Source organism: Acomys minous (genome assembly GCF_964271855.1).
Source record: "Acomys minous genome assembly, contig: scaffold_23, whole genome shotgun sequence".
In the NCBI taxonomy this organism is placed as follows: domain Eukaryota; kingdom Metazoa; phylum Chordata; class Mammalia; order Rodentia; family Muridae; genus Acomys; species Acomys minous.
The window spans coordinates 2033714-2322071 of record NW_028182182.1 but is presented as its reverse complement, the minus strand read 5'-3'; positions in this window follow the sequence as shown (position 1 = coordinate 2322071).

Here is a 288358-nt window from a genome sequence, read left to right as displayed (position 1 = left end):
TCCTCAGTGTGTTCCCATTTCCTTAGAAACAGTGTATTTGCTGGGAGAAAAGTGCATTACTGTGCGCTTTCACCGTTCAGCAAATACATGTGTAGAAGCACAGCGCTAGCAGAAACGAACGTTTCTCGACGTTTTCTAACTCAGGGAACAAGTTGCACACTTCTGAGATGCATTTGGGCAACTTTGTCAGAAATGAGTTTTTTGCCTACTGAGACATGCCTATTTGCGCAGTAGTACAGATTCTGAGTATGTAACTGGGCTTGATGAAATCAGCATTTCTCTTGATTCCCTGTGCGTAGGGAAGCTCAGTTTTAGTCACAGTAGCTCCCACAAGTGTCTCCTCAGTGTGTTCCCATTTCCTTAGAAACAGTGTTTTTGCTGGGAGAAAATTGCATTACTGTGAGCTTTCACCGTTCAACAAATACATGTGTAGAAGCACAGCGCTAGCAGAAACGAACGTTTCTCGACGTTTTCTAACTCAGGGAACAGGTTGCACACTTCTGAGATGCATTTGGGCAACTTTGTCAGAAATGAGTTTTTTGCCTACAGAGACATGCCTATTTGCTCAGTAGTTCAGATTCTGAGTATGTAACTGGGCTTGATGAAATCAGCATTTCTCTTGCTTCCCTGTGCGTAGGGAAGCTCAGTTTTAGTCACAGTAGCTCCCAAAAGTTTCTCCTCAGTGTGTTCCCATTTCCTTAGAAACAGTGTATTTGCTGGGAGAAAAGTGCATTACTGTGCGCTTTCACCGTTCAGCAAGTACATGTGTAGAAGCACAGCGCTAGCAGAAAAGACCGTTTCTCGACGTTTTCTAACTCAGAGAACAAGTTGCACACTTCTGAGATGCATTTGGGCAACTTTGTCAGAAATGAGATATTTGCCTAACGAGACATGCCTATTTGCGCAGTAGTACAGATTCTGAGTATGTAACTGGGCTTGATGAAATCAGCATTTCTCTTGCTTCCCTGTGCGTAGGGAAGCTCAGTTTTAGTCACAGTAGCTCCCACAAGTGTCTCCTCAGTGTGTTCCCATTTCCTTAGAAACAGTGTATTTGCTGGGAGAAAAGTGCATTACTGTGCGCTTTCACCGTTCAGCAAATACATGTGTAGAAGCACAGCGCTAGCTGAAACGACCGTTTCTCGACGTTTTCTAACTCAGGGAACAAGTTGCACACTTCTGAGATGCATTTGGGCAACTTTGTCAGAAATGAGTTTTTTGCCTACAGAGACATGCCTATTTGCGCAGTAGTACAGATTCTGAGTATGTAACTGGGCTTGATGAAATCAGCATTTCTCTTGCTTCCCTGTGCGTAGGGAAGCTCAGTTTTAGTCACAGTAGCTCCCACAAGTGTCTCCTCAGTGTGTTCCCATTTCCTTAGAAACAGTGTATTTGCTGGGAGAAAAGTGCATTACTATGCACTTTCACCGTTCAGCAAAAACATGTGTAGAAGCACAGCGCTAGCAGAAACGAACGATTCTCGACGTTTTCTAACTCAGGGAACAAGTTGCACACTTCTGAGATGCATTTGGGCAACTTTGTCAGAAATGAGTTTTTTGCCTACAGAGACATGCCTATTTGCGCAGTAGTACAGATTCTGAGTATGTAACTGGGCTTGATGAAATCAGCATTTCTCTTGCTTCCCTGTGCGTAGGGAAGCTCAGTTTTAGTCACAGTAGCTCCCACAAGTGTCTCCTCAGTGTGTTCCCAGTTCCTTAGAAACAGTGTATTTGCTGGGAGAAAAGTGCATTACTGTGCGCTTTCACCGTTCAGCAAATACATGTGTAGAAGCACAGCGCTAGCAGATACGACCGTTTCTCGACGTTTTCTAACTCAGGGAACAAGTTGCACACTTCTGAGAGTCATTTGGGCAACTTTGTCAGAAATGAGTTTTTTGCCTACAGAGACATGCCTATTTGCGCAGTAGTACAGATTCTGAGTATGTAACTGGGATTGATGAAATCAGCATTTCTCTTGCTTCCCTGTGCGTAGGGAAGCTCAGTTTTAGTCACAGTAGCTCCCACAAGTGTCTCCTCAGTGTGTTCCCATTTCCTTAGAAACAGTGTATTTGCTGGGAGAAAAGTGCATTACTGTGCGATTTCACCGTTCAGCAAATACATGTGTAGAAGCACAGCGCTAGCAGAAACGAACGTTTCTCGACGTTTTCTAACTCAGGGAACAAGTTGCACACTTCTGAGATGCATTTGGGCAACTTTGTCAGAAATGAGTTTTTTGCCTACAGAGACATGCCTATTTGCGCAGTAGTACAGATTCTGAGTATGTAACTGGGCTTGATGAAATCAGCATTTCTCTTGCTTCCCTGTGCGTAGGGAAGCTCAGTTTTAGTCACAGTAGCTCCCACAAGTGTCTCCTCAGTGTGTTCCCATTTCCTTAGAAACAGTGTATTTGCTGGGAGAAAAGTGCATTACTGTGCGCTTTCACCGTTCAGCAAATACATGTGTAGAAGCACAGCGCTAGCAGATACGACCGTTTCTCGACGTTTTCTAACTCAGGGAACAAGTTGCACACTTCTGAGATGCATTTGGGCATCTTTGTCAGAAATGAGTTTTTTGCCTACAGAGACATGGCTATTTGCGCAGTAGTACAGATTCTGAGTATGTAACTGGGATTGATGAAATCAGCATTTCTCTTGCTTCCCTGTGCGTAGGGAAGCTCAGTTTTAGTCACAGTAGCTCCCACAAGTGTCTCTTCAGTGTGTTCCCATTTCCTTAGAAACAGTGTATTTGCTGGGAGAAAAGTGCATTACTGTGCGCTTTCACCGTTCAGCAAATACATGTGTAGAAGCACAGCGCTAGCAGAAACGAACGTTTCTCGACGTTTTCTGACTCAGGGAACAAGTTGCACACTTCTGAGATGCATTTGGGCAACTTTGTCAGAAATGAGTTTTTTGCCTACAGAGACATGCCTATTTGTGCCGTAGTACATATTCTGTGTATGTAACTGGGCTTGATGAAATCAGCATTTCTCTTCCTTCCCTGTGCATAGGGAAGCTCAGTTTAAGTCACAGTAGCTCCCACAAGTGTCTCCTCAGTGTGTTCCAATTTTCTTAGAAACAGTGTATTTGCTGGGATAAAAGTGCATTACTGTGCGCTTTCACCGTTCAGCAAGTACATGTGTAGAAGCACAGCGCTAGCAGAAACGAACGTTTCTCGACATTTTCTAACTCAGGGAACAAGTTGCACACTTCTGAGATGCATTTGGGCAACTTTGTCAGAAATGAGTTTTTTGCCTACAGAGACATGCCTATTTGCGCAGTAGTACAGATTCTGAGTATGTAACTGGGCTTGATGAAATCAGCATTTCTCTTGCTTCCCTGTGCATAGGGAAGCTCAGTTTTAGTCACAGTAGCTCCCACAAGTGTCTCCGCAGTGTTCCCATTTCCATAGGAACAGTGTATTAGCTGGGAGAAAAATGCATTACTCTGCGCTTTCACCGTTCAGCAAATACATGTGTAGAAGCACAGCGCTAGCAGAAAAGACCGTTTCTCGACGTTTCCTAACTCAGGGTACAAGTTGCACACTTCTGAGATGCATTTGGGCAACTTTGTCAGAAATGAGTTTTTTGCCTACAGAGACATGCCTATTTGCGCAGTAGTACAGATTCTGAGTATGTAACTGGGCTTGATGAAATCAGCATTTCTCTTGCTTCCCTGTGCGTAGGGAAGCTCAGTTTTAGTCACAGTAGCTCCCACAAGTGTCTCCTCAGTGTGTTCCCATTTCCTTAGAAACAGTGTATTTGCTGGGAGAAAAGTGCATTACTGTGCGCTTTCACCGTTCAGCAAATACATGTGTAGAAGCACAGCGCTAGCAGATACGACCGTTTCTCGACGTTTTCTAACTCAGGGATCAAGTTGCACACTTCTGAGATGCATTTGGGCAACTTTGTCAGAAATGAGTTTTTTGCCTACAGAGACATGCCTATTTGCGCAGTAGTACAGATTCTGAGTATGTAACTGGGATTGATGAAATCAGCATTTCTCTTGCTTCCCTGTGCGTAGGGAAGCTCAGTTTTAGTCACAGTAGCTCCCACAAGTGTCTCCTCAGTGTGTTCCCATTTCCTTAGAAACAGTGTATTTGCTGGGAGAAAAGTGCATTACTGTGCGCTTTCACCGTTCAGCAAATACATGTGTAGAAGCACAGCGCTAGCAGAAACGAACGTTTCTCGACGTTTTCTAACTCAGGGAACAAGTTGCACACTTCTGAGATGCATTTGGGCAACTTTGTCAGAAATGAGTTTTTTGCCTACAGAGACATGCCTATTTGCGCAGTAGTACAGATTCTGAGTATGTAACTGGGCTTGATGAAATCAGCATTTCTCTTGCTTCCCTGTGCGTAGGGAAGCTCAGTTTTAGTCACAGTATCTCCCACAAGTGTCTCCTCAGTGTGTTCCTATTTCCTTAGAAACAGTGTATTTGCTGGGAGAAAAGTGCATTACTGTGGGCTTTCACCGTTCAGCAAATACATGTGTAGAAGCACAGCGCTAGCAGATACGACCGTTTCTCGACGTTTTCTAACTCAGGGAACAAGTTGCACACTTCTGAGATGCATTTGGGCAACTTTGTCAGAAATGAGTTTTTTGCCTACAGAGACATGGCTATTTGCGCAGTAGTACAGATTCTGAGTATGTAACTGGGATTGATGAAATCAGCATTTCTCTTGCTTCCCTGTGCGTAGGGAAGCTCAGTTTTAGTCACAGTAGCTCCCACAAGTGTCTCCTCAGTGTGTTCCCATTTCCTTAGAAACAGTGTATTTGCTGGGAGAAAAGTGCATTACTGTGCGCTTTCACCGTTCAGCAAATACATGTGTAGAAGCACAGCGCTAGCAGAAACGAACGTTTCTCGACGTTTTCTAACTCAGGGAACAAGTTGCAAACTTCTGAGATGCATTTGGGCAACTTTGTCAGAAATGAGTTTTTTGCCTACAGAGACATGCCTATTTGTGCCGTAGTACATATTCTGTGTATGTAACTGGGCTTGATGAAATCAGCATTTCTCTTGCTTCCCTGTGCATAGGGAAGCTCAGTTTTAGTCACAGTAGCTCCCACAAGTGTCTCCTCAGTGTGTTCCAATTTTCTTAGAAACAGTGTATTTGCTGGGATAAAAGTGCATTACTGTGCGCTTTCACCGTTCAGCAAGTACATGTGTAGAAGCACAGCGCTAGCAGAAACGACTGTTTCTCGACGTTTTCTAACTCAGAGAACAAGTTGCACACTTCTGACATGCATTTGGGCAACTTTGTCAGAAATGAGTTTTTTGCCTACAGAGACATGCCTATTTGTGCCGTAGTACATATTCTCAGTATGTAACTGGGCTTGATGAAATCAGCATTTCTCTTGCTTCCCTGTGCATAGGGAAGCTCAGTTTTAGTCACAGTAGCTCCCACAAGTGTCTCCTCAGTGTTTTCCCATTTCCTTAGAAACAGTGTATTTGCTGGGATAAAAGTGCATTACTGTGCGCTTTCACCGTTCAGCAAGTACATGTGTAGAAGCACAGCGCTAGCAGAAACGACTGTTTCTCGACGTTTTCTAACTCAGAGAACAAGTTGCACACTTCTGACATGCATTTGGGCAACTTTGTCAGAAATGAGTTTTTTGCCTACAGAGACATGCCTATTTGTGCCGTAGTACATATTCTCAGTATGTAACTGGGCTTGATGAAATCAGCATTTCTCTTGCTTCCCTGTGCATAGGGAAGCTCAGTTTTAGTCACAGTAGCTCCCACAAGTGTCTCCTCAGTGTTTTCCCATTTCCTTAGAAACAGTGTATTTGCTGGGAGAAAAGTGCATTACTGTGCGCTTTCACGGTTCAGCAAATACATGTGTAGAAGCACAGCGCTAGCAGAAACGACTGTTTCTCGACGTTTTCTAACTCAGGGAACAAGTTGCACACTTCTGAGATGCATTTGGGCAACTTTGTCAGAAATGAGTTTTTTGCCTACAGAGACATGCCTATTTGCGCAGTAGTACAGATTCTGAGTATGTAACTGGGCTTGATGAAATCAGCATTTCTCTTGCTTCCCTGTGCGTAGGGAAGCTCAGTTTTAGTCACTGTAGCTCCCACAAGTGTCTCCTCAGTGTGTTCCCATTTCCTTAGAAACAGTGTATTTGCTGGGAGAAAAGTGCATTAATGTGCGCTTTCACCGTTCAGCAAGTACACTTGTAGAAGCACAGCGCTAGCAGAAACGACCGTTTCTCGACGTTTTCTAACTCAGAGAACAAGTTGCACACTTCTGAGATGCATTTGGGCAACTTTGTCAGAAATGAGTTTTTTGCCTACAGAGACATGCCTATTTGCGCAGTAGTACCGATTCTGAGTATGTAACTGGGCTTGATGAAATCAGCATTTCTCTTGCTTCCCTGTGCGTAGGGAAGCTCAGTTTTAGTCACAGTAGCTCCCACAAGTGTGTGCTCAGTGTGTTCCCATTTCCTTAGAAACAGTGTATTTTCTGGGAGAAAAGTGCATTACTGTGCGCTTTCACCGTTCAGCAAATACATGTGTAGAAGCACAGCGCTAGCAGATACGACCGTTTCTCGACATTTTCTAACTCAGGGAACAAGTTGCACACTTCTGAGATGCATTTGGGCAACTTTGTCAGAAATGAGTTTTTTGCCTACAGAGACATGCCTATTTGCGCAGTAGTACAGATTCTGAGTATGTAACTGGGCTTGATGAAATCAGCATTTCTCTTGCTTCCCTGTGCATAGGGAAGCTCAGTTTTAGTCACAGTAGCTCCCACAAGTGTCTCCACAGTGTTCCCATTTCCATAGGAACAGTGTATTTGCTGGGAGAAAAATGCATTACTCTGCGCTTTCACCGTTCAGCAAATACATGTGTAGAAGCACAGCGCTAGCAGAAAAGACCGTTTCTCGACGTTTTCTAACTCAGGGAACAAGTTGCAAACTTCTGAGATGCATTTGGGCAACTTTGTCAGAAATGAGTTTTTTGCCTATAGAGACATGCCTATTTGCGCAGTAGTACAGATTCTGAGTATGTAACTGGGCTTGATGAAATCAGCATTTCTCTTGCTTCCCTGTGCGTAGGGAAGCTCACTTTTAGTCACAGTAGCTCCCACAAGTGTCTCCTCAGTGTGTTCCCATTTCCTTAGAAACAGTGTATTTGCTGGGAGAAAAGTGCATTACTGTGCGCTTTCATCGTTCAGCAAATACATGTGTAGAAGCACAGCGCTAGCAGAAAAGACCGTTTCTCTATGTTTTCTAACTCAGGGAACAAGTTGCACACTTCTGAGATGCATTTGGGCAACTTTGTCAGAAATGAGTTTTTTGCCTACAGAGACCTGCCTATTTGTGCCGTAGTACATATTCTCAGTATATAACTGGGCTTGATGAAATCAGCATTTCTCTTGCTTCCCTGTGCGTAGGGAAGCTCAGTTTTAGTCACAGTAGCTCCCACAAGTGTCTCCTCAGTGTGTTCCCATTTTCTTAGAAACAGTGTATTTGCTGGGAGAAAAGTACATTACTGTGCGCTTTCACCGTTCAGCAAATACATGTGTAGAAGCACAGCGCTAGCAGAAACGACTGTTTCTCGACGTTTTCTAACTCAGGGAACAAGTTGCACACTTCTGAGATGCATTTGGGCAACTTTGTCAGAAATGAGTTTTTTGCCTACAGAGACATGCCTATTTGCGCAGTAGTACAGATTCTGAGTATGTAACTGGGCTTGATGAAATCAGCATTTCTCTTGCTTCCCTGTGCATAGGGAAGCTCAGTTTTAGTCACTGTAGCTCCCACAAGTGTCTCCTCAGTGTGTTCCCTTTTCCTTAGAAACAGTGTATTTGCTGGGAGAAAAGTGCATTACTGTGCGCTTTCACCGTTCAGCAAGTACACTTGTAGAAGCACAGCGCTAGCAGAAACGACCGTTTCTCGACGTTTTCTAACTCAGAGAACAAGTTGCACACTTCTGAGATGCATTTGGGCAACTTTGTCAGAAATGAGTTTTTTGCCTACAGAGACATGCCTATTTGCGCAGCAGTACAGATTCTGAGTATGTAACTGGGCTTGATGAAATCAGCATTTCTCTTGCTTCCCTGTGCATAGGGAAGCTCAGTTTTAGTCACAGTAGCTCCCACAAGTGTCTCCTCAGTGTGTTCCCATTTCCTTAGAAACAGTGTATTTGCTGGGAGAAAAGTGCATTACTGTGCGCTTTCACCGTTCAGCAAATACATGTGTAGAAGCGCAGCGCTAGCAGAAAAGACCGTTTCTCTATGTTTTCTAACTCAGGGAACAAGTTGCACACTTCTGAGATGCATTTGGGCAACTTTATCAGAAATGAGTTTTTTGCCTACAGAGACATGCCTATTTGCGCAGTAGTACAGATTCTGAGTATGTAACTGGGCTTGATGAAATCAGCATTTCTCTTGCTTCCCTGTGCGTAGGGAAGCTCAGTTTTAGTCACAGTAGCTCCCACAAGTGTCTCCTCAGTATGTTCCCATTTCCTTAGAAACAGTGTATTTGCTGGGAGAAAAGTGCATTACTGTGCGCTTTCACCGTTCAGCAAATACATGTGTAGAAGCACAGCGCTAGCAGAAACGAACGTTTCTCGACGTTTTCTAACTCAGGGAACAAGTGGCACACTTCTGAGATGCATTTGGGCAACTTTGTCAGAAATGAGTTTTTTGCCCACAGAGACATGCCTATTTGTGCCGTAGTACATATTCTGAGTATGTAACTGGGCTTGATGAAATCAGCATTTCTCTTGCTTCCCTGTGCATAGGGAAGCTCAGTTTTAGTCACAGTAGCTCCCACAAGTGTCTCCTCAGTGTGTTCCCATTTCCTTAGAAACAGTGTATTTGCTGGGAGAAAAGTGCATTACTGTGCGCTTTCACCGTTCAGCAAGTACACTTGTAGAAGCACAGCACTAGCAGAAACGACCGTTTCTCGACGTTTTCTAACTCAGAAAACAAGTTGCACACTTCTGAGATGCATTTGGGCAACTTTGTCAGAAATGAGTTTTTTGCCTACAGAGACATGCCTATTTGCGCAGTAGTACAGATTCTGAGTATGTAACTGGGCTTGATGAAATCAGCATTTCTCTTGCTTCCCTGTGCATAGGGAAGCTCAGTTTTAGTCACAGTAGCTCCCACAAGTGTCTCCTCAGTGTGTTCCCATTTTCTTAGAAACAGTGTATTTGCTGGGAGAAAAGTGCATTACTGTGCGCTTTCACCGTTCAGCAAGTACATGTGTAGAAGCACAGCGCTAGCAGAAAAGACCATTTCTCGACGTTTTCTAACTCAGGGAACAAGTTGCACACTTCTGAGATGCATTTGGGCAACTTTGTCAGAAATGAGGTTTTTTCCTACAGAGACATGCCTATTTGCGCAGTAGTACAGATTCTGAGTATGTAACTGGGCTTGATGAAATCAGCATTACTCTTGCTTCCCTGTGCGTAGGGAAGCTCAGTTTTAGTCACAGTAGCTCCCACAAGTGTCTCCTCAGTGTGTTCCCAGTTCCTTAGAAACAGTGTATTTGCTGGGAGAAAAGTGGATTACTGTGCGCTTTCACCGTTCAGCAAGTACATGTGTAGAAGCACAGCGCTAGCAGAAACGACCATTTCTCGACGTTTTCTAACTCAGAGAACAAGTTGCACACTTCTGAGATGCATTAGGGCAACTTTGTCAGAAATGAGTTTTTTGCCTAAAGAGACATGCCTATTTGCGCAGTAGTATAGATTCTGAGTATGTAACTGGGCTTGATGAAATCAGCATTTCTCTTGCTTCCCTGTGCGTAGGGAAGCTCAGTTTTAGTCACAGTAGCTCCCACAAGTGTCTCCTCAGTGTGTTCCCATTTCCTTAGAAACAGTGTATTTGCTGGGAGAAAAGTGCATTACTGTGCGCTTTCACCGTTCAGCAAATACATGTGTAGAAGCACAGCGCTAGCAGAAACGACTGTTTCTCGACGTTTTCTAACTCAGGGAACAAGTTGCACACTTCTGAGATGCATTTGGGCAACTTTGTCAGAAATGAGTTTTTTGCCTACAGAGACATGCCTATTTGTGCCGTAGTACATATTCTGAGTATGTAACTGGGCTTGATGAAATCAGCATTTCTCTTGCTTCCCTGTTCATAGGGAAGCTCAGTTTTAGTCACAGTAGCTCCCACAAGTGTCTCCTCAGTGTGTTCCCATTTCCTTAGAAACAGTGTATTTGCTGGGAGAAAAGTGCATTACTGTGCGCTTTCACCGTTCAGCAAATACATGTGTAGAAGCACAGCGCTAGCAGAAACGAACGTTTCTAGACGTTTTCTGACTCAGGGAACAAGTTGCACACTTCTGAGATGCATTTGGGCAACTTTGTCAGAAATGAGTTTTTTGCCTACAGAGACATGCCTATTTGCGCAGTAGTACAGATTCTGAGTATGTAACTGGGCTTGATGAAATCAGCATTTCTCTTGCTTCCCTGTGCGTAGGGAAGCTCAGTTTTAGTCACAGTAGCTCCCACAAGTGTCTCCTCAGTGTGTTCCCATTTTCTTAGAAACAGTGTATTTGCTGGGAGAAAAGTGCATTACTGTGCGCTTTCACCGTTCAGCAAGTACATGTGTAGAAGCACAGCGCTAGCAGAAAAGACCATTTCTCGAAGTTTTCTAACTCAGGGAACAAGTTGCACACTTCTGAGATGCATTTAGGCAACTTTGTCAGAAATGAGGTTTTTTCCTACAGAGACATGCCTATTTGCGCAGTAGTACAGATTCTGAGTATGTAACTGGGCTTGATGAAATCAGCATTTCTCTTGCTTCCGTGTGCGTAGGGAAGCTCAGTTTTAGTCACAGTAGCTCCCACAAGTGTCTCCTCAGTGTGTTCCCAGTTCCTTAGAAACAGTGTATTTGCTGGGAGAAAAGTGGATTACTGTGCGCTTTCACCGTTCAGCAAGTACATGTGTAGAAGCACAGCGCTAGCAGAAACGACCATTTCTCGACGTTTTCTAACTCAGAGAACAAGTTGCACACTTCTGAGATGCATTAGGGCAACTTTGTCAGAAATGAGTTTTTTGCCTAAAGAGACATGCCTATTTGCGCAGTAGTATAGATTCTGAGTATGTAACTGGGCTTGATGAAATCAGCATTTCTCTTGCTTCCCTGTGCGTAGGGAAGCTCAGTTTTAGTCACAGTAGCTCCCACAAGTGTCTCCTCAGTGTGTTCCCATTTACTTAGAAACAGTGTGTTTGCTGGGAGAAAAGTACATTACTGTGCGCTTTCACCGTTCAGCAAATACATGTGTAGAAGCACAGCGCTAGCAGAAACGACCGTTTCTCGACGTTTTCTAACTCAGGGAACAAGTTGCACACTTCTGAGATGCATTTGGGCAACTTTGTCAGAAATGAGTTTTTTGCCTAAAGAGACATGCCTATTTGCGCAGTAGTACAGATTCTGAGTATGTAACTGGGCTTGATGAAATCAGCATTTCTCTTGCTTCCCTGTGCGTAGGGAAGCTCAGTTTTAGTCACAGTAGCTCCCACAAGTGTCTCCTCAGTGTGTTCCCATTTCCTTAGAAACAGTGTATTTGCTGGGAGAAAAGTGCATTACTGTGCGCTTTCACCGTTCAGCAAATACATGTGTAGAAGCACAGCGCCAGCAGAAACGAACATTTCTCGACGTTTTCTAACTCAGGGAACAAGTTGCACACTTCTGAGATGTATTTGGGCAACTTTGTCAGAAATGAGTTTTTTGCCTACAGAGACATGCCTATTTGTGCCGTAGTACATATTCTGAGTATGTAACTGGGCTTGATGAAATCAGCATTTCTCTTGCTTCCCTGTTCATAGGGAAGCTCAGTTTTAGTCACAGAAGCTCCCACAAATGTCTCCTCAGTGTGTTCCCAGTTCCTTAGAAACAGTGTATTTGCTGGGAGAAAAGTGCATTACTGTGTGCTTTCACCGTTCAGCAAATACATGTGTAGAAGCACAGCGCTAGCAGAAACGACCGTTTCTCGACGTTTTCTAACTCAGGGAACAAGCTGCACACTTCTGAGATGCATTTGGGCAACTTTGTCAGAAATGAATTTTTTGCCTACAGAGACATGCCTATTTGTGCCGTAGTACATATTCTCAGTATGTAACTGGGCTTGATGAAATCAGCATTTCTCTTGCTTCCCTGTGCGTAGGGAAGCTCAGTTTTAGTCACAGTAGCTCCCATAAGTGTCTCCTCAGTGTGTTCCCATTTCCTTAGAAACAGTGTATTTGCTGGGAGAAAAGTGCATTACTGTGCGCTTTCACCGTTCAGCAAATACATGTGTAGAAGCACAGCGCTAGCAGAAACGAACGTTTCTCGACGTTTTCTGACTCAGGGAACAAGTTGCACACTTCTGAGATGCATTTGGGCAACTTTGTCAGAAATGAGTTTTTTGCCTACAGAGACATGCCTATTTGCGCAGTAGTACAGATTCTGAGTATGTAACTGGGCTTGATGAAATCAGCATTTCTCTTGCTTCCCTGTGCGTAGGGAAGCTCAGTTTTAGTCACAGTAGCTCCCACAAGTGTCTCCACAGTGTTCCCATTTCCGTAGAAACAGTGTATTTGCTGGGAGAAAAGTGTATTACTGTGCGCTTTCACCTTTCAGCAAATACATGTGTAGAAGCTCAGCGCTAGCAGAAAAGACCGTTTCTCGACATTTTCTACCTCAGGGAACAAGTGTCACACTTCTGAAATGCATTTGGGCAACTTTGTCAGAAATGAGTTTTTTTCCTAAAGAGACATGCCTATTTGTGCCGTAGTACATATTCTCAGTATGTAACTGGGCTTGATGAGATCAGCATTTCTCTTGCTTCCCTGTGCGTAGGGAAGCTCAGTTTTAGTCACAGTAGCTCCCACAAGTGTCTCCTCAGTGTGTTCCCATTTCCTTAGAAACAGTGTATTTGCTGGGAGAAAAGTGCATTACTGTGCGCTTTCACCGTTCAGCAAATACATGTGCAGAAGCACAGCGCTAGCAGAAACGAACGTTTCTCGACGTTTTCTGACTCAGGGAACAAGTTGCACACTTCTGAGATGCATTTGGGCAACTTTGTCAGAAATGAGTTTTTTGCCTACAGAGACATGCCTATTTGCGCAGTAGTACAGATTCTGAGTATGTAACTGGGCTTGATGAAATCAGCATTTCTCTTGCTTCCTTGTGCGTAGGGAAGCTCAGTTTTAGTCACAGTAGCTCCCACAAGTGTCTCCTCAGTGTGTTCCCATTTCCTTAGAAACAGTGTATTTGCTGGGAGAAAAGTGCATTACTGTGCGCTTTAACCGTTCAGCAAATACATGTTTAGAAGCACAGCGCTAGCACAAACGACCGTTTATCGACATTTTCTAACTCAGGGAACAAGTTGCACACTTCTGAGATGCATTTGGGCAACTTTGTCAGAAATGAGTTTTTTGCCTAAAGAGACATGCCTGTTTGCGCAGTAGTACAGATTATTAGTAAGCAACTGGGCTTGATGAAATCAGCATTTCTCTTGCTTCCCTTTGTGTAGGGAAGCTCAGTTTTAGTCACAGTAGCTCCCACAAGTGTCTCCTCACTGTGTTCCCATTTCCTTAGACACAGTGTATTTGCTGGGAGAAAAGTGCATTACTGTGCGCTTTGACCGTTCAGCAAATACATGTGTAGAAGCACAGCGCTAGCAGAAACGACCGTTTCTCGACGTTTTCTAACTCAGGGAACAAGTTGCACACTTCTGAGATGCATTTGGGCAACTTTGTCAGAAATGAGTTTTTTGCCTAAAGAGACATGCCTATTTGCGCAGTAGTAGACATTCTGAGTATGTAACTGGGCTTGATGAAATCAGCATTTCTCTTGCTTCCCTGTGCGTAGGGAAGCTGAGTTTTAGTCACAGTAGCTCCCACAAGTGTCTCCTCAGAGTGTTCCCATTTCCTTAGACACAGTGTATTTTCTGGGAGAAAAGTGCATTACTGTGCGCTTTCACCGTTCAGCAAATACATGTGTAGAAGCACAGCGCTAGCAGAAACGACGGTTTCTTGACGATTTCTCACTCAGGGAACAAGATGCACACTTCTGAGATGCATTTGGGCAACTTTGTCAGAAATGAGTTTTTTGCCTAAAGAGACATGCTTATTTGTGCAGTAGTACAGATTCTGAGTATGTAACTGGGCTTGAAGAAATCAGCATTTCTCTTGCTTCCCTGTGCGTAGGGAAGCTCAGTTTTAGTCACAGTAGCTCCCACAAGTGTCTCCTCAGTGTGTTCCCATTTCCTTAGAAACAGTGTATTTGCTGGGAGAGAAGTGTATTACTGTGCGCATTCACCGTTCAGCAAATACATGTGTAGAAGCACAGCGCTAGTAGAAACGAACTTTTCTCGACGTTTTCTAACTCAGGGAACAAGTTGCACACTTCTGAGATGCATTTGGGTAACTTTCTCAAAAATGAGTTTTTTGCCTACAGAGACATGCCTATTTGCGCAGTAGTACAGATTCCGAGTATGTAACTGGGCTTGATGAAATCAGCATTTCTCTTGCTTCCCTGTGCGTAGGGAAGCTCAGTTTTAGTCACAGTAGCTCCCACAAGTGTCTCCTCAGTGTGTTCCCATTTCTTTAGAAACAGTGTATTTGCTGGGAGAATAGTGAATTACTGTGCGCTTTCACCGTTCAGCAAATACATGTGTAGAAGCACAGCGCTAGGAGAAACGAACGTTTCTCGACGTTTTCTAACTCAGGGAACAAGTTGCACACTTCTGAGATGCATTTGGGCAACATTGTCAGAAATGAGTTTTTTGCCTAAAGAGACATGCCTATTTGCGCAGTAGTACAGATTCTGAGTATGTAACTGGGCTTGATGAAATCAGCATTTCTCTTGCTTCCCTGTGCGTAGGGAAGCTCAGTTTTAGTCACAGTAGCTCCCACAAGTGTCTCCTCAGTGTGTTCCCATTTCCTTAGAAACAGTGTATTTCCTGGAGAAAAGTGCATTACTGTGCGCTTTCACCGTTCAGCAAATACATGTGTAGAAGCACAGCGCTAGCAGATACGACGGTTTCTCGACGTTTTCTAACTCAGGGAACAAGTTGCACACTTCTGAGATGCATTTGGGCAACTTTGTCAGAAATGAGTTTTTTGCCTACAGAGACATGCCGATTTGCGCAGTAGTAGACATTCTGAGTATGTAACTGGGCTTGATGAAATCAGCATTTCTCTTGCTTCCCTGTGCGTAGGGAAGCTCAGTTTTAGTCACAGTAGCTCCCACAAGTGTCTCCTCAGTGTGTTCCCATTTCCTTAGAAACAGTGTATTTCCTGGGAGAAAAGTGCATTACTGTGCGCTTTCACCGTTCAGCAAATACATGTGTAGAAGCACAGCGCTAGCTGAAACGACCGTTTCTCGACGTTTTCTAACTCAGGGAACAAGTTGCACACTTCTGAGATGCATTTGGGCAACTTTTTCAGAAATGAGTTTTTTGCCTACAGAGACATGCCTATTTGCGAAGTAGTACAGATTCTAGGTATGTAACTGGGCTTGATGAAATCAGCATTTCTCTTGCTTCCCTGTGTGTAGGGAAGCTCAGTTTTAGTCACAGTAGCTCCCACAAGTGTCTCCTCAGTGTGTTGCCAGTTCCTTAGAAACAGAGTATTTGCTGGGAGAAAAGTGCATTACTGTGCGCTTTCACCGTTCAGCAAATACATGTGTAGAAACACAGCGCTAGCAGAAACGAACGTTTCTTACGTTTTATAACTCAGGGAACAAGTTGCAAACTTCTGAGATGCTTTTGGGCAGCTTTGTCAGAAATGAGTTTTTTGCCTACAGGGACATGCCTATTTGCGCAGTAGTACAGATTCTGAGTATGTAACTGGGCTTGATGAAATCAGCATTTCTCTAGCTTCCCTGTGCGTAGGGAAGCTCAGTTTTAGTCACAGTAGCTCCCACAAGTGTCTCCTCAGTGTGTTCCCATTTCCTTAGAAACAGTGTATTTGCTGGGAGAAAAGTGCATTACTGTGCGCTTTCACCGTTCAGCAAATACATGTGTAGAAGCACAGCGCTAGCTGAAACGACCGTTTCTCGACGTTTTCTAACTCAGGGAACAAGTTAGACACTTCTGAGATGCATTTGGGCAACTTTGTCAGAAATGAGTTTTTTGCCTACAGAGACATGCCTATTTGCGCAGTAGTACAGATTCTGAGTATGTAACTGGGCTTGATGAAATCAGCATTTCTCTTGCTTCGCTGTGCGTAGGGAAACCCAGTTTTAGTCACAGTAGCTCCCACAAGTGTCTCCTCAGTGTGTTCCCAGTTCCTTAGAAACAGTGTATTTGCTGGGAGAAAAGTGCATTACTGTGCGCTTTCACCGTTCAGCAAATACATGTGTAGAAGCACAGCGCCAGCAGAAACGAACATTTCTCGACGTTTTCTAACTCAGGGAACAAGTGGCACACTTCTGAGATGCATTTGGGCAACTTTGTCAGAAATGAGTTTTTTGCCTACAGAGACATGCCTATTTGCACAGTAGTACAGATTCTGAGTATGTAACTGGGCTTGATGAAATCAGCATTTCTCTTGCTTCCCTGTGCGTAGGGAAGCTCAGTTTTAGTCACAGTAGCTCCCACAAGTGTCTCCTCAGTGTGTTCCCATTTCCTTAGAAACAGTGTATTTGCTGGGAGAAAAGTGCATTACTGTGCGCTTTCACCGTTCAGCAAATACATGTGTAGAAGCACAGCGCTAGCAGAAACGAACGTTTCTCGACGTTTTCTAACTCAGGGAACAAGTTGCACACTTCTGAGATGCATTTGGGCAACTTTGTCAGAAATGAGTTTTTTGCCTACAGAGACATGCCTATTTGCGCAGTAGTACAGATTCTGAGTATGTAACTGGGCTTGATGAAATCAGCATTTCTCTTGCTTCCCTGTGCGTAGGGAAGCTCAGTTTTAGTCACAGAAGCTCCCACAAATGTCTCCTCAGTGTGTTCCCAGTTCCTTAGAAACAGTGTATTTGCTGGGAGAAAAGTGCATTACTGTGTGCTTTCACCGTTCAGCAAATACATGTGTAGAAGCACAGCGCTAGCAGAAACGAACGTTTCTCGACGTTTTCTAACTCAGGGAACAAGTGGCAAACTTCTGATATGCATTTGGGCAACTTTGTCCGAAATGAGTTTTTTGCCTACAGAGACATGCCTATTTGCGCAGTAGTACAGATTCTGAGTATGTAACTGGGCTTGATGAAATCAGCATTTCTCTTTCTTCCCTGTGCGTAGGGAAGCTCAGTTTTAGTCACAGTAGCTCCCACAAGTGTCTCCTCAGTGTGTTCCCAGTTCCTTAGAAACAGTGTATTTGCTGGGAGAAAAGTGCTTTACTGTGCGCTTTCACCGTTCAGCAAATACATGTGTAGAAGCACAGCGCTAGCAGAAACGACCGTTTCTCGACGTTTTCTAACTCAGGGAAGAAGTTGCACACTTCTGAGATGCATTTGGGCAACTTTGTCAGAAATGAGTTTTTTGCCTAAAGACACATGCCTATTTGCGCAGTAGTACAGATTCTGAGTATGTAACTGGGCTTGATGAAATCAGCATTTCTCTTTCTTCCCTGTGCGTAGGGAAGCTCAGTTTTAGTCACAGTAGCTCCCACAAGTGTCTTCTCAGTGTGTTCCCAGTTCCTTAGAAACAGTGTATTTGCTGGGAGAAAAGTGCTTTACTGTGCGCTTTCACCGTTCAGCAAATACATGTGTAGAAGCACAGCGCTAGCAGAAACGACCGTTTCTCGACGTTTTCTAACTCAGGGAAGAAGTTGCACACTTCTGAGATGCATTTGGGCAACTTTGTCAGAAATGAGTTTTTTGCCTAAAGACACATGCCTATTTGCGCAGTAGTACAGATTCTGAGTATGTAACTGGGCTTGATGAAATCAGCATTTCTCTTGCTTCCCTGTGCGTAGGGAAGCTCAGTTTTAGTCACAGTAGCTCCCACAAGTGTCTCTTCAGTGTGTTCCCAGTTCCTTAGAAACAGTGTATTTGCTGGGAGAAAATGCATTACTGTGCGCTTTCACCGTATAGCAAATACATGTGTAGAAACACAGCGCTAGCAGAAACGAACGTTTCTCGACGTTTTCTAACTCCGGGAACAAGTTGCACACTTCTGAGATGCATTTGGGCAACTTTGTCAGAAATGAGTTTTTTGCCTACAGAGACATGCCTATTTGCGCAGTAGTACAGATTCTGAGTATGTAACTGGGCTTCATGAAATCAGCATTTCTCTTTCTTCCCTGTGTGTAGGGAAGCTCAGTTTTAGTCACAGTAGCTCCCACAAGTTTCTCCTCAGTGTGTTCCCATTTCCTTAGAAACAGTGTATTTGCTGGGAGAAAAATGCATTACTGTGCGCTTTAACCGTTCAGCAAATACATGTGTAAAAGCACAGCACTAGCTGAAACGACCGTTTCTCGACGTTTTCTAACTCAGGGAACAAGTTGCACACTTCTGAGATGCATTTGGGCAACTTTGTCAGAAATGAGTTTTTTGCCTAAAGAGACATGCCTATTTGCGCAGTAGTACATATTCTGAGTATGTAACTGGGCTTGATGAAATCAGCATTTCTCTTGCTTCCCTGTGCGTAGGGAAACTCAGTTTTAGTCACAGTAGCTCCCACAAGTGTCTCCTCAGTGTGTTCCCAGTTCCTTAGAAACAGTGTATTTGCTGGGAGAAAATGCATTACTGTGCGCTTTCACCGTATAGCAAATACATGTGTAGAAACACAGCGCTAGCAGAAACCAACGTTTCTCGACGTTTTCTAACTCAGGGAACAAGTTGCACACTTCTGAGATGCATTTGGGCAACTTTGTCAGAATTGAGTTTTTTGCCTACAGAGACATGCCTATTTGCGCAGTAGTACAGATTCTGAGTATGTAACTGGGCTTGATGAAATCAGCATTTCTCTTGCTTCCCTGTGCGTAGGGAAGCTCAGTTTTAGTCACAGTAGCTCCCACAAGTGTCTCCTCAGTGTGTTCCCAGTTCCTTAGAAACAGTGTATTTGCTGTGAGAAAAGTGCATTAATGTGCGCTTTCACCGTTCAGCAAATACATGTGTAGAAGCACAGCGCTAGCAGAAAAGACCGTTTCTCGACGTTTTCTAACTCAGAGAACAAGTTGCACACTTCTGAGATGCATTTGGGCAACTTTGTCAGAAATGAGTTTTTTGCCTACAGAGACATGTCTATATGTGCAGCAGTACAGATTCTGAGTATGTAACTGGGCTTTATGAAATCAGCATTTCTCTTGCTTCCCTGTGCGTAGGGAAGCTCAGTTTTAGTCACAGTAGCTCCCACAAGTGTCTCCTCAGTGTGTTCCCATTTCCTTAGAAACAGTGTATTTGCTGGGAGAAAAGTGCATTACTGTGCGCTTTCACCGTTCAGCAAATACATGTGTAGAAGCACAGCGCTAGCAGATACGACCGTTTCTCGACGTTTTCTAACTCAGGGAAGAAGTTGCACACTTCTGAGATGCATTTGGGCAACTTTGTCAGAAATGAGTTTTTTGCCTAAAGACACATGCCTATTTGCGCAGTAGTACAGATTCTGAGTATGTAACTGGGCTTGATGAAATCAGCATTTCTCTTTCTTCCCTGTGCGTAGGGAAGCTCAGTTTTAGTCACAGTAGCTCCCACAAGTGTCTTCTCAGTGTGTTCCCAGTTCCTTAGAAACAGTGTATTTGCTGGGAGAAAAGTGCTTTACTGTGCGCTTTCACCGTTCAGCAAATACATGTGTAGAAGCACAGCGCTAGCAGAAACGACCGTTTCTCGACGTTTTCTAACTCAGGGAAGAAGTTGCACACTTCTGAGATGCATTTGGGCAACTTTGTCAGAAATGAGTTTTTTGCCTAAAGACACATGCCTATTTGCGCAGTAGTACAGATTCTGAGTATGTAACTGGGCTTGATGAAATCAGCATTTCTCTTGCTTCCCTGTGCGTAGGGAAGCTCAGTTTTAGTCACAGTAGCTCCCACAAGTGTCTCTTCAGTGTGTTCCCAGTTCCTTAGAAACAGTGTATTTGCTGGGAGAAAATGCATTACTGTGCGCTTTCACCGTATAGCAAATACATGTGTAGAAACACAGCGCTAGCAGAAACGAACGTTTCTCGACGTTTTCTAACTCCGGGAACAAGTTGCACACTTCTGAGATGCATTTGGGCAACTTTGTCAGAAATGAGTTTTTTGCCTACAGAGACATGCCTATTTGCGCAGTAGTACAGATTCTGAGTATGTAACTGGGCTTCATGAAATCAGCATTTCTCTTTCTTCCCTGTGTGTAGGGAAGCTCAGTTTTAGTCACAGTAGCTCCCACAAGTTTCTCCTCAGTGTGTTCCCATTTCCTTAGAAACAGTGTATTTGCTGGGAGAAAAATGCATTACTGTGCGCTTTAACCGTTCAGCAAATACATGTGTAAAAGCACAGCACTAGCTGAAACGACCGTTTCTCGACGTTTTCTAACTCAGGGAACAAGTTGCACACTTCTGAGATGCATTTGGGCAACTTTGTCAGAAATGAGTTTTTGCCTAAAGAGACATGCCTATTTGCGCAGTAGTACATATTCTGAGTATGTAACTGGGCTTGATGAAATCAGCATTTCTCTTGCTTCCCTGTGCGTAGGGAAACTCAGTTTTAGTCACAGTAGCTCCCACAAGTGTCTCCTCAGTGTGTTCCCAGTTCCTTAGAAACAGTGTATTTGCTGGGAGAAAATGCATTACTGTGCGCTTTCACCGTATAGCAAATACATGTGTAGAAACACAGCGCTAGCAGAAACCAACGTTTCTCGACGTTTTCTAACTCAGGGAACAAGTTGCACACTTCTGAGATGCATTTGGGCAACTTTGTCAGAATTGAGTTTTTTGCCTACAGAGACATGCCTATTTGCGCAGTAGTACAGATTCTGAGTATGTAACTGGGCTTGATGAAATCAGCATTTCTCTTGCTTCCCTGTGCGTAGGGAAGCTCAGTTTTAGTCACAGTAGCTCCCACAAGTGTCTCCTCAGTGTGTTCCCAGTTCCTTAGAAACAGTGTATTTGCTGTGAGAAAAGTGCATTAATGTGCGCTTTCACCGTTCAGCAAATACATGTGTAGAAGCACAGCGCTAGCAGAAAAGACCGTTTCTCGACGTTTTCTAACTCAGAGAACAAGTTGCACACTTCTGAGATGCATTTGGGCAACTTTGTCAGAAATGAGTTTTTTGCCTACAGAGACATGTCTATATGTGCAGCAGTACAGATTCTGAGTATGTAACTGGGCTTTATGAAATCAGCATTTCTCTTGCTTCCCTGTGCGTAGGGAAGCTCAGTTTTAGTCACAGTAGCTCCCACAAGTGTCTCCTCAGTGTGTTCCCATTTCCTTAGAAACAGTGTATTTGCTGGGAGAAAAGTGCATTACTGTGCGCTTTCACCGTTCAGCAAATACATGTGTAGAAGCACAGCGCTAGCAGTATCGAAAGTTTCTCGACGTTTTCTAACTCAGGGAACAAGTTGCACACTTCTGAGATGCATTTGGGCAACTTTGTCAGAAATGAGTTTTTTGCCTACAGAGACATGCCTATTTGCGCAGTAGTACAGATTCTGAGTATGTAACTGGGCTGGATGAAATCAGCATTTCTCTTGCTTCCCTGTGCGTAGGGAAGCTCAGTTTTAGTCACAGTAGCTCCCACAAGTGTCTCTTCAGTGTGTTCCCATTTCCTTAGAAACAGTGTATTTGCTGGGAGAAAAGTGCATTACTGTGCGCTTTCACCGTTCAGCAAATACATGTGTAGAAGCACAGCGTTAGCAGATATGACCGCTTCTCGACGTTTTCTAACTCAGGGAACAAGTTGCACACTTCTGAGATGCATTTAGGCAACTTTGTCAGAAATGAGTTTTTTGCCTACAGAGACTTGCCTATTTGCGCAGTAGTACAGATTCTGAGTATGTAACTGGGCTGGATGAAATCAGCATTTCTCTTGCTTCCCTGTGCGTAGGGAAGCTCAGTTTTAGTCACAGTAGCTCCCACAAGTGTCTCCTCAGTGTGTTCCCATTTCCTTAGAAACAGTGTATTTGCTGGGAGAAAAGTGCATTACCTTGCGCTTTCACCGTTCAGCAAATACATGTGTAGAAGCACAGCGCTAGCAGAAACGAACGTTTCTCGACGTTTTCTAACTCAGGGAACAAGTTGCACACTTCTGAGATGCATTTGGGCAACTTTGTCAGAAATGAGTTTTTTGCCTACAGAGACATGCCTATTTGCGCAGTAGAACAGATTCTGAGTATGTAACTGGGCTGGATGAAATCAGCATTTCTCTTGCTTCCCTGTGCGTAGGGAAGCTCAGTTTTAGTCACAGTAGCTCCCACAAGTGTCTCCTCAGTGTGTTCCCATTTCCTTAGAAACAGTGTATTTGCTGGGAGAAAAGTGCATTACTGTGCGCTTTCACCGTTCAGCAAATACATGTGTAGAAGCACAGCGTTAGCAGATATGACCGTTTCTCGACGTTTTCTAACTCAGGGAACAAGTTGCACACTTCTGAGATGCATTTAGGCAACTTTGTCAGAAATGAGTTTTTTGCCTACAGAGACTTGCCTATTTGCGCAGTAGTACAGATTCTGAGTATGTAACTGGGCTTGATGAAATCAGCATTTCTCTTGCTTCCCTGTGCGTAGGGAAGCTCAGTTTTAGTCACAGTAGCTCCCACAAGTTTCTCCTCAATGTGTTCCCATTTCCTTAGAAACAGTGTATTTGCTGGTAGAAAAGTGAATTACTGTGCGCTTTTACCGTTCAGCAAATACATGTGTAGAAGCACAGCGCTAGCAGAAACAAACGTTTCTCGACTTTTTCTAACTCAGGGAACATGTTGCACACTTCTGAGATGCATTTGGGCAACTTTGTCAGAAAGGAGTTTTTTGCCTACAGATTCATGCCTATTTGCGCAGTAGTACAGATTCTGAGTATGTAACGGGGCTTGATGAAATCAGCATTTCTCTTGCTTCCCTGTGCGTAGGGAAGCTCAGTTTTAGTCACAGTAGCTCCCACAAGTGTCTCCTCAGTGTGTTCCCATTTCCTTAGAAACAGTGTATTTGCTGGGAGAAAAGTGCATTACTGTGCGCTTTCACCGTTCAGCAAATACATGTGTAGAAGCACAGCGCTAGCAGAAAAGACCGTTTCTCGACGTTTTCTAACTCAGGGAACAAGTTGCAAACTTCTGAGATGCATTTGGGCAACTTTGTCAGAAATGAGTTTTTTGCCTACAGAGACATGCCTATTTGCGCAGTAGTACAGATTCTGAGTATGTAACTGGGCTTGAAGAAATCAGCATTTCTCTTGCTTCCCTGTGCATTGGGAAGCTCAGTTTTAGTCACAGTAGCTCTCACAAGTGTCTCCTCAGTATGTTCCCATTTCCTTAGAAACAGTGTATTTGCTGGGAGAAAAGTGCATTACTGTGCGCTTTCACCGTTCAGCAAATACATGTGTAGAAGCACAGCGCTAGCAGAAACGACGGTTTCTCGACGTTTTCTAACTCAGGGAATAAGTTGCACACTTCTGAGATGCATTTGGGCAACTTTGTCAGAAATGAGTTTTTTGCCTACAGAGACATGCCTTTTTGCGCAGTAGTAGACATTCTGAGTATGTAACTGGGCTTGATGAAATCAGCATTTCTCTTGCTTCCCTGTGCGTAGGGAAGCTCAGTTTTAGTCACAGTAGCTCCCACAAGTGTCTCCTCAGTGTGTTCCCATTTCCTTAGAAACAGTGTATTTCCTGGGAGAAAAGTGCATTACTGTGCGCTTTCACCGTTCAGCAAATACATGTGTAGAAGCACAGCGCTGGCAGAAACGATCGTTTCTCGACGTTTTCTAACTCAGGGAACAAGTTGCACACTTCTGAGATGCATTTGGGCAACTTTGTCAGAAATGAGTTTTTTGCCTACAGAGACATGCCTATTTGCGCAGTAGTACAGATTCTGAGTATGTAACTGGGCTTGATGAAATCAGCATTTCTCTTGCTTCCCTGTGCGTAGGGAAGCTCAGTTTTAGTCACAGTAGCTCCCACAAGTGTCTCCTCAGTGTGTTCCCATTTCCTTAGAAACAGTGTATTTGCTGGGAGAAAAATGCATTACCGTGCGCTTTCACCGTTCAGCAAATACATGTGTAGAAGCACAGCGCTAGCAGAAACGAACGTTTCTCGACGTTTTCTAACTCAGGGAACAAGTTGCACACTTCTGAGATGCATTTGGGCAACTTTGTCAGAAATGAGTTTTTTGCCTACAGAGACATGCCTATTTGCGCAGTAGTACAGATTCTGAGTATGTAACTGGGCTGGATGAAATCAGCATTTCTCTTGCTTCCCTGTGCATAGGGAAGCTCAGTTTTAGTCACAGTAGCTCCCACAAGTGTCTCCTCAGTGTGTTCCCATTTCCTTGGAAACAATGTATTTGCTGGGAGAAAAGTGCATTACTGTGCGCTTTCACCGTTCAGCAAATACATGTGTAGAAGCACAGCGTTAGCAGATATGACCGTTTCTCGACGTTTTCTAACTCAGGGAACAAGTTGCACACTTCTAAGATGCATTTAGGCAACTTTGTCAGAAATGAGTTTTTTGCCTACAGAGACTTGCCTATTTGCACAGTAGTACAGATTCTGAGTATGTAACTGGGCTTGATGAAATCAGCATTTCTCTTGCTTCCCTGTGCGTAGGGAAGCTCAGTTTTAGTCACAGTAGCTCCCACAAGTGTCTCCTCAGTGTGTTCCCATTTCCTTAGAAACAGTGTATTTGCTGGGAGAAAAGTGCATTACCGTGCGCTTTCACCGTTCAGCAAATACATGTGTAGAAGCACAGCGCTAGCAGAAACGAAGGTTTCTCGACGTTTTCTAACTCAGGGAACAAGTTGCACACTTCTGAGATGCATTTGGGCAACTTTGTCAGAAATGAGTTTTTTGCCTACAGAGACATGCCTATTTGCGCAGTAGTACAGATTCTGAGTATGTAACTGGGCTGGATGAAATCAGCATTTCTCTTGCTTCCCTGTGCGTAGGGAAGCTCAGTTTTAGTCACAGTAGCTCCCACAAGTGTCTCCTCAGTGTGTTCCCATTTCCTTAGAAACAGTGTATTTGCTGGGAGAAAAGTGCATTACTATGCGCTTTCACCGTTCAGCAAATACATGTGTAGAAGCACAGCGTTAGCAGATATGACCGTTTCTCGACGTTTTCTAACTCAGGGAACAAGATGCACACTTCTGAGATGCATTTAGGCAACTTTGTCAGAAATGAGTTTTTTGCCTACAAAGACTTGCCTATTTGCGCAGTAGTACAGATTCTGAGTATGTAACTGGGCTTGATGAAATCAGCATTTCTCTTGCTTCACTGTGCGTAGGGAAGCTCAGTTTTAGTCACAGTAGCTCCCACAAGTGTCTCCTCAGTGTGTTCCCATTTCCTTAGAAACAGTGTATTTGCTGGGAGAAAAGTGCATTACCGTGCGCTTTCACCGTTCAGCAAATACATATGTAGAAGCACAGCGCTAGCAGAAACGAACGTTTCTCGACATTTTCTAACTCAGGGAACAAGTTGCACACTTCTGAGATGCATTTGGGCAACTTTGTCAGAAATGAGTTTTTTGCCTAGAGAGACATGCCTATTTGCGCAGTAGTACAGATTCTGAGTATGTAACTGGGCTGGATGAAATCAGCATTACTCTTGCTTCCCTGTGCGTAGGGAAGCTCAGTTTTAGTCACAGTAGCTCCCACAAGTGTCTCCTCAGTGTGTTCCCATTTCCTTAGAAACAGTGTATTTGCTGGGAGAAAAGTGCATTACTGTGCGCTTTCACCGTTCAGCAAATACATGTGTAGAAGCACAGCGCTAACAGAAAAGACCGTTTCTCGACGTTTTCTAACTCAGGGAACAAGTTGCAAACTTCTGAGATGCATTTGGTCAACTTTGTCAGAAATGAGTTTTTTGCCTACAGAGACATGCCTATTTGCGCAGTAGTACAGATTCTGAGTATGTAACTGGGCTTGAAGAAATCAGCATTTCTCTTGCTTCCCTGTGCATTGGGAAGCTCAGTTTTAGTCACAGTAGCTCCCACAAGTGTCTCCTCAGTATGTTCCCATTTCCTTAGAAACAGTGTATTTGCTGGGAGAAAAGTGCATTACTGTGCGCTTTCACCGTTCAGCAAATACATGTGTAGAAGCACAGCGCTAGCAGAAACGAAGGTTTCTCGACGTTCTCTAACTCAGGGAACAAGTTGCACACTTCTGAGATGCATTTGGGCAACTTTGTCAGAAATGAGTTTTTTGCCTACAGAGACATGCCTATTTGCGCAGTAGTACAGATTCTGAGTATGTAACTGGGCTTGAAGAAATCAGCATTTCTCTTGCTTCCCTGTGCATTGGGAAGCTCAGTTTTAGTCACAGTAGCTCCCACAAGTGTCTCCTCAGTATGTTCCCATTTCCTTAGAAACAGTGTATTTGCTGGGAGAAAAGTGCATTACTGTGCGCTTTCACCGTTCAGCAAATACATGTGTAGAAGCACAGCGCTAGCAGAAACGAAGGTTTCTCGACGTTTTCTAACTCAGGGAACAAGTTGCACACTTCTGAGATGCATTTGGGCAACTTTGTCAGAAATGAGTTTTTTGCCTACAGAGACATGCCTATTTGCGCAGTAGTACAGATTCTGAGTATGTAACTGGGCTGGATGAAATCAGCATTTCTCTTGCTTCCCTGTGCATAGGGAAGCTCAGTTTTAGTCACAGTAGCTCCCACAAGTGTCTCCTCAGTGTGTTCCCATTTCCTTAGAAACAGTGTATTTCCTGGGAGAAAAGTGCATTACTGTGCGCTTTCACCGTTCAGCAAATACATGTGTAGAAGCACAGCGCTAGCAGAAACAATCGTTTCTCGAAGTTTTCTAACTCAGGGAACAAGTTGCACACTTCTGAGATGCATTTGGGCAACTTTGTCAGAAATGAGTTTTTTGCCTACAGATTCATGCCTATTTGCGCAGTAGTAGAGATTCTGAGTATGTAACTGGGCTGGATGAAATCAGCATTTCTCTTGCTTCCCTGTGCGTAGGGAAGCTCAGTTTTAGTCACAGTAGCTCCCACAAGTGTCTCCTCAGTGTGTTCCCATTTCCTTAGAAACAGTGTATTTGCTGGGAGAAAAGTGCATTACTGTGCGCTTTCACCGTTCAGCAAATACATGTGTAGAAGCACAGCGCTAGCAGAAACGAACGTTTCTCGACGTTTTCTAACTCAGGGAACAAGTTGCACACTTCTGAGATGCATTTGGGCAACTTTGTCAGAAATGAGTTTTTTGCCTACAGAGACATGCCTATTTGCGCAGTAGTACAGATTCTGAGTATGTACCTGGGCTTGATGAAATCAGCATTTCTCTTGCTTCCCTGTGCGTAGGGAAGCTCAGTTTTAGTCACAGTAGCTCCCACAAGTGTCTCCTCAGTGTGTTCCCATTTCCTTAGAAACAGTGTAATTGCTGGGAGAAAAGTGCATTACTGTGCGCTTTCACCGTTCAGCAAATACATGTGTAGAAGCACAGCGCTAGCAGAAAAGACCGTTTCTCGACGTTTTCTAACTCAGGGAACAAGTTGCACACTTCTGAGATGCATTTGGGCAACTTTGTCAGAAATGAGTTTTGTGCCTAAAGAGACATGCCTATTTGCGCAGTAGTACATATTCTGAGTATGTAACTGGGCTTGATGAAATCAGCATTTCTCTTGCTTCCCTGTGCGTAGGGAAGCTCAGTTTTAGTCACAGTAGCTCCCACAAGTGTCTCCTCAGTGTGTTCCCATTTCCTTAGAAACAGTGTATTTGCTGGGAGAAAAGTGCATTACCGTGCGCTTTCACCGTTCAGCAAATACATGTGTAGAAGCACAGCGCTAGCAGAAACGAACGTTTCTCGACGTTTTCTAACTCAGGGAACAAGTTGCACACTTCTGAGATGCATTTGGGCAACTTTGTCAGAAATGAGTTTTTTGCCTACAGAGACACGCCTATTTGCGAAGTAGTACAGATTCTGAGTATGTAACTGGGCTGGATGAAATCAGCATTTCTCTTGCTTCCCTGTGCGTAGGGAAGCTCAGTTTTAGTCACAGTAGCTCCCACAAGTGTCTCCTCAGTGTGTTCCCATTTCCTTAGAAACAATGTATTTGCTGGGAGAAAAGTGCATTACTGTGCGCTTTCACCGTTCAGCAAATACATGTGTAGAAGCACAGCGTCAGCAGATATGAAAGTTTCTCGACGTTTTCTAACTCAGGGAACAAGTTGCACACTTCTGAGATGCATTTAGGCAACTTTGTCAGAAATGAGTTTTTTGCCTACAGAGACTTGCCTATTTGCACAGTAGTACAGATTCTGAGTATGTAACTGGGCTTGATGAAATCAGCATTTCTCTTGCTTCCCTGTTCGTAGGGAAGCTCAGTTTTAGTCACAGTAGCTCCCACAAGTGTCTCCTCAGTGTGTTCCCATTTCCTTAGAAACAGTGTATTTGCTGGGAGAAAAGTGTATTACCGTGCGCTTTCACCGTTCAGCAAATACATGTGTAGAAGCACAGCGCTAGCAGAAACGAACGTTTCTCGACGTTCTCTAACTCAGGGAACAAGTTGCACACTTCTGAGATGCATTTGGGCAACTTTGTCAGAAATGAGTTTTTTGCCTACAGAGACCTACCTATTTGCGCAGTAGTACAGATTCTGAGTATGTAACTGGGCTTGATGAAATCAGCATTTCTCTTGCTTCCCTGTGCGTAGGGAAGCTCAGTTTTAGTCACAGTAGCTCCCACAAGTGTCTCCTCAGTGTGTTCCCATTTCCTTAGAAACAGTGTATTTGCTGGGAGAAAAGTGCATTACTGTGCGCTTTCACCGTTCAGCAAATACATGTGTAGAAGCACAGCGTTACCAGATATGACAGTTTCTCGACGTTTTCTAACTCAGGGAACAAGTTGCACACTTCTGAGATGCATTTGGGCAACTTTGTCAGAAATGAGTTTTTTGCCTACAGATTCATGCCTATTTGCGCAGTAGTAGAGAATCTGAGTATGTAAATGGGCTGGATGAAATCAGCATTTCTCTTGCTTCCCTGTGCGTAGGGAAGCTCAGTTTTAGTCACAGTAGCTCCCACAAGTGTCTCCTCAGTGTGTTCCCATTTCCTTAGAAACTGTATTTGCTGGGAGAAAAGTGCATTACTGTGCGCTTTCACCGTTCAGCAAATACATGTGTAGAAGCACAGCGCTAGCAGAAACGAACGTTTCTCGACATTTTCTAACTCAGGGAACAAGTTGCACACTTCTGAGATGCATTTGGGCAACTTTGTCAGAAATGAGTTTTTTGCCTACAGAGACATGCCTATTTGCGCAGTAGTACAGATTCTGAGTATGTACCTGGGCTTGATGAAATCAGCATTTCTCTTGCTTCCCTGTGCGTAGGGAAGCTCAGTTTTAGTCACAGTAGCTCCCACAAGTGTCTCCTCAGTGTGTTCCCATTTCCTTAGAAACAGTGTATTTGCTGGGAGAAAAGTGCATTACTGTGCGCTTTCACCGTTCAGCAAATACATGTGTAGAAGCACAGCGTTACCAGATATGACAGTTTCTCGACGTTTTCTAACTCAGGGAACAAGTTGCACACTTCTGAGATGCATTTGGGCAACTTTGTCAGAAATGAGTTTTTTGCCTACAGATTCATGCCTATTTGCGCAGTAGTAGAGATTCTGAGTATGTAAATGGGCTGGATGAAATCAGCATTTCTCTTGCTTCCCTGTGCGTAGGGAAGCTCAGTTTTAGTCACAGTAGCTCCCACAAGTGTCTCCTCAGTGTGTTCCCATTTCCTTAGAAACTGTATTTGCTGGGAGAAAAGTGCATTACTGTGCGCTTTCACCGTTCAGCAAATACATGTGTAGAAGCACAGCGCTAGCAGAAACGAACGTTTCTCGACATTTTCTAACTCAGGGAACAAGTTGCACACTTCTGAGATGCATTTGGGCAACTTTGTCAGAAATGAGTTTTTTGCCTACAGAGACATGCCTATTTGCGCAGTAGTACAGATTCTGAGTATGTACCTGGGCTTGATGAAATCAGCATTTCTCTTGCTTCCCTGTGCGTAGGGAAGCTCAGTTTTAGTCACAGTAGCTCCCACAAGTGTCTCCTCAGTGTGTTCCCATTTCCTTAGAAACAGTGTAATTGCTGGGAGAAAAGTGCATTACTGTGCGCTTTCACCGTTCAGCAAATACATGTGTAGAAGCACAGCGCTAGCAGAAAAGACCGTTTCTCGACGTTTTCTAAATCAGGGAACAAGTTGCAAACTTCTGAGATGCATTTGGGCAACTTTGTCAGAAATGAGTTTTTTGCCTACAGATTCATGCCTATTTGCGCAGTAGTAGAGATTCTGAGTATGTAACTGGGCTTGATGAAATCAGCATTTCTCTTGCTTCCCTGTGCGTAGGGAAGCTCAGTTTTAGTCACAGTAGCTCCCACAAGTGTCTCCTCAGTGAGTTCCCATTTCCTTAGAAACAGTGTATTTCCTGGGAGAAAAGTGCATTACTGTGCGCTTTCACCGTTAAGCAAATACATGTGTAGAAGCACAGCGCTAGCAGAAACGAACGTTTCTCGAAGTTTTCTAACTCAGGGAACAAGTTGCACACTTCTGAGATGCATTTGGGCAACTTTGTCAGAAATGAGTTTTGTGCCTAAAGAGACATGCCTATTTGCGCAGTAGTACATATTCTGAGTATGTAACTGGGCTTGATGAAATCAGCATTTCTCTTGCTTCCCTGTGCGTAGGGAAGCTCAGTTTTAGTCACAGTAGCTCCCACAAGTGTCTCCTCAGTGTGTTCCCATTTCCTTAGAAACAGTGTATTTGCTGGGAGAAAAGTGCATTATCGTGCGCTTTCACCGTTCAGCAAATACATGTGTAGAAGCACAGCGCTAGCAGAAACGAACGTTTCTCGACGTTTTCTAACTCAGGGAACAAGTTGCACACTTCTGAGATGCATTTGGGCAACTTTGTCAGAAATGAGTTTTTTGCCTACAGAGACACGCCTATTTGCGCAGTAGTACAGATTCTGAGTATGTAACTGGGCTGGATGAAATCAGCATTTCTCTTGCTTCCCTGTGCGTAGGGAAGCTCAGTTTTAGTCACAGTAGCTCCCACAAGTGTCTCCTCAGTGTGTTCCCATTTCCTTAGAAACAATGTATTTGCTGGGAGAAAAGTGCATTACTGTGCGCTTTCACCGTTCAGCAAATACATGTGTAGAAGCACAGCGTCAGCAGATATGACCGTTTCTCGACGTTTTCTAACTCAGGGAACAAGTTGCACACTTCTGAGATGCATTTAGGCAACTTTGTCAGAAATGAGTTTTTTGCCTACAGAGACTTGCCTATTTGCACAGTAGTACAGATTCTGAGTATGTAACTGGGCTTGATGAAATCAGCATTTCTCTTGCTTCCCTGTTCGTAGGGAAGCTCAGTTTTAGTCACAGTAGCTCCCACAAGTGTCTCCTCAGTGTGTTCCCATTTCCTTAGAAACAGTGTATTTGCTGGGAGAAAAGTGTATTACCGTGTGCTTTCACCGTTCAGCAAATACATGTGTAGAAGCACAGCGCTAGCAGAAACGAACGTTTCTCGACGTTCTCTAACTCAGGGAACAAGTTGCACACTTCTGAGATGCATTTGGGCAACTTTGTCAGAAATGAGTTTTTTGCCTACAGAGACCTACCTATTTGCGCAGTAGTACAGATTCTGAGTATGTAACTGGGCTTGATGAAATCAGCATTTCTCTTGCTTCCCTGTGCGTAGGGAAGCTCAGTTTTAGTCACAGTATCTCCCACAAGTGTCTCCTCAGTGTGTTCCCATTTCCTTAGAAACAGTGTATTTGCTGGGAGAAAAGTGCATTACTGTGCGCTTTCACCGTTCAGCAAATACATGTGTAGAAGCACAGCGTTACCAGATATGACAGTTTCTCGACGTTTTCTAACTCAGGGAACAAGTTGCACACTTCTGAGATGCATTTGGGCAACTTTGTCAGAAATGAGTTTTTTGCCTACAGATTCATGCCTATTTGCGCAGTAGTAGAGATTCTGAGTATGTAACTGGGCTGGATGAAATCAGCATTTCTCTTGCTTCCCTGTGCGTAGGGAAGCTCAGTTTTAGTCACAGTAGCTCCCACAAGTGTCTCCTCAGTGTGTTCCCATTTCCTTAGAAACAGTGTATTTGCTGGGAGAAAAGTGCATTACTGTGCGCTTTCACCGTTCAGCAAATACATGTGTAGAAGCACAGCGCTAGCAGAAACGAACGTTTCTCGACATTTTCTTACTCAGGGAACAAGTTGCACACTTCTGAGATGCATTTGGGCAACTTTGTCAGAAATGAGTTTTTTGCCTACAGAGACATGCCTATTTGCGCAGTAGTACAGATTCTGAGTATGTACCTGGGCTTGATGAAATCAGCATTTCTCTTGCTTCCCTGTGCGTAGGGAAGCTCAGTTTTAGTCACAGTAGCTCCCACAAGTGTCTCCTCAGTGTGTTCCCATTTCCTTAGAAACAGTGTAATTGCTGGGAGAAAAGTGCATTACTGTGCGCTTTCACCGTTCAGCAAATACATGTGTAGAAGCACAGCGCTAGCAGAAAAGACCGTTTCTCGACGTTTTCTAACTCAGGGAACAAGTTGCAAACTTCTGAGATGCATTTGGGCAACTTTGTCAGAAATGAGTTTTTTGCCTACAGATTCATGCCTATTTGCGCAGTAGTAGAGATTCTGAGTATGTAACTGGGCTTGATGAAATCAGCATTTCTCTTGCTTCCCTGTGCGTAGGGAAGCTCAGTTTTAGTCACAGTAGCTCCCACAAGTGTCTCCTCAGTGAATTCCCATTTCCTTAGAAACAGTGTATTTCCTGGGAGAAAAGTGCATTACTGTGCGCTTTCACCGTTAAGCAAATACATGTGTAGAAGCACAGCGCTAGCAGAAACGAACGTTTCTCGAAGTTTTCTAACTCAGGGAACAAGTTGCACACTTCTGAGATGCATTTGGGCAACTTTGTCAGAAATGAGTTTTGTGCCTAAAGAGACATGCCTATTTGCGCAGTAGTACATATTCTGAGTATGTAACTGGGCTTGATGAAATCAGCATTTCTCTTGCTTCCCTGTGCGTAGGGAAGCTCAGTTTTAGTCACAGTAGCTCCCACAAGTGTCTCCTCAGTGTGTTCCCATTTCCTTAGAAACAGTGTATTTGCTGGGAGAAAAGTGCATTACCGTGCGCTTTCACCGTTCAGCAAATACATGTATAGAAGCACAGCGCTAGCAGAAACGAACGTTTCTCGACGTTTTCTAACTCAGGGAACAAGTTGCACACTTATGAGATGCATTTGGGCAACTTTGTCAGAAATGAGTTTTTTGCCTATAGAGACACGCCTATTTGCGCAGTAGTACAGATTCTGAGTATGTAACTGGGCTGGATGAAATCAGCATTTCTCTTGCTTCCCTGTGCGTAGGGAAGCTCAGTTTTAGTCACAGTAGCTCCCACAAGTGTCTCCTCAGTGTGTTCCCATTTCCTTAGAAACAATGTATTTGCTGGGAGAAAAGTGCATTACTGTGCGCTTTCACCGTTCAGCAAATACATGTGTAGAAGCACAGCGTTAGCAGATATGACCATTTCTCGACGTTTTCTAACTCAGGGAACAAGTTGCACACTTCTGAGATGCATTTAGGCAACTTTGTCAGAAATGAGTTTTTTGCCTACAGAGACTTGCCTATTTGCACAGTAGTACAGATTCTGAGTATGTAACTGGGCTTGATGAAATCAGCATTTCTCTTGCTTCCCTGTTCGTAGGGAAGCTCAGTTTTAGTAACAGTAGCTCCCACAAGTGTCTCCTCAGTGTGTTCCCATTTCCTTAGAAACAGTGTATTTGCTGGGAGAAAAGTGCATTACCGTGCGCTTTCACCGTTCAGCAAATACATGTGTAGAAGCACAGCGCTAGCAGAAACGAACGTTTCTCGACGTTCTCTAACTCAGGGAACAAGTTGCACACTTCTGAGATGCATTTGGGCAACTTTGTCAGAAATGAGTTTTTTGCCTACAGAGACCTACCTATTTGCGCAGTAGTACAGATTCTGAGTATGTAACTGGGCTGGATGAAATCAGCATTTCTCTTGCTTCCCTGTGCGTAGGGAAGCTCAGTTTTAGTCACAGTAGCTCCCACAAGTGTCTCCTCAGTGTGTTCCCATTTCCTTAGAAACAGTGTATTTGCTGGTTGAAAAGTGCATTACTGTGCGCTTTTACCGTTCAGCAAATACATGTGTAGAAGCACAGCGCTAGCAGAAACAAACGTTTCTCGACTTTTTCTAACTCAGGGAACATGTTGCACACTTCTGAGATGCATTTGGGCAACTTTGTCAGAAATGAGTTTTTTGCCTACAGATTCATGCCTATTTGCGCAGTAGTACAGATTCTGAGTATGTAACTGGGCTTGATGAAATCAGCATTTCTCTTGCTTCCCTGTGCGTAGGGAAGCTCAGTTTTAGTCACAGTAGCTCCCACAAGTGTCTCCTCAGTGTGTTCCCATTTCCTTAGAAACAGTGTATTTGCTGGGAGAAAAGTGCATTACTGTGCGCTTTCACCGTTCAGCAAATACATGTGTAGAAGCACAGCGTTACCAGATATGACAGTTTCTCGACGTTTTCTAACTCAGGGAACAAGTTGCACACTTCTGAGATGCATTTGGGCAACTTTGTCAGAAATGAGTTTTTTGCCTACAGAGACATGCCTATTTGCGCAGTAGTACAGATTCTGAGTATGTAACTGGGCTTGATGAAATCAGCATTTCTCTTGCTTCCCTGTGCGTAGGGAAGCTCAGTTTTAGTCACAGTAGCTCCCACAAGTGTCTCCTCAGTGTGTTCCCATTTCCTTAGAAACAGTGTATTTGCTGGGAGAAAAGTGCATTACTGTGCGCTTTCACCGTTCAGCAAATACATGTGTAGAAGCACAGCGCTAGCAGAAATGACCGTTTCTCGACGTTTTCTAACTCAGGGAACAAGTTGCACACTTCTGAGATGCATTTGGGCAACTTTGTCAGAAATGAGTTTTTTGCCTACAGAGACATGCCTATTTGCGCAGTAGTACAGATTCTGAGTATGTAATTGGGCTTGATGAAATCAGCATTTCTCTTGCTTCCCAGTGCGTAGGGAAGCTCAGTTTTAGTCACAGTAGCTCCCACAAGTGTCTCCTCAGTGTGTTCCCATTTCCTTAGAAACAGTGTATTTGCTGGGAGAAAAGTGCATTACTGTGCGCTTTCACCGTTAAGCAAATACATGTGTAGAAGCACAGCGCTAGCAGAAACGAACGTTTCTCGAAGTTTTCTAACTCAGGGAACAAGTTGCACACTTCTGAGATGCATTTGGGCAACTTTGTCAGAAATGAGTTTTTTGCCTACAGAGACATGCCTATTTGCGCAGTAGTACAGATTCTGAGTATGTAACTGGGCTTGATGAAATCAGCATTTCTCTTGCTTCCCTGTGCGTAGGGAAGCTCAGTTTTAGTCACAGTAGCTCCCACAAGTGTCTCCTCAGTGTGTTCCCATTTCCTTAGAAACAGTGTATTTGCTGGGAGAAAAGTGCATTACTGTGCGCTTTCACCGTTCAGCAAATACATGTGTAGAAGCACAGCGCTAGCAGAAACGAACGTTTCTCGAAGTTTTCTAACTCAGGGAACAAGTTGCACACTTCTGAGATGCATTTGGGCAACTTTGTCAGAAATGAGTTTTTTGCCTACAGAGACATTCCTATTTGCGCAGTAGTACAGATTCTGAGTATGTAACTGGGCTTGATGAAATCAGCATTTCTCTTGCTTCCCTGTGCGTAGGGAAGCTCAGTTTTAGTCACAGTAGCTCCCACAAGTGTCTCCTCAGTGTGTTCCCATTTCCTTAGAAACAGTGTATTTGCTGGGAGAAAAGTGCATTACTGTGCGCTTTCACCGTTCAGCAAATACATGTGCAGAAACACAGCGCTAGCAGAAACGAACGTTTCTCGACGTTTTCTAACTCAGGGAACAAGTTGCACACTTCTGAGATGCATTTGGGAAACATTGTCAGAAATGAGTTTTTTGCCTACAAAGACATGCCTATTTGCGCAGAAGTACAGATTCTGAGTATGTAACTGGGCTTGATGAAATCAGCATTTCTCTTGCTTCCCTGTACGTAGAGAAGCTCAGTTTTAGTCACAGTAGCTTCCACAAGTGTCTCCTCAGTGTGTTCCCATTTCCTTAGAAACAGTGTATTTGCTGGGAGAAAAGTGCATTACTGTGCGCTTTCACCGTTCAGCAAATACATGTGTAGAAGCACAGCGCTAGCAGAAACGAACGTTTCTCGAAGTTTTCTAACTCAGGGAACAAGTTGCACACTTCTAAGATGCATTTGGGCAACTTTGTCAGAAATGAGTTTTTTGCCTACAGAGACATGCCTATTTGCGCAGTAGTACAGATTCTGAGTATGTAACTAGGCTTGATGAAATCAGCATTTCTCTTGCTTCCCTGTGCGTAGGGAAGCTCAGTTTTAGTCACAGTAGCTCCCACAAGTGTCTCCTTAGTGTGTTCCCATTTCCTTAGAAACAGTGTATTTGCTGGTAGAAAAGTGCAGTACTGTGCGCTTTTACCGTTCAGCAAATACATGTGTAGAAGCACAGCGCTAGCAGAAACAAACGTTTCTCGACTTTTTCTAACTCAGGGAACATGTTGCACACTTCTGAGATGCATTTGGGCAACTTTGTCAGAAATGAGTTTTTTGCCTACAGATTCATGCCTATTTGCGCAGTAGTACAGATTCTGAGTATGTAACTGGGCTTGATGAAATCAGCATTTCTCTTGCTTCCCTGTGCGTAGGGAAGCTCAGTTTTAGTCACAGTAGCTCCCACAAGTGTCTCGTCAGTGTGTTCCCATTTCCTTAGAAACAGTGTATTTGCTGGGAGAAAAGTGCATTACTGTGCGCTTTCACCGTTCAGCAAATACATGTGTAGAAGCACAGCGTTACCAGATATGACAGTTTCTCAACGTTTTCTAACTCAGGGAACAAGTTGCACACTTCTGAGATGCATTTGGGCAACTTTGTCAGAAATGAGTTTTTTGCCTACAGAGACATGCCTATTTGCGCAGTAGTACAGATTCTGAGTATGTAACTGGGCTTGATGAAATCAGCATTTCTCTTGCTTCCCTGTGCGTAGGGAAGCTCAGTTTTAGTCACAGTAGCTCCCACAAGTGTCTCCTCAGTGTGTTCCCATTTCCTTAGAAACAGTGTATTTGCTGGGAGAAAAGTGCATTACTGTGCGCTTTCACCGTTCAACAAATACATGTGTAGAAGCACAGCGTTAGCAGAAACGAACGTTTCTCGAAGTTTTCTAACTCAGGAAACAAGTTGCACACTTCTGAGATGCATTTGGGCAACTTTGTCAGAAATGAGTTTTTTGCCTACAGAGACATGCCTATTTGCGCAGTAGTACAGATTCTGAGTATGTAACTGGGCTTGATGAAATCAGCATTTCTCTTGCTTCCCTGTGCGTAGGGAAGCTCAGTTTTAGTCACAGTAGCTCCCACAAGTGTCTCCTCAGTGTGTTCCCATTTCCTTAGAAACAGTGTATTTGCTGGGAGAAAAGTGCATTACTGTGCGCTTTCACCGTTCAGCAAATACATGTGTAGAAGCACAGCGCTAGCAGAAACGAACGTTTCTCGACGTTTTCTAACTCAGGGAACAAGTTGCACACTTCTGAGATGCATTTGGGAAACATTGTCAGAAATGAGTTTTTTGCCTACAAAGACATGCCTATTTGCGCAGAAGTACAGATTCTGAGTATGTAACTGGGCTTGATGAAATCAGCATTTCTCTTGCTTCCCTGTACGTAGAGAAGCTCAGTTTTAGTCACAGTAGCTCCCACAAGTGTCTCCTCAGTGTGTTCCCATTTCCTTAGAAACAGTGTATTTGCTGGGAGAAAAGTGCATTACTGTGCGCTTTCACCGTTCAGCAAATACATGTGTAGAAGCACAGCGCTAGCAGAAACGACCGTTTCTCGACGTTTTCTAACTCAGGGAACAAGTTGCACACTTCCGAGATGCATTTGGGCAACTTTGTCAGAAATGAGTTTTTTGCCTACAGAGACATGCCTATTTGCGCAGTAGTACAGATTCTGAGTATGTAACTGGGCTTGATGAAATCAGCATTTCTCTTGCTTCCCTGTGCATAGGGAAGCTCAGTTTTAGTCACAGTAGCTCCCACAAGTGTCTCCTCAGTGTGTTCCCATTTCCTTAGAAACAGTGTATTTGCTGGGAGAAAAGTGCATTACCGTGCGCTTTCACCGTTCAACAAATACATGTGTAGAAACACAGCACTACCTGAAACGAACTTTTCTCGACGTTTTCTAACTCAGGGAACAAGATGCACACTTCTGAGATGCATTTGAGCAACTTTGTCAGAAATGAGTTTTTTGCCTACAGAGACATGCCTATTTGCGCAGTAGTACAGATTCTGAGTATGTAACTGGGCTGGATGAAATCAGCATTTCTCTTGCTTCCCTGTGTGTAGGGAAGCTCAGTTTTAGTCACAGTAGCTCCCACAAGCGTCTCCTCAGTGTGTTCCCATTTCCTTAGAAACAGTGTATTTGCTGGGAGAAAAGTGCATTACTGTGCGCTTTCACCGTTCAGCAAATACATGTGTGGAAGCACAGCGCTAGCAGAAAAGACCGTTTCTCGACGTTTTCTAACTCAGGGAACAAGTTGCAAACTTCTGAGAGGCATTTGGGCAACTTTGTCAGAAATGAGTTTTTTGCCTACAGATTCATGCCTATTTGCGCAGTAGTACAGATTCTGAGTATGTAACTGGGCTTGATGAAATCAGCATTTCTCTTGCTTCCCTGTGCGTAGGGAAGCTCAGTTTTAGTCACAGTAGCTCCCACAAGTGTCTCCTCAGTGTGTTCCCATTTCCTTAGAAACAGTGTATTTGCTGGGAGAAAAGTGCATTACTGTGCGCTTTCACCGTTCAGCAAATACATGTGTAGAAGCACAGCGTTAGCAGATATGACCGTTTCTCGACGTTTTCTAACTCAGGGAACAAGTTGCACACTTCTGAGATGCATTTGGGCAACTTTGTCAGAAATGAGTTTTTTGCCTACAGAGACATGCCTATTTGCGCAGTAGTACAGATTCTGAGTATGTAACTGGGCTGGATGAAATCAGCATTTCTCTTGCTTCCCTGTGCGTAGGGAAGCTCAGTTTTAGTCACAGTAGCTCCCACTAGTGTCTCCTCAGTGTGTTCCCATTTCCTTAGAAACAGTGTATTTGCTGGGAGAAAAGTGCATTACTGTGCGCTTTCACCGTTCAGCAAATACGTGTGTAGAAGCACAGCGCTAGCAGAAACGACCGTTTCTCGACGTTTTCTAACTCAGAGAACAAGTTGCACACTTCTGAGATGCATTTGGGCAACTTTGTCAGAAATGAGTTTTTTGCCTAAAGAGACATGCCTATTTGCGCAGTAGTACAGATTCTGAGTATGTAACTGGGCTAGATGAAATCAGCATTTCTCTTGCTTCCCTGTGCGTAGGGAAGCTCAGTTTTAGTCACAGTAGCTCCCACAAGCGTCTCCTCAGTGTGTTCCCAGTTCCTTAGAAACAGTGTATTTGCTGGGAGAAAAGTGCATTACTGTGCGCTTTCACCGTTAAGCAAATACATGTGTAGAAGCACAGCGCTAGCAGAAACGAACGTTTCTCGAAGTTTTCTAACTCAGGGAACAAGTTGCACACTTCTGAGATGCATTTGGGCAACTTTGTCAGAAATAAGTTTTTTGCCTAAAGAGACATGCCTATTTGCGCAGTAGTACATATTCTGAGTATGTAACTGGGCTTGATGAAATCAGCATTTCTCTTGCTTCCCTGTGCGTAGGGAAGCTCAGTTTTAGTCCCAGTAGCTCCCACAAGTGTCTCCTCAGTGTGTTCCCATTTCCTTAGAAACAGTGTATTTGCTGGGAGAAAAGTGCATTACTGTGCGCTTTCACCGTTCAGAAAATACATGTTTAGAAGCACAGCGCTAGCAGAAACGACGGTTTCTCGACGTTTTCTAACTCAGGGAACAAGTTGCACACTTCTGAGATGCATTTGGGAAACATTGTCAGAAATGAGTTTTTTGCCTACAAAGACATGCCTATTTGCGCAGTAGTACAGATTCTGAGTATGTAACTGGGCTTGATGAAATCAGCATTTCTCTTGCTTCCCTGTGCGTAGGGAAGCTCAGTTTTAGTCACAGTAGCTCCCACAAGTGTCTCCTCAGTGTGTTCCCATTTCCTTAGAAACAGTGTATTTGCTGGGAGAAAAGTGCATTACTGTGCGCTTTCACCGTTCAACAAATACATGTGTAGAAGCACAGCGTTAGCAGATATGACCGTATCTCGACGTTTTCTAACTCAGGGAACAAGTTGCACACTTCTGAGATGCATTAGGGCAACTTTGTCAGAAATGAGTTTTTTGCCTACAGAGACATGCCTATTTGTGCAGTAGTACAGATTCTGAGTATGTAACTGGGCTTGATGAAATCAGCATTTCTCTTGCTTCCCTGTGCGTAGGGAAGCTCAGTTTTAGTCACAGTAGCTCCCACAAGTGTCTCCTCAGTGTGTTCCCATTTCCTTAGAAACAGTGTATTTGCTGGGAGAAAAGTGCATTACTGTGCGCTTTCACCGTTCAGCAAATACATCTGTAGAAGCACCGCGCTAGCAGAAACGACCGTTTCTCGACGTTTTCTAACTCAGGGAACAAGTTGCAAACTTCTGAGATGCATTTGGGCAACTTTGTCAGAAATGAGTTTTTTGACTACAGATTCATGCCTATTTGCGCAGTAGTACAAATTCTGAGTATGTAACTGGGCTTGATGAAATCAGCATTTCTCTTGCTTCCCTGTGCGTAGGGAAGCTCAGTTTTAGTCACAGTAGCTCCCACAAGTGTCTCCTCAGTGAGTTCACATTTCCTTAGAAACAGTGTATTTGCTGGGAGAAAAGTGCATTACTGTGCGCTTTCACCGTTCAGCAAATACATGTGTAGAAGCACAGCGTTACCAGATATGACAGTTTCTCGAAGTTTTCTAACTCAGGGAACCAGTTGCACACTTCTGAGATGCATTTGGGCAACTTTGTCAGAAATGAGTTTTTTGCCTACAGAGACATGCCTATTTGCGCAGTAGTACAGATTCTGAGTATGTAACTGGGCTGGATGAAATCAGCATTTCTCTTGCTTCCCTGTGTGTAGGGAAGCTCAGTTTTAGTCACAGTAGCTCCCACAAGTGTCTCCTCAGTGTGTTCCCATTTCCTTAGAAACAGTGTATTTGCTGGGAGAAAAGTGCATTACTGTGCGCTTTCACCGTTAAGCAAATACATGTGTAGAAGCACAGCGCTAGCAGAAACGAACGTTTCTCGAAGTTTTCTAACTCAGGGAACAAGTTGCACACTTCTGAGATGCATTTGGGCAACTTTGTCAGAAATGAGTTTTTTGCCTAAAGAGACATGCCTATTTGCGCAGTAGTACATATTCTGTGTATGTAACTGGGCTTGATGAAATCAGCATTTCTCTTGCTTCCCTGTGCATAGGGAAGCTCAGTTTTAGTCACAGTAGCTCCCACAAGTGTCTCCTCAGTGTGTTCCCATTTCCTTAGAAACAGTGTATATGCTGGGAGAAAAGTGCATTACTGTGCGCTTTCACCGTTCAGCAAATACATGTGTAGAAGCACAGCGTTAGCAGATATGACCGTTTCTCGACGTTTTCTAACTCAGAAAACAAGTTGCACACTTCTGAGATGCATTTAGGCAACTTTGTCAGAAATGAGTTTTTTGCCTACAGAGACATGCCTATTTGCGCAGTAGTACAGATTCTGAGTATGTAACTGGGCTGGATGAAATCAGCATTTCTCTTGCTTCCCTGTGCGTAGAGAAGCTCAGTTTTAGTCACAGTAGCTCCCACAAGTGTCTCCTCAGTGTGTTCCCATTTCCTTAGAAACAGTGTATTTGCTGGGAGAAAAGTGCATTACTGTGCGCTTTCACCGTTCAGCAAATACATCTGTAGAAGCACAGCGCTAGCAGAAACGACCGTTTCTCGACGTTTTCTAACTTAGGGAACAAGTTGCACACTTCTGAGATGCATTTGGGCAACCTTGTCAGAAATGAGTTTTTTGCCTACAGAGACATGCCTATTTGCGCAGTAGTACAAATTCTGAGTATGTAACTGGGCTTGATGAAATCAGCATTTCTCTTGCTTCCCTGTGCGTAGGGAAGCTCAGTTTTAGTCACAGTAGCTCCCACAAGTGTCTCCTCAGTGAGTTCACATTTCCTTAGAAACAGTGTATTTGCTGGGAGAAAAGTGCATTACTGTGCGCTTTCACCGTTCAGCAAATACATGTGTAGAAGCACAGCGTTACCAGATATGACAGTTTCTCGAAGTTTTCTAACTCAGGGAACCAGTTGCACACTTCTGAGATGCATTTGGGCAACTTTGTCAGAAATGAGTTTTTTGCCTACAGAGACATGCCTATTTGCGCAGTAGTACAGATTCTGAGTATGTAACTGGGCTGGATGAAATCAGCATTTCTCTTGCTTCCCTGTGTGTAGGGAAGCTCAGTTTTAGTCACAGTAGCTCCCACAAGTGTCTCCTCAGTGTGTTCCCATTTCCTTAGAAACAGTGTATTTGCTGGGAGAAAAGTGCATTACTGTGCGCTTTCACCGTTAAGCAAATACATGTGTAGAAGCACAGCGCTAGCAGAAACGAACGTTTCTCGAAGTTTTCTAACTCAGGGAACAAGTTGCACACTTCTGAGATGCATTTGGGCAACTTTGTCAGAAATGAGTTTTTTGCCTAAAGAGACATGCCTATTTGCGCAGTAGTACATATTCTGTGTATGTAACTGGGCTTGATGAAATCAGCATTTCTCTTGCTTCCCTGTGCATAGGGAAGCTCAGTTTTAGTCACAGTAGCTCCCACAAGTGTCTCCTCAGTGTGTTCCCATTTCCTTAGAAACAGTGTATTTGCTGGGAGAAAAGTGCATTATTGTGCGCTTTCACCGTTCAGCAAATACATGTGTAGAAGCACAGCGCTGGCAGAAACGATCGTTTCTCGATGTTTTCTAACTCAGGGAACAAGTTGCACACTTCTGAGATGCATTTGGGAAACATTGTCAGAAATGAGTTTTTTGCCTGCAAAGACATGCCTATTTGCGCAGAAGTACAGATTCTGAGTATGTAACTGGGCTTGATGAAATCAGCATTTCTCTTGCTTCCCTGTACGTAGAGAAGCTCAGTTTTAGTCACAATAGGTCCCACAAGTGTCTCCTCAGTGTGTTCCCATTTCCTTAGAAACAGTGTATTTGCTGGGAGAAAAGTGCATTACTGTGCGCTTTCACCGTTCAGCAAATACATGTGTAGAAGCACAGCGCTAGCAGAAACGAACATTTCTCGACTTTTTCTAACTCAGGGAACAAGTTGCACACTTCTGAGATGCATTTGGGCAACTTTGTCAGAAATGAGTTTTTTGCCTACAGAGACATGCCTATTTGCGCAGTAGTACAGATTCTGAGTATGTAACTAGGCTTGATGAAATCAGCATTTCTCTTGCTTCCCTGTGTGTAGGGAAGCTCAGTTTTAGTCACAGTAGCTCCCACAAGTGTCTCCTCAGTGTGTTCCCATTTCCTTAGAAACAGTGTATTTGCTGGGAGAAAAATGCATTACCGTGCGCTTTCACCGTTCAGCAAATACATGTGTAGAAGCACAGCGCTAGCAGAAACGAACGTTTCTCGACGTTTTCTAACTCAGGGAACAAGTTGCACACTTCTGAGATGCATTTGGGCAACTTTGTCAGAAATGAGTTTTTTGCCTACAGAGACATGCCTATTTGCGCAGTAGTACAGATTCTGAGTATGTAACTGGGCTTGATGAAATCAGCATTTCTCTTGTTTCCCTGTGCGTAGGGAAGCTCAGTTTTAGTCACAGTAGCTCCCACAAGTGTCTCCTCAGTGTGTTCCCATTTCCTTAGAAACAGTGTATATGCTGGGAGAAAAGTGCATTACTGTGCGCTTTCACCGTTCAGCAAATACATGTGTAGAAGCACAGCGTTAGAAGATATGACCGTTTCTCGACGTTTTCTAACTCAGGGAACAAGTTGCACACTTCTGAGATGCATTTGGGCAACTTTGTCAGAAATGAGTTTTCTGCCTACAAAGACATGCCTATTTGCGCAGTAGTACAGATTCTGAGTATGTAACTGGGCTTGAAGAAATCAGCATTTCTCTTGCTTCCCTGTGCATTGGGAAGCTCAGTTTTAGTCACAGTAGCTCCCACAAGTGTCTCCTCAGTATGTTCCCATTTCCTTAGAAACAGTGTATTTGCTGGGAGAAAAGTGCATTACTGTGCGATTTCACCGTTCAGCAAATACATGTGTAGAAGCACAGGGCTAGCAGAAACTACCGTTTCTCGACGTTTTCTAACTCAGGGAACAAGTTGCACACTTCTGAGATGCATTTGGGCAACTTTGTCAGAAATGAGTTTTTTGCCTACAGAGACATGCCTATTTGCGCAGTAGTACAGATTCTGAGTATGTAACTGGGCTTGATGAAATCAGCATTTCTCTTGCTTCCCTGTGCGTAGGGAAGCTCAGTTTTAGTCACAGTAGCTCCCACAAGTGTCTCCTCAGTGCGTTCCCATTTCCTTAGAAACAGTGTATTTCCTGGGAGAAAAGTGCATTACCGTGCGCTTTCACCGTTCAGCAAATACATGTGTAGAAGCACAGCACCAGCAGAAACGATCGTTTCTCGACTTTTTCTAACTCAGGGAACAAGTTGCACACTTCTGAGATGCATTTGGGCAACTGTGTCAGAAATGAGTTTTTTGCCTAAAGAGACATGCCTATTTGCGCAGTAGTACAGATTCTGAGTATGTAACTGGGCTTGATGAAATCAGCATTTCTCTTGCTTCCCTGTGCGTAGGGAAGCTCAGTTTTAGTCACAGTAGCTCCCACAAGTGTCTCCTCAGTGTGTTCCCATTTCCTTAGAAACAGTGTATTTGCTGGGAGAAAAGTGCATTACTGTGCGCTTTCACCGTTCAGCAAATACATGTGTAGAAGCACAGCGCTAGCAGAAACATACGTTTCTCGACTTTTTCTAACTCAGGGAACAAGTTGCACACTTCTGAGATGCATTTGGGCAACTTTGTCAGAAATGAGTTTTTTGCCTACAGATTCATGCCTATTTGCGCAGTAGTAGAGATTCTGAGTATGTAATTGGGCTGGATGAAATCAGCATTTCTCTTGCTTCCCTGTGCATAGGGAAGCTCAGTTTTAGTCACAGTAGCTCCCACAAGTGTCTCCTCAGTGTGTTCCCATTTCCTTAGAAACAGTGTATTTGCTGGGAGAAAAGTGCATTACTGTGCGCTTTCACCGTTCAGCAAATACATGTGTAGAAGCACAGCGCTAGCAGAAACGAACGTTTCTCGACGTTTTCTAACTCAGGGAACAAGTTGCACACTTCTGAGATGCATTTGGGCAACTTTGTCAGAAATGAGTTTTTTGCCTACAGATTCATGCCTATTTGCGCAGTAGTACAGATTCTGAGTATGTACCTGGGCTTGATGAAATCAGCATTTCTCTTGCTTCCCTGTGCGTAGGGAAGCTCAGTTTTAGTCACAGTAGCTCCCACAAGTGTCTCCTCAGTGTGTTCCCATTTCCTTAGAAAAAGTGTATTTGCTTGGAGAAAAGTGCATTACTGTGCGCTTTCACCGTTCAGCAAATACATGTGTAGAAGCACAGCGCTAGCAGAAAAGACCGTCTCGACGTTTTCTAACTCAGGGAACAAGTTGCAAACTTCTGAGATGCATTTGGGCAACTTTGTCAGAAATGAGTTTTTTGCCTACAGATTCATGCCTATTTGCGCAGTAGTACAGATTCTGAGTATGTAACTGGGCTTGATGAAATCAGCATTTCTCTTGCTTCCCTGTGCGTAGGGAAGCTCAGTTTTAGTCACAGTAGCTCCCACAAGTGTCTCCTCAGTGTGTTCCCATTTCCTTAGAAACAATGTATTTGCTGGGAGAAAAGTGCATTACTGTGCGCTTTCACCGTTCAGCAAATACATGTGTAGAAGCACAGCGTTAGCAGATGTGACCGTTTCTCGACGTTTTCTAACTCAGGGAACAAGTTGCACACTTCTGAGATGCATTTGGGCAACTTTGTCAGAAATGGGTTTTTTGCCTAAAGAGACATGCCTATTTGCGCAGTAGTACAGATTCTGAGTATGTAACTGGGCTTGATGAAATCAGCATTTCTCTTGCTTCCCTGTTCGTAGGGAAGCTCAGTTTTAGTCACAGTAGCTCCCACAAGTGTCTCCTCAGTGTGTTCCCATTTCCTTAGAAACAGTGTATTTGCTGGGAGAAAAGTGCATTACTGTGCGCTTTCACCGTTCAGCAAATACATGTGTAGAAGCACAGCGCTAGCAGAAACGAACGTTTCTCGACGTTTTCTAACTCAGGGAACAGGTTGCACACTTCTGAGATGCATTTGGGCAACTTTGTCAGAAATGAGTTTTTTGCCTACAGAGACCTGCCTATTTGCGCAGTAGTACAGATTCTGAGTATGTAACTGGGCTGGATGAAATCAGCATTTCTCTTCCTTCCCTGTGCGTAGGGAAGCTCAGTTTTAGTCACAGTAGCTCCCACAAGTGTCTCCTCAGTGTGTTCCCATTTCCTTAGAAACAGTGTATTTGCTGGGAGAAAAGTGCATTACTGTGCGCTTTCACCGTTCAGCAAATACATGTGTAGAAGCACAGCGTAAGCAGATATGACCGTTTCTCGACGTTTTCTAACTCAGGGAACAAGTTGCACACTTCTGAGATGCATTTAGGCAACTTTGTCAGAAATGAGTTTTTTGCCTACAGAGACTTGCCTATTTGCGCAGAAGTACAGATTCTGAGTATGTAACTGGGCTTGATGAAATCATCATTTCTCTTGCTTCCCTGTGCGTAGGGAAGCTTAGTTTTAGTCACAGTAGCTCCCACAAGTGTCTCCTCAGTGTGTTCCCATTTCCTTAGAAACAGTGTATTTGCTGGGAGAAAAGTGCATTACTGTGCGCTATCACCGTTCAGCAAATACATGTGTAGAAGCACAGCGTTAGCAGATATGAACGTTTCTCGATGTTTTCTAACTCAGAGAGCAAGTTGCACACTTCTGAGATGCATTTGGGCAACTTTGTCAGAAATGAGTTTATTGCCTACATAGACATGCCTATTTGCGCAGTAGTACAGATTCTGAGTATGTAACTGGGCTTGATGAAATCAGCATTTCTCTTGCTTCCCTGTGCGTAGGGAAGTTCAGTTTTAGTCACAGTAGCTCCCACAAGTGCCTCCTCAGTGTTTTCCCATTTCCTTAGAAACAGTGTATTTGCTGGGAGAAAAGTGCATTACTGTGCGCTTTCACCGTTCAGCAAATACATGCGTAGAAGCACAGCGCTAGCAGAAACGAACGTTTCTCGACGTTTTCTAACTCAGGGAACAAGTTGCACACTTCTGAGATGAATTTGGGCACCTTTGTCAGAAATGAGTTTTTTGCCTACTGAGACATGCCTAGTTGCGCAGTAGTACAGATTCTGAGTATGTAACTGGGCTTGATGAAATCAGCATTTCTCTTGCTTCCCTGTGCGTAGGGAAGCTCAGTTTTAGTCACAGTAGCTCCCACAAGTGTCTCCTCAGTGTGTTCCCATTTCCTTAGAAACAGTGTATTTGCTGGGAGAAAAGTGCATTACTGTGCGCTTTCACCGTTCAGCAAATACATGTGTAGAAGCACAGCGCTAGCAGAAACGACCGTTTCTCGACGTTTTCTAACTCAGGGAACAAGTTGCACACTTCTGAGATGCATTTAGGCAACTTTGTCAGAAATGAGTTTTTTGCCTACAGAGACTTGCCTATTTGCACAGTAGTACAGATTATGAGTATGTAACTGGGTTTGATGAAATCAGCATTTCTCTTGCTTCCCTGTTCGTAGGGAAGCTCAGTTTTAGTCACAGTAGCTCCCACAAGTGTCTCCTCAGTGTGTTCCCAGTTCCTTAGAAACAGTGTATTTGCTTGGAGAAAAGTGTATTACCGTGCGCTTTCACCGTTCAGCAAATACATGTGTAGAAGCACAGCGCTAGCAGAAACGAACGTTTCTCGACGTTTTCTAACTCAGGGAACAAGTTGCACACTTCTGAGATGCATTTGGGCAACTTTGTCAGAAATGAGTTTTTTGCCTACAGAGACCTGCCTATTTGCGCAGTAGTACAGATTCTGAGTATGTAACTGGGCTGGATGAAATCAGCATTTCTCTTGCTTCCCTGTGCGTAGGGAAGCTCAGTTTTAGTCACAGTAGCTCCCACAAGTGTCTCCTCAGTGTGTTCCCATTTCCTTAGAAACAATGTATTTGCTGGGAGAAAAGTGCATTACTGTGCGCTTTCACCGTTCAGCAAATACATGTGTAGAAGCACAGCGTTAGCAGATATGACCGTTTCTCGACGTTTTCTAACTCAGGGAACAAGTGGCACACTTCTGAGATGCATTTGGGCAACTTTGTCAGAAATGAGTTTTTTGCCTACAGAGACATGTCTATTTGCGCAGTAGTACAGATTCTGAGTATGTAACTGGGCTTGATGAAATCAGCATTTCTCTTGCTTCCCTGTGCGTAGGGAAGCTCAGTATTAGTCACAGTAGCTCCCACATGTGTCTCCTCAGTGTGTTCCCATTTCCTTAGAAACAGTGTATTTGCTGGGAGAAAAGTGCATTACTGTGCGCTTTCACCGTTCAGCAAATACATGTGTAGAAGCACAGCGCTAGCAGAAACGACCGTTTCTCGACGTTTTCTAACTCATGGAACAAGTTGCACACTTCTGGGATGCATTTGGGCAAATTTGTCAGAAATGAGTTTTTTGCCTACAGAGACATGCCTATTTGCGCAGTAGTACAGATTCTGAGTAGGTAACTGGGCTAGATGAAATCAGGATTCTCTTGCTTCCCTGTGCATAGGGAAGCTCAGTTTTAGTCACAGTAGCTCCCACAAGTGTCTCCTCAGTGTGTTCCCATTTCCTTAGAAACAGTGTATTTGCTGGGAAAAAAGTGCATTACTGTGCGCTTTCACCGTTCAGCAAATACATGTGTAGAAGCACATCGCTAGAAGAAACGAACGTTTCTCGACGTTTTCTAACTCAGGGAACAAGTGGCACACTTCTGAGATGCATTTGGGCAACTTTGTCAGAAATGAGTTTTTTGCCTACAGAGACATGCCTATTTGCGCAGTAGTACAGATTCTGAGTATGTAACTGGGCTTGATGAAATCAGCATTTCTCTTGCTTCCCTGTGCGTTGGGAAGCTCAGTTTTAGTTCCAGTAGCTCCCACAAGTGTCTCCTCAGTGTGTTCCCATTTTCTTAGAAACAGTGTATTTGCTGGGAGAAAAGTGCATTACTGTGCGCTTTCACCGTTCAGCAAATACATGTGTTGAAGCACAGCACTAGCAGAAACGAACGTTTCTCGACGGTGTCTAACTCAGGGAACAAGTTGCACACTTCTGAGATGCATTTGGGCAACTTTGTCAGAAATGAGTTTTTTGCCTACAGAGACATGCCTATTTGCGCAGTAGTACAGATTCTGAGTATGTAACTGGGCTTGATGAAATCAGCATTTCTCTTGCTTCCCTGTGCGTAGGGAAGCTCAGTTTTAGTCACAGTAGCTCCCACAAGTGTCTCCTCCGTGTGTTCCCATTTCCTTAGAAACAGTGTGTTTGCTGGGAGAAAAGTGCATTACTGTGCGCTTTCACCGTTCAGCAAATACATGTGTAGAAGCACAGCGCTAGCAGCAACGAATGTTTCTCGACGTTTTCTAACTCAGGGAACAAGTTGCACACTTCTGAGATGCATTTGGGCAACTTTGTCAGAAATGAGTTTTTTGCCTACAGAGACATGCCTATTTGCGCAGTAGTACAGATTCTGAATATGTAACTGGGCTTGATGACATCAGCATTTCTCTTGCTTCCCTGTGCGTAGGGAAGCTCAGTTTTAGTCACAGTAGCTCCCACAAGTGTCTCCTCAGTGTGTTCCCAGTTCCTTAGAAACAGTGTATTTGCTGGGAGAAAAGTTCATTACTGTGCGCTTTCACCGCTCAGCAAATACATGTGTAGAAGCACAGCGCTAGCAGAAACGAACGTTTCTCGACGTTTTCTAACTCAGGGAACAAGTGGCACACTTCTGAGATGCATTTGGGCAACTTTGTCAGAAATGAGTTTTTTGCCTACAGAGACATGCCTATTTGCGCAGAAGTACAGATTCTGAGTAGGTAACTGGGCTTGATGAAATCAGCATTCTCTTGCTTCCCTGTGCGTAGGGAAGCTCAGTTTTAGTCACAGTAGCTCTCACAAGTGTCTCCTCAGTGTGTTCCCAGTTCCTTAGAAACAGTGTATTTGCTGGGAGAAAACTGCATTACTGTGCGCTTTCACCGTTCAGCAAATACATGTGTAGAAGCACATCGCTAGAAGAAACGAATGTTTCTCGACGTTTTCTAACTCAGGGAACAAGTTGCACCCTTCTGAGATGCATTTGGGCAACTTTGTCAGAAATGAGTTTTTTGCCTACAGAGACATGCCTATTTGCGCAGTAGTACAGATTCTGAGTATGTAACTGGGCTTGATGAAATCAGCATTTCTCTTGCTTCCCTGTGCGTAGGGAAGCTCAGTTTTAGAAACAGTAGCTCTCACAAGTGTCTCCTCAGTGTGTTCCCATTTCCTTAGAAACAGTGTATTTGCTGGGAGAAAAGTGAATTACTGTGCGCTTTCACCGTTCAGCAAATACATGTGTAGAAGCACAGCGCTAACTGAAATGATTGTTTCTCGAAGTTTTCTAACTCAGGGAACAAGTGGCACACTTCTGAGATGCATTTGGGCAACTTTGTCAGAAATGAGTTTTTTGCCTAACGAGACATGCCTTTTTGCGCAGTAGTACAGATTCTGAGTATGTAACTGGGCTTGATGAAATCAGCATTTCTCTTGCTTCCCTGTGCGTAGGGAAGCTCAGTTTTAGTCACAGTAGCTCCCACAAGTGTCTCCTCAGTGGGTTCCCAGTTCCTTAGAAACAGTGTATTTGCTGGGAGAAAAGTGCATTACTGTGCGATTTCATTGTTCAGCAAATACATGTGTAGAAGCACAGCGCTAGCAGAAATGACCGTTTCTTGACTTTTTCGAACTAAGGGAACAAGTTGCACACTTCTGAGATGCATTTGGGCAGCTTTGTCAGAAATGAGTTTTTTGCCTACAGAGACATGCCTATTTGCGCAGTAGTACAGATTCTGAGTATGTAACTGGGCTTGATGAAATCAGCATTTCTCTTGCTTCCCTGTGCGTAGGGAAGCTCAGTTTTAGTCACAGTAGCTCCCACAAGTGTCTCCTCAGTGTGTTCCCATTTCCTTAGAAACAGTGTATTTGCTGGGAGAAAAGTGCATTACTGTGCGCTTTCACCGTTCAGCAAATACATGTGTAGAAGCACAGCGCTAGCAGAAACGACCGTTTCTCGACGTTTTCTAACTCAGGGAACAAGTTTCACACTTCTGAGATGCATTTGGGCAACTTTGTCAGAAATGAGTTTTTTGCCTAAAGAGACATGCCTATTTGCGCAGTAGTACAGATTCTGAGTATGTAACTGGGCTTGATGAAATCAGCATTTCTCTTGCTTCCCTGTGCGTAGGGAAGCTCAGTTTTAGTCACAGTACCTCCCACAAGTGTCTCCTCAGTGTGTTCCCATTTCTTTAGAAACAGTGTATTTGCTGGGAGAAAAGTGCATTACTGTGCGCTTTCACCGTTCAGCAAATACATGTGTAGAAGCACAGCGCTAGCAGTAACGAACGTTTCTCGACGTTTTCAAACTCAGGGAACAAGTTGCACACTTCTGAGATGCATTTCGGTAACTTTGTCCAAAATGAGTTTTTTGCCTACAGAGACATGCCTATTTGCGCAGTAGTACAGATACTGAGTATGTAACTGGGCTTGATGAAATCAGCATTTCTCTTGCTTCCCTGTGCGTAGGGAAGCTCAGTTTTAGTCACAGTAGCTCCAACAAGTGTCTCCTCAGTGTGTTCCCATTTCCTTAGAAACAGTGTATTTGCTGGGAGAAAAGTGCATTACTGTGCGCTATCACCGTTCAGCAAATACATGTGTAGAAGCACAGCGCTAGCAGAAACGACCGTTTCTCGACGTTTTCTAACTCAGGGAACAAGTTGCACACTTCTGAGATGCATTTGGGCAACTTTGTCAGAAATGAGTTTTTTGCCTACAAAGACATGCCTATTTGCGCAGTAGTACAGATTCTGAGTATGTAACTGGGCTTGATGAAATCAGCATTTCTCTTGCTTCCCTGTGCGTAGGGAAGCTCAGTTTTAGTCACAGTAGCTCCCACAAGTGTCTCCTCAGTGTGTTCCCATTTCCTTAGAAACAGTGTATTTGCTGGGAGAAAAGTGCGTTACTGTGCGCTTTTACCGTTCAGCAAATACATGTGTAGAAGCACAGCGCTAGCAGAAACGAACATTTCTCGACGTTTTCTAACTCAGGGAACAAGTTGCACACTTCTGAGATGCATTTGGGTAACTTTGTCCAAAATGAGTTTTTTGCCTACAGAGACATGCCTATTTGCGCAGTAGTACAGATTCTGAGTATGTAACTGGCCTTGATGAAATCAGCATTTCTCTTGCTTCCCTGTGCGTAGGGAAGCTCAGTTTTAGTCACAGTAGCTCCCACAAGTGTCTCGTCAGTGTGTTCCCATTTCCTTAGAAACAGTGTATTTGCTGGGAGAAAAGTGCATTACTGTGCGCTTTCACCGTTCAGCAAATACATGTGTAGAAGCACAGCGCTAGCAGAAACGAACGTTTCTCGACGTTTTCTAACTCAGGGAACAAGTTGCACACTTCTGAGATGCATTTGGGCAACTTTGTCAGAAATGGGTTTTTTGCCTACAGAGACATGCCTATTTGCGCAGTAGTACAGATTCTGAGTATGTAACTGGGCTTGATGAAATCAGCATTTCTTTTGCTTCCCTGTGCGTAGGGAAGCTCAGTTTTATTCACAGTAGCTACCACAAGTGTCTCCTCAGTGTGTTCCCATTTCTTTAGAAACAGTGTATTTGCTGGGAGAAAAGTGCATTACTGTGCGCTTTCACCGTTCAGCAAAAACATGTGTAGAAGCACAGCGCTAGCAGTAACGAACGTTTCTCGACGTTTTCTAACTCAGGGAACAAGTTGCACACTTCTGGGTTGCATTTCGGTAAGTTTCTCAAAAATGAGTTTTTTGCCTACAGAGACATGCCTATTTGCGTAGGAGGACAGATACTGAGTATGTAACTGGGCTTGATGAAATCAGCATTTCTCTTGCTTCCCTGTGCGTAGGGAAGCTCAGTTTTAGTCACAGTAGCTCCCACAAGTGTCTCCTCAGTGTGTTTCCAGTTCCTTAGAAACAGTGTATTTGCTGGGAGAAAAGTGCATTACTGTGCGCTTTCACCGTTCAGCAAATACATGTGTAGAAGCACAGCGCTAGCTGAAACGACCATTTCTCGACGTTTTCTAACTCAGGGAACAAGTGGCACACTTCTGAGATGCATTTGGGCAACTTTGTCAGAAATGAGTTTTTTGCCTAAAGAGACATGCCTATTTGCGCAGTAGTACAGATTCTGAGTATATAACTGGGCTTGATGAAATCAGCATTGCTCTTGCTTCCCTGTGCGTAGGGAAGCTCAGTTTTAGTCACAGTAGCTCCCACAAGTGTCTCCTCAGTGTGTTCCCAGTTCCTTAGAAACAGTGTATTTGCTGGGAGAAAAGTGCATTACTGTGCGCTTTCACCGTTCAGCAAATACATGTGTAGAAGCACAGCGCTAGCAGAAACGACCGTTTCTCGACGTTTTCTAACTCAGGGAACAAGTTGCACACTTCTGAGATGCATTTGGGCAACTTTGTCAGAAATGAGTTTTTTGCCTAAAGAGACATGCCTATTTGCGCAGTAGTACAGATTCTGAGTATGTAACTGGGCTTGATGAAATCAGCATTTCTCTTGCTTCCCTGTGCGTAGGGAAGCTCAGTTTTAGTCACAGTACCTCCCACAAGTGTCTCCTCAGTGTGTTCCCATTTCTTTAGAAACAGTGTATTTGCTGGGAGAAAAGTGCATTACTGTGCGCTTTCACCGTTCAGCAAATACATGTGTAGAAGCACAGCGCTAGCAGTAACGAACGTTTCTCGACGTTTTCAAACTCAGGGAACAAGTTGCACACTTCTGAGATGCATTTCGGTAACTTTGTCCAAAATGAGTTTTTTGCCTACAGAGACATGCCTATTTGCGCAGTAGTACAGATACTGAGTATGTAACTGGGCTTGATGAAATCAGCATTTCTCTTGCTTCCCTGTGCGTAGGGAAGCTCAGTTTTAGTCACAGTAGCTCCAACAAGTGTCTCCTCAGTGTGTTCCCATTTCCTTAGAAACAGTGTATTTGCTGGGAGAAAAGTGCATTACTGTGCGCTATCACCGTTCAGCAAATACATGTGTAGAAGCACAGCGCTAGCAGAAACGACCGTTTCTCGACGTTTTCTAACTCAGGGAACAAGTTGCACACTTCTGAGATGCATTTGGGCAACTTTGTCAGAAATGAGTTTTTTGCCTACAAAGACATGCCTATTTGCGCAGTAGTACAGATTCTGAGTATGTAACTGGGCTTGATGAAATCAGCATTTCTCTTGCTTCCCTGTGCGTAGGGAAGCTCAGTTTTAGTCACAGTAGCTCCCACAAGTGTCTCCTCAGTGTGTTCCCATTTCCTTAGAAACAGTGTATTTGCTGGGAGAAAAGTGCGTTACTGTGCGCTTTTACCGTTCAGCAAATACATGTGTAGAAGCACAGCGCTAGCAGAAACGAACATTTCTCGACGTTTTCTAACTCAGGGAACAAGTTGCACACTTCTGAGATGCATTTGGGTAACTTTGTCCAAAATGAGTTTTTTGCCTACAGAGACATGCCTATTTGCGCAGTAGTACAGATTCTGAGTATGTAACTGGCCTTGATGAAATCAGCATTTCTCTTGCTTCCCTGTGCGTAGGGAAGCTCAGTTTTAGTCACAGTAGCTCCCACAAGTGTCTCGTCAGTGTGTTCCCATTTCCTTAGAAACAGTGTATTTGCTGGGAGAAAAGTGCATTACTGTGCGCTTTCACCGTTCAGCAAATACATGTGTAGAAGCACAGCGCTAGCAGAAACGAACGTTTCTCGACGTTTTCTAACTCAGGGAACAAGTTGCACACTTCTGAGATGCATTTGGGCAACTTTGTCAGAAATGGGTTTTTTGCCTACAGAGACATGCCTATTTGCGCAGTAGTACAGATTCTGAGTATGTAACTGGGCTTGATGAAATCAGCATTTCTCTTGCTTCCCTGTGCGTAGGGAAGCTCAGTTTTATTCACAGTAGCTACCACAAGTGTCTCCTCAGTGTGTTCCCATTTCTTTAGAAACAGTGTATTTGCTGGGAGAAAAGTGCATTACTGTGCGCTTTCACCGTTCAGCAAAAACATGTGTAGAAGCACAGCGCTAGCAGTAACGAACGTTTCTCGACGTTTTCTAACTCAGGGAACAAGTTGCACACTTCTGGGTTGCATTTCGGTAAGTTTCTCAAAAATGAGTTTTTTGCCTACAGAGACATGCCTATTTGCGTAGGAGGACAGATACTGAGTATGTAACTGGGCTTGATGAAATCAGCATTTCTCTTGCTTCCCTGTGCGTAGGGAAGCTCAGTTTTAGTCACAGTAGCTCCCACAAGTGTCTCCTCAGTGTGTTTCCAGTTCCTTAGAAACAGTGTATTTGCTGGGAGAAAAGTGCATTACTGTGCGCTTTCACCGTTCAGCAAATACATGTGTAGAAGCACAGCGCTAGCTGAAACGACCATTTCTCGACGTTTTCTAACTCAGGGAACAAGTGGCACACTTCTGAGATGCATTTGGGCAACATTGTCAGAAATGAGTTTTTTGCCTAAAGAGACATGCCTATTTGCGCAGTAGTACAGATTCTGAGTATATAACTGGGCTTGATGAAATCAGCATTGCTCTTGCTTCCCTGTGCGTAGGGAAGCTCAGTTTTAGTCACAGTAGCTCCCACAAGTGTCTCCTCAGTGTGTTCCCAGTTCCTTAGAAACAGTGTATTTGCTGGGAGAAAAGTGCATTACTGTGCGCTTTCACCGTTCAGCAAATACATGTGTAGAAGCACAGCGCTAGCTGAAACGACCGTTTCTCGACGTTTTCTAACTCAGGGAACAAGTGGCACACTTCTGAGATGCATTTGGGCAACATTGTCAGAAATGAGTTTTTTGCCTAAAGAGACATGCCTATTAGCGCAGTAGTACAGATTCTGAGTATATAACTGGGCTTGATGAAATCAGCATTGCTCTTGCTTCCCTGTGCGTAGGGAAGCTCAGTTTTAGTCACAGTAGCTCCCACAAGTGTCTCCTCAGTGTGTTCCCAGTTCCTTAGAAACAGTGTATTTGCTGGGAGAAAAGTGCATTACTGTGTGCTTTCACCGTTCAGCAAATACATGTGTAGAAGCACAGCGCTAGCTGAAACGACCGTTTCTCAACGTTTTCTAACTCAGGGAACAAGTTGCACACTTCTGAGATGCATTTGGGCAACTTTGTCAGAAATGAGTTTTTTGCCTAAAGAGACATGCCTATTTGCGCAGTAGTACAGATTCTGAGTATGTAACTGGGCTTGATGAAATCAGCATTTCTCTTGCTTCCCTGTGCGTAGGGAAGCTCAGTTTTACTCACAGTAGCTACCACAAGTGTCTCCTCAGTGTGTTCCCATTTCTTTAGAAACAGTGTATTTGCTGGGAGAAAAGTGCATTACTGTGCGCTTTCACCGTTCAGCAAAAACATGTGTAGAAGCACAGCGCTAGCAGTAACGAACGTTTCTCGACGTTTTCTAACTCAGGGAACAAGTTGCACACTTCTGGGTTGCATTTCGGTAACTTTCTCAAAAATGAGTTTTTTGCCTACAGAGACATGCCTATTTGCGTAGGAGGACAGATACTGAGTATGTAACTGGGCTTGATGAAATCAGCATTTCTCTTGCTTCCCTGTGCGTAGGGAAGCTCAGTTTTAGTCACAGTAGCTCCCACAAGTGTCTCCTCAGTGTGTTCCCATTTCCTTAGAAACAGTGTATTTGCTGGGAGAAAAGTGCATTACTGTGCGCTTTCACCGTTCAGCAAATACATGTGTAGAAGCACAGCGCTAGCAGAAACGAACGTTTCTCGACGTTTTCTAACTCAGGGAACAAGTTGCACACTTCTGAGATGCATTTGGGCAACTTTGTCAGAAATGGGTTTTTTGCCTAAAGAGACATGCCTATTTGCGCAGTAGTACAGATTCTGAGTATGTAACTGGGCTTGATGAAATCAGCATTTCTCTTGCTTCCCTGTGCGTAGGGAAGCTCAGTTTTAGTCACAGTAGCTCCCACAAGTGTCTCCTCAGTGTGTTCCCATTTCCTTAGAAACAGTGTATTTGCTGGGAGAAAAGTGCATTACTGTGCGCATTCAGCGTTCAGCAAATACATGTGTAGAAGCACAGCGCTAGCAGTAACGAACGTTTCTCGACGTTTTCTAACTCAGGGAACAAGTTGCACACTTCTGGGTTGCATTTCGGTAACTTTCTCAAAAATGAGTTTTTTGCCTAAAGAGACATGCCTATTTTCGCAGTAGTACAGATTCTGAGTGTGTAACTGGGCTTGATGAAATCAGCATTTCTCTTGCTTCCCTGTGCGTAGGGAAGCTCAGTTTTAGTCACAGTAGCTCCCACAAGTGTCTCCTCAGTGTGTTCCCAGTTCCTTAGAAACAGTGTATTTGCTGGGAGAAAAGTGCATTACTGTGCGCTTTCACCATTCAGCAAATACATGTGTAGAAGCACAGCGCTAGCAGAAACGAACGTTTCTCGACGTTTTCTAACTCAGGGAACAGGTTGCACACTTCTGAGATGCATTTGGGCAACTTTGTCAGAAATGAGTTTTTTGCCTACAGAGACATGTCTATTTGCGCAGTAGTACAGATTCTGAGTATGTAACTGTTCTTGATGAAATCAGCATTTCTCTTGGTTCCTTGTGCATAGGGAAGGTCAGTTTTAGTCAGAGTAGCTCCCACAAGTGTCTCCTCAGTGTGTTCCCATTTCCTTAGAAACAGTGTATTTGCTGGGAGAAAAGTGCATTACTGTGCACTTTCACCGTTCAGCAAATACATGTGTAGAAGCACAGCGCAGGCAGAAACGACCATTTCTCGACGTTTTCTAACTCAGGGAACAAGTTGCACACTTCTGAGATGCATTTGGGCAACTTTGTCAGAAATGAGTTTTTTGCCTAAAGAGACATGCCTATTTGCGCAGTAGTACAAATTCTGAGTATGTAACTGGGCTTGATGAAATCAGCATTTCTCTTGCTTCCCTGTGCGTAGGGAAGCTCAGTTTTAGTCACAGTAGCTCCCACAAGTGTCTCCTCAGTGTGTTCCCATTTCCTTAGAAACAGTGTATTTGCTGGGAGAAAAGTGCATTACTCTGCGCTTTCACCGTTCAGCAAATACATGTGTAGAAGCACAGCGTTAGCAGAAACGAACGTTTCTCGACGTTTTCTAACTCAGGGAACAAGTTGCACACTTCTGAGATGCATTTGGGCAACTTTGTCAAAAATGAGTTTTTTGCCTACAGAGACATGCCTATTTGCGCAGTAGTACAGATTCTGAGTATGTAACTGGGCTTGATGAAATCAGCATTTCTCTTGCTTCCCTGTGCGTAGGGAAGCTCAGTTTTAGTCACAGTTGCTCCCACAAGTGTCTCCTCAGTGTGTTCCAGTTCCTTAGAAGCAGTGTATTTGCTGGGAGAAAAGTGCATTACTGTGAGCTTTCACCGTTCAGCAAATACATGTGTAGACGCACAGCGCTAGCAGAAAAGACCCTTTCTCGACGTTGTCTAACTCAGGGAACAAGTTGCACACTTCTGAGATGCATTTGGGTAACTTTCTCAAAAATGAGTTTTTTGCCTACAGAGACATGCCTATTTGCGCAGTAGTACAGATTCTCAGTATGTAACTGGGCTTGATGAAATCAGCATTTCTCTTGCTTCCCTGTGCATAGGGAAGCTCAGTATTAGTCACAGTAGCTCCCACAAGTGTCTCCTCAGTGTATTCCCATTTCCTTAGAAACAGTGTATTTGCTGGGAGAAAAGTGCATTACTGTGCGCTTTCACCGTTCAGCAAATACATGTGTAGAAGCACAGCGCCAGCTGAAACGACCGTTTCTCGACGTTTTCTAACTCAGGGAACAAGTTGCACACTTCTGAGATGCATTTGGGCAACTTTGTCAGAAATGAGTTTTTTTCCTACAGAGACATGCCTATTTACGCAGTAGTACAGATTCTGAGTATGTAACTGGGCTTGATGAAATCAGCATTTCTCTTGATTCCCTGTGCGTAGGGAAGCTCAGTTTTAGTCACAGTAGCTCCCACAAGTGTCTACTCTTTGTGTTCCCAGTTCCTTAGAAACAGTGTATTTGCTGGGAGAAAAGTGCATTACTGTGCGCTTTCACCGTTCAGCAAATACATGTGTAGAAGCACAGCGCCAGCTGAAACGACCGTTTCTCGACGTTTTCTAACTCAGGGAACAAGTTGCACACTTCTGAGATGCATTTGGGCAACTTTGTCAGAAATGAGTTTTTTGCCTACAGAGACATGCCTATTTGCGCAGTAGTACAGATTCTGAGTATGTAACTGGGCTTGATGAAATCAGCATTTCTCTTGCTTCCCTGTGAGTAGGGAAGCTCAGTTTTAGTCACAGTAGCTCCCACAAGTGTCTCCTCAGTGTGTTCCCCTTTCCTTAGAAACAGTGTATTTGTTGGGAGAAAAGTGCATTACTGTGCGCTTTCACCGTTCAGCAAATACATATGTAGAAGCACAGCGCTAGCAGAAACGACCGTTTCTCGACGTTTTCTCACTCAGGGAAGAAGATGCACACTTCTGAGATGCATTTGGGCAACTTTGTCAGAAATGGGTTTTTGCCTACAGAGACATGCCTATTTGCGCAGTAGTACAGATTCTGAGTATGTAACTGGGCTTGATGAAATCAGCATTTCTCTTGCTTCCCTGTGCGTAGGGAAGCTCAGTTTTAGTCACAGTAGCTCCCACAAGTGTCTCCTCAGTGTGTTCCCATTTCCTTAGAAACAGTGTATTTGCTGGGAGAAAAGTGCATTACTGTGCGCTTTCACCGTTCAGCAAATACATGTGTAGAAGCACATCGCTAGCAGAAAAGACCGTTTCTCGACGTTTTCTAACTCAGAGAACAAGTTGCACACTTCTGAGATGCATTTGGGCAACTTTGTCAGAAATGAGTTTTTTGCCTAAAGAGACATGCCTATTTGCGCAGTAGTACAGATTCTGAGTATGTAACTGGGCTTGATGAAATCAGCATTTCTCTTGCTTCCCTGTGCGTAGGGAAGCTCAGTTTTAGTCACAGTTGCTCCCACAAGTGTCTCCTCAGTGTGTTCCAGTTCCTTAGAAGCAGTGTATTTGCTGGGAGAAAAGTGCCTTACTGTGTGCTTTCACCGTTCAGCAAATACATGTGTAGACGCACAGCGCTAGCAGAAAAGACCCTTTCTCGACGTTGTCTAACTCAGGGAACAAGTTGCACACTTCTGAGATGCATTTGGGTAACTTTCTCAAAAATGAGTTTTTTGCCTACAGAGACATGCCTATTTGCGCAGTAGTACAGATTCTGAGTATGTAACTGGGCTTAATGAAATCAGCATTTCTCTTGCTTCCCTGTGCGTTGGGAAGCTCAGTTTTAGTCACAGTAGCTCCCACAAGTGTCTCCTCAGTGTATTCCCATTTCCTTAGAAACAGTGTATTTGCTGGGAGAGAAGTGCATTACTGTGCGCTTTCACCGTTCAGCAAATACATGTGTAGAAGCACAGCGCTAACAGAAACGAACGTTTCTCGACGTTTTCTAACTCAGGGAACAAGTTGCACACTTCTGAGATGCATTTGGGTAACTTTCTCAAAAATGAGTTTTTTGCCTACAGAGACATGTCTATTTGCGCAGTAGTACAGATTCTGAGTATGTAACTGGGCTTGATGAAATCAGCATTTCTCTTGCTTCCCTGTGCGTAGGGAAGCTCAGTTTTAGTCACAGGAGCTCCCACAAGTGTCTCCTCAGTGTGTTCCCATTTCCTTAGAAACAGTGTATTTGCTGGGAGAAAAGTGCATTACTGTGCGCTTTCACCGTTCAGCAAATACATGTGTAGAAGCACAGCGCCAGCTGAAACGACTGTTTCTCGACGTTTTCTAACTCAGGGAACAAGTTGCACACTTCTGAGATGCATTTGGGCAACTTTGTCAGAAATGAGTTTTTTGCCTACAGAGACATGCCTATTTGCGCAGTAGTACAGATTCTGAGTATGTAACTGGGCTTGATGAAATCAGCATTTCTCTTGCTTCCCTGTGCGTAGGGAAGCTCAGTTTTAGTCACAGTTGCTCCCACAAGTGTCTCCTCAGTGTGTTCCAGTTCCTTAGAAGCAGTGTATTTGCTGGGAGAAAAGTGCATTACTGTGAGCTCTCACCGTTCAGCAAATACATGTGTAGACGCACAGCGCTAGCAGAAAAGACCCTTTCTCGACGTTGTCTAACTCAGGGAACAAGTTGCACACTTCTGAGATGCATTTGGGTAACTTTCTCAAAAATGAGTTTTTTGCCTACAGAGACATGCCTATTTGCGCAGTAGTACAGATTCTGAGTATGTAACTGGGCTTGATGAAATCAGCATTTCTCTTGCTTCCCTGTGCGTAGGGAAGCTCAGTTTTAGTCACAGTAGCTCCCACAAGTGTCTCCTCAGTGTGTTCCCATTTCCTTAGAAACAGTGTATTTGCTGGGAGAAAAGTGCATTACTGTGCGCTTTCACCGTTCAGCAAATACATGTGTAGAAGCACAGCGCCAGCTGAAACGATCGTTTCTCGACGTTTTCTAACTCAGGGAACAAGTTGGACACTTCTGAGATGCATTTGGGCAACTTTGTCAGAAATGAGTTTTTTGCCTACAGAGACATGCCTATTTACGCAGTAGTACAGATTCTGAGTATGTAACTGGGCTTGATGAAATCAGCATTTCTCTTGATTCCCTGTGCGTAGGGAAGCTCAGTTTTAGTCACAGTAGCTCCCACAAGTGTCTCCTCTTTGTGTTCCCATTTCCTTAGAAACAGTGTATTTGCTGGGAGAAAAGTGCATTACTGTGCGCTTTCACCGTTCAGCAAATACATGTGTAGAAGCACAGCGCTAGCAGAAACGACCATTTCTCAATGTTTTCTAACTCAGGGAACAAGTTGCACACTTCTGAGATGCATTTGGGCAACTTTGTCAGAAATGAGTTTTTTGCCTACAGAGACATGCCTATTTGCGCAGGAGTACAGATTCTGAGTATGTAACTGGGCTTGTTGAAATCAGCATTTCTCTTGCTTCCCTGTGCGTAGGGAAGCTCAGTTTTAGTCACAGTAGCTCCCACAAGTGTCTCCTCAGTGTGTTCCCATTTCCTTAGAAACAGTGTATTTGCTGGGAGAAAAGTGCATTACTGTGAGCTTTCACCGTTCAGCAAGTACATGTGTAGAAGCACAGCGCTAGATGAAATGAACATTTCTCGACGTTTTCTAACTGAAGGATCAAGTTGCACTCTTCTGAGATGCATTTGGGCAACTTTGTCAGAAATGAGTTTTTTGCCTAAGGAGACATGCCTATTTGCGCAGTAGTACAGATTCTGAGTATGTAACTGGGCTTGATGAAATCAGCATTTCTCTTGCTTCCCTGTGCGTAGGGAAGCTCAGTTTTAGTCACAGTAGCTCCCACAAGTGTCTCCTCAGTGTGTTCCCATTTCCTTAGAAACAGTGTATTTGCTGGGAGTAAAGTACAATACTGTGCGCTTTCACCGTTCAGCAAATACATGTGTAGAAGCACAGCGCTAGCAGAAACGAACGTTTCTCGACGTTTTCTAACTCAGGGAACAAGTGGCACACTTCTGAGATGCATTTGGGCAACTTTGTCAGAAATGAGTTTTTTGCCTACAGAGACATGCCTATTTGCGCAGTAGTACAGATTCTTAGTATGTAACTGGGCTTGATGAAATCAGCATTTCTCTGGCTTCCCTGTGTGTAGGGAAGCTCAGTTTTAGTCACAGTAGCTCCCACAAGTGTCTCCTCAGTGTGTTCCCATTTCCTTAGAAACAGTGTATTTGCTGGGAGAAAAGTGCATTACTGTGCGCTTTCACCGTTCAGCAAATACATGTGTAGAAGCACAGCGCTAGCAGACACGACCGTTTCTCGACGTTTTCTAACTCAGGGAAGAAGTTCCACACTTCTGAGATGCATTTGGGCAACTTTGTCAGAAATGAGTTTTTTGCCTAAAGAGAAATGCATATTTGCGCAGTAGTACAGATTCTGAGTATGTAACTGGGCTTGATGAAATCAGCATTTCTCTTGCTTCCCTGTGAGTAGGGAAGTTCAGTTTTAGTCACAGTAGCTCCCACAAGTGTCTTCTCAGTGTGTTCCCATTTCCTTAGAAACAGTGTATGTTCTGGGAGAAAAGTGCATTACTGTGCGCTTTCACCGTTCAGCAAATACATGTGTAGAAGCACAGCGCTAGCAGAAACGACCGTTTCTCGACGTTTTCTAACTCAGGGAACAAGTTGCAGACTTCTGAGATGCATTTGGGCAACTTTGTTAGAAATGAGTTTTTTGCCTAAAGAGACATGCCTATTTGCGCAGTAGTACAGATTCTGAGTATGTAACTGGGCTTAATGAAATCAGCATTTCTCTTGCTTCCCTGTGCGTTGGGAAGCTCAGTTTTAGTCACAGTAGCTCCCACAAGTGTCTCCTCAGTGTATTCCCATTTCCTTAGAAACAGTGTATTTGCTGGGAGAGAAGTGCATTACTGTGCGCTTTCACCGTTCAGCAAATACATGTGTAGAAGCACAGCGCTAACAGAAACAAACGTTTCTCGACGTTTTCTAACTCAGGGAACAAGTTGCACACTTCTGAGATGCATTTGGGTAACTTTCTCAAAAATGAGTTTTTTGCCTACAGAGACATGTCTATTTGCGCAGTAGTACAGATTCTGAGTATGTAACTGGGCTTGATGAAATCAGCATTTCTCTTGCTTCCCTGTGCGTAGGGAAGCTCAGTTTTAGTCACAGTAGCTCCCACAAGTGTCTCCTCAGTGTGTTCCCATTTCCTTAGAAACAGTGTATTTGCTGGGAGAAAAGTGCATTACTGTGCGCTTTCACCGTTCAGCAAATACATGTGTAGAAGCACAGCGCCAGCTGAAACGACTGTTTCTCGACGTTTTCTAACTCAGGGAACAAGTTGCACACTTCTGAGATGCATTTGGGCAACTTTGTCAGAAATGAGTTTTTTGCCTACAGAGACATGCCTATTTGCGCAGTAGTACAGATTCTGAGTATGTAACTGGGCTTGATGAAATCAGCATTTCTCTTGCTTCCCTGTGCGTAGGGAAGCTCAGTTTTAGTCACAGTTGCTCCCACAAGTGTCTCCTCAGTGTGTTCCAGTTCCTTAGAAGCAGTGTATTTGCTGGGAGAAAAGTGCATTACTGTGAGCTTTCACCGTTCAGCAAATACATGTGTAGACGCACAGCGCTAGCAGAAAAGACCCTTTCTCGACGTTGTCTAACTCAGGGAACAAGTTGCACACTTCTGAGATGCATTTGGGTAACTTTCTCAAAAATGAGTTTTTTGCCTACAGAGACATGCCTATTTGCGCAGTAGTACAGATTCTGAGTATGTAACTGGGCTTGATGAAATCAGCATTTCTCTTGCTTCCCTGTGCGTAGGGAAGCTCAGTTTTAGTCACAGTAGCTCCCACAAGTGTCTCCTCAGTGTGTTCCCATTTCCTTAGAAACAGTGTATTTGCTGGGAGAAAAGTGCATTACTGTGCGCTTTCACCGTTCAGCAAATACATGTGTAGAAGCACAGCGCCAGCTGAAACGACCGTTTCTCGACGTTTTCTAACTCAGGGAACAAGTTGCACACTTCTGAGATGCATTTGGGCAACTTTGTCAGAAATGAGTTTTTTGCCTACAGAGACATGCCTATTTACGCAGTAGTACAGATTCTGAGTATGTAACTGGGCTTGATGAAATCAGCATTTCTCTTGCTTCCCTGTGCGTAGGGAAGCTCAGTTTTAGTCACAGTAGCTCCCACAAGTGTCTCCTCAGTGTGTTCCCATTTCCTTAGAAACAGTGTATTTGCTGGGAGTAAAGTACAATACTGTGCGCTTTCACCGTTCAGCAAATACATGTGTAGAAGCACAGCGCTAGCAGAAACGAACGTTTCTCGACGTTTTCTAACTCAGGGAACAAGTGGCACACTTCTGAGATGCATTTGGGCAACTTTGTCAGAAATGAGTTTTTTGCCTACAGAGACATGCCTATTTGCGCAGTAGTACAGATTCTTAGTATGTAACTGGGCTTGATGAAATCAGCATTTCTCTGGCTTCCCTGTGTGTAGGGAAGCTCAGTTTTAGTCACAGTAGCTCCCACAAGTGTCTCCTCAGTGTGTTCCCATTTCCTTAGAAACAGTGTATTTGCTGGGAGAAAAGTGCATTACTGTGCGCTTTCACCGTTCAGCAAATACATGTGTAGAAGCACAGCGCTAGCAGACACGACCGTTTCTCGACGTTTTCTAACTCAGGGAAGAAGTTGCACACTTCTGAGATGCATTTGGGCAACTTTGTCAGAAATGAGTTTTTTGCCTAAAGAGAAATGCATATTTGCGCAGTAGTACAGATTCTGAGTATGTAACTGGGCTTGATGAAATCAGCATTTTTCTTGCTTCCCTGTGAGTAGGGAAGCTCAGTTTTAGTCACAGTAGCTCCCACAAGTGTCTTCTCAGTGTGTTCCCATTTCCTTAGAAACAGTGTATGTTCTGGGAGAAAAGTGCATTACTGTGCGCTTTCACCGTTCAGCAAATACATGTGTAGAAGCACAGCGCTAGCAGAAACGACCGTTTCTCGACGTTTTCTAACTCAGGGAACAAGTTGCAGACTTCTGAGATGCATTTGGGCAACTTTGTTAGAAATGAGTTTTTTGCCTAAAGAGACATGCCTATTTGCGCAGTAGTACAGATTCTGAGTACGTAACTGGGCTTGATGAAATCAACATTTCTCTTGCTTCCCTGTGCGTAGGGAAGCTCTGTTTGGGTCACAGTAGCTCCCACAAGTGTCTCCTCAGTGTGTTCCCATTTCCTTAGAAACAGTGTATTTGCTGGGAGAAAAGTGCATTACTGTGCGCTTTCACCGTTCAGCAAGTACATGTGTAGAAGCACAGCGCTAGCAGAAACGACCGTTTCTCGATGTTTTCTAACTCAGGGAACAAGTTGCACACTTCTGAGATGCATTTGGGCAACTTTGTCAGAAATTAGTTTTTTGCCTAAAGAGACATGCCTATTTGCGCAGTAGTACAGATTCTGAGTATGTAACTGAGCTTGATGAAATCAGCATTTCTCTTGCTTCCCTGTGCGTAGAGAAGCTAAGTTTTAGTCACAGTAGCTCCCACAAGTGTCTCCTCAGTGTGTTCCCAGTTCCTTAGAAACAGTGTATATGCTGGGAGAAAATTGCATTACTGTGCGCTTTCACCGTTCAGCAAGTACATGTGTAGAAGCACAGCGCTAGCAGAAACGACCGTTTCTCGACGTTTTCTAACTCAGGGAACAAGTTGCACACTTCTGAGATGCATTTGGGCAACTTTGTCAGAAATGAGTTTTTTGCCTAAAGAGACATGCCTATTTGCGCAGTAGTACAGATTCTGAGTATGTAACTGGGCTTGATGAAATCAGCATTTCTCTTGCTTCCCTGTGCGTAGGGAAGCTCAGTTTTAGTCACAGTAGCTCCCACAAGTGTCTCCTCAGTGTGTTCATATTTCCTTAGAAACAGTGTATTTGCTGGGAGAAAAGTGCATTACTTTGCGCTTTCACCGTTCAGCAAATACATGTGTAGAAGCACAGCGCTAGCAGAAACGACCGTTTCTCGACGTTTTCTCACTCAGGGAAGAAGATGCACACTTCTGAGATGCATTTGGGCAACTTTGTCTGAAATGAGGTTTTTGCCTAAAGAGACATGCCTATTTGCGCAGTAGTACAGATTCTGAGTATGTAACTGGGCTTGATGAAATCAGCATTTCTCTTGCTTCCCGGTGTGTGCGGAAGCTCAGTTTTAGTCACTGTAGATCCCACAAGTGTCTCCTCAGTGTGTTCCCATTTCCTTAGAAACAGTGTATTTGCTGGGAGAAAAGTGCACTACTGTGCGCTTTCAAGGTTCAGCAAATACATGTGTAGAAGCACAGCGCTATCAGAAACGAACGTTTCTCGACGTTTTCTAACTCAGGGAACAAGTTGCACACTTCTGAGATGCATTTGGGCAACTTTGTCAGAAATGAGTTTTTTGCCTAAAGAGACATGCCTATTTGCGCAGTAGTACAGATTCTTAGTATGTAACTGGGCTTGATGAAATCAGCATTTCTCTTGCTTCCCTGTGCGTAGGGAAGCTCAGTTTTAGTCACAGTAGCTCCCACAAGTGTCTCTTCAGTGTGTTCCCATTTCCTGAGAAACAGTGTATTTGCTGGGAGAAAAGTGCATTACTGTGCACTTTCACCGTTCAGCAAGTACATGTGTAGAAGCACAGCGCTAGCAGAAACGACCGTTTCTCGACGTTTTCTAACTCAGGGAACAAGTTGCACACTTCTGAGAGGCATTTGGGTAACTTTGTCAGAAATGAGTTTTTTGCCTACAGAGACATGCTTATTTGCGCAGTAGTACAGATTCTGAGTATGTAACTGGGCTTGATGAAATCAGCATTTCTCTTGCTTCCCTGTGCGTAGGGAAGCTCAGTTTTAGTCACAGTAGCTCCCACAAGTGTCTCCTCAGTGTGTTCCCATTTCCTTAGAAACAGTGTATTTGCTGGGAGAAAAGTGCATTACTGTGCGCTTTCACCGTTCAGCAAATACATGTGTAGAAGCACAGCGTTAGCAGATATGACCGTTTCTCGAAGTTTTCTAACTCAGGGAACAAGTTGCACACTTCTGAGATGCATTTGGGCAACTTTGTCAGAAATGAGTTTTTTGCCTACAGAGACATGCCTATTTGCGCAGTAGTACATATTCTGAGTATGTAACTGGGCTTGATGAAATCAGCATTTCTCTTGCTTCCCTGTGCGTAGGGAAGCTCAGTTTTAGTCACAGTAGCTCCCACAAGTGTCTCCTCAGTGTGTTCCCATTTCCTTAGAAACAGTGTATTTGCTGGGAGAAAAGTGCATTACTGTGCGCTTTCACCGTTCAGCAAATACATTTGTAGAAGCACAGCGTTAACAGATATGACCGTTTCTCGAAGTTTTCTAACTCAGGGAACAAGTTGCACACTTCTGAGATGCATTTGGGCAACTTTGTCAGAAATGAGTTTTTTGCCTACAGAGACATGCCTATTTGCGCAGTAGTACAGATTCTGAGTATGTAACTGGGCTTGATGAAATCAGCATTTCTCTTGCTTCCCTGTGCGTAGGGAAGCTCAGTTTTAGTCACAGTAGCTCCCACAAGTGTCTCCTCAGTGTGTTCCCATTTCCTTAGAAACAGTGTATTTGCTGGGAGAAAAGTGCATTACTGTGCGCTTTCACCGTTCAGCAAATACATGTGTAGAAGCACAGCGCTAGCAGAAACGACCGTTTCTCGACGTTTTCTAACTCAGGGAACAAGTTGCACACTTCTGAGATGCATTTGGGCAACTTTGTCAGAAATGATTTTTTTGCCTACAGAGACATGCCTATTTGCGCAGTAGTACAGATTCTGAGTATGTAACTGGGCTTGATGAAATCAGCATTTCTCTTGCTTCCCTGTGCGTAGGGAAGCTTAGTTTTAGTCACTGTAGATCCCACAAGTGTCTCCTCAGTGTGTTCCCATTTCCTTAGAAACAGTGTATTTGCTGGGAGAAAAGTGCATTACTGTGCGCTTTCACCGTTCAGCAAATACATGTGTAGAAGCACAGCGCTAGCAGAAACGACCGTTTCTCGACGTTTTCTAACTCAGGGAACAAGTTGCACACTTCTGAGATGCATTTGGGCAACTTTGTCAGAAATGAGTTTTTTGCCTAAAGAGACATGCCTATTTCCACAGTAGTACAGATTCTGAGTATGTAACTGGGCTTGATGAAATCAGCATTTCTCTTGCTTCCCTGTGCGTAGGGAAGCTCAGTTTTAGTCACAGTAGCTCCCACAAGTGTCTCCTCAGTGTGTTCCCATTTCCTTAGAAACAGTGTATTTGCTGTGAGAAAAGTGCATTACAGTGTGCTTTCACCGTTCAGCAAATACATGTGTAGAAGCACAGCGCTAGCAGAAACGAACGATTCTCGACGTTTTCTAACTCAGGGAACAAGTTGCACACTTCTGAGATGCATTTGGGCAACTTTGTCAGAAATGAGTTTTTTGCCTACAGAGACATGCCTATTTGCGCAGTAGTACAGATTCTGAGTATGTAACTGGGCTTGATGAAATCAGCATTTCTCTTTCTTCCCTGTGCGTAGGGAAGCTCAGTTTTAGTCACAGTAGCTCCCACAAGTGTCTCCTCAGTGTGTTCCCATTTCCTTAGACACAGTGTATTTGCTGGGAGAAAAGTGCATTACTGTGCGCTTTCACCGTTCAGCAAATACATGTGTAGAAGCACAGCGCTAGCAGAAACGAACGTTTCTCGACGTTTTCTAACTCACGGAACAAGTTGCACACTTCTGAGATGCATTTGGGCATCTTTGTCAAAAATGAGTTTTTTGCCTACAGATTCATGCCTATTTGCGCAGTAGTACAGATTCTGAGTATGTAACTGGGCTTGATGAAATCAGCATTTCTCTTGCTTCCCTGTGCGTAGGGAAGCTCAGTTTTAGTCACAGTAGCTCCCACAAGTGTCTCCTCAGTGTGTTCCCATTTCCTTAGAAACAGTGTATTTGCTGGGAGAAAAGTGCATTACTGTGCGCTTTCACCGTTCAGCAAATACATGTGTAGAAGCACAGCGCTAGCAGAAACGACCGTTTCTCGACGTTTTCTAACTCAGGGAACAAGTTGCACACTTTTGAGATTCATTTGGGCAACATTGTCAGAAATGAGTTTTTTGCCTACAAAGACATGCCTATTTGCGCAGTAGTACAGAGTCTGAGTATGTAACTGGGCTTGATGAAATCAGCATTTCTCTTGCTTCCCTGTGCGTAGGGAAGCTCAGTTTTAGTCACAGTAGCTCCCACAAGTGTCTCCTCAGTGTGTTCCCATTTCCTAAGACACAGTGTATTTGCTGGGAGAAAAGTGCATTACTGTGCGCTTTCACCGTTCAGCAAATACAAGTGTAGAAGCACAGCGCTAGCAGAAACGAACGTTTCTAGACGTTTTCTAACTCAGGGAACAAGTTGCACACTTCTGAGATGCATTTGGGCAACTTTGTCAGAAATGAGTTTTTTGCCTACAGAGACATGCCTATTTGCGCAGTAGTACAGATTCTGAGTATGTAACTGGGCTTGATGAAATCAGCATTTCTCTTGCTTCCCTGTGCGTAGGGAAGCTCAGTTTTAGTCACAGTAGCTCCCACAAGTGTCTCCTCAGTGTGTTCCCATTTCCTCAGAAAAAGTGTATTTGCTTGGAGAAAAGTGCATTACTGTGCGCTTTCACCGTTCAGCAAATACATGTGTAGAAGCACAGCGCTAGCAGAAACGACCGTTTCTCGACGTTTTCTAACTCAGGGAACAAGTTGCACAATTCTGAGATGCATTTGGGCAACTTTGTCAGAAATGAGTTTTTTGCCTAAAGAGACATGCCTATTTGCGCAGTAGTACAGATTCTGAGTATGTAACTGGGCTTGATGAAATCAGCATTTCTCTTGCTTCCCTGTGCGTAGGGAAGCTCAGTTTTAGTCACAGTAGCTCCCACAAGTGTCTCCTCAGTGTGTTCCCATTTCCTTAGAAACAGTGTATTTGCTGGGAGAAAAGTGCATTACTGTGCGCTTTCACCGTTCAGCAAATACATGTGTAGAAGCACAGCGCTAGCAGAAACGACCGTTTCTCGACGTTTTCTAACTCAGGGAACAAGTTGCACACTTTTGAGATTCATTTGGGCAACATTGTCAGAAATGAGTTTTTTGCCTACAAAGACATGCCTATTTGCGCAGTAGTACAGAGTCTGAGTATGTAACTGGGCTTGATGAAATCAGCATTTCTCTTGCTTCCCTTTGCGTAGGGAAGCTCAGTTTTAGTCACAGTAGCTCCCACAAGTGTCTCCTCAGTGTGTTCCCATTTCCTAAGACACAGTGTATTTGCTGGGAGAAAAGTGCATTACTGTGCGCTTTCACCGTTCAGCAAATACAAGTGTAGAAGCACAGCGCTAGCAGAAACGAACGTTTCTAGACGTTTTCTAACTCAGGGAACAAGTTGCACACTTCTGAGATGCATTTGGGCAACTTTGTCAGAAATGAGTTTTTTGCCTACAGAGACATGCCTATTTGCGCAGTAGTACAGATTCTGAGTATGTAACTGGGCTTGATGAAATCAGCATTTCTCTTGCTTCCCTGTGCGTAGGGAAGCTCAGTTTTAGTCACAGTAGCTCCCACAAGTGTCTCCTCAGTGTGTTCCCATTTCCTCAGAAAAAGTGTATTTGCTTGGAGAAAAGTGCATTACTGTGCGCTTTCACCGTTCAGCAAATACATGTGTAGAAGCACAGCGCTAGCAGAAACGACCGTTTCTCGACGTTTTCTAACTCAGGGAACAAGTTGCACAATTCTGAGATGCATTTGGGCAACTTTGTCAGAAATGGGTTTTTTGCCTAAAGAGACATGCCTATTTGCGCAGTAGTACAGATTCTGAGTATGTAACTGGGCTTGATGAAATCAGCATTTCTCTTGCTTCCCTGTGCGTAGGGAAGCTCAGTTTTAGTCACAGTAGCTCCCACAAGTGTCTCCTCAGTGTGTTCCCATTTCCTTAGAAACAGTGTATTTGCTGGGAGAAAAGTGCATTACTGTGCGCTTTCACCGTTCAGCAAATACATGTGTAGAAGCACAGCGCTAGCAGAAACGACCGTTTCTCGACGTTTTCTAACTCAGGGAACAAGTTGCACACTTTTGAGATTCATTTGGGCAACATTGTCAGAAATGAGTTTTTTGCCTACAAAGACATGCCTATTTGCGCAGTAGTACAGAGTCTGAGTATGTAACTGGGCTTGATGAAATCAGCATTTCTCTTGCTTCCCTGTGCGTAGGGAAGCTCAGTTTTAGTCACAGTAGCTCCCACAAGTGTCTCCTCAGTGTGTTCCCATTTCCTAAGACACAGTGTATTTGCTGGGAGAAAAGTGCATTACTGTGCGCTTTCACCGTTCAGCAAATACAAGTGTAGAAGCACAGCGCTAGCAGAAACGAACGTTTCTAGACGTTTTCTAACTCAGGGAACAAGTTGCACACTTCTGAGATGCATTTGGGCAACTTTGTCAGAAATGAGTTTTTTGCCTACAGAGACATGCCTATTTGCGCAGTAGTACAGATTCTGAGTATGTAACTGGGCTTGATGAAATCAGCATTTCTCTTGCTTCCCTGTGCGTAGGGAAGCTCAGTTTTAGTCACAGTAGCTCCCACAAGTGTCTCCTCAGTGTGTTCCCATTTCCTCAGAAAAAGTGTATTTGCTTGGAGAAAAGTGCATTACTGTGCGCTTTCACCGTTCAGCAAATACATGTGTAGAAGCACAGCGCTAGCAGAAACGACCGTTTCTCGACGTTTTCTAACTCAGGGAACAAGTTGCACAATTCTGAGATGCATTTGGGCAACTTTGTCAGAAATGGGTTTTTTGCCTAAAGAGACATGCCTATTTGCGCAGTAGTACAGATTCTGAGTATGTAACTGGGCTTGATGAAATCAGCATTTCTCTTGCTTCCCTGTGCGTAGGGAAGCTCAGTTTTAGTCACAGTAGCTCCCACAAGTGTCTCCTCAGTGTGTTCCCATTTCCTTAGAAACAGTGTATTTGCTGGGAGAAAAGTGCATTACTGTGCGCTTTCACCGTTCAGCAAATACATGTGTAGAAGCACAGCGCTAGCAGAAACGACCGTTTCTCGACGTTTTCTAACTCAGGGAACAAGTTGCACACTTCTGAGATGCATTTGGGCAACTTTGTCAGAAATGAGTTTTTTGCCTAAAGAGACATGCCTATTTGCGCAGTAGTACAGAGTCTGAGTATGTAACTGGGCTTGATGAAATCAGCATTTCTCTTGCTTCCCTGTGCGTAGGGAAGCTCAGTTTTAGTCACAGTAGCTCCCACAAGTGTCTGCTCAGTGTGTTCCCATTTCCTTAGAAACAGTGTATTTCCTGGGAGAAAAGTGCATTACTGTGCGCTTTCACCGTTCAGCAAATACATGTGTAGAAGCACAGCGATAGCAGAAACGAACGTTTCTCGACGTTTTCTAACTCAGGGACAAGTTGCACACTTCTGAGATGCATTTGGGCAACTTTTTCAGAAATGAGTTTTTTGCCTAAAGAGACATGCCTATTTGCGCAGTAGTACAGATTCTGAGTATGTTACTGGGCTTGATGAAATCAGCATTTCTCTTGCTTCCCTGTGCGTAGGGAAGCTCAGTTTTAGTCACAGTAGCTCCCACAAGTGTCTCCTCAGTGTGTTCCCATTTCCTTAGACACAGTGTATTTGCTGGGAGAAAAGTGCATTACTGTGCGCTTTCACCGTTCAGCAAATACATGTGTAGAAGCACAGCGCTAGCAGAAACTACCGTTTGTCGACGTTTTCTAACTCAGGGAACAAGTTGCACACCTCTGAGATGCATTTGGGCAACTTTGTCAGAAATGAGTTTTTTGCCTACAGAGACATGCCTATTTGCGCAATAGTACAGATTCTGAGTATTTAACTGGGCTTGATGAAATCAGCATTTCTCTTGCTTCCCTGTGCGTAGGGAAGCTCAGTTTTAGTCACAGTAGCTCCCACAATTGTCTCCTCAGTGTGTTCCCATTTCCTTAGACACAATGTATTTGCTGGGAGAAAAGTGCATTACTGTGCGCTTTCACCGTTCAGCAAATACATGTGTAGAAGCACAGCACTAGCAGAAACGACCGTTTCTCGACGTTTTCTAACTCAGGGAACAAGTTGCACACTTCTGAGATGCATTTGGGCATCTTTGTCAGAAATGAGTTTTTTGCCTAAAGAGACATGCCTATTTGCGCAGTAGTACAGATTCTGAGTATGTAACTGGGCTTGATGAAATCAGCATTTCTCATGCTTCCCTGTGCGTAGGGAAGCTCAGTTTTAGTCACAGTAGCTCCCACAAGTGTCTCCTCAGTGTGTTCCCATTTCCTTAGAAACAGTGTATTTGCTGGGAGAAAAGTGCATTACTGTGCGCTTTCTCTGTTCAGCAAATACATGTGTGGAAGCACAGCGCTAGCAGAAACGACCGTTTCTCGACGTTTTCTAACTCAGGGAACAAGTTGCACACTTCTGAGATGCATTTGGGCAACTTTGTCAGAAATGAGTTTTTTGCCTAAAGAGACATGCCTATTTGCGCAGTAGTACAGATTCTGAGTATGTAACTGGGCTGGATGAAATCAGCATTTCTCTTGCTTCCCTGTGCGTAGGGAAGCTCAGTTTTAGTCACAGTAGCTCCCACAAGTGTCTCCTCAGTGTGTTCCCATTTCCTAAGACACAGTGTATTTGCTGGGAGAAAAGTGCATTACTGTGCGCTTTCACCGTTCAGCAAATACAAGTGTAGAAGCACAGCGCTAGCAGAAACGAACGTTTCTAGACGTTTTCTAACTCAGGGAACAAGTTGCACACTTCTGAGATGCATTTGGGCAACTTTGTCAGAAATGAGTTTTTTGCCTACAGAGACATGCCTATTTGCGCAGTAGTACAGATTCTGAGTATGTAACTGGGCTTGATGAAATCAGCATTTCTCTTGCTTCCCTGTGCGTAGGGAAGCTCAGTTTTAGTCACAGTAGCTCCCACAAGTGTCTCCTCAGTGTGTTCCCATTTCCTCAGAAAAAGTGTATTTGCTGGGAAAAAAGTGCATTACTGTGCGCTTTCACCGTTCAGCAAATACATGTGTAGAAGCACAGCGCTAGCAGAAACGACCGTTTCTCGACGTTTTCTAACTCAGGGAACAAGTTGCACAATTCTGAGATGCATTTGGGCAACTTTGTCAGAAATGAGTTTTTTGCCTAAAGAGATATGCCTATTTGCGCAGTAGTACAGATTCTGAGTATGTAACTGGGCTTGATGAAATCAGCATTTCTCTTGCTTCCCTGTGCGTAGGGAAGCTCAGTTTTAGTCACAGTAGCTCCCACAAGTGTCTCCTCAGTGTGTTCCCATTTCCTTAGAAACAGTGTATTTGCTGGGAGAAAAGTGCATTACTGTGCGCTTTCACCGTTCAGCAAATACATGTGTAGAAGCACAGCGCTAGCAGAAACGACCGTTTCTCGACGTTTTCTAACTCAGGGAACAAGTTGCACACTTCTGAGATGCATTTGGGCAACTTTGTCAGAAATGAGTTTTTTGCCTAAAGAGACATGCCTATTTGCGCAGTAGTACAGAGTCTGAGTATGTAACTGGGCTTGATGAAATCAGCATTTCTCTTGCTTCCCTGTGCGTAGGGAAGCTCAGTTTTAGTCACAGTAGCTCCCACAAGTGTCTGCTCAGTGTGTTCCCATTTCCTTAGAAACAGTGTATTTGCTGGAGAAAAGTGCATTACTGTGCGCTTTCACCGTTCAGCTAATACATGTGTAGAAGCACAGCGATAGCAGAAACGAACGTTTCTCGACGTTTTCTAACTCAGGGAACAAGTTGCACACTTCTGAGAGCATTTGCGCAACTTTGTCAGAAATGAGTTTTTTGCCTACAGAGACATGTCTATTTGCGCAGTAGTACAGATTCTGAGTATGTAACTGGGCTTGATGAAATCAGCATTTCTCTTGCTTCCCTGTGCGTAGGGAAGCTCAGTTTTAGTCACAGTAGCTCCCGCAAGTGTCTCCTCAGTGTGTTCCCATTTCCTTAGAAACAGTGTATTTGCTGGGAGAAAAGTGCATTACTGTGCGCTTTCACTGTTCAGCAAATACATGTGTAGAAGCACAGTGCTAGCAGATATGACCGTTTCTCGACGTTTTCTAACTCAGGGAACAAGTTGCACACTTCTGAGATGCATTTGGGCAACTTTGTCAGAAATGAGTTTTTTGCCTACAGAGACATGTCTATTTGCGCAGTAGTACAGATTCTGAGTATGTAACTGGGCTTGATGAAATCAGCATTTCTCTTGCTTCCCTGTGCGTAGGGAAGCTCAGTTTTAGTCACAGTAGCTCCCACAAGTGTCTCCTCAGTGTGTTCCCATTTCCTTAGAAACAGTGTATTTGCTGGGAGAAAAGTGCATTACTGTGCGCTTTCACCGTTCAGCAAATACATGTGTAGAAGCACAGCGTTAGCAGATATGACCGTTTCTCGAAGTTTTCTAACTCAGGGAACAAGTTGCACACTTCTGAGATGCATTTGGGCAACTTTGTCAGAAATGAGTTTTTTGCCTACAGAGACATGCCTATTTGCGCAGTAGTACAGATTCTGAGTATGTAACTGGGCTTGATGAAATCAGCATTTCTCTTACTTCCCTGTGCGTAGGGAAGCTCAGTTTTAGTCACAGTAGCTCCCACAAGTGTCTCCTCAGTGTGTTCCCATTTCCTTAGAAACAGTGTATTTGCTGGGAGAAAAGTGCATTACTGTGCGCTTTCACCGTTCAGCAAATACATGTGTAGAAGCACAGCGCTAGCAGAAACGAACGTTTCTCGACGTTTTCTAACTCAGGGAACAAGTTGCACACTTCTGAGATGCATTTGGGCAACTTTGTCAGAAATGAGTTTTTTGCCTACAGAGACATGCCTATTTGCGCAGTAGTACAGATTCTGAGTATGTAACTGGGCTGGATGAAATCAGCATTTCTCTTGCTTCCCTGTGCGTAGGGAAGCTCAGTTTTAGTCACAGTAGCTCCCACAAGTGTCTCCTCAGTGTGTTCCCATTTCCTTAAAAAAAGTGTATTTGCTGGGAGAAAAGTGCATTACTGTGCGCTTTCACCGTTCAGCAAATACATGTGTAGAAGCACAGCGCTAGCAGAAACGACCGTTTCTCGACGTTTTCTAACTCAGGGAACAAGTTGCACACTTCTGAGATGCATTTGGGCAACTTTGTCAGAAATGAGTTTTTTGCCTACAGAGACATGCCTATTTGCGCAGTAGTACAGATTCTGAGTATGTAACTGGGCTTGATGAAATCAGCATTTCTCTTGCTTCCCTGTGCGTAGGGAAGCTCAGTTTTAGTCACTGTAGATCCCACAAGTGTCTCCTCAGTGTGTTCCCATTTCCTTAGAAACAGTGTATTTGCTGGGAGAAAAGTGCATTACTGTGCGCTTTCACCGTTCAGCAAATACATGTGTAGAAGCACAGCGCTAGCAGAAACGACCGTTTCTCGACGTTTTCTAACTCAGGGAACAAGTTGCACACTTCTGAGATGCATTTGGGCAACTTTGTCAGAAATGAGTTTTTTGCCTAAAGAGACATGCCTATTTCCACAGTAGTACAGATTCTGAGTATGTAACTGGGCTTGATGAAATCAGCATTTCTCTTGCTTCCCTGTGCGTAGGGAAGCTCAGTTTTAGTCACAGTAGCTCCCACAAGTGTCTCCTCAGTGTGTTCCCATTTCCTTAGAAACAGTGTATTTGCTGTGAGAAAAGTGCGTTACAGTGTGCTTTCACCGTTCAGCAAATACATGTGTAGAAGCACAGCGCTAGCAGAAACGACCGTTTCTCGACGTTTTCTAAATCAGGGAACAAGTTGCACACTTCTGAGATGCATTTGGGCAACTTTGTCAGAAATGAGTTTTTTGCCTACAGAGACATGCCTATTTGCGCAGTAGTACAGATTCTGAGTATGTAACTGGGCTTGATGAAATCAGCATTTCTCTTGATCCCCTGTGCGTAGGGAAGCTCAGTTTTAGTCACAGTAGCTTTCACAAGTGTCTCCTCAGTGTGTTCCCATTTCCTTAGACACAGTGTATTTGCTGGGAGAAAAGTGCATTACTGTGCGCTTTCACCGTTCAGCAAATACATGTGTAGAAGCACAGCGCTAGCAGAAACGAACGTTTCTCGACGTTTTCTAACTCAGGGAACAAGTTGCACACTTCTGAGATGCATTTGGGCATCTTTGTCAAAAATGAGTTTTTTGCCTACAGATTCATGCCTATTTGCGCAGTAGTACAGATTCTGAGTATGTAACTGGGCTTGATGAAATCAGCATTTCTCTTGCTTCCCTGTGCATAGGGAAGCTCAGTTTTAGTCACAGTAGCTCCCACAAGTGTCTCCTCAGTGTGTTCCCATTACCTTAGAAACAGTGTATTTGCTGGGAGAAAAGTGCATTACTGTGCGCTTTCACCGTTCAGCAAATACATGTGTAGAAGCACAGCGCTAGCAGAAACGACCGTTTCTCGACGTTTTCTAACTCAGGGAACAAGTTGCACACTTTTGAGATTCATTTGGGCAACATTGTCAGAAATGAGTTTTTTGCCTACAAAGACATGCCTATTTGCTCAGTAGTACAGAGTCTGAGTATGTAACTGGGCTTGATGAAATCAGCATTTCTCTTGCTTCCCTGTGCGTAGGGAAGCTCAGTTTTAGTCACAGTAGCTCCCACAAGTGTCTCCTCAGTGTGTTCCCATTTCCTAAGACACAGTGTATTTGCTGGGAGAAAAGTGCATTACTGTGCGCTTTCACCGTTCAGCAAATACAAGTGTAGAAGCACAGCGCTAGCAGAAACGAACGTTTCTCGACGTATTCTAACTCAGGGAACAAGTTGCACACTTCTGAGATGCATTTGGGCAACTTTGTCAGAAATGAGTTTTTTGCCTACAGAGACATGCCTATTTGCGCAGTAGTACAGATTCTGAGTATGTAACTGGGCTTGATGAAATCAGCATTTCTCTTGCTTCCCTGTGTGTAGGGAAGCTCAGTTTTAGTCACAGTAGCTCCCACAAGTGTCTCCTCAGTGTGTTCCCATTTCCTCAGAAAAAGTGTATTTGCTTGGAGAAAAGTGCATTACTGTGCGCTTTCACCGTTCAGCAAATACATGTGTAGAAGCACAGCGCTAGCAGAAACGACCGTTTCTCGACGTTTTCTAACTCAGGGAACAAGTTGCACAATTCTGAGATGCATTTGGGCAACTTTGTCAAAAATGAGTTTTTTGCCTAAAGAGACATGCCTATTTGCGCAGTAGTACAGATTCTGAGTATGTAACTGGGCTTGATGAAATCAGCATTTCTCTTGCTTCCCTGTGCGTAGGGAAGCTCAGTTTTAGTCACAGTAGCTCCCACAAGTGTCTCCTCAGTGTGTTCCCATTTCCTTAGAAACAGTGTATTTGCTGGGAGAAAAGTGCATTACTGTGCGCTTTCACCGTTCAGCAAATACATGTGTAGAAGCACAGCGCTAGCAGAAACGACCGTTTCTCGACGTTTTCTAACTCAGGGAACAAGTTGCACACTTCTGAGATGCATTTGGGCAACTTTGTCAGAAATGAGTTTTTTGCCTAAAGAGACATGCCTATTTGCGCAGTAGTACAGAGTCTGAGTATGTAACTGGGCTTGATGAAATCAGCATTTCTCTTGCTTCCCTGTGCGTAGGGAAGCTCAGTTTTAGTCACAGTAGCTCCCACAATTGTCTCCTCAGTGTGTTCCCATTTCCTTAGACACAATGTATTTGCTGGGAGAAAAGTGCATTACTGTGCGCTTTCACCGTTCAGCAAATACATGTGTAGAAGCACAGCACTAGCAGAAACGACCGTTTCTCGACGTTTTCTAACTCAGGGAACAAGTTGCACACTTCTGAGATGCATTTGGGCATCTTTGTCAGAAATGAGTTTTTTGCCTAAAGAGACATGCCTATTTGCGCAGTAGTACAGATTCTGAGTATGTAACTGGGCTTGATGAAATCAGCATTTCTCATGCTTCCCTGTGCGTAGGGAAGCTCAGTTTTAGTCACAGTAGCTCCCACAAGTGTCTCCTCAGTGTGTTCCCATTTCCTTAGAAACAGTGTATTTGCTGGGAGAAAAGTGCATTACTGTGCGCTTTCTCTGTTCAGCAAATACATGTGTGGAAGCACAGCGCTAGCAGAAATGACCGTTTCTCGACGTTTTCTAACTCAGGGAACAAGTTGCACACTTCTGAGATGCATTTGGGCAACTTTGTCAGAAATGAGTTTTTTGCCTAAAGAGACATGCCTATTTGCGCAGTAGTACAGATTCTGAGTATGTAACTGGGCTGGATGAAATCAGCATTTCTCTTGCTTCCCTGTGCGTAGGGAAGCTCAGTTTTAGTCACAGTAGCTCCCACAAGTGTCTCCTCAGTGTGTTCCCATTTCCTTAGACACAGTGTATTTGCTGGGAGAAAACTGCATTACTGTGCGCTTTCACCGTTCAGCAAATACATGTGTAGAAGCACAGCGCTAGCAGAAACGACCGTTTCTCGACGTTTTCTAACTCAGGGAACAAGTTGCACACTTCTGAGATGCATTTGGGCAACTTTGTCAGAAATGAGTTTTTTGCCTAAAGAGACATACCTATTTGCGCAGTAGTACAGATTCTGAGTATGTAACTGGGCTTGATGAAATCAGTATTTCTCTTGTTTCCCTGTGCGTAGGGAAGCTCAGTTTTAGTCACAGTAGCTCCCACAAGTGTCTCCTCAGTGTGTTCCCTTTTCCTTAGACACAGTGTATTTGCTGGGAGAAAAGTGCATTACTGTGCGCTTTCACCGTTCAGCAAATACATTTGTAGAAGCACAGCGCTAGCAGAAACGACTGTTTCTCGACGTTTTCTAACTCAGGGAACAAGTTGCACACTTCTGAGATGCATTTGGGCAACTTTGTCAGAAATGAGTTTTTTGCCTAAAGAGACATGCCTATTTGCGCAGTAGTACAGATTCTGAGTATGTAATTGGGCTTGATGAAATCAGCATGTCTCTTGCTTCCCTGTGCGTAGGGAAGCTCAGTTTTAGTCACAGTAGCTCCCACAAGTGTCTCCTCAGTGTGTTCCCATTTCCTTAGAAACAGTGTATTTTCTGGGAGAAAAGTGCATTACTGTGCGCTTTCACCGTTCAGCAAATACATGTGTAGAAGCACAGCGCTAGCAGAAACGACCGTTTCTCGACGTTTTCTAACTCAGGGAACAAGTTGCACACTTCTGAGATGCATTTGGGCAACTTTGTCAGAAATGAGTTTTTTGCCTACAGAGACATGCCTATTTGCGCAGTAGTACAGATTCTGAGTATGTAACTGGGCTGGATGAAATAAGCATTTCTCGTGCTTCCCTGTGCGTATGGAAGCTCAGTTTTAGTCACAGTAGCTCCCACAAGTGTCTCCTCAGTGTGTTCCCATTTCCTTAGAAACAGTGTATTTGCTGGGAGAAAAGTGCATTACTGTGCGCTTTCACCATTCAGCAAATACATGTGTAGAAGCACAGCGATAGCAGAAACGAACGTTTCTCGACGTTTTCTAAGTCAGGGAACAAGTTGCACACTTCTGAGATGCATTTGGGCAACTGTGTCAGAAATGAGTTTTTTGCCTACAGAGACATGCCTATTTGCGCAGTAGTACAGATTCTGAGTATGTAACTGGGCTTGATGAAATCAGCATTTCTCTTGCTTCCCTGTGCGTAGGGAAGCTCAGTTTTAGTCAGAGGAGCTCCCACTAGTGTCTCCTCAGTGTGTTCCCATTTCCTTAGACACAGTGTATTTGCTGGGAGAAAAGTTCATTACTGTGGGCTTTCACCGTTCAGCAACATGTGTAGAAGCACAGCGCTTTCAGAAACGAACGTTTCTCGACGTTTTCTAACTCAGGGAACAAGTTGCACACTTCTGAGATGCATTTGGGCAACTTTGTCAGAAATGAGTTTTTTGCCTAAAGAGACATGCCTATTTGCGCAGTAGTACAGATTCTGAGTATGTAACTGGGCTTGATGAAATCAGCATTTCTCTTGCTTCCCTGTGTGTAGGGAAGCTCAGTTTTAGTCACAGTAGCTCTCATAAGTGTCTCCTCAGTGTGTTCCCATTTCCTTAGAAACAGTGTATTTGCTGGGAGAAAAGTGCATTACTGTGCGCTTTCACCGTTCAGCAAATACATGTGTAGAAGCACAGCGCTAGCAGAAACGACCGTTTCTCGACGTTTTCTAACTCAGGGAACAAGTTGCACACTTCTGAGATGCATTTGGGCAACTGTGTCGGAAATGAGTTTTTTGCCTAAAGAGACATGCCTATTCGCGCAGTAGTACATATTCTGAGTATGTAACTGGGCTTGATGAATTCAGCATTTCTCTTGCTTCCCTGTGCGTAGGGAAGCTCAGTTTTAGTCACAGTAGCTCCCACTAGTGTCTCCTCAGTGTGTTCCCATTTCCTTAGAAACAGTGTATTTGCTGGGAGAAAAGTGCATTACTGTGGGCTTTCACCGTTCAGCAACATGTGTAGAAGCACAGCGCTATCAGAAACGAATGTTTCTCGACGTTTTCTAACTCAGGGAACAAGTTGCACACTTCTGAGATGCATTTGGGCAACATTGTCAGAAATGAGTTTTTTGCCTACAGAGACATGCCTATTTGCGCAGTAGTACAGATTCTGAGTATGTAACTGGGCTTGATGAAATCAGCATTTCTCTTGCTTCCCTGTGCGTAGAGAAGCTCAGTTTTAGTCACAGTAGCTCCCACAAGTGTCTCCTCAGTGTGTTCCCATTTCCTTAGAAACAGTGTATTTGCTGGGAGAAAAGTGCATTACTGTGTGCTTTCACCGTTCAGCAAATATATGTGTAGAAGCACAGCGCTAGCAGAAACGACCGTTTCTCGACGTTTTCTAACTCAGGGAACAAGTTGCACACTTCTGAGATGCATTTGGGCAACTTTGTCAGAAATGAGTTTTTTGCCTAAACAGACATGCCTATTTTCGCAGTAGTACAGATTCTTAGTATGTAACTGGGCTTGATGAAATCAGCATATCTCTTGCTTCCCTGTGCGGAGGGAAGCTCAGTTTTATTCACAGTAGCTCCCACAAGTGTCTCCTCAGTGTGTTCACATTTCCTTAGAAACAGTGTATTTGCTGGGAGAAAAGTGCATTACTGGGCGCTTTTACTGTTCAGCAAATACATGTGTAGAAGCACAGCGCTAGCAGAAACGAACGTTTCTCGGCGTTTTCTAACTCAGGGAACAAGTTGCACACTTCTGAGATGCATTTGGGTAACTTTGTCAGAAATGAGTTTTTTGCCTAAAGAGACATGCCTATTTGCGCAGTAGTACAGATTCTGAGTATGTAACTGGGCTTGATGAAATCAGCATTTCTCTTGCTTCCCTGTGCGTAGGGAAGCTCAGTTTTAGTCACAGTAGCTTCCACAAGTGTCTCCTCAGTGTGTTCCCATTTCCTTAGAAACAGTGTATTTGCTGGGAGAAAAGTGCATTACTGTGCGCTTTCACCGTTCAGCAAATACATGTGTAGAAGCACAGCGCTAGCAGAAACGACCGTTTCTCGACGTTTTCTAACTCAGGGAACAAGTTGCACACCTCTGAGATGCATTTGGGCAACTTTGTCAGAAATGAGTTTTTTGCCTATAGAGACATGCCTATTTGCGCAGTACTACAGATTCTGAGTATGTAACTGGGCTTGATGAAATCAGCATTTCTCTTGCTTCCCTGTGCGTAGGGAAGCTCAGTTTTAGTCACAGTAGCTCCCACAAGTGTCTCCTCAGTGTGTTCCCATTTCCTTAGAAACAGTGTATTTGCTGGGAGAAAAGTACATTACTGTGCGCTTTCACTGTTCAGCAAATACATGTGTAGAAGCACAGCGCTAGCAGAAACGACCGTTTCTCGACGTTTTCTAACTCAGGGAACAAGTTGTACACTTCTGAGATGCATTTGGGCAACTTTGTCAGAAATGAGTTTTTTGCCTAAAGAGACAAGCCTATTTGCGCAGTAGTACAGATTCTGAGTATGTAACTGGGCTTGATGAAATCAGCATTTCTCTTGCTTCCCTGTGCGTAGGGAAGCTCAGTTTTAGTCACAGTAGCTCCCACAAGTGTCTCCTCAGTGTGTTCCCATTTCCTTAGAAACAGTGTATTTGCTGGGAGAAAAGTGCATTACTGTGTGCATTCACCGTTCAGCAAATACATGTGTAGAAGCACAGCGCTAGCAGAAACGACCGTTTCTCGACGTTTTCCAACTCAGGGAACAAGTTGCACACTTCTGAGATGCATTTGGGCAACTTTGTCAAAAATGAGTTTTTTGCCTACAGAGACATGCCTATTTGCGCAGTAGTACAGATTCTGAGTATGTAACTGGGCTTGATGAAATCAGCATTTCTCTTGCTTCCCTGTGCGTAGGGAAGCTCAGTTTTAGTCACAGTAGCTCCCACAAGTGTCTCCTCAGTGTGTTCCCATTTCCTTAGACACAGTGTATTTGCTGGGAGAAAAGTGCATTACTGTGCGCTTTCACCGTTCAGCAAATACATGTGTAGAAGCACAGCGCTAGCAGAAACTACCATTTCTCGACGTTTTCTAACTCAGGGAACAAGTTGCACACTTCTGAGATGCATTTTGGCAACTTTGTCAGAAATGAGTTTTTTGCCTACCGAGACATTCCTATTTGCGCAGTAGTACAGATTCTGAGTATGTAACTGGGCTTGATGAAATCAGCATTTCTCTTGCTTCCCTGTGCGTAGGGAAGCTCAGTTTTAGTCACAGTAGCTCCCACAAGTGTCTCCTCAGTGTGTACCCATTTCCTTAGAAACAGTGTATTTGCTGGGAGAAAAGTGCATTACTGTGTGCATTCACCGTTCAGCAAATACATGTGTAGAAGCACAGCGCTAGCAGAAACGACCGTTTCTCGACGTTTTCCAACTCAGGGAACAAGTTGCACACTTCTGAGATGCATTTGGGCAACTTTGTCAAAAATGAGTTTTTTGCCTACAGAGACATGCCTATTTGCGCAGTAGTACAGATTCTGAGTATGTAACTGGGCTTGATGAAATCAGCATTTCTCTTGCTTCCCTGTGCGTAGGGAAGCTCAGTTTTAGTCACAGTAGCTCCCACAAGTGTCTCCTCAGTGTGTTCCCATTTCCTTAGACACAGTGTATTTGCTGGGAGAAAAGTGCATTACTGTGCGCTTTCACCGTTCAGCAAATACATGTGTAGAAGCACAGCGCTAGCAGAAACGACCATTTCTCGACGTTTTCTAACTCAGGGAACAAGTTCCACACTTCTGAGATGCATTTGGGCAACTTTGTCAGAAATGAGTTTTTTGCCTACCGAGACATTCCTATTTGCGCAGTAGTACAGATTCTGAGTATGTAACTGGGCTTGATGAAATCAGCATTTCTCTTGCTTCCCTGTGCGTAGGGAAGCTCAGTTTTAGTCACAGTAGCTCCCACTAGTGTCTCCTCAGTGTGTTCCCATTTCCTTAGAAACAGTGTATTTGCTGGGAGAAAAGTGCATTACTGTGCGCTTTCACCGTTCAGCAACATGTGTAGAAGCACAGCGCTAGCAGAAACGAACGTTTCTCGACGTTTTCTAACTCAGGGAACAAGTTGCACACTTCTGATATGCATTTGGGCAACTTTGTCAGAAATGAGTTTTTTGCCTAAAGAGACATGCCTATTTGCGCAGTAGTACAGATTCTGAGTATGTCACTGGGCTTGATGAAATCAGCATTTCTCTTGCTTCCCTGTGCGTAGGGAAGCTCAGTTTTAGTCACAGTAGCTCCCACAAGTGTCTCCTCAGTGTGTTCCCATTTCCTTAGAAACAGTGTATTTGCTGGGAGAAAAGTGCATTACTGTGCGCTTTCACCGTTCAGCAAATACATGTGTAGAAGCACAGCGCTAGCAGAAACCAACGTTTCTCGACGTTTTCTAACTCAGGGAACAAGTTGCACACTTCTGAGATGCATTTCGGCAACTTTGTCAGAAATGAGTTTTTTGCCTAAAGAGACATGCCTATTTGCGCAGTAGTACAGATTCTGAGTATGTAACTGGGCTTGATGAAATCAGCATTTCTCTTGCTTCCCTGTGCGTAGGGAAGCTCAGTTTTAGTCACAGTAGCTCCCACAAGTGTCTAATCAGTGTGTTCCCATTTCCTTAGAAACAGTGTATTTGCTGGGAGAAAAGTGCATTACTGTGCGCTTTCACCGTTCAGCAAATACATGTGTAGATGCACAGCGCCAGCAGAAACGACCGTTTCTCGACGTTTTCTAACTCAGGGAACAAGTTGCACACTTCTGAGGTGCATTTGGGCAACTTTGTCAGAAATGAGTTTTTTGCCTACAGAGACATGCCTATTTGCGCAGTAGTAGAGATTCTGAGTATGTAACTGGGCTTGATGAAATCAGCATTTCTCTTGCTTCCCCGTGCGTAGGGAAGCTCAGTTTTAGTCACAGTAGCTCGGACAAGTGTCTCCTCAGTGTGTTCCCAGTTCCTTAGAAACAGTGTATTTGCTGGGAGAAAAGTGCATTACTGTGCGCTTTCACCGTTCAGCAAATACATGTGTAGAAGCACAGTGCTAGCAAAAACGAACGTTTCTCGACATTTTCTAACTCAGGGAACAAGTTGCACACTTCTGAGATGCATTTGGGCAACTTTGTCAGAAATGAGTTTTTTGCCTACAGAGACATGCCTATTTGCGCAGTAGTACAGATTCTGAGTATGCAACTAGGCTTGATGAAATCAGCATTTCTCTTGCTTCCCTGTGCGTAGGGAAGCTCAGTTTTAGTCACAGTAGCTCCCACAAGTGTCTCCTCAGTGTGTTCCCATTTCCTTAGAAACAGTGTATTTGCTGGGAGAAAAGTGGATTACTGTGTGCTTTCACTGTTCAGCAAGTACATGTGTAGAAGCACAGCGCTAGCAGAAATGACCATTTCTCTATGTTTTCTAACTCAGGGAACAAGTTGCACACTACTGAGATGCATTTGGGCAACTTTGTCAGAAATGAGTTTTTTGCCTACAGAGACATGCCTATTTGCGCAGTAGTACAGATTCTGAATATGTAACTGGGCTTGATGAAATCAGCATTTCTCTTGCTTCCCTGTGCGTAGGGAAGCTCAGTTTTAGTCACAGTAGCTCCCACAAGTGTCTCCTCAGTGTGTTCCCATTTCCTTAGAAACAGTGTATTTGCTGGTAGAAAAGTGCATTACTGTGCGCTTTCACCGTTCAGCAAATACATGTGTAGAAGCACAGCGCTAGCAGAAACGAACGTTTCTCGACGTTTTCTAACTCAGGGAACAAGTTGCACACTTCTGAGATGCATTTGGGCAACTTTGTCAGAAATGAGTTTTTTGCCTACAGAGTACCTGCCTATTTACGCAGTTGTACAGATTCTGAGTATGTAACTGGGCTTGATGAAATCAGCATTTCTCTTGCTTCCCTGTGCGTAGGGAAGCCCAGTTTTAGTCACAGTAGCTCCCACAAGTGTCTCCTCAGTGTGTTCCCATTTCCTTAGAAACAGTGTATTTGCTGGGAGAAAAGTGCATTACTGTGCGCTTTCACCGTTCAGCAAATACATGTGTAGAAGCACAGCGTTAGCAGATATGACCGTTTCTCGACGTTTTCTAACTCAGGAAACAAGTTGCACACTTCTGAGATGCATTTGGGCAACTTTGTCAGAAATGAGTTTTTTGCCTACAGAGACATGCCTATTTGCGCAGTAGTACAGATTCTGAGTATGTAACTGGGCTTGATGAAATCAGCATTTCTCTTGCTTCCCTGTGCGTAGCGAAGCTCAGTTTTAGTCACGGTAGCTCCCACAACTGTTTCCTCAGTGTGTTCCCATTTCCTTAGAAACAGTGTATTTGCTGGGAGAAAATTGCATTACTGTGCGCTTTCACCGTTCAGCAAATACATGTGTAGAAGCACAGTGCTAGCAAAAACGAACGTTTCTCGACATTTTCTAACTCAGGGAACAAGTTGCACACTTCTGAGATGCATTTAGGCAACTTTGTCAGAAATGAGTTTTTTGCCTACAGAGACATGCCTATTTGCGCAGTAGTACAGATTCTGAGTATGTAACTGGGCTTGATGAAATCAGCATTTTTCTTGCTTCCCTGTGCGTAGGGAAGCTCAGTTTTAGTCACAGTAGCTCCCACAAGTGTCTCCTCAGTGTGTTCCCATTTCCTTAGACACAGTGTATTTGCTGGGAGAAAAGTGCATTACTGTGCGCTTTCACCGTTCAGCAAATACATGTGTAGAAGCACAGCGCTAGCAGAAACGACCATTTCTCGACGTTTTCTAACTCAGGGAACAAGTTGCACACTTCTGAGATGCATTTGGGCAACTTTGTCAGAAATGAGTTTTTTGCCTACCGAGACATTCCTATTTGCGCAGTAGTACAGATTCTGAGTATGTAACTGGGCTTGATGAAATCAGCATTTCTCTTGCTTCCCTGTGCGTAGGGAAGCTCAGTTTTAGTCACAGTAGCTCCACTAGTGTCTCCTCAGTGTGTTCCCATTTCCTTAGAAACAGTGTATTTGCTGGGAGAAAAGTGCATTACTGTGCGCTTTCACCGTTCAGCAACATGTGTAGAAGCACAGCGCTAGCAGAAACGAACGTTTCTCGACATTTTCTAACTCAGGGAACAAGTTGCACACTTCTGATATGCATTTGGGCAACTTTGTCAGAAATGAGTTTTTTGCCTAAAGAGACATGCCAATTTGCGCAGTAGTACAGATTCTGAGTATGTCACAGGGCTTGATGAAATCAGCATTTCTCTTGCTTCCCTGTGCGTAGGGAAGCTCAGTTTTAGTCACAGTAGCTCCCACAAGTGTCTCCTCAGTGTGTTCCCATTTCCTTAGAAACAGTGTATTTGCTGGGAGAAAAGTGCATTACTGTGAGCTTTCACCGTTCAGCAAATACATGTGTAGAAGCACAGCGCTAGCAGAAACCAACGTTTCTCGACGTTTTCTAACTCAGGGAACAAGTTGCACACTTCTGAGATGCATTTCGGCAACTTTGTCAGAAATGAGTTTTTTGCCTAAAGAGACATGCCTATTTGCGCAGTAGTACAGATTCTGAGTATGTAACTGGGCTTGATGAAATCAGCATTTCTCTTGCTTCCCCGTGCGTAGGGAAGCTCAGTTTTAGTCACAGTAGCTCCCACAAGTGTCTCCTCAGTGTGTTCCCAGTTCCTTAGAAACAGTGTATTTGCTGGGAGAAAAGTGCATTACTGTGCGCTTTCACCGTTCAGCAAATACATGTGTAGAAGCACAGCGCTAGCAGAAACAAACGTTTCTCGACGTTTTCTAACTCAGGGAACAAGTTGCACACTTCTGAGATGCATTTGGGCAACTTTGTCAGAAATGAGTTTTTTGCCTACAGAGACATGCCTATTTGCGCAGTAGTACAGATTCTGAGTATGTAATTGGGCTTGATTAAATCAGCATTTCTCTTGCTTCCCTGTGCGTAGGGAAGCTCAGTTTTAGTCCCAGTAGCTCCCACAAGTGTCTCCTCAGTGTGTTCCCATTTCCTTAGAAACAGTGTATTTGCTGGGAGAAAAGTGCATTACTGTGCGCTTTCACCGATCAGCAAATACATGTGTAGAAGCACAGCCCTAGCAGAAACGAACGTTTCTCGACGTTTTCTAACTCAGGGAACAAGTTGCACACTTCTGAGATGCATTTGGGCAACTTTGTCAGAAATGAGTTTTTTGCCTACAGAGACATGCCTATTTGCGCAGTAATACAGATTCTGAGTATGTAACTGGGCTTGACGAAATCAGCATTTCTCTTGCTTCCCTGTGCGTAGGGAAGCTCAGTTTTAGTCACAGTAGCTCCCACAAGTGTCTCCTCAGTGTGTTCCCATTTCCTTAGAAACAGTGTATTTGCTGGGAGAAAAGTGCATTACTGTGCGCTTTCACCGTTCAGCAAATACATGTGTAGAAGCACAGCGCTAGCAGAAACGAACGTTTCTCGACGTTTTCTAACTCACGGAACAAGTTGCACACTTCTGAGATGCATTTGGGCAACTTTGTCAGAAATGAGTTTTTTGCCTACAGAGACATGCCAATTTGCGCAGTAGTACAGATTCTGAGTATGTAACTGGGCTTGATGAAATCAGCATTTCTCTTGCTTCCCTGTGCGTAGGGAAGCTCAGTTTTAGTCACAGTAGCTCCCACAAGTGTCTCCTCAGTGTGTTCCCATTTCCTTAGAAACAGTGTATTTGCTGGGAGAAAAGTGCATTACTGTGTAATTTCACCGCTCAGCAAATAAATGTGTAGAAGCACAGCGCTAGCAGAAAAGACCGTTTCTCGACGTTTTCTAACTCAGGGAACAAGTTGCACACTTCTGAGATGCATTTGGGTAACTTTGTCAGAAATGAGTCTTTTGCCTACAGAGACGTGCCTATTTGCGCAGTAGTACAGATTCTGAGTATGTAACTGGGCTTGATGAAATCAGCATATCTCTTGCTTCCCTGTGCGTAGGGAAGCTCAGTTTTATTCACAGTAGCTCCCACGAGTGTCTCCTCAGTGTGTTCCCATTTCCTTAGAAACAGTGTATTTGCTAGGAGAAAAGTGCATTACTGTGCGCTTTCACCGTTCAGCAAATACATGTGTAGAAGCACAGCGCTAGCAGAAACGACCGTTTCTCGACGTTTTCTAACTCAGGGAACAAGTTGCACACTTCTGAGATGCATTTGGGCAACTTTGTCAGAAATGAGTTTTTTGCCTACTTAGACATGCCTATTTGCGCAGTAGTACAGATTCTGAGTATGTAACTTGGCTTGATGAAATCAGCATTTCTCTTGCTTCCCTGTGCGTAAGGAAGCTCAGTTTTAGTCACAGTAGCTCCCACAAGTGTCTCCTCAGTGTGTTCCCATTTCCTTAGACACAGTGTATTTGCTGGGAGAAAAGTGCATTACTGTGCGCTTTCACCGTTCAGCAAATACATGTGTAGAAGCACAGCGCTAGCATAAAAGACCGTTTCTCGACGTTTTCTAACTCAGGGAACAAGTTGCACACTTCTGAGATGCATTTGGGCAACTTTGTCAGAAATGAGTTTTTTGCCTACAGAGACATGCCTATTTGCGCAGTAGTACAGATTCTGAGTATGTAACTGGGCTGGATGAAATCACCATTTCTCTTGCTTCCCTCTGCGTAGGGAAGCTCAGTTTTAGTCACAGTTGCGCCCACAAGTGTCTCCTCAGTGCGTTCCCAGTTCCTAAGAAACAGTGTATTTGCTGGGAGAAAAGTGCATTACTGTGCGCTTTCACCGTTCAGCAAATACATGTGTAGAAGCACAGCGCTAGCAGAAACGACCGTTTCTCGACGTTTTCTAACTCAGGGAACAAGTGGCAAACTTCTGATATGCATTTGGGCAACTTTGTCCGAAATGACTTTTTTGCCTACAAAGACATGCCTATTTGCGCAGTAGTACAGATTCTGAGTATGTAACTGGGCTTGATGAAATCAGCATTTCTCTTGCTTCCCTGTGCGTAGGGAAGCTCAGTTTTAGTCACAGTAGCTCCCACAAGTGTCTCCTCAGTGTGTTCCCATTTTCTTAGAAACAGTGTATTTGCTGGGAGAAAAGTGCATTACTGTGAGCTTTCACCATTCAGCAAGTACATGTGTAGAAGCACAGCGCTAGCTGAAACGACCGATTCTCGACGTTTTCTAACTCAGGGAACAAGTTGCACACTTCTGAGATGCATTTGGGCAACTTTGTCAGAAATGAGTTTTTTGCCTACAGAGACATGCCTATTTGTGCAGTAGTACAGATTCTGAGTATGTAACTGGGCTTGATGAAATCAGCATTTCTCTTGCTTCCCTGTGCGTAGGGAAGCTCAGTTTTAGTCACAGTAGCTCCCACAAGTGTCTTCTCAGTGTGTTCCCATTTCCTTAGAAACAGTGTATTTGCTGGGAGAAAAGTGCATTACTGTGCGCTTTCACCGTTCAGCAAATACATGTGTAGAAACACAGTGCTAGCAGAAACGAACGTTTCTCGACGTTTTCTAACTCAGGGAACAAGTTGCACACTTCTGAGATGCATTTGGGCAACTTTGTCAGAAATGATTTTTTTGCCTACAGAGACATGCCTATTTGCGCAGTAGTACAGATTCTGAGTATGTAACTGGGCTTGATGAAATCAGCATTTCTCTTGCTTCCCTGTGCGTAGAGAAGCTCAGTTTTAGTCACAGTAGCTCCCACAAGTGTCTCCTCAGTGTGTTCCCATTTCCTTAGAAACAGTGTATTTGCTGGGAGAAAAGTGCATTACTGTGAGCTTTCACCGTTCAGCTAGTACATGTGTAGAAGCACAGCGCTAGCAGAAACGAACGTTTCTCGACGTTTTCTAACTCAGGGAACAAGTTGCACACTTCTGAGATGCATTTGGGCAACTTTGTCCGAAATGAGTTTTTTGCCTACAGAGACATGCCTATTTGTGCAGTAGTACAGATTCTGAATATGTAACTGGGCTCGATGAAATCAGCATTTCTCTTGCTTCTCTGTGCGTAGGGAAGCTCAGTTTTAGTCACAGTAGCTCCCACAAGTGTCTCCTCAGTGTTTTCCCATTTCCTTAGAAACAGTGTATTTGCTGGGAGAACAGTGCATTACTGTGCGCTTTCACCGTTCAGCAAGTACATGTGTAGAAGCACAGCGCTAGCAGAAACGAACGTTTCTCGACGTTTTCTAACTCAGGGAACAAGTTGCACTCTTCTGAGATGCATTTGGGCAACTTTGTCAGAAATGAGTTTTTTGCCTACAGAGACATGCCTATTTGCGCAGTAGTACAGATTCTGAGTATGTAACTGGGCTTGATGAAATCAGCATTTCTCTTGCTTCCCTGTGCGTAGGGAAGCTCAGTTTTAGTCACAGTAGCTCCCACAAGTGTCTCCTCAGTGTGTTCCCATTTCCTTACAAACAGTGTATTTGCTGGGAGAAAAGTGCATTACTGTGCGCTTTCACCGTTCAGCAAGTACATGTGTAGAAGCACAGCGCTAGCAGAAACGAACGTTTCTCGACGTTTTCTAACTCAGGGAACAAGTTGCACTCTTCTGAGATGCATTTGGGCAACTTTGTCAGAAATGAGTTTTTTGCCTAAGGAGACATGCCTATTTGCGCAGTAGTACAGATTCTGAGTATGTAACTGGGCTTGATGAGATCAGCATTTCTCTTGCTTCCCTGTGCGTAGGGAAGCTCAGTTTTAGTCACAGTAGCTCCCACAAGTGTCTCCTCAGTGTGTTCCCATTTCCTTAGAAACAGTGTATTTGCTGGGAGAAAAGTGCATTACTGTGCGCTTTCACCGTTCAGCAAATACATGTGTAGAAGCACAGCGCTAGCTGAAACGACCGTTTCTCGATGTTTTCTAACTCAGGGAACAAGTTGCACACTTCTGAGATGCATTTGGGCAACTTTGTCAGAAATGAGGTTTTTGCCTACAGAGACATGCCTATTTGCGCAGTAGTACAGATTCTGATTATGTAACTGGGCTTGATGAAATCAGCATTTCTCTTGCTTCCCTATGCATAGGGAAGCTCAGTTTTAGTCACAGTAGCTCCCACAAGTGTCTCCTCAGTGTGTTCCCATTTCCTTAGAAACAGTGTATTTGCTGGGAGAAAAGTGCATTACTGTGCGCTTTCACCGTTCGGCTAATACATGTGTAGAAGCACAGCGCTAGCAGAAACGACCGTTTCTCGACGTTTTCTAACTCAGGGAACAAGTTGCACACTTCTGAGATGCATTTGGGCAACTTTGTCAGAAATGAGTTTTTTGCCTACAGAGACATGCCTATTAGCGCAGTAGTACAGATTCTGAGTATGTAACTGGGCTTGATGAAATCAGCATTTCTCTTGCTTCCCTGTGAGTAGGGAAGCTCAGTTTTAGTCACAGTAGCTCCCACAAGTGTCTCCTCAGTGTGTTCCCATTTCCTTAGAAACAGTGTATTTGCTGGGAGAACAGTGCATTACTGTGCGCTTTCACCGTTCAGCAAGTACATGTGTAGAAGCACAGCGCTAGCAGAAACGAACGTTTCTCGACGTTTTCTAACTCAGGGAACAAGTTGCACTCTTCTGAGATGCATTTGGGCAACTTTGTCAGAAATGAGTTTTTTGCCTAAGGAGACATGCCTATTTGCACAGTAGTACAGATTCTGAGTATGTAACTGGGCTTGATGAAATCAGCATTTCTCTTGCTTCCCTGTGCGTAGGGAAGCTCAGTTTTAGTCACAGTAGCTCCCACAAGTGTCTCCTCAGTGTGTTCCCATTTCCTTAGAAACAGTGTATTTGCTGGGAGAAAAGTGCATTACTGTGAGATTTCACCATTCAGCAAGTACATGTGTAGAAGCACAGCGCTAGCAGAAACTAACGTTTCTCGACGTTTTCTAACTCAGGGAACAAGTTGCACTCTTCTGAGATGCATTTGGGCAACTTTGTCAGAAATGAGTTTTTTGCCTAAGGAGACATGCCTATTTGCGCAGTAGTACAGATTCTGAGTATGTAACTGGGCTTGATGAAATCAGCATTTCTCTTGCTTCCCTGTGCGTAGGGAAGCTCAGTTTTAGTCACAGTAGCTCCCACAAGTGTCTCCTCAGTGTGTTCCCATTTCCTTAGAAACAGTGTATTTGCTGGGAGAAAAGTGCATTACTGTGCGCTTTCACCGTTCAGCAAGTACATGTGTAGAAGCACAGCGCTAGCAGAAACGAACGTTTCTCGACGTTTTCTAACTCAGGGAACAAGTTGCACTCTTCTGAGATGCATTTGGGCAACTTTGTCAGAAATGAGTTTTTTGCCTAAGGAGACATGCCTATTTGCGCAGTAGTACAGATTCTGAGTATGTAACTGGGCTTGATGAAATCAGCATTTCTCTTGCTTCCCTGTGCGTAGGGAAGCTCAGTTTTAGTCACAGTAGCTCCCACAAGTGTCTCCTCAGTGTGTTCCCATTTCCTTAGAAACAGTGTATTTGCTGGGAGAAAAGTGCATTACTGTGCGCTTTCACCGTTCAGAAAATACATGTGTAGAAGCACAGCGCTAGCTGAAACGACCGTTTCTCGATGTTTTCTAACTCAGGGAACAAGTTGCACACTTCTGAGATGCATTTGGGCAACTTTGTCAGAAATGAGTTTTTTGCCTACAGAGACATGCCTATTTGCGCAGTAGTACAGATTCTGAGTATGTAACTGGGCTTGATGAAATCAGCATTTCTCTTGCTTCCCTGTGCGTAGGGAAGCTCAGTTTTAGTCACAGTAGCTCCCACAAGTGTCTCCTCAGTGTGTTCCCATTTCCTTAGAAACAGTGTATTTGCTGGGAGAAAAGTGCATTACTGTGCGCTTTCACCGTTCGGCTAATACATGTGTAGAAGCACAGCGCTAGCAGAAACGACTCTTTCTCGACGTTTTCTAACTCAGGGAACAAGTTGCACACTTCTGAGATGCATTTGGGCAACTTTGTCAGAAATGAGTTTTTTGCCTACAGAGACATGCCTATTTGCGCAGTAGTACAGATTCTGAGTATGTAACTGGGCTTGATGAAATCAGCATTTCTCTTGCTTCCCTATGCGTAGGGAAGCTCAGTTTTAGTCACAGTAGCTCCCACAAGTGTCTCCTCAGTGTGTTCCCATTTCCTTAGAGACAGTGTATTTGCTGGGAGAAAAGTGCATTACTGTGCGCTTTCACCGTTCGGCTAATACATGTGTAGAAGCACATCGCTAGCAGAAACGACCGTTTCTCGACGTTTTCTAACTCAGGGAACAAGTTGCACACTTCTGAGATGCATTTGGGCAACTTTGTCAGAAATGAGTTTTTTGCCTACAGAGACATGCCTATTAGCGCAGTAGTACAGATTCTGAGTATGTAACTGGGCTTGATGAAATCAGCATTTCTCTTGCTTCCCTGTGAGTAGGGAAGCTCAGTTTTAGTCACAGTAGCTCCCACAAGTGTCTCCTCAGTGTGTTCCCATTTCCTTAGAAACAGTGTATTTGCTGGGAGAACAGTGCATTACTGTGTGCTTTCACCGTTCAGCAAGTACATGTGTAGAAGCACAGCGCTAGCAGAAACGAACGTTTCTCGACGTTTTCTAACTCAGGGAACAAGTTGCACTCTTCTGAGATGCATTTGGGCAACTTTGTCAGAAATGAGTTTTTTGCCTAAGGAGACATGCCTATTTGCGCAGTAGTACAGATTCTGAGTATGTAACTGGGCTTGATGAAATCAGCATTTCTCTTGCTTCCCTGTGCGTAGGGAAGCTCAGTTTTAGTCACAGTAGCTCCCACAAGTGTCTCCTCAGTGTGTTCCCATTTCCTTAGAAACAGTGTATTTCCTGGGAGAAAAGTGCATTACTGTGAGATTTCACCATTCAGCAAGTACATGTGTAGAAGCACAGCGCTAGCAGAAACTAACGTTTCTCGACGTTTTCTAACTCAGGGAACAAGTTGCACTCTTCTGAGATGCATTTGGGCAACTTTGTCAGAAATGAGTTTTTTGCCTAAGGAGACATGCCTATTTGCGCAGTGGAACAGATTCTGAGTATGTAACTGGGCTTGATGAAATCAGCATTTCTCTTGCTTCCCTGTGCGTAGGGAAGCTCAGTTTTAGTCACAGTAGCTCCCACAAGTGTCTCCTCAGTGTGTTCCCATTTCCTTAGAAACAGTGTATTTGCTGGGAGAAAAGTGCATTACTGTGAGATTTCACCATTCAGCAAGTACATGTGTAGAAGCACAGCGCTAGCAGAAACTAACGTTTCTCGACGTTTTCTAACTCAGGGAACAAGTTGCACTCTTCTGAGATGCATTTGGGCAACTTTGTCAGAAATGAGTTTTTTGCCTAAGGAGACATGCCTATTTGCGCAGTAGTACAGATTCTGAGTATGTAACTGGGCTTGATGAAATCAGCATTTCTCTTGCTTCCCTGTGCGTAGGGAAGCTCAGTTTTAGTCACAGTAGCTCCCACAAGTGTCTCCTCAGTGTGTTCCCAGTTCCTTAGATTTAGTGAATTTGCTGGGAGAAAAGTGCATTACTGTGCGCTTTCACCGTTCAGCAAGTACATGTGTAGAAGCACAGCGCTAGCAGAAACGACCGTTTCTCGACGTTTTCTAACTCAGGGATCAAGTTGCACACTTCTGAGATGCATTTGGACAACTTTGTCAGAAATGAGTTTTTTGCCTAAAGAGACATGCCTATTTGCGCAGTAGTACAGATTCTGAGTATTTAACTGAGCTTGATGAAATCAGCATTTCTCTAGTTTCCGTGTGCGTAGGGAAGCTCAGTTTTAGTGACAGTAGCTCCCACAAGTGTCTCCTCAGTGTGTTCCCATTTCCTTAGAAACAGTGTATTTGCTGGGAGAAAAGTGCATTACTGTGTGCTTTCACCGTTCAGCAAATACATGTGTAGAAGCACAGCGCTAGCAAAAACGACAGTTTCTCGACGTTTTCTAAATCAGGGAACAAGTTGCACACTTCTGAGATGCATTTGGGCAACTTTGTCAGAAATGAGTTTTTTGCCTACAGAGACATGCCTATTTGCGCAGTAGTACAGATTCTGAGTATGTAACTGGGCTTGATGAAATCAGCATTTCTCTTGCTTCCCTATGCGTAGGGAAGCTCAGTTTTAGTCACAGTAGCTCCCACAAGTGTCTCCTCAGTGTGTTCCCATTTCCTTAGAAACAGTGTATTTGCTGGGAGAAAAGTGCATTACTGTGCGCTTTCACCGTTCGGCTAATACATGTGTAGAAGCACAGCGCTAGCAGAAACGACCGTTTCTCGACGTTTTCTAACTCAGGGAACAAGTTGCACACTTCTGAGATGCATTTGGGCAACTTTGTCAGAAATGAGTTTTTTGCCTAAAGAGACATGCCTATTTGCGCAGTAGTACAGATTCTGAGTATTTAACTGAGCTTGATGAAATCAGCATTTCTCTAGTTTCCCTGTGCGTAGGGAAGCTCAGTTTTAGTGACAGTAGCTCCCACAAGTGTCTCCTCAGTGTGTTCCCATTTCCTTAGAAACAGTGTATTTGCTGGGAGAAAAGTGCATTACTGTGCGCTTTCACCGTTCAGCAAATACATGTGTAGAAGCACAGCGCTAGCAAAAACGACAGTTTCTCGACGTTTTCTAACTCAGGGAACAAGTTGCACACTTCTGAGATGCATTTGGGCAACTTTGTCAGAAATGAGTTTTTTGCCTAAAGAGACATGCCTATTTGCGCAGTAGTACAGATTCTGAGTATGTAACTGGGCTTGATGAAATCAGCATTTCTCTTGCTTCCCTGTGCGTAGGGAAGCTCAGTTTTAGTCACAATAGCTCCCACAAGTGTCTCCTCAGTGTGTTGCCATTTCCTTAGAAACAGTGTATTTGCTGTGAGAAAAGAGCATTACTGTGCGCTTTCACCGTTCAGCAAATACATGTGTAGAAGCACAGCGCTAGCAGAAACGACCGTTTCACGACGTTTTCTAACTCAGGGAACAAGTTGCACACTTCTGAGATGCATTTGGGCAACTTTGTCAGAAATGAGTTTTTTGCCTAAAGAGACATGCCTATTTGCGCAGTAGTACAGATTCTGAGTATGTAACTGGGCTTGATGAAATCAGCATTTCTCTTGCTTCCCTGTGCATAGGGAAGCTCAGTTTTAGTCACAGTAGCTCCCACAAGTGTCTCCTCAGTGTGTTCCCAGTTCCTTAGATTTAGTGTATTTGCTGGGAGAAAAGTGCATTACTGTGCGCTTTCACCGTTCAGCAAATACATGTGTAGAAGCACAGCGCTAGCAGAAACGACCGTTTCTCGACGTTTTCTAACTCAGGGATCAAGTTGCACACTTCTGAGATGCATTTGGGCAACTTTGTCAGAAATGAGTTTTTTGCCTAAAGAGACATGCCTATTTGCGCATTAGTACAGATTCTGAGTATTTAACTGAGCTTGATGAAATCAGCATTTCTCTAGTTTCCCTGTGCGTAGGGAAGCTCAGTTTTAGTGACAGTAGCTCCCACAAGTGTCACCTCAGTGTGTTCCCATTTCCTTAGAAACAGTGTATTTGCTGGGAGAAAAGTGCATTACTGTGCGCTTTCACCGTTCAGCAAATACATGTGTAGAAGCACAGCGCTAGCAAAAACGACAGTTTCTCGACGTTTTCTAACTCAGGGAACAAGTTGCACACTTCTGAGATGCATTTGGGCAACTTTGTCAGAAATGAGTTTTTTGCCTAAAGAGACATGCCTATTTGCGCAGTAGTACAGATTCTGAGTATGTAACTGGGCTTGATGAAATCAGCATTTCTCTTGCTTCCCTGTGCGTAGGGAAGCTCAGTTTTAGTCACAGTAGCTCCCACAAGTGTCTCCTCAGTGTGTTCCCAGTTCCTTAGATTTAGTGTATTTGCTGGGAGAAAAGTGCATTACCGTGCGCTTTCACCGTTCAGCTAATACATGTGTAGAAGCACAGCGCTAGCAGAAACGACCGTTTCTCGACGTTTTCTAACTCAGGGATCAAGTTGCACACTTCTGAGATGCATTTGGGCAACTTTGTCAGAAATGAGTTTTTTGCCTAAAGAGACATGCCTATTTGCGCAGTAGTACAGATTCTGAGTATTTAACTGAGCTTGATGAAATCAGCATTTCTCTAGCTTCCCTGTGCGTAGGGAAGCTCAGTTTTAGTCACAGTAGCTCCCACAAGTGTCTCCTCAGTGTGTTGCCATTTCCTTAGAAACAGTGTATTTGCTGTGAGAAAAGTGCATTACTGTGCGCTTTCACCGTTCAGCAAATACATGTGTAGAAGCACAGCGCTAGCAGAAACGAACGTTTCTCGACGTTTTCTAACTCAGGGAACAAGTTGCACACTTCTGAGATGCATTTGGGCAACTTTGTCAGAAATGAGTTTTTTGCCTAAAGAGACATGCCTATTTGCGCAGTAGTACAGATTCTTAGTATGTAACTGGGCTTGATGAAATCAGCATTTCTCTTGCTTCCCTGTGTGTAGGGAAGCTCAGTTTTAGTCACAGTAGCTCCCACAAGTGTCTCCTCAGTCTGTTCCCCTTTCCTTAGACACAGTGTATTTGCTGGGATAAAAGTGCATTACTGTGTGCTTTCACCGTTCAGCAAATACATGTGTAGAAGCACAGCGCTAGCAGAAACGACCGTTTCTCGACGTTTTCTAACTCAGGGAACAAGTTGCACACTTCTGAGATTCATTTGGGCAACTTTGTCAGAAATGAGTTTTTTGCCTAAAGAGACATGCCTATTTGCGCAGTAGTACAGATTCTGAGTATGTAACTGGGCTTGATGAAATCAGCATTTCTCTTGCTTCCCGGTGCGTAGGGAAGCTCAGTTTTAGTCACAGTAGCTCACACAAGTGTCTCCTCAGTGTGTTGCCATTTCCTTAGAAACAGTGTATTTGCTGTGAGAAAAGTGCATTACTGTGCGCTTTCACCGTTCAGCAAATACATTGTAGAAGCACAGCGCTAGCAGAAACGACCGTTTCTCGACGTTTTCTAACTCAGGGAACAAGTTGCACACTTCTGAGATGCATTTGGGCAACTTTGTCAGAAAGGCGTTTTTTGCCTAAAGAGACATGCCTATTTGCGCAGTAGTACAGATTCTGAGTATGTAACTGGGCTTGATGAAATCAGCATTTCTCTTGCTTCCCTGTGCATAGGGAAGCTCAGTTTTAGTCACAGTAGCTCCCACAAGTGTCTCCTCAGTGTGTTCCCATTTCCTTAGAAACAGTGTATTTGCTGGGAGAAAAGTGCATTACTGTGCGCTTTCACCGTTCAGCAAATACATGTGTAGAAGCACAGCGCTAGCAGAAACGAACGTTTCTCGACGTTTTCTAACTCAGGGAACAAGTTGCACACTTCTGAGATGCATTTGGGCAACTTTGTCAGAAATGAGTTTTTTGCCTAAAGAGACATGCCTATTTGCGCAGTAGTACAGATTCTTAGTATGTAACTGGGCTTGATGAAATCAGCATTTCTCTGACTTCCCTGTGTGTAGGGAAGCTCAGTTTTAGTCACAGTAGCTCCCACAAGTGTCTCCTCAGTCTGTTCCCCTTTCCTTAGACACAGTGTATTTGCTGGGATAAAAGTGCATTACTGTGTGCTTTCACCGTTCAGCAAATACATGTGTAGAAGCACAGCGCTAGCAGAAACGACCGTTTCTCGACGTTTTCTAACTCAGGGAACAAGTTGCACACTTCTGAGATTCATTTGGGCAACTTTGTCAGAAATGAGTTTTTTGCCTAAAGAGACATGCCTATTTGCGCAGTAGTACAGATTCTGAGTATGTAACTGGGCTTGATGAAATCAGCATTTCTCTTGCTTCCCGGTGCGTAGGGAAGCTCAGTTTTAGTCACTGTAGATCCCACAAGTGTCTCCCTAGTGTGTTCCCATTTCCTTAGAAACAGTGTATTTGCTGGGAGAAAAGTGCATTACTGTGCGCTTTCACCGTTCAGCAAATACATGTGTAGAAGCACAGCGCTAGCAGAAACGACCGTTTCTCGACGTTTTCTAACTCAGGGAACAAGTTGCACACTTCTGAGATGCATTTGGGCAACTTTGTCAGAAATGAGTTTTTTGCCTACAGAGACATGCCTATTTGCGCAGTAGTACAGATTCTGAGTATGTAACTGGGCTTGATGAAATCATCATTTCTCTTGCTTCCCTGTGCGTAGGGAAGCTCAGTTTTAGTCACAGTAGCTCCCACAAGTGTCTCCTCAGTGTGTTCCCATTTCCTTAGAAACAGTGTATTTGCTGGGAGAAAAGTGCATTACTGTGCGCTTTCACCGTTCAGCAAATACATGTGTAGAAGCACAGCGCTAGCAGAAACGACCGTTTCTCGACGTTTTCTAACTCAGGGAACAAGTTGCACACTTCTGAGATGCATTTGGGCAACTTTGTCAGAAATGAGTTTTTTGCCTACAGAGACATGCCTATTTGCGCAGTAGTACAGATTCTGAGTATGTAACTGGGCTTGATGAAATCAGCATTTCTCTTGCTTCCCTGTGCGTAGGGAAGCTCAGTTTTAGTCACAGTAGCTCCCACAAGTGTCTCCTCAGTTTGTTCCCATTTCCTTAGAAACAGTGTATTTGCTGGGAGAAAAGTGCATTACTGTGCGCTTTCACCGTTCAGCAAATACATGTGTAGAAGCACAGCACTAGCAGAAACGAACGTTTCTCGACGTTTTCTAACTCAGGGAATAAGTTGGACACTTCTGAGTTGCATTTGGGCAACTTTGTCAGAAATGAGTTTTTGCGTACAGAGGCATGCCTATTTGCGCAGTAGTACAGATTCTGAGTATGTAACTGGGCTTGATGAAATCAGCATTTCTCTTGCTTCCCTGTGCGTAGGGAAGCTCAGTTTTAGTCACAGTAGCTCCCACAAGTGTCTCCTCAGTGTGTTCCCAGTTCCTTAGATTTAGTGTATTTGCTGGGAGAAAAGTGCATTACCGTGCGCTTTCACCGTTCAGCAAATACATTTGTAGAAGCACAGCGCTAGCAGAAACGACCGTTTCTCGACGTTTTCTAACTCAGGGATCAAGTTGCACACTTCTGAGATGCATTTGGGCAACTTTGTCAGAAATGAGTTTTTTGCCTAAAGAGACATGCCTATTTGCGCAGTAGTACAGATTCTGAGTATTTAACTGAGCTTGATGAAATCAGCATTTCTCTAGCTTCCCTGTGCGTAGGGAAGCTCAGTTTTAGTGACAGTAGCTCCCACAAGTGTCTCCTCAGTGTGTTCCCATTTCCTTGGAAACAGTGTATTTGCTGGGAGAAAAGTGCATTACTGTGCGCTTTCACCGTTCAGCAAATACATGTGTAGAAGCACAGCGCTAGCAAAAACGACAGTTTCTCGACGTTTTCTAACTCAGGGAACAAGTTGCACACTTCTGAGATGCATTTGGGCAACTTTGTCAGAAATGAGTTTTTTGCCTAAAGAGACATGCCTATTTGCGCAGTAGTACAGATTCTGAGTATGTAACTGGGCTTGATGAAATCAGCATTTCTCTTGCTTCCCTGTGCGTAGGGAAGCTCAGTTTTAGTCACAGTAGCTCCCACAAGTGTCTCCTCAGTGTGTTGCCATTTCCTTAGAAACAGTGTATTTGCTGTGAGAAAAGTGAATTACTGTGCGCTTTCACCGTTCAGCAAATACATTGTAGAAGCACAGCGCTAGCAGAAACGACCGTTTCTCGACGTTTTCTAACTCAGGGAACAAGTTGCACACTTCTGAGATGCATTTGGGCAACTTTGTCAGAAATGAGTTTTTTGCCTAAAGAGACATGCCTATTTGCGCAGTAGTACAGATTCTGAGTATGTAACTGGGCTTGATGAAATCAGCATTTCTCTTGCTTCCCTGTGCATAGGGAAGCTCAGTTTTAGTCACAGTAGCTCCCACAAGTGTCTCCTCAGTGTGTTCCCATTTCCTTAGAAACAGTGTATTTGCTGGGAGAAAAGTGCATTACTGTGCGCTTTCACCGTTCAGCAAATACATGTGTAGAAGCACAGCGCTAGCAGAAACGAACGTTTCTCGACGTTTTCTAACTCAGGGAACAAGTTGCACACTTCTGAGATGCATTTGGGCAACTTTGTCAGAAATGAGTTTTTTGCCTAAAGAGACATGCCTATTTGCGCAGTAGTACAGATTCTTAGTATGTAACTGGGCTTGATGAAATCAGCATTTCTCTGACTTTCCTGTGTGTAGGGAAGCTCAGTTTTAGTCACAGTAGCTCCCACAAGTGTCTCCTCAGTGTGTTCCCCTTTCCTTAGACACAGTGTATTTGCTGGGATAAAAGTGCATTACTGTGTGCTTTCACCGTTCAGCAAATACATGTGTAGAAGCACAGCGCTAGCAGAAACGACCGTTTCTCGACGTTTTCTAACTCAGGGAACAAGTTGCACACTTCTGAGATTCATTTGGGCAACTTTGTCAGAAATGAGTTTTTTGCCTAAAGAGACATGCCTATTTGCGCAGTAGTACAGAATCTGAGTATGTAACTGGGCTTGATGAAATCAGCATTTCTCTTGCTTCCCTGTGCGTAGGGAAGCTCAGTTTTAGTCACAGTAGCTCCCACAAGTGTCTCCTCAGTTTGTTCCCATTTCCTTAGAAACAGTGTATTTGCTGGGAGAAAAGTGCATTACTGTGCGCTTTCACCGTTCAGCAAATATATGTGTAGAAGCACAGCGTTAGCAGAAACGACCGTTTCTCGACGTTTTCTAACTCAGGGAACAAGTTGCATACTTCTGAGATGCATTTGGGCAACTTTGTCAGAAATGAGTTTTTTGCCTAAAGAGACATGCCTATTTGCGCAGTAGTACAGATTCCTAGTATGTAACTGGGCTTGATGAAATCAGCATTTCTCTTGCTTCCCTGTGTGTAGGGAAGCTCAGTTTTAGTCACAGTAGCTCCCACAAGTGTCTCCTCAGTGTGTTCCCATTTCCTTAGAAACAGTGTATTTGCTGGGAGAAAAGTGCATTACTGTGCGCTTTCACCGTTCAGCAAATACATGTGTGGAAGCACAGTGCTAGCAGAAACGAACGTTTCTCGACGTTTTCTAACTCAGGGAACAAGTTGCACACTTCTGAGATGCATTTGGGCAACTTTGTCAGAAATGAGTTTTTTGCCTAAAGAGACATGCCTATTTGCGCAGTAGTACAGATTCTGAGTATGTAACTGGGCTTGATGAAATCAGCATTTCTCTTGCTTCCCTGTGCGTAGGGAAGCTCAGTTTTAGTCACAGTAGCTCCCCCAAGTGTCTCCTCAGTGTGTTCCCATTTCCTTAGATACAGTGTATTTGCTGGGAGAAAAGTGCATTACTGTGCGCTTTCACCGTTCAGCAAATACATGTGTAGAAGCACAGCGCTAGCAGAAACGACCGTTTCTCGACGTTTTCTAACTCAGGGAACAAGTTGCACACTTCTGAGATGCATTTGGGCAACTTTGTCAGAAATGAGTTTTTTGCCTAAAGAGACATGCCTATTTGCGCAGTAGTACAGATTCTGAGTATGTAACTGGGATTGATGAAATCAGCATTTCTCTTGCTTCCCTGTGCATAGGGAAGCTCAGTTTTAGTCACAGTAGCTCCCACAAGTGTCTCCTCAGTGTGTTCCCATTTCCTTAGAAACAGTGTATTTGCTGGGAGAAAAGTGCATTACTGTGCGCTTTCACCGTTCAGCAAATACATGTGTAGAAGCACAGCGCTAGCAGAAACGACCGTTTCTCGACGTTTTCTAACTCAGGGAACAAGTTGCACACTTCTGAGATGCATTTGGGCAACTTTGTCAGAAATGAGTTTTTTGCCTAAAGAGACATGCCTATTTGCGCAGTAGGAAAGATTCTGAGTACGTAACTGGGCTTGATGAAATCAGCATTTCTCTTGCTTCCCTGTGCGTAGGGAAGCTCAGTTTTAGTCACAGTAGCTCCCACAAGTGTCTCCTCAGTGTGTTCCCATTTCCTTAGAAACAGTGTATTTGCTGGGAGAAAAGTGCATTACTGTGCGCTTTCACCGTTCAGCAAATACATGTGTAGAAGCACAGCGCTAGCAGAAACGACCGTTTCTCGACGTTTTCTAACTCAGGGAAGAAGTTGCACACTTCTGAGATGCATTTGGGCAACTTTGTCAGAAATGAGTTTTTTGCCTACAGAGACATGCCTATTTGCGCAGTAGTACAGATTCTGAGTATGTAACTGGGCTTGATGAAATCAGCATTTCTCTTGCTTCCCTGTGCGTAGGGAAGCTCAGTTTTAGTCACAGTAGCTCCCACAAGTGTCTCCTCAGTGTGTTCCCAGTTCCTTAGAAACAGTGTATTTGCTGGGAGAAAAGTGCATTACTGTGCGCTTTCACCGTTCAGCAAATACATGTGTAGAAGCACAGCGCTAGCAGAAACGACCGCTTCTTGACGATTTCTCACTCAGGGAACAAGATGCACACTTCTGAGAAGCATTTGGGCAACTTTGTCAGAAATGAGTTTTTGCCTAAAGAGACATGCCTATTTGCGCAGTAGTACAGATTCTGAGTATGTAACTGGGCTTGATGAAATCAGCATTTCTCTTGCTTCCCTGTGCATAGGGAAGCTCAGTTTTAGTCACAGTAGCTCCCACAAGTGTCTCCTCAGTGTGTTCCCATTTCCTTAGAAACAGTGTATTTGCTGGGAGAAAAGTGCATCACTGTGCGCTTTTATCGTTCAGCAAATACATGTGTAGAAGCACAGCGCTAGCAGAACCGAACGTTTCTCGAAGTTTTCTAACTCAGGGAACAAGTTGCACACTTCTGAGATGCATTTGGGTAACTTTCTCAAAAATGAGTTTTTTGCCTACAGAGACATGCCTATTTGCGCAGTAGTACAGATTCTGAGTATGTAACTGTGCTTGATGAAATCAGCATTTCTCTTGCTTCCCTGTGCGTAGGGAAGCTCAGTTTTAGTCACAGTAGCTCCCACAAGTGTCTCCTCAGTGTGTTCCCATTTCCTTAGAAACAGTGTATTTGTTGGGAGATAAGTGCATCACTGTGCGCTTTTATCGTTCAGCAAATACATGTGTAGAAGCACAGCGCTAGCAGAACTGAACGTTTCTCGACGTTTTCTAACTCAGGGAACAAGTTGCACACTTCTGAGATGCATTTGGGTAACTTTCTCAAAAATGAGTTTTTTGCCTACAGAGACATGCCTATTTGCGCGATAGTACAGATTCTGAGTATGTAACTGGGATTGATGAAATCATCATTTCTCTTGCTTCCCTGTGCGTAGGGAAGCTCAGTTTTAGTCACAGTAGCTCCCACAAGTGTCTCCTCAGTGTGTTCCCATTTCCTTAGAAACAGTGTATTTGCTGGGAGAAAAGTGCATTACTGTGCGCTTTCACCGTTCAGCAAATACATGTGTAGAAGCACAGCGCTAGCAGAAACGACCGTTTCTCGACGTTTTCTAACTCAGGGAACAAGTTGCACACTTCTGAGATGCATTTGGGCAACTTTGTCAGAAATGAGTATTTTGCCTAAAGAGACATGCCTATTTACGCAGTAGTACAGATTCTGAGTATGTAACTGGGCTTGATGAAATCAGCATTTCTCTTGCTTCCCTGTGCGTAGGGAAGCTCAGTTTTAGTCACAGTAGCTCCCACAAGTGTCTCCTAGGTGTGTTCCCATTTCCTTAGACACAGTGTATTTGCTTTGAGAAAAGTGCATTACTGTGCGCTTTCACCGTTCAGCAAATACATGTGTAGAAGCACAGCGCTAGCAGAAACGACCATTTCTCGACGTTTTCTAACTCAGGGAACAAGTTGCACACTTCTGAGATGCATTTGGGCAACTTTGTCAGAAATGAGTTTTTTGCCTACAGAGACATGCCTATTTGCGCAGTAGTACAGATTCTGAGTATGTAACTGGGCTTGAAGAAATCAGCATTTCCCTTGCTTCCCTGTGCGTAGGGAAGCTCAGTTTTAGTCACAGTAGCTCCCACAAGTGTCTCCTCTGTGTGTTCCCATTTCCTTAGAAACAGTGTATTTGCTGGGAGAAAAGTGCATTACTGTGTGCTTTCACCGTTCAGCAAATACATGTGTAGAAGCACAGCGCTAGCAGAAACGACCGTTTCTCGACGTTTTCTAACTCAGGGAACAAGATGCACACTTCTGAGATGCATTTGGGCAACTTTGTCAGAAATGAGTTTTTGCCTAAAGAGACATGCCTATTTGCGCAGTAGTACAGATTCTGAGTATGTAACTGGGCTTGATGAAATCAGCATTTCTCTTGCTTCCCTGTGCGTAGGGAAGCTCAGTTTTAGTCACAGTAGCTCCCACAAGTGTCTCCTCAGTGTGTTCCCATTTCCTTAGAAACAGTGTATTTGCTGGGAGAAAAGTGCATCACTGTGCGCTTTTATCGTTCAGCAAATACATGTGTAGAAGCACAGCGCTAGCAGAACCGAACGTTTCTCGAAGTTTTCTAACTCAGGGAACAAGTTGCACACTTATGAGATGCATTTGGGCAACTTTGTCAGAAATGAGTTTTTTGCCTACAGAGACATGCCTATTTGCGCAGTAGTACAGATTCTGAGTATGTAACTGGGCTTGATGAAATCAGCATTTCTCTTGCTTCCCTGTGCGTAGGGAAGCTCAGTTTTAGTCACAGTAGCTCCCACAAGTGTCTCCTCAGTGTGTTCCCATTTCCTTAGAAACAGTGTATTTGCTGGGAGAAAAGTGCATTACTGTGCGCTTTCACCGTTCAGCAAATACATGTGTAGAAGCACAGCGCTAGCAGAAACGACCGTTTCTTGACGATTTCTCACTCAGGGAACAAGATGCACACTTCTGAGATGCATTTGGGCAACTTTGTCAGAAATGAGTTTTTGCCAAAAGAGACATGCCTATTTGCGCAGTAGTACAGATTCTGAGTATGACTGGGCTTGATGAAATCAGCATTTCTCTTGCTTCCCTGTGCGTAGGGAAGCTCAGTTTTAGTCACAGTAGCTCCCACAAGTGTCTCCTCAGTGTGTTCCCATTTCCTTAGAAACAGTGTATTTGCTGTGAGAAAAGTGCATCACTGTGCGCTTTTATCGTTCAGCAAATACATGTGTAGAAGCACAGCGCTAGCAGAACCGAACGTTTCTCGAAGTTTTCTAACTCAGGGAACAAGTTGCACACTTCTGAGATGCATTTGGGTAACTTTCTCAAAAATGAGTTTTTTGCCTACAGAGACATGCCTATTTGCGCAGTAGTACAGATTCTGAGTATGTAACTGGGCTTGATGAAATCAGCATTTCTCTTGCTTCCCTGTGCTTAGGGAAGCTCAGTTTTAGTCACAGTAGCTCCCACAAGTGTCTCCTCAGTGTGTTCCCATTTCCTTAGAAACAGTGTATTTGCTGGGAGAAAAGTGCATCACTGTGCGCTTTTATCGTTCAGCAAATACATGTGTAGAAGCACAGCGCTAGCAGAACCGAACGTTTCTCGACGTTTTCTAACTCAGGGAACAAGTTGCACACTTCTGAGATGCATTTGGGTAACTTTCTCAAAAATGAGTTTTTTGCCTACAGAGACATGCCTATTTGCGCGATAGTACAGATTCTGAGTATGTAACTGGGCTTGATGAAATCAGCATTTCTCTTGCTTCCCTGTGCGTAGGGAAGCTCAGTTTTAGTCACAGTAGCTCCCACAAGTGTCTCCTCAGTGTGTTCCCATTTCCTTAGAAACAGTGTATTTGCTGGGAGAAAAGTGCATTACTTTGCGCTTTCACCGTTCAGCAAATACATGTGAAGAAGCACAGCGCTAGCTGAAACGACCGTTTCTCGACGTTTTCTAACTCAGGGAACAAGTTGCACACTTCTGAGATGCATTTGGGGAACTTTGTCAGAAATGAGTTTTTTGCCTAAAGACACATGCCTATTTGCGCAGTAGTACAGATTCTGAATATGTAAATGGGCTTGATGAAATCAGCATTTCTCTTGCTTCCCTGTGCGTAGGGAAGCTCAGTTTTAGTCACAGTAGCTCCCACAAGTGTCTCCTCAGTGTGTTGCCAGTTCCTTAGAAACAGTGTATTTGCTGGGAGAAAAGTGCATTTCTGTGTGCTTTCACCGTTCAGCAAATACATGTGTAGAAACACAGCGCTAGCAGAAACAAACGTTTCTCGACGTTTTCTAACTCAGGGAACAAGTTGCACACTTCTGAGATGCATTTGGGCAACTTTGTCAGAAATGAGTTTTTTGCCTACAGAGACATGCCTATTTGCGCAGTAGTAGAGATTCTGAGTATGTAACTGGGCTTGATGAAATCAGCATTTCTCTTGCTTCCCTGTGCGTAGGGAAGCTCAGTTTTAGTCACAGTAGCTCCCACAAGTGTCTCCTCAGTGTGTTCCCATTTCCTTAGAAACACTGTATTTGCTGGGAGGAAAGTGCATTACTGTGCGCTTTCACCGTTCAGCATATACATGGGTAGAAGCACAGCGCTAGCAGAAACGAACGTTTCTCGACGTTTTCTAACTCAGGGAACAAGTTGCACACTTCTGAGATGCATTTGGGCAACTTTGTCAGAAATGATTTTTTTGCCTACAGAGACATGCCTATTTGCGCAGTAGTACAGATTCTGAGTATGTAACTGGGCTTGATGAAATCAGCATTTCTCTTGCTTCCCTGTGCGTAGGGAAGCTCAGTTTTAGTCACAGTAGCTCCCACAAGTGTCTCCTCTGTGTGTTCCCATTTCCTTGGAAACAGTGTATTTGCTGGGAGAAAAGTGCATTACTGTGCGCTTTCACCGTTCAGCAAATACATGTGTAGAAGCACAGCGCTAGCAGAAATGACCGTTTCTCGACGTTTTCTAACTCAGGGAACAAGTTGCACACTTCTGAGATGCATTTGGGAAACTTTGTCCGAAATGAGTTTTTTGCCAAAAGAGACATGCCTATTTGCGCAGTAGTACAGATTCTGAGTATGTAACTGGGCTGATGAAATCAGCATTTCTCTTGCTTCCCTGTGCGTAGGGAAGCTCAGTTTTAGTCACAGTAGCTCCCACAAGTGTCTCCTCAGTGTGTTCCCATTTCCTTAGAAACAGTGTATTTGCTGGGAGAAAAGTGCATCACTGTGCGCGTTCACCGTTCAGCAAATACATGTGTAGAAGCACAGCGCTAGCAGAAACGAACGTTTCTCAACGTTTTCTAACTCAGGGAACAAGTTGCACACTTCTGAGATGCATTTGGGCAACTTTGTCAGAAATGAGTTTTTTGCCTACAGAGACAGGCCTATTTGCGCAGTAGTAGAGATTCTGAGTATGTAACTGGGCTTGATGAAATCAGCATTTCTCTTGCTTCCCTGTGCGTAGGGAAGCTCAGTTTTCGTCACAGTAGCTCCCACAAGTGTCTCCTCAGTGTGTTCCCAGTTCCTTAGACACAGTGTATTTGCTGGGAGAAAAGTGCATTACTGTGCGCATTCACCGTTCAGCAAATACATGTGCAGAAGCACAGAGCTAGCAGAAACGAACGTTTCTCGACGTTTTCTAACTCAGGGAACAAGTTGCACACTTCTGAGATGCATTTGGGCAACTTTGTCCGAAATGAGTTTTTTTGCCTACAGAGACATGCCTATTTGCGCAGTAGTACAGATTCTGAGTATGTAACTGGGCTTGATGAAATCAGCATTTCTCTTGCTTCCCAGTGCGTAGGGAAGCTCAGTTTTAGTCACAGTAGCTCCCACAAGTGTCTCCTCAGTGTGTTCCCATTTCCTTAGAAACAGTGTATTTGCTGGGAGAAAAGTGCATTACTGTGCGCTTTCACCGTTCAGCAAATACATGTGTAGAAGCACAGCGCTAGCAGAAACGACCGTTTCTCGACGTTTTCTAACTCAGGGAACAAGTTGCACACTTCTGAGATGCATTTGGACAACTTTGTCAGAAATGAGTTTTTTGCCTACAGAGACATGCCTATTTGCGCAGTAGTACAGAGTCTGAGTATGTAACTGGGCTTGATGAAATCAGCATTTCTCTTGCTTCCCTGTGCGTAGGGAAGCTCAGTTTTCGTCACAGTAGCTCCCACAAGTGTCTCCTCAGTGTGTTCCCAGTTCCTTAGAAACAGTGTATTTGCTGGGAGAAAAGTGCATTACTGTGCGCATTCACCGTTCAGCAAATACATGTGCAGAAGCACAGAGCTAGCAGAAACGAACGTTTCTCGACGTTTTCTAACTCAGGGAGCAAGTTGCACACTTCTGAGATGCATTTGGGCAACTTTGTCCGAAATGAGTTTTTTTGCCTACAGAGACATGCCTATTTGCGCAGTAGTACAGATTCTGAGTATGTAACTGGGCTTGATGAAATCAGCATTTCTCTTGCTTCCCAGTGCGTAGGGAAGCTCAGTTTTAGTCACAGTAGCTCCCACAAGTGTCTCCTCAGTGTGTTCCCATTTCCTTAGAAACAGTGTATTTGCTGGGAGAAAAGTGCATTACTGTGCGCTTTCACCGTTCAGCAAATACATGTGTAAAAGCACAGCGCTAGCAGAAACGATCGTTTCTCGACGTTTTCTAACTCAGGGAACAAGTTGCACACTTCTGAGATGCATTTGGGCAACTTTGTCAGAAATGAGTTTTTTGCCAAAAGAGACATGCCTATTTGCGCAGTAGTACAGATTCTGAGTATGTAACTGGGCTGATGAAATCAGCATTTCTCTTGCTTCCCTGTGCGTAGGGAAGCTCAGTTTTAGTCACAGTAGCTCCCACAAGTGTCTCCTCAGTGTGTTCCCAGTTCCTTAGAAACAGTGTATTTGCTGGGAGTAAAGTGCATTACTGTGCGCTTTCACCATTCAGCAAATACATGTGTAGAAGCAAAGCGCTAGCAGAAACGAACGTTTCTCGACGTTTTCTAACTCAGGAAACAGGTTGCACACTTCTGAGATGCATTTGGGAAACTTTGTCCGAAATGAGTTTTTTGCCTACACAGACATGTCTATTTGCGCAGAGGTACAGATTCTGAGTATGTAACTGGGCTTGATGAAATCAGCATTTCTCTTGCTTCCCTGTGCGTAGGGAAGCTCAGTTTTAGTCACAGTAGCTCCCACAAGTGTCTCCTCAGTGTGTTCCCAGTTCCTTAGAAACAGTGTATTTGCTGCGATAAAAGTGCATTACTGTGCGCTTTCACCGTTCAGCAAATACATGTGTATAAGCACAGCGCTAGCAGAAACGATCGTTTCTCGACGTTTTCTAACTCAGGGAACAAGTTGCACACTTCTGAGATGCATTTGGGCAACTTTGTCAGAAATGAGTTTTTTGCCTACAGAGACATGCCTATTTGCGCAGTAGTAGAGATTCTGAGTATGTAACTGGGCTTGATGAAATCAGCATTTCTCTTGCTTCCCTGTGCGTAGGGAAGCTCAGTTTTCGTCACAGTAGCTCCCACAAGTGTCTCCTCAGTGTGTTCCCAGTTCCTTAGAAACAGTGTATTTGCTGGGAGAAAAGTGCATTACTGTGCGCATTCACCGTTCAGCAAATACATGTGCAGAAGCACAGAGCTAGCAGAAACGAACGTTTCTCGACGTTTTCTAACTCAGGGAACAAGTTGCACACTTCTGAGATGCATTTGGGAAACTTTGTCCGAAATGAGTTTTTTGCCAAAAGAGACATGCCTATTTGCGCAGTAGTACAGATTCTGAGTATGTAACTGGGCTGATGAAATCAGCATTTCTCTTGCTTCCCTGTGCGTAGGGAAGCTCAGTTTTAGTCACAGTAGCTCCCACAAGTGTCTCCTCAGTGTGTTCCCATTTCCTTAGAAACAGTGTATTTGCTGGGAGAAAAGTGCATCACTGTGCGCGTTCACCGTTCAGCAAATACATGTGTAGAAGCACAGCGCTAGCAGAAACGAACGTTTCTCAACGTTTTCTAACTCAGGGAACAAGTTGCACACTTCTGAGATGCATTTGGGCAACTTTGTCAGAAATGAGTTTTTTGCCTACAGAGACATGCCTATTTGCGCAGTAGTAGAGATTCTGAGTATGTAACTGGGCTTGATGAAATCAGCATTTCTCTTGCTTCCCTGTGCGTAGGGAAGCTCAGTTTTCGTCACAGTAGCTCCCACAAGTGTCTCCTCAGTGTGTTCCCAGTTCCTTAGAAACAGTGTATTTGCTGGGAGAAAAGTGCATTACTGTGCGCATTCACCGTTCAGCAAATACATGTGCAGAAGCACAGAGCTAGCAGAAACGAACGTTTCTCGACGTTTTCTAACTCAGGGAACAAGTTGCACACTTCTGAGATGCATTTGGGCAACTTTGTCAGAAATGAGTTTTTTGCCTACAGAGACATGCCTATTTGCGCAGTAGTACAGATTCTGAGTATGTAACTGGGCTGATGAAATCAGCATTTCTCTTGCTTCCCTGTGCGTAGGGAAGCTCAGTTTTAGTCACAGTAGCTCCCACAAGTGTCTCCTCAGTGTGTTCCCATTTCCTTAGAAACAGTGTATTTGCTGGGAGAAAAGTGCATCACTGTGCGCGTTCACCGTTCAGCAAATACATGTGTAGAAGCACAGCGCTAGCAGAAACGAACGTTTCTCAACGTTTTCTAACTCAGGGAACAAGTTGCACACTTCTGAGATGCATTTGGGCAACTTTGTCAGAAATGAGTTTTTTGCCTACAGAGACATGCCTATTTGCGCAGTAGTAGAGATTCTGAGTATGTAACTGGGCTTGATGAAATCAGCATTTCTCTTGCTTCCCTGTGCGTAGGGAAGCTCAGTTTTCGTCACAGTAGCTCCCACAAGTGTCTCCTCAGTGTGTTCCCAGTTCCTTAGACACAGTGTATTTGCTGGGAGAAAAGTGCATTACTGTGCGCATTCACCGTTCAGCAAATACATGTGCAGAAGCACAGAGCTAGCAGAAACGAACGTTTCTCGACGTTTTCTAACTCAGGGAACAAGTTGCACACTTCTGAGATGCATTTGGGCAACTTTGTCCGAAATGAGTTTTTTTGCCTACAGAGACATGCCTATTTGCGCAGTAGTACAGATTCTGAGTATGTAACTGGGCTTGATGAAATCAGCATTTCTCTTGCTTCCCAGTGCGTAGGGAAGCTCAGTTTTAGTCACAGTAGCTCCCACAAGTGTCTCCTCAGTGTGTTCCCATTTCCTTAGAAACAGTGTATTTGCTGGGAGAAAAGTGCATTACTGTGCGCTTTCACCGTTCAGCAAATACATGTGTAAAAGCACAGCGCTAGCAGAAACGATCGTTTCTCGACGTTTTCTAACTCAGGGAACAAGTTGCACACTTCTGAGATGCATTTGGGCAACTTTGTCAGAAATGAGTTTTTTGCCAAAAGAGACATGCCTATTTGCGCAGTAGTACAGATTCTGAGTATGTAACTGGGCTGATGAAATCAGCATTTCTCTTGCTTCCCTGTGCGTAGGGAAGCTCAGTTTTAGTCACAGTAGCTCCCACAAGTGTCTCCTCAGTGTGTTCCCAGTTCCTTACAAACAGTGTATTTGCTGGGAGTAAAGTGCATTACTGTGCGCTTTCACCATTCAGCAAATACATGTGTAGAAGCACAGCGCTAGCAGAATCGAACGTTTCTCGACGTTTTCTAACTCAGGGAACAGGTTGCACACTTCTGAGATGCATTTGGGCAACTTTGTCAGAAATGAGTTTTTTGCCTACAGAGACATGTCTATTTGCGCAGTAGTACAGATTCTGAGTATGTAACTGGATTTTATGAAATCAGCATTTCTCTTGCTTCCCTGTGCGTAGGGAAGCTCAGTTTTAGTCACAGTAGCTCCCACAAGTGTCTCCTCAGTGTGTTCCCATTTCCTTAGAAACAGTGTATTTGCTGGGAGAAAAGTGCATTACTGTGCGCTTTCACCGTTCAGCAAATACATGTGTAGAAGCACAGCGCTAGCAGAAACGACCGTTTCTCGACGTTTTCTAACTCAGGGAACAAGTTGCACACTTCTGAGATGCATTTGGACAACTTTGTCAGAAATGAGTTTTTTGCCTACAGAGACATGCCTATTTGCGCAGTAGTACAGAGTCTGAGTATGTAACTGGGCTTGATGAAATCAGCATTTCTCTTGCTTCCCTGTGCGTAGGGAAGCTCAGTTTTCGTCACAGTAGCTCCCACAAGTGTCTCCTCAGTGTGTTCCCAGTTCCTTAGAAACAGTGTATTTGCTGGGAGAAAAGTGCATTACTGTGCGCATTCACCGTTCAGCAAATACATGTGCAGAAGCACAGAGCTAGCAGAAACGAACGTTTCTCGACGTTTTCTAACTCAGGGAACAAGTTGCACACTTCTGAGATGCATTTGGGCAACTTTGTCCGAAATGAGTTTTTTTGCCTAAAGAGACATGCCTATTTGCGCAGTAGTAAAGATTCTGAGTATGTAACTGGGCTTGATGAAATCAGCATTTCTCTTGCTTCCCAGTGCGTAGGGAAGCTCAGTTTTAGTCACAGTAGCTCCCACAAGTGTCTCCTCAGTGTGTTCCCATTTCCTTAGAAACAGTGTATTTGCTGGGAGAAAAGTGCATTACTGTGCGCTTTCACCGTTCAGCAAATACATGTGTAAAAGCACAGCGCTAGCAGAAACGATCGTTTCTCGACGTTTTCTAACTCAGGGAACAAGTTGCACACTTCTGAGATGCATTTGGGCAACTTTGTCAGAAATGAGTTTTTTGCCAAAAGAGACATGCCTATTTGCGCAGTAGTACAGATTCTGAGTATGTAACTGGGCTGATGAAATCAGCATTTCTCTTGCTTCCCTGTGCGTAGGGAAGCTCAGTTTTAGTCACAGTAGCTCCCACAAGTGTCTCCTCAGTGTGTTCCCAGTTCCTTAGAAACAGTGTATTTGCTGGGAGTAAAGTGCATTACTGTGCGCTTTCACCATTCAGCAAATACATGTGTAGAAGCAAAGCGCTAGCAGAAACGAACGTTTCTCGACGTTTTCTAACTCAGGAAACAGGTTGCACACTTCTGAGATGCATTTGGGAAACTTTGTCCGAAATGAGTTTTTTGCCTACAGAGACATGTCTATTTGCGCAGAGGTACAGATTCTGAGTATGTAACTGGGCTTGATGAAATCAGCATTTCTCTTGCTTCCCTGTGCGTAGGGAAGCTCAGTTTTAGTCACAGTAGCTCCCACAAGTGTCTCCTCAGTGTGTTCCCATTTCCTTAGAAACAGTGTATTTGCTGGGAGAAAAGTGCATTACTGTGCGCTTTCACCGTTCAGCAAATACATGTGTAGAAGCACAGCGCTAGCAGAAACGACCGTTTCTCGACGTTTTCTAACTCAGGGAACAAGTTGCACACTTCTGAGATGCATTTGGGCAACTTTGTCAGAAATGAGTTTTTTGCCTACAGAGACATGCCTATTTGCGCAGTAGTACAGATTCTGAGTATGTACCTGGGCTTGATGAAATCAGCATTTCTCTTGCTTCCCTGTGTGTAGGGAAGCTCAGTTTTAGTCACAGTAGCTCCCACAAGTGTCTCCTCAGTGTGTTCCCATTTCCTTAGAAACAGTGTATTTGCTGGGAGAAAAGTGCATTACTGTGCGCTTTCACCGTTCAGCAAATACATGTGTAGAAGCACAGCGCTAGCAGAAACGAACGTTTCTCGACGTTTTCTAACTCAGGGAACAAGTTGCACACTTCTGAGATGCATTTGGGCAACTTTGTCCGAAATGAGTTTTTTGCCTACAGAGACATGCCTATTTGCGCAGTAGTACAGATTCTGAGTATGTAACTGGGCTTGATGAAATCAGCATTTCTCTTGCTTCCCTGTGCGTAGGGAAGCTCAGTTTTAGTCACAGTAGCTCCCACAAGTGTCTCCTCAGTGTGTTCCCATTTCCTTAGAAACAGTGTATTTGCTGGGAGAAAAGTGCATTACTGTGCGCTTTCACCGTTCAGCAAATACATGTGTAGAAGCACAGCGGTAGCTGAAACGACCGTTTCTCGACGTTTTCTAACTCAGGGAACAAGTTGCACACTTCTGAGATGCATTTGGGCAACTTTGTCAGAAATGAGTTTTTTGCCTACAGAGACATGCCTATTTGCGCAGTAGTACAGATTCTGAGTATGTAACTGGGCTTGATGAAATCAGCATTTCTCTTGCTTCCCTGTGCATACGGAAGCTCAGTTTTAGTCACAGTAGCTCCCACAAGTGTCTCCTCAGTGTGTTCCCATTTCCTTAGAAACAGTGTTTTTGCTGGGAGAAAAGTGCATTACTGTGCGCTTTCACCGTTCAGCAAATACATGTGTAGAAGCACAGCGCTAGCTGAAACGACCGTTTCTCGACGTTTTCTAACTCAGGGAATAAGTGGCACACTTCTGAGATGCATTTGGGCAACTTTGTCCGAAATGAGTTTTTTGCCTACAGAGACATGCCTATTTGCGCAGTAGTACAGATTCTGAGTATGTAACTGGGCTTGATGAAATCAGCATTTCTCTTGCTTCCCTGTGCGTAGGGAAGCTCAGTTTTAGTCACATTAGCTCCCACAAGTGTCTCCTCAGTGTGTTCCCATTTCCTTAGAAACAGTGTATTTGCTGGGAGAAAAGTGCATTACTGTGCGCTTTCACCGTTCAGCAAATACATGTGTAGAAGCACAGCGCTAGCAGAAATGACCGTTTCTCGACGTTTTCTAACTCAGGGAACAAGTTGCACACTTCTGAGATGCATTTGGGCAACTTTGTCAGAAATGAGTTTTTTGCCTACAGAGACATGCCTATTTGCGCAGTAGTACAGATTCTGAGTATGTAATTGGGCTGGATGAAATCAGCATTTCTCTTGCTTCCCTGTGCGTAGGGAAGCTCAATTTTAGTCACAGTAGCTCCCACAAGTGTCTCCTCAGTGTGTTCCCATTTCCTTAGAAACAGTGTTTTTGCTGGGAGAAATGTGCATTACTGTGCGCTTTCACCGTTCAGCAAATACATGTGTAGAAGCACAGCGCTAGCTGAAACGACCGTTTCTCAACGTTTTCTAACTCAGGGAACAAGTTGCCCACTTCTGAGATGCATTTGGGCAACTTTGTCAGAAATGAGGTTTTTGCCTACAGAGACATGCCTATTTGCGCAGTAGTACAGATTCTGAGTATGTAACTGGGCTTGATGAAATCAGCATTTCTCTTGCTTCCCTGTGCGTAGGGAAGCTCAGTTTTAGTCACAGTAGCTCCCACAAGTGTCTCCTCAGTGTGTTCCCATTTCCTTAGAAACAGTGTATTTGCTGGGAGAAAAGTGCATTACTGTGCGCTTTCACCGTTCAGCAAATACATGTGTAGAAGCACAGAGCTAGCAGAAACGACCGTTTCTCGACGTTTTCTAACTCAGGGAACAAGTTGCACACTTCTGAGATGCATTTGGGCAACTTTGTCCGAAATGAGTTTTTTGCCTACAGAGACATGCCTATTTGCGCAGTAGTACAGATTCTGAGTATGTACCTGGGCTTGATGAAATCAGCATTTCTCTTGCTTCCCTGTGCGTAGGGAAGCTCAGTTTTAGTCACAGTAGCTCCCACAAGTGTCTCCTCAGTGTGTTCCCATTTCCTTAGAAACAGTGTATTTGCTGGGAGAAAAGTGCATTACTGTGCGCTTTCACCGTTCAGCAAATACATGTGTAGAAGCACAGCGCTAGCAGAAACGACCGTTTCTCGACGTTTTCTAACTCAGGGAATAAGTGGCACACTTCTGAGATGCATTTGGGCAACTTTGTCCGAAATGAGTTTTTTGCCTACAGAGACATGCCTATTTTCGCAGTAGTACAGATTCTGAGTATGTACCTGGGCTTGATGAAATCAGCATTTCTCCTGCTTCCCTGTGCGTAGGGAAGCTCAGTTTTAGTCACTGTAGCTCCCACAAGTGTCTCCTCAGTGTGTTCCCATTTCCTTAGAAACAGTGTATTTGCTGGGAGAAAAGTGGGTTGCTGTGCGCTTTCACCGTTCAGCAAATACATGTGTAGAAGCACAGCGCTAGCAGAAACGAACGTTTCTCGACGTTTTCTAACTCAGGGAACAAGTTGCACACTTCTGAGATGCATTTGGGCAACTTTGTCAGAAATGAGTTTTTTGCCTACAGAGACATGCCTATTTGCGCAGTAGTACAGATTCTGAGTATGTAACTGGGCTTGATGAAATCAGCATTTCTCTTGCTTCCCTGTGCGTAGGGAAGCTCAGTTTTAGTCACAGTAGCTCCCACAAGTGTCTCCTCAGTGTGTTCCCATTTCCTTAGAAACAGTGTATTTGCTGGGAGAAAAGTGCATTACTGTGCGCTTTCACCGTTCAGCAAATACATGTGTAGAAGCACAGCGCTAGCAGAAACGAACGTTTCTCGACGTTTTCTAACTCAGGGAACAAGTTGCACAATTCTGAGATGCATTTGGGCAACTTTGTCAGAAATGAGTTTTTTGCCTACAGAGACATGCCTATTTGCGCAGTAGTACAGATTCTGAGTATGTAACTGGGCTTGATGAAATCAGCATTTCTCTTGCTTCCCTGTGCGTAGGGAAGCTCAGTTTTAGTCACAGTAGCTCCCACAAGTGTCTCCTCAGTGTGTTCCCATTTCCTTAGAAACAGTGTATTTGCTGGGAGAAAAGTGCATTACTGTGCGCTTTCACCGTTCAGGAAATACATGTGTAGAAGCACAGCGCTAGCAGAAACGACCGTTTCTCGACGTTTTCTAACTCAGGGAACAAGTTGCACACTTCTGAGATGCATTTGGGCAACTTTGTCAGAAATGAGTTTTTTGCCTACAGAGACATGCCTATTTGCGCAGTAGTACAGATTCTGAGTATGTACCTGGTCATGATGAAATCAGCATTTCTCTTGCTTCCCTGTGCGTAGGGAAGCTCAGTTTTAGTCACAGTAGCTCCCACAAGTGTCTCCTCAGTGTGTTCCCATTTCCTTAGAAACAGTGTATTTGCTGGGAGAAAAGTGCATTACTGTGCGCTTTCACCGTTCAGCAAATACATGTGTAGAAGCAAAGCGCTAGCAGAAACGAACGTTTCTCGACGTTTTCTAACTCAGGGAACAAGTTGCACACTTCTGAGATGCATTTGGGCAACTTTGTCAGAAATGAGTTTTTTGCCTACAGAGACATGCCTATTTGCGCAGTAGTACAGATTCTGAGTATGTAACTGGGCTTGATGAAATCAGCATTTCTCTTGCTTCCCTGTGCGTAGGGAAGCTCAGTTTTAGTCACAGTAGCTCCCACAAGTGTCTCCTCAGTGTGTTCCCATTTCCTTAGAAACAGTGTATTTGCTGGGAGAAAAGTGCATTACTGTGCGCTTTCACCGTTCAGCAAATACATGTGTAGAAGCACAGCGCTAGCAGAAACGACCGTTTCTCGACGTTTTCTATCTCAGGGAACAAGTTGCACACTTCTGAGATGCATTTGGGCAACTTTGTCCGAAATGAGTTTTTTGCCTACAGAGACATGCCTATTTGCGCAGTAGTACAGATTCTGAGTATGTACCTGGGCTTGATGAAATCAGCATTTCTCTTGCTTCCCTGTGCGTAGGGAAGCTCAGTTTTAGTCACAGTAGCTCCCACAAGTGTCTCCTCAGTGTGTTCCCAGTTCCTTAGAAACAGTGTATTTGTTGGGAGAAAAGTGTATCACTGTGCGCTTTCACCGTTCAGCAAATACATGTGTAGAAGCACAGCGCTAGCTGAAACGACCGTTTCTCGATGTTTTCTAACTTAGGGAATAAGTGGCACACTTCTGAGATGCATTTGGGCAACTTTGTCCGAAATGAGTTTTTTGCCTACAGAGACATGCCTATTTGCGCAGTAGTACAGATTCTGAGTATGTAACTGGGCTTGATGAAATCAGCATTTCTATTGCTTCCCTGTGCGTAGGGAAGCTCAGTTTTAGTCACAGTAGCTCCCACAAGTGTCTCCTCAGTGTGTTCCCATTTCCTTAGAAACAGTGTATTTGCTGGGAGAAAAGTGCATTACTGTGCGCTTTCACCGTTCAGGAAATACATGTGTAGAAGCACAGCGCTAGCAGAAACGAACGTTTCTCGACGTTTTCTAACTCAGGGAACAAGTTGCACACTTCTGAGATGCATTTGGGCAACTTTGTCAGAAATGCGGTTTTTGCCTACAGAGACATGCCTATTTGCGCAGTAGTACAGATTCTGAGTATGTACCTGGTCATGATGAAATCAGCATTTCTCTTGCTTCCCTGTGCGTAGGGAAGCTCAGTTTTAGTCACAGTAGCTCCCACAAGTGTCTCCTCAGTGTGTTCCCATTTCCTTAGAAACAGTGTATTTGCTGGGAGAAAAGTGCATTACTGTGCGCTTTCACCGTTCAGCAAATACATGTGTAGAAGCACAGCGCTAGCAGAAACGAACGTTTCTCAACGTTTTCTAACTCAGGGAACAAGTTGCACACTTCTGAGATGCATTTGGGCAACTTTGTCAGAAATGAGTTTTTTGCCTACAGAGACATGCCTATTTGCGCAGTAGTACAGATTCTGAGTATGTACCTGGTCATGATGAAATCAGCATTTCTCTTGCTTCCCTGTGCGTAGGGAAGCTCAGTTTTAGTCACAGTAGCTCCCACAAGTGTCTCCTCAGTGTGTTCCCATTTCCTTAGAAACAGTGTATTTGCTGGGAGAAAAGTGCATTACTGTGCGCTTTCACCGTTCAGCAAATACATGTGTAGAAGCACAGCGCTAGCAGAAACGACCGTTTCTCGACGTTTTCAAACTCAGGGAACAAGTTGCACACTTCTGAGATGCATTTGGGCAACTTTGTCAGAAATGAGTTTTTTGCCTACAGAGACATGCCTATTTGCGCAGTAGTACAGATTCTGAGTATGTAACTGCGCTTGATGAAATCAGCATTTCTCTTGCTTCCCTGTGCGTAGGGAAGCTCAGTTTTAGTCACAGTAGCTCCCACAAGTGTCTCCTCAGTGTGTTCCCATTTCCTTAGAAACAGTGTATTTGCTGGGAGAAAAGTGCATTACTGTGCGCTTTCACCGTTCAGCAAATACATGTGTAGAAGCACAGCGCTAGCAGAAACGACCGTTTCTCGACGTTTTCTATCTCAGGGAACAAGTTGCACACTTATGAGATGCATTTGGGCAACTTTGTCCGAAATAAGTTTTTTGCCTACAGAGACATGCCTATTTGCGCAGTAGTACAGATTCTGAGTATGTACCTGGGCTTGATGAAATCAGCATTTCTCTTGCTTCCCTGTGCGTAGGGAAGCTCAGTTTTAGTCACAGTAGCTCCCACAAGTGTCTCCTCAGTGTGTTCCCATTTCCTTAGAAACAGTGTATTTGCTGGGAGAAAAGTGCATTACTGTGCGCTTTCACCGTTCAGGAAATACATGTGTAGAAGCACAGCGCTAGCAGAAACGAACGTTTCTCGACGTTTTCTAACTCAGGGAACAAGTTGCACACTTCTGAGATGCATTTGGGCAACTTTGTCAGAAATGAGTTTTTTGCCTACAGAGACATGCCTATTTGCGCAGTAGTACAGATTCTGAGTATGTACCTGGGCTTGATGAAATCAGCATTTCTCTTGCTTCCCTGTGCGTAGGGAAGCTCAGTTTTAGTCACAGTAGCTCCCACAAGTGTCTCCTCAGTGTGTTCCCATTTCCTTAGAAACAGTGTATTTGCTGGGAGAAAAGTGCATTACTGTGCGCTTTCACCGTTCAGCAAATACATGTGTAGAAGCACAGCGCTAGCAGAAACGACCGTTTCTCGACGTTTTCTAACTCAGGGAACAAGTTGCACACTTCTGAGATGCATTTGGGCAACTTTGTCAGAAATGAGTTTTTTGCCTACAGAGACATGCCTATTTGCGCAGTAGTACAGATTCTGAGTATGTACCTGGTCATGATGAAATCAGCATTTCTCTTGCTTCCCTGTGCGTAGGGAAGCTCAGTTTTAGTCACAGTAGCTCCCACAAGTGTCTCCTCAGTGTGTTCCCATTTCCTTAGAAACAGTGTATTTGCTGGGAGAAAAGTGCATTACTGTGCGCTTTCACCGTTCAGCAAATACATGTGTAGAAGCACAGCGCTAGCAGAAACGACCGTTTCTCGACGTTTTCTAACTCAGGGAACAAGTTGCACACTTCTGAGATGCATTTGGGCAACTTTGTTAGAAATGAGTTTTTTGTCTAAAGAGACATGCCTATTTGCGCAGTAGTACAGATTCTGAGTATGTAACTGGGCTTGATGAAATCAGCATTTCTCTTGCTTACCTGTGCGTAGGGAAGCTCTGTTTTAGTCACAGTAGCTCCCACAAGTGTCTCCTCAGTGTGTTCCCGTTTCCTTAGAAACAGTGTTTTTGCTGGGAGAAATGTGCCTTACTGTGCGCTTTCACCGTTCAGCAAATACATGTGTAGAAGCACAGCGGTAGCTGAAACGACCGTTTCTCGACGTTTTCTAACTCAGGGAACAAGTTGCACACTTCTGAGATGCATTTGGGCAACTTTGTCAGAAATGAGTTTTTTGCCTACAGAGAAATGCCTATTTGCGCAGTAGTACAGATTCTGAGTATGTAACTGGGCTTGATGAAATCAGCATTTCTCTTGCTTACCTGTGCGTAGGGAAGCTCAGTTTTAGTCACAGTAGCTCCCACAAGTGTCTCCTTAGTGTGTTCCCATTTCCTTAGAAACAGTGTATTTGCTGGGAGAAAAGTGCATTACTGTGCGCTTTCACCGTTCAGCAAATACATGTGTAGAAGCACAGCGCTAGCAGAAACGACCGTATCTCGATGTTTTCTAACTCAGGGAACAAGTTGCACACTTCTGAGATGCATTTGGGCAACTTTGTCAGAAATAAGTTTTTTGCCTAAAGAGACATGCCTATTTGCGCAGTAGTACAGATTCTGAGTATGTAACTGGGCTTGATGAAATCAGCATTTCTCTTGCTTCCCTGTGCGTAGGGAAGCTCAGTTTTAGTCACAGTAGCTCCCACAAGTGTCTCCTCAGTGTCTTCCCATTTCCTTAGAAACAGTGTATTTGCTGGGAGAAAAGTGCATTACTGTGCGCTTTCGCCGTTCAGCAAATACATGTGTAGAAGCACAGTGCTAGCAGAAACGAACGTTTCTCTACGTTTTCTAACTCAGGGAACAAGTTGCACACTTTTGAGATGCATTTGGGCATCCTTGTCAGAAATGAGTTTTTTGCCTACAGATTCATGCCTATTTGCGCAGTAGTACAGATTCTGAGTATGTAACTGGGCTTGATGAAATCAGCATTTCTCTTGCTTCCCTGTGCGTAGGGAAGCTCAGTTTTAGTCACAGTAGCTCCCACAAGTGTCTCCGCAGTGTGTTCCCATTTCCTTAGAAACAGTGTATTTGCTGGGAGAAAAGTGCATTACTGTGCGCTTTCACCTTTCAGCAAATACATGTGTAGAAGCACAGCGCTAGCAGAAACGACCGTTTCTCGACGTTTTCTAACTCAGGGAACAAGATGCACACTTCTGAGATGCATTTGGGCAACTTTGTCAGAAATGAGTTTTTTGCCTACAGAGACATGCCTATTTGCGCAGTAGTACAGATTCTGAGTATGTAACTGGGCTTGATGAAATCAGCATTTCTCTTGCTTCCCTGTGCGTAGGGAAGCTCAGTCTTAGTCACAGTAGCTCCCACAAATGTCTCCTCAGTGTGTTCCCAGTTCCTTAGAAACAGTGTATTTGCTGGGAGAAAAGTGCATTACTGTGCGCTTTCACCGTTCAGCAAATACATGTGTAGAAGCACAGCGCTAGCAGAAACGACTGTTTCTCGACGTTTTCTAACTCAGGGAACAAGTTGCACACTTCTGAGATGCATTTGGGCAACTTTGTCAGAAATGAGTTTTTTGCCTACAGAGACATGTCTATTTGCGCGGTAGAACAGATTCTGAGTATGTAACTGGGCTTGATGAAATCAGCATTTCTCTTGCTTCCCTGTGCGTAGGGAAGCTCAGTTTTAGTCACAGTAGCTCCCACAAGTGTCTCCTCAGTGTCTTCCCATTTCCTTAGAAACAGTGTATTTGCTGGGAGAAAAGTGCATTACTGTGCGCTTTCGCCGTTCAGCAAATACATGTGTAGAAGCACAGTGCTAGCAGAAACGAACGTTTCTCTACGTTTTCTAACTCAGGGAACAAGTTGCACACTTTTGAGATGCATTTGGGCATCCTTGTCAGAAATGAGTTTTTTGCCTACAGAGACATGCCTATTTGCGCAGTAGTACAGATTCTGAGTATGTAACTGGGCTTGATGAAATCAGCATTTCTCTTGCTTCCCTGTGCGTAGGGAAGCTCAGTTTTAGTCACAGTAGCTCCCACAAATGTCTCCTCAGTGTGTTCCCAGTTCCTTAGAAACAGTGTATTTGCTGGGAGAAAAGTGCATTACTGTGCGCTTTCACCGTTCAGCAAATACATGTGTAGAAGCACAGCGCTAGCAGAAACGACTGTTTCTCGACGTTTTCTAACTCAGGGAACAAGTTGCACACTTCTGAGATGCATTTGGGCAACTTTTTCAGAAATGAGTTTTTTGCCTACAGAGACATGTCTATTTGCGCAGTAGAACAGATTCTGAGTATGTAACTGGGCTTGATGAAATCAGCATTTCTCTAGCTTCCCTGTGCGTAGGGAAGATCAGTTTTAGTCACAGTAGCTCCCACAAGTGTCTCCTCAGTGTGTTCCGATTTCCTTAGAAACAGTGTTTTTGCTGGGAGAAAAGTACATTACTGTGCGCTTTCACCGTTCAGCAAATACATGTGTAGAAGCACAGCGCTAGCAGAAACGACCGTTTCTCGACGTTTTCTAACTCAGGGAACAAGTTGCACACTTCTGAGATGCATTTGGGCAACTTTGTCAGAAATGAGTTTTTTGCCTACAGAGACATGCCTATTTGCGCAGTAGTACAGATTCTGAGTATGTAACTGGGCTTGATGAAATCAGCATTTCTCTTGCTTCCCTGTGCGTAGGGAAGCTCAGTTTTAGTCACAGTAGCTCCCACAAGTGTCTCCTCAGTGTGTTCCCAGTTCCTTAGAAACAGTGTATTTGCTGGGAGAAAATTGCATTACTGTGAGCTTTCACCGTTAAACAAATATATGTGTAGAAGCACAGCGCTAGCAGAAACGAACGTTCCTCGACGTTTTCTAACTCAGGGAACAGGTTGCACACTTCTGAGATGCATTTGGGCAACTTTGTCAGAAATGAGTTTTTTGCCTACAGAGACATGTCTATTTGCGCGGTAGAACAGATTCTGAGTATGTAACTGGGATTGATGAAATCAGCATTTCTCTAGCTTCCCTGTGCGTAGGTAAGATCAGTTTTAGTCACAGCAGCTCCCACAAGTGTCTCCTCAGTGTGTTCCCATTTCCTTAGAAACAGTGTATTTGCCGGGAGAAAAGTGCTTTACTGTGCGCTTTCACCGTTCAGCAAATACATGTGTAGAAGCACAGCGCTAGCAGAAACGACCGTTTCTCGACGTTTTCTAACTCAGGGAACAAGTTGCACACTTCTGAGATGCATTTGGGCAACTTTGTCCGAAATGAGTTTTTTGCCTACAGAGACATGCCTATTTGCGCAGTAGTACAGATTATGAGTATGTAACTGGGCTTGATGAAATCAGCATTTCTCTTGCTTCCCTGTGCGTAGGGAAGCTCAGTTTTAGTCACTGTAGCTCCCACAAGTGTCTCCTCAGTGTGTTCCCAGTTCCTTAGAAACATTGTATTTGCTGGGAGAAAAGTGCATTACTGTGCGCTTTCACCGTTTAGCAAATACATGTGTAGAAGCACAGCGCTAGCAGAAACGAACGTTTCTCGACGTTTTCTAACTCAGGGAACTGGTTGCACACTTCTGAGATGCATTTGGGCAACTATGTCAGAAATGAGTTTTTTGCCTACAGAGACATGTCTATTTGCGCAGTAGTACAGATTCTGAGTATGTAACTGGGCTTGATGAAATCAGCATTTCTCTTGCTTCCCTGTGCGTAGGGAAGCTCAGTTTTAGTCACAGTAGCTCCCACAAGTGTCTCCTCAGTGTTTTCCCATTTCCTTAGAAACAGTGTATTTGCTGGGAGAAAAGTGCATTACTGTGCGCTTTCACCGTTCAGCAAATACATGTGTAGAAGCACAGCGCTAGCAGAAACGAACGTTTCTCGACGTTTTCTAACTCAGGGAACAAGTTGCACACTTCTGAGATGCATTTGGGCAACTTTGTCAGAAATGGGTTTTTTGCCTAAAGAGACATGCCTATTTGCGCAGTAGTACAGATTCTGAGTATGTAACTGGGCTTGATGAAATCAGCATTTCTCTTGCTTCCCAGTGCGTAGGGAAGCTCAGTTTTAGTCACAGTAGCTCCCACAAGTGTCTCCTCAGTGTGTTCCCATTTCCTTAGAAACAGTGTATTTGCTGGGAGAAAAGTGCATTACTGGGCGCTTTCGCCGGTCAGCAAATACATGTGTAGAAGCACAGTGCTAGCAGAAACGAACGTTTCTCTACGTTTTCTAACTCAGGGAACAAGTTGCACACTTCTGAGATGCATTTGGGCATCCTTGTCAGAAATGAGTTTTTTGCCTACAGATTCATGCCTATTTGCGCAGTAGTACAGATTCTGAGTATGTAACTGGGCTTGATGAAATCAGCATTTCTCTTGCTTCCCTGTGCGTAGGGAAGCTCAGTTTTAGTCACAGTAGCTCCCACAAGTGTCTCCTTAGTGTGTTCCCATTTCCTTAGAAACAGTGTATTTGCTGGGAGAAAAGTGCATTACTGTGCGCTTTCACCTTTCAGCAAATACATGTGTAGAAGCACAGCGCTAGCAGAAACGACCGTTTCTCGACGCTTTCTAACTCAGGGAACAAGTTGCACACTTCTGAGATGCATTTGGGCAACTTTGTCAGAAATGAGTTTTTTGCCTACAGAGACATGCCTATTTGCGCAGTAGTACAGATTCTGAGTATGTAACTGGGCTTGATAAAATCAGCATTTCTCTTGCTTCCCCTTGCGTAGGGAAGCTCAGTTTTAGTCACAGTAGCTCCCACAAGTGTCTCCTCAGTGTGTTCCCATTTCCTTAGTAACAGTGTATATGCTGGGAGAAAAGTGCATTACTGTGCGCTTTCACCGTTCAGCAAATACATGTGTAGAAGCACAGCGCTAGCAGAAACGACCGTTTCTCTACATTTTCTAACTCAGGGAACAAGTTGCACACTTCTGAGATGCATTTGGGCAACTTTGTCAGAAATGAGTTTTTTGCCTACAGAGACATGTCTATTTGCGCAGTAGTACAGATTCTGAGTATGTAACTGGGCTTGATGAAATCAGCATTTCTCTTGCTTCCCTGTGCGTAGGGAAGCTCAGTTTTAGTCACAGTAGCTCCCACAAGTGTCTCCTCAGTGTGTTCCCATTTCCTTAGAAACAGTGTTTTTACTGGGAGAAATGTGCATTACTGTGCGCTTTCACCGTTCAGCAAATACATGTGTAGAAGCACAGCGCTAGCTAAAACGACCGTTTCTCAACGTTTTCTAACTCAGGGAACAAGTTGCACACTTCTGAGATGCATTTGGGCAACTTTGTCAGAAATGAGTTTTTTGCCTAAAGAGACATGCCTATATGCGCAGTAGTACAGATTCTGAGTATGTAACTGGGCTTGATGAAATCAGCATTTCTCTTGATTCCCTGTGCGTAGGGAAGCTCAGTTTTAGTCACAGTAGCTCCCACAAGTGTCTCCTCAGTGTGTTCCCAGTTCCTTAGAAACAGTGTATTTGCTGGGAGAAAATTGCATTACTGTGAGCTTTCACCGTTCAACAAATACATGTGTAGAAGCACAGCGCTAGCAGAAACGAACGTTTCTCGACGTTTTCTAACTCAGGGAACAGGTTGCACACTTCTGAGATGCATTTGGGCAACTTTGTCAGAAATGAGTTTTTTGCCTACAGAGACATGCCTATTTGCTCAGTAGTTCAGATTCTGAGTATGTAACTGGGCTTGATGAAATCAGCATTTCTCTTGCTTCCCTGTGCGTAGGGAAGCTCAGTTTTAGTCACAGTAGCTCCCACAAGTGTCTCCTCAGTGTGTTCCCATTTCCTTAGAAACAGTGTATTTGCTGGGAGAAAAGTGCATTACTGTGCGCTTTCACCGTTCAGCAAGTACATGTGTAGAAGCACAGCGCTAGCAGAAAAGACCGTTTCTCGACGTTTTCTAACTCAGAGAACAAGTTGCACACTTCTGAGATGCATTTGGGCAACTTTGTCAGAAATGAGATATTTGCCTAACGAGACATGCCTATTTGCGCAGTAGTACAGATTCTGAGTATGTAACTGGGCTTGATGAAATCAGCATTTCTCTTGCTTCCCTGTGCGTAGGGAAGCTCAGTTTTAGTCACAGTAGCTCCCACAAGTGTCTCCTCAGTGTGTTCCCATTTCCTTAGAAACAGTGTATTTGCTGGGAGAAAAGTGCATTACTGTGCGCTTTCACCGTTCAGCAAATACATGTGTAGAAGCACAGCGCTAGCAGAAACGAACGTTTCTCGGCGTTTTCTAACTCAGGGAACAAGTTGCACACTTCTGAGATGCATTTGGGCAACTTTGTCAGAAATGAGTTTTTTGCCTACTGAGACATGCCTATTTGCGCAGTAGTACAGATTCTGAGTATGTAACTGGGCTTGATGAAATCAGCATTTCTCTTGATTCCCTGTGCGTAGGGAAGCTCAGTTTTAGTCACAGTAGCTCCCACAAGTGTCTCCTCAGTGTGTTCCCATTTCCTTAGAAACAGTGTTTTTGCTGGGAGAAATGTGCATTACTGTGCGCTTTCACCGTTCAGCAAATACATGTGTAGAAGCACAGCGCTAGCTAAAACGACCGTTTCTCGACGTTTTCTAACTCAAGGAAGAAGTGGCACACTTCTGAGATGCATTTGGGCAACTTTGTCAGAAATGAGTTTTTTGCCTACAGAGACATGCCTATTTGCGCAGTAGTACAGATTCTGAGTATGTAACTGGGCTGGATGAAATCAGCATTTCTCTTGCTTCCCTGTGCGTAGGGAAGCTCAGTTTTAGTCACAGTAGCTCCCAAAAGTTTCTCCTCAGTGTGTTCCCATTTCCTTAGAAACAGTGTATTTGCTGGGAGAAAAGTGCATTACTGTGCACTTTCACCGTTCAGCAAGTACATGTGTAGAAGCACAGCGCTAGCAGAAAAGACCGTTTCTCGACGTTTTCTAACTCAGAGAACAAGTTGCACACTTCTGAGATGCATTTGGGCAACTTTGTCAGAAATGAGATATTTGCCTAACGAGACATGCCTATTTGCGCAGTAGTACAGATTCTGAGTATGTAACTGGGCTTGATGAAATCAGCATTTCTCTTGCTTCCCTGTGCGTAGGGAAGCTCAGTTTTAGTCACAGTAGCTCCCACAAGTGTCTCCTCAGTGTGTTCCCATTTCCTTAGAAACAGTGTATTTGCTGGGAGAAAAGTGCATTACTGTGCGCTTTCACCGTTCAGCAAATACATGTGTAGAAGCACAGCGCTAGCAGAAACGAACGTTTCTCGAAGTTTTCTAACTCAGGGAACAAGTTGCACACTTCTGAGATGCATTTGGGCAACTTTGTCAGAAATGAGTTTTTTGCCTACTGAGACATGCCTATTTGCGCAGTAGTACAGATTCTGAGTATGTAACTGGGCTTGATGAAATCAGCATTTCTCTTGATTCCCTGTGCGTAGGGAAGCTCAGTTTTAGTCACAGTAGCTCCCACAAGTGTCTCCTCAGTGTGTTCCCATTTCCTTAGAAACAGTGTTTTTGCTGGGAGAAATGTGCATTACTGTGCGCTTTCACCGTTCAGCAAATACATGTGTAGAAGCACAGCGCTAGCTAAAACGACCGTTTCTCGACGTTTTCTAACTCAAGGAAGAAGTGGCACACTTCTGAGATGCATTTGGGCAACTTTGTCAGAAATGAGTTTTTTGCCTACAGAGACATGCCTATTTGCGCAGTAGTACAGATTCTGAGTATGTAACTGGGCTGGATGAAATCAGCATTTCTCTTGCTTCCCTGTGCGTAGGGAAGCTCAGTTTTAGTCACAGTAGCTCCCAAAAGTTTCTCCTCAGTGTGTTCCCATTTCCTTAGAAACACTGTATTTGCTGGGAGATTAGTGCATTACTGTGCGCTTTCACCGTTCAGCAAGTACATATGTAGAAGCACAGCGCTAGCAGAAAAGACCGTTTCTCGACGTTTTCTAACTCAGAGAACAAGTTGCACACTTCTGAGATGCATTTGGGCAACTTTGTCAGAAATGAGATATTTGCCTAACGAGACATGCCTATTTGCGCAGTAGTACAGATTCTGAGTATGTAACTGGGCTTGATGAAATCAGCATTTCTCTTGCTTCCCTGTGCGTAGGGAAGCTCAGTTTTAGTCACAGTAGCTCCCACAAGTGTCTCCTCAGTGTGTTCCCATTTCCTTAGAAACAGTGTATTTGCTGGGAGAAAAGTGCATTACTGTGCGCTTTCACCGTTCAGCAAATACATGTGTAGAAGCACAGCGCTAGCAGAAACGAACGTTTCTCGACGTTTTCTAACTCAGGGAACAAGTTGCACACTTCTGAGATGCATTTGGGCAACTTTGTCAGAAATGAGTTTTTTGCCTACTGAGACATGCCTATTTGCGCAGTAGTACAGATTCTGAGTATGTAACTGGGCTTGATGAAATCAGCATTTCTCTTGATTCCCTGTGCGTAGGGAAGCTCAGTTTTAGTCACAGTAGCTCCCACAAGTGTCTCCTCAGTGTGTTCCCAGTTCCTTAGAAACAGTGTATTTGCTGGGAGAAAATTGCATTACTGTGAGCTTTCACCGTTCAACAAATACATGTGTAGAAGCACAGCGCTAGCAGAAACGAACGTTTCTCGACGTTTTCTAACTCAGGGAACAGGTTGCACACTTCTGAGATGCATTTGGGCAACTTTGTCAGAAATGAGTTTTTTGCCTACAGAGACATGCCTATTTGCTCAGTAGTTCAGATTCTGAGTATGTAACTGGGCTTGATGAAATCAGCATTTCTCTTGCTTCCCTGTGCGTAGGGAAGCTCAGTTTTAGTCACAGTAGCTCCCAAAAGTTTCTCCTCAGTGTGTTCCCATTTCCTTAGAAACAGTGTATTTGCTGGGAGAAAAGTGCATTACTGTGCGCTTTCACCGTTCAGCAAGTACATGTGTAGAAGCACAGCGCTAGCAGAAAAGACCGTTTCTCGACGTTTTCTAACTCAGAGAACAAGTTGCACACTTCTGAGATGCATTTGGGCAACTTTGTCAGAAATGAGATATTTGCCTAACGAGACATGCCTATTTGCGCAGTAGTACAGATTCTGAGTATGTAACTGGGCTTGATGAAATCAGCATTTCTCTTGCTTCCCTGTGCGTAGGGAAGCTCAGTTTTAGTCACAGTAGCTCCCACAAGTGTCTCCTCAGTGTGTTCCCATTTCCTTAGAAACAGTGTATTTGCTGGGAGAAAAGTGCATTACTGTGCGCTTTCACCGTTCAGCAAATACATGTGTAGAAGCACAGCGCTAGCAGAAACGAACGTTTCTCGACGTTTTCTAACTCAGGGAACAAGTTGCACACTTCTGAGATGCATTTGGGCAACTTTGTCAGAAATGAGTTTTTTGCCTACTGAGACATGCCTATTTGCGCAGTAGTACAGATTCTGAGTATGTAACTGGGCTTGATGAAATCAGCATTTCTCTTGATTCCCTGTGCGTAGGGAAGCTCAGTTTTAGTCACAGTAGCTCCCACAAGTGTCTCCTCAGTGTGTTCCCATTTCCTTAGAAACAGTGTTTTTGCTGGGAGAAATGTGCATTACTGTGCGCTTTCACCGTTCAGCAAATACATGTGTAGAAGCACAGCGCTAGCTAAAACGACCGTTTCTCGACGTTTTCTAACTCAAGGAAGAAGTGGCACACTTCTGAGATGCATTTGGGCAACTTTGTCAGAAATGAGTTTTTTGCCTACAGAGACATGCCTATTTGCGCAGTAGTACAGATTCTGAGTATGTAACTGGGCTTGATGAAATCAGCATTTCTCTTGCTTCCCTGTGCGTAGGGAAGCTCAGTTTTAGTCACAGTAGCTCCCAAAAGTTTCTCCTCAGTGTGTTCCCATTTCCTTAGAAACACTGTATTTGCTGGGAGATTAGTGCATTACTGTGCGCTTTCACCGTTCAGCAAGTACATATGTAGAAGCACAGCGCTAGCAGAAAAGACCGTTTCTCGACGTTTTCTAACTCAGAGAACAAGTTGCACACTTCTGAGATGCATTTGGGCAACTTTGTCAGAAATGAGATATTTGCCTAACGATACATGCCTATTTGCGCAGTAGTACAGATTCTGAGTATGTAACTGGGCTTGATGAAATCAGCATTTCTCTTGCTTCCCTGTGCGTAGGGAAGCTCAGTTTTAGTCACAGTAGCTCCCACAAGAGTCTGCTCAGTGTGTTCCCATTTCCTTAGAAACAGTGTATATGCTGGGAGAAAAGTGCATTACTGTGCGCTTTCACCGTTCAGCAAATACATGTGTAGAAGCACAGCGCTAGCAGAAATGACCGTTTCTCGGCGTTTTCTAACTCAGGGAACAAGTTGCACACTTCTGAGATGCATTTGGGCAACTTTGTCAGAAATGAGTTTTTTGCCTACAGAGACATGCCTATTTGCTCAGTAGTTCAGATTCTGAGTATGTAACTGGGCTTGATGAAATCAGCATTTCTCTTGCTTCCCTGTGCGTAGGTAAGCTCAGTTTTAGTCACAGTAGCTCCCACAAGTGTCTCCTCAGTGTGTTCCCATTTCCTTAGAAACAGTGTATTTGCTGGGAGAAAAGTGCATTACTGTGCGCTTTCACCGTTCAGCAAATACATGTGTAGAAGCACAGCGCTAGCAGAAAAGACCGTTACTCGACGTTTTCTAACTCAGGGAACAAGTTGCACACTTCTGAGATGCATTTGGGCAACTTTGTCAGAAATGAGTTTTTTGCCTAAAGAGACATGCCTATTTGCGCAGTAGTACAGATTCTGAGTATGTAACTGGGCTTGATGAAATCAGCATTTCTCTTGCTTCCCTGTGCGTGGGGAAGTTCAGTTTTAGTCACAGTAGCTCCCACAAGTGTCTCCTCAGTGTGTTCCCATTTCCTTAGAAACAGTGTATTTGCTGGGAGAAAAGTGCATTACTGTGCGCTTTCACCGTACAGCAAATACATGTGTAGAAGCACAGCGCTAGCAGAAAAGACCGTTACAAGACGTTTTCTAACTCAGGGAACAAGTTGCACACTTCTGAGATGCATTTGGGCAACTTTGTCAGAAATGAGTTTTTTGCCTACAGAGACATGCCTATTTGCGCAGTAGTACAGATTCTGAGTATGTAACTGGGCTTGATGAAATCAGCATTTCTCTTGCTTCCCTGTGCGTAGGGAAGCTCAGTTTTAGTCACAGTAGCTCCCACAAGTGTCTCCTCAGTGTGTTCCCATTTCCTTAGAAACAGTGTATTTGCTGGGAGAAAAGTGCATTACTATGCACTTTCACCGTTCAGCAAAAACATGTGTAGAAGCACAGCGCTAGCAGAAACGAACGATTCTCGACGTTTTCTAACTCAGGGAACAAGTTGCACACTTCTGAGATGCATTTGGGCAACTTTGTCAGAAATGAGTTTTTTGCCTACAGAGACATGCCTATTTGCGCAGTAGTACAGATTCTGAGTATGTAACTGGGCTTGATGAAATCAGCATTTCTCTTGCTTCCCTGTGCGTAGGGAAGCTCAGTTTTAGTCACAGTAGCTCCCACAAGTGTCTCCTCAGTGTGTTCCCAGTTCCTTAGAAACAGTGTATTTGCTGGGAGAAAAGTGCATTACTGTGCGCTTTCACCGTTCAGCAAATACATGTGTAGAAGCACAGCGCTAGCAGATACGACCGTTTCTCGACGTTTTCTAACTCAGGGAACAAGTTGCACACTTCTGAGTGTCATTTGGGCAACTTTGTCAGAAATGAGTTTTTTGCCTACAGAGACATGCCTATTTGCGCAGTAGTACAGATTCTGAGTATGTAACTGGGATTGATGAAATCAGCATTTCTCTTGCTTCCCTGTGCGTAGGGAAGCTCAGTTTTAGTCACAGTAGCTCCCACAAGTGTCTCCTCAGTGTGTTCCCATTTCCTTAGAAACAGTGTATTTGCTGGGAGAAAAGTGCATTACTGTGCGATTTCACCGTTCAGCAAATACATGTGTAGAAGCACAGCGCTAGCAGAAACGAACGTTTCTCGACGTTTTCTAACTCAGGGAACAAGTTGCACACTTCTGAGATGCATTTGGGCAACTTTGTCAGAAATGAGTTTTTTGCCTAACGAGACATGCCTATTTGCGCAGTAGTACAGATTCTGAGTATGTAACTGGGCTTGATGAAATCAGCATTTCTCTTGCTTCCCTGTGCGTAGGGAAGCTCAGTTTTAGTCACAGTAGCTCCCACAAGTGTCTCCTCAGTGTGTTCCCATTTCCTTAGAAACAGTGTATTTGCTGGGAGAAAAGTGCATTACTGTGCGCTTTCACCGTTCAGCAAATACATGTGTAGAAGCACAGCGCTAGCAGATACGACCGTTTCTCGACGTTTTCTAACTCAGGGAACAAGTTGCACACTTCTGAGATGCATTTGGGCATCTTTGTCAGAAATGAGTTTTTTGCCTACAGAGACATGGCTATTTGCGCAGTAGTACAGATTCTGAGTATGTAACTGGGATTGATGAAATCAGCATTTCTCTTGCTTCCCTGTGCGTAGGGAAGCTCAGTTTTAGTCACAGTAGCTCCCACAAGTGTCTCTTCAGTGTGTTCCCATTTCCTTAGAAACAGTGTATTTGCTGGGAGAAAAGTGCATTACTGTGCGCTTTCACCGTTCAGCAAATACATGTGTAGAAGCACAGCGCTAGCAGAAACGAACGTTTCTCGACGTTTTCTGACTCAGGGAACAAGTTGCACACTTCTGAGATGCATTTGGGCAACTTTGTCAGAAATGAGTTTTTTGCCTACAGAGACATGCCTATTTGTGCCGTAGTACATATTCTGTGTATGTAACTGGGCTTGATGAAATCAGCATTTCTCTTCCTTCCCTGTGCATAGGGAAGCTCAGTTTTAGTCACAGTAGCTCCCACAAGTGTCTCCTCAGTGTGTTCCAATTTTCTTAGAAACAGTGTATTTGCTGGGATAAAAGTGCATTACTGTGCGCTTTCACCGTTCAGCAAGTACATGTGTAGAAGCACAGCGCTAGCAGAAACGAACGTTTCTCGACATTTTCTAACTCAGGGAACAAGTTGCACACTTCTGAGATGCATTTGGGCAACTTTGTCAGAAATGAGTTTTTTGCCTACAGAGACATGCCTATTTGCGCAGTAGTACAGATTCTGAGTATGTAACTGGGCTTGATGAAATCAGCATTTCTCTTGCTTCCCTGTGCATAGGGAAGCTCAGTTTTAGTCACAGTAGCTCCCACAAGTGTCTCCGCAGTGTTCCCATTTCCATAGGAACAGTGTATTTGCTGGGAGAAAAATGCATTACTCTGCGCTTTCACCGTTCAGCAAATACATGTGTAGAAGCACAGCGCTAGCAGAAAAGACCGTTTCTCGACGTTTCCTAACTCAGGGTACAAGTTGCACACTTCTGAGATGCATTTGGGCAACTTTGTCAGAAATGAGTTTTTTGCCTACAGAGACATGCCTATTTGCGCAGTAGTACAGATTCTGAGTATGTAACTGGGCTTGATGAAATCAGCATTTCTCTTGCTTCCCTGTGCGTAGGGAAGCTCAGTTTTAGTCACAGTAGCTCCCACAAGTGTCTCCTCAGTGTGTTCCCATTTCCTTAGAAACAGTGTATTTGCTGGGAGAAAAGTGCATTACTGTGCGCTTTCACCGTTCAGCAAATACATGTGTAGAAGCACAGCGCTAGCAGATACGACCGTTTCTCGACGTTTTCTAACTCAGGGATCAAGTTGCACACTTCTGAGATGCATTTGGGCAACTTTGTCAGAAATGAGTTTTTTGCCTACAGAGACATGCCTATTTGCGCAGTAGTACAGATTCTGAGTATGTAACTGGGATTGATGAAATCAGCATTTCTCTTGCTTCCCTGTGCATAGGGAAGCTCAGTTTTAGTCACAGTAGCTCCCACAAGTGTCTCCGCAGTGTTCCCATTTCCATAGGAACAGTGTATTTGCTGGGAGAAAAATGCATTACTCTGCGCTTTCACCGTTCAGCAAATACATGTGTAGAAGCACAGCGCTAGCAGAAAAGACCGTTTCTCGACGTTTCCTAACTCAGGGTACAAGTTGCACACTTCTGAGATGCATTTGGGCAACTTTGTCAGAAATGAGTTTTTTGCCTACAGAGACATGCCTATTTGCGCAGTAGTACAGATTCTGAGTATGTAACTGGGCTTGATGAAATCAGCATTTCTCTTGCTTCCCTGTGCGTAGGGAAGCTCAGTTTTAGTCACAGTAGCTCCCACAAGTGTCTCCTCAGTGTGTTCCCATTTCCTTAGAAACAGTGTATTTGCTGGGAGAAAAGTGCATTACTGTGCGCTTTCACCGTTCAGCAAATACATGTGTAGAAGCACAGCGCTAGCAGATACGACCGTTTCTCGACGTTTTCTAACTCAGGGATCAAGTTGCACACTTCTGAGATGCATTTGGGCAACTTTGTCAGAAATGAGTTTTTTGCCTACAGAGACATGCCTATTTGCGCAGTAGTACAGATTCTGAGTATGTAACTGGGATTGATGAAATCAGCATTTCTCTTGCTTCCCTGTGCGTAGGGAAGCTCAGTTTTAGTCACAGTAGCTCCCACAAGTGTCTCCTCAGTGTGTTCCCATTTCCTTAGAAACAGTGTATTTGCTGGGAGAAAAGTGCATTACTGTGCGCTTTCACCGTTCAGCAAATACATGTGTAGAAGCACAGCGCTAGCAGAAACGAACGTTTCTCGACGTTTTCTAACTCAGGGAACAAGTTGCACACTTCTGAGATGCATTTGGGCAACTTTGTCAGAAATGAGTTTTTTGCCTACAGAGACATGCCTATTTGCGCAGTAGTACAGATTCTGAGTATGTAACTGGGCTTGATGAAATCAGCATTTCTCTTGCTTCCCTGTGCGTAGGGAAGCTCAGTTTTAGTCACAGTATCTCCCACAAGTGTCTCCTCAGTGTGTTCCTATTTCCTTAGAAACAGTGTATTTGCTGGGAGAAAAGTGCATTACTGTGGGCTTTCACCGTTCAGCAAATACATGTGTAGAAGCACAGCGCTAGCAGATACGACCGTTTCTCGACGTTTTCTAACTCAGGGAACAAGTTGCACACTTCTGAGATGCATTTGGGCAACTTTGTCAGAAATGAGTTTTTTGCCTACAGAGACATGGCTATTTGCGCAGTAGTACAGATTCTGAGTATGTAACTGGGATTGATGAAATCAGCATTTCTCTTGCTTCCCTGTGCGTAGGGAAGCTCAGTTTTAGTCACAGTAGCTCCCACAAGTGTCTCCTCAGTGTGTTCCCATTTCCTTAGAAACAGTGTATTTGCTGGGAGAAAAGTGCATTACTGTGCGCTTTCACCGTTCAGCAAATACATGTGTAGAAGCACAGCGCTAGCAGAAACGAACGTTTCTCGACGTTTTCTAACTCAGGGAACAAGTTGCAAACTTCTGAGATGCATTTGGGCAACTTTGTCAGAAATGAGTTTTTTGCCTACAGAGACATGCCTATTTGTGCCGTAGTACATATTCTGTGTATGTAACTGGGCTTGATGAAATCAGCATTTCTCTTGCTTCCCTGTGCATAGGGAAGCTCAGTTTTAGTCACAGTAGCTCCCACAAGTGTCTCCTCAGTGTGTTCCAATTTTCTTAGAAACAGTGTATTTGCTGGGATAAAAGTGCATTACTGTGCGCTTTCACCGTTCAGCAAGTACATGTGTAGAAGCACAGCGCTAGCAGAAACGACTGTTTCTCGACGTTTTCTAACTCAGAGAACAAGTTGCACACTTCTGACATGCATTTGGGCAACTTTGTCAGAAATGAGTTTTTTGCCTACAGAGACATGCCTATTTGTGCCGTAGTACATATTCTCAGTATGTAACTGGGCTTGATGAAATCAGCATTTCTCTTGCTTCCCTGTGCATAGGGAAGCTCAGTTTTAGTCACAGTAGCTCCCACAAGTGTCTCCTCAGTGTTTTCCCATTTCCTTAGAAACAGTGTATTTGCTGGGATAAAAGTGCATTACTGTGCGCTTTCACCGTTCAGCAAGTACATGTGTAGAAGCACAGCGCTAGCAGAAACGACTGTTTCTCGACGTTTTCTAACTCAGAGAACAAGTTGCACACTTCTGACATGCATTTGGGCAACTTTGTCAGAAATGAGTTTTTTGCCTACAGAGACATGCCTATTTGTGCCGTAGTACATATTCTCAGTATGTAACTGGGCTTGATGAAATCAGCATTTCTCTTGCTTCCCTGTGCATAGGGAAGCTCAGTTTTAGTCACAGTAGCTCCCACAAGTGTCTCCTCAGTGTTTTCCCATTTCCTTAGAAACAGTGTATTTGCTGGGAGAAAAGTGCATTACTGTGCGCTTTCACGGTTCAGCAAATACATGTGTAGAAGCACAGCGCTAGCAGAAACGACTGTTTCTCGACGTTTTCTAACTCAGGGAACAAGTTGCACACTTCTGAGATGCATTTGGGCAACTTTGTCAGAAATGAGTTTTTTGCCTACAGAGACATGCCTATTTGCGCAGTAGTACAGATTCTGAGTATGTAACTGGGCTTGATGAAATCAGCATTTCTCTTGCTTCCCTGTGCGTAGGGAAGCTCAGTTTTAGTCACTGTAGCTCCCACAAGTGTCTCCTCAGTGTGTTCCCATTTCCTTAGAAACAGTGTATTTGCTGGGAGAAAAGTGCATTAATGTGCGCTTTCACCGTTCAGCAAGTACACTTGTAGAAGCACAGCGCTAGCAGAAACGACCGTTTCTCGACGTTTTCTAACTCAGAGAACAAGTTGCACACTTCTGAGATGCATTTGGGCAACTTTGTCAGAAATGAGTTTTTTGCCTACAGAGACATGCCTATTTGCGCAGTAGTACCGATTCTGAGTATGTAACTGGGCTTGATGAAATCAGCATTTCTCTTGCTTCCCTGTGCGTAGGGAAGCTCAGTTTTAGTCACAGTAGCTCCCACAAGTGTGTGCTCAGTGTGTTCCCATTTCCTTAGAAACAGTGTATTTTCTGGGAGAAAAGTGCATTACTGTGCGCTTTCACCGTTCAGCAAATACATGTGTAGAAGCACAGCGCTAGCAGATACGACCGTTTCTCGACATTTTCTAACTCAGGGAACAAGTTGCACACTTCTGAGATGCATTTGGGCAACTTTGTCAGAAATGAGTTTTTTGCCTACAGAGACATGCCTATTTGCGCAGTAGTACAGATTCTGAGTATGTAACTGGGCTTGATGAAATCAGCATTTCTCTTGCTTCCCTGTGCATAGGGAAGCTCAGTTTTAGTCACAGTAGCTCCCACAAGTGTCTCCACAGTGTTCCCATTTCCATAGGAACAGTGTATTTGCTGGGAGAAAAATGCATTACTCTGCGCTTTCACCGTTCAGCAAATACATGTGTAGAAGCACAGCGCTAGCAGAAAAGACCGTTTCTCGACGTTTTCTAACTCAGGGAACAAGTTGCAAACTTCTGAGATGCATTTGGGCAACTTTGTCAGAAATGAGTTTTTTGCCTATAGAGACATGCCTATTTGCGCAGTAGTACAGATTCTGAGTATGTAACTGGGCTTGATGAAATCAGCATTTCTCTTGCTTCCCTGTGCGTAGGGAAGCTCACTTTTAGTCACAGTAGCTCCCACAAGTGTCTCCTCAGTGTGTTCCCATTTCCTTAGAAACAGTGTATTTGCTGGGAGAAAAGTGCATTACTGTGCGCTTTCATCGTTCAGCAAATACATGTGTAGAAGCACAGCGCTAGCAGAAAAGACCGTTTCTCTATGTTTTCTAACTCAGGGAACAAGTTGCACACTTCTGAGATGCATTTGGGCAACTTTGTCAGAAATGAGTTTTTTGCCTACAGAGACCTGCCTATTTGTGCCGTAGTACATATTCTCAGTATATAACTGGGCTTGATGAAATCAGCATTTCTCTTGCTTCCCTGTGCGTAGGGAAGCTCAGTTTTAGTCACAGTAGCTCCCACAAGTGTCTCCTCAGTGTGTTCCCATTTTCTTAGAAACAGTGTATTTGCTGGGAGAAAAGTACATTACTGTGCGCTTTCACCGTTCAGCAAATACATGTGTAGAAGCACAGCGCTAGCAGAAACGACTGTTTCTCGACGTTTTCTAACTCAGGGAACAAGTTGCACACTTCTGAGATGCATTTGGGCAACTTTGTCAGAAATGAGTTTTTTGCCTACAGAGACATGCCTATTTGCGCAGTAGTACAGATTCTGAGTATGTAACTGGGCTTGATGAAATCAGCATTTCTCTTGCTTCCCTGTGCATAGGGAAGCTCAGTTTTAGTCACTGTAGCTCCCACAAGTGTCTCCTCAGTGTGTTCCCTTTTCCTTAGAAACAGTGTATTTGCTGGGAGAAAAGTGCATTACTGTGCGCTTTCACCGTTCAGCAAGTACACTTGTAGAAGCACAGCGCTAGCAGAAACGACCGTTTCTCGACGTTTTCTAACTCAGAGAACAAGTTGCACACTTCTGAGATGCATTTGGGCAACTTTGTCAGAAATGAGTTTTTTGCCTACAGAGACATGCCTATTTGCGCAGCAGTACAGATTCAGAGTATGTAACTGGGCTTGATGAAATCAGCATTTCTCTTGCTTCCCTGTGCATAGGGAAGCTCAGTTTTAGTCACAGTAGCTCCCACAAGTGTCTCCTCAGTGTGTTCCCATTTCCTTAGAAACAGTGTATTTGCTGGGAGAAAAGTGCATTACTGTGCGCTTTCACCGTTCAGCAAATACATGTGTAGAAGCACAGCGCTAGCAGAAAAGACCGTTTCTCTATGTTTTCTAACTCAGGGAACAAGTTGCACACTTCTGAGATGCATTTGGGCAACTTTGTCAGAAATGAGTTTTTTGCCTACAGAGACATGCCTATTTGCGCAGTAGTACAGATTCTGAGTATGTAACTGGGCTTGATGAAATCAGCATTTCTCTTGCTTCCCTGTGCGTAGGGAAGCTCAGTTTTAGTCACAGTAGCTCCCACAAGTGTCTCCTCAGTATGTTCCCATTTCCTTAGAAACAGTGTATTTGCTGGGAGAAAAGTGCATTACTGTGCGCTTTCACCGTTCAGCAAATACATGTGTAGAAGCACAGCGCTAGCAGAAACGAACGTTTCTCGACGTTTTCTAACTCAGGGAACAAGTGGCACACTTCTGAGATGCATTTGGGCAACTTTGTCAGAAATGAGTTTTTTGCCCACAGAGACATGCCTATTTGTGCCGTAGTACATATTCTGAGTATGTAACTGGGCTTGATGAAATCAGCATTTCTCTTGCTTCCCTGTGCATAGGGAAGCTCAGTTTTAGTCACAGTAGCTCCCACAAGTGTCTCCTCAGTGTGTTCCCATTTCCTTAGAAACAGTGTATTTGCTGGGAGAAAAGTGCATTACTGTGCGCTTTCACCGTTCAGCAAGTACACTTGTAGAAGCACAGCACTAGCAGAAACGACCGTTTCTCGACGTTTTCTAACTCAGAAAACAAGTTGCACACTTCTGAGATGCATTTGGGCAACTTTGTCAGAAATGAGTTTTTTGCCTACAGAGACATGCCTATTTGCGCAGTAGTACAGATTCTGAGTATGTAACTGGGCTTGATGAAATCAGCATTTCTCTTGCTTCCCTGTGCATAGGGAAGCTCAGTTTTAGTCACAGTAGCTCCCACAAGTGTCTCCTCAGTGTGTTCCCATTTTCTTAGAAACAGTGTATTTGCTGGGAGAAAAGTGCATTACTGTGCGCTTTCACCGTTCAGCAAGTACATGTGTAGAAGCACAGCGCTAGCAGAAAAGACCATTTCTCGACGTTTTCTAACTCAGGGAACAAGTTGCACACTTCTGAGATGCATTTGGGCAACTTTGTCAGAAATGAGGTTTTTTCCTACAGAGACATGCCTATTTGCGCAGTAGTACAGATTCTGAGTATGTAACTGGGCTTGATGAAATCAGCATTACTCTTGCTTCCCTGTGCGTAGGGAAGCTCAGTTTTAGTCACAGTAGCTCCCACAAGTGTCTCCTCAGTGTGTTCCCAGTTCCTTAGAAACAGTGTATTTGCTGGGAGAAAAGTGGATTACTGTGCGCTTTCACCGTTCAGCAAGTACATGTGTAGAAGCACAGCGCTAGCAGAAACGACCATTTCTCGACGTTTTCTAACTCAGAGAACAAGTTGCACACTTCTGAGATGCATTAGGGCAACTTTGTCAGAAATGAGTTTTTTGCCTAAAGAGACATGCCTATTTGCGCAGTAGTATAGATTCTGAGTATGTAACTGGGCTTGATGAAATCAGCATTTCTCTTGCTTCCCTGTGCGTAGGGAAGCTCAGTTTTAGTCACAGTAGCTCCCACAAGTGTCTCCTCAGTGTGTTCCCATTTCCTTAGAAACAGTGTATTTGCTGGGAGAAAAGTGCATTACTGTGCGCTTTCACCGTTCAGCAAATACATGTGTAGAAGCACAGCGCTAGCAGAAACGACTGTTTCTCGACGTTTTCTAACTCAGGGAACAAGTTGCACACTTCTGAGATGCATTTGGGCAACTTTGTCAGAAATGAGTTTTTTGCCTACAGAGACATGCCTATTTGTGCCGTAGTACATATTCTGAGTATGTAACTGGGCTTGATGAAATCAGCATTTCTCTTGCTTCCCTGTTCATAGGGAAGCTCAGTTTTAGTCACAGTAGCTCCCACAAGTGTCTCCTCAGTGTGTTCCCATTTCCTTAGAAACAGTGTATTTGCTGGGAGAAAAGTGCATTACTGTGCGCTTTCACCGTTCAGCAAATACATGTGTAGAAGCACAGCGCTAGCAGAAACGAACGTTTCTAGACGTTTTCTGACTCAGGGAACAAGTTGCACACTTCTGAGATGCATTTGGGCAACTTTGTCAGAAATGAGTTTTTTGCCTACAGAGACATGCCTATTTGCGCAGTAGTACAGATTCTGAGTATGTAACTGGGCTTGATGAAATCAGCATTTCTCTTGCTTCCCTGTGCGTAGGGAAGCTCAGTTTTAGTCACAGTAGCTCCCACAAGTGTCTCCTCAGTGTGTTCCCATTTTCTTAGAAACAGTGTATTTGCTGGGAGAAAAGTGCATTACTGTGCGCTTTCACCGTTCAGCAAGTACATGTGTAGAAGCACAGCGCTAGCAGAAAAGACCATTTCTCGAAGTTTTCTAACTCAGGGAACAAGTTGCACACTTCTGAGATGCATTTAGGCAACTTTGTCAGAAATGAGGTTTTTTCCTACAGAGACATGCCTATTTGCGCAGTAGTACAGATTCTGAGTATGTAACTAGGCTTGATGAAATCAGCATTTCTCTTGCTTCCGTGTGCGTAGGGAAGCTCAGTTTTAGTCACAGTAGCTCCCACAAGTGTCTCCTCAGTGTGTTCCCAGTTCCTTAGAAACAGTGTATTTGCTGGGAGAAAAGTGGATTACTGTGCGCTTTCACCGTTCAGCAAGTACATGTGTAGAAGCACAGCGCTAGCAGAAACGACCATTTCTCGACGTTTTCTAACTCAGAGAACAAGTTGCACACTTCTGAGATGCATTAGGGCAACTTTGTCAGAAATGAGTTTTTTGCCTAAAGAGACATGCCTATTTGCGCAGTAGTATAGATTCTGAGTATGTAACTGGGCTTGATGAAATCAGCATTTCTCTTGCTTCCCTGTGCGTAGGGAAGCTCAGTTTTAGTCACAGTAGCTCCCACAAGTGTCTCCTCAGTGTGTTCCCATTTACTTAGAAACAGTGTGTTTGCTGGGAGAAAAGTACATTACTGTGCGCTTTCACCGTTCAGCAAATACATGTGTAGAAGCACAGCGCTAGCAGAAACGACCGTTTCTCGACGTTTTCTAACTCAGGGAACAAGTTGCACACTTCTGAGATGCATTTGGGCAACTTTGTCAGAAATGAGTTTTTTGCCTAAAGAGACATGCCTATTTGCGCAGTAGTACAGATTCTGAGTATGTAACTGGGCTTGATGAAATCAGCATTTCTCTTGCTTCCCTGTGCGTAGGGAAGCTCAGTTTTAGTCACAGTAGCTCCCACAAGTGTCTCCTCAGTGTGTTCCCATTTCCTTAGAAACAGTGTATTTGCTGGGAGAAAAGTGCATTACTGTGCGCTTTCACCGTTCAGCAAATACATGTGTAGAAGCACAGCGCCAGCAGAAACGAACATTTCTCGACGTTTTCTAACTCAGGGAACAAGTTGCACACTTCTGAGATGTATTTGGGCAACTTTGTCAGAAATGAGTTTTTTGCCTACAGAGACATGCCTATTTGTGCCGTAGTACATATTCTGAGTATGTAACTGGGCTTGATGAAATCAGCATTTCTCTTGCTTCCCTGTTCATAGGGAAGCTCAGTTTTAGTCACAGAAGCTCCCACAAATGTCTCCTCAGTGTGTTCCCAGTTCCTTAGAAACAGTGTATTTGCTGGGAGAAAAGTGCATTACTGTGTGCTTTCACCGTTCAGCAAATACATGTGTAGAAGCACAGCGCTAGCAGAAACGACCGTTTCTCGACGTTTTCTAACTCAGGGAACAAGCTGTACACTTCTGAGATGCATTTGGGCAACTTTGTCAGAAATGAATTTTTTGCCTACAGAGACATGCCTATTTGTGCCGTAGTACATATTCTCAGTATGTAACTGGGCTTGATGAAATCAGCATTTCTCTTGCTTCCCTGTGCGTAGGGAAGCTCAGTTTTAGTCACAGTAGCTCCCATAAGTGTCTCCTCAGTGTGTTCCCATTTCCTTAGAAACAGTGTATTTGCTGGGAGAAAAGTGCATTACTGTGCGCTTTCACCGTTCAGCAAATACATGTGTAGAAGCACAGCGCTAGCAGAAACGAACGTTTCTCGACGTTTTCTGACTCAGGGAACAAGTTGCACACTTCTGAGATGCATTTGGGCAACTTTGTCAGAAATGAGTTTTTTGCCTACAGAGACATGCCTATTTGCGCAGTAGTACAGATTCTGAGTATGTAACTGGGCTTGATGAAATCAGCATTTCTCTTGCTTCCCTGTGCGTAGGGAAGCTCAGTTTTAGTCACAGTAGCTCCCACAAGTGTCTCCACAGTGTTCCCATTTCCGTAGAAACAGTGTATTTGCTGGGAGAAAAGTGTATTACTGTGCGCTTTCACCTTTCAGCAAATACATGTGTAGAAGCTCAGCGCTAGCAGAAAAGACCGTTTCTCGACATTTTCTACCTCAGGGAACAAGTGTCACACTTCTGAAATGCATTTGGGCAACTTTGTCAGAAATGAGTTTTTTTCCTAAAGAGACATGCCTATTTGTGCCGTAGTACATATTCTCAGTATGTAACTGGGCTTGATGAGATCAGCATTTCTCTTGCTTCCCTGTGCGTAGGGAAGCTCAGTTTTAGTCACAGTAGCTCCCACAAGTGTCTCCTCAGTGTGTTCCCATTTCCTTAGAAACAGTGTATTTGCTGGGAGAAAAGTGCATTACTGTGCGCTTTCACCGTTCAGCAAATACTTGTGCAGAAGCACAGCGCTAGCAGAAACGAACGTTTCTCGACGTTTTCTGACTCAGGGAACAAGTTGCACACTTCTGAGATGCATTTGGGCAACTTTGTCAGAAATGAGTTTTTTGCCTACAGAGACATGCCTATTTGCGCAGTAGTACAGATTCTGAGTATGTAACTGGGCTTGATGAAATCAGCATTTCTCTTGCTTCCTTGTGCGTAGGGAAGCTCAGTTTTAGTCACAGTAGCTCCCACAAGTGTCTCCTCAGTGTGTTCCCATTTCCTTAGAAACAGTGTATTTGCTGGGAGAAAAGTGCATTACTGTGCGCTTTAACCGTTCAGCAAATACATGTTTAGAAGCACAGCGCTAGCACAAACGACCGTTTATCGACATTTTCTAACTCAGGGAACAAGTTGCACACTTCTGAGATGCATTTGGGCAACTTTGTCAGAAATGAGTTTTTTGCCTAAAGAGACATGCCTATTTGCGCAGTAGTACAGATTCTGAGTATGTAACTGGGCTTGATGAAATCAGCATTTCTCTTGCTTCCTTGTGCGTAGGGAAGCTCAGTTTTAGTCACAGTAGCTCCCACAAGTGTCTCCTCAGTGTGTTCCCATTTCCTTAGAAACAGTGTATTTGCTGGGAGAAAAGTGCATTACTGTGCGCTTTCACCGTTCAACAAGTACATGTGTAGAAGCACAGCGCTAGCAGAAAAGACCATTTCTCGACGTTTTCTAACTCAGGGAACAAGTTGCACACTTCTGAGATGCATTTGGGCAACTTTGTCAGAAATGAATTTTTTGCCTACAGAGACATGCCTATTTGTGACGTAGTACATATTTTCAGTATGTAACTGGGCTTGATGAAATCAGCATTTCTCTTGCTTCCCTGTGCGTAGGGAAGCTCAGTTTTAGTCACAGTAGCTCCCACATGTGTCTCCTCAGTGTGTTCCCGTTTCCTTAGAAACAGTGTATTTGCTGGGAGAAAAGTGCATTACTGTGCGCTTTCACCGTTCAGCAAATACATGTGTAGAAGCACAGCGCTAGCAGAAACGAACGTTTCTGGACGTTTTCTGACTCAGGGAACAAGTTGCACACTTCTGAGATGCATTTGGGCAACTTTGTCAGAAATGAGTTTTTTGCCTACAGAGACATGCCTATTTGCGCAGTAGTACAGATTCTGAGTATGTAACTGGGCTTGATGAAATCAGCATTTCTCTTGCTTCCCTGTGCGTAGGGAAGCTCAGTTTTAGTCACAGTAGCTCCCACAAGTGTCTCCTCAGTGTGTTCCCATTTCCTTAGAAACAGTGTATTTGCTGGGAGAAAAGTGCATTACTGTGCGCTTTCACCGTTCAGCAAATACATGTGTAGAAGCACAGCGCTAGCACAAACGACCGTTTCTCGACATTTTCTAACTCAGGGAACAAGTTGCACACTTCTGAGATGCATTTGGGCAACTTTGTCAGAAATGAGTTTTTTGCCTAAAGAGACATGCCTATTTGCGCAGTAGTACAGATTCTGAGTATGTAACTGGGCTTGATGAAATCAGCATTTCTCTTGCTTCCCTGTGCGTAGGGAAGCTCAGTTTTAGTCACAGTAGCTCCCACAAGTGTCTCCTCAGTGTGTTCTCATTTCCTTAGAAACAGTGTATTTGCTGGGAGAAAAGTGCATTACTGTGCGCTTTCACCGTTCAGCAAATACATGTGTAGAAGCACAGCGCTAGCAGAAAAGAACGTTTCTCGACGTTTTCTAACTCAGGGAACAAGTTGCACACTTCTGAGATTCATTTGGGCAACTTTGTCAGAAATGAGTTTTTTGCCTACAGAGACATGCCTATTTGCGCAGTAGTACAGAGTCTGAGTATGTAACTGGGCTTGATGAAATCAGCATTTCTCTTGCTTCCCTGTGCGTAGGGAAGCTCAGTTTTAGTCACAGTAGCTCCCACAAGTGTCTCCTCAGTGTGTTCCCATTTCCTTAGAAACAGTGTATTTGCTGTGAGAAAAGTGCATCACTGTGTGCTTTCACCGTTCAGCAAATACATGTGTAGAAGAACAGCGCTAGCAGAAACGACCGTTTCTCGACGTTTTCTAACTCAGGGAACAAGTTGCACACTTCTGAGATGCATTTGGGCAACTTTGTCAGAAATGAGTTTTTTGCCTAAAGAGACATGCCTGTTTGCGCAGTAGTACAGATTATTAGTAAGCAACTGGGCTTGATGAAATCAGCATTTCTCTTGCTTCCCTTTGTGTAGGGAAGCTCAGTTTTAGTCACAGTAGCTCCCACAAGTGTCTCCTCACTGTGTTCCCATTTCCTTAGACACAGTGTATTTGCTGGGAGAAAAGTGCATTACTGTGCGCTTTGACCGTTCAGCAAATACATGTGTAGAAGCACAGCGCTAGCAGAAACGACCGTTTCTCGACGTTTTCTAACTCAGGGAACAAGTTGCACACTTCTGAGATGCATTTGGGCAACTTTGTCAGAAATGAGTTTTTTGCCTAAAGAGACATGCCTATTTGCGCAGTAGTAGACATTCTGAGTATGTAACTGGGCTTGATGAAATCAGCATTTCTCTTGCTTCCCTGTGCGTAGGGAAGCTGAGTTTTAGTCACAGTAGCTCCCACAAGTGTCTCCTCAGAGTGTTCCCATTTCCTTAGACACAGTGTATTTTCTGGGAGAAAAGTGCATTACTGTGCGCTTTCACCGTTCAGCAAATACATGTGTAGAAGCACAGCGCTAGCAGAAACGACGGTTTCTTGACGATTTCTCACTCAGGGAACAAGATGCACACTTCTGAGATGCATTTGGGCAACTTTGTCAGAAATGAGTTTTTTGCCTAAAGAGACATGCTTATTTGTGCAGTAGTACAGATTCTGAGTATGTAACTGGGCTTGAAGAAATCAGCATTTCTCTTGCTTCCCTGTGCGTAGGGAAGCTCAGTTTTAGTCACAGTAGCTCCCACAAGTGTCTCCTCAGTGTGTTCCCATTTCCTTAGAAACAGTGTATTTGCTGGGAGAGAAGTGTATTACTGTGCGCATTCACCGTTCAGCAAATACATGTGTAGAAGCACAGCGCTAGTAGAAACGAACTTTTCTCGACGTTTTCTAACTCAGGGAACAAGTTGCACACTTCTGAGATGCATTTGGGTAACTTTCTCAAAAATGAGTTTTTTGCCTACAGAGACATGCCTATTTGCGCAGTAGTACAGATTCCGAGTATGTAACTGGGCTTGATGAAATCAGCATTTCTCTTGCTTCCCTGTGCGTAGGGAAGCTCAGTTTTAGTCACAGTAGCTCCCACAAGTGTCTCCTCAGTGTGTTCCCATTTCTTTAGAAACAGTGTATTTGCTGGGAGAATAGTGAATTACTGTGCGCTTTCACCGTTCAGCAAATACATGTGTAGAAGCACAGCGCTAGGAGAAACGAACGTTTCTCGACGTTTTCTAACTCAGGGAACAAGTTGCACACTTCTGAGATGCATTTGGGCAACATTGTCAGAAATGAGTTTTTTGCCTAAAGAGACATGCCTATTTGCGCAGTAGTACAGATTCTGAGTATGTAACTGGGCTTGATGAAATCAGCATTTCTCTTGCTTCCCTGTGCGTAGGGAAGCTCAGTTTTAGTCACAGTAGCTCCCACAAGTGTCTCCTCAGTGTGTTCCCATTTCCTTAGAAACAGTGTATTTCCTGGAGAAAAGTGCATTACTGTGCGCTTTCACCGTTCAGCAAATACATGTGTAGAAGCACAGCGCTAGCAGATACGACGGTTTCTCGACGTTTTCTAACTCAGGGAACAAGTTGCACACTTCTGAGATGCATTTGGGCAACTTTGTCAGAAATGAGTTTTTTGCCTACAGAGACATGCCGATTTGCGCAGTAGTAGACATTCTGAGTATGTAACTGGGCTTGATGAAATCAGCATTTCTCTTGCTTCCCTGTGCGTAGGGAAGCTCAGTTTTAGTCACAGTAGCTCCCACAAGTGTCTCCTCAGTGTGTTCCCATTTCCTTAGAAACAGTGTATTTCCTGGGAGAAAAGTGCATTACTGTGCGCTTTCACCGTTCAGCAAATACATGTGTAGAAGCACAGCGCTAGCTGAAACGACTGTTTCTCGACGTTTTCTAACTCAGGGAACAAGTTGCACACTTCTGAGATGCATTTGGGCAACTTTTTCAGAAATGAGTTTTTTGCCTACAGAGACATGCCTATTTGCGAAGTAGTACAGATTCTAGGTATGTAACTGGGCTTGATGAAATCAGCATTTCTCTTGCTTCCCTGTGTGTAGGGAAGCTCAGTTTTAGTCACAGTAGCTCCCACAAGTGTCTCCTCAGTGTGTTGCCAGTTCCTTAGAAACAGAGTATTTGCTGGGAGAAAAGTGCATTACTGTGCGCTTTCACCGTTCAGCAAATACATGTGTAGAAACACAGCGCTAGCAGAAACGAACGTTTCTTACGTTTTATAACTCAGGGAACAAGTTGCAAACTTCTGAGATGCTTTTGGGCAGCTTTGTCAGAAATGAGTTTTTTGCCTACAGAGACATGCCTATTTGCGCAGTAGTACAGATTCTGAGTATGTAACTGGGCTTGATGAAATCAGCATTTCTCTAGCTTCCCTGTGCGTAGGGAAGCTCAGTTTTAGTCACAGTAGCTCCCACAAGTGTCTCCTCAGTGTGTTCCCATTTCCTTAGAAACAGTGTATTTGCTGGGAGAAAAGTGCATTACTGTGCGCTTTCACCGTTCAGCAAATACATGTGTAGAAGCACAGCGCTAGCTGAAACGACCGTTTCTCGACGTTTTCTAACTCAGGGAACAAGTTAGACACTTCTGAGATGCATTTGGGCAACTTTGTCAGAAATGAGTTTTTTGCCTACAGAGACATGCCTATTTGCGCAGTAGTACAGATTCTGAGTATGTAACTGGGCTTGATGAAATCAGCATTTCTCTTGCTTCGCTGTGCGTAGGGAAACCCAGTTTTAGTCACAGTAGCTCCCACAAGTGTCTCCTCAGTGTGTTCCCAGTTCCTTAGAAACAGTGTATTTGCTGGGAGAAAAGTGCATTACTGTGCGCTTTCACCGTTCAGCAAATACATGTGTAGAAGCACAGCGCCAGCAGAAACGAACATTTCTCGACGTTTTCTAACTCAGGGAACAAGTGGCACACTTCTGAGATGCATTTGGGCAACTTTGTCAGAAATGAGTTTTTTGCCTACAGAGACATGCCTATTTGCACAGTAGTACAGATTCTGAGTATGTAACTGGGCTTGATGAAATCAGCATTTCTCTTGCTTCCCTGTGCGTAGGGAAGCTCAGTTTTAGTCACAGTAGCTCCCACAAGTGTCTCCTCAGTGTGTTCCCATTTCCTTAGAAACAGTGTATTTGCTGGGAGAAAAGTGCATTACTGTGCGCTTTCACCGTTCAGCAAATACATGTGTAGAAGCACAGCGCTAGCAGAAACGAACGTTTCTCGACGTTTTCTAACTCAGGGAACAAGTTGCACACTTCTGAGATGCATTTGGGCAACTTTGTCAGAAATGAGTTTTTTGCCTACAGAGACATGCCTATTTGCGCAGTAGTACAGATTCTGAGTATGTAACTGGGCTTGATGAAATCAGCATTTCTCTTGCTTCCCTGTGCGTAGGGAAGCTCAGTTTTAGTCACAGAAGCTCCCACAAATGTCTCCTCAGTGTGTTCCCAGTTCCTTAGAAACAGTGTATTTGCTGGGAGAAAAGTGCATTACTGTGTGCTTTCACCGTTCAGCAAATACATGTGTAGAAGCACAGCGCTAGCAGAAACGAACGTTTCTCGACGTTTTCTAACTCAGGGAACAAGTGGCAAACTTCTGATATGCATTTGGGCAACTTTGTCCGAAATGAGTTTTTTGCCTACAGAGACATGCCTATTTGCGCAGTAGTACAGATTCTGAGTATGTAACTGGGCTTGATGAAATCAGCATTTCTCTTTCTTCCCTGTGCGTAGGGAAGCTCAGTTTTAGTCACAGTAGCTCCCACAAGTGTCTCCTCAGTGTGTTCCCAGTTCCTTAGAAACAGTGTATTTGCTGGGAGAAAAGTGCTTTACTGTGCGCTTTCACCGTTCAGCAAATACATGTGTAGAAGCACAGCGCTAGCAGAAACGACCGTTTCTCGACGTTTTCTAACTCAGGGAAGAAGTTGCACACTTCTGAGATGCATTTGGGCAACTTTGTCAGAAATGAGTTTTTTGCCTAAAGACACATGCCTATTTGCGCAGTAGTACAGATTCTGAGTATGTAACTGGGCTTGATGAAATCAGCATTTCTCTTTCTTCCCTGTGCGTAGGGAAGCTCAGTTTTAGTCACAGTAGCTCCCACAAGTGTCTTCTCAGTGTGTTCCCAGTTCCTTAGAAACAGTGTATTTGCTGGGAGAAAAGTGCTTTACTGTGCGCTTTCACCGTTCAGCAAATACATGTGTAGAAGCACAGCGCTAGCAGAAACGACCGTTTCTCGACGTTTTCTAACTCAGGGAAGAAGTTGCACACTTCTGAGATGCATTTGGGCAACTTTGTCAGAAATGAGTTTTTTGCCTAAAGACACATGCCTATTTGCGCAGTAGTACAGATTCTGAGTATGTAACTGGGCTTGATGAAATCAGCATTTCTCTTGCTTCCCTGTGCGTAGGGAAGCTCAGTTTTAGTCACAGTAGCTCCCACAAGTGTCTCTTCAGTGTGTTCCCAGTTCCTTAGAAACAGTGTATTTGCTGGGAGAAAATGCATTACTGTGCGCTTTCACCGTATAGCAAATACATGTGTAGAAACACAGCGCTAGCAGAAACGAACGTTTCTCGACGTTTTCTAACTCCGGGAACAAGTTGCACACTTCTGAGATGCATTTGGGCAACTTTGTCAGAAATGAGTTTTTTGCCTACAGAGACATGCCTATTTGCGCAGTAGTACAGATTCTGAGTATGTAACTGGGCTTCATGAAATCAGCATTTCTCTTTCTTCCCTGTGTGTAGGGAAGCTCAGTTTTAGTCACAGTAGCTCCCACAAGTTTCTCCTCAGTGTGTTCCCATTTCCTTAGAAACAGTGTATTTGCTGGGAGAAAAATGCATTACTGTGCGCTTTAACCGTTCAGCAAATACATGTGTAAAAGCACAGCACTAGCTGAAACGACCGTTTCTCGACGTTTTCTAACTCAGGGAACAAGTTGCACACTTCTGAGATGCATTTGGGCAACTTTGTCAGAAATGAGTTTTTTGCCTAAAGAGACATGCCTATTTGCGCAGTAGTACATATTCTGAGTATGTAACTGGGCTTGATGAAATCAGCATTTCTCTTGCTTCCCTGTGCGTAGGGAAACTCAGTTTTAGTCACAGTAGCTCCCACAAGTGTCTCCTCAGTGTGTTCCCAGTTCCTTAGAAACAGTGTATTTGCTGGGAGAAAATGCATTACTGTGCGCTTTCACCGTATAGCAAATACATGTGTAGAAACACAGCGCTAGCAGAAACCAACGTTTCTCGACGTTTTCTAACTCAGGGAACAAGTTGCACACTTCTGAGATGCATTTGGGCAACTTTGTCAGAATTGAGTTTTTTGCCTACAGAGACATGCCTATTTGCGCAGTAGTACAGATTCTGAGTATGTAACTGGGCTTGATGAAATCAGCATTTCTCTTGCTTCCCTGTGCGTAGGGAAGCTCAGTTTTAGTCACAGTAGCTCCCACAAGTGTCTCCTCAGTGTGTTCCCAGTTCCTTAGAAACAGTGTATTTGCTGTGAGAAAAGTGCATTAATGTGCGCTTTCACCGTTCAGCAAATACATGTGTAGAAGCACAGCGCTAGCAGAAAAGACCGTTTCTCGACGTTTTCTAACTCAGAGAACAAGTTGCACACTTCTGAGATGCATTTGGGCAACTTTGTCAGAAATGAGTTTTTTGCCTACAGAGACATGTCTATATGTGCAGCAGTACAGATTCTGAGTATGTAACTGGGCTTTATGAAATCAGCATTTCTCTTGCTTCCCTGTGCGTAGGGAAGCTCAGTTTTAGTCACAGTAGCTCCCACAAGTGTCTCCTCAGTGTGTTCCCATTTCCTTAGAAACAGTGTATTTGCTGGGAGAAAAGTGCATTACTGTGCGCTTTCACCGTTCAGCAAATACATGTGTAGAAGCACAGCGCTAGCAGTATCGAAAGTTTCTCGACGTTTTCTAACTCAGGGAACAAGTTGCACACTTCTGAGATGCATTTGGGCAACTTTGTCAGAAATGAGTTTTTTGCCTACAGAGACATGCCTATTTGCGCAGTAGTACAGATTCTGAGTATGTAACTGGGCTGGATGAAATCAGCATTTCTCTTGCTTCCCTGTGCGTAGGGAAGCTCAGTTTTAGTCACAGTAGCTCCCACAAGTGTCTCTTCAGTGTGTTCCCATTTCCTTAGAAACAGTGTATTTGCTGGGAGAAAAGTGCATTACTGTGCGCTTTCACCGTTCAGCAAATACATGTGTAGAAGCACAGCATTAGCAGATATGACCGCTTCTCGACGTTTTCTAACTCAGGGAACAAGTTGCACACTTCTGAGATGCATTTAGGCAACTTTGTCAGAAATGAGTTTTTTGCCTACAGAGACTTGCCTATTTGCGCAGTAGTACAGATTCTGAGTATGTAACTGGGCTGGATGAAATCAGCATTTCTCTTGCTTCCCTGTGCATTGGGAAGCTCAGTTTTAGTCACAGTAGCTCTCACAAGTGTCTCCTCAGTATGTTCCCATTTCCTTAGAAACAGTGTATTTGCTGGGAGAAAAGTGCATTACTGTGCGCTTTCACCGTTCAGCAAATACATGTGTAGAAGCACAGCGCTAGCAGAAACGACGGTTTCTCGACGTTTTCTAACTCAGGGAATAAGTTGCACACTTCTGAGATGCATTTGGGCAACTTTGTCAGAAATGAGTTTTTTGCCTACAGAGACATGCCTTTTTGCGCAGTAGTAGACATTCTGAGTATGTAACTGGGCTTGATGAAATCAGCATTTCTCTTGCTTCCCTGTGCGTAGGGAAGCTCAGTTTTAGTCACAGTAGCTCCCACAAGTGTCTCCTCAGTGTGTTCCCATTTCCTTAGAAACAGTGTATTTCCTGGGAGAAAAGTGCATTACTGTGCGCTTTCACCGTTCAGCAAATACATGTGTAGAAGCACAGCGCTGGCAGAAACGATCGTTTCTCGACGTCTTCTAACTCAGGGAACAAGTTGCACACTTCTGAGATGCATTTGGGCAACTTTGTCAGAAATGAGTTTTTTGCCTACAGAGACATGCCTATTTGCGCAGTAGTACAGATTCTGAGTATGTAACTGGGCTTGATGAAATCAGCATTTCTCTTGCTTCCCTGTGCGTAGGGAAGCTCAGTTTTAGTCACAGTAGCTCCCACAAGTGTCTCCTCAGTGTGTTCCCATTTCCTTAGAAACAGTGTATTTGCTGGGAGAAAAATGCATTACCGTGCGCTTTCACCGTTCAGCAAATACATGTGTAGAAGCACAGCGCTAGCAGAAACGAACGTTTCTCGACGTTTTCTAACTCAGGGAACAAGTTGCACACTTCTGAGATGCATTTGGGCAACTTTGTCAGAAATGAGTTTTTTGCCTACAGAGACATGCCTATTTGCGCAGTAGTACAGATTCTGAGTATGTAACTGGGCTGGATGAAATCAGCATTTCTCTTGCTTCCCTGTGCATAGGGAAGCTCAGTTTTAGTCACAGTAGCTCCCACAAGTGTCTCCTCAGTGTGTTCCCATTTCCTTGGAAACAATGTATTTGCTGGGAGAAAAGTGCATTACTGTGCGCTTTCACCGTTCAGCAAATACATGTGTAGAAGCACAGCGTTAGCAGATATGACCGTTTCTCGACGTTTTCTAACTCAGGGAACAAGTTGCACACTTCTAAGATGCATTTAGGCAACTTTGTCAGAAATGAGTTTTTTGCCTACAGAGACTTGCCTATTTGCACAGTAGTACAGATTCTGAGTATGTAACTGGGCTTGATGAAATCAGCATTTCTCTTGCTTCCCTGTGCGTAGGGAAGCTCAGTTTTAGTCACAGTAGCTCCCACAAGTGTCTCCTCAGTGTGTTCCCATTTCCTTAGAAACAGTGTATTTGCTGGGAGAAAAGTGCATTACCGTGCGCTTTCACCGTTCAGCAAATACATGTGTAGAAGCACAGCGCTAGCAGAAACGAAGGTTTCTCGACGTTTTCTAACTCAGGGAACAAGTTGCACACTTCTGAGATGCATTTGGGCAACTTTGTCAGAAATGAGTTTTTTGCCTACAGAGACATGCCTATTTGCGCAGTAGTACAGATTCTGAGTATGTAACTGGGCTTGATGAAATCAGCATTTCTCTTGCTTCCCTGTGCGTAGGGAAGCTCAGTTTTAGTCACAGTAGCTCCCACAAGTGTCTCCTCAGTGTGTTCCCATTTCCTTAGAAACAGTGTATTTGCTGGGAGAAAAGTGCATTACTGTGCGCTTTCACCGTTCAGCAAATACATGTGTAGAAGCACAGCGTTAGCAGATATGACCGTTTCTCGACGTTTTCTAACTCAGGGAACAAGTTGCACACTTCTGAGATGCATTTAGGCAACTTTGTCAGAAATGAGTTTTTTGCCTACAAAGACTTGCCTATTTGCGCAGTAGTACAGATTCTGAGTATGTAACTGGGCTTGATGAAATCAGCATTTCTCTTGCTTCACTGTGCGTAGGGAAGCTCAGTTTTAGTCACAGTAGCTCCCACAAGTGTCTCCTCAGTGTGTTCCCATTTCCTTAGAAACAGTGTATTTGCTGGGAGAAAAGTGCATTACCGTGCGCTTTCACCGTTCAGCAAATACATATGTAGAAGCACAGCGCTAGCAGAAACGACCGTTTCTCCACGTTTTCTAACTCAGGGAACAAGTTGCACACTTCTGAGATGCATTTGGGCAACTTTGTCAGAAATGAGTTTTTTGCCTACAGAGACATGCCTATTTGCGCAGTAGTACAGATTCTGAGTATGTAACTGGGCTGGATGAAATCAGCATTACTCTTGCTTCCCTGTGCGTAGGGAAGCTCAGTTTTAGTCACAGTAGCTCCCACAAGTGTCTCCTCAGTGTGTTCCCATTTCCTTAGAAACAGTGTATTTGCTGGGAGAAAAGTGCATTACTGTGCGCTTTCACCGTTCAGCAAATACATGTGTAGAAGCACAGCGCTAGCAGAAAAGACCGTTTCTCGACGTTTTCTAACTCAGGGAACAAGTTGCAAACTTCTGAGATGCATTTGGGCAACTTTGTCATTAATGAGTTTTTTGCCTACAGAGACATGTCTATTTGCGCAGTAGTACAGATTCTGAGTATGTAACTGGGCTTGAAGAAATCAGCATTTCTCTTGCTTCCCTGTGCATTGGGGAGCTCAGTTTTAGTCACAGTAGCTCCCACAAGTGTCTCCTCAGTATGTTCCCATTTCCTTAGAAACAGTGTATTTGCTGGGAGAAAAGTGCATTACTGTGCGCTTTCACCGTTCAGCAAATACATGTGTAGAAGCACAGCGCTATCAGAAACGACGGTTTCTCGACGTTTTCTAACTCAGGGAACAAGTTGCACACTTCTGAGATGCATTTGGGCAACTTTGTCAGAAATGAGTTTTTTGCCTACAGAGACATGCCTATTTGCGCAGTAGTAGAGATTCTGAGTATGTAACTGGGCTGGATGAAATCAGCATTTCTCTTGCTTCCCTGTGCATAGGGAAGCTCAGTTTTAGTCACAGTAGCTCCCACAAGTGTCTCCTCAGTGTGTTCCCATTTCCTTAGAAACAGTGTATTTCCTGGGAGAAAAGTGCATTACTGTGCGCTTTCACCGTTCAGCAAATACATGTGTAGAAGCACAGCACTAGCAGAAACGACCGTTTCTCGACTTTTTCTAACTCAGGGAACAAGTTGCACACTTCTGAGATGCATTTGGGCAACTGTGTCAGAAATGAGTTTTTTGCCTACAGAGACATGCCTATTTGCGCAGTAGTACAGATTCTGAGTATGTAACTGGGCTTGATGAAATCAGCATTTCTCTTGCTTCCCTGTGCGTAGGGAAGCTCAGTTTTAGTCACAGTAGCTCCCACAAGTGTCTCCTCAGTGTGTTCCCATTTCCTTAGAAACAGTGTATTTGCTGGGAGAAAAGTGCATTACTGTGCGCTTTCACCGTTCAGCAAATACATGTGTAGAAGCACAGCGCTAGCAGAAACAAACGTTTCTCGACGTTTTCTAACTCAGGGAACAAGTTGCACACTTCTGAGATGCATTTGGGCAACTTTGTCAGAAATGAGTTTTTTGCCTACAGATTCATGCCTATTTGCGCAGTAGTAGAGATTCTGAGTATGTAACTGGGCTTGATGAAATCAGCATTTCTCTTGCTTCCCTGTGCGTAGGGAAGCTCAGTTTTAGTCACAGTAGCTCCCACAAGTGTCTCCTCAGTGTGTTCCCATTTCCTTAGAAACAGTGTATTTGCTGGGAGAAAAGTGCATTACTGTGCGCTTTCACCGTTCAGCAAATACATGTGTAGAAGCACAGCGCTAGCAGAAACGAACGTTTCTCGACGTTTTCTAACTCAGGGAACAAGTTGCACACTTCTGAGATGCATTTGGGCAACTTTGTCAGAAATGAGTTTTTTGCCTACAGAGACATGCCTATTTGCGCAGTAGTACAGATTCTGAGTATGTACCTGGGCTTGATGAAATCAGCATTTCTCTTGCTTCCCTGTGCGTAGGGAAGCTCAGTTTTAGTCACAGTAGCTCCCACAAGTGTCTCCTCAGTGTGTTCCCATTTCCTTAGAAACAGTGTAATTGCTGGGAGAAAAGTGCATTACTGTGCGCTTTCACCGTTCAGCAAATACATGTGTAGAAGCACAGCGCTAGCAGAAACGAAGGTTTCTCGACGTTTTCTAACTCAGGGAACAAGTTGCAAACTTCTGAGATGCATTTGGGCAACTTTGTCAGAAATGAGTTTTTTGCCTACAGATTCATGCCTATTTGCGCAGAAGTACAGATTCTGAGTATGTAACTGGGCTTGATGAAATCAGCATTTCTCTTGCTTCCCTGTGCGTAGGGAAGCTCAGTTTTAGTCACAGTAGCTCCCACAAGTGTCTCCTCAGTGTGTTCCCATTTCCTTAGAAACAGTGTATTTGCTGGGAGAAAAGTGCATTACCGTGCGCTTTCACCGTTCAGCAAATACATGTGTAGAAGCACAGCGCTAGCAGAAACGAAGGTTTCTCGACGTTTTCTAACTCAGGGAACAAGTTGCACACTTCTGAGATGCATTTGGGCAACTTTGTCAGAAATGAGTTTTTTGCCTACAGAGACATGCCTATTTGCGCAGTAGTACAGATTCTGAGTATGTAACTGGGCTGGATGAAATCAGCATTTCTCTTGCTTCCCTGTGCGTAGGGAAGCTCAGTTTTAGTCACAGTAGCTCCCACAAGTGTCTCCTCAGTGTGTTCCCATTTCCTTAGAAACAGTGTATTTGCTGGGAGAAAAGTGCATTACTATGCGCTTTCACCGTTCAGCAAATACATGTGTAGAAGCACAGCGTTAGCAGATATGACCGTTTCTCGACGTTTTCTAACTCAGGGAACAAGATGCACACTTCTGAGATGCATTTAGGCAACTTTGTCAGAAATGAGTTTTTTGCCTACAAAGACTTGCCTATTTGCGCAGTAGTACAGATTCTGAGTATGTAACTGGGCTTGATGAAATCAGCATTTCTCTTGCTTCACTGTGCGTAGGGAAGCTCAGTTTTAGTCACAGTAGCTCCCACAAGTGTCTCCTCAGTGTGTTCCCATTTCCTTAGAAACAGTGTATTTGCTGGGAGAAAAGTGCATTACCGTGCGCTTTCACCGTTCAGCAAATACATATGTAGAAGCACAGCGCTAGCAGAAACGAACGTTTCTCGACATTTTCTAACTCAGGGAACAAGTTGCACACTTCTGAGATGCATTTGGGCAACTTTGTCAGAAATGAGTTTTTTGCCTAGAGAGACATGCCTATTTGCGCAGTAGTACAGATTCTGAGTATGTAACTGGGCTGGATGAAATCAGCATTACTCTTGCTTCCCTGTGCGTAGGGAAGCTCAGTTTTAGTCACAGTAGCTCCCACAAGTGTCTCCTCAGTGTGTTCCCATTTCCTTAGAAACAGTGTATTTGCTGGGAGAAAAGTGCATTACTGTGCGCTTTCACCGTTCAGCAAATACATGTGTAGAAGCACAGCGCTAACAGAAAAGACCGTTTCTCGACGTTTTCTAACTCAGGGAACAAGTTGCAAACTTCTGAGATGCATTTGGTCAACTTTGTCAGAAATGAGTTTTTTGCCTACAGAGACATGCCTATTTGCGCAGTAGTACAGATTCTGAGTATGTAACTGGGCTTGAAGAAATCAGCATTTCTCTTGCTTCCCTGTGCATTGGGAAGCTCAGTTTTAGTCACAGTAGCTCCCACAAGTGTCTCCTCAGTATGTTCCCATTTCCTTAGAAACAGTGTATTTGCTGGGAGAAAAGTGCATTACTGTGCGCTTTCACCGTTCAGCAAATACATGTGTAGAAGCACAGCGCTAGCAGAAACGAAGGTTTCTCGACGTTCTCTAACTCAGGGAACAAGTTGCACACTTCTGAGATGCATTTGGGCAACTTTGTCAGAAATGAGTTTTTTGCCTACAGAGACATGCCTATTTGCGCAGTAGTACAGATTCTGAGTATGTAACTGGGCTTGAAGAAATCAGCATTTCTCTTGCTTCCCTGTGCATTGGGAAGCTCAGTTTTAGTCACAGTAGCTCCCACAAGTGTCTCCTCAGTATGTTCCCATTTCCTTAGAAACAGTGTATTTGCTGGGAGAAAAGTGCATTACTGTGCGCTTTCACCGTTCAGCAAATACATGTGTAGAAGCACAGCGCTAGCAGAAACGAAGGTTTCTCGACGTTTTCTAACTCAGGGAACAAGTTGCACACTTCTGAGATGCATTTGGGCAACTTTGTCAGAAATGAGTTTTTTGCCTACAGAGACATGCCTATTTGCGCAGTAGTACAGATTCTGAGTATGTAACTGGGCTGGATGAAATCAGCATTTCTCTTGCTTCCCTGTGCATAGGGAAGCTCAGTTTTAGTCACAGTAGCTCCCACAAGTGTCTCCTCAGTGTGTTCCCATTTCCTTAGAAACAGTGTATTTCCTGGGAGAAAAGTGCATTACTGTGCGCTTTCACCGTTCAGCAAATACATGTGTAGAAGCACAGCGCTAGCAGAAACAATCGTTTCTCGAAGTTTTCTAACTCAGGGAACAAGTTGCACACTTCTGAGATGCATTTGGGCAACTTTGTCAGAAATGAGTTTTTTGCCTACAGATTCATGCCTATTTGCGCAGTAGTAGAGATTCTGAGTATGTAACTGGGCTGGATGAAATCAGCATTTCTCTTGCTTCCCTGTGCGTAGGGAAGCTCAGTTTTAGTCACAGTAGCTCCCACAAGTGTCTCCTCAGTGTGTTCCCATTTCCTTAGAAACAGTGTATTTGCTGGGAGAAAAGTGCATTACTGTGCGCTTTCACCGTTCAGCAAATACATGTGTAGAAGCACAGCGCTAGCAGAAACGAACGTTTCTCGACGTTTTCTAACTCAGGGAACAAGTTGCACACTTCTGAGATGCATTTGGGCAACTTTGTCAGAAATGAGTTTTTTGCCTACAGAGACATGCCTATTTGCGCAGTAGTACAGATTCTGAGTATGTACCTGGGCTTGATGAAATCAGCATTTCTCTTGCTTCCCTGTGCGTAGGGAAGCTCAGTTTTAGTCACAGTAGCTCCCACAAGTGTCTCCTCAGTGTGTTCCCATTTCCTTAGAAACAGTGTAATTGCTGGGAGAAAAGTGCATTACTGTGCGCTTTCACCGTTCAGCAAATACATGTGTAGAAGCACAGCGCTAGCAGAAAAGACCGTTTCTCGACGTTTTCTAACTCAGGGAACAAGTTGCACACTTCTGAGATGCATTTGGGCAACTTTGTCAGAAATGAGTTTTGTGCCTAAAGAGACATGCCTATTTGCGCAGTAGTACATATTCTGAGTATGTAACTGGGCTTGATGAAATCAGCATTTCTCTTGCTTCCCTGTGCGTAGGGAAGCTCAGTTTTAGTCACAGTAGCTCCCACAAGTGTCTCCTCAGTGTGTTCCCATTTCCTTAGAAACAGTGTATTTGCTGGGAGAAAAGTGCATTACCGTGCGCTTTCACCGTTCAGCAAATACATGTGTAGAAGCACAGCGCTAGCAGAAACGAACGTTTCTCGACGTTTTCTAACTCAGGGAACAAGTTGCACACTTCTGAGATGCATTTGGGCAACTTTGTCAGAAATGAGTTTTTTGCCTACAGAGACACGCCTATTTGCGAAGTAGTACAGATTCTGAGTATGTAACTGGGCTGGATGAAATCAGCATTTCTCTTGCTTCCCTGTGCGTAGGGAAGCTCAGTTTTAGTCACAGTAGCTCCCACAAGTGTCTCCTCAGTGTGTTCCCATTTCCTTAGAAACAATGTATTTGCTGGGAGAAAAGTGCATTACTGTGCGCTTTCACCGTTCAGCAAATACATGTGTAGAAGCACAGCGTCAGCAGATATGAAAGTTTCTCGACGTTTTCTAACTCAGGGAACAAGTTGCACACTTCTGAGATGCATTTAGGCAACTTTGTCAGAAATGAGTTTTTTGCCTACAGAGACTTGCCTATTTGCACAGTAGTACAGATTCTGAGTATGTAACTGGGCTTGATGAAATCAGCATTTCTCTTGCTTCCCTGTTCGTAGGGAAGCTCAGTTTTAGTCACAGTAGCTCCCACAAGTGTCTCCTCAGTGTGTTCCCATTTCCTTAGAAACAGTGTATTTGCTGGGAGAAAAGTGTATTACCGTGCGCTTTCACCGTTCAGCAAATACATGTGTAGAAGCACAGCGCTAGCAGAAACGAACGTTTCTCGACGTTCTCTAACTCAGGGAACAAGTTGCACACTTCTGAGATGCATTTGGGCAACTTTGTCAGAAATGAGTTTTTTGCCTACAGAGACCTACCTATTTGCGCAGTAGTACAGATTCTGAGTATGTAACTGGGCTTGATGAAATCAGCATTTCTCTTGCTTCCCTGTGCGTAGGGAAGCTCAGTTTTAGTCACAGTAGCTCCCACAAGTGTCTCCTCAGTGTGTTCCCATTTCCTTAGAAACAGTGTATTTGCTGGGAGAAAAGTGCATTACTGTGCGCTTTCACCGTTCAGCAAATACATGTGTAGAAGCACAGCGTTACCAGATATGACAGTTTCTCGACGTTTTCTAACTCAGGGAACAAGTTGCACACTTCTGAGATGCATTTGGGCAACTTTGTCAGAAATGAGTTTTTTGCCTACAGATTCATGCCTATTTGCGCAGTAGTAGAGATTCTGAGTATGTAAATGGGCTGGATGAAATCAGCATTTCTCTTGCTTCCCTGTGCGTAGGGAAGCTCAGTTTTAGTCACAGTAGCTCCCACAAGTGTCTGCTCAGTGTGTTCCCATTTCCTTAGAAACTGTATTTGCTGGGAGAAAAGTGCATTACTGTGCGCTTTCACCGTTCAGCAAATACATGTGTAGAAGCACAGCGCTAGCAGAAACGAACGTTTCTCGACATTTTCTAACTCAGGGAACAAGTTGCACACTTCTGAGATGCATTTGGGCAACTTTGTCAGAAATGAGTTTTTTGCCTACAGAGACATGCCTATTTGCGCAGTAGTACAGATTCTGAGTATGTACCTGGGCTTGATGAAATCAGCATTTCTCTTGCTTCCCTGTGCGTAGGGAAGCTCAGTTTTAGTCACAGTAGCTCCCACAAGTGTCTCCTCAGTGTGTTCCCATTTCCTTAGAAACAGTGTATTTGCTGGGAGAAAAGTGCATTACTGTGCGCTTTCACCGTTCAGCAAATACATGTGTAGAAGCACAGCGTTACCAGATATGACAGTTTCTCGACGTTTTCTAACTCAGGGAACAAGTTGCACACTTCTGAGATGCATTTGGGCAACTTTGTCAGAAATGAGTTTTTTGCCTACAGATTCATGCCTATTTGCGCAGTAGTAGAGATTCTGAGTATGTAAATGGGCTGGATGAAATCAGCATTTCTCTTGCTTCCCTGTGCGTAGGGAAGCTCAGTTTTAGTCACAGTAGCTCCCACAAGTGTCTCCTCAGTGTGTTCCCATTTCCTTAGAAACTGTATTTGCTGGGAGAAAAGTGCATTACTGTGCGCTTTCACCGTTCAGCAAATACATGTGTAGAAGCACAGCGCTAGCAGAAACGAACGTTTCTCGACATTTTCTAACTCAGGGAACAAGTTGCACACTTCTGAGATGCATTTGGGCAACTTTGTCAGAAATGAGTTTTTTGCCTACAGAGACATGCCTATTTGCGCAGTAGTACAGATTCTGAGTATGTACCTGGGCTTGATGAAATCAGCATTTCTCTTGCTTCCCTGTGCGTAGGGAAGCTCAGTTTTAGTCACAGTAGCTCCCACAAGTGTCTCCTCAGTGTGTTCCCATTTCCTTAGAAACAGTGTAATTGCTGGGAGAAAAGTGCATTACTGTGCGCTTTCACCGTTCAGCAAATACATGTGTAGAAGCACAGCGCTAGCAGAAAAGACCGTTTCTCGACGTTTTCTAACTCAGGGAACAAGTTGCAAACTTCTGAGATGCATTTGGGCAACTTTGTCAGAAATGAGTTTTTTGCCTACAGATTCATGCCTATTTGCGCAGTAGTAGAGATTCTGAGTATGTAACTGGGCTTGATGAAATCAGCATTTCTCTTGCTTCCCTGTGCGTAGGGAAGCTCAGTTTTAGTCACAGTAGCTCCCACAAGTGTCTCCTCAGTGAGTTCCCATTTCCTTAGAAACAGTGTATTTCCTGGGAGAAAAGTGCATTACTGTGCGCTTTCACCGTTAAGCAAATACATGTGTAGAAGCACAGCGCTAGCAGAAACGAACGTTTCTCGAAGTTTTCTAACTCAGGGAACAAGTTGCACACTTCTGAGATGCATTTGGGCAACTTTGTCAGAAATGAGTTTTGTGCCTAAAGAGACATGCCTATTTGCGCAGTAGTACATATTCTGAGTATGTAACTGGGCTTGATGAAATCAGCATTTCTCTTGCTTCCCTGTGCGTAGGGAAGCTCAGTTTTAGTCACAGTAGCTCCCACAAGTGTCTCCTCAGTGTGTTCCCATTTCCTTAGAAACAGTGTATTTGCTGGGAGAAAAGTGCATTACCGTGCGCTTTCACCGTTCAGCAAATACATGTGTAGAAGCACAGCGCTAGCAGAAACGAACGTTTCTCGACGTTTTCTAACTCAGGGAACAAGTTGCACACTTCTGAGATGCATTTGGGCAACTTTGTCAGAAATGAGTTTTTTGCCTACAGAGACACGCCTATTTGCGCAGTAGTACAGATTCTGAGTATGTAACTGGGCTGGATGAAATCAGCATTTCTCTTGCTTCCCTGTGCGTAGGGAAGCTCAGTTTTAGTCACAGTAGCTCCCACAAGTGTCTCCTCAGTGTGTTCCCATTTCCTTAGAAACAATGTATTTGCTGGGAGAAAAGTGCATTACTGTGCGCTTTCACCGTTCAGCAAATACATGTGTAGAAGCACAGCGTCAGCAGATATGACCGTTTCTCGACGTTTTCTAACTCAGGGAACAAGTTGCACACTTCTGAGATGCATTTAGGCAACTTTGTCAGAAATGAGTTTTTTGCCTACAGAGACTTGCCTATTTGCACAGTAGTACAGATTCTGAGTATGTAACTGGGCTTGATGAAATCAGCATTTCTCTTGCTTCCCTGTTCGTAGGGAAGCTCAGTTTTAGTCACAGTAGCTCCCACAAGTGTCTCCTCAGTGTGTTCCCATTTCCTTAGAAACAGTGTATTTGCTGGGAGAAAAGTGTATTACCGTGTGCTTTCACCGTTCAGCAAATACATGTGTAGAAGCACAGCGCTAGCAGAAACGAACGTTTCTCGACGTTCTCTAACTCAGGGAACAAGTTGCACACTTCTGAGATGCATTTGGGCAACTTTGTCAGAAATGAGTTTTTTGCCTACAGAGACCTACCTATTTGCGCAGTAGTACAGATTCTGAGTATGTAACTGGGCTTGATGAAATCAGCATTTCTCTTGCTTCCCTGTGCGTAGGGAAGCTCAGTTTTAGTCACAGTATCTCCCACAAGTGTCTCCTCAGTGTGTTCCCATTTCCTTAGAAACAGTGTATTTGCTGGGAGAAAAGTGCATTACTGTGCGCTTTCACCGTTCAGCAAATACATGTGTAGAAGCACAGCGTTACCAGATATGACAGTTTCTCGACGTTTTCTAACTCAGGGAACAAGTTGCACACTTCTGAGATGCATTTGGGCAACTTTGTCAGAAATGAGTTTTTTGCCTACAGATTCATGCCTATTTGCGCAGTAGTAGAGATTCTGAGTATGTAACTGGGCTGGATGAAATCAGCATTTCTCTTGCTTCCCTGTGCGTAGGGAAGCTCAGTTTTAGTCACAGTAGCTCCCACAAGTGTCTCCTCAGTGTGTTCCCATTTCCTTAGAAACAGTGTATTTGCTGGGAGAAAAGTGCATTACTGTGCGCTTTCACCGTTCAGCAAATACATGTGTAGAAGCACAGCGCTAGCAGAAACGAACGTTTCTCGACATTTTCTTACTCAGGGAACAAGTTGCACACTTCTGAGATGCATTTGGGCAACTTTGTCAGAAATGAGTTTTTTGCCTACAGAGACATGCCTATTTGCGCAGTAGTACAGATTCTGAGTATGTACCTGGGCTTGATGAAATCAGCATTTCTCTTGCTTCCCTGTGCGTAGGGAAGCTCAGTTTTAGTCACAGTAGCTCCCACAAGTGTCTCCTCAGTGTGTTCCCATTTCCTTAGAAACAGTGTAATTGCTGGGAGAAAAGTGCATTACTGTGCGCTTTCACCGTTCAGCAAATACATGTGTAGAAGCACAGCGCTAGCAGAAAAGACCGTTTCTCGACGTTTTCTAACTCAGGGAACAAGTTGCAAACTTCTGAGATGCATTTGGGCAACTTTGTCAGAAATGAGTTTTTTGCCTACAGATTCATGCCTATTTGCGCAGTAGTAGAGATTCTGAGTATGTAACTGGGCTTGATGAAATCAGCATTTCTCTTGCTTCCCTGTGCGTAGGGAAGCTCAGTTTTAGTCACAGTAGCTCCCACAAGTGTCTCCTCAGTGAATTCCCATTTCCTTAGAAACAGTGTATTTCCTGGGAGAAAAGTGCATTACTGTGCGCTTTCACCGTTAAGCAAATACATGTGTAGAAGCACAGCGCTAGCAGAAACGAACGTTTCTCGAAGTTTTCTAACTCAGGGAACAAGTTGCACACTTCTGAGATGCATTTGGGCAACTTTGTCAGAAATGAGTTTTGTGCCTAAAGAGACATGCCTATTTGCGCAGTAGTACATATTCTGAGTATGTAACTGGGCTTGATGAAATCAGCATTTCTCTTGCTTCCCTGTGCGTAGGGAAGCTCAGTTTTAGTCACAGTAGCTCCCACAAGTGTCTCCTCAGTGTGTTCCCATTTCCTTAGAAACAGTGTATTTGCTGGGAGAAAAGTGCATTACCGTGCGCTTTCACCGTTCAGCAAATACATGTATAGAAGCACAGCGCTAGCAGAAACGAACGTTTCTCGACGTTTTCTAACTCAGGGAACAAGTTGCACACTTATGAGATGCATTTGGGCAACTTTGTCAGAAATGAGTTTTTTGCCTATAGAGACACGCCTATTTGCGCAGTAGTACAGATTCTGAGTATGTAACTGGGCTGGATGAAATCAGCATTTCTCTTGCTTCCCTGTGCGTAGGGAAGCTCAGTTTTAGTCACAGTAGCTCCCACAAGTGTCTCCTCAGTGTGTTCCCATTTCCTTAGAAACAATGTATTTGCTGGGAGAAAAGTGCATTACTGTGCGCTTTCACCGTTCAGCAAATACATGTGTAGAAGCACAGCGTTAGCAGATATGACCATTTCTCGACGTTTTCTAACTCAGGGAACAAGTTGCACACTTCTGAGATGCATTTAGGCAACTTTGTCAGAAATGAGTTTTTTGCCTACAGAGACTTGCCTATTTGCACAGTAGTACAGATTCTGAGTATGTAACTGGGCTTGATGAAATCAGCATTTCTCTTGCTTCCCTGTTCGTAGGGAAGCTCAGTTTTAGTAACAGTAGCTCCCACAAGTGTCTCCTCAGTGTGTTCCCATTTCCTTAGAAACAGTGTATTTGCTGGGAGAAAAGTGCATTACCGTGCGCTTTCACCGTTCAGCAAATACATGTGTAGAAGCACAGCGCTAGCAGAAACGAACGTTTCTCGACGTTCTCTAACTCAGGGAACAAGTTGCACACTTCTGAGATGCATTTGGGCAACTTTGTCAGAAATGAGTTTTTTGCCTACAGAGACCTACCTATTTGCGCAGTAGTACAGATTCTGAGTATGTAACTGGGCTGGATGAAATCAGCATTTCTCTTGCTTCCCTGTGCGTAGGGAAGCTCAGTTTTAGTCACAGTAGCTCCCACAAGTGTCTCCTCAGTGTGTTCCCATTTCCTTAGAAACAGTGTATTTGCTGGTTGAAAAGTGCATTACTGTGCGCTTTTACCGTTCAGCAAATACATGTGTAGAAGCACAGCGCTAGCAGAAACAAACGTTTCTCGACTTTTTCTAACTCAGGGAACATGTTGCACACTTCTGAGATGCATTTGGGCAACTTTGTCAGAAATGAGTTTTTTGCCTACAGATTCATGCCTATTTGCGCAGTAGTACAGATTCTGAGTATGTAACTGGGCTTGATGAAATCAGCATTTCTCTTGCTTCCCTGTGCGTAGGGAAGCTCAGTTTTAGTCACAGTAGCTCCCACAAGTGTCTCCTCAGTGTGTTCCCATTTCCTTAGAAACAGTGTATTTGCTGGGAGAAAAGTGCATTACTGTGCGCTTTCACCGTTCAGCAAATACATGTGTAGAAGCACAGCGTTACCAGATATGACAGTTTCTCGACGTTTTCTAACTCAGGGAACAAGTTGCACACTTCTGAGATGCATTTGGGCAACTTTGTCAGAAATGAGTTTTTTGCCTACAGAGACATGCCTATTTGCGCAGTAGTACAGATTCTGAGTATGTAACTGGGCTTGATGAAATCAGCATTTCTCTTGCTTCCCTGTGCGTAGGGAAGCTCAGTTTTAGTCACAGTAGCTCCCACAAGTGTCTCCTCAGTGTGTTCCCATTTCCTTAGAAACAGTGTATTTGCTGGGAGAAAAGTGCATTACTGTGCGCTTTCACCGTTCAGCAAATACATGTGTAGAAGCACAGCGCTAGCAGAAATGACCGTTTCTCGACGTTTTCTAACTCAGGGAACAAGTTGCACACTTCTGAGATGCATTTGGGCAACTTTGTCAGAAATGAGTTTTTTGCCTACAGAGACATGCCTATTTGCGCAGTAGTACAGATTCTGAGTATGTAATTGGGCTTGATGAAATCAGCATTTCTCTTGCTTCCCTGTGCGTAGGGAAGCTCAGTTTTAGTCACAGTAGCTCCCACAAGTGTCTCCTCAGTGTGTTCCCATTTCCTTAGAAACAGTGTATTTGCTGGGAGAAAAGTGCATTACTGTGCGCTTTCACCGTTAAGCAAATACATGTGTAGAAGCACAGCGCTAGCAGAAACGAACGTTTCTCGAAGTTTTCTAACTCAGGGAACAAGTTGCACACTTCTGAGATGCATTTGGGCAACTTTGTCAGAAATGAGTTTTTTGCCTACAGAGACATGCCTATTTGCGCAGTAGTACAGATTCTGAGTATGTAACTGGGCTTGATGAAATCAGCATTTCTCTTGCTTCCCTGTGCGTAGGGAAGCTCAGTTTTAGTCACAGTAGCTCCCACAAGTGTCTCCTCAGTGTGTTCCCATTTCCTTAGAAACAGTGTATTTGCTGGGAGAAAAGTGCATTACTGTGCGCTTTCACCGTTCAGCAAATACATGTGTAGAAGCACAGCGCTAGCAGAAACGAACGTTTCTCGAAGTTTTCTAACTCAGGGAACAAGTTGCACACTTCTGAGATGCATTTGGGCAACTTTGTCAGAAATGAGTTTTTTGCCTACAGAGACATTCCTATTTGCGCAGTAGTACAGATTCTGAGTATGTAACTGGGCTTGATGAAATCAGCATTTCTCTTGCTTCCCTGTGCGTAGGGAAGCTCAGTTTTAGTCACAGTAGCTCCCACAAGTGTCTCCTCAGTGTGTTCCCATTTCCTTAGAAACAGTGTATTTGCTGGGAGAAAAGTGCATTACTGTGCGCTTTCACCGTTCAGCAAATACATGTGCAGAAACACAGCGCTAGCAGAAACGAACGTTTCTCGACGTTTTCTAACTCAGGGAACAAGTTGCACACTTCTGAGATGCATTTGGGAAACATTGTCAGAAATGAGTTTTTTGCCTACAAAGACATGCCTATTTGCGCAGAAGTACAGATTCTGAGTATGTAACTGGGCTTGATGAAATCAGCATTTCTCTTGCTTCCCTGTACGTAGAGAAGCTCAGTTTTAGTCACAGTAGCTTCCACAAGTGTCTCCTCAGTGTGTTCCCATTTCCTTAGAAACAGTGTATTTGCTGGGAGAAAAGTGCATTACTGTGCGCTTTCACCGTTCAGCAAATACATGTGTAGAAGCACAGCGCTAGCAGAAACGAACGTTTCTCGAAGTTTTCTAACTCAGGGAACAAGTTGCACACTTCTAAGATGCATTTGGGCAACTTTGTCAGAAATGAGTTTTTTGCCTACAGAGACATGCCTATTTGCGCAGTAGTACAGATTCTGAGTATGTAACTAGGCTTGATGAAATCAGCATTTCTCTTGCTTCCCTGTGCGTAGGGAAGCTCAGTTTTAGTCACAGTAGCTCCCACAAGTGTCTCCTTAGTGTGTTCCCATTTCCTTAGAAACAGTGTATTTGCTGGTAGAAAAGTGCAGTACTGTGCGCTTTTACCGTTCAGCAAATACATGTGTAGAAGCACAGCGCTAGCAGAAACAAACGTTTCTCGACTTTTTCTAACTCAGGGAACATGTTGCACACTTCTGAGATGCATTTGGGCAACTTTGTCAGAAATGAGTTTTTTGCCTACAGATTCATGCCTATTTGCGCAGTAGTACAGATTCTGAGTATGTAACTGGGCTTGATGAAATCAGCATTTCTCTTGCTTCCCTGTGCGTAGGGAAGCTCAGTTTTAGTCACAGTAGCTCCCACAAGTGTCTCGTCAGTGTGTTCCCATTTCCTTAGAAACAGTGTATTTGCTGGGAGAAAAGTGCATTACTGTGCGCTTTCACCGTTCAGCAAATACATGTGTAGAAGCACAGCGTTACCAGATATGACAGTTTCTCAACGTTTTCTAACTCAGGGAACAAGTTGCACACTTCTGAGATGCATTTGGGCAACTTTGTCAGAAATGAGTTTTTTGCCTACAGAGACATGCCTATTTGCGCAGTAGTACAGATTCTGAGTATGTAACTGGGCTTGATGAAATCAGCATTTCTCTTGCTTCCCTGTGCGTAGGGAAGCTCAGTTTTAGTCACAGTAGCTCCCACAAGTGTCTCCTCAGTGTGTTCCCATTTCCTTAGAAACAGTGTATTTGCTGGGAGAAAAGTGCATTACTGTGCGCTTTCACCGTTCAACAAATACATGTGTAGAAGCACAGCGTTAGCAGAAACGAACGTTTCTCGAAGTTTTCTAACTCAGGAAACAAGTTGCACACTTCTGAGATGCATTTGGGCAACTTTGTCAGAAATGAGTTTTTTGCCTACAGAGACATGCCTATTTGCGCAGTAGTACAGATTCTGAGTATGTAACTGGGCTTGATGAAATCAGCATTTCTCTTGCTTCCCTGTGCGTAGGGAAGCTCAGTTTTAGTCACAGTAGCTCCCACAAGTGTCTCCTCAGTGTGTTCCCAGTTCCTTAGAAACAGTGTATTTGCTGGGAGAAAAGTGCATTACTGTGCGCTTTCACCGTTCAGCAAATACATGTGTAGAAGCACAGCGCTAGCAGAAACGAACGTTTCTCGACGTTTTCTAACTCAGGGAACAAGTTGCACACTTCTGAGATGCATTTGGGAAACATTGTCAGAAATGAGTTTTTTGCCTACAAAGACATGCCTATTTGCGCAGAAGTACAGATTCTGAGTATGTAACTGGGCTTGATGAAATCAGCATTTCTCTTGCTTCCCTGTACGTAGAGAAGCTCAGTTTTAGTCACAGTAGCTCCCACAAGTGTCTCCTCAGTGTGTTCCCATTTCCTTAGAAACAGTGTATTTGCTGGGAGAAAAGTGCATTACTGTGCGCTTTCACCGTTCAGCAAATACATGTGTAGAAGCACAGCGCTAGCAGAAACGACCGTTTCTCGACGTTTTCTAACTCAGGGAACAAGTTGCACACTTCCGAGATGCATTTGGGCAACTTTGTCAGAAATGAGTTTTTTGCCTACAGAGACATGCCTATTTGCGCAGTAGTACAGATTCTGAGTATGTAACTGGGCTTGATGAAATCAGCATTTCTCTTGCTTCCCTGTGCATAGGGAAGCTCAGTTTTAGTCACAGTAGCTCCCACAAGTGTCTCCTCAGTGTGTTCCCATTTCCTTAGAAACAGTGTATTTGCTGGGAGAAAAGTGCATTACCGTGCGCTTTCACCGTTCAACAAATACATGTGTAGAAACACAGCACTACCTGAAACGAACTTTTCTCGACGTTTTCTAACTCAGGGAACAAGATGCACACTTCTGAGATGCATTTGAGCAACTTTGTCAGAAATGAGTTTTTTGCCTACAGAGACATGCCTATTTGCGCAGTAGTACAGATTCTGAGTATGTAACTGGGCTGGATGAAATCAGCATTTCTCTTGCTTCCCTGTGTGTAGGGAAGCTCAGTTTTAGTCACAGTAGCTCCCACAAGCGTCTCCTCAGTGTGTTCCCATTTCCTTAGAAACAGTGTATTTGCTGGGAGAAAAGTGCATTACTGTGCGCTTTCACCGTTCAGCAAATACATGTGTGGAAGCACAGCGCTAGCAGAAAAGACCGTTTCTCGACGTTTTCTAACTCAGGGAACAAGTTGCAAACTTCTGAGAGGCATTTGGGCAACTTTGTCAGAAATGAGTTTTTTGCCTACAGATTCATGCCTATTTGCGCAGTAGTACAGATTCTGAGTATGTAACTGGGCTTGATGAAATCAGCATTTCTCTTGCTTCCCTGTGCGTAGGGAAGCTCAGTTTTAGTCACAGTAGCTCCCACAAGTGTCTCCTCAGTGTGTTCCCATTTCCTTAGAAACAGTGTATTTGCTGGGAGAAAAGTGCATTACTGTGCGCTTTCACCGTTCAGCAAATACATGTGTAGAAGCACAGCGTTAGCAGATATGACCGTTTCTCGACGTTTTCTAACTCAGGGAACAAGTTGCACACTTCTGAGATGCATTTGGGCAACTTTGTCAGAAATGAGTTTTTTGCCTACAGAGACATGCCTATTTGCGCAGTAGTACAGATTCTGAGTATGTAACTGGGCTGGATGAAATCAGCATTTCTCTTGCTTCCCTGTGCGTAGGGAAGCTCAGTTTTAGTCACAGTAGCTCCCACTAGTGTCTCCTCAGTGTGTTCCCATTTCCTTAGAAACAGTGTATTTGCTGGGAGAAAAGTGCATTACTGTGCGCTTTCACCGTTCAGCAAATACGTGTGTAGAAGCACAGCGCTAGCAGAAACGACCGTTTCTCGACGTTTTCTAACTCAGAGAACAAGTTGCACACTTCTGAGATGCATTTGGGCAACTTTGTCAGAAATGAGTTTTTTGCCTAAAGAGACATGCCTATTTGCGCAGTAGTACAGATTCTGAGTATGTAACTGGGCTAGATGAAATCAGCATTTCTCTTGCTTCCCTGTGCGTAGGGAAGCTCAGTTTTAGTCACAGTAGCTCCCACAAGCGTCTCCTCAGTGTGTTCCCAGTTCCTTAGAAACAGTGTATTTGCTGGGAGAAAAGTGCATTACTGTGCGCTTTCACCGTTAAGCAAATACATGTGTAGAAGCACAGCGCTAGCAGAAACGAACGTTTCTCGAAGTTTTCTAACTCAGGGAACAAGTTGCACACTTCTGAGATGCATTTGGGCAACTTTGTCAGAAATAAGTTTTTTGCCTAAAGAGACATGCCTATTTGCGCAGTAGTACATATTCTGAGTATGTAACTGGGCTTGATGAAATCAGCATTTCTCTTGCTTCCCTGTGCGTAGGGAAGCTCAGTTTTAGTCCCAGTAGCTCCCACAAGTGTCTCCTCAGTGTGTTCCCATTTCCTTAGAAACAGTGTATTTGCTGGGAGAAAAGTGCATTACTGTGCGCTTTCACCGTTCAGAAAATACATGTTTAGAAGCACAGCGCTAGCAGAAACGACGGTTTCTCGACGTTTTCTAACTCAGGGAACAAGTTGCACACTTCTGAGATGCATTTGGGAAACATTGTCAGAAATGAGTTTTTTGCCTACAAAGACATGCCTATTTGCGCAGTAGTACAGATTCTGAGTATGTAACTGGGCTTGATGAAATCAGCATTTCTCTTGCTTCCCTGTGCGTAGGGAAGCTCAGTTTTAGTCACAGTAGCTCCCACAAGTGTCTCCTCAGTGTGTTCCCATTTCCTTAGAAACAGTGTATTTGCTGGGAGAAAAGTGCATTACTGTGCGCTTTCACCGTTCAACAAATACATGTGTAGAAGCACAGCGTTAGCAGATATGACCGTATCTCGACGTTTTCTAACTCAGGGAACAAGTTGCACACTTCTGAGATGCATTAGGGCAACTTTGTCAGAAATGAGTTTTTTGCCTACAGAGACATGCCTATTTGTGCAGTAGTACAGATTCTGAGTATGTAACTGGGCTTGATGAAATCAGCATTTCTCTTGCTTCCCTGTGCGTAGGGAAGCTCAGTTTTAGTCACAGTAGCTCCCACAAGTGTCTCCTCAGTGTGTTCCCATTTCCTTAGAAACAGTGTATTTGCTGGGAGAAAAGTGCATTACTGTGCGCTTTCACCGTTCAGCAAATACATCTGTAGAAGCACCGCGCTAGCAGAAACGACCGTTTCTCGACGTTTTCTAACTCAGGGAACAAGTTGCAAACTTCTGAGATGCATTTGGGCAACTTTGTCAGAAATGAGTTTTTTGACTACAGATTCATGCCTATTTGCGCAGTAGTACAAATTCTGAGTATGTAACTGGGCTTGATGAAATCAGCATTTCTCTTGCTTCCCTGTGCGTAGGGAAGCTCAGTTTTAGTCACAGTAGCTCCCACAAGTGTCTCCTCAGTGAGTTCACATTTCCTTAGAAACAGTGTATTTGCTGGGAGAAAAGTGCATTACTGTGCGCTTTCACCGTTCAGCAAATACATGTGTAGAAGCACAGCGTTACCAGATATGACAGTTTCTCGAAGTTTTCTAACTCAGGGAACCAGTTGCACACTTCTGAGATGCATTTGGGCAACTTTGTCAGAAATGAGTTTTTTGCCTACAGAGACATGCCTATTTGCGCAGTAGTACAGATTCTGAGTATGTAACTGGGCTGGATGAAATCAGCATTTCTCTTGCTTCCCTGTGTGTAGGGAAGCTCAGTTTTAGTCACAGTAGCTCCCACAAGTGTCTCCTCAGTGTGTTCCCATTTCCTTAGAAACAGTGTATTTGCTGGGAGAAAAGTGCATTACTGTGCGCTTTCACCGTTAAGCAAATACATGTGTAGAAGCACAGCGCTAGCAGAAACGAACGTTTCTCGAAGTTTTCTAACTCAGGGAACAAGTTGCACACTTCTGAGATGCATTTGGGCAACTTTGTCAGAAATGAGTTTTTTGCCTAAAGAGACATGCCTATTTGCGCAGTAGTACATATTCTGTGTATGTAACTGGGCTTGATGAAATCAGCATTTCTCTTGCTTCCCTGTGCATAGGGAAGCTCAGTTTTAGTCACAGTAGCTCCCACAAGTGTCTCCTCAGTGTGTTCCCATTTCCTTAGAAACAGTGTATATGCTGGGAGAAAAGTGCATTACTGTGCGCTTTCACCGTTCAGCAAATACATGTGTAGAAGCACAGCGTTAGCAGATATGACCGTTTCTCGACGTTTTCTAACTCAGAAAACAAGTTGCACACTTCTGAGATGCATTTAGGCAACTTTGTCAGAAATGAGTTTTTTGCCTACAGAGACATGCCTATTTGCGCAGTAGTACAGATTCTGAGTATGTAACTGGGCTGGATGAAATCAGCATTTCTCTTGCTTCCCTGTGCGTAGAGAAGCTCAGTTTTAGTCACAGTAGCTCCCACAAGTGTCTCCTCAGTGTGTTCCCATTTCCTTAGAAACAGTGTATTTGCTGGGAGAAAAGTGCATTACTGTGCGCTTTCACCGTTCAGCAAATACATCTGTAGAAGCACAGCGCTAGCAGAAACGACCGTTTCTCGACGTTTTCTAACTTAGGGAACAAGTTGCACACTTCTGAGATGCATTTGGGCAACCTTGTCAGAAATGAGTTTTTTGCCTACAGAGACATGCCTATTTGCGCAGTAGTACAAATTCTGAGTATGTAACTGGGCTTGATGAAATCAGCATTTCTCTTGCTTCCCTGTGCGTAGGGAAGCTCAGTTTTAGTCACAGTAGCTCCCACAAGTGTCTCCTCAGTGAGTTCACATTTCCTTAGAAACAGTGTATTTGCTGGGAGAAAAGTGCATTACTGTGCGCTTTCACCGTTCAGCAAATACATGTGTAGAAGCACAGCGTTACCAGATATGACAGTTTCTCGAAGTTTTCTAACTCAGGGAACCAGTTGCACACTTCTGAGATGCATTTGGGCAACTTTGTCAGAAATGAGTTTTTTGCCTACAGAGACATGCCTATTTGCGCAGTAGTACAGATTCTGAGTATGTAACTGGGCTGGATGAAATCAGCATTTCTCTTGCTTCCCTGTGTGTAGGGAAGCTCAGTTTTAGTCACAGTAGCTCCCACAAGTGTCTCCTCAGTGTGTTCCCATTTCCTTAGAAACAGTGTATTTGCTGGGAGAAAAGTGCATTACTGTGCGCTTTCACCGTTAAGCAAATACATGTGTAGAAGCACAGCGCTAGCAGAAACGAACGTTTCTCGAAGTTTTCTAACTCAGGGAACAAGTTGCACACTTCTGAGATGCATTTGGGCAACTTTGTCAGAAATGAGTTTTTTGCCTAAAGAGACATGCCTATTTGCGCAGTAGTACATATTCTGTGTATGTAACTGGGCTTGATGAAATCAGCATTTCTCTTGCTTCCCTGTGCATAGGGAAGCTCAGTTTTAGTCACAGTAGCTCCCACAAGTGTCTCCTCAGTGTGTTCCCATTTCCTTAGAAACAGTGTATTTGCTGGGAGAAAAGTGCATTATTGTGCGCTTTCACCGTTCAGCAAATACATGTGTAGAAGCACAGCGCTGGCAGAAACGATCGTTTCTCGATGTTTTCTAACTCAGGGAACAAGTTGCACACTTCTGAGATGCATTTGGGAAACATTGTCAGAAATGAGTTTTTTGCCTGCAAAGACATGCCTATTTGCGCAGAAGTACAGATTCTGAGTATGTAACTGGGCTTGATGAAATCAGCATTTCTCTTGCTTCCCTGTACGTAGAGAAGCTCAGTTTTAGTCACAATAGGTCCCACAAGTGTCTCCTCAGTGTGTTCCCATTTCCTTAGAAACAGTGTATTTGCTGGGAGAAAAGTGCATTACTGTGCGCTTTCACCGTTCAGCAAATACATGTGTAGAAGCACAGCGCTAGCAGAAACGAACATTTCTCGACTTTTTCTAACTCAGGGAACAAGTTGCACACTTCTGAGATGCATTTGGGCAACTTTGTCAGAAATGAGTTTTTTGCCTACAGAGACATGCCTATTTGCGCAGTAGTACAGATTCTGAGTATGTAACTAGGCTTGATGAAATCAGCATTTCTCTTGCTTCCCTGTGTGTAGGGAAGCTCAGTTTTAGTCACAGTAGCTCCCACAAGTGTCTCCTCAGTGTGTTCCCATTTCCTTAGAAACAGTGTATTTGCTGGGAGAAAAATGCATTACCGTGCGCTTTCACCGTTCAGCAAATACATGTGTAGAAGCACAGCGCTAGCAGAAACGAACGTTTCTCGACGTTTTCTAACTCAGGGAACAAGTTGCACACTTCTGAGATGCATTTGGGCAACTTTGTCAGAAATGAGTTTTTTGCCTACAGAGACATGCCTATTTGCGCAGTAGTACAGATTCTGAGTATGTAACTGGGCTTGATGAAATCAGCATTTCTCTTGTTTCCCTGTGCGTAGGGAAGCTCAGTTTTAGTCACAGTAGCTCCCACAAGTGTCTCCTCAGTGTGTTCCCATTTCCTTAGAAACAGTGTATATGCTGGGAGAAAAGTGCATTACTGTGCGCTTTCACCGTTCAGCAAATACATGTGTAGAAGCACAGCGTTAGAAGATATGACCGTTTCTCGACGTTTTCTAACTCAGGGAACAAGTTGCACACTTCTGAGATGCATTTGGGCAACTTTGTCAGAAATGAGTTTTCTGCCTACAAAGACATGCCTATTTGCGCAGTAGTACAGATTCTGAGTATGTAACTGGGCTTGAAGAAATCAGCATTTCTCTTGCTTCCCTGTGCATTGGGAAGCTCAGTTTTAGTCACAGTAGCTCCCACAAGTGTCTCCTCAGTATGTTCCCATTTCCTTAGAAACAGTGTATTTGCTGGGAGAAAAGTGCATTACTGTGCGATTTCACCGTTCAGCAAATACATGTGTAGAAGCACAGGGCTAGCAGAAACTACCGTTTCTCGACGTTTTCTAACTCAGGGAACAAGTTGCACACTTCTGAGATGCATTTGGGCAACTTTGTCAGAAATGAGTTTTTTGCCTACAGAGACATGCCTATTTGCGCAGTAGTACAGATTCTGAGTATGTAACTGGGCTTGATGAAATCAGCATTTCTCTTGCTTCCCTGTGCGTAGGGAAGCTCAGTTTTAGTCACAGTAGCTCCCACAAGTGTCTCCTCAGTGCGTTCCCATTTCCTTAGAAACAGTGTATTTCCTGGGAGAAAAGTGCATTACCGTGCGCTTTCACCGTTCAGCAAATACATGTGTAGAAGCACAGCACCAGCAGAAACGATCGTTTCTCGACTTTTTCTAACTCAGGGAACAAGTTGCACACTTCTGAGATGCATTTGGGCAACTGTGTCAGAAATGAGTTTTTTGCCTAAAGAGACATGCCTATTTGCGCAGTAGTACAGATTCTGAGTATGTAACTGGGCTTGATGAAATCAGCATTTCTCTTGCTTCCCTGTGCGTAGGGAAGCTCAGTTTTAGTCACAGTAGCTCCCACAAGTGTCTCCTCAGTGTGTTCCCATTTCCTTAGAAACAGTGTATTTGCTGGGAGAAAAGTGCATTACTGTGCGCTTTCACCGTTCAGCAAATACATGTGTAGAAGCACAGCGCTAGCAGAAACATACGTTTCTCGACTTTTTCTAACTCAGGGAACAAGTTGCACACTTCTGAGATGCATTTGGGCAACTTTGTCAGAAATGAGTTTTTTGCCTACAGATTCATGCCTATTTGCGCAGTAGTAGAGATTCTGAGTATGTAATTGGGCTGGATGAAATCAGCATTTCTCTTGCTTCCCTGTGCGTAGGGAAGCTCAGTTTTAGTCACAGTAGCTCCCACAAGTGTCTCCTCAGTGTGTTCCCATTTCCTTAGAAACAGTGTATTTGCTGGGAGAAAAGTGCATTACTGTGCGCTTTCACCGTTCAGCAAATACATGTGTAGAAGCACAGCGCTAGCAGAAACGAACGTTTCTCGACGTTTTCTAACTCAGGGAACAAGTTGCACACTTCTGAGATGCATTTGGGCAACTTTGTCAGAAATGAGTTTTTTGCCTACAGATTCATGCCTATTTGCGCAGTAGTACAGATTCTGAGTATGTACCTGGGCTTGATGAAATCAGCATTTCTCTTGCTTCCATGTGCGTAGGGAAGCTCAGTTTTAGTCACAGTAGCTCCCACAAGTGTCTCCTCAGTGTGTTCCCATTTCCTTAGAAAAAGTGTATTTGCTTGGAGAAAAGTGCATTACTGTGCGCTTTCACCGTTCAGCAAATACATGTGTAGAAGCACAGCGCTAGCAGAAAAGACCGTCTCGACGTTTTCTAACTCAGGGAACAAGTTGCAAACTTCTGAGATGCATTTGGGCAACTTTGTCAGAAATGAGTTTTTTGCCTACAGATTCATGCCTATTTGCGCAGTAGTACAGATTCTGAGTATGTAACTGGGCTTGATGAAATCAGCATTTCTCTTGCTTCCCTGTGCGTAGGGAAGCTCAGTTTTAGTCACAGTAGCTCCCACAAGTGTCTCCTCAGTGTGTTCCCATTTCCTTAGAAACAATGTATTTGCTGGGAGAAAAGTGCATTACTGTGCGCTTTCACCGTTCAGCAAATACATGTGTAGAAGTACAGCGTTAGCAGATGTGACCGTTTCTCGACGTTTTCTAACTCAGGGAACAAGTTGCACACTTCTGAGATGCATTTGGGCAACTTTGTCAGAAATGGGTTTTTTGCCTAAAGAGACATGCCTATTTGCGCAGTAGTACAGATTCTGAGTATGTAACTGGGCTTGATGAAATCAGCATTTCTCTTGCTTCCCTGTTCGTAGGGAAGCTCAGTTTTAGTCACAGTAGCTCCCACAAGTGTCTCCTCAGTGTGTTCCCATTTCCTTAGAAACAGTGTATTTGCTGGGAGAAAAGTGCATTACTGTGCGCTTTCACCGTTCAGCAAATACATGTGTAGAAGCACAGCGCTAGCAGAAACGAACGTTTCTCGACGTTTTCTAACTCAGGGAACAGGTTGCACACTTCTGAGATGCATTTGGGCAACTTTGTCAGAAATGAGTTTTTTGCCTACAGAGACCTGCCTATTTGCGCAGTAGTACAGATTCTGAGTATGTAACTGGGCTGGATGAAATCAGCATTTCTCTTCCTTCCCTGTGCGTAGGGAAGCTCAGTTTTAGTCACAGTAGCTCCCACAAGTGTCTCCTCAGTGTGTTCCCATTTCCTTAGAAACAGTGTATTTGCTGGGAGAAAAGTGCATTACTGTGCGCTTTCACCGTTCAGCAAATACATGTGTAGAAGCACAGCGTAAGCAGATATGACCGTTTCTCGACGTTTTCTAACTCAGGGAACAAGTTGCACACTTCTGAGATGCATTTAGGCAACTTTGTCAGAAATGAGTTTTTTGCCTACAGAGACTTGCCTATTTGCGCAGAAGTACAGATTCTGAGTATGTAACTGGGCTTGATGAAATCATCATTTCTCTTGCTTCCCTGTGCGTAGGGAAGCTTAGTTTTAGTCACAGTAGCTCCCACAAGTGTCTCCTCAGTGTGTTCCCATTTCCTTAGAAACAGTGTATTTGCTGGGAGAAAAGTGCATTACTGTGCGCTATCACCGTTCAGCAAATACATGTGTAGAAGCACAGCGTTAGCAGATATGAACGTTTCTCGATGTTTTCTAACTCAGAGAGCAAGTTGCACACTTCTGAGATGCATTTGGGCAACTTTGTCAGAAATGAGTTTATTGCCTACATAGACATGCCTATTTGCGCAGTAGTACAGATTCTGAGTATGTAACTGGGCTTGATGAAATCAGCATTTCTCTTGCTTCCCTGTGCGTAGGGAAGTTCAGTTTTAGTCACAGTAGCTCCCACAAGTGCCTCCTCAGTGTTTTCCCATTTCCTTAGAAACAGTGTATTTGCTGGGAGAAAAGTGCATTACTGTGCGCTTTCACCGTTCAGCAAATACATGCGTAGAAGCACAGCGCTAGCAGAAACGAACGTTTCTCGACGTTTTCTAACTCAGGGAACAAGTTGCACACTTCTGAGATGAATTTGGGCACCTTTGTCAGAAATGAGTTTTTTGCCTACTGAGACATGCCTAGTTGCGCAGTAGTACAGATTCTGAGTATGTAACTGGGCTTGATGAAATCACCATTTCTCTTGCTTCCCTGTGCGTAGGGAAGCTCAGTTTTAGTCACAGTAGCTCCCACAAGTGTCTCCTCAGTGTGTTCCCATTTCCTTAGAAACAGTGTATTTGCTGGGAGAAAAGTGCATTACTGTGCGCTTTCACCGTTCAGCAAATACATGTGTAGAAGCACAGCGCTAGCAGAAACGACCGTTTCTCGACGTTTTCTAACTCAGGGAACAAGTTGCACACTTCTGAGATGCATTTAGGCAACTTTGTCAGAAATGAGTTTTTTGCCTACAGAGACTTGCCTATTTGCACAGTAGTACAGATTATGAGTATGTAACTGGGTTTGATGAAATCAGCATTTCTCTTGCTTCCCTGTTCGTAGGGAAGCTCAGTTTTAGTCACAGTAGCTCCCACAAGTGTCTCCTCAGTGTGTTCCCAGTTCCTTAGAAACAGTGTATTTGCTTGGAGAAAAGTGTATTACCGTGCGCTTTCACCGTTCAGCAAATACATGTGTAGAAGCACAGCGCTAGCAGAAACGAACGTTTCTCGACGTTTTCTAACTCAGGGAACAAGTTGCACACTTCTGAGATGCATTTGGGCAACTTTGTCAGAAATGAGTTTTTTGCCTACAGAGACCTGCCTATTTGCGCAGTAGTACAGATTCTGAGTATGTAACTGGGCTGGATGAAATCAGCATTTCTCTTGCTTCCCTGTGCGTAGGGAAGCTCAGTTTTAGTCACAGTAGCTCCCACAAGTGTCTCCTCAGTGTGTTCCCATTTCCTTAGAAACAATGTATTTGCTGGGAGAAAAGTGCATTACTGTGCGCTTTCACCGTTCAGCAAATACATGTGTAGAAGCACAGCGTTAGCAGATATGACCGTTTCTCGACGTTTTCTAACTCAGGGAACAAGTGGCACACTTCTGAGATGCATTTGGGCAACTTTGTCAGAAATGAGTTTTTTGCCTACAGAGACATGTCTATTTGCGCAGTAGTACAGATTCTGAGTATGTAACTGGGCTTGATGAAATCAGCATTTCTCTTGCTTCCCTGTGCGTAGGGAAGCTCAGTATTAGTCACAGTAGCTCCCACATGTGTCTCCTCAGTGTGTTCCCATTTCCTTAGAAACAGTGTATTTGCTGGGAGAAAAGTGCATTACTGTGCGCTTTCACCGTTCAGCAAATACATGTGTAGAAGCACAGCGCTAGCAGAAACGACCGTTTCTCGACGTTTTCTAACTCATGGAACAAGTTGCACACTTCTGGGATGCATTTGGGCAAATTTGTCAGAAATGAGTTTTTTGCCTACAGAGACATGCCTATTTGCGCAGTAGTACAGATTCTGAGTAGGTAACTGGGCTAGATGAAATCAGGATTCTCTTGCTTCCCTGTGCATAGGGAAGCTCAGTTTTAGTCACAGTAGCTCCCACAAGTGTCTCCTCAGTGTGTTCCCATTTCCTTAGAAACAGTGTATTTGCTGGGAAAAAAGTGCATTACTGTGCGCTTTCACCGTTCAGCAAATACATGTGTAGAAGCACATCGCTAGAAGAAACGAACGTTTCTCGACGTTTTCTAACTCAGGGAACAAGTGGCACACTTCTGAGATGCATTTGGGCAACTTTGTCAGAAATGAGTTTTTTGCCTACAGAGACATGCCTATTTGCGCAGTAGTACAGATTCTGAGTATGTAACTGGGCTTGATGAAATCAGCATTTCTCTTGCTTCCCTGTGCGTTGGGAAGCTCAGTTTTAGTTCCAGTAGCTCCCACAAGTGTCTCCTCAGTGTGTTCCCATTTTCTTAGAAACAGTGTATTTGCTGGGAGAAAAGTGCATTACTGTGCGCTTTCACCGTTCAGCAAATACATGTGTTGAAGCACAGCACTAGCAGAAACGAACGTTTCTCGACGGTGTCTAACTCAGGGAACAAGTTGCACACTTCTGAGATGCATTTGGGCAACTTTGTCAGAAATGAGTTTTTTGCCTACAGAGACATGCCTATTTGCGCAGTAGTACAGATTCTGAGTATGTAACTGGGCTTGATGAAATCAGCATTTCTCTTGCTTCCCTGTGCGTAGGGAAGCTCAGTTTTAGTCACAGTAGCTCCCACAAGTGTCTCCTCCGTGTGTTCCCATTTCCTTAGAAACAGTGTGTTTGCTGGGAGAAAAGTGCATTACTGTGCGCTTTCACCGTTCAGCAAATACATGTGTAGAAGCACAGCGCTAGCAGCAACGAATGTTTCTCGACGTTTTCTAACTCAGGGAACAAGTTGCACACTTCTGAGATGCATTTGGGCAACTTTGTCAGAAATGAGTTTTTTGCCTACAGAGACATGCCTATTTGCGCAGTAGTACAGATTCTGAATATGTAACTGGGCTTGATGACATCAGCATTTCTCTTGCTTCCCTGTGCGTAGGGAAGCTCAGTTTTAGTCACAGTAGCTCCCACAAGTGTCTCCTCAGTGTGTTCCCAGTTCCTTAGAAACAGTGTATTTGCTGGGAGAAAAGTTCATTACTGTGCGCTTTCACCGCTCAGCAAATACATGTGTAGAAGCACAGCGCTAGCAGAAACGAACGTTTCTCGACGTTTTCTAACTCAGGGAACAAGTGGCACACTTCTGAGATGCATTTGGGCAACTTTGTCAGAAATGAGTTTTTTGCCTACAGAGACATGCCTATTTGCGCAGAAGTACAGATTCTGAGTAGGTAACTGGGCTTGATGAAATCAGCATTCTCTTGCTTCCCTGTGCGTAGGGAAGCTCAGTTTTAGTCACAGTAGCTCTCACAAGTGTCTCCTCAGTGTGTTCCCAGTTCCTTAGAAACAGTGTATTTGCTGGGAGAAAACTGCATTACTGTGCGCTTTCACCGTTCAGCAAATACATGTGTAGAAGCACATCGCTAGAAGAAACGAATGTTTCTCGACGTTTTCTAACTCAGGGAACAAGTTGCACCCTTCTGAGATGCATTTGGGCAACTTTGTCAGAAATGAGTTTTTTGCCTACAGAGACATGCCTATTTGCGCAGTAGTACAGATTCTGAGTATGTAACTGGGCTTGATGAAATCAGCATTTCTCTTGCTTCCCTGTGCGTAGGGAAGCTCAGTTTTAGAAACAGTAGCTCTCACAAGTGTCTCCTCAGTGTGTTCCCATTTCCTTAGAAACAGTGTATTTGCTGGGAGAAAAGTGAATTACTGTGCGCTTTCACCGTTCAGCAAATACATGTGTAGAAGCACAGCGCTAACTGAAATGATTGTTTCTCGAAGTTTTCGAACTAAGGGAACAAGTTGCACACTTCTGAGATGCATTTGGGCAGCTTTGTCAGAAATGAGTTCTTTGCCTACAGAGACATGCCTATTTGCGCAGTAGTACAGATTCTGAGTATGTAACTGGGCTTGATGAAATCAGCATTTCTCTTGCTTCCCTGTGCGTAGGGAAGCTCAGTTTTAGTCACAGTAGCTCCCACAAGTGTCTCCTCAGTGTGTTCCCATTTCCTTAGAAACAGTGTATTTGCTGGGAGAAAAGTGCATTACTGTGCGCTTTCACCGTTCAGCAAATACATGTGTAGAAGCACAGCGCTAGCAGAAACGACCGTTTCTCGACGTTTTCTAACTCAGGGAACAAGTTTCACACTTCTGAGATGCATTTGGGCAACTTTGTCAGAAATGAGTTTTTTGCCTAAAGAGACATGCCTATTTGCGCAGTAGTACAGATTCTGAGTATGTAACTGGGCTTGATGAAATCAGCATTTCTCTTGCTTCCCTGTGCGTAGGGAAGCTCAGTTTTAGTCACAGTACCTCCCACAAGTGTCTCCTCAGTGTGTTCCCATTTCTTTAGAAACAGTGTATTTGCTGGGAGAAAAGTGCATTACTGTGCGCTTTCACCGTTCAGCAAATACATGTGTAGAAGCACAGCGCTAGCAGTAACGAACGTTTCTCGACGTTTTCAAACTCAGGGAACAAGTTGCACACTTCTGAGATGCATTTCGGTAACTTTGTCCAAAATGAGTTTTTTGCCTACAGAGACATGCCTATTTGCGCAGTAGTACAGATACTGAGTATGTAACTGGGCTTGATGAAATCAGCATTTCTCTTGCTTCCCTGTGCGTAGGGAAGCTCAGTTTTAGTCACAGTAGCTCCAACAAGTGTCTCCTCAGTGTGTTCCCATTTCCTTAGAAACAGTGTATTTGCTGGGAGAAAAGTGCATTACTGTGCGCTATCACCGTTCAGCAAATACATGTGTAGAAGCACAGCGCTAGCAGAAACGACCGTTTCTCGACGTTTTCTAACTCAGGGAACAAGTTGCACACTTCTGAGATGCATTTGGGCAACTTTGTCAGAAATGAGTTTTTTGCCTACAAAGACATGCCTATTTGCGCAGTAGTACAGATTCTGAGTATGTAACTGGGCTTGATGAAATCAGCATTTCTCTTGCTTCCCTGTGCGTAGGGAAGCTCAGTTTTAGTCACAGTAGCTCCCACAAGTGTCTCCTCAGTGTGTTCCCATTTCCTTAGAAACAGTGTATTTGCTGGGAGAAAAGTGCGTTACTGTGCGCTTTTACCGTTCAGCAAATACATGTGTAGAAGCACAGCGCTAGCAGAAACGAACATTTCTCGACGTTTTCTAACTCAGGGAACAAGTTGCACACTTCTGAGATGCATTTGGGTAACTTTGTCCAAAATGAGTTTTTTGCCTACAGAGACATGCCTATTTGCGCAGTAGTACAGATTCTGAGTATGTAACTGGCCTTGATGAAATCAGCATTTCTCTTGCTTCCCTGTGCGTAGGGAAGCTCAGTTTTAGTCACAGTAGCTCCCACAAGTGTCTCGTCAGTGTGTTCCCATTTCCTTAGAAACAGTGTATTTGCTGGGAGAAAAGTGCATTACTGTGCGCTTTCACCGTTCAGCAAATACATGTGTAGAAGCACAGCGCTAGCAGAAACGAACGTTTCTCGACGTTTTCTAACTCAGGGAACAAGTTGCACACTTCTGAGATGCATTTGGGCAACTTTGTCAGAAATGGGTTTTTTGCCTACAGAGACATGCCTATTTGCGCAGTAGTACAGATTCTGAGTATGTAACTGGGCTTGATGAAATCAGCATTTCTTTTGCTTCCCTGTGCGTAGGGAAGCTCAGTTTTATTCACAGTAGCTCCCACAAGTGTCTCCTCAGTGTGTTCCCATTTCTTTAGAAACAGTGTATTTGCTGGGAGAAAAGTGCATTACTGTGCGCTTTCACCGTTCAGCAAAAACATGTGTAGAAGCACAGCGCTAGCAGTAACGAACGTTTCTCGACGTTTTCTAACTCAGGGAACAAGTTGCACACTTCTGGGTTGCATTTCGGTAAGTTTCTCAAAAATGAGTTTTTTGCCTACAGAGACATGCCTATTTGCGTAGGAGGACAGATACTGAGTATGTAACTGGGCTTGATGAAATCAGCATTTCTCTTGCTTCCCTGTGCGTAGGGAAGCTCAGTTTTAGTCACAGTAGCTCCCACAAGTGTCTCCTCAGTGTGTTTCCAGTTCCTTAGAAACAGTGTATTTGCTGGGAGAAAAGTGCATTACTGTGCGCTTTCACCGTTCAGCAAATACATGTGTAGAAGCACAGCGCTAGCTGAAACGACCATTTCTCGACGTTTTCTAACTCAGGGAACAAGTGGCACACTTCTGAGATGCATTTGGGCAACTTTGTCAGAAATGAGTTTTTTGCCTAAAGAGACATGCCTATTTGCGCAGTAGTACAGATTCTGAGTATATAACTGGGCTTGATGAAATCAGCATTGCTCTTGCTTCCCTGTGCGTAGGGAAGCTCAGTTTTAGTCACAGTAGCTCCCACAAGTGTCTCCTCAGTGTGTTCCCAGTTCCTTAGAAACAGTGTATTTGCTGGGAGAAAAGTGCATTACTGTGCGCTTTCACCGTTCAGCAAATACATGTGTAGAAGCACAGCGCTAGCAGAAACGACCGTTTCTCGACGTTTTCTAACTCAGGGAACAAGTTGCACACTTCTGAGATGCATTTGGGCAACTTTGTCAGAAATGAGTTTTTTGCCTAAAGAGACATGCCTATTTGCGCAGTAGTACAGATTCTGAGTATGTAACTGGGCTTGATGAAATCAGCATTTCTCTTGCTTCCCTGTGCGTAGGGAAGCTCAGTTTTAGTCACAGTACCTCCCACAAGTGTCTCCTCAGTGTGTTCCCATTTCTTTAGAAACAGTGTATTTGCTGGGAGAAAAGTGCATTACTGTGCGCTTTCACCGTTCAGCAAATACATGTGTAGAAGCACAGCGCTAGCAGTAACGAACGTTTCTCGACGTTTTCAAACTCAGGGAACAAGTTGCACACTTCTGAGATGCATTTCGGTAACTTTGTCCAAAATGAGTTTTTTGCCTACAGAGACATGCCTATTTGCGCAGTAGTACAGATACTGAGTATGTAACTGGGCTTGATGAAATCAGCATTTCTCTTGCTTCCCTGTGCGTAGGGAAGCTCAGTTTTAGTCACAGTAGCTCCAACAAGTGTCTCCTCAGTGTGTTCCCATTTCCTTAGAAACAGTGTATTTGCTGGGAGAAAAGTGCATTACTGTGCGCTATCACCGTTCAGCAAATACATGTGTAGAAGCACAGCGCTAGCAGAAACGACCGTTTCTCGACGTTTTCTAACTCAGGGAACAAGTTGCACACTTCTGAGATGCATTTGGGCAACTTTGTCAGAAATGAGTTTTTTGCCTACAAAGACATGCCTATTTGCGCAGTAGTACAGATTCTGAGTATGTAACTGGGCTTGATGAAATCAGCATTTCTCTTGCTTCCCTGTGCGTAGGGAAGCTCAGTTTTAGTCACAGTAGCTCCCACAAGTGTCTCCTCAGTGTGTTCCCATTTCCTTAGAAACAGTGTATTTGCTGGGAGAAAAGTGCGTTACTGTGCGCTTTTACCGTTCAGCAAATACATGTGTAGAAGCACAGCGCTAGCAGAAACGAACATTTCTCGACGTTTTCTAACTCAGGGAACAAGTTGCACACTTCTGAGATGCATTTGGGTAACTTTGTCCAAAATGAGTTTTTTGCCTACAGAGACATGCCTATTTGCGCAGTAGTACAGATTCTGAGTATGTAACTGGCCTTGATGAAATCAGCATTTCTCTTGCTTCCCTGTGCGTAGGGAAGCTCAGTTTTAGTCACAGTAGCTCCCACAAGTGTCTCGTCAGTGTGTTCCCATTTCCTTAGAAACAGTGTATTTGCTGGGAGAAAAGTGCATTACTGTGCGCTTTCACCGTTCAGCAAATACATGTGTAGAAGCACAGCGCTAGCAGAAACGAACGTTTCTCGACGTTTTCTAACTCAGGGAACAAGTTGCACACTTCTGAGATGCATTTGGGCAACTTTGTCAGAAATGGGTTTTTTGCCTACAGAGACATGCCTATTTGCGCAGTAGTACAGATTCTGAGTATGTAACTGGGCTTGATGAAATCAGCATTTCTCTTGCTTCCCTGTGCGTAGGGAAGCTCAGTTTTATTCACAGTAGCTACCACAAGTGTCTCCTCAGTGTGTTCCCATTTCTTTAGAAACAGTGTATTTGCTGGGAGAAAAGTGCATTACTGTGCGCTTTCACCGTTCAGCAAAAACATGTGTAGAAGCACAGCGCTAGCAGTAACGAACGTTTCTCGACGTTTTCTAACTCAGGGAACAAGTTGCACACTTCTGGGTTGCATTTCGGTAAGTTTCTCAAAAATGAGTTTTTTGCCTACAGAGACATGCCTATTTGCGTAGGAGGACAGATACTGAGTATGTAACTGGGCTTGATGAAATCAGCATTTCTCTTGCTTCCCTGTGCGTAGGGAAGCTCAGTTTTAGTCACAGTAGCTCCCACAAGTGTCTCCTCAGTGTGTTTCCAGTTCCTTAGAAACAGTGTATTTGCTGGGAGAAAAGTGCATTACTGTGCGCTTTCACCGTTCAGCAAATACATGTGTAGAAGCACAGCGCTAGCTGAAACGACCATTTCTCGACGTTTTCTAACTCAGGGAACAAGTGGCACACTTCTGAGATGCATTTGGGCAACATTGTCAGAAATGAGTTTTTTGCCTAAAGAGACATGCCTATTTGCGCAGTAGTACAGATTCTGAGTATATAACTGGGCTTGATGAAATCAGCATTGCTCTTGCTTCCCTGTGCGTAGGGAAGCTCAGTTTTAGTCACAGTAGCTCCCACAAGTGTCTCCTCAGTGTGTTCCCAGTTCCTTAGAAACAGTGTATTTGCTGGGAGAAAAGTGCATTACTGTGCGCTTTCACCGTTCAGCAAATACATGTGTAGAAGCACAGCGCTAGCTGAAACGACCGTTTCTCGACGTTTTCTAACTCAGGGAACAAGTGGCACACTTCTGAGATGCATTTGGGCAACATTGTCAGAAATGAGTTTTTTGCCTAAAGAGACATGCCTATTAGCGCAGTAGTACAGATTCTGAGTATATAACTGGGCTTGATGAAATCAGCATTGCTCTTGCTTCCCTGTGCGTAGGGAAGCTCAGTTTTAGTCACAGTAGCTCCCACAAGTGTCTCCTCAGTGTGTTCCCAGTTCCTTAGAAACAGTGTATTTGCTGGGAGAAAAGTGCATTACTGTGTGCTTTCACCGTTCAGCAAATACATGTGTAGAAGCACAGCGCTAGCTGAAACGACCGTTTCTCAACGTTTTCTAACTCAGGGAACAAGTTGCACACTTCTGAGATGCATTTGGGCAACTTTGTCAGAAATGAGTTTTTTGCCTAAAGAGACATGCCTATTTGCGCAGTAGTACAGATTCTGAGTATGTAACTGGGCTTGATGAAATCAGCATTTCTCTTGCTTCCCTGTGCGTAGGGAAGCTCAGTTTTACTCACAGTAGCTACCACAAGTGTCTCCTCAGTGTGTTCCCATTTCTTTAGAAACAGTGTATTTGCTGGGAGAAAAGTGCATTACTGTGCGCTTTCACCGTTCAGCAAAAACATGTGTAGAAGCACAGCGCTAGCAGTAACGAACGTTTCTCGACGTTTTCTAACTCAGGGAACAAGTTGCACACTTCTGGGTTGCATTTCGGTAACTTTCTCAAAAATGAGTTTTTTGCCTACAGAGACATGCCTATTTGCGTAGGAGGACAGATACTGAGTATGTAACTGGGCTTGATGAAATCAGCATTTCTCTTGCTTCCCTGTGCGTAGGGAAGCTCAGTTTTAGTCACAGTAGCTCCCACAAGTGTCTCCTCAGTGTGTTCCCATTTCCTTAGAAACAGTGTATTTGCTGGGAGAAAAGTGCATTACTGTGCGCTTTCACCGTTCAGCAAATACATGTGTAGAAGCACAGCGCTAGCAGAAACGAACGTTTCTCGACGTTTTCTAACTCAGGGAACAAGTTGCACACTTCTGAGATGCATTTGGGCAACTTTGTCAGAAATGGGTTTTTTGCCTACAGAGACATGCCTATTTGCGCAGTAGTACAGATTCTGAGTATGTAACTGGGCTTGATGAAATCAGCATTTCTCTTGCTTCCCTGTGCGTAGGGAAGCTCAGTTTTATTCACAGTAGCTACCACAAGTGTCTCCTCAGTGTGTTCCCATTTCTTTAGAAACAGTGTATTTGCTGGGAGAAAAGTGCATTACTGTGCGCTTTCACCGTTCAGCAAAAACATGTGTAGAAGCACAGCGCTAGCAGTAACGAACGTTTCTCGACGTTTTCTAACTCAGGGAACAAGTTGCACACTTCTGGGTTGCATTTCGGTAAGTTTCTCAAAAATGAGTTTTTTGCCTACAGAGACATGCCTATTTGCGTAGGAGGACAGATACTGAGTATGTAACTGGGCTTGATGAAATCAGCATTTCTCTTGCTTCCCTGTGCGTAGGGAAGCTCAGTTTTAGTCACAGTAGCTCCCACAAGTGTCTCCTCAGTGTGTTTCCAGTTCCTTAGAAACAGTGTATTTGCTGGGAGAAAAGTGCATTACTGTGCGCTTTCACCGTTCAGCAAATACATGTGTAGAAGCACAGCGCTAGCTGAAACGACCATTTCTCGACGTTTTCTAACTCAGGGAACAAGTGGCACACTTCTGAGATGCATTTGGGCAACATTGTCAGAAATGAGTTTTTTGCCTAAAGAGACATGCCTATTTGCGCAGTAGTACAGATTCTGAGTATATAACTGGGCTTGATGAAATCAGCATTGCTCTTGCTTCCCTGTGCGTAGGGAAGCTCAGTTTTAGTCACAGTAGCTCCCACAAGTGTCTCCTCAGTGTGTTCCCAGTTCCTTAGAAACAGTGTATTTGCTGGGAGAAAAGTGCATTACTGTGCGCTTTCACCGTTCAGCAAATACATGTGTAGAAGCACAGCGCTAGCTGAAACGACCGTTTCTCGACGTTTTCTAACTCAGGGAACAAGTGGCACACTTCTGAGATGCATTTGGGCAACATTGTCAGAAATGATTTTTTTGCCTAAAGAGACATGCCTATTAGCGCAGTAGTACAGATTCTGAGTATATAACTGGGCTTGATGAAATCAGCATTGCTCTTGCTTCCCTGTGCGTAGGGAAGCTCAGTTTTAGTCACAGTAGCTCCCACAAGTGTCTCCTCAGTGTGTTCCCAGTTCCTTAGAAACAGTGTATTTGCTGGGAGAAAAGTGCATTACTGTGTGCTTTCACCGTTCAGCAAATACATGTGTAGAAGCACAGCGCTAGCTGAAACGACCGTTTCTCAACGTTTTCTAACTCAGGGAACAAGTTGCACACTTCTGAGATGCATTTGGGCAACTTTGTCAGAAATGAGTTTTTTGCCTAAAGAGACATGCCTATTTGCGCAGTAGTACAGATTCTGAGTATGTAACTGGGCTTGATGAAATCAGCATTTCTCTTGCTTCCCTGTGCGTAGGGAAGCTCAGTTTTACTCACAGTAGCTACCACAAGTGTCTCCTCAGTGTGTTCCCATTTCTTTAGAAACAGTGTATTTGCTGGGAGAAAAGTGCATTACTGTGCGCTTTCACCGTTCAGCAAAAACATGTGTAGAAGCACAGCGCTAGCAGTAACGAACGTTTCTCGACGTTTTCTAACTCAGGGAACAAGTTGCACACTTCTGGGTTGCATTTCGGTAACTTTCTCAAAAATGAGTTTTTTGCCTACAGAGACATGCCTATTTGCGTAGGAGGACAGATACTGAGTATGTAACTGGGCTTGATGAAATCAGCATTTCTCTTGCTTCCCTGTGCGTAGGGAAGCTCAGTTTTAGTCACAGTAGCTCCCACAAGTGTCTCCTCAGTGTGTTCCCATTTCCTTAGAAACAGTGTATTTGCTGGGAGAAAAGTGCATTACTGTGCGCTTTCACCGTTCAGCAAATACATGTGTAGAAGCACAGCGCTAGCAGAAACGAACGTTTCTCGACGTTTTCTAACTCAGGGAACAAGTTGCACACTTCTGAGATGCATTTGGGCAACTTTGTCAGAAATGGGTTTTTTGCCTAAAGAGACATGCCTATTTGCGCAGTAGTACAGATTCTGAGTATGTAACTGGGCTTGATGAAATCAGCATTTCTCTTGCTTCCCTGTGCGTAGGGAAGCTCAGTTTTAGTCACAGTAGCTCCCACAAGTGTCTCCTCAGTGTGTTCCCATTTCCTTAGAAACAGTGTATTTGCTGGGAGAAAAGTGCATTACTGTGCGCATTCAGCGTTCAGCAAATACATGTGTAGAAGCACAGCGCTAGCAGTAACGAACGTTTCTCGACGTTTTCTAACTCAGGGAACAAGTTGCACACTTCTGGGTTGCATTTCGGTAACTTTCTCAAAAATGAGTTTTTTGCCTACAGAGACATGCCTATTTGCGTAGAAGGACAGATACTGGGTATGTAACTGGGCTTGATGAAATCAGCATTTCTCTTGCTTCCCTGTGCGTAGGGAAGCTCAGTTTTAGTCACAGTAGCTCCCACAAGTGTCTCCTCAGTGTGTTCCCAGTTCCGTAGAAACAGTGTATTTGCTGGGAGAAAAGTGCATTACTGTGCGCTTTCACCGTTCAGAAAATACATGTGTAGAAGCACAGCGCTAGCTGAAACGACCGTTTCTCGACGTTTTCTAACTCAGGGAACAAGTGGCACACTTGTGAGATGCATTGGGCCACATTGTCAGAAATGAGTTTTTTGCCTAAAGAGACATGCCTATTTGCGCAGTAGTACAGATTCTGAGTATATAACTGGGCTTGATGAAATCAGCATTGCTCTTGCTTCCCTGTGCGTAGGGAAGCTCAGTTTTAGTCACAGTAGCTACCACAAGTGTCTCCTCAGTGTGTTCCCATTTCTTTAGAAACAGTGTATTGGCTGGGAGAAAAGTGCATTACTGTGCGCTTTCACCGTTCAGCAAAAACATGTGTAGAAGCACAGCGCTAGCAGTAACGAACGTTTCTCGACGTTTTCTAACTCAGGGAACAAGTTGCACACTTCTGGGTTGCATTTCGGTAACTTTCTCAAAAATGAGTTTTTTGCCTACAGAGACATACCTATTTGCGTAGGAGGACAGATACTGAGTATGTAACTGGGCTTGATGAAATCAGCATTTCTCTTGCTTCCCTGTGCGTAGGGAAGCTCAGTTTTAGTCACAGTAGCTCCCACAAATGTCTCCTCAGTGTGTTCCCAGTTCCTTAGAAACAGTGTATTTGCTGGGAGAAAAGTGCATTACTGTGCGCTTTCACCGTTCAGCAAATACATGTGTAGAAGCACAGCGCTAGCAGAAACGAAGGTTTCTCGACGTTTTCTAACTCAGGGAACAAGTTGCACACTTCTGAGATGCATTTGGGCAACTTTGTCAGAAATGAGTTTTTTGCCTACAGAGACATGCCTATTTGCGCAGTAGTACAGATTCTGAGTATGTACTGGGCTTGATGAAATCAGCATTTCTCTTGCTTCCCTGTGCGTAGGGAAGCTCAGTTTTAGTCACAGTAGCTCCCACAAGTGTCTCCTCAGTGTGTTCCCATTTCCTTAGAAACAGTGTATTTGCTGGGAGAAAAGTGCATTACTGTGCGCTTTCACCGTTCAGCAAATACATGTGTAGAAGCACAGCGCTAGCAGAAACGAACGTTTCTCGATGTTTTCTAACTCAGGGAACAAGTTGCACACTTCTGAGATGCATTTGGGCAACTTTGTCAGAAATGGGTTTTTTGCCTTCAGAGACATGCCTATTTGCGCAGTAGTACAGATTCTGAGTATGTAACTGGGCTTGATGAAATCAGCATTTCTCTTGCTTCCCTGTGCGTAGGGAAGCTCAGTTTTAGTCACAGTAGCTCCCACAAGTGTCTCCTCAGTGTGTTCCCATTTCCTTAGAAACAGTGTATTTGCTGGGAGAAAAGTGCATTACTGTGCGCTTTCACCGTTCAGCAAATACATGTGTAGAAGCACAGCGCTAGCAGAAACGAACGTTTCTCAACGTTTTCTAACTCAGGGAACAAGTTGCACACTTCTGAGATGCATTTGGGCAACTTTGTCAGAAATGGGTTTTTTGCCTAAAGAGACATGCCTATTTGCGCAGTAGTACAGATTCTGAGTATGTAACTGGGCTTGATGAAATCAGCATTTCTCTTGCTTCCCTGTGCGTAGGGAAGCTCAGTTTTACTCACAGTAGCTCCCACAAGTGTCTCCTCAGTGTGTTCCCATTTCCTAGAAACAGTGTATTTGCTGGGAGAAAAGTGCATTACTGTGCGCATTCAGCATTCAGTAAATACATGTGTAGAAGCACAGCGCTAGCAGTAACGAACGTTTCTCGACGTTTTCTAACTCAGGGAACAAGTTGCACACTTCTGGGTTGCATTTCGGTAACTTTCTCAACAATGAGTTTTTTGCCTACAGAGACATGCCTATTTGCGTAGGAGGACAGATACTGAGTATGTAACTGGGCTTGATGAAATCAGCATTTCTCTTGCTTCCCTGTGCGTAGGGAAGCTCAGTTTTAATCACAGTAGCTCCCACAAGTGTCTCCTCAGTGTGTTCCCAGTTCCTTAGAAACAGTGTATTTGCTGGGAGAAAAGTGCATTACTGTGCGCTTTCACCGTTCAGCAAATACATGTGTAGAAGCACAGCGCTAGCTGAAACGACCGTTTCTCGACGTTTTCTAACTCAGGGAACAAGTGGCACACTTCTGAGATGCATTTGGGCAACATTGTCAGAAATGAGTTTTTTGCCTAAAGAGACATGCCTATTTGCGCAGTAGTACAGATTCTGAGTATATAACTGGGCTTGATGAAACCAGCATTGCTCTTGCTTACCTGTGCGTAGGGAAGCTCAGTTTTAGTCACAGTAGCTCCCACAAGTGTCTCCTCAGTGTGTTCCCATTTCCTTAGAAACAGTGTATTTGCTGGGAGAAAAGTGCATTACTGTGCGCTTTCACCGTTCAGCAAATACATGTGTAGAAGCACAGCGCTAGCTGAAACGACCGTTTCTCGACGTTTTCTAACTCAGGGAACAAGTTGCACACTTCTGAGATGCATTTGGGCAACTTTGTCAGAAATGAGTTTTTTGCCTTCAGAGACATGCCTATTTGCGCAGTAGTACAGATTCTGAGTATGTAACTGGGCTTGATGAAATCAGCATTTCTCTTGCTTCCCTGTGCATAGGGAAGCTCAGTTTTAGTCACAGTAGCTCCCACAAGTGTCTCCTCAGTGTGTTCCCAGTTCCTTGAAACACTGTATTTGCTGGGAGAAAAGTGCATTACTGTGCGCTTTCACCGTTCAGCAAATACATGTGTAGAAGCACAGCGCTAGCAGAAACGAACGTTTCTCGACGTTTTCTAACTCAGGGAACAAGTTGCACACTTCTGAGATGCATTTGGGCAACTTTGTCAGAAATGAGTTTTTTGCCTACAGAGACATGCCTATTTGCGCAGTAGTACAGATTCTGAGTATGTAACTGGGCTTGATGAAATCAGCATTTCTCTTGCTTCCCTGTGCGTAGGGAAGCTCAGTTTTAGTCACAGTAGCTCCCACAAGTGTGTCCTCAGTGTGTTCCCATTTCCTTAGAAACAGTGTATTTGCTGGGAGAAGAGTGCATTACTGTGCGCTTTCACCGTTCAGCAAATACATGTGTTGAAGCACAGCGCTAGCAGAAACGAACGTTTCTCGACGTTTTCTAACTCAGGGAACAAGTTGCACACTTCTGAGATGCATTTGGGCAACTTTGTCAGAAATGAGTTTTTTGCCTACAGAGACATGCCTATTTGCGCAGTAGTACAGATTCTGAGTATGTAACTGGGCTTGATGAAATCAGCATTTCTCTTGCTTCCCTGTGCGTAGGGAAGCTCAGTTTTAGTCACAGTAGCTCCCACAAGTGTCTCCTCAGTGTGTTCCCAGTTCCTTAGAAACAGTGTATTTGCTGGGAGAAAAGTGCATTACTGTGCGCTTTCACCGTTCAGCAAATACATGTGTAGAAGCACAGCGCTAGCAGAAACGACCGTTTCTCGACGTTTTCTAACTCAGGGAACAAGTTGCACACTTCTGAGATGCATTTGGGCAACTTTGTCCAAAATGAGTTTTTTGCCTACAGAGACATGCCTATTTGCCCAGTAGTACAGATTCTGATTATGTAACTGGGCTTGATGAAATCAGCATTTCTCTTGCTTCCCTGTGCGTAGGGAAGCTCAGTTTTAGTCACAGTAGCTCCCACAAGTGTCTCCTCAGTGTGTTCCCATTTCCTTAGAAACAGTGTATTTGCTGGGAGAAAAGTGCATTACTGTGCGCTTTCACCGTTCAGCAAATACATGTGTAGAAGCACAGCGCTAGCAGAAACGAACGTTTCTCGACGTTTTCTAACTCATGGAACAAGTTGCACACTTCTGAGATGCATTTGGGCAACTTTGTTCAAAATGAGTTTTTTGCCTACAGAGACATGCCTATTTGCCCAGTAGTACAGATTCTGATTATGTAACTGGGCTTGATGAAATCAGCCTTTCTCTTGCTTCCCTGTGCGTAGGGAAGCTCAGTTTTAGTCACAGTAGCTCCCACAAGTGTCTCCTCAGTGTGTTCCCATTTCCTTAGAAACAGTGTATTTGCTGGGAGAAAAGTGCATTACTGTGCGCTTTCACCGTTCAGCAAATACATGTGTAGAAGCACAGCGCTAGCAGAAACGAACGTTTCTCGACGTTTTCTACCTCAGGGAACAAGTTGCACACTTCTGAGATGCATTTTGGCAACTTTGTCAGAAATGAGTTTTTTGCCTTCAGAGACATGCCTATTTGCGCAGTAGTACAGATTCTGAGTATGTAACTGGGCTTGATGAAATCAGCATTTCTCTTGCTTCCCTGTGCGTAGGGAAGCTCAGTTTTAGTCACAGTAGCTCCCACAAGTGTCTCCTCAGTGTGTTCCCATTTCCTTAGAAACAGTGTATTTGCTGGGATAAAAGTGCATTACTGTGCGCTTTCACCGTTCAGCAAATACATGTGTAGAAGCACAGCGCTAGCAGAAACGACCGTTTCTCGACGTTTTCTAACTCAGGGAACAAGTTGCACACTTCTGAGATGCATTTGGGCAACTTTGTCAGAAATGGGTTTTTTGCCTAAAGAGACATGCCTATTTGCGCAGTAGTACAGATTCTGAGTATGTAACTGGGCTTGATGAAATCAGCATTTCTCTTGCTTCCCTGTGCGTAGGGAAGCTCAGTTTTACTCACAGTAGCTCCCACATGTGTCTCCTCAGTGTGTTCCCATTTCTTTAGAAACACTGTATTTGCTGGGAGAAAAGTGCATTACTGTGCGCTTTCACCGTTCAGCAAATACATGTGTAGAAGCACAGCGCTAGCAGTAACGAACGTTTCTCGACGTTTTCTAACTCAGGGAACAAGTTGCACACTTCTGAGATGCATTTGGGCAACTTTGTCAGAAATGAGTTTTTTGCCTACAGAGACATGCCTATTTGCGCAGTAGTACAGATTCTGAGTATGTAACTGGGCTTGATGAAATCAGCATTTCTCTTGCTTCCCTGTGCGTAGGGAAGCTCAGTTTTAGTCCCAGTAGCTCCCACAAGTGTCTCCTCAGTGTGTTCCCATTTCCTTAGAAACAGTGTATTTGCTGGGAGAAAAGTGCATTACTGTGCGCTTTCACCGTTCAGCAAATACATGTGTAGAAGCACAGCGCTAGCAGAAACGAACGTTTCTCGACGTTTTCTAACTCAGGGAACAAGTTGCACACTTCTGAGATGCATTTGGGCAACTTTGTCAGAAATGGGTTTTTTGCCTTCAGAGACATGCCTATTTGCGCAGTAGTACAGATTCTGAGTATGTAACTGGGCTTGATGAAATCAGCATTTCTCTTGCTTCCCTGTGCGTAGGGAAGCTCAGTTTTAGTCACAGTAGCTCCCACAAGTGTCTCCTCAGTGTGTTCCCATTTCCTTAGAAACAGTGTATTTGCTGGGAGAAAAGTGCATTACTGTGCGCTTTCACCGTTCAGCAAATACATGTGTAGAAGCACAGCGCTAGCAGAAACGAACGTTTCTCGACGTTTTCTAACTCAGGGAACAAGTTGCACACTTCTGAGATGCATTTGGGCAACTTTGTCAGAAATGGGTTTTTTGCCTAAAGAGACATGCCTATTTGCGCAGTAGTACAGATTCTGAGTATGTAACTGGGCTTGATGAAATCAGCATTTCTCTTGCTTCCCTGTGCGTAGGGAAGCTCAGTTTTACTCACAGTAGCTCCCACAAGTGTCTCCTCAGTGTGTTCCCATTTCCTAGAAACAGTGTATTTGCTGGGAGAAAAGTGCATTACTGTGCGCATTCAGCATTCAGTAAATACATGTGTAGAAGCACAGCGCTAGCAGTAACGAACGTTTCTCGACGTTTTCTAACTCAGGGAACAAGTTGCACACTTCTGGGTTGCATTTCGGTAACTTTCTCAACAATGAGTTTTTTGCCTACAGAGACATACCTATTTGCGTAGGAGGAAAGATACTGAGTATGTAACTGGGCTTGATGAAATCAGCATTTCTCTTGCTTCCCTGTGCGTAGGGAAGCTCAGTTTTAGTCACAGTAGCTCCCACAAATGTCTCCTCAGTGTGTTCCCAGTTCCTTAGAAACAGTGTATTTGCTGGGAGAAAAGTGCATTACTGTGCGCTTTCACCGTTCAGCAAATACATGTGTAGAAGCACAGCGCTAGCAGTAACGAACGTTTCTCGACGTTTTCTAACTCAGGGAACAAGTTGCACACTTCTGGGTTGCATTTCGGTAACTTTCTCAAAAATGAGTTTTTTGCCTACAGAGACATACCTATTTGCGTAGGAGGACAGATACTGAGTATGTAACTGGGCTTGATGAAATCAGCATTTCTCTTGCTTCCCTGTGCGTAGGGAAGCTCAGTTTTAGTCACAGTAGCTCCCACAAATGTCTCCTCAGTGTGTTCCCAGTTCCTTAGAAACAGTGTATTTGCTGGGAGAAAAGTGCATTACTGTGCGCTTTCACCGTTCAGCAAATACATGTGTAGAAGCACAGCGCTAGCAGAAACGAACGTTTCTCGACGTTTTCTAACTCAGGGAACAAGTTGCACACTTCTGAGATGCATTTGGGCAACTTTGTCAGAAATGAGTTTTTTGCCTACAGAGACATGCCTATTTGCGCAGTAGTACAGATTCTGAGTATGTAACTGGGCTTGATGAAATCAGCATTTCTCTTGCTTCCCTGTGCGTAGGGAAGCTCAGTTTTAGTCACAGTAGCTCCCACAAGTGTCTCCTCAGTGTGTTCCCATTTCCTTAGAAACAGTGTATTTGCTGGGAGAAAAGTGCATTACTGTGCGCTTTCACCGTTCAGCAAATACATGTGTAGAAGCACAGCGCTAGCAGAAACGAACGTTTCTCGACGTTTTCTAACTCAGGGAACAAGTTGCACACTTCTGAGATGCATTTGGGCAACTTTGTCAGAAAAGGGTTTTTTGCCTTCAGAGACATGCCTATTTGCGCAGTAGTACAGATTCTGAGTATGTAACTGGGCTTGATGAAATCAGCATTTCTCTTGCTTCCCTGTGCGTAGGGAAGCTCAGTTTTAGTCACAGTAGCTCCCACAAGTGTCTCCTCAGTGTGTTCCCATTTCCTTAGAAACAGTGTATTTGCTGGGAGAAAAGTGCATTACTGTGCGCTTTCACCGTTCAGCAAATACATGTGTAGAAGCACAGCGCTAGCAGAAACGAACGTTTCTCGACGTTTTCTAACTCAGGGAACAAGTTGCACACTTCTGAGATGCATTTGGGCAACTTTGTCAGAAATGGGTTTTTTGCCTAAAGAGACATGCCTATTTGCGCAGTAGTACAGATTCTGAGTATGTAACTGGGCTTGATGAAATCAGCATTTCTCTTGCTTCCCTGTGCGTAGGGAAGCTCAGTTTTAGTCACAGTAGCTCCCACAAGTGTCTCCTCAGTGTGTTCCCATTTCCTAGAAACAGTGTATTTGCTGGGAGAAAAGTGCATTACTGTGCGCATTCAGCATTCAGTAAATACATGTGTAGAAGCACAGCGCTAGCAGTAACGAACGTTTCTCGACGTTTTCTAACTCAGGGAACAAGTTGCACACTTCTGGGTTGCATTTCGGTAACTTTCTCAACAATGAGTTTTTTGCCTACAGAGACATGCCTATTTGCGTAGGAGGACAGGTACTGAGTATGTAACTGGGCTTGATGAAATCAGCATTTCTCTTGCTTCCCTGTGCGTAGGGAAGCACAGTTTTAATCACAGTAGCTCCCACAAGTGTCTCCTCAGTGTGTTCCCAGTTCCTTAGAAACAGTGTATTTGCTGGGAGAAAAGTGCATTACTGTGCGCTTTCACCGTTCAGCAAATACATGTGTAGAAGCACAGCGCTAGCTGAAACGACCGTTTCTCGACGTTTTCTAACTCAGGGAACAAGTGGCACACTTCTGAGATGCATTTGGGCAACATTGTCAGAAATGAGTTTTTTGCCTAAAGAGACATGCCTATTTGCGCAGTAGTACAGATTCTGAGTATATAACTGGGCTTGATGAAACCAGCATTGCTCTTGCTTACCTGTGCGTAGGGAAGCTCAGTTTTAGTCACAGTAGCTCCCACAAGTGTCTCCTCAGTGTGTTCCCATTTCCTTAGAAACAGTGTATTTGCTGGGAGAAAAGTGCATTACTGTGCGCTTTCACCGTTCAGCAAATACATGTGTAGAAGCACAGCGCTAGCAGAAACGACCGTTTCTCGACGTTTTCTAACTCAGGGAACAAGTTGCACACTGCTGAGATGCATTTGGGCAACTTTGTCAGAAATGAGTTTTTTGCCTTCAGAGACATGCCTATTTGCGCAGTAGTACAGATTCTGAGTATGTAACTGGGCTTGATGAAATCAGCATTTCTCTTGCTTCCCTGTGCATAGGGAAGCTCAGTTTTAGTCACAGTAGCTCCCACAAGTGTCTCCTCAGTGTGTTCCCAGTTCCTTGAAACACTGTATTTGCTGGGAGAAAAGTGCATTACTGTGCGCTTTCACCGTTCAGCAAATACATGTGTAGAAGCACAGCGCTAGCAGAAACGAACGTTTCTCGACGTTTTCTAACTCAGGGAACAAGTTGCACACTTCTGAGATGCATTTGGGCAACTTTGTCAGAAATGAGTTTTTTGCCTACAGAGACATGCCTATTTGCGCAGTAGTACAGATTCTGAGTATGTAACTGGGCTTGATGAAATCAGCATTTCTCTTGCTTCCCTGTGCGTAGGGAAGCTCAGTTTTAGTCACAGTAGCTCCCACAAGTGTCTCCGCACTGTGTTCCCAGTTCCTTAGAAACAGTGTATTTGCTGGGAGAAGAGTGCATTACTGTGCGCTTTCACCGTTCAGCAAATACATGTGTTGAAGCACAGCGCTAGCAGAAACGAACGTTTCTCGACGTTTTCTAACTCAGGGAACAAGTTGCACACTTCTGAGATGCATTTGGGCAACTTTGTCAGAAATGAGTTTTTTGCCTACAGAGACATGCCTATTTGCGCAGTAGTACAGATTCTGAGTATGTAACTGGGCTTGATGAAATCAGCATTTCTCTTGCTTCCCTGTGCGTAGGGAAGCTCAGTTTTAGTCACAGTACCTCCCACAAGTGTCTCCTCAGTGTGTTCCCAGTTCCTTAGAAACAGTGTATTTGCTGGGAGAAAAGTGCATTACTGTGCGCTTTCACCGTTCAGCAAATACATGTGTAGAAGCACAGCGCTAGCAGAAACGACCGTTTCTCGACGTTTTCTAACTCAGGGAACAAGTTGCACACTTCTGAGATGCATTTGGGCAACTTTGTCCAAAATGAGTTTTTTGCCTACAGAGACATGCCTATTTGCCCAGTAGTACAGATTCTGATTATGTAACTGGGCTTGATGAAATCAGCATTTCTCTTGCTTCCCTGTGCGTAGGGAAGCTCAGTTTTAGTCACAGTAGCTCCCACAAGTGTCTCCTCAGTGTGTTCCCATTTCCTTAGAAACAGTGTATTTGCTGGGAGAAAAGTGCATTACTGTGCGCTTTCACCGTTCAGCAAATACATGTGTAGAAGCACAGCGCTAGCAGAAACGAACGTTTCTCGACGTTTTCTAACTCATGGAACAAGTTGCACACTTCTGAGATGCATTTGGGCAACTTTGTTCAAAATGAGTTTTTTGCCTACAGAGACATGCCTATTTGCCCAGTAGTACAGATTCTGATTATGTAACTGGGCTTGATGAAATCAGCCTTTCTCTTGCTTCCCTGTGCGTAGGGAAGCTCAGTTTTAGTCACAGTAGCTCCCACAAGTGTCTCCTCAGTGTGTTCCCATTTCCTTAGAAACAGTGTATTTGCTGGGAGAAAAGTGCATTACTGTGCGCTTTCACCGTTCAGCAAATACATGTGTAGAAGCACAGCGCTAGCAGAAACGAACGTTTCTCGACGTTTTCTACCTCAGGGAACAAGTTGCACACTTCTGAGATGCATTTTGGCAACTTTGTCAGAAATGAGTTTTTTGCCTACAGAGACATGCCTATTTGCGCAGTAGTACAGATTCTGAGTATGTAACTGGGCTTGATGAAATCAGCATTTCTCTTGCTTCCCTGTGCGTAGGGAAGCTCAGTTTTAGTCACAGTAGCTCCCACAAGTGTCTCCTCAGTGTGTTCCCAGTTCCTTAGAAACAGTGTATTTGCTGGGAGAAAAGTGCATTACTGTGCGCTTTCACCGTTCAGCAAATACATGTGTAGAAGCACAGCGCTAGCAGAAACGAACGTTTCTCGACGTTTTCTAACTCAGGGAACAAGTTGCACACTTCTGAGATGCATTTGGGCAACTTTGTCAGAAATGGGTTTTTTGCCTAAAGAGACATGCCTATTTGCGCAGTAGTACAGATTCTGAGTATGTAACTGGGCTTGATGAAATCAGCATTTCTCTTGCTTCCCTGTGCGTAGGGAAGCTCAGTTTTACTCACAGTAGCTCCCACAAGTGTCTCCTCAGTGTGTTCCCATTTCTTTAGAAACACTGTATTTGCTGGGAGAAAAGTGCATTACTGTGCGCTTTCACCGTTCAGCAAATACATGTGTAGAAGCACAGCGCTAGCAGTAACGAACGTTTCTCGACGTTTTCTAACTCAGGGAACAAGTTGCACACTTCTGAGATGCATTTGGGCAACTTTGTCAGAAATGAGTTTTTTGCCTACAGAGACATGCCTATTTGCGCAGTAGTACAGATTCTGAGTATGTAACTGGGCTTGATGAAATCAGCATTTCTCTTGCTTCCCTGTGCGTAGGGAAGCTCAGTTTTAGTCCCAGTAGCTCCCACAAGTGTCTCCTCAGTGTGTTCCCATTTCCTTAGAAACAGTGTATTTGCTGGGAGAAAAGTGCATTACTGTGCGCTTTCACCGTTCAGCAAATACATGTGTAGAAGCACAGCGCTAGCAGAAACGAACGTTTCTCGACGTTTTCTAACTCAGGGAACAAGTTGCACACTTCTGAGATGCATTTGGGCAACTTTGTCAGAAATGGGTTTTTTGCCTAAAGAGACATGCCTATTTGCGCAGTAGTACAGATTCTGAGTATGTAACTGGGCTTGATGAAATCAGCATTTCTTTTGCTTCCCTGTGCGTAGGGAAGCTCAGTTTTACTCACAGTAGCTCCCACAAGTGTCTCCTCAGTGTGTTCCCATTTCCTAGAAACAGTGTATTTGCTGGGAGAAAAGTGCATTACTGTGCGCATTCAGCATTCAGTAAATACATGTGTAGAAGCACAGCGCTAGCAGTAACGAACGTTTCTCGACGTTTTCTAACTCAGGGAACAAGTTGCACACTTCTGGGTTGCATTTCGGTAACTTTCTCAACAATGAGTTTTTTGCCTACAGAGACATGCCTATTTGCGTAGGAGGACAGATACTGAGTATGTAACTGGGCTTGATGAAATCAGCATTTCTCTTGCTTCCCTGTGCGTAGGGAAGCTCAGTTTTAGTCACAGTAGCTCCCACAAGTGTCTCCTCAGTGTGTTCCCAGTTCCTTAGAAACAGTGTATTTGCTGGGAGAAAAGTGCATTACTGTGCGCTTTCACCGTTCAGCAAATACATGTGTAGAAGCACAGCGCTAGCTGAAACGACCGTTTCTCGACGTTTTCTAACTCAGGGAACAAGTGGCACACTTCTGAGATGCATTTGGGCAACATTGTCAGAAATGAGTTTTTTGCCTACAGAGACATGCCTATTTGCGCAGTAGTACAGATTCTGAGTATGTAACTGGGCTTGATGAAATCAGCATTTCTCTTGCTTCCCTGTGCGTAGGGAAGCTCAGTTTTAGTCACAGTAGCTCCCACAAGTGTCTCCTCAGTGTGTTCCCAGTTCCTTAGAAACAGTGTATTTGCTGGGAGAAAAGTGCATTACTGTGCGCTTTCACCGTTCAGCAAATACATGTGTAGAAGCACAGCGCTAGCAGAAACGACCGTTTCTCGACGTTTTCTAACTCAGGGAACAAGTTGCACACTTCTGAGATGCATTTGGGCAACTTTGTCCAAAATGAGTTTTTTGCCTACAGAGACATGCCTATTTGCCCAGTAGTACAGATTCTGATTATGTAACTGGGCTTGATGAAATCAGCATTTCTCTTGCTTCCCTGTGCGTAGGGAAGCTCAGTTTTAGTCACAGTAGCTCCCACAAGTGTCTCCTCAGTGTGTTCCCATTTCCTTAGAAACAGTGTATTTGCTGGGAGAAAAGTGCATTACTGTGCGCTTTCACCGTTCAGCAAATACATGTGTAGAAGCACAGCGCTAGCAGAAACGAACGTTTCTCGACGTTTTCTAACTCATGGAACAAGTTGCACACTTCTGAGATGCATTTGGGCAACTTTGTTCAAAATGAGTTTTTTGCCTACAGAGACATGCCTATTTGCCCAGTAGTACAGATTCTGATTATGTAACTGGGCTTGATGAAATCAGCATTTCTCTTGCTTCCCTGTGCGTAGGGAAGCTCAGTTTTAGTCACAGTAGCTCCCACAAGTGTCTCCTCAGTGTGTTCCCATTTCCTTAGAAACAGTGTATTTGCTGGGAGAAAAGTGCATTACTGTGCGCTTTCACCGTTCAGCAAATACATGTGTAGAAGCACAGCGCTAGCAGAAACGAACGTTTCTCGACGTTTTCTACCTCAGGGAACAAGTTGCACACTTCTGAGATGCATTTTGGCAACTTTGTCAGAAATGAGTTTTTTGCCTACAGAGACATGCCTATTTGCGTAGTAGTACAGATTCTGAGTATGTAACTGGGCTTGATGAAATCAGCATTTCTCTTGCTTCCCTGTGCGTAGGGAAGCTCAGTTTTAGTCACAGTAGCTCCCACAAGTGTCTCGTCAGTGTGTTCCCATTTCCTTAGAAACAGTGTATTTGCTGGGAGAAAAGTGCATTACTGTGCGCTTTCACCGTTCAGCAAATACATGTGTAGAAGCACAGCGCTAGCAGAAACGAACGTTTCTCGACGTTTTCTAACTCAGGGAAGAAGTTGCACACTTCTGAGATGCATTTGGGCAACTTTGTCAGAAATGGGTTTTTTGCCTAAAGAGACATGCCTATTTGCGCAGTAGTACAGATTCTGAGTATGTAACTGGGCTTGATGAAATCAGCATTTCTCTTGCTTCCCTGTGCGTAGGGAAGCTCAGTTTTACTCACAGTAGCTCCCACAAGTGTCTCCTCAGTGTGTTCCCATTTCTTTAGAAACACTGTATTTGCTGGGAGAAAAGTGCATTACTGTGCGCTTTCACCGTTCAGCAAATACATGTGTAGAAGCACAGCGCTAGCAGAAACGACCGTTTCTCGACGTTTTCTAACTCAGGGAACAAGTTGCACACTTCTGAGATGCATTTGGGCAACTTTGTCAGAAATGAGTTTTTTGCCTACAGAGACATGCCTATTTGCCCAGTAGTACAGATTCTGATTATGTAACGGGGCTTGATGAAATCAGCATTTCTCTTGCTTCCCTGTGCGTAGGGAAGCTCAGTTTTAGTCACAGTAGCTCCCAAAAGTGTCTCCTCAGTGTGTTCCCATTTCCTTAGAAACAGTGTATTTGCTGGGAGAAAAGTGAATTACTGTGCGCTTTCACCGTTCAGCAAATACATGTGTAGAAGCACAGCGCTAGCAGAAACGAACGTTTCTCGACGTTTTCTAACTCAGGGAACAAGTTGCACACTTCTGAGATGCATTTGGGCAACTTTGTCAGAAATGAGTTTTTTGCCTACAGAGACATGCCTATTTGCGCAGTAGTACAGATTCTGAGTATGTAACTGGGCTTGATGAAATCAGCATTTCACTTACTTCCCTGTGCGTAGGGAAGCTCAGTTTTAGTCACAGTACCTCCCACAAGTGTCTCCTCAGTGTGTTCCCAGTTCCTTAGAAACACTGTATTTGCTGGGAGAAAAGTGCATTACTGTGCGCTTTCACCGTTCAGCAAATACATGTGTAGAAGCACAGCGCTAGCAGTAACGAACGTTTCTCGACGTTTTCTAACTCAGGGAACAAGTTACACACTTCTGGGTTGCATTTCGGTAACTTTCTCAAAAATGAGTTTTTTGCCTACAGAGACATGCCTATTTGCGCAGTAGTACAGATTCTGAGTATGTAACTGGGCTTGATGAAATCAGCATTTCTCTTGCTTCCCTGTGCGTAGGGAAGCTCAGTTTTAGTCACAGTAGCTCCCACAAGTGTCTCCTCAGTGTGTTCCCAGTTCCTTAGAAACAGTGTATTTGCTGGGAGAAAAGTGCATTACTGTGCGCTTTCACCGTTCAGCAAATACATGTGTAGAAGCACAGCGCTAGCAGAAACGACCGTTTCTCGACGTTTTCTAACTCAGGGAACAAGTTGCACACTTCTGAGATGCATTTGGGCAACTTTGTCCAAAATGAGTTTTTTGCCTACAGAGACATGCCTATTTGCCCATTAGTACAGATTCTGATTATGTAACTGGGCTTGATGAAATCAGCATTTCTCTTGCTTCCCTGTGCGTAGGGAAGCTCAGTTTTAGTCACAGTAGCTCCCACAAGTGTCTCCTCAGTGTGTTCCCATTTCCTTAGAAACAGTGTATTTGCTGGGAGAAAAGTGCATTACTGTGCGCTTTCACCGTTCAGTAAATACATGTGTAGAAGCACAGCGCTAGCAGAAACGAACGTTTCTCGACGTTTTCTACCTCAGGGAACAAGTTGCACACTTCTGAGATGCATTTTGGCAACTTTGTCAGAAATGAGTTTTTTGCCTACAGAGACATGCCTATTTGCGCAGTAGTACAGATTCTGAGTATGTAACTGGGCTTGATGAAATCAGCATTTCTCTTGCTTCCCTGTGCGTAGGGAAGCTCAGTTTTAGTCACAGTAGCTCCCACAAGTGTCTCCTCAGTGTGTTCCCATTTCCTTAGAAACAGTGTATTTGCTGGGAGAAAAGTGCATTACTGTGCGCTTTCACCGTTCAGCAAATACATGTGTAGAAGCACAGCGCTAGCAGAAACGAACGTTTCTCGACGTTTTCTACCTCAGGGAACAAGTTGCACACTTCTGAGATGCATTTTGGCAACTTTGTCAGATTGGGTTTTTTGCCTAAAGAGACATGCCTATTTGCGCAGTAGTACAGATTCTGAGTATGTAACTGGGCTTGATGAAATCAGCATTTCTCTTGCTTCCCTGTGCGTAGGGAAGCTCAGTTTTACTCACAGTAGCTCCCACAAGTGTCTCCTCAGTGTGTTCCCATTTCTTTAGAAACACTGTATTTGCTGGGAGAAAAGTGCATTACTGTGCGCTTTCACCGTTCAGCAAATACATGTGTAGAAGCACAGCGCTAGCAGTAACGAACGTTTCTCGACGTTTTCTAACTCAGGGAACAAGTTGCACACTTCTGGGTTGCATTTCGGTAACTTTCTCAAAAATGAGTTTTTTGCCTACAGAGACATGCCTATTTGCGCAGTAGTACAGATTCTGAGTATGTAACTGGGCTTGATGAAATCAGCATTTCTCTTGCTTCCCTGTGCGTAGGGAAGCTCAGTTTTAGTCACAGTACCTCCCACAAGTGTCTCCTCAGTGTGTTCCCAGTTCCTTAGAAACACTGTATTTGCTGGGAGAAAAGTGCATTACTGTGCGCTTTCACCGTTCAGCAAATACATGTGTAGAAGCACAGCGCTAGCAGAAACGACCGTTTCTCGACGTTTTCTAACTCAGGGAACAAGTTGCACACTTCTGAGATGCATTTGGGCAACTTTGTCCAAAATGAGTTTTTTGCCTACAGAGACATGCCTATTTGCCCAGTAGTACAGATTCTGATTATGTAACTGGGCTTGATGAAATCAGCATTTCTCTTGCTTCCCTGTGCGTAGGGAAGCTCAGTTTTAGTCACAGTAGCTCCCACCAGTGTCTCCTCAGTGTGTTCCCATTTCCTTAGAAACAGTGTATTTGCTGGGAGAAAAGTGCATTACTGTGCGCTTTCACCGTTCAGCAAATACATGTGTAGAAGCACAGCGCTAGCATAAACGACTGTTTCTCGATGTTTTCTAACTCAGGGAACAAGTTGCACACTTCTGAGATGCATTTGGGCAACTTTGTCAGAAATGAGTTTTTTGCCTACAGAGACATGCCTATTTGCGCAGTAGTACAGATTCTGAGTATGTAACTGGGCTTGATGAAATCAGCATTTCTCTTACTTCCCTGTGTGTAGGGAAGCTCAGTTTTAGTCACAGTAGCTCCCACAAGTGTCTCCTCAGTGTGTTCCCAGTTCCTTAGAAACACTGTATTTGCTGGGAGAAAAGTGCATTACTGTGCGCTTTCACCGTTCAGCAAATACATGTGTAGAAGCACAGCGCTAGCAGTAACGAACGTTTCTCGACGTTTTCTAACTCAGGGAACAAGTTGCACACTTCTGGGTTGCATTTCGGTAACTTTCTCAAAAATGAGTTTTTTGCCTACAGAGACATGCCTATTTGCGCAGTAGTACAGATTCTGAGTATGTAACTGGGCTTGATGAAATCAGCATTTCTCTTGCTTCCCTGTGCGTAGGGAAGCTCAGTTTTAGTCACAGTACCTCCCACAAGTGTCTCCTCAGTGTGTTCCCAGTTCCTTAGAAACAGTGTATTTGCTGGGAGAAAAGTGCATTACTGTGCGCTTTCACCGTTCAGCAAATACATGTGTAGAAGCACAGCGCTAGCAGAAACGAACGTTTCTCGACGTTTTCTACCTCAGGGAACAAGTTGCACACTTCTGAGATGCATTTGGGCAACTTTGTCCAAAATGAGTTTTTTGCCTACAGAGACATGCCTATTTGCCCAGTAGTACAGATTCTGATTATGTAACTGGGCTTGATGAAATCAGCATTTCTCTTGCTTCCCTGTGCGTAGGGAAGCTCAGTTTTAGTCACAGTAGCTCCCACAAGTGTCTCCTCAGTGTGTTCCCATTTCCTTAGAAACAGTGTATTTGCTGGGAGAAAAGTGCATTACTGTGCGCTTTCACCGTTCAGCAAATACATGTGTAGAAGCACAGCGCTAGCAGAAACGACCGTTTCTCGACGTTTTCTAACACAGGGAACAAGTTGCACACTTCTGAGATGCATTTGGGCAACTTTGTCAGAAATGAGTTTTTTGCCTACAGAGACATGCCTATTTGCTCAGTAGTACAGATTCTGAGTATGTAACTGGGCTTGATGAAATCAGCATTTCTCTTACTTCCCTGTGCGTAGGGAAGCTCAGTTTTAGTCACAGTAGCTCCCACAAGTGTCTCCTCAGTGTGTTCCCATTTCCTTAGAAACAGTGTATTTGCTGGGAGAAAAGTGCATTACTGTGCGCTTTCACCGTTCAGCAAATACATGTGTAGAAGCACAGCGCTAGCAGAAACGAAAGTTTATCGACGTTTTCTAACTCAGGGAACAAGTTGCACACTTCTGAGATGCATTTGGGTAACTTTCTCAAAAATGAGTTTTTTGCCTACAGAGACATGCCTATTTGCCCAGTAGTACAGATTCTGAGTATGTAACTGGGCTTGATGAAATCAGCATTTCTCTTGCTTCCCTGTGCGTAGGGAAGCTCAGTTTTAGTCACAGTAGCTTCCACAAGTGTCTCCTCAGTGTGTTCCCATTTCCTTAGAAACAGTGTATTTGCTGGGAGAAAAGTGCATTACTGTGGGCTTTCACCGTTCAGCAAATACATGTGTAGAAGCACAGCGCTAGCAGAAACGAACGTTTCTCGACGTTTTCTAACTCAGGGAACAAGTTGCACACTTCTGAGATGCATTTGGGTAACTTTCTCAAAAATGAGTTTTTTGCCTACAGAGACATGCCTGTTTTTGCAGTACTACAGATTCTGAGTATGTAACTGGGCTTGATGAAATCAGCATTTCTCTTGCTTCCCTGTGCATAGGGAAGCTCAGTTTTAGTCACAGTAGCTCCCACAAGTGTCTCCTCAGTGTGTTCCCATTTCCTTAGAAACAGTGTATTTGCTGGGAGAAAAGTGCATTACTGTGCGCTTTCACCGTTCAGCAAATACATGTGTAGAAGCACAGCGCTAGCAGAAACGACCGTTTCTCGACGTTTTCTAACTCAGGGAACAAGTGGCACACTTCTAAAATGCATTTGGGCAACTTTGTCAGAAATGAGTTTTTTGCCTACAGAGACATGCCTATTTGCGCAGTAGTACAGATTCTGAGTTTGTAACTGGGCTTGATGAAATCAGCATTTCTCTTGCTTCCCTGTGCGTAGGGAAGCTTAGTTTTAGTCACAGTAGCTCCCACAAGTGTCTCCTCAGTGTGATCCCATTTCCTTTGAAACAGTGTATTTGCTGGGAGAAAAGTGCTTTACTGTGCGCTTTCACCATTCAGTAAATACATGTGTAGAAGCACACCGCTAGCAGTAACGAACGTTTCTCGACGTTTTCTAACTCAGGGAACAAGTTGCACACTTCTGAGATGCATTTGGGCAACTTTGTCAGAAATGAGTTTTTTGCCTACAGAGACATGCCTATTTGCGCAGTAGTACAGATTCTGAGTATGTAACTGGGCTTGATGAAATCAGCATTTCTCTTGCTTCCCTGTGCGTAGGGAAGCTCAGTTTTAGTCACAGTAGCTCCCACAAGTGTCTCCTCAGTGTGTTCCCATTTCCTTAGAAACAGTGTATTTGCTGGGAGAAAAGTGCATTACTGTGCGCTTTCACCGTTCAGCAAATACATGTGTAGAAGCACAGCGCTAGCTGAAATGACCGTTTCTCGACGTTTTCTAACTCTGGGAACAAGTTGCACACTTCTGAGATGCATTTGGGCAACTTTGTCAGAAATGAGTTTTTTGCCTAAAGAGACATGCCTTTTTGCGCAGTAGTACAGATTCTGAGTATGTAACTGGGCTTGATGAAATCAGCATTTCTCTTGCTTCCCTGTGCGTAGGGAAGCTCAGTTTTAGTCACAGTAGCTCCCACAAGTGTCTCCTCAGTGTGTTGCCATTTCTTTAGAAACAGTGTATTTGCTGGGAGAAAAGTGCATTACTGTGCCCTTTCACCATTCAGCAAATACATGTGTAGAAGCACAGCGCTAGCAGTAACGAACGTTTCTCGACGTTTTCTAACTCAGGGAAAAAGTTGCACACTTCTGAGATGCATTTTGGTAACTTTCTCAAAAATGAGTTTTTTGCCTACAGAGACATGACTATTTGCGCAGTAGTACAGATTCTGAGTATGTAACTGGGCTTGATGGAATCAGCATTTCTCTTGCTTCCCTGTGCGTAGGGAAGCTCAGTTTTAGTCACAGTAGCTCCCACAAGTGTCTCCTCAGTGGGTTCCCAGTTCCTTAGAAACAGTGTATTTGCTGGGAGAAAAGTGCATTACTGTGCGCTTTCATCGTTCAGCAAATACATGTGTAGAAGCACAGCGCTAGCAAAAACGACCGTTTCTCGACGTTTTCGAACTAAGGGAACAAGTTGCACACTTCTGAGATGCATTTGGGCAGCTTTGTCAGAAATGAGTTTTTTGCCTACAGAGACATGCCTATTTGCGCAGTAGTACAGATTCTGAGTATGTAACTGGGCTTGATGACATCAGCATTTCTCTTGCTTCCCTGTGCGTAGGGAAGCTCAGTTTTACTCACATTAGCTCCCACAAGTGTCTCCTCAGTGTGTTCCCATTTCTTTAGAAACAGTGTATTTGCTGGGAGAAAAGTGCATTAGTGTGCGCTTTCACCGTTCAGCAAATACATGTGTAGAAGCACAGCGCTAGCAGTAACGAACGTTTCTCGACGTTTTCTAACTCAGGGAACAAGTTGCACACTTCTGAGATGCATTTCGGTAACTTTCTCAAAAATGAGTTTTTTGCCTACAGAGACATGCCTATTTGCGCAGTAGTACAGATACTGAGTATCTAACTGGGCTTGATGAAATCAGCATTTCTCTTGCTTCCCTGTGCGTAGGGAAGCTCAGTTTTAGTCACAGTAGCTCCCAAACGTGTCTCCTCAGTGTGTTCCCAGTTCCTTAGAAACAGTGTATTTGCTGGGAGAAAAGTGCATTACTGTGCGCTTTCACCGTTCAGCAAATACATGTGTAGAAGCACAGCGCTAGGAGAAACAAACGTTTCTCGACGTTTTCTAACTCAGGAACAAGTGGCACACTTCTGAGATGCATTTGGGCAACATTGTCAGAAATGAGTTTTTTGCCTAAAGAGACATGCCTATTAGCGCAGTAGTACAGATTCTGAGTATATAACTGGGCTTGATGAAATCAGCATTTCTCTTGCTTCCCTGTGCGTAGGGAAGCTCAGTTTTAGTCACAGTAGCTCCCACAAGTGTCTCCTCAGTGTGTTCCCATTTCCTTAGAAACAGTGTATTTGCTGGGAGAAAAGTGCATTACTGTGCGCTTTCACCGTTCAGCAAATACATGTGTAGAAGCACAGCGCTAGCTGAAACTACCGTTTCTCGACGTTTTCTAACTCAGGGAACAAGTTGCACACTTCTGAGATGCATTTGGGCAACATTGTCCGAAATGAGTTTTTTGCCTACAGAGACATGCCTATTTGCGCAGTAGTACAGATTCTGAATATGTAACTGGGCTTGATGACATCAGCATTTCTCTTGCTTCCCTGTGCGTAGGGAAGCTCAGTTTTAGTCACAGTAGCTCCCACAAGTGTCTCCTCAGTGTGTTCCCAGTTCCTTAGAAACAGTGTATTTGCTGGGAGAAAAGTGCATTACTGTGCGCTTTCACCGCTCAGCAAATACATGTGTAGAAGCACAGCGCTAGCAGAAACGAACGTTTCTCGACGTTTTCTAACTCAGGAAACAAGTGGCACACTTCTGAGATGCATTTGGGCAACTTTGTCAGAAATGAGTTTTTTGCCTACAGAGACATGTCTATTTGCGCAGTAGTACAGATTCTGAATATGTAACTGGGCTTGATGAAATCAGCATTTCTCTTGCTTCCCTGTGCGTAGGGAAGCTCAGTTTTAGTCACAGTATCTCCCACAAGTGTCTCCTCAGTGTGTTCCCATTTCCTTAGAAACAGTGTATTTGCTGGGAGAAAAGTGCATTACTTTGTGCTTTCACCGTTCAGCAAATACATGTGTAGAAGCACAGCGCTAGCAGAACCGACCGTTTCTCGACGTTTTCTAACTCATGGAACAAGTTGCACACTTCTGGGATGCATTTGGGCAACTTTGTCAGAAATGAGTTTTTTGCCTACAGAGACATGCCTATTTGCGCAGTAGTACAGATTCTGAGTAGGTAACTGGGCTTGATGAAATCAGCATTCTCTTGCTTCCCTGTGCGTAGGGAAGCTCAGTTTTAGTCACAGTAGCTCCCACAAGTGTCTCCTCAGTGTGTTCCCAGTTCCTTAGAAACAGTGTATTTGCTGGGAGAAAAGTGCATTACTGTGCGCTTTCACCGTTCAGCAAATACATGTGTAGAAGCACAGCGCTAGCTGAAACGACCGTTTCTCGACGTTTTCTAACTCAGGGAACAAGTTGCACACTTCTGAAATGCATTTGGGCAACTTTGTCCAAAATGAGTTTTTTCCCTACAGAGACATGCCTTTTTGCGCAGTAGTACAGATTCTGATTATGTAACTGGGCTTGATGAAATCAGCATTTCTCTTGCTTCCCTGTGCGTAGGGAAGCTCAGTTTTAGTCACAGTAGCTCCCACAAGTGTCTCCTCAGTGTGTTCCCAGTTCCTTAGAAACAGTGTATTTGCTGGGAGAAAAGTGCATTACTGTGCGCTTTCACCGTTCAGCAAATACATGTGTAGAAGCACAGCGCTAGCAGAAACGACCGTTTCTCGACGTTTTCTAACTCAGGGAACAAGTTGCACACTTCTGAGATGCATTTGGGTAACTTTCTGAAAAATGAGTTTTTTGCCTACAGAGACATGCCTATTTGCGCAGTAGTACAGATTCTGAGTATGTAACTGGGCTTGATGAAATCAGCATTTCTCTTGCTTCCCTGTGCGTAGGGAAGCTCAGTTTTAGTCACAGTAGCTCCCACAAGTGTCTCCTCAGTGTGTTCCCAGTTCCTTAGAAACAGTGTATTTGCTGGGAGAAAAGTGCATTACTGTGTGCTTTCACCGTTCAGCAAATACATGTGTAGAAGCACAGCGCTAGCTGAAACGACCGTTTCTCGATGTTTTCTAACTCAGGGAACAAGTGGCACACTTCTGAAATGCATTTGGGCAACTTTGTCAGAAATGAGTTTTTTGCCTACAGAGACATGCCTATTTGCGCAGTAGTACAGATTCTGAGTATGTAACTGGGCTTGATGAAATCAGCATTTCTCTTGCTTCCCTGTGCGTAGGGAAGCTCAGTTTTAGTCCCAGTAGCTCCCACAAGTGTCTCCTCAGTGTGTTCCCATTTCCTTAGAAACAGTGTATTTGCTGGGAGAAAAGTGCATTACTGTGCGCTTTCACCGTTCAGCAAATACATGTGTAGAAGCACAGCGCTAGCAGAAACGACCGTTTCTCGACGTTTTCTAACTCAGGGAACAAGTTGCACACTTCTGAGATGCATTTGGGCAACTTTGTCAGAAATGAGTTTTTTGCCTAAAGAGACATGCCTATTTGCGCAGTAGTACAGATTCTGAGTATGTAACTGGGCTTGATTAAATCAGCATTTCTCTTGCTTCCCTGTGCGTAGGGAAGCTCAGTTTTACTCACAGTAGCTCCCACAAGTGTTTCCTCAGTGTGTTCCCATTTCTTTAGAAACAGTGTATTTGCTGGGAGAAAAGTGCATTAGTGTGCGCTTTCACCATTCAGCAAATACATGTGTAGAAGCACAGCGCTAGCAGTAACGAACGTTTCTCGACGTTTTCTAACTCAGGGAACAAGTTGCACACTTCTGAGATACATATCGGTAACTTTCTCAAAAATGAGTTTTTTGCCTACAGAGACATGCCTATTTGCGCAGTAGTACAGATACTGAGTATCTAACTGGGCTTGATGAAATCAGCATTTCTCTTGCTTCACTGTGCGTAGGGAAGCTCAGTTTTAGTCACAGTAGCTCCCACATGTGTCTCCTCAGTGTGTTCCCAGTTCCTTAGAAACAGTGTATTTGCTGGGAGAAAAGTGCATTACTGTGCGCTTTCACCGTTCAGCAAATACATGTGTAGAAGCACAGCGCTAGCAGAAATGACCGTTTCTCGGCGTTTTCTAACTCAGGGAACAAGTTGCACACTTCTGAGATGCATTTGGGCAACTTTGTCAGAAATGAGTTTTTTGCCTACAGAGACATGCCTATTTGCGCAGTAGTACAGATTCTGAGTAGGTAACTGGGCTTGATGAAATCAGCATTCTCTTGCTTCCCTGTGCGTAGGGAAGCTCAGTTTTAGTCACAGTAGCTCCCACAAGTGTCTCCTCAGTGTGTTCCCAGTTCCTTAGAAACAGTGTATTTGCTGGGAGAAAAGTGCATTACTGTGCGCTTTCACCGTTCAGCAAATACATGTGTAGAAGCACAGCGCTAGCTGAAACGACCGTTTCTCGACGTTTTCTAACTCAGGGAACAAGTTGCACACTTCTGAAATGCATTTGGGCAACTTTGTCCAAAATGAGTTTTTTCCCTACAGAGACATGCCTTTTTGCGCAGTAGTACAGATTCTGATTATGTAACTGGGCTTGATGAAATCAGCATTTCTCTTGCTTCCCTGTGCGTAGGGAAGCTCAGTTTTAGTCACAGTAGCTCCCACAAGTGTCTCCTCAGTGTGTTCCCAGTTCCTTAGAAACAGTGTATTTGCTGGGAGAAAAGTGCATTACTGTGCGCTTTCACCGTTCAGCAAATACATGTGTAGAAGCACAGCGCTAGCAGAAACGACCGTTTCTCGACGTTTTCTAACTCAGGGAACAAGTTGCACACTTCTGAGATGCATTTGGGTAACTTTCTGAAAAATGAGTTTTTTGCCTACAGAGACATGCCTATTTGCGCAGTAGTACAGATTCTGAGTATGTAACTGGGCTTGATGAAATCAGCATTTCTCTTGCTTCCCTGTGCGTTGGGAAGCTCAGTTTTAGTCACAGTAGCTCCCACAAGTGTCTCCTCAGTGTGTTCCCAGTTCCTTAGAAACAGTGTATTTGCTGGGAGAAAAGTGCATTACTGTGTGCTTTCACCGTTCAGCAAATACATGTGTAGAAGCACAGCGCTAGCTGAAACGACCGTTTCTCGATGTTTTCTAACTCAGGGAACAAGTGGCACACTTCTGAAATGCATTTGGGCAACTTTGTCAGAAATGAGTTTTTTGCCTACAGAGACATGCCTATTTGCGCAGTAGTACAGATTCTGAGTATGTAACTGGGCTTGATGAAATCAGCATTTCTCTTGCTTCCCTGTGCGTAGGGAAGCTCAGTTTTAGTCCCAGTAGCTCCCACAAGTGTCTCCTCAGTGTGTTCCCATTTCCTTAGAAACAGTGTATTTGCTGGGAGAAAAGTGCATTACTGTGCGCTTTCACCGTTCAGCAAATACATGTGTAGAAGCACAGCGCTAGCAGAAACGACCGTTTCTCGACGTTTTCTAACTCAGGGAACAAGTTGCACACTTCTGAGATGCATTTGGGCAACTTTGTCAGAAATGAGTTTTTTGCCTAAAGAGACATGCCTATTTGCGCAGTAGTACAGATTCTGAGTATGTAACTGGGCTTGATTAAATCAGCATTTCTCTTGCTTCCCTGTGCGTAGGGAAGCTCAGTTTTACTCACAGTAGCTCCCACAAGTGTTTCCTCAGTGTGTTCCCATTTCTTTAGAAACAGTGTATTTGCTGGGAGAAAAGTGCATTAGTGTGCGCTTTCACCATTCAGCAAATACATGTGTAGAAGCACAGCGCTAGCAGTAACGAACGTTTCTCGACGTTTTCTAACTCAGGGAACAAGTTGCACACTTCTGAGATACATATCGGTAACTTTCTCAAAAATGAGTTTTTTGCCTACAGAGACATGCCTATTTGCGCAGTAGTACAGATACTGAGTATCTAACTGGGCTTGATGAAATCAGCATTTCTCTTGCTTCACTGTGCGTAGGGAAGCTCAGTTTTAGTCACAGTAGCTCCCACATGTGTCTCCTCAGTGTGTTCCCAGTTCCTTAGAAACAGTGTATTTGCTGGGAGAAAAGTGCATTACTGTGCGCTTTCACCGTTCAGCAAATACATGTGTAGAAGCACAGCGCTAGCTGAAACGACCGTTTCTCGACATTTTCTAACTCAGGGAACAAGTGGCACACTTCTGAGATGCATTTGGGCAACATTGTCAGAAATGAGTTTTTTGCCTAAAGAGACATGCCTATTTGCGCAGTAGTACAGATTCTGAGTATATAACTGGGCTTGATGAAATCAGCATTTCTCTTGCTTCCCTGTGCGTAGGGAAGCTCAGTTTTAGTCCCAGTAGCTCCCACAACTCTCTCCTCAGTGTGTTCCCATTTCCTTAGAAACAGTGTATTTGCTGGGAGAAAAGTGCATTACTGTGCGCTTTCACCGTTCAGCAAATACATGTGTAGAAGCACAGCGCTAGCTGAAACTACCGTATCTCGACGTTTTCTAACTTAGGGAACAAGTTGCACACTTCTGAGATGCATTTGGGCAACATTGTCAGAAATGAGTTTTTTGCCTACAGAGACATGCCTATTTGCGCAGTAGTACAGATTCTGAATATGTAACTGGGCTTGATGACATCAGCATTTCTCTTGCTTCCCTGTGCATAGGGAAGCTCAGTTTTAGTCACAGTAGCTCCCACGAGTGTCTCCTCAGTGTGTTCCCAGTTCTTTAGAAACAGTGTATTTGCTGGGAGAAAAGTGCATTACTGTGCGCTTTCACCGCTCAGCAAATACATGTGTAGAAGCACAGCGCTAGCAGAAATGAACGTTTCTCCACATTTTCTAACTCAGGGAACAAGTGGCACACTTCTGAGATGCATTTGGGCAACTTTGTCAGAAATGAGTTTTTTGCCTACAGAGACATGTCTATTTGCGCAGTAGTACAGATTCTGAGTATGTAACTGGGCTTGATGAAATCAGCATTTCTCTTGCTTCCCTGTGCGTAGGGAAGCTCAGTTTTAGTCACAGTAGCTCCCACAAGTGTCTCCTCAGTGTGTTCCCATTTCCTTAGAAACAGTGTATTTGCTGGGAGAAAAGTGCATTACTTTGCGCTTTCACCGTTCAGCAAATACATGTGTAGAAGCACAGCGCTAGCAGAAACGAACGTTTCTCGACGTTTTCTAACTCAGGGAACAATTTGCACACTTCTGAGATGCATTTGGTAACTTTCTGAAAAATGAGTTTTTTGCCTACAGAGACATGCCTATTTGCGCAGTAGTACAGATTCTGAGTATGTAACTGGGCTTGATGAAATCAGCATTTCTCTTGCTTCCCTGTGCGTAGGGAAGCTCAGTTTTAGTCACAGTAGCTCCCACAAGTGTCTCCTCAGTGTGTTCCCAGTTCCTTAGAAACAGTGTATTTGCTGGGAGAAAAGTGCATTACTGTGTGCATTCACCGTTCAGCAAATACATGTGTAGAAGCACAGCGCTAGCAGAAACGAACGTTTCTCGACGGTTTCTAACTCAGGGAACAAGTGGCACACTTCTGAAATGCATTTGGGCAACATTGTCAGAAATGAGTTTTTTTGCCTACAGAGACATGCCTATTTGCGCAGTAGTACAGATTCTGAGTATATAACTGGGCTTGATGAAATCAGCATTTCTCTTGCTTCCCTGTGTGTAGGGAAGCTCAGTTTTAGTCCCAGTAGCTCCCACAAGTGTCTCCTCAGTGTGTTCCCAGTTCCTTAGAAACAGTGTATTTGCTGGGAGAAAAGTGCATTACTGTGCGCTATCACCGTTCAGCAAATACATGTGTAGAATCACAGCGCTAGCATAAACGAACGTTTCTCGACGTTTTCTAACTCAGGGAACAAGTTGCACACTTCTGAGATGCATTTGGGCAACTTTGTCAGAAATGAGTTTTTTGCCTACAGAGACATGCCTATTTGCGCAGTAGTACAGATTCTGAGTATGTAACTGGGCTTGATGAAATCAGCATTTCTCTTGCTTCCCTGTGCGTAGGGAAGCTCAGTTTTAGTCACAGTAGCTCCCACAAGTGTCTCCTCATTGTGTTCCCATTTCCTTAGAAACAGTGTATTTGCTGGGAGAAAAGTGCATTACTGTGCGCTTTCACCGTTCAGCAAATACATGTGTAGAAGCACAGCGCTAGCAGAAACGACCGTTTCTCGACGTTTTCTAACTCAGGGAACAAGTGGCACACTTCTGAGATGCATTTGGGCAACTTTGTCAGAAATGAGTTTTTTGCCTAAAGAGACATGCCTATTTGCGCGGTAGTACAGATTCTGAGTATGTAACTGGGCTTGATGAAATCAGCATTTCTCTTGCTTCCCTGTGCGTAGGGAAGCTCAGTTTTAGTCACAGTAGCTCCCACAAGTGTCTCCTCAGTGTGTTCCCATTTCCTTAGAAACAGTGTATTTGCTGGGAGAAAAGTGCATTACTGTGCGCTTTCACAGTTCAGCAAATACATGTGTAGAAGCACAGCGCTAGCAGAAACGAACGTTTCTCGACGTTTTCTAACTCAGGGAACAAGTTGCACACTTCTGAGATGCATTTGGGTAACTTTCTCAAAAATGAGTTTTTTGCCTACAGAGACATGCCTATTTGCGCAGTAGTTCAGATTCTGAGTATGTAACTGGGCTTGATGAAATCAGCATTTCTCTTGCTTCCTTGTGCGTAGGGAAGCTCAGTTTTAGTCACAGTAGCTCCCACAAGTGTCTCCTCAGTGTGTTCCCATTTCCTTAGAAACAGTGTATTTGCTGGGAGAAAAGTGCATTACTGTGCGTTTCACCGTTCAGCAAATACATGTGTAGAAGCACAGCGCTAGCTGAAACGACCGTTTCTCGACGTTTTCTAACTCAGGGAACAAGTTGCACACTTCTGAGATGCATTTGGGCAACTTTGTCAGAAATGAGTTTTTTGCCTTCAGAGACATGCCTATTTGCGCAGTAGTACAGATTCTGAGTATGTAACTGGGCTTGATGAAATCAGCATTTCTCTTGCTTCCCTGTGCGTAGGGAAGCTCAGTTTTAGTCACAGTACCTCCCACAAGTGTCTCCTCAGTGTGTTCCCAGTTCCTTAGAAACACTGTATTTGCTGGGAGAAAAGTGCATTACTTTGCGCTTTCACCGTTCAGCAAATACATGTGTCGAAGCACAGCGCTAGCAGAAACGACCGTTTCTCGACGTTTTCTAACTCAGGGAACAAGTTGCACACTTCTGAGATGCATTTGGTAACTTTCTGAAAAATGAGTTTTTTGCCTACAGAGACATGCCTATTTGCGCAGTAGTACAGATTCTGAGTATGTAACTGGGCTTGATGAAATCAGCATTTCTCTTGCTTCCCTGTGCGTAGGGAAGCTCAGTTTTAGTCACAGTAGCTCCCACAAGTGTCTCCTCAGTGTGTTCCCAGTTCCTTAGAAACAGTGTATTTGCTGGGAGAAAAGTGCATTACTATGTGCATTCACCGTTCAGCAAATACATGTGTAGAAGCACAGCGCTAGCTGAAACGACCGTTTCTCGACGGTTTCTAACTCAGGGAACAAGTGGCACACTTCTGAAATGCATTTGGGCAACATTGTCAGAAATGAGTTTTTTGCCTACAGAGACATGCCTATTTGCGCAGTAGTACAGATTCTGAGTATGTAACTGGGCTTGATGAAATCAGCATTTCTCTTGCTTCCCTGTGCGTAGGGAAGCTCAGTTTTAGTCCCAGTAGCTCCCACAAGTGTCTCCTCAGTGTGTTCCCAGTTCCTTAGAAACAGTGTATTTGCTGGGAGAAAAGTGCATTACTGTGCGCTTTCACCGTTCAGCAAATACATGTGTAGAATCACAGCGCTAGCATAAACGAACGTTTCTTGACGTTTTCTAACTCAGGGAACAAGTTGCACACTTCTGAGATGCATTTGGGCAACTTTGTCAGAAATGAGTTTTTTGCCTACAGAGACATGCCTATTTGCGCAGTAGTACAGATTCTGAGTATGTAACTGGGCTTGATGAAATCAGCATTTCTCTTGCTTCCCTGTGCGTAGGGAAGCTCAGTTTTAGTCACAGTAGCTCCCACAAGTGTCTCCTCAGTGTGTTCCCATTTCCTTAGAAACAGTGTATTTGCTGGGAGAAAAGTGCATTACTGTGCGCTTTCACCGTTCAGCAAATACATGTGTAGAAGCACAGCGCTAGCTGAAATGACCGTTTCTCGACGTTTTCTAACTCTGGGAACAAGTTGCACACTTCTGAGATGCATTTGGGCAACTTTGTCAGAAATGAGTTTTTTGCCTAAAGAGACATGCCTTTTTGCGCAGTAGTACAGATTCTGAGTATGTAACTGGGCTTGATGAAATCAGCATTTCTCTTGCTTCCCTGTGCGTAGGGAAGCTCAGTTTTAGTCACAGTAGCTCCCACAAGTGTCTCCTCAGTGTGTTGCCATTTCTTTAGAAACAGTGTATTTGCTGGGAGAAAAGTGCATTACTGTGCCCTTTCACCATTCAGCAAATACATGTGTAGAAGCACAGCGCTAGCAGTAACGAACGTTTCTCGACGTTTTCTAACTCATGGAAAAAGATGCACACTTCTGAGATGCATTTTGGTAACATTCTCAAAAATGAGTTTTTTGCCTACAGAGACATGACTATTTGCGCAGTAGTACAGATTCTGAGTATGTAACTGGGCTTGATGGAATCAGCATTTCTCTTGCTTCCCTGTGCGTAGGGAAGCTCAGTTTTAGTCACAGTAGCTCCCACAAGTGTCTCCTCAGTGGGTTCCCAGTTCCTTAGAAACAGTGTATTTGCTGGGAGAAAAGTGCATTACTGTGCGCTTTCATCGTTCAGCAAATACATGTGTAGAAGCACAGCGCTAGCAGAAACGACCGTTTCTCGACGTTTTCGAACTAAGGGAACAAGTTGCACACTTCTGAGATGCATTTGGGCAGCTTTGTCAGAAATGAGTTTTTTGCCTACAGAGACATGCCTATTTGCGCAGTAGTACAGATTCTGAGTATGTAACTGGGCTTGATGACATCAGCATTTCTCTTGCTTCCCTGTGCGTAGGGAAGCTCAGTTTTACTCACATTAGCTCCCACAAGTGTCTCCTCAGTGTGTTCCCATTTCTTTAGAAACAGTGTATTTGCTGGGAGAAAAGTGCATTAGTGTGCGCTTTCACCGTTCAGCAAATACATGTGTAGAAGCACAGCGCTAGCATTAACGAACGTTTCTCGACGTTTTCTAACTCAGGGAACAAGTTGCACACTTCTGAGATGCATTTCGGTAACTTTCTCAAAAATGAGTTTTTTGCCTACAGAGACATGCCTATTTGCGCAGTAGTACAGATACTGAGTATCTAACTGGGCTTGATGAAATCAGCATTTCTCTTGCTTCCCTGTGCGTAGGGAAGCTCAGTTTTAGTCACAGTAGCTCCCAAACGTGTCTCCTCAGTGTGTTCCCAGTTCCTTAGAAACAGTGTATTTGCTGGGAGAAAAGTGCATTACTGTGCGCTTTCACCGTTCAGCAAATACATGTGTAGAAGCACAGTGCTAGGAGAAACAAACGTTTCTCGACGTTTTCTAACTCAGGAACAAGTTGCACACTTCTGAGATGCATTTGGGCAACATTGTCAGAAATGAGTTTTTTGCCTAAAGAGACATGCCTATTAGCGCAGTAGTACAGATTCTGAGTATATAACTGGGCTTGATGAAATCAGCATTCTCTTGCTTCCCTGTGCGTAGGGAAGCTCAGTTTTAGTCACAGTAGCTCCCACAAGTGTCTCCTCAGTGTGTTCCCAGTTCCTTAGAAACAGTGTATTTGCTGGGAGAAAAGTGCATTACTGTGCGCTTTCACCGTTCAGCAAATACATGTGTAGAAGCACAGCGCTAGCTGAAACGACCGTTTCTCGACGTTTTCTAACTCAGGGAACAAGTTGCACACTTCTGAAATGCATTTGGGCAACTTTGTCCAAAATGAGTTTTTTCCCTACAGAGACATGCCTATTTGCGCAGTAGTACAGATTCTGATTATGTAACTGGGCTTGATGAAATCAGCATTTCTCTTGCTTCCCTGTGCATAGGGAAGCTCAGTGTTAGTCACAGTAGCTCCCACAAGTGTCTCCTCAGTGTGTTCCCAGTTCCTTAGAAACAGTGTATTTGCTGGGAGAAAAGTGCATTACTGTGCGCTTTCACCGTTCAGCAAATACATGTGTAGAAGCACAGCGCTAGCAGAAACGACCGTTTCTCGACGTTTTCTAACTCAGGGAACAAGTTGCACACTTCTGAGATGCATTTGGGTAACTTTCTGAAAAATGAGGTTTTTGCCTACAGAGACATGCCTATTTGCGCAGTAGTACAGATTCTGAGTATGTAACTGGGCTTGATGAAATCAGCATTTCTCTTGCTTCCCTGTGCGTAGGGAAGCTCAGTTTTAGTCCCAGTAGCTCCCACAAGTGTCTCCTCAGTGTGTTCCCATTTCCTTAGAAACAGTGTATTTTCTGGGAGAAAAGTGCATTACTGTGCGCTTTCACCGTTCAGCAAATACATGTGTAGAAGCACAGCGCTAGCAGAAACGACCGTTTCTCGACGTTTTCTAACTCAGGGAACAAGTTGCACACTTCTGAGATGCATTTGGGCAACTTTGTCAGAAATGAGTTTTTTGCCTAAAGAGACATGCCTATTTGCGCAGTAGTACAGATTCTGAGTATGTAACTGGGCTTGATTAAATCAGCATTTCTCTTGCTTCCCTGTGCGTAGGGAAGCTCAGTTTTACTCACAGTAGCTCCCACAAGTGTCTCCTCAGTGTGTTCCCATTTCTTTAGAAACAGTGTATTTGCTGGGAGAAAAGTGCATTAGTGTGCGCTTTCACCATTCAGCAAATACATGTGTAGAAGCACAGCGCTAGCAGTAACGAACGTTTCTCGACGTTTTCTAACTCAGGGAACAAGTTGCACACTTCTGAGATACATATCGGTAACTTTCTCAAAAATGAGTTTTTTGCCTACAGAGACATGCCTATTTGCGCAGTAGTATAGATACTGAGTATCTAACTGGGCTTGATGAAATCAGCATTTCTCTTGCTTCACTGTGCGTAGGGAAGCTCAGTTTTAGTCACAGTAGCTCCCACATGTGTCTCCTCAGTGTGTTCCCAGTTCCTTAGAAACAGTGTATTTGCTGGGAGAAAAGTGCATTACTGTGCGCTTTCACCGTTCAGCAAATACATGTGTAGAAGCACAGCGCTAGCTGAAACGACCGTTTCTCGACATTTTCTAACTCAGGGAACAAGTGGCAAACTTCTGAGATGCATTTGGGCAACATTGTCAGAAATGAGTTTTTTGCCTAAAGAGACATGCCTATTTGCGCAGTAGTACAGATTCTGAGTATATAACTGGGCTTGATGAAATCAGCATTTCTCTTGCTTCCCTGTGCGTAGGGAAGCTCAGTTTTAGTCCCAATAGCTCCCACAACTCTCTCCTCAGTGTGTTCCCATTTCCTTAGAAACAGTGTATTTGCTGGGAGAAAAGTGCATTACTGTGCGCTTTCACCGTTCAGCAAATACATGTGTAGAAGCACAGCGCTAGCTGAAACTACCGTTTCTCGACGTTTTCTAACTTAGGGAACAAGTTGCACACTTCTGAGATGCATTTGGGCAACATTGTCAGAAATGAGTTTTTTGCCTACAGAGACATGCCTATTTGCGCAGTAGTACAGATTCTGAATATGTAACTGGGCTTGATGACATCAGCATTTCTCTTGCTTCCCTGTGCGTAGGGAAGCTCAGTTTTAGTCACAGTAGCTCCCACAAGTGTCTCCTCAGTGTGTTCCCAGTTCTTTAGAAACAGTGTATTTGCTGGGAGAAAAGTGCATTACTTTGCGCTTTCACCGTTCAGCAAATACATGTGTAGAAGCACAGCGCTAGCAGAAACGAACGTTTCTCGACGTTTTCTAACTCAGGGAACAATTTGCACACTTCTGAGATGCATTTGGTAACTTTCTGAAAAATGAGTTTTTTGCCTACAGAGACATGCCTATTTGCGCAGTAGTACAGATTCTGAGTATGTAACTGGGCTTGATGAAATCAGCATTTCTCTTGCTTCCCTGTGCGTAGGGAAGCTCAGTTTTAGTCACAGTAGCTCCCACAAGTGTCTCCTCAGTGTGTTCCCATTTCCTTAGAAACAGTGTATTTGCTGGGAGAAAAGTGCATTACTGTGTGCATTCACCGTTCAGCAAATACATGTGTAGAAGCACAGCGCTAGCTGAAACGACCGTTTCTCGACGGTTTCTAACTCAGGGAACAAGTGGCACACTTCTGAAATGCATTGGGCAACATTGTCAGAAATGAGTTTTTTGCCTACAGAGACATGCCTATTTGCGCAGTAGTACAGATTCTGAGTATATAACTGGGCTTGATGAAATCAGCATTTCTCTTGCTTCCCTGTGCGTAGGGAAGCTCAGTTTTAGTCCCAGTAGCTCCCACAAGTGTCTCCTCAGTGTGTTCCCAGTTCCTTAGAAACAGTGTATTTGCTGGGAGAAAAGTGCATTACTGTGCGCTTTCACCGTTCAGCAAATACATGTGTAGAATCACAGCGCTAGCATAAATGAACGTTTCTCGACGTTTTCTAACTCAGGGAACAAGTTGCACACTTCTGAGATGCATTTGGGCAACTTTGTCAGAAATGAGTTTTTTGCCTACAGAGACATGCCTATTTGCGCAGTAGTACAGATTCTGAGTATGTAACTGGGCTTGATGAAATCAGCATTTCTCTTGCTTCCCTGTGCGTAGGGAAGCTCAGTTTTAGTCACAGTAGCTCCCACAAGTGTCTCCTCAGTGTGTTCCCAGTTCCTTAGAAACAGTGTATTTGCTGGGAGAAAAGTGCATTACTGTGCGCTTTCACCGTTCAGCAAATACATGTGTAGAAGCACAGCGCTAGCAGAAACGACCGTTTCTCGACGTTTTCTAACTCAGGGAACAAGTGGCACACTTCTGAGATGCATTTGGGCAACTTTGTCAGAAATGAGTTTTTTGCCTAAAGAGACATGCCTATTTGCGCAGTAGTACAGATTCTGAGTATGTAACTGGGCTTGATGAAATCAGCATTTCTCTTGCTTCCCTGTGCGTAGGGAAGCTCAGTTTTAGTCACAGTAGCTCCCACAAGTGTCTCCTCAGTGTGTTCCCATTTCCTTAGAAACAGTGTATTTGCTGGGAGAAAAGTGCATTACTGTGCGCTTTCACAGTTCAGCAAATACATGTGTAGAAACACAGCGCTAGCAGAAACGAACGTTTCTCGACGTTTTCTAACTCAGGGAACAAGTTGCACACTTCTGAGATGCATTTGGGTAACTTTCTCAAAAATGAGTTTTTTGCCTACAGAGACATGCCTATTTGCGCAGTAGTTCAGATTCTGAGTATGTAACTGGGCTTGATGAAATCAGCATTTCTCTTGCTTCCTTGTGCGTAGGGAAGCTCAGTTTTAGTCACAGTAGCTCCCACAAGTGTCTCCTCAGTGTGTTCCCATTTCCTTAGAAACAGTGTATTTGCTGGGAGAAAAGTGCATTACTGTGCGTTTCACCGTTCAGCAAATACATGTGTAGAAGCACAGCGCTAGCTGAAACGACCGTTTCTCGACGTTTTCTAACTCAGGGAACAAGTTGCACACTTCTGAGATGCATTTGGGCAACTTTGTCAGAAATGAGTTTTTTGCCTTCAGAGACATGCCTATTTGCGCAGTAGTACAGATTCTGAGTATGTAACTGGGCTTGATGAAATCAGCATTTCTCTTGCTTCCCTGTGCGTAGGGAAGCTCAGTTTTAGTCACAGTACCTCCCACAAGTGTCTCCTCAGTGTGTTCCCAGTTCCTTAGAAACACTGTATTTGCTGGGAGAAAAGTGCATTACTGTGCGCTTTCACCGTTCAGCAAATACATGTGTAGAAGCAAAGCGCTAGCAGAAACGACCGTTTCTCGACGTTTTCTAACTCAGGGAACAAGTTGCACACTTCTGAGATGCATTTGGGCAACTTTGTCAGAAATGAGTTTTTTGCCTACAGAGACATGCCTATTTGCGCAGTAGTACAGATTCTGAGTATGTAACTGGGCTTGATTAAATCAGCATTTCTCTTGCTTCCCTGTGCGTAGGGAAGCTCAGTTTTTCTCACAGTAGCTCCCACAAGTCTCCTCAGTGTGTTCCCATTTTTTTAGAAACAGTGTATTTGCTGGGAGAAAAGTGCATTAGTGTGCCCTTTCACCATTCAGCAAATACATGTGTAGAAGCACAGCGCTAGCAGTAACGAACGTTTCTCGACGTTTTCTAACTCAGGGAACAAGTTGCACACTTCTGAGATACATATCGGTAACTTTCTCAAAAATGAGTTTTTTGCCTACAGAGACATGCCTATTTGCGCAGTAGGACAGATACTGAGTATCTAACTGGGCTTGATGAAATCAGCATTTCTCTTGCTTCCCTGTGCGTAGGGAAGCTCAGTTTTAGTCACAGTAGCTCCCACACGTGTCTCCTCAGTGTGTTCCCAGTTCCTTAGAAACAGTGTATTTGCTGGGAGAAAAGTGCATTACTGTGCGCTTTCACCGTTCAGCAAATACATGTGTAGAAGCACAGCGCTAGCTGAAACGACCGTTTCTCGACATTTTCTAACTCAGGGAACAAGTGGCACACTTCTGAGATGCATTTGGGCAACATTGTCAGAAATGAGTTTTTTGCCTAAAGAGACATGCCTATTTGCGCAGTAGTACAGATTCTGAGTATATAACTGGGCTTGATGAAATCAGCATTTCTCTTGCTTCCCTGTGCGTAGGGAAGCTCAGTTTTAGTCACAGTAGCTCCCACAAGTGTCTCCTCAGTGTGTTCCCATTTCCTTAGAAACAGTGTATTTGCTGGGAGAAAAGTGCATTACTGTGCGCTTTCACCGTTCAGCAAATACATGTATAGAAGCACAGCGCTAGCTGAAACTACCGTTTCTCGACGTTTTCTAACTCAGGGAACAAGTTGCACACTTCTGAGATGCATTTGGGCAACTTTGTCAGAAATGAGTTTTTTGCCTACAGAGACATGCCTATTTGCGCAATAGTACAGATTCTGAATATGTAACTGGGCTTGATGACATCAGCATTTCTCTTGCTTCCCTGTGCGTAGGGAAGCTCAGTTTTAGTCACAGTAGCTCCCACAAGTGTCTCCTCAGTGTGTTCCCATTTCCTTAGAAACAGTGTATTTGCTGGGAGAAAAGTGCATTACTTTGCGCATTCACCGCTCAGCAAATACATGTGTAGAAGCACAGCGCTAGCAGAAACGACCGTTTCTCGACGTTTTCTAACTCAGGGAACAAGTTGCACACTTCTGAGATGCATTTGTTAACTTTCTGAAAAATGAGTTTTTTGCCTACAGAGACATGCCTATTTGCGCAGTAGTACAGATTCTGAGTATGTAACTGGGCTGGATGAAATCAGCATTTCTCTTGCTTCCCTGTGCGTAGGGAAGCTCAGTTTTAGTCACAGTAGCTCCCACAAGTGTCTCCTCAGTGTGTTCCCATTTCCTTAGAAACAGTGTATTTGCTGGGAGAAAAATGCATTACTGTGTGCTTTCACCGTTCAGCAAATACATGTGTAGAAGCACAGCGCTAGCTGAAACGACCGTTTCTCGACGTTTTCTAACTCAGGGAACAAGTGGCACACTTCTGAAATGCATTTGGGAAACATTGTCAGAAATGAGTTTTTTGCCTAAAGAGACATGCCTATTTGCGCAGTAGTACAGATTCTGAGTATGTAACTGGGCTTGATGAAATCAGCATTTCTCTTGCTTCCCTGTGCGTAGGGAAGCTCAGTTTTAGTCCCAGTAGCTCCCACAAGTGTCTCCTCAGTGTGTTCCCAGTTCCTTAGAAACAGTGTATTTGCTGGGAGAAAAGTGCATTACTGTGCGCTTTCACCGTTCAGCAAATACATGTGTAGAATCACAGCGCTAGCATAAACGAACGTTTCTCGACGTTTTCTAACTCAGGGAACAAGTGGCACACTTCTGAGATGCATTTGGGCAACTTTGTCAGAAATGAGTTTTTTGCCTACAGAGACATGCCTATTTGCGCAGTAGTACAGATTCTGAGTATGTAACTGGGCTTGATGAAATCAGCATTTCTCTTGCTTCCCTGTGCGTAGGGAAGCTCAGTTTTAGTCACAGTAGCTCCCACAAGTGTCTCCTCATTGTGTTCCCATTTCCTTAGAAACAGTGTATTTGCTGGGAGAAAAGTGCATTACTGTGCGCTTTCACCGTTCAGCAAATACATGTGTAGAAGCACAGCGCTAGCAGAAACGACCGTTTCTCGACGTTTTCTAACTCAGGGAACAAGTGGCACACTTCTGAGATGCATTTGGGCAACTTTGTCAGAAATGAGTTTTTTGCATACAGAGACATGCCTATTTGCGCAGTAGTACAGATTCTGAGTATGTAACTGGGCTTGATGAAATCAGCATTTCTCTTGCTTCCCTGTGCGTAGGGAATCTCAGTTTTAGTCCCAGTAGCTCCCACAAGTGTCTCCTCAGTGTGTTCCCAGTTCCTTAGAAACAGTGTATTTGCTGGGAGAAAAGTGCATTACTGTGCGCTTTCACCGTTCAGCAAATACATGTGTAGAATCACAGCGCTAGCATAAACGAACGTTTCTCGATGTTTTCTAACTCAGGGAACAAGTTGCACACTTCTGAGATGCATTTGGGCAACTTTGTCAGAAATGAGTTTTTTGCCTACAGAGACATGCCTATTTGCGCAGTAGTACAGATTCTGAGTATGTAACTGGGCTTGATGAAATCAGCATTTCTCTTGCTTCCCTGTGCGTAGGGAAGCTCAGTTTTAGTCACAGTAGCTCCCACAAGTGTCTCCTCATTGTGTTCCCATTTCCTTAGAAACAGTGTATTTGCTGGGAGAACAGTGCATTACTCTGCGCTTTCACCGTTCAGCAAATACATGTGTAGAAGCACAGCGCTAGCAGAAACGACCGTTTCTCGACGTTTTCTAACTCAGGGAACAAGTGGCACACTTCTGAGATGCATTTGGGCAACTTTGTCAGAAATGAGTTTTTTGCATACAGAGACATGCCTATTTGCGCAGTAGTACAGATTCTGAGTATGTAACTGGGCTTGATGAAATCAGCATTTCTCTTGCTTCCCTGTGCGTAGGGAAGCTCAGTTTTAGTCACAGTAGCTCCCACAAGTGTCTCCTCAGTGTGTTCCCATTTCCTTAGAAACAGTGTATTTGCTGGGAGAAAAGTGCATTACTGTGCGCTTTCACAGTTCAGCAAATACATGTGTAGAAGCACAGCGCTAGCAGAAACGAACGTTTCTCGACGTTTTCTAACTCAGGGAACAAGTTGCACACTTCTGAGATGCATTTGGGTAACTTTCTCAAAAATGAGTTTTTTGCCTACAGAGACATGCCTATTTGCGCAGTAGTACAGATTCTGAGTATGTAACTGGGCTTGATGAAATCAGCATTTCTCTTGCTTCCCTGTGCGTAGGGAAGCTCAGTTTTATTCACAGTAGCTCCCACAAGTGTCTCCTCAGTGTGTTCCCATTTCCTTAGAAACAGTGTATTTGCTGGGAGGAAAGTGCATTACTGTGCGCTTTCACCGTTCAGCAAATACATGTGAAGAAGCACAGCGCTAGCTGAAACGACCGTTTCTCGACGTTTTCTAACTCAGGGAACAAGTTGCACACTTCTGAGATGCATTTGTGCAACTTTGTCAGAAATGAGTTTTTTGCCTTCAGAGACATGCCTATTTGCGCAGTAGTACAGATTCTGAGTATGTAACTGGGCTTGATGAAATCAGCATTTCTCTTGCTTCCCTGTGCGTAGGGAAGCTCAGTTTTAGTCACAGTACCTCCCACAAGTGTCTCCTCAGTGTGTTCCCAGTTCCTTAGAAACACTGTATTTGCTGGGAGAAAAGTGCATTACTGTGCGCTTTCACCGTTCAGCAAATACATGTGTAGAAGCACAGCGCTAGCAGAAACGACCGTTTCTCGACGTTTTCTAACTCAGGGAACAAGTTGCACACTTCTGAGATGCATTTGGGCAACTTTGTCCAAAATGAGTTTTTTGCCTACAGAGACATGCCTATTTGCGCAGTAGTACAGATTCTGAGTATGTAACTGGGCTTGATGAAATCAGCATTTCTCTTGCTTCCCTGTGCGTAGGGAAGCTCAGTTTTAGTCACAGTAGCTCCCACAAGTGTCTCCTCAGTGTGTTCCCATTTCCTTAGAAACAGTGTATTTGCTGGGAGAAAAGTGCATTACTGTGCGCTTTCACCGTTCAGCAAATACATGTGTAGAAGCACAGCGCTAGCTGAAACGACCGTTTCTCGACGTTTTCTAACTCAGGGAACAAGTGGCACACTTCTGAGATGCATTTGGGCAACTTTGTCCAAAATGAATTTTTTCCTACAGAGACATGCCTATTTGCACAGTAGTACAGATTCTGAGTATGTAACTGGGCTTGATGAAATCAGCATTTCTCTTGCTTCCCTGTGCGTAGGGAAGCTCAGTTTTAGTCACAGTAGCTCCCACAAGTGTCTCCTCAGTGTGTTCCCATTTCCTTAGAAACAGTGTATTTGCTGGGAGAAAAGTGCATTACTGTGCGCTTTCACCGTTCAGCAAATACATGTGTTGAAGCACAGCGCTAGCAGAAACGAACGTTTCTCGACGTTTTCTAACTCAGGGAACAAGTTGCACACTTCTGAGATGCATTTGGGCAACTTTGTCAGAAATGAGTTTTTTGCCTACAGAGACATGCCTATTTGCGCAGTAGTACAGATTCTGAGTATGTAACTGGGCTTGATGAAATCAGCATTTCTCTTGCTTCCCTGTGTGTAGGGAAGCACAGTTTTAGTCACAGTAGATCCCACAAGTGTCTCCTCAGTGTGTTCCCATTTCCTTAGAAACAGTGTATTTGCTGGGAGAAAAGTGCATTACTGTGCGCTTTCACCGTTCAGCAAATACATGTGTAGAAGCACAGCGCTAGCAGAAACGAACATTTCTCGACGTTTTCTAACTCAGGGAACAAGTTGCACACTTCTGAGATGCATTTGGGCAACTTTGTCAGAAATGAGTTTTTTGCCTACAGATTCATGCCTATTTGCGCAGTAGTACAGATTCTTAGTGTGTAACTGGGCTTGATGAAATCAGCATTTCTCTTGCTTCCCTGTGCGTAGGGAAGCTCAGTTTTAGTCCCAGTAGCTCCCACAAGTGTCTCCTCAGTGTGTTCCCATTTCCTTAGAAACAGTGTATTTGCTGGGAGAAAAGTGCATTACTGTGCGCTTTCACCGTTCAGCAAATACATGTGTAGAAGCACAGCGCTAGCAGTATCGAAAGTTTATCGACGTTTTCTAACTCAGGGAACAAGTTGCACACTTCTGAGATGCATTTGGGCAACTTTGTCAGAAATGAGTTTTTTGCCTACAGAGACATGCCTATTTGCGCAGTAGTACAGATTCTGAGTATGTAACTGGGCTTGATGAAATCAGCATTTCTCTTGCTTCCCTGTGCGTAGGGAAGCTCAGTTTTAGTCACAGTAGCTCCCATAAGTGTCTCCTCAGTGTGTTCCCATTTCCTTAGAAACAGTGTATTTGCTGGGAGGAAAGTGCATTACTGTGCGCTTTCACCGTTCAGCAAATACATGTGAAGAAGCACAGCGCTAGCTGAAACGACCGTTTCTCGACGTTTTCTAACTCAGGGAACAAGTTGCACACTTCTGAGATGCATTTGTGCAACTTTGTCAGAAATGAGTTTTTTGCCTTCAGAGACATGCCTATTTGCGCAGTAGTACAGATTCTGAGTATGTAACTGGGCTTGATGAAATCAGCATTTCTCTTGCTTCCCTGTGCGTAGGGAAGCTCAGTTTTAGTCACAGTACCTCCCACAAGTGTCTCCTCAGTGTGTTCCCAGTTCCTTAGAAACACTGTATTTGCTGGGAGAAAAGTGCATTACTGTGCGCTTTCACCGTTCAGCAAATACATGTGTAGAAGCACAGCGCTAGCAGAAACGACCGTTTCTCGACGTTTTCTAACTCAGGGAACAAGTTGCACACTTCTGAGATGCATTTGGGCAACTTTGTCCAAAATGAGTTTTTTGCCTACAGAGACATGCCTATTTGCGCAGTAGTACAGATTCTGAGTATGTAACTGGGCTTGATGAAATCAGCATTTCTCTTGCTTCCCTGTGCGTAGGGAAGCTCAGTTTTAGTCACAGTAGCTCCCACAAGTGTCTCCTCAGTGTGTACCCATTTCCTTAGAAACAGTGTATTTGCTGGGAGAAAAGTGCATTACTGTGCGCTTTCACCGTTCAGCAAATACATGTGTAGAAGCACAGCGCTAGCTGAAACGACCGTTTCTCGACGTTTTCTAACTCAGGGAACAAGTGGCACACTTCTGAGATGCATTTGGGCAACTTTGTCCAAAATGAATTTTTTCCTACAGAGACATGCCTATTTGCACAGTAGTACAGATTCTGAGTATGTAACTGGGCTTGATGAAATCAGCATTTCTCTTGCTTCCCTGTGCGTAGGGAAGCTCAGTTTTAGTCACAGTAGCTCCCACAAGTGTCTCCTCAGTGTGTTCCCATTTCCTTAGAAACAGTGTATTTGCTGGGAGAAAAGTGCATTACTGTGCGCTTTCACCGTTCAGCAAATACATGTGTTGAAGCACAGCGCTAGCAGAAACGAACGTTTCTCGACGTTTTCTAACTCAGGGAACAAGTTGCACACTTCTGAGATGCATTTGGGCAACTTTGTCAGAAATGAGTTTTTTGCCTACAGAGACATGCCTATTTGCGCAGTAGTACAGATTCTGAGTATGTAACTGGGCTTGATGAAATCAGCATTTCTCTTGCTTCCCTGTGTGTAGGGAAGCACAGTTTTAGTCACAGTAGATCCCACAAGTGTCTCCTCAGTGTGTTCCCATTTCCTTAGAAACAGTGTATTTGCTGGGAGAAAAGTGCATTACTGTGCGCTTTCACCGTTCAGCAAATACATGTGTAGAAGCACAGCGCTAGCAGAAACGAACATTTCTCGACGTTTTCTAACTCAGGGAACAAGTTGCACACTTCTGAGATGCATTTGGGCAACTTTGTCAGAAATGAGTTTTTTGCCTACAGATTCATGCCTATTTGCGCAGTAGTACAGATTCTTAGTGTGTAACTGGGCTTGATGAAATCAGCATTTCTCTTGCTTCCCTGTGCGTAGGGAAGCTCAGTTTTAGTCCCAGTAGCTCCCACAAGTGTCTCCTCAGTGTGTTCCCATTTCCTTAGAAACAGTGTATTTGCTGGGAGAAAAGTGCATTACTGTGCGCTTTCACCGTTCAGCAAATACATGTGTAGAAGCACAGCGCTAGCAGTATCGAAAGTTTATCGACGTTTTCTAACTCAGGGAACAAGTTGCACACTTCTGAGATGCATTTGGGCAACTTTGTCAGAAATGAGTTTTTTGCCTACAGAGACATGCCTATTTGCGCAGTAGTACAGATTCTGAGTATGTAACTGGGCTTGATGAAATCAGCATTTCTCTTGCTTCCCTGTGCGTAGGGAAGCTCAGTTTTAGTCACAGTAGCTCCCATAAGTGTCTCCTCAGTGTGTTCCCATTTCCTTAGAAACAGTGTATTTGCTGGGAGAAAAGTGCATTACTGTGCGCTTTCACCGTTCAGCAAATACATGTGTAGAAGCACAGCGCTAGCTGAAACGACCGTTTCTCGACGTTTTCTAACTCAGGGAACAAGTTGCACACTTCGGAAATACATTTGGGCAACTTTGTCCAAAATGAGTTTTTTCCCTACAGAGACATGCCTATTTGCGCAGTAGTACAGATTCTGATTATGTAACTGGGCTTGATGAAATCAGCATTTCTCTTGCTTCCCTGTGCGTAGGGAAGCTCAGTTTTAGTCACAGTAGCTCCCACAAGTGTCTCCTCAGTGTGTTCCCAGTTCCTTAGAAACAGTGTATTTGCTGGGAGAAAAGTGCATTACTGTGCGCTTTCACCGTTGAGCAAATACATGTGTAGAAGCACAGCGCTAGCTGAAACGACCGTTTCACGACGATTTCTAACTCAGGGAATAAGTGGCACACTTCTGAGATGCATTTGGGCAACTTTGTCAGAAATGAGTTTTTTGCCTACAGAGACATGCCTATTTGCGCAGTAGTACAGATTCTGAGTATGTAACTGGGCTTGATGAAATCAGCATTTCTCTTGCTTCCCTGTGCGTAGGGAAGCTCAGTTTTAGTCACAGTAGCTCCCACAAGTGTCTCCTCAGTGTGTTCCCATTTCCTTAGAAACAGTGTATTTGCTGGGAGAAAAGTGCATTACTGTGCGCTTTCACCGTTCAGCAAATACATGTGTAGAAGCACAGCGCTAGCAGAAACGACCGTTTCTCGACGTTTTCTAACTCAGGGAACAAGTGGCACACTTCTGAAATGCATTTGGGCAACTTTGTCAGAAATGAGTTTTTTGCCTACAGAGACATGCCTATTTGCACAGTAGTACAGATTCTGAGTATGTAACTGGGCTTGATGAAATCAGCATTTCTCTTGCTTCCCTGTGCGTAGGGAAGCTCAGTTTTAGTCCCAGTAGCTCCCAAAAGTGTCTCCTCAGTGTGTTCCCATTTCCTTAGAAACAGTGTATTTGCTTTGAGAAAAGTGCATTACTGTGCGCTTTCACCGTTCCGCAAATACATGTGTAGAAGCACAGCGCTAGCAGAAACGAATGTTTCTCGACGTTTTCTAACTCAGGGAACAAGTTGCACACTTCTGAGATGCATTTGGGCAACTTTGTCAGAAATGAGTTTTTTGCCTACAGAGACATGCCTATTTGCGCAGTAGTACAGATTCTGAGTATGTAACTGGGCTTGATGAAATCAGCATTTCTCTTGCTTCTTTGTGCGTAGGGAAGCTCAGTTTTAGTCACAGTAGCTCCCACAAGTGTCTCCTCAGTGTGTTCCCATTTCCTTAGAAACAGTGTATTTGCTGGGAGAAAAGTGCATTACTGTGCGCTTTCACCGTTCAGCAAATACATGTGTAGAAGCACAGCGCTAGCTGAAACGACCGTTTCACGACGATTTCTAACTCAGGGAATAAGTGGCACACTTCTGAGATGCATTTGGGCAACTTTGTCAGAAATGAGTTTTTTGCCTACAGAGACATGCCTATTTGCGCAGTAGTAGAGATTCTGAGTATGTAACTGGGCTTGTTGAAATCAGCATTTCTCTTTCTTCCCTGTGCGTAGGGAAGCTCAGTTTTAGTCACAGTAGCTCCCACAAGTGTCTCCTCAGTGTGTTCCCATTTCCTTAGAAACAGTGTATTTGCTGGGAGAAAAGTGCATTACTGTGCGCTTTCACCGTTCATCAAATACATGTGTAGAAGCACAGCGCTAGCAGAAACGACCGTTTCTCGACGTTTTCTAACTCAGGGAACAAGTTGCACACTTCTGAGATGCATTTGGGCAACTTTGTCCAAAATGAGTTTTTTGCCTACAGAGACATGCCTATTTGCGCAGTAGTACAGATTCTGAGTATGTAACTGGGCTTGATGAAATCAGCATTTCCCTTGCTTCCCTGTGCCTAGGGAAGCTCAGTTTTAGTCACAGTAGCTCCCACAAGTGTCTCCTCTTTGTGTTCCCATTTCCTTAGAAACAGTGTATTTGCTGGGAGAAAAGTGCAGTACTATGCGCTTTCACCGTTCAGCAAATACATGTGTAGAAGCACAGCGCTAGCAGAAACGACCGTTTCTCGACGTTTTCTAACTCAGGGAACAAGTGGCACACTTCTGAGATGCATTTGGGCAACTTTGTCAGAAATGAGTTTTTTGCATACAGAGACATGCCTATTTGCGCAGTAGTACAGATTCTGAGTATGTAACTGGGCTTGATGAAATCAGCATTTCTCTTGCTTCCCTGTGCGTAGGGAAGCTCAGTTTTAGTCACAGTAGCTCCCACAAGTGTCTCCTCAGTGTGTTCCCATTTCCTTAGAAACAGTGTATTTACTGGGAGAAAAGTGCATTACTGTGCGCTTTCACCGTTCAGCAAATACATGTGTAGAAGCACAGCGCTAGCAGAAACGAACGTTTCTCGACGTTTTCTAACTCAGGGAACAAGTTGCACACTTCTGAGATGCATTTGGGTAACTTTCTCAAAAATGAGTTTTTTGCCTACAGAGACATGCCTATTTGCGCAGTAGTACAGATTCTGAGTATGTAACTGGGCTTGATGAAATCAGCATTTCTCTTGCTTCCTTGTGCATAGGGAAGCTCAGTTTTAGTCACAGTAGCTCCCACAAGTGTCTCCTCAGTGTGTTCCCATTTCCTTAGAAACAGTGTATTTGCTGGGAGAAAAGTGCATTACTGTGCGCTTTCACCGTTCAGCAAATACATGTGTAGAAGCACAGCGCTAGCTGAAACGACCGTTTCTCCACGTTTTCTAACTCAGGGAACAAGTGGCACACTTCTGAGATGCATTTGGGCAACTTTGTCAGAAATGAGTTTTTTGCCTACAGAGACATGCCTATTTGCGCAGTAGTACAGATTCTGAGTATGTAACTGGGCTTGATGAAATCAGCATTTCTCTTGCTTCCCTGTGCGTAGGGAAGCTCAGTTTTAGTCACAGTAGCTCCCACAAGTGTCTCCTCAGTGTGTTCCCAGTTCCTTAGAAACACTGTATTTGCTGGGAGAAAAGAGCATTACTGTGCGCTTTCACCGTTCATCAAATACATGTGTAGAAGCACAGCGCTAGCAGAAACCACCGTTTCTCGACGTTTTCTAACTCAGGGAACAAGTTGCACACTTCTGAGATGCATTTGGGCAACTTTGTCCAAAATGAGTTTTTTGCCTACAGAGACATGCCTATTTGCGCAGTAGTACAGATTCTGAGTATGTAACTGGGCTTGATGAAATCAGCATTTCTCTTGCTTCCCTGTGCCTAGTTAAGCTCAGTTTTAGTCACAGTAGCTCCCACAAGTGTCTCCTCATTGTGTTCCCATTTCCTTAGAAACAGTGTATTTGCTGGGAGAAAAGTGCATTACTATGCGCTTTCACCGTTCAGCAAATACATGTGTAGAAGCACAGCGCTAGCAGAAACGACCGTTTCTCGACGTTTTCTAACTCAGGGAACAAGTGGCACACTTCTGAGATGCATTTGGGCAACTTTGTCAGAAATGAGTTTTTTGCATACAGAGACATGCCTATTTGCGCAGTAGTACAGATTCTGAGTATGTAACTGGGCTTAATGAAATCAGCATTTCTCTTGCTTCCCTGTGCGTAGGGAAGCTCAGTTTTAGTCACAGTAGCTCCCACAAGTGTCTCCTCAGTGTGTTCCCATTTCCTTAGAAACAGTGTATTTACTGGGAGAAAAGTGCATTACTGTGCGCTTTCACCGTTCAGCAAATACATGTGTAGAAGCACAGCGCTAGCAGAAACGAACGTTTCTCGACGTTTTCTAACTCAGGGAACAAGTTGCACACTTCTGAGATGCATTTGGGTAACTTTCTCAAAAATGAGTTTTTTGCCTACAGAGACATGCCTATTTGCGCAGTAGTACAGATTCTGAGTATGTAACTGGGCTTGATGAAATCAGCATTTCTCTTGCTTCCTTGTGCATAGGGAAGCTCAGTTTTAGTCACAGTAGCTCCCACAAGTGTCTCCTCAGTGTGTTCCCATTTCCTTAGAAACAGTGTATTTGCTGGGAGAAAAGTGCATTACTGTGCGCTTTCACCGTTCAGCAAATACATGTGTAGAAGCACAGCGCTAGCTGAAACGACCGTTTCTCCACGTTTTCTAACTCAGGGAACAAGTGGCACACTTCTGAGATGCATTTGGGCAACTTTGTCAGAAATGAGTTTTTTGCCTACAGAGACATGCCTATTTGCGCAGTAGTACAGATTCTGAGTATGTAACTGGGCTTGATGAAATCAGCATTTCTCTTGCTTCCCTGTGCGTAGGGAAGCTCAGTTTTAGTCACAGTAGCTCCCACAAGTGTCTCCTCAGTGTGTTCCCAGTTCCTTAGAAACACTGTATTTGCTGGGAGAAAAGAGCATTACTGTGCGCTTTCACCGTTCATCAAATACATGTGTAGAAGCACAGCGCTAGCAGAAACGACCGTTTCTCGACGTTTTCTAACTCAGGGAACAAGTTGCACACTTCTGAGATGCATTTGGGCAACTTTGTCCAAAATGAGTTTTTTGCCTACAGAGACATGCCTATTTGCGCAGTAGTACAGATTCTGAGTATGTAACTGGGCTTGATGAAATCAGCATTTCTCTTGCTTCCCTGTGCCTAGTTAAGCTCAGTTTTAGTCACAGTAGCTCCCACAAGTGTCTCCTCACTGTGTTCCCATTTCCTTAGAAACAGTGTATTTGCTGGGAGAAAAGTGCATTACTATGCGCTTTCACCGTTCAGCAAATACATGTGTAGAAGCACAGCGCTAGCAGAAACGACCGTTTCTCGACGTTTTCTAACTCAGGGAACAAGTGGCACACTTCTGAGATGCATTTGTGCAACTTTGTCAGAAATGAGTTTTTTGCATACAGAGACATGCCTATTTGCGCAGTAGTACAGATTCTGAGTATGTAACTGGGCTTGATGAAATCAGCATTTCTCTTGCTTCCCTGTGCGTAGGGAAGCTCAGTTTTAGTCACAGTAGCTCCCACAAGTGTCTCCTCAGTGTGTTCCCAGTTCCTTAGAAACAGTGTATTTACTGGGAGAAAAGTGCATTACTGTGCGCTTTCACCGTTCAGCAAATACATGTGTAGAAGCACAGCGCTAGCAGAAACGAACGTTTCTCGACGTTTTCTAACTCAGGGAACAAGTTGCACACTTCTGAGATGCATTTGGGCAACTTTCTCAAAAATGAGTTTTTTGCCTACAGAGACATGCCTATTTGCGCAGTAGTACAGATTCTGAGTATGTAACTGGGCTTGATGAAATCAGCATTTCTCTTACTTCCTTGTGCGTAGGGAAGCTCAGTTTTAGTCACAGTAGCTCCCACAAGTGTCTCCTCAGTGTGTTCCCATTTCCTTAGAAACAGTGTATTTGCTGGGAGAAAAGTGCATTACTGTGCGCTTTCACCGTTCAGCAAATACATGTGTAGAAGCACAGCGCTAGCTGAAACGACCGTTTCTCGACGTTTTCTAACTCAGGGAACAAGTTGCACACTTCTGAGATGCATTTGGGCAACTTTGTCTGAAATGAGTTTTTTGCCTACAGAGACATGCCTATTTGCGCAGTAGTACAGATTCTGAGTATGTAACTGGGCTTGATGAAATCAGCATTTCTCTTGCTTCCCTGTGCGTAGGGAAGCTCAGTTTTAGTCACAGTAGCTCCAACAAGTGTCTCCTCAGTGTGTTCCCATTTCCTTAGAAACACTGTATTTGCTGGGAGAAAAGTGCATTACTGTGCGCTTTCACCGTTCAGTAAATACATGTGTAGAAGCACAGCGCTAGCAGAAACGACCGTTTCTCGACGTTTTCTAACTCAGGGAACAAGTTGCACACTTCTGAGATGCATTTGGGCAACTTTGTCAGAAATGAGTTTTTTGCCTACAGAGACATGCCTATTTGCGCAGTAGTACAGATTCTGAGTATGTAACTGGGCTTTATGAAATCAGCATTACTCTTGCTTCCCTGTGCATAGGGAAGCTCAGTTTTAGTCCCAGTAGCTCCCACAAGTGTCTCCTCAGTGTGTTCCCATTTCCTTAGAAACAGTGTATTTGCTGGGAGAAAATTGCATTACTGTGCGCTTTCACCGTTCAGCAAATACATGTGTAGAAGCACAGCGCTAGCAGAAACGACCGTTTCTCGACGTTTTCTAACTCAGGGAACAAGTTGCACACTTCTGAGATGCATTTGGGCAACTTTGTCAGAAATGAGTTTTTTGCCTACAGAGAAATGCCTATTTGCGCAGTAGTACAGATTCTGAGTATGTAACTGGGCTTCATGAAATCAGCATTTCTCTTGCTTCCCTGTGCGTAGGGAAGCTCAGTTTTAGTCACAGTAGCTCCCACAAGTGTCTCCTCAGTGTGTTCCCATTTCCGTAGAAACAGTGTATTTGCTGGGAGAAAAGTGCATTACTGTGCGCTTTCACCGTTCAGCAAATACATGTGTAGAAGGACAGCGCTAGCAGAAACGACCGTTTCTCGACGTTTTCTAACTCAGGGAACAAGTTGCACACTTCTGAGATGCATTTGGGCAACTTTGTCAGAAATGAGTTTTTTGCCTACAGAGACATGCCTATTTGCGCAGTAGTACAGATTCTGAGTATGTAACTGGGCTTGATGAAATCAGCATTTCTCTTGCTTCCCTGTGCGTAGGGAAGCTCAGTTTTAGTCACAGTAGCTCCCACAAGTGTCTCCTCAGTGTGTTCCCATTTCCTTAGAAACAGTGTATTTACCGGGAGAAAAGTGCATTACTGTGCGCTTTCACCGTTCAGCAAATACATGTGTAGAAGCACAGCGCTAGCAGAAACGAACGTTTCTCGACGTTTTCTAACTCAGGGAACAAGTTGCACACTTCTGAGATGCATTTGGGTAACTTTCTCAAAAATGAGTTTTTTGCCTACAGAGACATGCCTATTTGCGCAGTAGTACAGATTCTGAGTATGTAACTGGGCTTGATGAAATCAGCATTTCTCTTGCTTCCTTGTGCATAGGGAAGCTCAGTTTTAGTCACAGTAGCTCCCACAAGTGTCTCCTCAGTGTGTTTCCATTTCCTTAGAAACAGTGTATTTGCTGGGAGAAAAGTGCATTACTGTGCGCTTTCACCGTTCAGCAAATACATGTGTAGAAGCACAGCGCTAGCTGAAACGACCGTTTCTCGACGTTTTCTAACTCAGGGAACAAGTGGCACACTTCTGAAATGCATTTGGGCAACTTTGTCAGAAATGAGTTTTTTGCCTACAGAGACATGCCTATTTGCGCAGTAGTACAGATTCTGAGTATGTAACTGGGCTTGATGAAATCAGCATTTCACTTGCTTCCCTGTGCGTAGGGAAGCTCAGTTTTAGTCACAGTAGCTCCCACAAGTGTCTCCTCATTGTGTTCCCATTTCCGTAGAAACACTGTATTTGCTGGGAGAAAAGTGCATTACTATGCGCTTTCACCGTTCAGCAAATACATGTGTAGAAGCACAGCGCTAGCAGAAACGACCGTTTCTCGACGTTTTCTAACTCAGGGAACAAGTGGCACACTTCTGAGATGCATTTGGGCAACTTTGTCAGAAATGAGTTTTTTGCATACAGAGACATGCCTATTTGCGCAGTAGTACAGATTCTGAGTATGTAACTGGGCTTGATGAAATCAGCATTTCTCTTGCTTCCCTGTGCGTAGGGAAGCTCAGTTTTAGTCACAGTAGCTCCCACAAGTGTCTCCTCAGTGTGTTCCCATTTCCTTAGAAACAGTGTATTTACTGGGAGAAAAGTGCATTACTGTGCGCTTTCACCGTTCAGCAAATACATGTGTAGAAGCACAGCGCTAGCAGAAACGAACGTTTCTTGACGTTTTCTAACTCAGGGAACAAGTTGTACACTTCTGAGATGCATTTGGGTAACTTTCTCAAAAATGAGTTTTTTGCCTACAGAGACATGCCTATTTGCGCAGTAGTACAGATTCTGAGTATGTAACTGGGCTTGATGAAATCAGCATTTCTCTTACTTCCTTGTGCGTAGGGAAGCTCAGTTTTAGTCACAGTAGCTCCCACAAGTGTCTCCTCAGTGTGTTCCCATTTCCTTAGAAACAGTGTATTTGCTGGGAGAAAAGTGCATTACTGTGCGCTTTCACCGTTCAGCAAATACATGTGTAGAAGCACAGCGCTAGCTGAAACGACCGTTTCTCGACGTTTTCTAACTCAGGGAACAAGTTGCACACTTCTGAGATGCATTTGGGCAACTTTGTCAGAAATGAGTTTTTTGCCTACAGAGACATGCCTATTTGCGCAGTAGTACAGATTCTGAGTATGTAACTGGGCTTGATGAAATCAGCATTTCTCTTGCTTCCCTGTGCGTAGGGAAGCTCAGTTTTAGTCACAGTAGCTCCAACAAGTGTCTCCTCAGTGTGTTCCCATTTCCTTAGAAACACTGTATTTGCTGGGAGAAAAGTGCATTACTGTGCGCTTTCACCGTTCAGTAAATACATGTGTAGAAGCACAACGCTAGCAGAAACGAATGTTTCTCGACGTTTTCTAACTCAGGGAACAAGTTGCACACTTCTGAGATGCATTTGGGCAACTTTGTCAGAAATGAGTTTTTTGCCTAAAGAGACATGCCTATTTGCGCAGTAGTACAGATTCTGAGTATGTAACTGGGCTTTATGAAATCAGCATTACTCTTGCTTCCCTGTGCATAGGGAAGCTCAGTTTTAGTCCCAGTAGCTCCCACAAGTGTCTCCTCAGTGTGTTCCCATTTCCTTAGAAACAGTGTATTTGCTGGGAGAAAAGTGCATTACTGTGCGCTTTCACCGTTCAGCAAATACATGTGTAGAAGCACAGCGCTAGCAGAAACGACCGTTTCTCGACGTTTTCTAACTCAGGGAACAAGTTGCACACTTCTGAGATGCATTTGGGCAACTTTGTCCAAAATGAGTTTTTTGCCTACAGAGACATGCCTATTTGCGCAGTAGTACAGATTCTGAGTATGTAACTGGGCTTGATGAAATCAGCATTTCTCTTGCTTCCCTTTGCCTAGGGAAGCTCAGTTTTAGTCACAGTAGCTCCCACAAGTGTCTCCTCATTGTGTTCCCATTTCCTTAGAAACAGTGTATTTGCTGGGAGAAAAGTGCATTACTATGCGCTTTCACCGTTCAGCAAATACATGTGTAGAAGCACAGCGCTAGCAGAAACGACCGTTTCTCGACGTTTTCTAACTCAGGGAACAAGTGGCACACTTCTGAGATGCATTTGGGCAACTTTGTCAGAAATGAGTTTTTTGCCTACAGAGACATGCCTATTTGCGCAGTAGTACAGATTCTGAGTATGTAACTGGGCTTGATGAAATCAGCATTTCTCTTGCTTCCCTGTGCGTAGGGAAGCTCAGTTTTAGTCACAGTAGCTCCAACAAGTGTCTCCTCAGTGTGTTCCCATTTCCTTAGAAACACTGTATTTGCTGGGAGAAAAGTGCATTACTGTGCGCTTTCACCGTTCAGTAAATACATGTGTAGAAGCACAGCGCTAGCAGAAACGACCGTTTCTCGACGTTTTCTAACTCAGGGAACAAGTTGCACACTTCTGAGATGCATTTGGGCAACTTTGTCAGAAATGAGTTTTTTGCCTACAGAGACATGCCTATTTGCGCAGTAGTACAGATTCTGAGTATGTAACTGGGCTTTATGAAATCAGCATTACTCTTGCTTCCCTGTGCATAGGGAAGCTCAGTTTTAGTCCCAGTAGCTCCCACAAGTGTCTCCTCAGTGTGTTCCCATTTCCTTAGAAACAGTGTATTTGCTGGGAGAAAATTGCATTACTGTGCGCTTTCACCGTTCAGCAAATACATGTGTAGAAGCACAGCGCTAGCAGAAACGACCGTTTCTCGACGTTTTCTAACTCAGGGAACAAGTTGCACACTTCTGAGATGCATTTGGGCAACTTTGTCAGAAATGAGTTTTTTGCCTACAGAGAAATGCCTATTTGCGCAGTAGTACAGATTCTGAGTATGTAACTGGGCTTCATGAAATCAGCATTTCTCTTGCTTCCCTGTGCGTAGGGAAGCTCAGTTTTAGTCACAGTAGCTCCCACAAGTGTCTCCTCAGTGTGTTCCCATTTCCGTAGAAACAGTGTATTTGCTGGGAGAAAAGTGCATTACTGTGCGCTTTCACCGTTCAGCAAATACATGTGTAGAAGGACAGCGCTAGCAGAAACGACCGTTTCTCGACGTTTTCTAACTCAGGGAACAAGTTGCACACTTCTGAGATGCATTTGGGCAACTTTGTCAGAAATGAGTTTTTTGCCTACAGAGACATGCCTATTTGCGCAGTAGTACAGATTCTGAGTATGTAACTGGGCTTGATGAAATCAGCATTTCTCTTGCTTCCCTGTGCGTAGGGAAGCTCAGTTTTAGTCACAGTAGCTCCCACAAGTGTCTCCTCAGTGTGTTCCCATTTCCTTAGAAACAGTGTATTTACCGGGAGAAAAGTGCATTACTGTGCGCTTTCACCGTTCAGCAAATACATGTGTAGAAGCACAGCGCTAGCAGAAACGAACGTTTCTCGACGTTTTCTAACTCAGGGAACAAGTTGCACACTTCTGAGATGCATTTGGGTAACTTTCTCAAAAATGAGTTTTTTGCCTACAGAGACATGCCTATTTGCGCAGTAGTACAGATTCTGAGTATGTAACTGGGCTTGATGAAATCAGCATTTCTCTTGCTTCCTTGTGCATAGGGAAGCTCAGTTTTAGTCACAGTAGCTCCCACAAGTGTCTCCTCAGTGTGTTTCCATTTCCTTAGAAACAGTGTATTTGCTGGGAGAAAAGTGCATTACTGTGCGCTTTCACCGTTCAGCAAATACATGTGTAGAAGCACAGCGCTAGCTGAAACGACCGTTTCTCGACGTTTTCTAACTCAGGGAACAAGTGGCACACTTCTGAAATGCATTTGGGCAACTTTGTCAGAAATGAGTTTTTTGCCTACAGAGACATGCCTATTTGCGCAGTAGTACAGATTCTGAGTATGTAACTGGGCTTGATGAAATCAGCATTTCACTTGCTTCCCTGTGCGTAGGGAAGCTCAGTTTTAGTCACAGTAGCTCCCACAAGTGTCTCCTCATTGTGTTCCCATTTCCGTAGAAACACTGTATTTGCTGGGAGAAAAGTGCATTACTATGCGCTTTCACCGTTCAGCAAATACATGTGTAGAAGCACAGCGCTAGCAGAAACGACCGTTTCTCGACGTTTTCTAACTCAGGGAACAAGTGGCACACTTCTGAGATGCATTTGGGCAACTTTGTCAGAAATGAGTTTTTTGCATACAGAGACATGCCTATTTGCGCAGTAGTACAGATTCTGAGTATGTAACTGGGCTTGATGAAATCAGCATTTCTCTTGCTTCCCTGTGCGTAGGGAAGCTCAGTTTTAGTCACAGTAGCTCCCACAAGTGTCTCCTCAGTGTGTTCCCATTTCCTTAGAAACAGTGTATTTACTGGGAGAAAAGTGCATTACTGTGCGCTTTCACCGTTCAGCAAATACATGTGTAGAAGCACAGCGCTAGCAGAAACGAACGTTTCTTGACGTTTTCTAACTCAGGGAACAAGTTGTACACTTCTGAGATGCATTTGGGTAACTTTCTCAAAAATGAGTTTTTTGCCTACAGAGACATGCCTATTTGCGCAGTAGTACAGATTCTGAGTATGTAACTGGGCTTGATGAAATCAGCATTTCTCTTACTTCCTTGTGCGTAGGGAAGCTCAGTTTTAGTCACAGTAGCTCCCACAAGTGTCTCCTCAGTGTGTTCCCATTTCCTTAGAAACAGTGTATTTGCTGGGAGAAAAGTGCATTACTGTGCGCTTTCACCGTTCAGCATATACATGTGTAGAAGCACAGCGCTAGCTGAAACGACCGTTTCTCGACGTTTTCTAACTCAGGGAACAAGTTGCACACTTCTGAGATGCATTTGGGCAACTTTGTCAGAAATGAGTTTTTTGCCTACAGAGACATGCCTATTTGCGCAGTAGTACAGATTCTGAGTATGTAACTGGGCTTGATGAAATCAGCATTTCTCTTGCTTCCCTGTGCGTAGGGAAGCTCAGTTTTAGTCACAGTAGCTCCAACAAGTGTCTCCTCAGTGTGTTCCCATTTCCTTAGAAACACTGTATTTGCTGGGAGAAAAGTCCATTACTGTGCGCTTTCACCGTTCAGTAAATACATGTGTAGAAGCACAACGCTAGCAGAAACGAATGTTTCTCGACGTTTTCTAACTCAGGGAACAAGTTGCACACTTCTGAGATGCATTTGGGCAACTTTGTCAGAAATGAGTTTTTTGCCTACAGAGACATGCCTATTTGCGCAGTAGTACAGATTCTGAGTATGTAACTGGGCTTTATGAAATCAGCATTACTCTTGCTTCCCTGTGCATAGGGAAGCTCAGTTTTAGTCCCAGTAGCTCCCACAAGTGTCTCCTCAGTGTGTTCCCATTTCCTTAGAAACAGTGTATTTGCTGGGAGAAAAGTGCATTACTGTGCGCTTTCACCGTTCAGCAAATACATGTGTAGAAGCACAGCGCTAGCAGAAACGACCGTTTCTCGACGTTTTCTAACTCAGGGAACAAGTTGCACACTTCTGAGATGCATTTGGGCAACTTTGTCCAAAATGAGTTTTTTGCCTACAGAGACATGCCTATTTGCGCAGTAGTACAGATTCTGAGTATGTAACTGGGCTTGATGAAATCAGCATTTCTCTTGCTTCCCTTTGCCTAGGGAAGCTCAGTTTTAGTCACAGTAGCTCCCACAAGTGTCTCCTCATTGTGTTCCCATTTCCTTAGAAACAGTGTATTTGCTGGGAGAAAAGTGCATTACTATGCGCTTTCACCGTTCAGCAAATACATGTGTAGAAGCACAGCGCTAGCAGAAACGACCGTTTCTCGACGTTTTCTAACTCAGGGAACAAGTGGCACACTTCTGAGATGCATTTGGGCAACTTTGTCAGAAATGAGGTTTTTGCATACAGAGACATGCCTATTTGCGCAGTAGTACAGATTCTGAGTATGTAACTGGGCTTGATGAAATCAGCATTTCTCTTGCTTCCCTGTGCGTAGGGAAGCTCAGTTTTAGTCACAGTAGCTCCCACAAGTGTCTCCTCAGTGTGTTCCCATTTCCTTAGAAACAGTGTATTTACTGGGAGAAAAGTGCATTACTGTGCGCTTTCACCGTTCAGCAAATACATGTGTAGAAGCACAGCGCTAGCAGAAACGAACGTTTCTCGACGTTTTCTAACTCAGGGAACAAGTTGCACACTTCTGAGATGCATTTGGGTAACTTTCTCAAAAATGAGTTTTTTGCCTACAGAGACATGCCTATTTGCGCAGTAGTACAGATTCTGAGTATGTAACTGGGCTTGATGAAATCAGCATTTCTCTTACTTCCTTGTGCGTAGGGAAGCTCAGTTTTAGTCACAGTAGCTCCCACAAGTGTCTCCTCAGTGTGTTCCCATTTCCTTAGAAACAGTGTATTTGCTGGGAGAAAAGTGCATTACTGTGCGCTTTCACCGTTCAGCAAATACATGTGTAGAAGCACAGCGCTAACTGAAAGACCGTTTCTCGACGTTTTCTAACTCAGGGAACAAGTTGCACACTTCTGAGATGCATTTGGGCAACTTTGTCAGAAATGAGTTTTTTGCCTACAGAGACATGCCTATTTGCGCAGTAGTACAGATTCTGAGTATGTAACTGGGCTTGATGAAATCAGCATTTCTCTTGCTTCCCTGTGCGTAGGGAAGCTCAGTTTTAGTCACAGTAGCTCCAACAAGTGTCTCCTCAGTGTGTTCCCATTTCCTTAGAAACACTGTATTTGCTGGGAGAAAAGTGCATTACTGTGTGCTTTCACCGTTCAGTAAATACATGTGTAGAAGCACAACGCTAGGAGAAACGAATGTTTCTCGACGTTTTCTAACTCAGGGAACAAGTTGCACACTTCTGAGATGCATTTGGGCAACTTTGTCAGAAATGAGTTTTTTGCCTACAGAGACATGCCTATTTGCGCAGTAGTACAGATTCTGAGTATGTAACTGGGCTTTATGAAATCAGCATTACTCTTGCTTCCCTGTGCATAGGGAAGCTCAGTTTTAGTCCCAGTAGCTCCCACAAGTGTCTCCTCAGTGTGTTCCCATTTCCTTAGAAACAGTGTATTTGCTGGGAGAAAAGTGCATTACTGTGCGCTTTCACCGTTCAGCAAATACATGTGTAGAAGCACAGCGCTAGCAGAAACGACCGTTTCTCGACGTTTTCTAACTCAGGGAACAAGTTGCACACTTCTGAGATGCATTTGGGCAACTTTGTCAGAAATGAGTTTTTTGCCTACAGAGAAATGCCTATTTGCGCAGTAGTACAGATTCTGAGTATGTAACTGGGCTTCATGAAATCAGCATTTCTCTTGCTTCCCTGTGCGTAGGGAAGCTCAGTTTTAGTCACAGTAGCTCCCACAAGTGTCTCCTCAGTGTGTTCCCATTTCCGTAGAAACAGTGTATTTGCTGGGAGAAAAGTGCATTACTGTGCGCTTTCACCGTTCAGCAAATACATGTGTAGAAGGACAGCGCTAGCAGAAACGACCGTTTCTCGACATTTTCTAACTCAGGGAACAAGTTGCACACTTCTGAGATGCATTTGGGCAACTTTGTCAGAAATGAGTTTTTTGCCTACAGAGACATGCCTATTTGCGCAGTAGTACAGATTCTGAGTATGTAACTGGGCTTGATGAAATCAGCATTACTCTTGCTTCCCTGTGCGTAGGGAAGCTCAGTTTTAGTCCCAGTAGCTCCCACAAGTGTCTCCTCAGTGTGTTCCCATTTCCTTAGAAACAGTGTATTTGCTGGGAGAAAAGTGCATTACTGTGCGCTTTCACCGTTCAGCAAATACATGTGTAGAAGCACAGCGCTAGCAGAAACGAACGTTTCTCGACGTTTTCTAACTCAGGGAACAAGTTGCACACTTCTGAGATGCATTTGGGCAACTTTGTCAGAAATGAGTTTTTTGCCTACAGAGACATGCCTATTTGCGCAGTAGTACAGATTCTGAGTATGTAACTGGGCTTGATGAAATCAGCATTTCTCTTGCTTCCCTGTGCGTAGGGAAGCTCAGTTTTAGTCACAGTAGCTCCCACAAGTGTCTCCTCAGTGTGTTCCCATTTCCTTAGAAACAGTGTATTTGCTGGGAGAAAAGTGCATTACTGTGCGCTTTCACCGTTCAGCAAATACATGTGTAGAAGCACAGCGCTAGCAGAAACGAACGTTTCTCGACGTTTTCTAACTCAGGGAACAAGTTGCACACTTCTGAGATGCATTTGGGTAACTTTCTCAAAAATGAGTGTTTTGCCTACAGAGACATGCCTATTTGCGCAGTAGTACAGATTCTCAGTATGTAAATGGGCTTGATGAAATCAGCATTTCTCTTGCTTCCCTGTGCATAGGGAAGCTCAGTTTTAGTCACAGTAGCTCCCACAAGTGTCTCCTCAGTGTGTTCCCATTTCCTTAGAAACAGTGTATTTGCTGGGAGAAAAGTGCATTACTGTGCGCTTTCACCGTTCAGCAAATACATGTGTAGAAGCACAGCGCTAGCAGAAACCAACGTTTCTCGACGTTTTCTAACTCAGGGAACAAGTTGCACACTTCTGAGATGCATTTGGGCAACTTTGTCAGAAATGAGTTTTTTGCCTACAGAGACATGCCTATTTGCGCAATAGTACAGATTCTGAGTATGTAACTGGGCTTGATGAAATCAGCATTTCTCTTGCTTCCCTGTGCGGAGGGAAGCTCAGTTTTAGTCACAGTTGCTCCCACAAATGTCTCCTCAGTGTGTTCCCATTTCCTTAGAAACAGTGTATTTGCTGGGAGAAAAGTGAATTACTGTGCGCTTTCACCGTTCAGCAAATACATGTGTAGAAGCACAGCGCTAGGAGAAACGAACGTTTCACGATGTTTTCTAACTCAGGGAACAAGTTGCACACTTCTGACATGCATTTGGGCAACTTTGTCAGAAATGAGTTTTTTGCCTACAGAGACATGCCTATTTGCACAGTAGTACAGATTCTGCGTATGTAACTGGGCTGGATGAAATCAGCATTTCTCTTGCTTCCCTGTGAGTAGGGAAGCTCAGTTTTAGTCACAGTAGCTCCCACAAGTGTCTCCTCAGTGTGTTCCCATTTCCTTAGAAACTGTGTATTTGCTGGGAGAAAATTGCATTACTGTGCGCTTTCCCCGTTCAGCAAATACATGTGTAGAAGCACAGCGCTAGCAGAAACGAACGTTTCTCGACGTTTTCTAACTCAGGGAACAAGTTGCACACTTCTGAGATGCATTTGGGCAACTTTGTCAGAAATGAGTTTTTTGCCTACAGAGACATGCCTATTTGCGCAGTAGTACAGATTCTGAGTTTGTAACTGGGCTGGATGAAATCAGCATTTCTCTTGCTTCCCTGTGCGTAGGGAAGCTCAGTTTTAGTCAAAGTAGTTCTCACAAATGTCTCCTCAGTGTGTTCCCATTTCCTTAGAAACAGTGTATTTGCTGGGAGAAAAGTGCATTACTGTGCACTTTCACCGTTCAGCAAATACATGTGTAGAACCACAGTGCTAGCAGAAACGAACGTTTCTCGACGTTTTCTAACTCAGGGAACAAGTTGCACACTTCTGAGATGCATTTGGGCATCTTTGTCAGAAATGAGTTTTTTGCCTAAAGAGACATGCCTATTTGCGCAGTAGTACAGATTCTGAGTATGTAACTGGGCTTGATGAAATCAGCATTTATCTTGCTTCCCTGTGCGTAGGGAAGCTCAGTATTAGTCACAGTAGCTCCCACAAGTGTCTCCTCAGTGTGTTCCCATTTCCTTAGAAACAGTGTATTTGCTGGGACAAAAGTGCATTACTGTGCGCTTTCACCGTTCAGCAAATACATGTGTAGAAGCACAGCGCTAGCAGAAACGAACGTTTCTCGACGTTTTCTAACTCTGGGAACAAGTTGCACACTTCTGAGATGCATTTGGGCAACTTTGTCAGAAATGAGTTTTTTGCCTACAGAGACATGCCTATTTGCGCAGTAGTACAGATTCTGAGTATGTAACTGGGCTTGATGAAATCAGCATTTCTCTTGCTTCCCTGTGCGTAGGGAAGCTCAGTTTTAATCACAGTAGCTCCCACAAGTGTCTCCTCAGTGTGTTCCCAGTTCCTTAGAAACAGTGTATTTGCTGGGAGAAAAGTGCATTACTGTGCGCTTTCACCGTTCAGCAAATACATGTGTAGAAGCACAGCGCTAGCAGAAACGAACATTTCTCGACGTTTTCCAACTCAGGGAACAAGTTGCACACTTCTGAGTTGCATTTGGGCAACTCTGTCAGAAATTAGTTTTTTGCCTACAGAGACATGCCTATTTGCGCAGTAGTATAGATTCTGAGTATGTAACTGGGCTTGATGAAATCAGCATTTATCTTGCTTCCCTGTGCGTAGGGAAGCTCAGTTTTAGTCACAGTAGCTCCCACAAGTGTCTCCTCAGTGTGTTCCCATTTCCTTAGAAACAGTGTATTTGCTGGGACAAAAGTGCATTACTGTGCGCTTTCACCGTTCAGCAAATACATGTGTAGAAGCACAGCGCTAGCTGGAACGACCGTTTCTCGATGTTTTCTAACTCAGGGAACAAGTTGCACACTTCTGAGATGCATTTGGGCAACTTTGTCAGAAATGAGTTTTTTGCCTACAGAGACATGCCTATTTGCGCAGTAGTACAGATTCTGAGTATGTAACTGGGCTTGATGAAATCAGCATTTCTCTTGCTTCCCTGTGCGTAGGGAAGCTCAGTTTTAGTCACAGTAGCTCCCACAAGTGTCTCCTCAGTGTGTTCCCATTTCCTTAGAAACAGTGTATTTGCTGGGAGAAAAGTGCATTACTGTGCGCTTTCACCGTTCAGCAAATACATGTGTAGAAGCACAGCGGTAGCAGAAACGAACGTTTCTCGACATTTTCTAACTCAGGGAACAAGTTGCACACTTCTGAGATGCATTTGGGCAACATCGTCAGAAATGAGTTTTTTGCCTACAGAGACATGCCTATTTGCGCAGTAGTACAGATTCTGAGTATGTAACTGGGCTTGATGAAATCAGCATTTCTCTTGCTTCCCTGTGCGTAGGGAAGCTCAGTTTTAGTCACAGTAGCTCCCACAAATGTCTCCTCAGTGTGTTCCCATTTCCTTAGAAACAGTGTATTTGCTGGGATAAAAGTGCATTACTGTGTGCTTTCACCGTTCATCAAATACATATGTAGAAGCACAGCGCTAGCAGAAACGACCGTTTCTCGACGTTTTCTAACACAGGGAACAAGTTGCACACTTCTGAGATGTATTTGGGCAACTTTGTCCGAAATGAGTTTTTTGCCTACAGAGACATGCCTATTTGCGCAGTAGTACAGATTCTGAGTATGTAACTGGGCTTGATGAAATCAGCATTTCTCTTGCTTCCCTGTGCGTAGGGAAGCTCAGTTTTAGTCACAGTAGCTCCCCCAAGTGTCTCCTCAGTGTGTTCCCATTTCCTTAGAAACAGTGTATTTGCTGGGAGAAAAGTGCATTACTGTGCGCTTTCACCGTTCAGCAAGTACATGTGAAGAAGCACAGCGCTAGCAGAAATGACCGTTTCTCGACATTTTCTAACTCAGGGAACAAGTTGCACACTTCTGAGATGCATTTGGGCAACTTTGTCAGAAATGAGTTTTTTGCCTACAGAGACATGCCTATTTGCGCAGTAGTACAGATTCTGAGTATGTAACTGGGCTTGATGAAATCAGCATTTCTCTTGCTTCCCTGTGCGTAGGGAAGCTCAGTTTTAGTCACAGTAGCTCCCACAAGTGTCTCCTCAGTGTGTTCCCATTTCCTTAGAAACAGTGTATTTGCTGGGAGAAAATTGCATTACTGTGCGCTTTCCCCGTTCAGCAAATACATGTGTAGAAGCACAGCGCTAGCAGAAACGACCGTTTCTCGACGTTTTCTAACTCAGGGAACAAGTTGCACACTTCTGAGATGCATTTGGGCAACTTTGTCAGAAATGAGTTTTTTGCCTACAGAGACATGCCTATTTGCGCAGTAGTACAGATTCTGAGTATGTAACTGGGCTGGATGAAATCAGCATTTCTCTTGCTTCCCTGTGCGTAGGGAAGCTCAGTTTTAGTCAAAGTAGTTCTCACAAGTGTCTCCTCAGTGTGTTCCCATTTCCTTAGAAACAGTGTATTTGCTGGGAGAAAAGTGCATTACTGTGCACTTTCACCGTTCAGCAAATACATGTGTAGAACCACAGTGCTAGCAGAAACGAACGTTTCTCGACGTTTTCTAACTCAGGGAACAAGTTGCACACTTCTGAGATTCATTTGGGCAACTTTGTCAGAAATGAGTTTTTTGCCTACAGAGACATGCCTATTTGCGCAGTAGTACAGATTCTGAGTATGTAACTGGGCTTGATGAAATCAGCATTTCTCTTGCTTCCCTGTGCGTAGGGAAGCTCAGTTTTAGTCACAGTAGCTCCCACAAGTGTCTCTACAGTGTGTTCCCATTTCCTTAGAAACAGTGTATTTGCTGGGAGAAAAGCGCATTACTGTGCGCTTTCACCGTTCAGCAAATACATGTGTAGAAGCACAGCGCTAGCAGAAACGAACGTTTCTCGACGTTTTCTAACTCAGGGAACAAGTTGCACACTTCTGAGATGCATTTGGGCAACTTTGTCAGAAATGATTTTTTTGCCTACAGAGACATGCCTATTTGCGCAGTAGTACAGATTCTGAGTATGTAACTGGGCTTGATGAAATCAGCATTTCTCTTGCTTCCCTGTGCGTAGGGAAGCTCAGTTTTAATCACAGTAGCTCCCACAAGTGTCTCCTCAGTGTGTTCCCAGTTCCTTAGAAACAGTGTATTTGCTGGGAGAAAAGTGCATTACTGTGCGCTTTCACCGTTCAGCAAATACATGTGTAGAAGCACAGCGCTAGGAGAAACGAACGTTTCTCGATGTTTTCTAACTCAGGGAACAAGTTGCACACTTCTGAGATGCATTTGGGCAACTTTGTCAGAAATGAGTTTTTTGCCTACAGAGACATGCCTATTTGCACAGTAGTACAGATTCTGAGTATGTAACTGGGCTGGATGAAATCAGCATTTCTCTTGCTTCCCTGTGCGTAGGGAAGCTCAGTTTTAGTCACAGTAGCTCCCACAAGTGTCTCCTCAGTGTGTTCCCATTTCCTTAGAAACAGTGTATTTGCTGGGAGAAAAGTGCATTACTGTGCGCTTTCACCGTTCAGCAAATACATGTGTAGAAGCACAGCGCTAGCAGAAACGAAAGTTTCTCGACGTTTTCTAACTCAGGGAACAAGTTGCACACTTCTGAGATGCATTTGGGCAACTTTGTCAGAAATGAGTTTTTTGCCTACAGAGACATGCCTATTTGCGCAGTAGTAGAGATTCTCAGTATGTAACTGGGCTTGATGAAATCAGCATTTCTCTTGCTTCCCTGTGCGTAGGGAAGCTCAGTTTTAGTCAAAGTAGTTCGCACAAGTGTCTCCTCAGTGTGTTCCCATTTCCTTAGAAACAGTGTATTTGCTGGGAGAAAAGTGCATTACTGTGCGCTTTCACCGTTCAGCAAATACATGTGTAGAACCACAGTGCTAGCAGAAACGAACGTTTCTCGACGTTTTCTAACTCAGGGAACAAGTTGCACACTTCTGAGATGCATTTGGGCATCTTTGTCAGAAATGATTTTTTTGCCTACAGAGGCATGCCTATTTGCGCAGTAGTACAGATTCTGAGTATGTAACTGGGCTTGATGAAATCAGCATTTCTCTTGCTTCCCTGTGCATAGGGAAGCTCAGTTTTAGTCACAGTAGCTCCCACAAGTGTCTCCTCAGTGTGTTCCCAGTTCCTTAGAAACAGTGTATTTGCTGGGAGAAAAGTGCATTACTGTGCGCTTTCACCGTTCAGCAAATACATGTGTAGAAGCACAGCGCTAGGAGAAACGAACGTTTCTCGATGTTTTCTAACTCAGGGAACAAGTTGCACACTTCTGAGATGCATTTGGGCAACTTTGTCAGAAATGAGTTTTTTGCCTACAGAGACATGCCTATTTGCACAGTAGTACAGATTCTGAGTATGTAACTGGGCTGGATGAAATCAGCATTTCTCTTGCTTCCCTGTGCGTAGGGAAGCTCAGTTTTAGTCACAGTAGCTCCCACAAGTGTCTCCTCAGTGTGTTCCCATTTCCTTAGAAACAGTGTATTTGCTGGGAGAAAAGTGCATTACTGTGCGCTTTCACCGTTCAGCAAATACATGTGTAGAAGCACAGCGCTAGCAGAAACGAAAGTTTCTCGACGTTTTCTAACTCAGGGAACAAGTTGCACACTTCTGAGATGCATTTGGGCAACTTTGTCAGAAATGAGTTTTTTGCCTACAGAGACATGCCTATTTGCGCAGTAGTAGAGATTCTGAGTATGTAACTGGGCTTGATGAAATCAGCATTTCTCTTGCTTCCCTGTGCGTAGGGAAGCTCAGTTTTAGTCAAAGTAGTTCTCACAAGTGTCTCCTCAGTGTGTTCCCATTTCCTTAGAAACAGTGTATTTGCTGGGAGAAAAGTGCATTACTGTGCGCTTTCACCGTTCAGCAAATACATGTGTAGAACCACAGTGCTAGCAGAAACGAACGTTTCTCGACGTTTTCTAACTCAGGGAACAAGTTGCACACTTCTGAGATGCATTTGGGCATCTTTGTCAGAAATGAGTTTTTTGCCTACAGAGGCATGCCTATTTGCGCAGTAGTACAGATTCTGAGTATGTAACTGGGCTTGATGAAATCAGCATTTCTCTTGCTTCCCTGTGCGTAGGGAAGCTCAGTTTTAGTCACAGTAGCTCCCACAAGTGTCTCCTCAGTGTGTTCCCATTTCCTTTGAAACAGTGTATTTGCTGGGACAAAAGTGCATTACTGTGCGCTTTCACCGTTCAGCAAATACATGTGTAGAAGCACAGCGCTGGCAGAAACGAACGTTTCTCGACGTTTTCTAATTTAGGGAACAAGTTGCACACTTCTGAGATGCATTTGGGCAACTTTGTCAGAAATGAGTTTTTTGCCTACAGAGACATGCCTATTTGCGCAGTAGTACAGATTCTGAGTATGTAACTGGGTTTGATGAAATCAGCATTTCTCGTGCTTCCCTGTGCGTAGGGAAGCTCAGTTTTAGTCACAGTAGCTCCCACAAGTGTCTCTTCAGTGTGTTCCCATTTCCTTAGAAACAGTGTATTTGCTGGGAGAAAAGTGCATTACTGTGCGCTTTCACCGTTCAGCAAATACATGTGTAGAAGCACAGCGCTAGCAGAAACGAACGTTTCTCGACGTTTTCTAACTCAGGGAACAAGTTGCACACTTCTGAGATGCATTTGGGCAACTTTGTCAGAAATGAGTTTTTTGCCTAAAGAGACATGCCTATTTGCGCAGTAGTACAGATTCTGAGTATGTAACTGGGCTTGATGAAATCAGCATTTCTCTTGCTTCCCTGTGCGTAGGGAAGCTCAGTTTTAGTCACAGTAGCTCCCACAAGTGTCTCCTCAGTGTGTTCCCAGTTCCTTAGAAACAGTGTATTTGCTGGGAGAAAAGTGCATTACTGTGCACTTTCACCGTTCAGCAAATACATGTGTAGAAGCACAGCGCTAGCAGAAACGAAAGTTTCTCGACGTTTTCTAACTCAGGGAACAAGTTGCACACTTCTGAGATGCATTTGGGCAACTTTGTCAGAAATGAGTTTTTTGCCTACAGAGACATGCCTATTTGCGCAGTAGTAGAGATTCTGAGTATGTAACTGGGCTTGATGAAATCAGCATTTCTCTTGCTTCCCTGTGCGTAGGGAAGCTCAGTTTTAGTCAAAGTAGTTCTCACAAGTGTCTCCTCAGTGTGTTCCCATTTCCTTAGAAACAGTGTATTTGCTGGGAGAAAAGTGCATTACTGTGCGCTTTCACCGTTCAGCAAATACATGTGTAGAACCACAGTGCTAGCAGAAACGAACGTTTCTCGACGTTTTCTAACTCAGGGAACAAGTTGCACACTTCTGAGATGCATTTGGGCATCTTTGTCAGAAATGAGTTTTTTGCCTACAGAGGCATGCCTATTTGCGCAGTAGTACAGATTCTGAGTATGTAACTGGGCTTGATGAAATCAGCATTTCTCTTGCTTCCCTGTGCGTAGGGAAGCTCAGTTTTAGTCACAGTAGCTCCCACAAGTGTCTCCTCAGTGTGTTCCCATTTCCTTTGAAACAGTGTATTTGCTGGGACAAAAGTGCATTACTGTGCGCTTTCACCGTTCAGCAAATACATGTGTAGAAGCACAGCGCTGGCAGAAACGAACGTTTCTCGACGTTTTCTAATTTAGGGAACAAGTTGCACACTTCTGAGATGCATTTGGGCAACTTTGTCAGAAATGAGTTTTTTGCCTACAGAGACATGCCTATTTGCGCAGTAGTACAGATTCTGAGTATGTAACTGGGTTTGATGAAATCAGCATTTCTCGTGCTTCCCTGTGCGTAGGGAAGCTCAGTTTTAGTCACAGTAGCTCCCACAAGTGTCTCTTCAGTGTGTTCCCATTTCCTTAGAAACAGTGTATTTGCTGGGAGAAAAGTGCATTACTGTGCGCTTTCACCGTTCAGCAAATACATGTGTAGAAGCACAGCGCTAGCAGAAACGAACGTTTCTCGACGTTTTCTAACTCAGGGAACAAGTTGCACACTTCTGAGATGCATTTGGGCAACTTTGTCAGAAATGAGTTTTTTGCCTAAAGAGACATGCCTATTTGCGCAGTAGTACAGATTCTGAGTATGTAACTGGGCTTGATGAAATCAGCATTTCTCTTGCTTCCCTGTGCGTAGGGAAGCTCAGTTTTAGTCACAGTAGCTCCCACAAGTGTCTCCTCAGTGTGTTCCCAGTTCCTTAGAAACAGTGTATTTGCTGGGAGAAAAGTGCATTACTGTGCGCTTTCACCGTTCAGCAAATACATGTGTAGAAGCACAGTGCTAGCAGAAACGAACGTTTCTCGACGTTTTCTAACTCAGGGAACAAGTTGCACACTTCTGAGTTGCATTTGGGCAACTTTGTCAGAAATGAGTTTTTTGCCTACAGAGACATGCCTATTTGCGCAGTAGTACAGATTCTGAGTATGTAACTGGGCTTGATGAAATCAGCATTTCTCTTGCTTCCCTGTGCGTAGGGAAGCTCAGTTTTAGTCACAGTAGCTCCCACAAGTGTCTCTTCAGTGTGTTCCCATTTCCTTAGAAACAGTGTATTTGCTGGGAGAAAAGTGCATTACTGTGCGCTTTCACCGTTCAGCAAATACACGTGTAGAAGCATAGCGCTAGCAGAAACAACCGTTTCTCGACGTTTTCTAACTCAGGGAACAAGTTGCACACTTCTGAGATGCATTTTGGCAACTTTGTCAGAAATTAGTTTTTTGCCTACAGATTCATGCCTATTTGCGCAGTAGTACAGATTCTGCGTATGTAACTGGGCTGGATGAAATCAGCATTTCTCTTGCTTCCCTGTGCGTAGGGAAGCTCAGTTTTAGTCACAGTAGCTCCCACAAGTGTCTCCTCAGTGTGTTCCCATTTCCTTAGAAACAGTGTATTTGCTGGGAGAAAATTGCATTACTGTGCGCTTTCCCCGTTCAGCAAATACATGTGTAGAAGCACAGCGCTAGCAGAAACGAACGTTTCTCGACGTTTTCTAACTCAGGGAACAAGTTGCACACTTCTGAGATGCATTTGGGCAACTTTGTCAGAAATGAGTTTTTTGCCTACAGAGACATGCCTATTTGCGCAGTAGTACAGATTCTGAGTATGTAACTGGGCTTGATGAAATCAGCATTTACCTTGCTTCCCTGTGCGTAGGGAAGCTCAGTATTAGTCACAGTAGCTCCCACAAGTGTCTCCTCAGTGTGTTCCCATTTCCTTAGAAACAGTGTATTTGCTGGGACAAAAGTGCATTACTGTGCGCTTTCACCGTTCAGCAAATACATGTGTAGAAGCACAGTGCTGGCAGAAACGAACGTTTCTCGACGTTTTCTAACTCAGGGAACAAGTTGCACACTTCTGAGATGCATTTGGGCAACTTTGTCAGAAATGAGTTTTTTGCCTACAGAGACATGCCTATTTGCGCAGTAGTACAGATTCTGAGTATGTAACTGGGCTTGATGAAATCAGCATTTCTCTTGCTTCCCTGTGCGTAGGGAAGCTCAGTTTTAGTCACAGTAGCTCCCACAAGTGTCTCTTCAGTGTGTTCCCATTTCCTTAGAAACAGTGTATTTGCTGGGAGAAAAGTGCATTACTGTGCCCTTTCACCGTTCAGCAAATACATGTGTAGAAGCACAGCGCTAGCAGAAACGAACGTTTCTCGACGTTTTCTAACTCAGGGAACAAGTTGCACACTTCTGAGATGCATTTGGGCAACTTTGTCAGAAATTAGTTTTTTGCCTACAGAGACATGCCTATTTGCGCAGTAGTACAGATTCTGAGTATGTAACTGGGCTTGATGAAAGCAGCATTTCTCTTGCTTCCCTGTGCGTAGGGAAGCTCAGTTTTAATCACAGTAGCTCCCACAAGTGTCTCCTCAGTGTGTTCCCAGTTCCTTAGAAACAGTGTATTTGCTGGGAGAAAAGTGCATTACTGTGCGCTTTCACCGTTCAGCAAATACATGTGTAGAAGCACAGCGCTAGCAGAAACGAACATTTCTCGACGTTTTCTAACTCAGGGAACAAGTTGCACACTTCTGAGTTGCATTTGGGCAACTTTGTCAGAAATTAGTTTTTTGCCTACAGAGACATGCCTATTTGCGCAGTAGTACAGATTCTGAGTATCTAACTGGGCTTGATGAAATCAGCATTTCTCTTGCTTCCCTGTGCGTAGGGAAGCTCAGTTTTAGTCACAGTAGCTCCCACAAGTGTCTCCTCAGTGTGTTCCCATTTCCTTAGAAACAGTGTATTTGCTGGGAGAAAAGTGCATTACTGTGCGCTTTCACCGTTCAGCAAATACATGTGTAGAAGCACAGCGCTAGCTGAAACGACCGTTTCTGGACGTTTTCTAACTCAGGGAACAAGTTGCACACTTCTGAGATGCATTTGGGCAACTTTGTCAGAAATGAGTTTTTTGCCTACAGAGACATGCCTATTTGCGCAGTAGTACAGATTCTGAGTATGTAACTGGGCTTGATGAAATCAGCATTTCTCTTGCTTCCCTGTGCGTAGGGAAGCTCAGTTTTAGTCACAGTAGCTCCCACAAGTGTCTCCTCAGTGTGTTCCCATTTCCTTAGAAACAGTGTATTTGCTGGGAGAAAAGTGCATTACTGTGCGCTTTCACCGTTCAGCAAGTACATGTGAAGAAGCACAGCGCTAGCAGAAATGACCGTTTCTCGACATTTTCTAACTCAGGGAACAAGTTGCACACTTCTGAGTCGCATTTGGGCAACTTTGTCAGAAATGAGTTTTTTGCCTACAGAGACATGCCTATTTGCGCAGTAGTACAGATTCTGAGTATGTAACTGGGCTTGATGAAATCAGCATTTCTCTTGCTTCCCTGTGCGTAGGGAAGCTCAGTTTTAGTCACAGTTGCTCCCACAAATGTCTCCTCAGTGTGTTCCCATTTCCTTAGAAACAGTGTACTTGCTGGGAGAAAAGTGAATTACTGTGCGCTTTCACCGTTCAGCAAATACATGTGTAGAAGCACAGCGCTAGGAGAAACGAACGTTTTTCGATGTTTTCTAACTCAGGGAACAAGTTGCACACTTCTGACATGCATTTGGGCAACTTTGTCAGAAATGAGTTTTTTGCCTACAGAGACATGCCTATTTGCACAGTAGTACAGATTCTGCGTATGTAACTGGGCTTGATGAAATCAGCATTTCTCTTGCTTCCCTGTGCGTAGGGAAGCTCAGTTTTAGTCACAGTAGCTCCCACAAGTGTCTCCTCAGTGTGTTCCCATTTCCTTAGAAACAGTGTATTTGCTGGGACAAAAGTGCATTACTGTGCGCTTTCACCGTTCAGCAAATACATGTGTAGAAGCACAGCGCTGGCAGAAACGAACGTTTCTCGACGTTTTCTAATTTAGGGAACAAGTTGCACACTTCTGAGATGCATTTGGGCAACTTTGTCAGAAATGAGTTTTTTGCCTACAGAGACATGCCTATTTGCGCAGTAGTACAGATTCTGAGTATGTAACTGGGCTTGATGAAATCAGCATTTCTCTTGCTTCCCTGTGCGTAGGGAAGCTCAGTTTTAGTCACAGTAGCTCCCACAAGTGTCTCTTCAGTGTGTTCCCATTTCCTTAGAAACAGTGTATTTGCTGGGAGAAAAGCGCATTACTGTGCGCTTTCACCGTTCAGCAAATACATGTGTAGAAGCACAGCGCTAGCAAAAACGAACGTTTCTCGACGTTTTCTAACTCAGGGAACAAGTTGCACACTTCTGAGATGCATTTGGGCAACTTTGTCAGAAATGAGTTTTTTGCCTACAGAGACATGCCTATTTGCGCAGTAGTACAGATTCTGAGTATGTAACTGGGCTTGATGAAATCAGCATTTCTCTTACTTCCCTGTGCGTAGGGAAGCTCAGTTTTAATCACAGTAGCTCCCACAAGTGTCTCCTCAGTGTGTTCCCATTTCCTTAGAAACAGTGTATTTGCTGGGCGAAAAGTGCATTACTGTGCGCTTTCACCGTTCAGCAAATACATGTGTGGAAGCACAGCGCTAGGAGAAACGAACGTTTCTCGATGTTTTCTAACTCAGGGAACAAGTTGCACACTTCTGAGATGCATTTGGGCAACTTTTTCAGAAATGAGTTTTTTGCCTACAGAGACATGCCTATTTGCGCAGTAGTACAGATTCTGAGTATGTAACTGGGCTTGATGAAATCAGCATTTCTCTTGCTTCCCTGTGCATAGGGAATCTCAGTTTTAGTCACAGTAACTCCCACAAGTGTCTCTTCAGTGTGTTCCCATTTCCTTAGAAACAGTGTATTTGCTGGGAGAAAAGTGCATTACTGTGCGCTTTCACCGTTCAGCAAATACATGTGTAGAAGCACAGCGCTAGCTGAAACGACCGTTTCTCGACGCTTTCTAACTCAGGGAACAAATTGCACACTTCTGAGATGCATTTGGGCAACTTTGGCAGAAATGAGTTTTTGCCTAAAGAGACATGCCTATTTGCGCAGTAGTACAGATTCTGAGTATGTAACTGGGCTTGATGAAATCAGCATTTCTCTTGCTTCCCTGTGCATAGGGAAGCTCAGTTTTAGTCACAGTAACTCCCACAAGTGTCTCCTCAGTGTGTTCCCATTTCCTTAGAAACAGTGTATTTGCTGGGAGAAAAGTGCATTACTGTGCGCTCTCACCGTTCAGCAAATACATGTGTAGAAGCACAGCGCTAGCTGAAACGACCGTTTCTCGACGCTTTCTAACTCAGGGAACAAATTGCACACTTCTGAGATGCATTTGGGCAACTTTGGCAGAAATGAGTTTTTGCCTAAAGAGACATGCCTATTTGCGCAGTAGTACTGAATCTGAGTATGTAACTGGGCTGGATGAAATCAGCATTTCTCTTGCTTCCCTGTGCGTAGGGAAGCTCAGTTTTAGTCACAGTAGCTCCCACAAGTGTCTCCTCAGTGTGTTCCCATTTCCTTAGAAACAGTGTATTTGCTGGGAGAAAAGTGCATTACTGTGCCCTTTCACCGTTCAGCAAATACATGTGTAGAAGCACAGCGCTAGCAGAAACGAACGTTTCTCGACGTTTTCTAACTCTGGGAACAAGTTGCAAACTTCTGAGATGCATTTGGGCAACTTTGTCAGAAATGAGATTTTTGCCTACAGAGACATGCCTATTTGCGCAGTAGTACAGATTCTGAGTATGTAACTGGGCTTGATGAAATCAGCATTTCTCTTGCTTCCCTGTGCGTAGGGAAGCTCAGTTTTAGTCACAGTAGCTCCCACAAGTGTCTCCTCAGTGTGTTCCCATTTCCTTAGAAACAGTGTATTTGCTGGGAGAAAAGTGCATTACTGTGCGCTTTCACCGTTCAGCAAATACATGTGTAGAAGCACAGCGTTAGCAGATATGACCGTTTCTCGACGTTTTCTAACTCAGGGAACAAGTTGCACACTTCTGAGATGCATTTGGGCAACTTTGTCAGAAATGAGTTTTTTGTCTACAGAGACATGCCTATTTGCGCAGTAGTACAGATTCTGAGTATGTAACTGGGCTTGATGAAATCAGCATTTCTCTTGCTTCCCTGTGCGTAGGGAAGCTCAGTTTTAGTCACAGTAGCTCCCACAAGTGTCTCCTCAGTGTGTTCCCATTTCCTTAGAAACAGTGTATTTGCTGGGAGAAAAGTGCATTACTGTGCGCTTTCACCGTTCAGCAAATACATGTGTAGAAGCACAGCGCTAGCAGAAACGAACGTTTCTCGACATTTTCTAACTCAGGGAACAAGTTGCACACTTCTGAGATGCATTTGGGCAACATCGTCAGAAATGAGTTTTTTGCCTACAGAGACATTCCTATTTGCGCAGTAGTACAGATTCTGAGTATGTAACTGGGCTTGATGAAATCAGCATTTCTCTTGCTTCCCTGTGCGTAGGGAAGCTCAGTTTTAGTCACAGTAGCTCCCACAAGTGTCTCCTCAGTGTGTTCCCATTTCCTTAGTAACAGTGTATTTGCTGGGAGAAAAGTGCATTACTGTGGGCTTTCACCGTTCAGCAAATATATGAGTAGAAGCACAGCGCTAGCAGAAAAGACCGTTTCTCGACGTTTTCTAACTCAGAGAACAAGTTGCCCACTTCTGATATTCATTTGGGCAACTTTGTCAGAAATGAGTTTTTTGCCTACAGAGACATGCCTATTCGCGCAGTAGTACAGATTCTGAGTATGTAACTGGGCTTGATGAAATCAGCATTTCTCTTGCTTCCCTGTGTGTAGGGAAGCTCAGTTTTAGTCACAGTAGCTCCCACAAGTGTCTCCTCAGTGTGTTCCCATTTCCTTAGAAACAGTGTATTTGCTGGGAGAAAAGTGCATTACTGTGCGCTTTCACCGTTCAGCAAATACATGTGTAGAAGCACAGTGCTAGCAGAAACGACCGTTTCTCGACGTTTTCTAACTCAGGGAACAAGTTGCACACTTCTGAGATGCATTTGGGCAACTTTGTCAGAAATGAGTTTTTTGCCAAAAGAGACATGCCTATTTGCGCAGTAGTACAGATTCTGAGTATGTAACTGGGCTTGATGAAATCAGCATTTCTCTTGCTTCCCTGTGCGTAGGGAAGCTCAGTTTTAGTCACAGTAGCTCCCACAAGTGTCTCCTCAGTGTGTTCCCATTTCCTTAGAAACAGTGTATTTGCTGGGAGAAAAGTGCATTACTGTGTGCTTTCACCGTTCAGCAAATACATGTGTAGAAGCACAGCGCTAGCTGAAACGACCGTTTCTCGACGTTTTCTAACTCAGGGAACAAATTGCACACTTCTGAGATGCATTTGGGCAACTTTGGCAGAATTGAGTTTTTGCCTAAAGAGACATGCCTATTTGCGCAGTAGTACAGATTCTGAGTATGTAACTGGGCTGGATGAAATCAGCATTTCTCTTGCTTCCCTGTGCGTAGGGAAGCACAGTATTAGTCACAGTAGCTCCCACAAGTGTCTCCTCAGTGTGTTCCCATTTCCTTAGAAACAGTGTATTTGCTGCGACAAAAGTGCATTACTGTGCGCTTTCACCGTTCAGCAAATACATGTGTAGAAGCACAGCGCTAGCAGAAACGAACGTTTCTCGACGTTTTCTAACTCTGGGAACAAGTTGCACACTTCTGAGATGCATTTGGGCAACTTTGTCAGAAATGAGATTTTTGCCTACAGAGACATGCCTATTTGCGCAGTAGTACAGATTCTGAGTATGTAACTGGGCTTGATGAAATCAGCATTTCTCTTGCTTCCCTGTGCGTAGGGAAGCTCAGTTTTAGTCACAGTAGCTCCCACAAGTGTCTCCTCAGTGTGTTCCCATTTCCTTAGAAACAGTGTATTTGCTGGGAGAAAAGTGCATTACTGTGTGCTTTCACCGTTCAGCAAATACATGTGTAGAAGCACAGCGCTAGCTGAAACGACCGTTTCTCGACGTTTTCTAACTCAGGGAACAAATTGCACACTTCTGAGATGCATTTGGGCAACTTTGGAAGAAATGAGTTTTTGCCTAAAGAGACATGCCTATTTGCGCAGTAGTACAGATTCTGAGTATGTAACTGCGCTGGATGAAATCAGCATTTCTCTTGCTTCCCTGTGCGTAGGGAAGCACAGTATTAGTCACAGTAGCTCCCACAAGTGTCTCCTCAGTGTGTTCCCATTTCCTTAGAAACAGTGTATTTGCTGCGACAAAAGTGCATTACTGTGCGCTTTCACCGTTCAGCAAATACATGTGTAGAAGCACAGCGCTAGCAGAAACGAACGTTTCTCGACGTTTTCTAACTCTGGGAACAAGTTGCACACTTCTGAGATGCATTTGGGCAACTTTGTCAGAAATGAGATTTTTGCCTACAGAGACATGCCTATTTGCGCAGTAGTACAGATTCTGAGTATGTAACTGGGCTTGATGAAATCAGCATTTCTCTTGCTTCCCTGTGCGTAGGGAAGCTCAGTTTTAGTCACAGTAGCTCCCACAAGTGTCTCCTCAGTGTGTTCCCATTTCCTTAGAAACAGTGTATTTGCTGGGAGAAAAGTGCATTACTGTGCGCTTTCACCGTTCAGCAAATACATGTGTAGAAGCACAGCGCTAGCTGAAACGACCGTTTCTCGACGTTTTCTAACTCAGGGAACAAATTGCACACTTCTGAGATGCATTTGGGCAACTTTGGCAGAAATGAGTTTTTGCCTAAAGAGACATGCCTATTTGCGCAGTAGTACAGATTCTGAGTATGTAACTGGGCTGGATGAAATCAGCATTTCTCTTGCTTCCCTGTGCGTAGGGAAGCACAGTTTTAGTCACAGTAGCTCCCACAAGTGTCTCCTCAGTGTGTTCCCATTTCCTTAGAAACAGTGTATTTGCTGGGACAAAAGTGCATTACTGTGCGCTTTCACCGTTCAGCAAATACATGTGTAGAAGCACAGCGCTAGCAGAAACGACCGTTTCTCGACGTTTTCTAACTCAGGGAACAGGTTGCACACTTCTGAGATGCATTTGGGCAACTTTGTCAGAAATGAGTTTTTTGCCTAAAGAGACATGCCTATTTGCGCAGTAGTACAGATTCTGAGTATGTAACTGGGCTTGATGAAATCAGCATTTCTCTTGCTTCCCTGTGCGTAGGGAAGCTCAGTTTTAGTCACAGTAGCTCCCACAAGTGTCTCCTCAGTGTGTTCCCATTTCCTTAGAAACAGTGTATTTGCTGGGACAAAAGTGCATTACTGTGCGCTTTCACCGTTCAGTAAATACATGTGTAGAAGCACAGCGCTAGCTGAAACGACCGTTTCTCGACGTTTTCTAACTCAGGGAAGAAGTTGCACACTTCTGAGATGCATTTGGGCAACTTTGGCAGAAATGAGTTTTTGCCTAAAGAGACATGCCTATTTGCGCAGTAGCACAGATTCTGAGTATGTAACTGGGCTGGATGAAATCAGCATTTCTCTTGCTTCCCTGTGCGTAGGGAAGCTCAGTTTTAGTCACAGTAGCTCCCACAAGTGTGTCCTCAGTGTGTTCCCATTTCCTTAGAAACAGTGTATTTGCTGGGAGAAAAGTGCATTACTGTGCGCTTTCACCGTTCATCAAATACATGTGTAGAAGCACAGCGCTAGCAGAAACGACCGTTTCTCGACGTTTTCTAACTCACGGAACAAGTTGCAAACTTCTGAGTTGCATTTGGGCAACTTTGTCAGAAATGAGTTTTTTGCCTACAGAGACATGCCTATTTGCGCAGTAGTACAGATTCTGAGTATGTAACTGGGCTTGATGAAATCAGCATTTCTCTTGCTTCCCTGTGCGTAGGGAAGCTCAGTTTTAGTCACAGTAGCTCCCACAAGTGTCTCCTCAGTGTGTTCCCATTTCCTTAGAAACAGTGTATTTGCTGGGAGAAAAGTGCATTACTGTGTGCTTTCACCGTTCAGCAAATACATGTGTAGAAGCACAGCGCTAGCTGAAACGACCGTTTCTCGACGTTTTCTAACTCAGGGAACAAATTGCACACTTCTGAGATGCATTTGGGCAACTTTGGCAGAATTGAGTTTTTGCCTAAAGAGACATGCCTATTTGCGCAGTAGTACAGATTCTGAGTATGTAACTGGTCTGGATGAAATCAGCATTTCTCTTGCTTCCCTGTGCGTAGGGAAGCACAGTATTAGTCACAGTAGCTCCCACAAGTGTCTCCTCAGTGTGTTCCCATTTCCTTAGAAACAGTGTATTTGCTGCGACAAAAGTGCATTACTGTGCGCTTTCACCGTTCAGCAAATACATGTGTAGAAGCACAGCGCTAGCAGAAACGAACGTTTCTCGACGTTTTCTAACTCTGGGAACAAGTTGCACACTTCTGAGATGCATTTGGGCAACTTTGTCAGAAATGAGATTTTTGCCTACAGAGACATGCCTATTTGCGCAGTAGTACAGATTCTGAGTATGTAACTGGGCTTGATGAAATCAGCATTTCTCTTGCTTCCCTGTGCGTAGGGAAGCTCAGTTTTAGTCACAGTAGCTCCCACAAGTGTCTCCTCAGTGTGTTCCCATTTCCTTAGAAACAGTGTATTTGCTGGGAGAAAAGTGCATTACTGTGTGCTTTCACCGTTCAGCAAATACATGTGTAGAAGCACAGCGCTAGCTGAAACGACCGTTTCTCGACGTTTTCTAACTCAGGGAAGAAGTTGCACACTTCTGAGATGCATTTGGGCAACTTTGGCAGAAATGAGTTTTTGCCTAAAGAGACATGCCTATTTGCGCAGTAGCACAGATTCTGAGTATGTAACTGGGCTGGATGAAATCAGCATTTCTCTTGCTTCCCTGTGCGTAGGGAAGCTCAGTTTTAGTCACAGTAGCTCCCACAAGTGTGTCCTCAGTGTGTTCCCATTTCCTTAGAAACAGTGTATTTGCTGGGAGAAAAGTGCATTACTGTGCGCTTTCACCGTTCATCAAATACATGTGTAGAAGCACAGCGCTAGCAGAAACGACCGTTTCTCGACGTTTTCTAACTCACGGAACAAGTTGCAAACTTCTGAGTTGCATTTGGGCAACTTTGTCAGAAATGAGTTTTTTGCCTACAGAGACATGCCTATTTGCGCAGTAGTACAGATTCTGAGTATGTAACTGGGCTTGATGAAATCAGCATTTCTCTTGCTTCCCTGTGCGTAGGGAAGCTCAGTTTTAGTCACAGTAGCTCCCACAAGTGTCTCCTCAGTGTGTTCCCATTTCCTTAGAAACAGTGTATTTGCTGGGAGAAAAGTGCATTACTGTGTGCTTTCACCGTTCAGCAAATACATGTGTAGAAGCACAGCGCTAGCTGAAACGACCGTTTCTCGACGTTTTCTAACTCAGGGAACAAATTGCACACTTCTGAGATGCATTTGGGCAACTTTGGCAGAATTGAGTTTTTGCCTAAAGAGACATGCCTATTTGCGCAGTAGTACAGATTCTGAGTATGTAACTGGTCTGGATGAAATCAGCATTTCTCTTGCTTCCCTGTGCGTAGGGAAGCACAGTATTAGTCACAGTAGCTCCCACAAGTGTCTCCTCAGTGTGTTCCCATTTCCTTAGAAACAGTGTATTTGCTGCGACAAAAGTGCATTACTGTGCGCTTTCACCGTTCAGCAAATACATGTGTAGAAGCACAGCGCTAGCAGAAACGAACGTTTCTCGACGTTTTCTAACTCTGGGAACAAGTTGCACACTTCTGAGATGCATTTGGGCAACTTTGTCAGAAATGAGATTTTTGCCTACAGAGACATGCCTATTTGCGCAGTAGTACAGATTCTGAGTATGTAACTGGGCTTGATGAAATCAGCATTTCTCTTGCTTCCCTGTGCGTAGGGAAGCTCAGTTTTAGTCACAGTAGCTCCCACAAGTGTCTCCTCAGTGTGTTCCCATTTCCTTAGAAACAGTGTATTTGCTGGGAGAAAAGTGCATTACTGTGTGCTTTCACCGTTCAGCAAATACATGTGTAGAAGCACAGCGCTAGCTGAAACGACCGTTTCTCAACGTTTTCTAACTCAGGGAACAAATTGCACACTTCTGAGATGCATTTGGGCAACTTTGGCAGAAATGAGTTTTTGCCTAAAGAGACATGCCTATTTGCGCAGTAGTACAGATTCTGAGTATGTAACTGGGCTGGATGAAATAAGCATTTCTCTTGCTTCCCTGTGCGTAGGGAAGCACAGTATTAGTCACAGTAGCTCCCACAAGTGTCTCCTCAGTGTGTTCCCATTTCCTTAGAAACAGTGTATTTGCTGCGACAAAAGTGCATTACTGTGCGCTTTCACCGTTCAGCAAATACATGTGTAGAAGCACAGCGCTAGCAGAAACGAACGTTTCTCGATGTTTTCTAACTCTGGGAACAAGTTGCACACTTCTGAGATGCATTTGGGCAACTTTGTCAGAAATGAGATTTTTGCCTACAGAGACATGCCTATTTGCGCAGTAGTACAGATTCTGAGTATGTAACTGGGCTTGATGAAATCAGCATTTCTCTTGCTTCCCTGTGCGTAGGGAAGCTCAGTTTTAGTCACAGTAGCTCCCACAAGTGTCTCCTCAGTGTGTTCCCATTTCCTTAGAAACAGTGTATTTGCTGGGAGAAAAGTGCATTACTGTGCGCTTTCACCGTTCAGCAAATACATGTGTAGAAGCACAGCGCTAGCTGAAACGACCGTTTCTCGACGTTTTCTAACTCAGGGAACAAATTGCACACTTCTGAGATGCATTTGGGCAACTTTGGCAGAAATGAGTTTTTGCCTAAAGAGACATGCCTATTTGCGCAGTAGTACAGATTCTGAGTATGTAACTGGGCTGGATGAAATCAGCATTTCTCTTGCTTCCCTGTGCGTAGGGAAGCACAGTTTTAGTCACAGTAGCTCCCACAAGTGTCTCCTCAGTGTGTTCCCATTTCCTTAGAAACAGTGTATTTGCTGGGACAAAAGTGCATTACTGTGCGCTTTCACCGTTCAGCAAATACATGTGTAGAAGCACAGCGCTAGCAGAAACGACCGTTTCTCGACGTTTTCTAACACAGGGAACAGGTTGCACACTTCTGAGATGCATTTGGGCAACTTTGTCAGAAATGAGTTTTTTGCCTAAAGAGACATGCCTATTTGCGCAGTAGTACAGATTCTGAGTATGTAACTGGGCTTGATGAAATCAGCATTTCTCTTGCTTCCCTGTGCGTAGGGAAGCTCAGTTTTAGTCACAGTAGCTCCCACAAGTGTCTCCTCAGTGTGTTCCCATTTCCTTAGAAACAGTGTATTTGCTGGGACAAAAGTGCATTACTGTGCGCTTTCACCGTTCAGTAAATACATGTGTAGAAGCACAGCGCTAGCTGAAACGACCGTTTCTCGACGTTTTCTAACTCAGGGAAGAAGTTGCACACTTCTGAGATGCATTTGGGCAACTTTGGCAGAAATGAGTTTTTGCCTAAAGAGACATGCCTATTTGCGCAGTAGCACAGATTCTGAGTATGTAACTGGGCTGGATGAAATCAGCATTTCTCTTGCTTCCCTGTGCGTAGGGAAGCTCAGTTTTAGTCACAGTAGCTCCCACAAGTGTGTCCTCAGTGTGTTCCCATTTCCTTAGAAACAGTGTATTTGCTGGGAGAAAAGTGCATTACTGTGCGCTTTCACCGTTCATCAAATACATGTGTAGAAGCACAGCGCTAGCAGAAACGACCGTTTCTCGACGTTTTCTAACTCACGGAACAAGTTGCAAACTTCTGAGTTGCATTTGGGCAACTTTGTCAGAAATGAGTTTTTTGCCTACAGAGACATGCCTATTTGCGCAGTAGTACAGATTCTGAGTATGTAACTGGGCTTGATGAAATCAGCATTTCTCTTGCTTCCCTGTGCGTAGGGAAGCTCAGTTTTAGTCACAGTAGCTCCCACAAGTGTCTCCTCAGTGTGTTCCCATTTCCTTAGAAACAGTGTATTTGCTGGGAGAAAAGTGCATTACTGTGTGCTTTCACCGTTCAGCAAATACATGTGTAGAAGCACAGCGCTAGCTGAAACGACCGTTTCTCGACGTTTTCTAACTCAGGGAACAAATTGCACACTTCTGAGATGCATTTGGGCAACTTTGGCAGAAATGAGTTTTTGCCTAAAGAGACATGCCTATTTGCGCAGTAGTACAGATTCTGAGTATGTAACTGGGCTGGATGAAATCAGCATTTCTCTTGCTTCCCTGTGCGTAGGGAAGCACAGTATTAGTCACAGTAGCTCCCACAAGTGTCTCCTCAGTGTGTTCCCATTTCCTTAGAAACAGTGTATTTGCTGCGACAAAAGTGCATTACGGTGCGCTTTCACCGTTCAGCAAATACATGTGTAGAAGCACAGCGCTAGCAGAAACGAACGTTTCTCGACGTTTTCTAACTCTGGGAACAAGTTGCACACTTCTGAGATGCATTTGGGCAACTTTGTCAGAAATGAGATTTTTGCCTACAGAGACATGCCTATTTGCGCAGTAGTACAGATTCTGAGTATGTAACTGGGCTTGATGAAATCAGCATTTCTCTTGCTTCCCTGTGCGTAGGGAAGCTCAGTTTTAGTCACAGTAGCTCCCACAAGTGTCTCCTCAGTGTGTTCCCATTTCCTTAGAAACAGTGTATTTGCTGGGAGAAAAGTGCATTACTGTGCGCTTTCACCGTTCAGCAAATACATGTGTAGAAGCACAGCGCTAGCTGAAACGACCGCTTCTCGACGTTTTCTAACTCAGGGAACAAATTGCACACTTCTGAGATGCATTTGGGCAACTTTGGCAGAAATGATTTTTTGCCTAAAGAGACATGCCTATTTGCGCAGTAGTACAGATTCTGAGTATGTAACTGGGCTGGATGAAATCAGCATTTCTCTTGCTTCCCTGTGCGTAGGGAAGCACAGTTTTAGTCACAGTAGCTCCCACAAGTGTCTCCTCAGTGTGTTCCCATTTCCTTAGAAACAGTGTATTTGCTGGGACAAAAGTGCATTACTGTGCGCTTTCACCGTTCAGCAAATACATGTGTAGAAGCACAGCGCTAGCAGAAACGACCGTTTCTCGACGTTTTCTAACTCAGGGAACAGGTTGCACACTTCTGATATGCATTTGGGCAACTTTGTCAGAAATGAGTTTTTTGCCTAAAGAGACATGCCTATTTGCGCAGTAGTACAGATTCTGAGTATGTAACTGGGCTTGATGAAATCAGCATTTCTCTTGCTTCCCTGTGCGTAGGGAAGCTCAGTTTTAGTCACAGTAGCTCCCACAAGTGTCTCCTCAGTGTGTTCCCATTTCCTTAGAAACAGTGTATTTGCTGGGACAAAAGTGCATTACTGTGCGCTTTCACCGTTCAGTAAATACATGTGTAGAAGCACAGCGCTAGCTGAAACGACCGTTTCTCGACGTTTTCTAACTCAGGGAACAAATTGCACACTTCTGAGATGCATTTGGGCAACTTTGGCAGAAATGAGTTTTTGCCTAAAGAGACATGCCTATTTGCGCAGTAGCACAGATTCTGAGTATATAACTGGGCTGGATGAAATCAGCATTTCTCTTGCTTCCCTGTGCGTAGGGAAGCTCAGTTTTAGTCACAGTAGCTCCCACAAGTGTGTCCTCAGTGTGTTCCCATTTCCTTAGAAACAGTGTATTTGCTGGGAGAAAAGTGCATTACTGTGCGCTTTCACCGTTCATCAAATACATGTGTAGAAGCACAGCGCTAGCAGAAACGACCGTTTCTCGACGTTTTCTAACTCACGGAACAAGTTGCAAACTTCTGAGTTGCATTTGGGCAACTTTGTCAGAAATGAGTTTTTTGCCTACAGAGACATGCCTATTTGCGCAGTAGTACAGATTCTGAGTATGTAACTGGGCTTGATGAAATCAGCATTTCTCTTGCTTCCCTGTGCGTAGGGAAGCTCAGTTTTAGTCACAGTAGCTCCCACAAGTGTCTCCTCAGTGTGTTCCCATTTCCTTAGAAACAGTGTATTTGCTGGGAGAAAAGTGAATTACTGTGCGCTTTCACCGTTCAGCAAATACATGTGTAGAAGCACAGCGCTAGCAGAAACGACTGTTTCTCGACGTTTTCTATCTCAGGGAACAAGTTGCACACTTCTGAGATGCATTTGGGCAACTTTGTCAGAAATGAGTTTTTTGCCTACAGAGACATGCCTATTTGCGCAGTAGTACAGATTCTGAGTATGTAACTGGGCTGGATGAAATCAGCATTTCTCTTGCTTCCCTGTGCGTTGGGAAGCTCAGTTTTAGTCACAGTAGCTCCCACAAGTGTCTCCTCAGTGTGTTCCCATTTCCTTAGAAACAGTGTATTTGCTGGGAGAAAAGTACATTACTGTGCGCTTTCACCGTTCAGCAAGTACATGTGTAGAAGCACAGCGCTAGCAGAAAAGACCGTTTCTCGACGTTTTCTAACTCCGGGAACAAGTTGCACACTTCTGAGATGCATTTAGGCAACTTTGTCAGAAATGAGTTTTTTGCCTAAAGAGACATGCCTATTTGCGCAGTAGTACAGATTCTGAGTATGTAACTGGGATTGATGAAATCAGCATTTCTCTTGCTTCCCTGTGCGTAGGGAAGCTCAGTTTTAATCACAGTAGCTCCCACAAGTGTCTCCTCAGTGTGTTCCCATTTCCTTAGAAACAGTGTATTTGCTGGGAGAAAAGTACATTACTGTGCGCTTTCACCGTTCAGCAAATACATGTGTAGAAGCACAGCGCTAGCAGAAACGACTGTTTCTCGACGTTTTCTAACTCAGGGAACAAGTTGCACACTTCTGAGATGCATTTGGGCAACTTTGTCAGAAATGAGTTTTTTGCCTACAGAGACATGCCTATTTGCGCAGTAGTACAGATTCTGAGTATGTAACTGGGCTTGATGAAATCACCATTTCTCTTGCTTCCCTGTGCGAAGGGAAGCTCAGTTTTAGTCACAGTAGCTCCCACAAGTGTCTCCTCACTGTGTTCCCATTTCCTTAGAAACAGTGTATTTGCTGGGAGAAAAGTACATTACTGTGCTCTTTCACCGTTCAGCAAGTACATATGTAGAAGCACAGCGCTAGCAGAAACGACCGTTTCTCGACGTTTTCTAACTCCGGGAACAAGTTGCACACTTCTGAGATGCATTTGGGCAACTTTGTCAGAAATGAGTTTTTTGCCTACAGAGACATGCCTATTTGCGCAGTAGTACAGATTCTGAGTATGTAACTGGGCTTGATGAAATCAGCATTTCTCTGGCTTCCCTGTGCGTAGGGAAGCTCAGTTTCAGTCACAGTAGCTCCCACAAGTGTCTCCTCAGTGTGTTCCCATTTCCTTAGAAACAGTGTATTTGCTGGGAGAAAAGTGCATTACTGTGCATTTTACCGTTCAGCAAATACATGTGTACAAGCACAGCGCTAGCAGAAACAACCGTTTCGCGACGTTTTCTAACTCTGGAAACAAGTTGCACACTTCTGAGATGCATTTGGGCAACTTTGTCAGAAATGAGATTTTTGCCTCCAGAGACATGCCTATTTGCGCAGTAGTACAGATTCTGAGTATGTAACTGGGCTTGATGAAATCAGCATTTCTCTTGCTTCCCTGTGCGTAGGGAAGCTCAGTTTTAGTCACAGTAGCTCCCACAAGTGTCTCCTCAGTGTGTTCCCATTTCCTTAGACACAGTGTATTTGCTGGGAGAAAAGTGCATTACTGTGCGCTTTCACCGTTCAGCAAATACATGTGTAGAAGCACAGCGCTAGCAGAAACTAACGTTTCTCGACATTTTCTAACTCAGGGAACAAGTTGCACACTTCTGAGATGCATTTGGGCAACTTTGTCAGAAACGAGTTATTTGCCTACAGAGACATGCCTATTTGCGCAGTAGTACAGATTCTGAGTATGTAACTGGGCTTGATGAAATCAGCATTTCTCTTGCTTCCCTGTGCGTAGGGAAGCTCAGTTTTAGTCACAGTAGCTCCCACAAGTGTCTCCTCAGTGTGTTCCCATTTCCTTAGAAACAGTGTATTTGCTGGGAGAAAAGTGCATTAATGTGCGCTTTCACCGTTCAGCAAGTACATGTGTAGAAGCACAGCCCTAGCAGAAACGACGGTTTCTCGACGTTTTCTCACTCAGGGAACAGGTTGCACACTTCTGAGATGCATTTGGGCAACTTTGTCAGAAATGAGTTTTTTGCCTACAGAGACATGCCTATTTGCGCAGTAGTACAGATTCTGAGTATGTAACTGGGCTTGATGAAATCAGCATTTCTCTTGCTTCCCTGTGCGTAGGGAAGCTCAGTTTTAGTCACAGTAGCTCCCACAAGTGTCTCCTCAGTGTGTTCCCATTTCCTTAGAAACAGTGTATTTGCTGGGAGAAAAGTGCATTACTGTGCGCTTTCACCGTTCAGCAAATACATGTGTAGAAGCACAGCGCTAGCTGAAACGACCGTTTCTCGACGTTTTCTAACTCAGGGAACAAATTGCACACTTCTGAGATGCATTTGGGCAACTATGGCAGAAATGAGTTTTTGCCTAAAGAGACATGCCTATTTGCGCAGTAGTACAGATTCTGAGTATGTAACTGGGCTTGATGAAATCAGCATTTCTCTTGCTTCCCTGTGCGTAGGGAAGCACAGTTTTAGTCACAGTAGCTCCCACAAGTGTCTCCTCAGTGTGTTCCCATTTCCTTAGAAACAGTGTATTTGCTGGGACAAAAGTGCATTACTGTGCGCTTTCACCGTTCAGCAAATACATGTGTAGAAGCACAGCGCTAGCTGAAACGACCGTTTCTCGACGTTTTCTAACTCAGGGAACAAGTTGCACACTTCTGAGATGCATTTGGGCAACTTTGGCAGAAATGAGTTTTTGCCTAAAGAGACATGCCTATTTGCGCAGTAGCACAGATTCTGAGTATGTAACTGGGCTGGATGAAATCAGCATTTCTCTTGCTTCCCTGTGCGTAGGGAAGCTCAGTTTTAGTCACAGTAGCTCCCACAAGTGTGTCCTCAGTGTGTTCCCATTTCCTTAGAAACAGTGTATTTGCTGGGAGAAAAGTGCATTACTGTGCGCTTTCACCGTTCATCAAATACATGTGTAGAAGCACAGCGCTAGCAGAAACGACCGTTTCTCGACGTTTTCTAACTCACGGAACAAGTTGCACACTTCTGAGTTGCATTTGGGCAACTTTGTCAGAAATGAGTTTTTTGCCTACAGAGACATGCCTATTCGCGCAGTAGTACAGATTCTGAGTATGTAACTGGGCTTGATGAAATCAGCATTTCTCTTGCTTCCCTGTGCGTAGGGAAGCTCAGTTTTAGTCACAGTAGCTCCCACAAGTGTCTCCTCAGTGTGTTCCCATTTCCTTAGAAACAGTGTATTTGCTGGGAGAAAAGTGAATTACTGTGCGCTTTCACCGTTCAGCAAATACATGTGTAGAAGCACAGCGCTAGCAGAAACGACTGTTTCTCGACGTTTTCTATCTCAGGGAACAAGTTGCACACTTCTGAGATGCATTTGGGCAACTTTGTCAGAAATGAGTTTTTTGCCTACAGAGACATGCCTATTTGCGCAGTAGTACTGATTCTGAGTATGTAACTGGGCTTGATGAAATCAGCATTTCTCTTGCTTCCCTGTGCGTTGGGAAGCTCAGTTTTAGTCACAGTAGCTCCCACAAGTGTCTCCTCAGTGTGTTCCCATTTCCTTAGAAACAGTGTATTTGCTGGGAGAAAAGTACATTACTGTGCGCTTTCACCGTTCAGCAAGTACATGTGTAGAAGCACAGCGCTAGCAGAAAAGACCGTTTCTCGACGTTTTCTAACTCAGGGAACAAGTTGCACACTTCTGAGATGCATTTAGGCAACTTTGTCAGAAATGAGTTTTTTGCCTAAAGAGACATGCCTATTTGCGCAGTAGTACAGATTCTGAGTATGTAACTGGGATTGATGAAATCAGCATTTCTCTTGCTTCCCTGTGCGTAGGGAAGCTCAGTTTTAATCACAGTAGCTCCCACAAGTGTCTCCTCACTGTGTTCCCATTTCCTTAGAAACAGTGTATTTGCTGGGAGAAAAGTACATTACTGTGCTCTTTCACCGTTCAGCAAGTACATATGTAGAAGCACAGCGCTAGCAGAAACGACCGTTTCTCGACGTTTTCTAACTCCGGGAACAAGTTGCACACTTCTGAGATGCATTTGGGCAACTTTGTCAGAAATGAGTTTTTTGCCTACAGAGACATGCCTATTTGCGCAGTAGTACAGATTCTGAGTATGTAACTGGGCTTGATGAAATCAGCATTTCTCTTGCTTCCCTGTGCGTAGGGAAGCTCAGTTTTAGTCACAGTAGCTCCCACAAGTGTCTCCTCAGTGTGTTCCCATTTCCTTAGAAACAGTGTATTTGCTGGGAGAAAAGTGCATTACTGTGCGCTTTCACCGTTCAGCAAATACATGTGTAGAAGCACAGCGCTAGCTGAAACGACCGTTTCTCGACGTTTTCTAACTCAGGGAACAAATTGCACACTTCTGAGATGCATTTGGGCAACTTTGGCAGAAATGAGTTTTTGCCTAAAGAGACATGCCTATTTGCGCAGTAGTACAGATTCTGAGTATGTAACTGGGCTGGATGAAATCAGCATTTCTCTTGCTTCCCTGTGCGTAGGGAAGCACAGTATTAGTCACAGTAGCTCCCACAAGTGTCTCCTCAGTGTGTTCCCATTTCCTTAGAAACAGTGTATTTGCTGCGACAAAAGTGCATTACTGTGCACTTTCACCGTTCAGCAAATACATGTGTAGAAGCACAGCGCTAGCAGAAACGAACGTTTCTCGACGTTTTCTAACTCTGGGAACAAGTTGCACACTTCTGAGATGCATTTGGGCAACTTTGTCAGAAATGAGATTTTTGCCTACAGAGACATGCCTATTTGCGCAGTAGTACAGATTCTGAGTATGTAACTGGGCTTGATGAAATCAGCATTTCTCTTGCTTCCCTGTGCGTAGGGAAGCTCAGTTTTAGTAACAGTAGCTCCCACAAGTGTCTCCTCAGTGTGTTCCCATTTCCTTAGACACAGTGTATTTGCTGGGAGAAAAGTGCATTACTGTGCGCTTTCACCGTTCAGCAAATACATGTGTAGAAGCACAGCGCTAGCAGAAACTAACGTTTCTCGACATTTTCTAACTCAGGGAACAAGTTGCACACTTCTGAGATGCATTTGGGCAACTTTGTCAGAAATGAGTTCTTTGCCTACAGAGACATGCCTATTTGCGCAGTAGTACAGATTCTGAGTATGTAACTGGGCTTGATGAAATCAGCATTTCTCTTGCTTCCCTGTGCGTAGGGAAGCTCAGTTTTAGTCACAGTAGCTCCCACAAGTGTCTCCTCAGTGTGTTCCCATTTCCTTAGAAACAGTGTATTTGCTGGGAGAAAAGTGCATTAATGTGCGCTTTCACCGTTCAGCAAGTACATGTGTAGAAGCACAGCCCTAGCAGAAACGACGGTTTCTCGACGTTTTCTCACTCAGGGAACAGGTTGCACACTTCTGAGATGCATTTGGGCAACTTTGTCAGAAATGAGTTTTTTGCCTACAGAGACATGCCTATTTGCGCAGTAGTACAGATTCTGAGTATGTAACTGGGCTTGATGAAATCAGCATTTCTCTTGCTTCCCTGTGCGTAGGGAAGCTCAGTTTTAGTCACAGTAGCTCCCACAAGTGTCTCCTCAGTGTGTTCCCATTTCCTTAGAAACAGTGTATTTGCTGGGAGAAAAGTGCATTACTGTGCGCTTTCACCGTTCAGTAAATACATGTGTAGAAGCACAGCGCTAGCTGAAACGACCGTTTCTCGACGTTTTCTAACTCAGGGAACAAATTGCACACATCTGAGATGCATTTGGGCAACTTTGGCAGAAATGAGTTTTTGCCTAAAGAGACATGCCTATTTGCGCAGTAGCACAGATTCTGAGTATGTAACTGGGCTGGATGAAATCAGCATTTCTCTTGCTTCCCTGTGCGTAGGGAAGCTCAGTTTTAGTCACAGTAGCTCCCACAAGTGTGTCCTCAGTGTGTTCCCATTTCCTTAGAAACAGTGTATTTGCTGGGATAAAAGTGCATTACTGTGCGCTTTCACCGTTCAGCAAATACATGTGTAGAAGCACAGCGCTAGCAGAAACGACCGTTTCTCGACGTTTTCTAACTCACGGAACAAGTTGCACACTTCTGAGTTGCATTTGGGCAACTTTGTCAGAAATGAGTTTTTTGCCTACAGAGACATGTCTATTTGCGCAGTAGTACAGATTCTGAGTATGTAACTGGGCTTGATGAAATCAGCATTTCTCTTGCTTCCCTGTGCGTAGGGAAGCTCAGTTTTAGTCACAGTAGCTCCCACAAGTGTCTCCTCAGTGTGTTCCCATTTCCTTAGAAACAGTGTATTTGCTGGGAGAAAAGTACATTACTGTGCGCTTTCACCGTTCAGCAAATACATGTGTAGAAGCACAGCGCTAGCAGAAACGACTGTTTCTCGACGTTTTCTAACTCAGGGAACAAGTTGCACACTTCTGAGATGCATTTGGGCAACTTTGTCAGAAATGAGTTTTTTGCCTACAGAGGCATGCCTATTTGCGCAGTAGTACAGATTCTGAGTATGTAATTGGGCTTGATGAAATCACCATTTCTCTTGCTTCCCTGTGCGAAGGGAAGCTCAGTTTTAGTCACAGTAGCTCCCACAAGTGTCTCCTCACTGTGTTCCCATTTCCTTAGAAACAGTGTATTTGCTGGGAGAAAAGTACATTACTGTGCTCTTTCACCGTTCAGCAAGTACATATGTAGAAGCACAGCGCTAGCAGAAACGACCGTTTCTCGACGTTTTCTAACTCCGGGAACAAGTTGCACACTTCTGAGATGCATTTGGGCAACTTTGTCAGAAATGAGTTTTTTGCCTACAGAGACATGCCTATTTGCGCATTAGTACAGATTCTGAGTATGTAACTGGGCTTGATGAAATCAGCATTTCTCTTGCTTCCCTGTGCGTAGGGAAGCTCAGTTTTAGTCACAGTAGCTCCCACAAGTGTCTCCTCAGTGTGTTCCCATTTCCTTAGAAACAGTGTATTTGCTGGGAGAAAAGTGCATTACTGTGCACTTTACCGTTCAGCAAATACATGTGTAGAAGCACAGCGCTAGCAGAAACAACCGTTTCTCGACGTTTTCTAACTCTGGAAACAAGTTGCACACTTCTGAGATGCATTTGGGCAACTTTGTCAGAAATGAGTTTTTTGCCTACAGAGACATGCCTATTTGCGCAGTAGTACAGATTCTGAGTATGTAACTGGCCTTGATGAAATCAGCATTTCTCTTGCTTCCCTGTGCGTAGGGAAGCTCAGTTTTAGTCACAGTAGCTCCCACAAGTGTCTCCCCAGTGTGTTCCCATTTCCTTAGAAACAGTGTATTTGCTGGGAGAAAAGTGCATTACTGTGCGCTTTCACCGTTCAGCAAATACATGTGTAGAAGCACAGCGCTGGCAGAAACGATCGTTTCTCGATGTATTCTAACTCAGGGAACAAGTTGCACACTTCTGAGATGCATCTGGGCAACTTTGTCAGAAATGAGTTATTTGCCTACAGAGACATGCCTATTTGCGCAGTAGTACAGATTCTGAGTATGTAACTGGGCTTGATGAAATCAGCATTTCTCTTGCTTCCCTGTGCGTAGGGAAGCTCAGTTTTAGTCACAGTAGCTCCCACAAGTGTCTCCTCAGTGTGTTCCCAGTTCCTTAGAAACAGTGTATTTGCTGGGAGAACAGTGCATTACTGTGCGCTTTCACCGTTCAGCAAATACATGTGTAGAAGCACAGCGCTAGCAGAAACTAACGTTTCTCGACATTTTCTAACTCAGGGAACAAGTTGCACACTTCTGAGATGCATTTGGGCAACTTTGTCAGAAATGAGTTCTTTGCCTACAGAGACATGCCTATTTGCGCAGTAGTACAGATTCTGAGTATGTAACTGGGCTTGATGAAATCAGCATTTCTCTTGCTTCCCTGTGCGTAGGGAAGCTCAGTTTTAGTCACAGTAGCTCCCACAAGTGTCTCCTCAGTGTGTTCCCATTTCCTTAGAAACAGTGTATTTGCTGGGAGAAAAGTGCATTAATGTGCGCTTTCACCGTTCAGCAAGTACATGTGTAGAAGCACAGCCCTAGCAGAAACGACGGTTTCTCGACGTTTTCTCACTCAGGGAACAGGTTGCACACTTCTGAGATGCATTTGGGCAACTTTGTCAGAAATGAGTTTTTTGCCTACAGAGACATGCCTATTTGCGCAGTAGTACAGATTCTGAGTATGTAACTGGGCTTGATGAAATCAGCATTTCTCTTGCTTCCCTGTGCGTAGGGAAGCTCAGTTTTAGTCACAGTAGCTCCCACAAGTGTCTCCTCAGTGTGTTCCCATTTCCTTAGAAACAGTGTATTTGCTGGGAGAAAAGTGCATTACTGTGCGCTTTCACCGTTCAGTAAATACATGTGAAGAAGCACAGCGCTAGCTGAAACGACCGTTTCTCGACGTTTTCTAACTCAGGGAACAAATTGCACACATCTGAGATGCATTTGGGCAACTTTGGCAGAAATGAGTTTTTGCCTAAAGAGACATGCCTATTTGCGCAGTAGCACAGATTCTGAGTATGTAACTGGGCTGGATGAAATCAGCATTTCTCTTGCTTCCCTGTGCGTAGGGAAGCTCAGTTTTAGTCACAGTAGCTCCCACAAGTGTGTCCTCAGTGTGTTCCCATTTCCTTAGAAACAGTGTATTTGCTGGGATAAAAGTGCATTACTGTGCGCTTTCACCGTTCAGCAAATACATGTGTAGAAGCACAGCGCTAGCAGAAACGACCGTTTCTCGACGTTTTCTAACTCACGGAACAAGTTGCACACTTCTGAGTTGCATTTGGGCAACTTTGTCAGAAATGAGTTTTTTGCCTACAGAGACATGTCTATTTGCGCAGTAGTACAGATTCTGAGTATGTAACTGGGCTTGATGAAATCAGCATTTCTCTTGCTTCCCTGTGCGTAGGGAAGCTCAGTTTTAGTCACAGTAGCTCCCACAAGTGTCTCCTCAGTGTGTTCCCATTTCCTTAGAAACAGTGTATTTGCTGGGAGAAAAGTACATTACTGTGCGCTTTCACCGTTCAGCAAATACATGTGTAGAAGCACAGCGCTAGCAGAAACGACTGTTTCTCGACGTTTTCTAACTCAGGGAACAAGTTGCACACTTCTGAGATGCATTTGGGCAACTTTGTCAGAAATGAGTTTTTTGCCTACAGAGGCATGCCTATTTGCGCAGTAGTACAGATTCTGAGTATGTAACTGGGCTTGATGAAATCACCATTTCTCTTGCTTCCCTGTGCGAAGGGAAGCTCAGTTTTAGTCACAGTAGCTCCCACAAGTGTCTCCTCACTGTGTTCCCATTTCCTTAGAAACAGTGTATTTGCTGGGAGAAAAGTACATTACTGTGCTCTTTCACCGTTCAGCAAATAAATGTGTAGAAGCACAGCGCTAGCAGAAACGACCGTTTCTCGACGATTTCTAACTCAGGGAACAAGTTGCACACTTCTGAGATGCAGTTGGGCAACTTTGTCAGAAATGAGTTTTTTGCCTACAGAGACATGCCTATTTGCCCAGTAGTACAGATTCTGAGTATGTAACTGGGCTTGATGAAATCAGCATTTCTCTTGCTTCCCTGTGCGTAGGGAAGCTCAGTTTTAGTCACAGTAGCTCCCCCTAGTGTCTCCTCAGTGTGTTAACATTTCCTTAGAAACAGTGTCTTTGCTGGGAGAAAAGTGCATTACTGTGCGCTTTCACCGTTCAGCAAATAAATGTGTAGAAGCACAGCGCTAGCAGAAACGACCGTTTCTCGACGATTTCTAACTCAGGGAACAAGTTGCACACTTCTGAGATGCATTTGGGCAACTTTGTCAGAAATGAGTTTTTTGCCTACAGAGACATGCCTATTTGCGCATTAGTACAGATTCTGAGTATGTAACTGGGCTTGATGAAATCAGCATATCTCTTGCTTCCCTGTGCGTAGGGATGCTCAGTTTTAGTCACAGTAGCTCCCACAAGTGTCTCCTCAGTGTGTTCCCATTTCCTAAGAAACAGAGTATTTGCTGGGAGAAAAGTGCATTACTGTGCGCTTTCACCGTTCAGCAAATACATGTGTAGAAGCACAGCGCTAGCAGAAACGACCGTTTCTCGACGTTTTCTAACTCAGCGAACAATTTGCACACTTCTGAGATGCATTTGGGCAACTTTGTCAGAAATGAGTTTTATTCCTAAAGAGACATGCCTATTTGCGCAGTAGTACAGATTCTGAGTATGTAACTGGGCTTGATGAAATCAGCATTTCTATTGCTTCCCTGTGCGTAGGGAAGCTCAGTTTTAGTCACAGTAGCTCCCACAAGTGTCTCCTCAGTGTGTTCCCATTTTTTTAGAAACAGTGTATTTGCTGGGAGAAAAGTGCATTACTGTGCGCTTTCACCGTTCAGCAAGTACATGTGTAGAAGCACAGCGCTAGCAGAAACGACCGATTCTCCATGTTTTCTAACTCAGGGAACAAGTTGCACACTTCTGAGATGCATTTGGGCAACTTTGTCAGAAATGAGTTTTTTCCCTAAAGAGACATGCCTATTTGCGCAGTAGTACAGATTCTGAGTATGTAACTGGGCTTGATGAAATCAGCATTTCTATTGCTTCCCTGTGCGTAGGGAAGCTCAGTTTTAGTCACAGTAGCTCCCACAAGTGTCTCCTCAGTGTGTTCCCATTTCCTTAGAAACAGTGTATTTGCTGGGAGAAAAGTGCATTACTGTGCGCTTTCACCGTTCAGCAAGTACATGTGTAGAAGCACAGCGCTAGCAGAAACGACCGTTTCTCCATGTTTTCTAACTCAGGGAACAAGTTGCACACTTCTGAGATGCATTTGGGCAACTTTGTCAGAAATGAGTTTTTTGCCTAAAGAGACATGCCTATTTGCGCAGTAGTACAGATTCTGAGTATGTAACTGGGCTTGATGAAATCAGCATTTCTCTTGCTTCCCTGTGCGTAGGGAAGCTCAGTTGAAGTCACAGTAGCTCCCACAAGTGTCTCCTCGGTGTGTTCCCATTTCCTTAGAAACAGTGTATTTGCTGGGAGAAAAGTTCATTACTGTGCGCTTTCACCGTTCAGCAAATACATGTGTAGAAGCACAGCGCTGGCAGAAACGACCGTTTCTCGACGTTTTCTAACTCAGGGAACAAGTTGCACACTTCTGAGATGCATTTGGGCAACTTTGTCAGAAATGAGTTTTTTGCCTAAAGAGACATGCCTATTTGCGCAGTAGTACAGATTCTGAATGTAACTGGGCTTGATGAAATCAGCATTTCTCTTGCTTCCCTGTGCGTAGGGAAGCTCAGTTTTAGTCACAGTAGCTCCCACATGTGTCTCCTCAGTGTGTTCCCATTTCCTTAGAAACAGTGTATTTGCTGGGAGAAAAGTGCATTACTGTGCACTTTCACCGTTCAGCAAATACATGTGTAGAAGCACAGCGCTGGCACAAACGACCGTTTCTCGACGTTTTCTAACTCAGGGAACAGGTTGCACACTTCT